Source organism: Suncus etruscus, chromosome 16 (assembly GCF_024139225.1).
Source record: "Suncus etruscus isolate mSunEtr1 chromosome 16, mSunEtr1.pri.cur, whole genome shotgun sequence".
Taxonomy (NCBI): domain Eukaryota; kingdom Metazoa; phylum Chordata; class Mammalia; order Eulipotyphla; family Soricidae; genus Suncus; species Suncus etruscus.
Genome location: NC_064863.1, coordinates 31,656,563 through 31,923,709, shown reverse-complemented (window position 1 = coordinate 31,923,709; position 267,147 = coordinate 31,656,563). Strand labels below are relative to the sequence as shown.

The window sequence follows — 267,147 nt, the reverse complement described above, 5'->3', positions numbered from 1 at the left end:
TGATTCCTCAGTTCAGAGTCAGGAGTCATTCCTAAATAATTCCCAGTGTGGCCCAAAACCTCCTCCCTATAAAAAGAAGAATATCCAGTTGGTAGTATTTATTACTTCCTACCTCTGTCACTATAGGTCAATCGATAATATCTTTATGCATTGGGTTATTTGTCCATAAACTGGGGACAAATAATCTAGTCTATGCCTTCCATATACATGCTAGGAGAATTATATGTGTAAACACTTGTGAATACTAGTAATTGGGCCCTGATATATATATATATATATATATATATATATATTACAAACAGATGCATGCAAAGCTGTAGAGATCTCAATAGAGACCTAGGTTTAATCCCTGGCACTGTATCATCCCCTGAGCAGCTCTCTATTTGTTTCTGTCTCTCTTTTTCTTTCTATCAGATATGCAACCTGGCCATCAGAATAACAGAAACTCCAAGAGGAGAGAATTTCCCATGACAAATACAGTCAAGTCAATCTTAAAAAGTCAAGGAACATATTGTTCATTGACCATGGCACCCTGTTTGGTAAAATCTCAGGTTACCTTCACTTGCACTAACATTTTGGATCTGACACCAAAGCAGTCCTTTGGTTGCCAGATACATTTGGCACTCTTGGAGAAGCTGGAGAAATTCTGTACTGATGCCAAGTTGAGAAGTTCAGTGACTGGGTTTAGGAAGACTCTTTCCTTCTTTTTTGTTATTCCAAGGCCTCAACAATATTTGGCACATAGAGAAGGTGTTCAATACATGTCTGTTGAATTAAAAATGAGAAAATATATTGAGGTGTTCCTGGCAGTTTTCAGGTAACCATGTGGTGATGGGAATGAACCTGGACCTCCCAAATGCAAATATAACTTAGCCCATTGAACTACATCCCTCAGACCACATAAAGAAACCATTTAGCTCCATACATTTAAGTTGTGTGTTTTTTTCTTTCTTTTTTTTTTATTATGTCAATTTAAGTTTTATTTATAATACAGCATTGCCAAGAACAATGTTGTGAAATCTCACCAGATGTTTTCTTTTTGGACTTTTCAGTTTCAGATTTATTTTTTATTAGTTAATTTTGGGTTAACATTTGTGTATGGTTTAAGGATATAGTTTCATTATTCAGCACATCTATGTTCAATTTTCCTACCACCACATTTGTTGAAGAAGGCTAATTCCATTGTGTCTTTGCACTTTTGTCCAGGATCAGTTAGATCTGATCTGTGTCATTCTAAAACTCATGTTGAAATCTAAGCTTAAATGCAATGGTTTTTGAATTTGGGGTCTTTGGAAGGTGACTGGTGTAATGAGTAAGATCTCTTCCCTTATAAAAGAGAACCTAGAACATTCCTCGACCCCTTTTATTAGATGAGGCTTTAGTAAGGCTCCATCTGCCTATGAAAGCCCAAGCATTGACTGAGTCTAACACTGATCCCAGACTTCAAGTTTTCCAGAGTTGTAATAAATTTCTATTTGTATAATCATAACAAAATATGGTATTTAGTTAGGATAACTAGGACGAACAATGGCACAATCTATGCCAAAGTTATTTCTGGGCTCCTATTCTGTTCTACATCCTATATATCTGCTTTTATATCAACACCATAGTGTTTTAATTTCTATAGATTTTTAATAGTTCTTTAAGAGATACTTCCAGTTTTTTTCTTCCTTTCTTAAGCTGGCACTAGCCTTTATAGATGGTTTGATTTTTGTTAAAAATAACAGTAAAAGGGGCTGGAGCGATAGCACAGCAATAAGGTATTTGCTTTGCATGCGACCAACAGAGTACAAATAGTGATTTGAATCCTGGCATCCCATATAGTCTGCTGTGCCTGCCAGGGGCGATTTCTGAGCACAAAGCCAGGAGTAACCCCTGAGCACTGCCAGCTGTGACCCAAAAACAAAACAAAATGCCAATGAAGATTTAAAAGATAGTATCTGTAGATTAAGTTGGAAAATGAACTTGTTTTACAATATTACATTTTTGATCAATAACTATAAAATATCCATCTATTTACTTTTGTACTAGTTTTTCATTCATTTTGTTTATACTTTCAGTGCTACATGTTGAATCTCTCCTCCATTCATTGTCTTCTTTTTTTTTTGTTTTTTGTTTCTGGGTCACACTCAGTGACACTTAGGGGTTACTCCTCGCTCTCCACTCAAAAATAGCTCCTGGCAAGCTCTAGGGACTATATAGAATGCCAGGAATCAAACCGGGGTCCATCCAAGGTTGACCGCGTGCAAGGCAAAAGTCCTATCACTGTGCTATCACTCCACTCCCCCACCCCATTCATTGTCTTCTTTTACTGCTTTGTAATGCCTCCTGGTATTCTAAATCTCAGACTTGTGATTTTAGTTTATTTCCTCTAGTACCTTACAAGGTATATAATGTATTTTAAAAACCTTTCTTATGAGAAAACAATGCTTTATGTATCCCTCATTAACCCCCTGTTGTCAGAGCATTGTGGAAACTGAAGTTCATACCTTGCATGCATTTGACCCTTGTTCCACATCCAGTAGGCACCACATGGATCTGTGCAAACTATATGGGCTCTGAGGACCACTGTGTGGCCTTGGTGTAATACAAGCCTGAGTAGCATCACATCTTCAGGTACCTGCATTAAGCCTTCAGTGGCCAAGAATTGCCAGAAGGGGGTCTCAGGGTCTCATGAGCACTGCTTGAGAGATCTCCCATAGAAATTTGTTGTCTGACTTCATGTCATCCTTTGATCTGTGCAAAAGTAAAGATCACTAACTACAGAAGACTGACTGTGACTACCATGACTGGTAGAACCTATTGTAGGACCAATAAAAAAGAACCTAGTCTAGGCTTTGGCCTACAATCTGTACAACAACCAAGATCTCTAATTCCAGAGGTCTGACTGAGACAACTGCAACTGAGCAGAAATACAATGACTTTATCCTAGGCTTCATCCTAGGATTGGTGCAAAAACCAAGACCACCAACTATAGAAGACTGATTAAAACAACAGAGATGGAACAAAACTTCTAGACCATAAAGAAAGAATCCATCCTAGGCTCCATCCTATGACCTGTGCAAATACCAAGATCTTTAGTTACAGAGACCTGATTTTATCATCCATGACTGAGTGGAAAGTTTCCAGACATCACAAAAGGACCTAGGGGAGAGTAAAAGAGCATGTATGAAGCCTGGAGTTGTACCCATGACAGTATACTTCAAGGGCGGAGAAACCCGATATCTCTTAGGCCAAGGGAATTCCCTTTCTTTTTTTTTTTTTTTTTTTTTTCCCTTTTTGGTTTTGGGTCACACCCAGCAGCGCTCAGGGGTTAATCCTGGCTCTGTACTCAGAAATTGCTCCTGGCAGGCTCAGGGGACCATATGGGATGCTGGCATTCGAACCACCGTCCTTCTGCATGCAAGGCAAATGCCTTATCTCCATGCTATCTCTGTGGTCCCAAGGGGAATTCCCTTTCTTTTTTTTTTTTTTTCAAGAGACCCAAATTTTAATGAACTTACAGTGCCTGTTAAGATGGCAGGCTGGGAGTGGTGAGGGGAGATATGGGTGAATTCTGGGAATATTGGTGGAGGGAGGTTGATACTGGTGGTGGGATTGCTGCTGAGACATATTGTACGTCTAAAACTTAACAATGAAAACTTTGTAAAACACATGCTTTAAATAAAAAATTTGAAGTTCAGGGGTCAGAGAGTTAGCACAGTGATAGGGCACTTGCCTTGCATGAGACCTATCCAGGATGGACCTGGGTTCTATTCTTTTTTTTTTTTTAATTTTTAATTATAAGAACAAAGATGCGAAGAAAGAGGACAAGATAAAGTTACAGCGGAAGGACAATCACCCATAAACAGAATTCTCAGAAGTCTCCTTGCTGATACCTTATCTTTGAACTTTCAGCCAAAGAACATTAAGAAAAATAAAACAGAAACCATGTACAATTACTTTGTCCCTCAAGTCCCCAGATTGTAGTACATTATAACATTTCTTAGCAGTACACAAAGCAATTTAAGGCCATAAAACTTATGTAACTCCTTAGACATTGAAGGCATAGTACTTTTTCTTTTGTTTGTTTTTTGTTTTTTGGGCCACACCCATTTGACGCTCAGGGGTTACTCCTGGCTATGCACTCAGAAATCGCTAATGGACTTACAGTGCCTGTTAAGATGGCAGGCTGGGGGTGGTGAGGGGAGATATGGGTGAATTCTGGGAATATTGGTGGAGGGAGGTTGATACTGGTGGTGGGATTGCTGCTGAGACATATTGTACGTCTAAAACTTAACAATGAAAACTTTGTAAAACACATGCTTTAAATAAAAAATTTGAAGTTCAGGGGTCAGAGAGTTAGCACAGTGATAGGGCACTTGCCTTGCATGAGACCTATCCAGGATGGACCTGGGTTCTATTCTTTTTTTTTTTTAATTTTTAATTATAAGAACAAAGATGCGAAGAAAGAGGACAAGATAAAGTTACAGCGGAAGGACAATCACCCATAAACAGAATTCTCAGAAGTCTCCTTGCTGATACCTTATCTTTGAACTTTCAGCCAAAGAACATTAAGAAAAATAAAACAGAAACCATGTACAATTACTTTGTCCCTCAAGTCCCCAGATTGTAGTACATTATAACATTTCTTAGCAGTACACAAAGCAATTTAAGGCCATAAAACTTATGTAACTCCTTAGACATTGAAGGCATAGTACTTTTTTGTTTGTTTGTTTTTTGTTTTTTGGGCCACACCCATTTGACGCTCAGGAGTTACTCCTGGCTATGCACTCAGAAATCGCCCCTGGCTTGGGGGACCATATGGGACACCAGGGGATCGAACCTCGGTCCGTCCTATGCTAGTGCTTGCAAGGCAGACACCTTACCTCTAGTGCCACCTTCCCGGCCCCGGCATAGTACTTTTTTACATTTCCATGCACATGCATATTAGTTTAAGTTAACCTCAAAAGTTTAAGTGGGTTGTTTTTCATAAGGATTAGAGTCAAAGGAGCACAGTAAAAACGGTGTTAGAATGGCAATTATTGTTTGCATAGGCCCACCAAAATATGAGGGACATGGAAAGGAAAAGCCTTGGTCTAAATACAAGGAGACCCTACCCCTGAAGTTTCCTGGCATAAGACCAACTGGGAATTCCCTTTCTAATCTCCCCAATATTTAATGTGCCTATGCAAAAAAAAGTAGCACAAATTAATTAATTTTGTTATTGTTGTTGTTGCTTTTTTGTGCTTTGTTTTTATTTCGGGACTGTGGTTATTGTTTGGTTGTTGTCTTTATTGCTGTGGTACTTTTCAGGGTTTTTTGTTTGATTATTTTTGTATTGTTATTATGTTTTTCTTCCTTTTCCCCTTTCTTTTCTTAAATTGATATTTATAGCCTCTAGAAGAACTCCTCCCATTTTTTGCTTGTTTGATTTTTGCCCCCTCCTTTTTTTCTTTCCTTCAAATAGAACCGCATAACTTTTACCATCTTGTTCTGCCTCACAAATTGAGGGGGAAAATAATGGAGGGTACCAAGACCAAACAGTCATATGAACATTGAGTAGAAATACAAAATGATCATACTTAAACATCAAATCCAAAGCCAATGACAACAGAATCGATACCCAATCTACAAGCTAGACACAGAGGTGACCACTTATACTGGCAGCCCAAAGGGCAAAGGAGGAGGATATGGGATGCATGCTGGGAACAGGGGTGAAGGGAGGACAACAATGGTGGTGGGAATGACCCTGATTCAATGTCACTATGTACCTAAAATATTACTGTGGAAGATTTATAATTCACTTTGGTCAAAATAAAAATTATTAAAAAAAAAAAAAAAGCAAACTGTTGTCTGACTAGACTGAAGAGATGGCTCCTTGAGAATCCCAAGCATCGCTGGGACTGACCTCTAAGTTGAGAATAGTCCCTGAAGCAAGAGATGGAAGTCACCCCTGAGCATCTCCAGGTATGACCTCCAAATGGAAAAAGAATGTTTTTATAATAATGGTATTTATTAGCTTTGATGATAGCTCTTAATCCTTATTAAGCATAAGAAAGCATATCTTTTAATTATTTTTTTGTTTTTGGGTCACACCCGGCAGTGCTCAGGGGTTACTCTTGGCTCTACACTAGGAAATCGCTCCTGGCAGGCTCAAGGACCATATGGGATGCCGGGTTTCAAACAATTGACCTGCATGCAAGGCAAATGCCTTATCTCCATGCTATCTCTTCGGCCCCCATTTTATTTATTTTTTGAGGGGGCTGCACCCAGATATGCTCATGGGTTATTTCTGGCTCTGAGCTCAGAAATCACTCCTGGCAGGCCCGGGAGAAGATATAGGATGCTGAGGATCGAACCTGGTTTGGTCCTGGGTCAGCCACATTCAAGGCAAATGTCCTACTGCTGTGCTATCACTCTGGCCCCAGGAAGCATATATTTTTATATTATAATTTAAAATGATACCTATATTTGTTATATTTTGTCCTATGCATTTTGAAGTGTTTGTCTGAGGGTTGAAAAGACAGCTTAAAGTCCTGAGTGTGGGTTTTGCTTGCAGGAGGCCTGGGTTTAGTCCTTGGTACTTCATGGTTCCACAATCATCATTGGAAGTGACCCTGAGCACCACCAAATGTGACCCAATCCCACCCCCTCCAGGTATTTTCTGAGGAAGGATCTGTCCATAGGCTTCATTAAGCTAACAAAGCATAAAACACCATAATATCCATAGCACAAAACACATTAAGGAGCTTGTTTTAGGATGAGAAGGACAACTCAAAAAACTGGAACACATGTTTTGAATTTAGGAGGTTCATACCTGGAAATGCATGCTTCTCTGAGCAATGCTGGTGTGGGAAAGATTGAAGACAAGTGAGAAAAACAAAAATTAGTCTAGTGTCCCCTGTTTTTCCCTGTAAAGCAGGCTTCTAAAGTCAGCATGACTGGCAATTTTTCACTCTGGTATGTTTAATAGTCATCCCTTCCACTGTAAACTTATATCATTCTTCCTAAGCATTGACAATCATAGATTTGTCACCTGTAGGGCAAAATTTGGCTGTGGGCAAGAAATACTACTGTGAAGAAATGGTCAGAAAGAGTAAGACCACTTGCCTTGCTTGTGGTCAATCCTGGTTCAGTCCCTAGCACTGCATATCGTCCCTTGAGTCACACCAGGAATGATCCATAAGCACAAAGCCAAAAGTAATACTGACCACTGCTAAATGTGGCTCCCACACTCTTCATGCCCCCACCAAACAACAACAACAACAGCAACTACAACAAGTGATATAAGTGAAAGTGACTAGGTCTAGATTTGAAGAATTTAAAATAGGAGCACCAGCAAATGGTGAGAAAAGCCTAGTTAAACCTGTAGGAAATAGCTGAAACAGATAAGAATATAATGGCCCATGGTCATTTTTTTTGTTTTTTTTTTTTGTCTTTGTTTTTGTTTTGTTTTGTTTTGTGGGCCACACCAGTGATGCTCAGGGGTTACTCCTGGCTATGCACTCAGAAATTGCTCCTGGCTTGGGGGACCATATGGGATGCCAAGGGATCGCATCGAGGTCTGTCCTAGGCTAGTGCTTACAAGTCAGATGCACCACAGCTCTGGCCCCATGAATGTAATGGCCCATGGTAAAGAGCAATTTGTTTCCTTCTGCTCAGAAGAATATTCCATAACATTCAGTCCACCATGCACAACCTCTGTGAAACAGCAGCAGAAACCTCTTTACCAATGAATGAGCCACAAAAAAACTCGCCCATGGGGTCTAGGATTTTCCCAGAAGCCCACAAGCCAACAAGTCTCCACACACCTCTCACCCACTGAGAAATACCTTGTTTTTAAATGGAAGGGTAAGAAGAAACTTTAGAACCTAAAACTAATGCTCCTTATCCCATAACCTACTATTACATAAAAAAAAAATAAAGCCTTGAAAGAATTTGGGGGTTGCTATTCCCAGAAAATATGAGCTAGTGTAGGCATGAGTGTTTGTGAAGGATATGGCACAGCCCTAAGCAGATACCTGACCTAGAAGAAATGAAAAAATTCTTCACATAAAGACTTTTTTGGGTTTTGGATGGTTTTTCCCCTCAAAATTAACATTTTAATTAAAAGTGAATATTTATCAGATATCATGTTTATATTACAATTATTCAAATAGAGGTGCTTGCTTACAAAGTTGTTCAGAACAGTTTCAGGCATGCCATATTCCAACACCAGTGTCACAATCAGTGTTAACTTCCTTTCACTCCTACCTCACAGCCTACTTCCTGGATAGGCACACACACACACACACACACACACACACACACACACACACACACACACACTAGTTTTTTTGGCCACATTCAGTGGCACTCAGGGGTTACTCCTGGTTCTGCATTCAGAAATCACTCCTGGCTTCGGGGACCATATGGGATGCCAGAGATTGAACCCGCATGTGTCCTGGGACAGCCATGTTCAAGGCAAAGGCCGTACTGCTGTGTTACTACTTTGGCCCATGGACAGACATATTTTTATTTTTGTTTGTTGCAGTTTGGATTTCATGCTACAGTGTCTCTGACTCTGTGGGTTAGATACCCCATATGTCATACCTAACCACCACACCTCTAACCTGCCCCTGGCCCCATCACATGAAGACTTTTCTAAGAATGCCAATTACTACTTTAGTCACAATAACCTCAAACTGGAAATAATCCAAATGCTTATCAACAGGATAAGACATAGAAGCATAGTCATACAATAAAATATGACTGAGCAATAAAAGGAAAATTAACTTTAATACATATAGCAATATAATGGGACTCAAAAGCATGTTGAAAAGATAGTCTTATACAAAAAAGATAGCATGTTTGCAGGCTGTATGAGTCATTTTTCAGGTTTTGAAGAAATTAATCTCTGCTGATAGAACTTCCAATAGAATAAAGATTAACTCTATTGGGTGGGGATGAGAATTCACCAGAGGTGTTGATAATGTTCTTGATACATTCAGATGGGGGGACTTGGGCTACTAGGTGGTATGTGGTTGCCCAAATTTTACCAAAACTTTGATTTCACTATATGGAATTATACCAGAGGAAGAGAAGTGTAGAGGAAAAGAAAAAGTTAACAGATAGTAAATGAAATCATGATTAAATGAAATGAACTGATGTTTACTAAAAGAATTTTTAGGAAAGATAGCTTAATGGATTGTTAGATGGTTAGATTTGCAATGAAGATAGTTCACTATGGATCCTGAATGCACAATTCTTGTGTGTGCTACACGATTCTTTCAACTTTCTCATTGCTTAGACATCACATACTAAACAATGTGAGTGTTCACTCAAATCTGGGCAAAGTAAGCTCCTCCCAAACAAACAAATGCATTGTTCTGACCCAATTATAATAAGTGGATCTAAACATGTCACCCAAGTCTATTAAACCATCTATTTCTACCATTATTTCTAGATTATTGAGACATTCCCAGGTCAAAAGCATTGCATGCAGTCCTCACAAAAGGAAAATGAACAATTCTCTTTATTTTATTTTTATTTATGGTGGTGGGGGTAGGTTTAGGAGTGACTGGGCCACCATATCTAGTGCTCATGTTCTACTCCTAACTCTGTGCTCCAATGATTCTTAGTGGTTCTTCGGAACTATATGAAACACCAGGGGTCAAACCAGGTCCAGCAACAACACAAACACCTTACCTCCTATACTATTTCACTAACTTCCCTTTTTCATTTGTTTGGGGATCACATATAGCAGTGCTTGGGGGAAACCTTGCTAGGGATTGAGCCAAAAGTTCCTTCATGCAAAGGATGTACTCCAGTCTGGTGAGCATCTCTTCCACCCTTTCTTTATTGCTTAAAGAACTACATTCTCTCAACCAGTTCACATTTTTAGAACTTTAGGACAGGATTCAGAACACACAGAATTCCAAGCAGAAGATAATGCCTATGACAATGAATGTTATTTTAATTTATAAAGTTCTTTTTTCTTCCTTCCTTCCTTCCTTCCTTCCTTCCTTCCTTCCTTCCTTCCTTCCTTCCTTCCTTCCTTCCTTCCTTCCTTCCTTCCTTCCTTCCTTCCTCCCTCCCTCCCTCCCTCCCTCCCTCTCTTCTTCTTTCTTTCTTTCTTTCTTTCTTTCTTTCTTTCTTTCTTTCTTTCTTTCTTTCTTTCTTTCTTTCTTTCTTTCTTTCTTTCTTTCTTTCTTTCTTTCTTTCTTTCTTTCTCTCCTTTCCTTTCCTTTTCTTTCTTTCTTTCTTTCTTTTTTTTTTTTTGGCAGAATGCACTAAGCAATCTTGTGAAGACATGGATTCCTGGGTGTGTATAGTGAGCACAAGTGGAAGAAAAACATGCTTCAGAAAATAGGTACTTGCTGTAGGTCAGAAAGAAGGAACAGGACATTCAGTACCATTTCTGCAGGGAGGGAAACCCGGTTTCTTTGCTCCTTTTCCTTAAGCCCACAATGAAGGCCACACGATAGTCACAAATGGAGGGTGTGCCCGTGCCCGCCCAGATTTGGCACTTCTAGCCCCTTTCTGACTTTCCATTTCTTTGACAAAGAGTGAGAGGTTGGGTTTTTCCTTGTTTGATCTAAGTGTTTCTGGCTTAACAGAATGATTCAATGTCCCTGAATGTCAATAAGTGGTTTCGATGAAGCTTTTCAGGCTCCATTTCCTTAACACCTGCCTGATGGTGTGCATGCAATTGACTTGGTTTTGTACAAAACTCGTAGACAAACAGTATAATTACTAGATGGCCTCATGTCCTTGACTCCTGAGACTACAGGGCTCTGAGATGAGGAATGAGCAAGGCTAAGAGTGTGTGCAGTCATATGGCTTGGAACTCTCACTAACACAGTGCCAATGCCCAGGTGTAAATGTCATAGTAGGAGTCAAATTTGAACCAGGATGGCATGTCAGCACTAGAAGAATCTATGAGATATATTAATAACTGCTTGAGAAAAAGGTATAAAGCCAATAGAAAGCCTGTCTCAAGTATAGGTGGGGGGGATGGGGTAGGGAGGAGGGAGATTTGGGACATTGGTGATGGGAATTTTGCACTGGTGAAAGGGGGTGTTCTTTTTTTTATTTAATATTTTTTTTTGGTTTTTGGGTCATACCCAGTGGCGCTTAGGGGTTACTCCTGGCTCTACACTCAGAAATCATTCCTGGCAGGCTCAGGGGACAATATTGGGATCCTGGGATTCGAACCACCATCCTTCTGCATGCAAGACAAATGCCTTGCCTCCATGTTATCTCTCTGGCCCCAAGGGGGGTGTTCTTTATATGACTGAAACCCAACTACAATCATATTGTAATCAAGGTGTTTAAATAAAGATAATATATATACCATTTATAACATTTATATACCATAAAGTTATTATATAATTTCAATAAATACATTTATGGTTTAAAAAAAGAAAAAAGATACATCAGTCTCTTGATTGACTTTTTCCTGAGGTGTGTATGAATAGAGGCCATGATTCAAACCTGAATCATGAAACAGTGCTATGGATAGACAGAACAAACCAGAAGTGGGTCAACCATAGCAACTTCATGTTGATCTAGCTCAGAGACATAGGTCAACTTTCTTTCCAAGTACCCAATACTGTCATTCCTGACAGTAGTAAGTGTTGTGTTATGTTTTGTCAAATGCTCTTTTTTTGGGAATTACATGTTGGTACATGCATAACAAGTACCTTCTGATTGTCATGCTGAAATCAAATCATGGCTGAATTTCATAAAATGGTTCAATTCATAGCATACTGGTTTCAAGAAGCAGCAGACTTTGAGACTGAGCAAGATTGAGAAGGAGAAGCAAATCTGGTTTCTTATTTCATATAAACTGCATATAATCATCAGTTGAGCAGGTAGTTTTTATTGGCTTGTGATTCACTGAGAACTTAATTAAAAAGATAATAGGATGACATTTAAAAGCTTGGGTGAATGGGCTGGGGAGATAGTACGGGGTTTAAGTTGCTTGCTTTGCTAATAAGATTCCCATTAGATCTCCAGCACTGCAAATAGTCCTCTGAGCACACTGTCTGGAGTTACTTGTGAATGAGTACAGTATCAGTAATAACCCCTGAGCATGGGTCCAAAGAGAAAAAAAAAAAAAGACACACATGTAGGCTAGTAAAGAATCAAGTGAGGAGGTAGATGAATGGTTCCATGATCCAGGAGGAAATAAATTTCTTTGGCTCAAGGCACCCAGACAGAGGCATTTTGTCAGACCCTCCAGTTCTTACACAGGGGAAACCAAATTGTGAAACATACTGGGAGCTCAGCAGTCTGTGACCCATATCATCTGTGTCTTGTGACTTAAGTGTCAACCTCAGTTCCCTTCTTGCCACTTTTCATTTCCACCCTCTTCTGATTACTATCTTCTAAGATTCTTCTTATAGTCATTCATGGTATCTGCTCCCTCACTGTGGGCTATCTTCAACCAGGTTACCTGACCATCTTTACTTCTCAGTATTTCTTTATAAAATTACTTTATTTAAATATCAGGGTTACAAGATTATTCATACAGTTTGTTTTTTTTTCAGTTACAGAGTTTTATATGATTAAATTTCAGTCATATATTGTATAACACTTTTCAGTACACATTTTCTGTCACCAATGTCCCCAGTTCCCATAACCCCTGGAGCAGGCATTTTTCTTCTCTCTCTCTCTCTCTCTCTCTCTCTCTCTCTCTCTCTCTCTCTCTCTCTCTCTCTCTCTCTCTCCTTTTATACAATATGATTTGAAAAATTGTTACTGGAAGGGTTTCGTACATATAATATAATTTTATCTTTTTCAGCACCCAGTTCTTGTTCAGAGTGATCATTTCCAGCTATCATTGTCATAATCATCCTTTTTCTTCCCTAGCTATATTTCCCTCTATTTGTGGCAAGATTCCTTCCATGAACAGGTCAGTGTTTTTTGAATGAGTTCGCTGCTCTGATTGAGTTGCCATTGAAACTGGAAGTGAATTGCGGATTTCTCTCAATCTATTCATAGCAGACCCTTCCACTGCTCTTGTTCACACCCATTGGGACTTTCAAGCCTGTTCTTCCACACATAGCTGAAGATACTTTACCACAGACTGTTACACCAGCCCCCCAATTTTTTGTTGTTTTTTTGGGGGGGTCACACCTGGCTGCACTAAGGGGTTACTCCTGGCTCTCTGCTCAGAAATCGCTCCTGGCAGGCACAGGGGACCATATGGGATGCCGGGATTTGAACCATCATTGGTCCTGGGTCGGTGGCTTGCAAGGCAAATGCCCTACTACTGTGCTATCTCTCCAGCCCTGAGCCCCAGATTTTGAAAGATGATTTTACTAGCTTCTTTTTACTAACACAAAAATTTTATGCATTGCTCTTCAAGGTTCGTAATTCATCTTCCAGGTATTCCTTTGCATTCATGTTTTTTGTTTAAGTTGATTGTGTGCCTTGGCTCAGACAAAATTAACACCCCAATCTTTCTCAACTTTCCCAGCTTGGTCTCCTACATCCACGATTGATTCAGGGAACATCTTTCACTACTGGAAATGCACATTTTTGTCCTGAGTTGCCTGCTACCTGGATTTTCTAAGGATAGACTGAGCCCTGTTTGTAGAATGTCTTTTGGAAACCCATAATTAATTTATGGAAGGTTTGGGGCAGACATGTTTGAATAATTATGAGAAGATTCTTTAAATAAAAACATGAGCAGATGGGCTGGAGTGGTGGCACAAGTAATAAGGCATCTGCCTTGCCTGCGCTAACTTAGGATGGAACGTGGTTCGATCCGATCGACCCCCTGGTGTCCCATATGGTCCCCCAAGACAGGAGCGATTTCTGAGTGCATAGCCAAGAGCAACCCCTGAGTGGCACAGGGTGTGTCACACACACACACACAAAAAAAAAAAGAACATGGATAACCTTGGGGTCTGAGTTTTGGAAATACAGGCAAGTGTAAACATGGTTTAACTTTTGATTTTGCACATTTAAAAACCTATGGGAAATACAAAAGACTGCTTAAACTTGTCCAACCACCTGTAAGCAACCTGCTGAGTATTTTGCTGCTGTTTGGCTTCCTCAGGAGTGATTAAATTCTGCACCTTCTGGAGACTGAGTTGCAAATGCACATCCTCTGATGGAGGAGCCAATGTGACAGGCCCATAATTAATCAAGACTTATTTTTTGGCAACAATGGGGTAGTACAATAAGTGAGGCCAACCCAGGTTTAATACTTGACAATGCATACAGTCCTCCAAATACTACTAGGGCTGATCCCTAAGAATAGAACCAGAAATAATCCTTGAGCATTGGAATCAAAAAAATAAAAGGAAACAGTTTGGACTCAACCTTAGGATGTACTTTTAAAAAAAATTGACAACCATGTGATAAAAAACATGTCACACTAATGACTAACAGTCCTAAAACCAGAGCTTAACATAAACTGAGAAGCACAAGATGCCTGGAGTTCAGAATATGAGTCACTTAGTGGTGAGGGGAAGTTATTATATACACCAAAAAAAAACTGTTCATTTTGTTCAAATGGTAAACACCATTTGAACAACATTACTGTAACTCTAATTTTTAAGTTTTTGAAAATAAAAAGAACTGTTTAAAGCTATTTCTTCATAGAATTGTTCCTACAGAATATAGCATACTCTATTAGCAACTAATTGCCTTATTGAAAGAGCAGTTTGGGAAAACAGGCAATTTTTTATATGACTGTACTATTTACAGAAGTGAAAAAGGACCGATGCTGTAGCTATGCAGCATCTACAATTGTTTTAGCTCTTGTTTCTTGTTAATGAATATCCAGCAATGCTCAAGGACTACTCCTGGTTTCAGAGATCATTCCTGGCAGGGCTGAGGAATCATGTGGGTACCAGTGATCACATACATGCAAGGCAAATACCTTACTTGCTGTGCTATATCTCAGGCCCAAAGAAGGATAATCCAAAGCTCATGGAAGTATTTTTTATTTCTTCAAGGGACAACCTTCCTTGAGTAGACTGAAGCCAAATAATTCATGCATTTCCACTTCTAACATAGGCTGCTACATCCACTTACCTAGAGCAGAGTTAGTTCTATAATAAGCCCAGCCCTGAGACCTGTGTGCTGCACACTGACTAAGTTTGCATTCTTGGGGGTTTCCCAAACCCCACCATTCCCCACCATCTCTAACTCTAGATGAATAACCATCAAGAGTTAGAGAAATCAGGGGGCCAGAGAGATAGCATGGAGGTAGGGCTGCCGGGTGTGACCCAGAAACGAAAAAAAAGAAAAAAAAGAGTTAGAGAAATCAGAACCTGGCAAATATGGAATAAGGTGGCAATCTGATCCAAATGTGAATATTAAATAGGGAGAACTACAGACATAGTGGGTGGAGTTGTATATATACAGAAAAGAAAAGTAAGTGGGTATATTTTATTTTTTAAAATTTATATTGATGGTACTAGGGGTCAAACTCAGAATTGCCTAGAGTTAAACAATGAGCTCTGACACTGAGCCACATTCCTCATAAGAGGTACATTTTAATTTGAAGGTGGGGTGTTTGGACCATGCCCTGTGTGATGTTTGGTGGGCACTATTCCTGGCTTTGTGATCACTAGTGACTCTGGATATTGCCAGAGGAAATCATCTACAGGGTTGGCTCTATGTAAAGCAAGCACCTAACCCATGCCCAGTCCAAGTGGGCAAGTCATTACTGCATATGGGCACTGTTTAGAGTATCATAGATTAGAAACCCATCTTTAGAATATGATAGCTTCAGGGCTGAGTGATGGTCGGAGAGATAGTTGTGTCAAACATAGTTCCAGATTGTCTTTTGCATGGCAGCATGACTCACTAGAAGTCAAGGTCTAGATCAGCCTTTCTAGCACAGTGGCAGGAGGTCTACTGTTCTCAGAGGCCAAGGAACTATGCTCTTTATTTATTTTTGGTTTTAGAGCCTCTTCTATCAGAGCTCAGGGGATCGTCTGTGGTCTGGGATGAAACCTGGGCCTCTTGCCTGCAAAGCCTGAACTCAAAGCCATTGAATTTCCTCCCTGGCTTCACTACTCTTTAATTTATGTCCTTTATTATTTAAATTTTAATATTCATATTTTTTATGAATCTCACCATCTATCACAATTTGTGCATGTTAATTTTACATTCCAGAACACATACACACATGATACACACAATATTAAACAAAGATCTAAGATACTTCTCATTTTCAAGTATGGGAGAATAGTTTTCTTTTCTTTATTTTTTTTAATAGTTTTTATTGAGGCCAATGTGAATTACAAGTCTTTCTCATAGTGTCAGTGAATTGGGTAATTCCCACCACCCGTGCTGACTACCTGCCACCCCTGTTCCTAACATGCATCCCCTATCTTCACCCTTAACCTCCTGAACTGCTGGTATAACAAGTCCTTTTTGCATATAGCTTGTGGTTTGGGTCTCTTGATCCTATTGTCCTTGACTTTGGGTTGGGTATTTAGATCTGGTCTTTTTATTTCCACTCAATGATCATGAGACCGCTTGCCTTTGGTACCATCCACTTTTTTGTTTGTTTTGTTTTGTTTGTTTGTTTTTTGGGGGGGTCATACCTGGCAGCACTCAGGGGTTATTCCTGGCTCTATGCTCAGAAATTACTCCTGGCAGGCTCAGGGGACCATATGGGATGCTGGGATTCGAACCACCATCCTTCTGCATGCAAGGCAAATTACCCTACCTCCATGCTATCTCTCCAGCCCTCATTTTTTTCTTAATTTATGCAGCAGAATAAGACCTCTCCAATTTTTTAATTTCAATTTTTAATTTTATTTATTTTTTAAATTGTTTTATTTTCTTTCCTTTTTTTCTTTTTGTCATTCCTTTTCTTTTTCTTACCAAGAGAATGGTTGTTTTAAAATAGAAAAGCTAGAGGATGGCCAGAGCTGATGGACTAGGGGGCACATCAGTGATGAGAGATTGAGAGATGTCTGGGGAAGTCTTATCTAAACACCTTCAAGAGTCAAGGGTTAGTATCATTAATTATATAATGCTACTAAGTCTGTATTTTATTAGTTTGACAGATTTATTGAGATAATACTCATGCCCCTCCCTGTCAGACCTCCATTTCCAGAGCACCAGGAATAGGTCTTAGCTGCCCATTCATGAACATGAGACCTCTGGAAGATGCCCACAGAAAATGCTGCACTTCACCAGTTGCTTCTGCTGTGCTGGGCCCTAGGTAGTCTCTAATCTGGTCTAAACTATTCTGGATGCTTCCTGTTGATGTCATTACATGTGCCTTTTTCTTCAGCACATTCCCAAGGTTCCCCACACTATGGCATGCCTCAGAGTTGCATTTCTTTCTAGCACAGTCTGTTACAAGAGTCTAACTTTTTAGTCCCATTATTCATGTTTGGGGTGTTGCTGCTTGGGGCCATTAGAAATAATTTTGTGGTAAATATTTGTGTGGAAATATTTTGGCGCTTGTTCTGTTTTGTTTCAGTGGGGGAGGGCATCCCCAATTGCACTTAGGGTTTATTTCTGGTGGTGTTCAAGGGATCATGTGTGGTGTTGGGCTATAATGCAAGGTAAGAGGCTTATCTGCTGTACTCTCTCTCTGGCTTTAAGTGTCATGTTGGGAGGTACATACCTTGGCATAGGATTGCTGGGTAGTACAGACATTCTATGTTTGAGTTTTTAGGAATAAAAGGCTAGCCTGTTTTCCACAGTGGAGATACCATCCTTCTTCACCACCAGCAGTGTAAGAGTTTTCAAGTTCTCTCCTTCCTCAACATTTGTTATTACCTGAGGTTCTGATTATAGCCATTCTTATGCCTAGTTCTTATGAATGTAACAAATGTTGCATAGTACCACAGGTAAGGTACTCACCTTACATGTGATCTAGCGAGGTTCAATCTCTATCAACCATTTCGTCTCTGAAGAATGACCATACTGCAGAACTGATCCCTAAATGTAGTGTCAGAAAGAAGCATGAACACAGTTGGGTATGTGCCAGCATTAAAGAGAAAAGGAAGGAAGTCAGGAAGAAACAAAGGAATGAATAAATGAAGGAAGGAAGGCAAAAGTAGTACTTGTCATTATTTTTGTGTTTTTCAAAATCATTTGTCTCATAATTTATAAAATTCCTTTACACTTCTTTTTTTGAGGGGTTGGGGCCACACCTGGCAGTATTCAGCGGTTACTCCTGGCTCTGCTCAGAAATCACTCCTGGCAAGCTCAGGGGACCATATGAGATGTTGGGGATTGAACCCAGGTGGGCCACTTTAAAGGCAAACATATTACTCTCTGTTCCATTGCTCTGGCCCCTTCTTCACCTTTTGCAGCAATCTGAGTTCATATTTCAGTGGCATCTCTGTGCTACACAATGACAATTATCATACTCCTTTTCCTAGGAAGAAATGGAGGCTGAGAGAGGTTCAGAAGCCCCAGGACTGGGATCTGAACTCAGCTCTGTATAAAGGCTCATTTCTCCATGGAATCACCCTGTCACAATGGTCTCCTTATCCAGATAAACAGAATAACATGTGGCCCTGCAGAAACAACAAAGTTCCTTTCTATTATTCTCTGCACTTGAGAAAATTATTTGACAATTACACTGATCTGAATTTTGGACATAATCACAAACAATTTTGCAATTAATTTCCACAGGCTCCAACTACACATTGCTGGTTAGCTAAGCTACTGTTCCCTGTGACCTTTTCAGGAAATCTAGTCTATTTGATAAGAGATTATCAATATGATAATCTAGGCTACTTTCAAGTATTAATTGCATTCATTTTAATCACTCTTATTAACACTTTGGTATCTACAATACTATTAGTCATACTTTTCATTCATAATTATTTCAATACCACACCCATCACCAGAAACTCCATTTCTCTCCACAGTGTCCCAAAGACCCCCAGTCAGCCTCTCCTCTCATATAAGCTCAGGTATAGAGAAAAAAATCTTCAGTTCCAATGACTTTAATGGTTGTTACTCCCTTAGTCTGTGGCTTTTTGGTTTTATCTCAGCTATAGAAGAGAACTTTTTTCTTTTGCAGAGTTGGTGATATCTACATATAGATGAATAGGACTAATCGAGAATTCCACAAAATTTTAAGTCAACAGTAAGTTGGTAAGGGTAAAGTAAATTTTTGTCAAAAATGATATTTGGTTTCTTAGAAGTATATAGATTAAAACTATTATTAATCATCTGGTGCTAATACACTTTAAAAATAACACAAAATAGGTAAAGCCAAAAAAGTTAGTAAGTATGAAAGAAGAAAATTTACTTATACTAAGTAAGAAAATTTTATGATACTGACGTGCTACCTCCTGCACTAATGAGGCATCTTGAGCAAGAAAATTTTAAGGGGAAAAACCTGAACAAGTCTACGAAAGTGTGTTTTATCTAAGAAGGGGAATGCTGGCTTTATATTAGAAAGTATTATATTATCTAGATTCTTAAGTGTCTGCTCCTTCCAATATTTAAATAGAGTCTATATTTAAATAATCTAGTGAAATAGAAGAGCTCAGATGAGCTTCTCCTCTGAATAATGAAAGAATGAAAAAAAAATCTTGAGTTTGATCCCTGGCACCACCTTATGCTAGAGTGCAAGAGCCACAACCAAGCAGGTATGAACACTTCAAAAGGGCATATGACCCCCAGCAGCCCTGCAATCACAAGGTGTTAATATATATAATGTTGTGAAGAAAAAAAGAAGGTTCCTCAGAAACTTTCAGAATTTAAGAAAAGCATACTGATTTGGCAGGGGACAGAGTTAGTTTGGAAATGAGAAGGATAGATTAGAATGCTCATTCTTTTAAAAAGTATTTATATTAAGTAAAAGATCCCCCTTATCTTTAGCTTGTGCTAGGCAACTGAAAGTATTTAAAAGGATTAGTCATTCCTGGGGGTGCTGGGGTGAGGCAATGGGTGGAGTGAATGTGGATAAGATAGCAGTTCAGCTGTACAGCTCAGGTCAATTCTGCATGAGGGCTGAAGCATTCAGCAGTGGAGAAGAAGCATTGTTTTCAAGCAGTTTAGAAAGAAGGGAGGAGGAAACATCAGAAGGCTAGTTTCATATGAAGTGCTTTCATGGCTGCCTTTCCTTTAAATATAACATGTCTGTCCAGGTTGACTGAAATACATCCTTCTATGTCTAACAGATCAGGGTGATGATCCAGAACTTTCTTAAACCCGCAGATAATTAAACAGGAAGGTTGGGAGAATGGGTTCTGCAGATGCATTTCAACAGCAATGGTATCAAAATAATAATGTGTTGGAATTATGATTTGTGTATAAAGATGAAATGAGCTCTTTTATGAAGAAATAAAAATATTTCAATTTGAAAAATTCAGTCTCTGTGTTTCCATGCAAAGTTGGATTTTCAGAATCATGTCAGAAAAGTCTCAGGATCTGGGACTTAAAATGGAAAGTAATTGTTCTGCAGTGAACAATTCTATACCTGTTGACCAGATACTAGCTGTTGAGTATTAAATGCTGGGGACAGAGTGATGGCTGCTGGCTGCTGGGTTCTAGACTTTGAGTCTCAGCTGAAACAGGTAAGTATGTGCTCTTAAATTTCTTCCTTGCTCATCTATCTCTTTACCCAGATACTGTGTATAAACCATTGAGAGTATGAAACACACAGTAGGGGCTCAATAAATCTGTTCCTGCTCTCCTGAAAAAGGACTTTATCAACTTGTTACTAACTCTTCTCCTCCCAGCTGCCCTAAAGTGTGTTCTCTAGACATCTCAGATTTGATCTGAACTTCCTATTTCTAACAGAAGAACTCCCATTGCAGGTAGTGAGGGGAAAGTGCAGACACCCAAGTCTTGTAGGAAAGAGGAACTAAAGGAGGACAGCAACTGGGAGAAGAACACGGGACTGAGCATGTGCAGGTTAGGGCAGTGCAGGATGGGTTCAGTCTCAGCTGCTTGAGGTTTAAAGGGGGCAGGAATATGCAACTGGTCTCACATAGGTGAGTTTCAACAGTTTTTAGTGGAGTATGAGGAACAGGAGGGAAACTGAGTCTTTGGGTCGTAGGAACTAGAGCAGGGCATTCATTTCTACACTGCAGCGGGGGTGAGTCCTGGCTGGTGAGTCCGAGGCTGTGCCAATGCTTGGGAATGGGAGAAAGAAAAGGGATTTGGGGTATCCTTTTGGACCCTCCAAGACATTTTATGCAGCTACTTACCTATTTTAATTAGCAGTTAAAAAAATAAAATCCAAGACTATTTTTTTCTTGAGTTGAGATCAACTATAAATCTTATATTCTCTTTCTTTAAACTTGGTTGATCATTGATGAGCCATGATAATCCCCCTCTCCTCACATACACACACATTTGGTTAATCAAAAGAAAATTAAGGGGCCGGGTGGTGGCGCTAAAGGTAAGGTGCGCCTGCCTTGCCTGCGCTAGCCTTGGACGGACCACGGTTCAATTCTCCGGTGTCCCATATGGTCCCCCAAGCCAGGAGCAACTTCTGAGCACATAGCCAGGAGTAACCACTGAGCTTTACTGGATGTGGCCCAAAAACCAAAAAAAAAAAAAAAAAAAAATTAAAAAGGGTGTTTATGGAGGTGGTGAGATAGCACAGAAGTAAATCGTTTGCCTGGTACTTTGCCAATCCTGAATCAATATGTGGTCTCCTAAGCATCACCAGAAGTGATTTCTGTACACAGAACTGGTTGTAGTCTCAAGTACCACCCATGGGGTTTGGTCCAATCTCCTTTGTCCATTTCTCCCACCAAAAAAAAAAAAAAAAAAAAAAAAGCCAAAAATCAACCCAAATAAATATGCTAAGTCTTCATTCCTCTTAAAATATTGATGCTTACATATACAATCTGTGACTCATACTTGGATTTGGTTTAAACATAAATTGCAGTTTTGAAGTCAGTCTGTCAAACATTTTCATCTATTATGAAACAGCAAAGTATCTCAAGTTTTCATGTAAAGACTTACATTTATACATCATCTGGAAGCAATCTTCTACCAGGGAAGACCCTACTGCTGCTCTGACATTGACCTGCTTAAAAGAGACTTCCCTCAACACTAAGAAGACTTGACAACAATGACCTGCTTACAGGACAGGGCTCTCTGCATTGCTCTTTTATTGTGAGGTGAAACTAGAGGATGCTCCATCCTGACTTCAATTTAGAATATGCAGATTCCAGGATCTTTAATACAGAAACATAATACCAACAACAGAGACTGTAAAAAAAAAAGTGTATTGGCACTACAGACAATGACTTGGATTGGACAAACTAGTTTGCCTGGAGCCTAGAGTTGGTCTTCTGCCAGGAAACTTCAGGGGTAAGGTCTCCTTTTATTTAGGCCAAGGCTTTTCCTTTCGATGTCTCTCATATATTGGTGGGCCTATGCAAACAATAGCTGCGACTCTAACACTATTTTTACTGTGCTCCTTTGACTCTAATCCTTAAAAAAAAACCCACTTAAACTTTTGTGACTAACTTAAACTAATATGCATGGGCAAGGACATGTAAGAAAATACTATACCTTCAATGTTTAAGGAGTTACATAAGTTTTATGGTCTTAGATTGCTTTGTGTACTGCTAAGAAATGTTATAATGTACTACAATCTGGGGACTTGAGGAGCAAAGTAATTGTACATGGGTTCTGTTTTATTTTTCTTAATGTTCTTTGGCTGAAAGTTCAAAATTAAGGTATCAGCAAGGGGTTTTCTTCTAAGAACTCTGTCTATGGGTGATTGTCCTTCCAATGTAACTTTACCTTGTCCTCTTTCTTTGCATCTTTGTTCTCATAATTAAAAATAAATTTATAAAAAAATAAAAAATAAAAATAAAAATGCAAACTGGCAATTGGAAAACATTTGTTCAGAATGTAAAGATTTGATATTCAAATTATGTAAAAAAAATCCCATGAAATTCAATAAACATGCTACTTAATTTTAAAAAATAAAAGACTTAAAGTCTTCAATTGTCTAATGACATAGTTAAAATTGACATAAGACTGATTTAGTCATTTTAACAAAAATTATAAATTTTATGAACATTATAAAATTTTTTGGATTCCAAATAGGAAATGTTTCAAACTTATTTTATAAACTTATCAAAATATAAATATTCAAGTTTCATTTTGCCCATCTAACTATTACTTAGGTAATGTTACTTGTCCAACTATTACTTAGTTCTAAACCTTCCAGAGTTAAGAATACTCTCTTTAAAAAAAGAGCTTGCTTTAATAGTTAAGCCGTAGCTTACAAAGTGTTTGGTTTTCTTATCTATTCCCCAAGATTCAAATGACCAGTTATCTTATGATCAAATTCTCTTTAATTCATCAACCTTCCACATAGCTGGTAGACCAGAAATCAGTGAATTTAGTCTGTTCTAAATTCGTTGCCTACCTTTCCTTGACCAAAGAATTGTAACTGAAAGGTAAATCTGAGATCTGTGGTTGGAGTCCCCATCAGCCAAACTAAGGGTGAAACGGGTCACCAGATAGCTAATGACTAAAGATGGAAAGAACAAGGAGGCAAATGAACCAGTAGCAAGAAGTGTCAGAAACAGAGCCGAAAGAAGGTAGGGTCTCATCAGTGTAAGTGGCTTAAAAAGCAGGTAGATGAGGTCTGGTCATATTTCATAATCATGCTGAACTAGAGAAGTGGCCAGCCACATCAGAAAGCAGAGAGAAGGCAAATGGCTGTATATTAAGGGCAAATTGGAAGTAAGAAATCTGGGAATACATTTAGAGACAGCAATCACTCAAGGACACATGAAGGCTTTACTGACTTTATTAGGAGGGAGGGAGGAAGGGAGAGAGGTGAGAGTAAAAAAGGGAGAGAGAGAGGGAGGGAGACAGACAGACAGATAGACATATTATATATATATATATATATATATATATATATATATATATATATATATATAAAGTCTCAGCTGCTCCAAATCTAGGACTCCTGCACAGCCACAGTGAGTGTGTTCTGAAGCTCTAGGAGTGAGATAATACTTTAATAGAAACAAATGACCCTCAGTGAACACTAAGGTCAGAATGTGTGAGAGCACCACAACTAAAGTGTCACCACTGGTAATTACACGTGCAAGCACATGAAAAAAAATGAGTTTGAGCTTTAGAGAGCACCAGGGCTATGTGTGAGCACTGCAATCAACTCTAGCAAGCAAGAAAACAAGCATGAAGGGTCGGAGCAGTGGTGAAGCAGTAGGGTGCTTGCCTTGCATGCATCTGACCTAGGATGAACCGCAGTTTGATCCCCCAGCATCCCATATAGTCTCCCAAGCCAGGAGTGATTTCTGAGTGCACAGCCAGGATTAACACCTGAGCATCACAGGGTGTGGCCCAAAAAGAAACAAACAAAAAAGAAACCAAGCAAGATAACCCCAGTCAGGTTATTCAAATAACAGCCTTTACCACCCAAAAACAGAAGGAAGGGAGAATAAAGTTTAAGGAAAAGACACTTATTCTGTGTTTTACTTAAGAATAAACACAAACACACAAATGCTCAGGAGCTATTACTGCCTCTGTATTCAGGAATGAGCCTTGGTGGTTCTCAGGGACCCATGAATAGTGCCAGGGATAAAATCAGAGTCAACAGCAGGCAAGACCAGAGAGAGAGGGAGAGTGTGTCCTAAGAAGACAACTGTGTTTTGGAAGCAGAGTTTGAGGATTCAGCCCAGGGACTGATTTTGCTGCTCAAGTTGTGCCTTAAAGGGGGAAGAGCAGGAGGGTCCATAAAAAGCTTGACCTTCATAAACAGAATACCCACCTTCACCCGTGCAACATTCCCACCACCAATGCCTCCCACCTCCTCATAGTGCTTAAATATATATTTAAAAAATAGAAAGAAAATAGAAAATAAAAAAAGAAAAAGTTCATTAGCAAGTATATTTGTGAAAATTATTGTATTACCAATAAAGTCATTAATACAATAAAAAATTTGACCTTGACTGGGCAAAGGAATATCTTATGCTTTGAGAATGGGGAGAATGAGGAAAAGCTTGATACAGAGGCAGATAACATCAGGCAGCAGGTAAGGCAGGAAGTGGGGTGGCTCTAGCCAGCTGCCTGGAACTGGTCAGTCCCAGCCAACCTGGTAGGGAACTGCCTGGCCTTCTGGGAAGTGCCTGAGTCCAGACTGAGTGGCCAGCTCCAAACAAAATAGAGGAAAGCAGTTCCTGAGAAGTCCGCAGTTCCTTCGACTGACCATGTGCCAGGAGAAATCCAGGGCATTCTTCTATGTCTCTCATCTGTCAGCTGAAGAAAATCAACCCAGAAGTGACTGGGAACTACAAGCAGCTTGGCCAGCCTGAGAATTATCCCCACTCTTGAACAAAAAATATGTCCTCATCTCTCCCTGGCTACCTTTCCCTCATTCTTTTACCTCCCTGCAAAACCGTCCTGTCTTCGTTTCTCTCCATGCAAATCAGTTTCACAAAGGTTGTGTGGACAAGGCCTGCCTTTCCTTTGGGATGCTGCCACCTGAAATTCTATTTTTGTTTCACCTGGTCAGTGAATGTGTCTCTTTCCCAGTAGACAGGAAAGTCAAACGAGGTTGTAGACTCCAGGCTCATCTCACAATCCTGCCCAAGGGTTTTGTTCCATGAAGACATGGAGAAACTAATATTCCAAGTGGACGGTGTGGGAGCCCTGGGATCTGGAAATTTGTTTGTAATTAAAGTTTGTTTTTTGTTTTGTTTTGTTTTGATCATATCTTGTGGTGCTCAAATTTATGTCTGTTTTTGTGCTCAGGGCTCATTCCTGGCAGGTCTCAAGGTACCATGTAGGGTACAAGGGTTAGAACCCAGATTAGCTATGTGCAAGGCAAGCACCTTAAGCTGCTGTAATACCTCTCTAGCTTGTAAATTTAAGTTCTACCTTGATGACAAATGCACGTTGTGTGGTCTCCAGGGAGGCTGGCTTACAGTCTCTCTGTAGATTTCTAAATGCTTAATATGTGTTTGCTGAGTGTAGAAAAGTATCTCAAATATTAGATGTGTAACTTCCTTAAGGATAAAACAAAAACAACCTTACTTCCAAGCCAGGAAAAATAATTTGAAGATATTACCAAAGCATAAACACAGAAATCAATGTAAACAAATCAAAGGTTTCCAAGCAATGCTATTTTGGATAAATAGGTACAAATAATCAGCATTTTGTTAATAATCAACAGAAAATAAAAATATGAATCACATAACTGAGGAAGCATAAGAAATTCAATCTTCATCCGCAAAGACCTAATCTTCATCCCTAAAGTGGCATATTGGAAGTGTCTGGAATATTTTCTCTTCTGAGAAGATTAACCCAGCCCTTCTTAGTATAGAACTTTATTCATTTGCAAATATCAAAAGGCCTGACACCATTGTATTCTACCTACCACCTTCCTTTCTCAGGGAAGGAAACTCACTCAGGAAAATGTGCATGAAGATTAGTCTTAAATAGTAGGCAAATAGTTCTCTATATGTCCCACCTACAGCAAACAAATGAAAACAGAAACTTCAAGGCCTATTATACAATTTCTCCAGATTTAAAGACACAGTCGTCCCTTTGCTTTCTAATGTCCCCTACTCTTCTTAATTCTTGATCAAACCCAAATAAGAAGTTCTAGCAAAAAATGTTCATTCATTTTGTAAGGCCACTCATTTATTTTATGTGTCTTTATGGTCAAAGTTTTAGGAAGAGAAAATGGGTAGAAGGCATGTAACTATAAGCTGGTTATAGGTATCACACAAAATATTAGGGTCAGAGAGATAATATAGTAGGTAGGGCACTTATTTCACATGTAGTAGTCAACCAGGATTCTATCCCTGGCATCCAATTTGGCCCCCTAAGCAACCAGAAGTGATCCTTCAGTTTAGTCAGAGCTGAGGACTATTGAGTGTGCCCCCCAAATAATCAAACAAAAACAAAATAACATGGAGGTGCAGAGACAGAGCTTAAGAGGCTGAGTACATACTATTTTTGTGGAAGTCCTGAGTTTGACCCCCAATACCACACACTTCTTGTTTACAAACAGGATAGAGTGATCCCCAACACTAAGCAGCTTCTGAGTACCTCTGGGCATAGCCAAAGGAAGTAAGGAAGGAAGAATGAAAGGAAGGGAGGAAAGAGGGAAAGAGGAAAGAAGGAAGGTAAGAAAGAAAGAAAGAAAAAAGGAAGGGGTAGCAGGAGGCAGGAAGGAAAGAAACAAAAAAGGAAGGAAGAAAGAAGAGGGAAGGAATAGGAAAGAAAGGATGAAAGAGGTAGGGGGAAGAAGAGAGAAATGAAAGAAAGAAAAAGAATGATCACAGAATCTATATGATGTAGACCATAATTATAATCATAGACTCTTTTATCATAATTATCACATGGAAAAATTTAAGGAGCTCAAATTATATCCTAATTTAAATAAGATCCATTATATACACATTTGCCATTAAAAACTAAAATGGCACGTTAAACATTTTATTATAAATCGGGGCCTGAGAGATAGCATGGAGCTAAGGCATTTGCCTTTCATGCAGGAGGTCATTGGTTCGAATCCTGGCGCCCCATATGGTCCCCCGTGCCTGCCAGGAGCAATTTCTGAGCCTGGAGCCAGGAATAACCCCTGAGCACTGCCGGGTGTGACCCCCCCCCAAAAAAAAAAACCAAAAACAAAAAAAACAACATTTTATTATAAATCAACATTTTGACTGTCTCACCTGTCCCCTGGACAGGGCTATTACAGCTTGTGGAGAAGCACATGTGGAAGCTTACTTAACAGACCAAGGGGGGAAATATTTATGAGGACTTTTATTCTTGTTTTGTTTTGTTTTGTTTTGTTTTGTTTTTTCACTACATCTGGCTGTGCTTGAAGTTTATTCCTGGCTCTGCTCTCAGTGATCACTCCTGGTAGATTCCAGGGATCAGATGAGAAGCCAAAGATCAAACCTAGGTGAGTCACATACTTGCTGTTCTGTTGCTCTAACCACATAAATAATGAGGATTTTTAAGTCTGACCTTAGTTTCACTCTGTCCTAACACTACAGAATGGCTTAGTGACAGACCTATCAGATCTGCAATACCTAACAGTTTTTATTTTTCCAGTTAACATTTGGACGGGCATTGTACAAACACCTTAAATTCTTAAAGCATTGGGGAATGTGAGATCAGCCATAGGAGAAAAACTAGTCTGAAAAGAGTTGGAGAGTAAACTTGATATAAAAATATCCATGGCTGTAGACAGTTGACACAGATGGTTGTTTGAAAAGCAAACATTTAAGAGGTGGACAGTCTGCTGAAATTAATAAAACACAGCAAACAAGTTCATTCCATTTGTAAAATGGGTGCAGAATTGTTTCTGAAGGGTAGCTGTGCATTTTGGTGATGGCATTAGATATAAAGTATAACTCTTCCAGTTAGCTACAGGGAAGAAGAGAACAGAGCAGCAAAAAGGTGGAAAAAACAAACACTGCTTTGCAGACGAAGTTCTGGCATCTTGGCCTCTGGGAGATTGCTGGCCTTAGGACTGGACAGCTCTTGCTCAATCTGTCAATTTGTAGAGGCAGATGCTTCCATTTGCTGTGGATGGACAACACCATCTAAGTGTAGGAGTGAGTCTGACATTAGGACAGGTGTAGATGTGTGTGTGTGTGTGTGTGTGTGTGTGTGTGTGTGTGTGTGTAACACATTTACAGTGAGTTCTGGATAGACTTATTCTGAAGAGAGCTGTGAGAAATCGTGGACATTAGCAAGAATCAGTCCTTGCACAGCATGTCACTTCCTTAGACCCATAGTCTGTTGGGAAGGAATAAGTCAATTCTAAGAATAACAGAGGAGAGAGACAGGAGAAATGAGAGGAGAGGAGAGGAGAAGCAAGGGGAGGAGAGTGAGGAGGAGAGGGGAGTGTAGAGTATAGAAACCAAGCACTAAGCCAGAGTCCTCCCAGAAGTATTTTGGGATTTTGAGCTATACTCAGCAGTGCTCAGGATTCTCTCTAAATTATATTTATTTATTTGTTTGTTTTTTGGGTCACACCTAGCGGTGCTCAGGGGTTACTCCTGGCTGTCTGTTCAGAAATAGCTCCTGGCAGGCACGGGGGACCATATGGGACACCGGGATTCAAACCAACCACCTTTGGTCCTGGATCGGCTGCTTGCAAGGCAAACGCTGCTGTGTTATCTCTCTGGGCCCATCTCTAAATTATTTTTTAAATTATCTTTATTTAAACACCATGATTAGAAATATGATTGTAGTTGTATGATTTCAGTCATGTAAAGAGAACCTCCCTTCACCAGTGCAACATTCCCACCACCAATGTCCTAAATATCCCTCCTCCCCAACCCACCCACACCTGTACTCGACAGGCTTTGTACTTCCCTCATTCTCTAAATTATTTTAGTTCCATTTTATGGACCTGAAGCCTGTTTCAAATCTATTGATGTTTTAGTGAATATTTTACAGTGTTCCAAGCTGGACAATGATTTTCTGAGCTTGAGCAATTTATTGGAGGTGAGAGACTTATTTATTTGATAAAATCCAGTTATCTGACTCAATGGTTGCTATGGGACTAAACTTGCCGAGGGAGAAAAATTCTAGATAGAGAACTGGTGTATGCTGGGTGCTCTTGTCTGAGTCATATTCTTTAAAGGTTATCTAATTTTGATCAAGCATTAACACTTCTGGACCACAGCTTTCTCAGCTCTGAGGTAAAAAAAAACAAACTGAGTGATTTCTAATGACCTTTTGGATTTCACATTCTGGAGTGAACAGGGTCTGTGTGTTCCGGAGAAAGAAATAATGTGATCAGTGACTGAATGATATGGAGTATTTGTGAGGGCTGCAGGGCAGTATTCTCGACCAAGTTTAATTTCTCAGTAAGCCATAGTAAAGAGATATGAAATACAGAATTCAAAAATCCTTGGCTAATCTCCAAAGATAACCAACCAACTACTGTTAATGGTTTGAAATTTTTCTTCCAAATATTTTAATTGGAATTCCAGTTGGCTACTGATTCCAATAATTAATTATATCAAATGGAATAACATATGTTCATGCTTATCTATATTAAGATAAATATTAATATTTTTTAAATTTATAGTTTGCATTGCAATTCATATTAAAATGGAACACAAAGTATAATTATTTAACACAATCTAAAACATTTAATATTGTATTGGACATATTTCCAGTTATTACATACACAACTCATTTTTTGGGGGGCCACACCCATGATGCTCATAGGTTACTCCTAGTTCTGCACACAGGAATTCCTCCTGGTGAGCTTGGGGAACCACATGGGATACCAATGATTGAACTCAGGTCAGTCACATATAAAGCAAGTACCCTACCTCCTGTGGTATCTCTTTAGCACCAAATATGAAACTTGTTTTTCATTAGTGCAATGCTACACCATTTATATACATATAAATAAGTTGTGCTTTATTTAACCAAAACATGTCAAAATATAGAAATTGTTCTTTCCCTTTTAATCACAAACATTTCAAAAAGCACCTGTAAGCTTAGGTCCTAAAATTCCCTGTTCTTCAATTTTTTTAGTTTGGGGACTGTACCATTTGGTCCTGACTCTGTGCTCAGGATCACTCCTGGAAAAGCTCAAGGACCATGTTGTGTCAGGGCTTGAACTGGAGTCTCCCATATGCCAACTAGATACTCAGCTCTTTGAGCCATCTCACTGGCTCTGTAAATCAGTTATTTATTTGTTTTGTTTTGTTTTGTTTTTGTTTTTGGGTCACACCTGGCAGCGCTCAGGGGTTACTCCTAGCTCTATGCTCAGAAATCACTCCTGGCAGGCTCAGGGGACCATACGGGATGCCAGGATTCGAATTGTTCTTTTGCATGCAAGGCAAATGCCCTACCTCCATGCTATCTCTCTGGCTTCCTGTAAATCAGTTTTATGTAAGATTCAGGAACTGGCTAGAAATGGCAGTCACTCAAGCAGTAACACAGCTGAGGACAGCACCATTTTTTTTTTTTTTTTAAATCTGGCTCCTTCTCAAGAGTTCCCAATGCCTGTTTATAAAACATGCCTCACCCTGGACTTTTTAACAGGTATCCTGCAACTTAAATAAGTCTCTTAAGTAAGGAAGCTCAGCCCTACCTTGAGAGGAGCATGGCCTTTGCCTTACCAAGTTTTTATGAAAGTTAGTACTTGACCAAGCCTATGTAACAGGTCATGCGATTGTCTCTATTCTTGCTTACTAATCAATGCTGCAAGGTGGGGCCGAACTTAGCTTGAAGAAAATGCTTTCAGATCAAAGGCAGAACTGTGAGGAGGGAGAACCTTTCTTTATTCTGACTTATCACTAAATACTGGGTATTTCAACACCTACCCCTAATCTCTATAAACCCCTAAATAAAAAGGACTCAATTGACTGGCCACGTGCTAGCAAATTTTACAGGGGGTGGGGGTGTAACTTCTGCCAACCTGCCCTGGTATCTATTATACTTGAAGATCTTTCCTGAGCACTGTCATCTTGAAACTTGAGGCTTGCTCTAAGCTCTTCCATTGTCCCTGCCTTCTCTGTCTAGTTGGATTCCACCATACTTTGTATCTGCTGGGCTCTTCCTCAGGGAAGAGTTTGTCTCTTTGGTCCAGGCCACTTGGCATTAGAGTATCTGGACTTTCCTCCCCATGTTCCCAACCACCTGTAGGGCAATGTTTGCAGGATCTGGATCGCACCCAAGCCCTCTGAGTTTGTGTTCACGTTTGTTTGGTTTCCCTTGGTTTCTTCCCATCATTTGGCTATCTTTCTACAGATATCTACTCAGTAATAGAGCATCTTGATTTAATTTTACCCAACAAATACCTTTTTGTCAGTTATCTGAATTAAAAACTCTATACATTAAAAAAGAATCCAGGACTGCAGAAATAGTACCTCAGGTCAGATGCTTGCATGAAAACAACCCCTGTTCAATTCATAGCACCTTATATGGTCCCCATCACCCTTAAGTAAAGAGTCAAAAATAAGACCTAAGCACTACTGGGTGTGGCCTAATACCAACTTTTCAATTCTACTAAATTAATAAGGTAAAGGATGCAGAAGATATAAAATATGATGTGAGGCTATGACCTTCTTTTTAATTTTTATAAAATTCTTCATAATTCTAGGACTTCAACCCAGGACCTCAGACACACAAGACAAGTAAGTGCTCTACTACTGAGCTATCTGAGCTCCAACAGTGCTCTTTCAAACACTATGAATGTCAACTTAAGTATTTTAAAAATTCTTCATGAAAACGGGGAGCAGAAAATGTCACCTCCTTCATTCATTTCTTTATTGTTTGCAGCTGCTTTTAGTTTCAATATTCACAGAAGTGTCATTTTGAGATAAATATAACTTCTGCATGTTCAAAGAAATCCATTTTCACTTTGCTTCCTCAAACTAATCTCTTGGCTCCCTCCTTACTGCCCATGAAAACAAATATGGAATTGTGACTCAATGCACCCCCAACGACCTTAAGATGGTTAAATACAGGAACCATGTTAAAATGCCTCTGGACAGATATTTAAGAAGACAATTTTTGGGCCAAAGCAATAGTACAGAGGATAGGTTGTTTGCCTGGCATGTAGCAAATCCTGGTTTGATCCCTGGCATTCCATATGTGGTACTCTGAGCCTGCTAGGAGTGAGTCTTGAATGCAGAAACAGAAGTAATCCCTGAACACCATTTGGTGTGGACCAAAAACAAAACAAAACAAAACAGGCAATTTTGTGGGCCAGAGAACTAGAAGGTAAGGTAAGCTGCCTTGCATGCAGTTGCTTTGGCTGACTCTGGTTCAATCTTGGCAGTACATATGGTCCCTGGTGTACTACCATTAATCATTCTAGAGTACTGAGCCAGCAGTAGCCCCTTAGTATCATCAGGTGTGGCCCAAACACCTCTCCCCACCAAAAAGAAGAAATTTTATAGTAGGGAAAGTTACACATCCATGTAGGAACTCCAGGGAAATTCTATGCAATAAATTCGAAGGTCCTTCTTATTTCATTTTTTCCTTTGTTTTTTTTTGGGGGGGGCCATGCTCCATGATGTTTAGGAATAATGCAGTGCCGGGGATTAAATCTGGACCTCTGGCATGCTTTGTATGCACCTAGTTCTTTGAGTTATTGCTCTGTCATATGGCTTCTATTTAAGGTAAAGATGAGGTAGGCTATGAGAAGTATGCTACCTAAACATCTCTCCCACCCCAGCCCCCTGTATTCTATTGTTTACCCTGTACTACATGGCTTTCTTATGATCCAAACCTTGCATTTGACATTCGAGATAACTGGCTGCCACAGGAATCAGATTTATTCATCATGCACAGAAGAGTAGACATATGTTTGAGAAGCATTTAGTGCTCCTGCTTCATAGAGAAAAAAATGGAAACCAAGGACAATGAAATTGAGGTCCCATCACAAGGGACAGAGATTCAACTCCAAGAAGTGTGTGAGCCACAACTAGTCTATTCTAGGGTACCCAGGCCTGCTTCTCAGTAGGGTATCTTCTCCTTTTCAAAACTCCCTAAAAAGTTCAGTGGAAGGGCCAGGAAGATGGCTCCAAGAATTGGAGAGCATGTCTGTCATTCAGGAGCCCTGGGCTTGATTCCAAAAACCACACAATCTCTGGAGTATAACTGACAGTGACCCCCAAGCACTGCAGGTTGTATTGCAAATAAAGCTATTAATAAACCAACAACTGTACTGGACCAAAGGGAAGACCCCAGCCTTTATTTTTTTTTCAAAGGATGCACCTAAACTTAAAAGATGGCAAAAACAAAAGTGACTAAAGAAATTTAATGAGACCAAGCATGCACACAATGCTGTCATCAGCATTTGTGGCTGATCCTGAGCTTTCTGATAGAGAGCATGTACATACATGTGTCAGGGCCCATTTCTTCTGCCAGTACAAGACTTGCAAAGTGCTGGTGCAGCAAATTCTTGCATTTCTGCTTTTTGTTTGCCTGATGAACTCTACAGGGGCAATTGCCCTGCAAAGAATGCAATTTTTATCAATTTTGTTTTCTCTGAAATGACATCGTTACTTATTTTTTATTGCATAAAAGTCACAGTCCTTTTGCTTCATTATATCTTTGAATCTAGGTGGGGGAATTGAGACAACCAGTATGTAGGTTTGGAAGCTTGCTCTACACCTGGGAATGATTCCAGGCTCAGCTCCTAGGAGACATTACCTTGTTCAGGGCAGCAGACCCAGGATAGACTGACCTTTTAGGTTTTCCCAGAAAAACCTTTGCATAAGCAATACAAACAGGCTCATTTCTGGCATAGAAATCAACCCTCCCCATACCTTAAGGGGTCTTGTAAGATTGTTCCCTGCCCAGGCTGCCGGACAGCTTTCAAGCCTTTTAAGCCTTTTATTATGTCCACTCCAAGAACCCTTGGCTTTCTTCTTCCAAACCTAATCCCAGTGAGGATCATAAAACCTGTCCTGTCAGGTTTCAAAGACAAAGCAGATAAATTGTATTTGTTAAATGCAACTTTGGCGGTCTCTCCAATTAACCGTCTTAGCATTCTCTTAAGGAATGACTCTAGTTATAAAGACATTTGTGACATTCTATTCAGCTGGGTCAACCAGGATTCAAACTCAGATTTTCTAAATCAGTCTTTATAAATCATTTTACAATGGGTTGGGAGAAAAAGAATGATTTCTATGGCTTTGGAGGTTGAGAGGAAAAACCATTATTTATAACAGTGCTTTGTAACCCCCATCTGCCTAAAATCTACATCTAGACATGTTAGGTCATTAATGTTTTTTTAACTGGCAGGAAGTGTATCATTGTCATAGTGGTCCCTTCTCTGTTCTAACTGCACCCCACCCTAACCCTAAGTCCACCCCCATTTTGTGGTAAACGTCTACCATAGACCAAACCTCATCTCTATTATCTCTGGATCCTATTACCAATATTATATTTTTTAAAATAAAAAAATATCTCAAATTAGTGAAATCATTCTATTCTATCTATTCTTCTTCCTCTGACTCATTTTACTCAGAAAAATACTTTCCATATCCATCCACATATACAAATTTTATGACTTTAATTTTTTCTAACAGCTGAGTATAATATTCAGCATCATTTCTTTATCCATCTGTTCTTGAGCACTTGAATTGTTTCCAGATTCTGGCTATTGTTAATAGTGCTGCATCTGGGAGTGCAGATGCCTTTCTGCACTGTTTTGTGAGTTCTTAAGGTCTATTCTCAAAAGTGGATCAGATGGGAATTCAATTTCTAGTTTTTTTGAGAAATGCCCATCTTGTTTTCCAAAAAGGCTGGACCAGTCTACATTTCCACCAACATGCACTAAACTTTTGAGCTTTCTCCTCAGTACCAATTTGTAAATTCTCACTAGTTGCTTAAGTAGTGGCAAGACAATTTAAAAAAATAAAAACTCTTCTTTGTTTATATTTTGGAGATGAAGAGGGAACCTTCAGTAGCACTTTGTGGCAGCTCCCAGCTCAGGGTCTTTGAGTTACTACCTGTGGTGCTTCAGAGACCCCAAGATGCATAAAATAATATCCATGAAATCCTCATGCAAAGCATGCTCTCTAGGTCTTTAAGCCATCTCCCCATCTCAAAGCATCAAGGAGAAAAGGCTGAAAATAACTTGCATTGTTTCAATTATAAATTGAGGCTTATCCACAATGCAAAAATGTATATTTGAAAAAAGTACACCTCTTCTAGGCAGACTGGTGGGTTAGAGGCAAAATTGGGGTTGGGGACGAAGTAGACAAGAAAGTAGACACTGGTGAAGGGATGGGTGTTGAAACAATGTATGTATGCTTGAAACCAGATCATGAATAAATTGGTCATTTCATGGTGACTAAGTAGAAAAAATAAAAATAAATAAGGCACTGGAGTGATAGCACAGCTGGTAGGGCATTTGCCTTGCATGCAACTGACCTGGATTTAATAACTGTGGCATTTTATATGTCCCCTGAGCCTGCCAGAAGTAATTTTTGAGTGCAGAGCCAGGAATAACTTCTGAGTGCTGCCAGGTGTGGCTCAAAATTATAAATAAATAAATTGTGGTCAGTGTCCATGGGGATCAGATTCAATAAGAAAATCAAGGGTGTGTGTGTGTGTAAATGAGGCTGGTCATGTCGGATCCTGGGTGAGTACAGTTTACAGATTCAAAAACCATCCAGGAGCCACTTCAGAGGGAATAACTTTAACAACCCTTTATTTTAGGTGGGAATGGGATATTTATAATGTGTCTCAGCCAATCAGGTTAGGAGGAAAATGGGATGTGTGCTCTGTTTCAGGGAAATACAGGCTGTGTACTGAGTACTTAGCTACAGGGGTATGTGATGCAATTTTTATGAGCATTTTCAATTTTCTATAATACAATCCCATCAAAATCTTCCCACAGACTTTTAAAAGTGTCTGAGTTTGGCACAATGTACATGTAATCAAACAACAAAACCCATATTTCAAACTGTTCATTTTGATAATTTTCTCCCCCAAATCTGAGTTCAAAACCTGCAGAATGCCCTAAGGGACAATAAGCAATTCAATGATGAATCTGACCTTACAACAAAACCACAAAGCCACTATCACATAGGCATATTCTTTGGTAGAAAGGAACACAAGTCTCCTATTCTAGTCTCCAGCCTGGAGCAAATCAGAATTTGGCTATTCACAAACCTCTGCACTTCTACTTTCTCTTCCCTCAGATGCCATGACAGCATGCATTCCCTTGCCAGTATGCTCTGAAATGTCTTGGAGATTGCAGCCCTCTTCTCCAAGCACATCCTCTCTGCATTAGTCCCAGTTCTCCTTCCAGCATGCCTTGATGACAAAGAGCCTGACTTGGAACCAAAGTCCTTAGAGTGTTCCCACTGCAAACCATTCTCAGTGCAAGTGGGAAAATGCCTGCCTTCCTAACACAGTTTCCACAGGGTCTCCTAAAGAACATAATGTTGCAGAATCTTTCCAGGTAGATGGGTCCAGGCTGACAGCTCTGGGGCTTTCTCTGATTGGGGTAGGCAGAGTCCCCTTTCTGCTTGAAGTCACAGTAGCCCATAGTCACACCTGACATCATTCGACAGAAAAGGCCCAGCTCCACAAATGAACCTTATTGAACTGCCAGGTCACCAAACTATAATAGATCTATAGATCTTGGATCATGTGGTTCTATATAAATATCAGTCCAGAAGGGTCACAGCAAATCTGATGAGAAAGTTACACAGTAATCTATCAAGCTAAGTGAGCCTAATCAGTAACACAGAAGATCCAACTGGCAATAACCAGGAGATAGATCTTCAGACAATGGCTTTAGTAATAACATTGTGAGACAGAACAATGATCACAAATGATCTCTTATTGATCTAAGTTTTGATAATTCCATTGGCCTTTGTCTTGTATCAAACAATATGAAGTAAATTGTGCCTGCAAGAGGGAAGGTTGGGGTAGTGGGTGGGAAACTGAGGAAAGGTTATGCTCGAGATGGGATTGGAACACAGACTGCTTGAAACAACTCTATTATGAAAAACTTGATAAATCACGGTGTTTTGATAATAAAATAAATAGGATGAGGTACCTTGGGTCTGTTTGAGCCCAGGCCTCTGTGGTCTTGCTCCATGTACTTTTTCTTGCAGCACCAGAGAATCCACAGGTGAATTAATGATGGGGATGGAAGGAAGCAGTACTGGTGCCTCTAGGCTGACTCAGCTCATGAGCAGTCTATGCTCAGAGGCAGAGCCACTGATGGTGACCACAGATGAAAAAGCAGTTTGGACTAGAACAAACCCACCTAGATCAGTTGCTGACACACAGCAGTGTCAGTTCAAAACATGGGCACTATTCCAAAGCTTACCAATGGGGTAGGGGAAAGCAATCAGTAGGGGAAAAGTACCTTCCCTAGAGGCAGGCTGGGGCAGGAGGGAAATTGGGCATTGGAAAAAGATAGTGGATACTGGTGAAGGGACAGGTATTGAACATCGTATGCCTGAAACTCCAAGTTTGTAATTCATGGTAATTAAATAAAAAGAAATACATTAAAAAGCCTTTGGGGCAGAGGGATAGCACAGCAGATGGGACATTAGTTTTACACACAGCTGACCTGGGTTTGATCACTGCCATGTCATACAGTTCCTGAGCTTGCCAGGAGTGATTTCTTTTTTTAAATTAATATCTTTATTTAAACACCTTGATTACAAATATGATTGTAGTTGGGTTGCAGTCATGTAAAGAACACCCCCCTTCACCAGTGCAACATTCCCATCACCACTGAGGAGTGATTTCTTAGCACAGATTCAGGAGTGCCTTCTGAGTACTGCCCAGTTAAGCCCTCCTTCCCAAAGCCATGGCAGTTGTCTTATGCCACTATATTTCACAGTCGTTTGAAATCCATATATACTGGCACTATAACTAGTACTGTATATCAAGGAATAGCACCATCAGTTGTGAATATAATAATATTTTGCAAAAGTTACATAAAATTATTTTTTTTCATGTCACTGAAATATGTGCACTCTGGCTAGTTAACTGTTCTAGATCTAAGATTATTTTGATTCTGCTCCCAGTAACTTTCCAATCAGCAGCCGTTGGACCAGAAGCCCATAATTTAATCTCTGAACAGTTTCCTTATCTGTAAATTAAACTGGATAGACTAAAGGCCTTTTCAGGTTCTTTTCCTGCACTAAAAGTACTGGGGGGCAGGGGAGAATACATTTCCCCAAAAGAGGAGTTCCTCCCCATCACCATTAGCCATTTCAGCTACTTAAATTCAAACTGAGCTAAAATTAGTGGGGAAGGGGGATTATATAAATATCACTTAAATATGTTTTGGCGTGGCATGTTTGAATTTTCTTTTAAATAAAATGTTTCTAGTGTCATGCTTAAGCTACTATATTCAAAAATCAAGCATGGGAGCAAAAGATTCATTAAAACCTTTTGGGCTGGAGAGATAGCATGGAGGCAAGGCATTTGCCTTGCATGCAGAAGGACTGTGGTTTGAATCCTGGCATCCCATATGGTCCCCCGTGCCTGCTAGGAGTAATTTCTGAGCATAGAGCCAGGAGTAACCTCTGAGTGCTGTGGGTGTGACCCCAAAAAACAAAACAAACAAAAAAAAAACCTTTTGTAGAATGCTTTTACCGTATTCACAGAACAGAAACTAAAATAACCTATCAAAAAATTTATCACAATTACAAACTGAAAATTTTTTTTGTTTTGCTTTTTTTGGGCCACACCCGTTTGATGCTCAGGGGTTACTCCTGGCTAAGTGCTCAGAAATTGCCCCTGGCTTGGGGGGACCATATGGGACGCTGGGGGATCGAACTGCGGTCCGTTCCTTGGCTAGCGCTTACAAGGCAGACACCTTATCTCTAGCGCCACCTTCCCGGCCCCCAGACTGAAATTTTTATTTTTTGCTCATACATAAGCATTGTATAAAATATACTTATTTGTACAGCTAGGCTCTACCACCATTTCATATAATTTTACAGTATATTATTATGTTTGTTACATTTTATTTTTATTGTTAATCCTTTGCTGTACCCAGTTTGCCAATTAAACATTATCACAGGTGGTACAGAGTTATCACAGTTTATTTGGAGTTTGGTATTATCTATCTGCAGTTTCAGGTGAATTTTGGGATTTTGGTCATCAGGCAAAGTATATGCAAAATATATTGTTCAGCTTATCAAATTCTTTCTCTAGCCATTTCTGGAAGGCATTCCTCATGAATAGGGGAATACTCATTTCCAAGCTAGCAGATAGAAATAAAACCAATTTGTCTCTGTTACAGACTCAGGGATTAATCACAATTGTCTCCATTGTACCAACATCTCTGAATGCCACCTGGCTCTGCCTATATTCATACTGATCACAACAGACATTCACTGAGCCAACAAGTTGGACATCCTTTTTCTTGACCAGCAATTCAGAGAGGAAAATTCATCCCAAACCAAGAGAAAACATACTATTTAAATTCTAACTCTAGGCAGCCTTTGTGTTTGTGTATCTTTAGTGCTTGTACCACGCCTGGAACTCAGGTGCTTACTGAGGGTCTGCTTGTGGTGGTATTCAGGGGAACATACTGTGCTGGGAATTAGGCTTGAGTATGCAAAGTATATGCTCAGTTTGTCAATTTCTTTCTCCACCCACTTCAGAAAAATGGAAACAAAAAGTTGAATTTTAAGTTTTTGGGTGGGCCACATCTGGTAGTGCTCTGTAGACCATGTAGTGCTGAGATACATCTCTAGACTCACACATGAAAAGCTTTTTGCACCATCTTTTTGGCCCTTCTAAGCAGGAACTACTTATCAGCGCAGGTGGATTTGCTGATTAATTTCTAGGTTGCAATATATATTCTAGAGAATTAAGGGGTTTGATATCTGGTTACTAATCAAGTGGAATGCTGCTGGTCAATTTGGGAGGACACACCTTGTGATGCTCAGGTGTTACTCCTGGCTCTACGCTCAGGTGTCATTCCTGGCAGTGCTCAGGGGACTATATGTCCTGGCAGTGCTCAGGGGACCATATGGGATGCAGGGGATCAAAGCCAGGTCAGCTGCATGCAAGGCAAAAGACCTACCTATTCACTGTGCTATTGCTCTGGTCCTGCTTGCCACTTTTATGGCCGGGGGTGGGGGTGGGCTCCCTGGCAGAGTACCCAGGAGTAAATCCAGCAATATTCAGAAGACACTGTGGTCCTGAAGACTCTGGCTCAAGGATGAGATGTTGCTCAGGCTGGCAATGCTGGGAACAAGAAGGTCACCACCAGTGAACACCAGTCAAACTTGTGCTCCTTGGCATGCAGAGGATTTACTCTAACCCTTTGAGCTATCCCCTGAATTACAGGGATACTGTTTTATAACCATAGCATATGAATCACATATTTGCATTTATCACACTTAGGTAACTATAGGTCAGCGATCAAATAAATGAATGTGAATTTAACATACAAATAAAAAAAGATTCAAAACACCTGTGATGAAAGACTGACTCTGAGACTGAGAAATGGTGGCTTACAAATGCAGCTCCAAATGGTGTTATATAAAACACAGACACATGTGATAGTGAGCATGACAAGGGTGCTTGTTCTGCATGTGGCTTCTCTACCTGTACCAGTACGCACACTAACTCCCACCTGCAAATCCGAGTCAGTCCTCATGCTCACCTATTAACAAGCCGCATGGTGATCAACTTAAAAACAATTTTGATTTTGGGCCATACCTGAAGGTGCTCAGGGGTTACTCCTGGCTCTGTGCTCAAGAATAACTTCTGATGGTGCTTGGAGAACCATATGGGATGTTGGGGATCGAACCTGTGTCAGCTGTATGCCAGGCAAATGCCCTACACACTGCTATCCCTCTACCCTCATTAAAAAATATTTTTTTAAGACTGCTGTTCTACTGTTCACTTCCATGACTGTTACACAATAGGATGTCCAGGTATTTGTATTCCTAGAAAGAGTAAAGCTCTATCAGAGGATGATAGGAGGGTGACATTCTGTCTTCGGAGTATACATTCAAGCCCATGTCAAGAAGCACACAGTTGTTAAATATATTTGTATTATGCTGAATCAAAAATTTTTCTGTGATCAAAGAAAACTATTGGGGCAGTAGTATCCCTGATTGATTAGTTCTGACATTAAGACATCTTCTGGGGTCCCTTGAAAAGGTGGGTACACAAAATTTGGCTAAAGAAGACAGAGGCCAAGGAGTCAAGTTGAAATCAAGCTCTGTTCCATTTATTCAAAGCAAAAGTGGAATACTTATATCCAATTTCTTGGAAAGACATAATTTTCAGACAGAACTAATTTACCAAAAAGGCAAATTGTTCAAGGCATATTCTGATGGAGGGCAGTTTCGCTTTTGAGCTTCTTTTGTTATCTGAGGTCCCTCAGCCAGCAAGGTCAGTTAGTACTGTTTTGGTCTTATTCCAGTTCATGCATTCTGAACAGGGGCCTGAAATGTTAACCCTTGATATGACTGCATATAGGCTAACAGCAAAACTAGATTTGAATGTGAGTAACTATTCTGTAAGACAAAAGAGAAAATACTTGAATCTATGCAACTGTTCCTAATAAGGCGTGTTTATAAATCTGAATAATCTTTAAGAGGCTCTAAGAAAAGTAATGATTATTAAAGAATATTTGAATCCATGTAAATGTTAAATCTGAGTAATTCTTAAAATGTAATCTTTAAATCTTTAAAATGTCAGCTGAAGTTATGTCTCAATTCATATTTATGCAACATCCTTTTTTCCTGAATGCCTCATGGACAGGCAACCAAGGTTTTTTCTCCAAGCCTTCTTTCTTACAGATGCTACTTTTCATATGCCCTCTCTCTGAGTACAGGCAGCTTTGAAAAAGTTCCCACAACAGTAGACAGCTTTTTGAAAAGACCCTCCTTGAGGTAGTTAGGGTCAAACTTGATGCCTTCCTGGGTCTCAGGGTCTGGTTACACAGGAGATGATGTAGCACAGTCAGATAACTCTCATCAGTCAGGAAAGCATTGCAAGGAAGTGGAACTTGTGTATTTCTTTGTGGATAGTGTGCGTAATATTGGGGTGTTAAACCCAGGGTCTCATGCAAGGCCAGGGCTGTACCTGTTGTATTTTTTTCTCCAGCCTCCCAAAGAACTTCTTAAAATGCCATCTTCCTGACTGAACATCTTCCTTGGACTTCCATAAAGACTAAGACCTGGTACATAAGGATGCTGCAGCTGTCTCACTGGTGTCTCTGGCTATATCCAAGGCCAATTCTGAGTTTGCATTCAATTTCCAAGAGCCAATTGTTCACTGAGTGGAGAAAACTCCCTGCTTCTAGTCAGAGATGTGCTATTCCTTTCGTCTCCCATCCTTCACTGTCCCTGGGAAACATTTTCAGATGCCTGATGCCACTGAGGTCATATTCTGAATTCTTTTAATGATTTGCTTAAGGATACAGACTAATATGGTGAGTCTGTGTTAAGTATGTTTGAGGGAAATGACATGGGATCATCTGGAGTGTGGTTTTTATTATTTGATTGTTTGTTTTGGGCTCACACCCAGGATCACACCCAGGCTCTGCTCTCAACAATCACTTTTGGAGGTGTCCTGGGCTGAGAATCAAATCTGGGTCAGCCACATGCAAAGCAAATGCCTTCCCTGCTATACTACCACTGTGGCCACATCTGGAGTCTAATTTCTGTGAAGTGGTCAGATTCTCAAGCAAAAAAGGCTACAAGAAAAGTCAAGAAGTCTTTTTCTTATCTTTTTTTTTGGGGGGGGGGGCACACCCGGTGGTGCTCAGGGGTTACTCCTAGCTCTGCACTGAGAAATCTCTCCTGGCAGGCTTAGGGGATAATATGGGATGTTGGGGGTTGAACCGGGTCCATCTTAGGTCCACTGTATGCAAGACAAACACCTTAACTCTATGCTATCACTCTGGCCCGAGGAGTTACCATTTTCATTTAATTCACTTACATAGCATGCAGGTGGTGGCCAGGCTATGACCAGCTACCACTGTGTGCACAGTGTAACCTGCAGGTATGGGATAGATAGGTTGGAAACTAGATACTCTTCTACTAAGAGTGGAGAATGGCTGCGGAGCACTAAGTCAAGATTCAAGGACAGGGAAAGTGGCACCTGCATGGCCCAGGCTGAGACTGGCTTCTGGCCAGAAAGCCAGTTGGTTTCCAGGTTCAGGGGCATCCTTCCAGTTTGTGGGATAAAGGAGTGTGCATATTCAATTGCTATGCAAGTTAAAAAAATTGTTTTTTAAACTCCAGATAAGTGAAAACTCCTAAAACATAGCTAAGATAGGACATTTTATCTCAAGAAGGCATTAGTTATCTAAATCTTAAGAAGCCTAGAAGACCCTGTGCCAAGAGGTAGGTAAGCGCTTATCACAGAAGGGGTCAGATCTGGCAGACAGAGGGAGCCAAAAAGAGAGAAAGGGAAGCCAGCTCTGGCTTCTTCATCAGGAAACTGACTCTTCCTTTTTCTTCCTGGTTCCTCTGAGATCCAGGTAGCTTCCTAGAGCAGGGTTTACACTTAGAGAAATACAAGCTTTGCGTTTTTGTCTTGTATACAGCAGGCCCGCATTCAATCTCTTGCACCTGCTTAGGAGTGATTCCCTAAGTGCAGAACCGACGGGTGTGGCTCAAAAGTCCAATAAAACAAAAAAAGCAAAGTGCCCTATAAGCCCTGGTGCTTGGTCTCAAAACAAACAAGCAAACTACGGTTACCATCTCGCCTTCCTCCAAAGCTGCTTTAACTGCTGGGTGAAGCTACTGCAAACCCTTAGTAGCCTCCACTTTCCATTATTTGTTTCATTCAACTCCCAGATGTTCCTTCAGCTCTATTCACTCAGGACATCTACCAGCGCAGGAAGAAGAAGCACCCCTAAACTTCTCTGAAGCCAGGTCAGAAATCACCCCATTCCTCAGTCAGTCATCCTGATTCCGGACCCCTTCAAATTCACTGGGCAAACATCCTAGCGGGGGTGGGGGTGTGAAAACTTCTGCAAACCACTCAGGGGAATCTTTGTTTCTCAGGTTGCAAGTTGGAGGTGGGGGTGAGGGGAAACCCTACTGGATTTTGTCTTTTCTATCACCGCCAGAAAAAAAAAAAAAACAAAAAAAAAACAGAAAACCTCCAGTGGGCAGTTTGTCAACAACAAATCACCTCATTGGGACTGCCAAGGTCGGAGGCCTGGGAGATGCTGCCTAATGATTAAACAGGCAGCCAAGTTTGTGCCCATTTAAGTGTCTGCACCTGGCACCCTTTCACCACCACCCGCAGCGCCCACTTCCTTTCCCCCCCTCACCCCCCAGCCTCTGCAAATCATGGGTCCCAGAAATATTTCAAAGAAACAGGGGCGGTCGCGTTCCAATTATTTTTATTAAAAAACAAAAACAACCAAACCAAACCACTTAAATACTTAAAACAGGCAAAGGGGAAGAGGATGGGGAGATGAGGGTGTCTGAAAAATCCAGCAAACTCTGGCAACTTTTCCAATTCAAGATCTCGGGCAAATGTTAAAAAGTTCTCTAGTGACAAAGTGCTTTCATTGGGAAGGGGGGATTTGGCTAAAGTCCTTCACCCCACCCCATCCATCCATCTAGCTCCCTGTCCCCCTTTCTTGAATACGCCTTGAGAGTCCCCGACTTTGCATATGCCACTGACTTTTTCCCACCCTCCAAGGCAGAAGGGACATAAAGTGATAAAATACAGAGAGACCAGAGAAGTTGGGTAAGTAATGCCCCATAGCGGGGGGTCCCGGGAGACGCTCCCTACCTGGGGCCGGGCGGCAGCGGCGGGGTCCGGGCGCCCATGGCTTCGCCCGTGGCTTCGGACTGCCTTGCGGGTCTCGCCGGCCGCCCAGCGCCTCCCGGAGTCCGGGGAGCCCGCAGCGGCCGCCCCATCGCCCTCATTGGGCTGGAGAGTCACGTGGGAGGCCGCCTGCCACGCGTAACCCTTTACCTGCGTGCATGGGACCCGCATCTTGGCCCCCCAACCCTGGAGCGCACTCTGCGACCTTCCCCTATCCTCAGCGCCCTGACTGCGCACATCCCGGCGAGGCCTGTTGGAGCGACCTAGGTGCAAGTTGCATGCACACTTGCTGGTAAAACTTTGGGGTACCTGCTCTTTTTACTTTTTTTTTTTTTTAATTTTTATAGTTTCATACTTTATTTTTTAAAATCTAAATTATTTAAAGAAAACGTTTCCCACTGTTGACTGATCATCCTATATTTGTTTCAGGATGACAGAAGCAAAGTTTATGAAGACATAGAAAGACAACAGAGAATTAAAAATCATTGGAAGAAGGGGAGAGAGTTCATGAGCCGTTATATTTGTGAACTTTCTTGTATCAGCTGGAAAGTCTTGTTCTATTGCAAGGGAAAGGGCTTTCTCACGACTCAGGACTTCACTGAGAAGTTTTGCTCAGTGCATCTCGTCTCCCCCATCCCCATCCACCCGCGTACACCCCCCCCCCCCGCACAGAGATCTGTACCTCTGCCCCCCCCCCCCGCATGCATATTTGCTATTTAGTTTCTGGTGTAAGCGCGCTTTCTCTCTTATCTCTGGGAGATCTCTTGCGTCTGAGAAACAGTGCAGAAGCTACCAGGATGGGAAATCCCTGGGAAAAGGGAACTCACTTGCCCCCAGGACCCGCATTGAGTCTGGACACCGCGTGCTTCCGTGCCTCTCCCCGACATAACTTTGTGCAACCTTCTGAGCCTCCTGCGGGCCTCCTTGCAACCTTGCTTGCCCCTAAGCGGGGTGTTGGGCGTGTGGAGGTCGTTGATGTATTACAAAAGCCTTGGAGATTCTGTTCACCTGGCTCCCAAGATGAGGCTTGAGCTTGAAGAGACGTGTCGCAGCTGCGCCATCTACAGACCTGCTCCTTTCGGTCGTCTTCAACTACTTCTGGGAGAGAAGGGATGGATGAAGGCATCCTTGGCTGACAAAGCCTCTGACTAAACCAGGAATATTAGGGAGGACAGAAAAGGAAAGAAATCGAGAGGGAGAAGGAGAAAGAAATAATTGGGGAGCAGAAGTTAAGGGCATTGTGTCCATTGTAATATGGGGGAATGTATGGCTGAATATCAAGAATGCAAAGTCACTATACTGAAAACATGAGATCAAACCTCAAGCAACAAACTTAAAAAGGTGCCAGTCAAGAAGACAGGAAGAGGGGGTCCCCATCTCCTGCGGGGACCTAGGAACACAGGTGGGGGGAAGAAGAACTGGTGGTGGAATCAAATTTGGAATATTATCTGTCTACAACTCAATTCTCAATATAACTTTGCAAATCACGGTTCTTTAATAAAATAAATAATTATAAAAATAGCAAAGGGGACAAGATTCTTGCCTGACCAAGGTTTGATCCCCAACACCAAAAATCATTCTCTTTAGACCTGCTGGGAGTGAGCCTGAGCTCCCTAAGCATTAATGAGTGCTGCCCCAAATTGTGCTCTTGGTTCCTAGTGGGTTAAACTTCCTGATTCTGTCATCATTTCAGGACAAGTTCTTCCTTCTAGACTCCTAAAAACTAAGAAGACACAACTAAGTCAGATGTAAAACAGGTGGGAATGAAGAGCTTTTAATAGATATAAACAGGGGTATATTATATATGTCAGGTATTTTAATTCTTAATGGTTTTTAATAGATATATCAGGATTTTCAGGGTATTAACCCAGGCTGTAATTTAGGATTACCACCACCATCACCTCTAAGTTTACAGAAGCCCAATTTTTGGTAGATGAAGGTCATTTAACCAGCTGCATGCATGGAGAGTTGTAATACTCAGGCTGAGCTATGCATCATTTGCTAAAACACATTTTTGGAGGCTGGAGAGAAAGACCTCAAGGTATAGGAGTGTATGCGTTGCATGCAGAAATTCCAGTTCAGGCTGTTTTCTTTTCTTCACACTGAATTTCCAGTCCACATTTTGGGGGAAGGACCCACAAACTTTTATTTTTACTAGATTCCCCTAGATGATTCCAGTGTTATTGTATGAGAATTACACTTTAAAACCAGAGATAAAACCAGAGAGATAATAGATTAAGGCATTTGCCTTGAACATGGTCAATCCTTACTCAATCCCTGGCACTACATATATGACTGCTATGGCACTATTACTTTCCTGAGACACAATGAAGGTAAGTGCTGCAATCAGATACATGCAAACATAGCCAGGCCACTCGGTGTAAACTGTTCCTGGTCATAGAACATGACCACTGAAAACAAAGGGACATTGTTACTGCATTGAGACCCGGTTCAGCTCTTTTACCTTCTGTCTCAGTTGCATCATGTGCAAGCCTGCTAATAACAAAATTCATAAAGCTGTTGTGAGCTTGGCTAATGAATTATATATCTCCCCAAATATTGCCTACTGTACTAGTCTAGTGTATAGTACTCAGTAAGTACTAACAATCATTGTTACTGAAAAATTTACTGCTACAGCTGGGGGATAAAAGCAAACACCACACAAAACTAAGTAGTTTAACTTTTATTCATACAAACAATACATACACAAGACTATACATCGTTTAAGACTGCAATCATTTTCTAGTGTAACAACTCTGTAACAAAATTTAACTAAATGTAACATTTATGAAAATATAAATCTCTGATTGGGCAATTCTCCCCAACAATACAAAGTTTACATAAAAACATTCAATATGAGCTATCAGTTGCAAACAAGTTAGGAAAAAAAAATCATTCAAGTCACTTGTTAAACTCTATTGACTTTTACAGAGAACATTCACACACTACATTTAAGCCATCTAGGCATTTAATTCTTAGGAATGTGTGGCATGAAGGTCTCACTGATAAGGACTGGAATAAGAATGCATTTACCTCTGAAAAAGCTTAAAAAGGAAAAGAAAAGCAATGATATGAATGATCAACTCTAGGTAGACTAGACTGGGTTGGGAGGAAGTTAGTGGGGAGAAAAAAATAATATTTCACCACGGAGAAGGGTATTTATGTCAGAATCATATCTTGGAATGCTTGCTTACAACCTGCTGCCAAATTGCTTTCTAAAATGAAATCTAATTGGCTTGGATTCCTTGTGGGTTAGATCATTACTATATCATGTTGTTTTTTCTTGTCAACAATCAAGGTGTTCTATATTTTTCTCCTATTACTCCTCAATCTCCCTTTGAGACCAGTGAAGACATGATCACTGTCCCCTCCGCTTTGCAGGTTACAAAGGATAAACTGGAGAGGTGAGAGATCAGTCTATGAATTGGTGATGAGTTTGTGGCAGAGCTGGACCAGAAGCTAGTCACCTACTTGCTAACAATTTCTACTTACTCCTAAGGAAGTAGGGCCACTTTCAAAACAAGCCAACTACCCCCAACCCTTTGAAAAGTTGTCCAATGGTGTGCCACATAGAGGATCTAGAAGGAAAGAAATTTCTTTCCTCTTCTGGGATGACATTATTTTAAGCAGAGTAGTTTTTGGAAAAAATATAATAGTGATTACCATTTTATAGTATCTGCTTTGAAATGGCTAAAACTGTAAAAAAGCTCTGCAGGATCTTTCAGCAGGAGTGTGAAAGAGAAGAAGCATACACAGTGTGTAGAAGTAAGAAAGTGGATACAAACAGGGACAGTATAGAACCTTTGGACACCCTTTAAGATTTGTAGAATATTTTAGCACAAAGACAGGCATGTTCAGTTTGTCCCCGAGTATTTGGTCATCTCTGCGTTTTGCACAGGAAAGAAGAGAAATGAGAGTAAGGCAAATGTCATCAGTATTTCACAGATGGCATGTCGAGAGTGCTCTCTTTCTATTAAGATTGCAGGGGGTTAAGAAAAAATCCATTTGTCCATACAGCAGACCCAATAGCACAGACTTGCTTGTACAATGAGAGATATGAACAGATGTTTTGACCACATCTGTAATGCCCTTTCTGTAATTCTTTATACCGAAGACAAATAGGCATTTTTGAAAAGACATGATAAGATGGTGGTTTCTGGTTAAGTGTTTTTTTTTTTTAGCCCATGAAAACCCTATATCCCATTATACAGAAGCCCTCACATGCAACAGCCATGACTATGTCTGAATGAAGATGGACTGTGTGTTCAGTAGCCCTATAATGGTGGGTTGAGTTCTTAGTCCAGTCCCATTCACTCACGTCTTTTTCTCTTGAGACAAAGGGGAGGACATATGGACATGCTTTGATACATTATTTTGCACCTTTAGACCTCCCATGGGTAGAATGGGTTTACATTGCTATCAGGATTGTAAAATGTAGGAAGAGATTAAGGCTGTTTACTTATAGCCACTCAATCATCTGGAGTCAAACAGCAAGTTGGATTTGTGATTTCTGAGTTGCTCAATCCAGTCCAAATAGTGTGCACCTAACATTCATGCCTCTCTCATCTGGACCAGTGGTCTGAGTCATGCTGCTCCTTCCCACCTTACTTAAAAATACCCTCTGTCACGTGATGTAGTCACTGAAGAACTATTTCTAGACATTGTCTTTCAAGATTTCATGCTTTGCCAAAAGACCAAATACAAAACCAATTTCACCTTTTCCCTAAGATCCAAAAATGTATTAATAATTAACATAGGAATTCTAGCCTCTCATTCTGCCATTTAGGAAATGAGTAGTCTATTATTTGGGTTATAGAAGAGAATATATACACACATAATGTATATATATATTTGTTCCATATATCATATCTTTTCACTGAGCAGGATCAACCTTTTGTCAATTGTCAGTGGCATAGCTATGTCCCCTGGACTCCAGGACAGAGCACATTCGGTCATAGCAGGAATTGTGTTTCTTGGAGGGCGTGGCCTCACCAGAATCTGTGCAGTCACTCACTGTGATGGGACTGTCTCTTGCAAAGACCTCCGTGGACTCTCTCCATAAGCAATCCACAGACACTTTGAAACAGTACTTGTTTGACTTTGGCCTGGATGTCTGTGTTGCATTGTTGAAGATTTGTCTGCTATTGGATGTGGCAATTTTAATTTTCAAGGCAGCATCCACACGGTCCACCACGGTGTAGATTCCAATACTCCCATCATCAAAACCCACAATGATATTCAGGTGTCTCTGAGAGAGAGCAAGGAAAGTGGGTGTTTTGTAAAGGGAACAAGCACCGATATTTTTGCCATCGGCTAGTCTCATTACAATTAAGCTGGATATGGCCCCATGTTCATCCTCTTCCTCTCCATTTTGGAAACAAATGTAAACCAGGTAACGACCATCGCGAGACAGTTTCTGCCGCCAAATGACCCCGGAGGCATGTACTACCCGGAGTTTACCGCTATATAGATCCAGCACGTTGATGTTCTCATCCCCTCTGGCAATGATACCCAGCTTCCCATTGGGAGAGATCTCAAAGTCCTCTAAATTTTTCAGAAAGTTGGTTGGAAGTTGCACTCGGCGACAGATGACCTCCTCGGTCAAACTCCAGATATTCACTGTCTCAGTTGAGGTGATGAAGACAATGATGTCTGGACAATCGGGGATCAGTTTAAAATTCACAATGGTGGTGCCATCTTCACAGCAGAATTTCTTGGTGATGCTTCCTGTCCAGAGACTGACGGCTAGGACTTTGCTTTTGGTCATCCCCACCACAAAGGTGTTGGCAGAGGTGATGAAGGCATTCTGCAAGGTAGTGAGGATGTTGCATACCCGGTGGCCAGTGGCCAGCCGCCAAACCCTGGAGGCATGCTCTTCGCAGAGGGAGACCACAAACTGGTCATTGTGAGTGATCAGCAACTGAGAAATTCTCTGCCCATTGATGCGAAAAAGGTTCTCACCACTATTGGTGCGCCAGACATACTGGCTGCTTTTGTCATCTGATGTCACCATTAAGTCTCCCGAGGATGTCAGCACACAGTGTTCCACAATGCCCTCATGCTTGAACACAGCTTCAATGAATCCGCTACTGAAGTTCCACTTGTGAACACAGTCAGAGCCATCGAGAGAGTAAATGATTTCACCTCTGGTGGGCAACACCAGACTCTGGATGGGTTTTCCGGTTTTATCGATGTTGGACATGGCTGTGATGATGTCTATGTCCCAAATGGAAAGAACCCCACTGGTGGATAAAGAGAGCAGCATATTGTGGTGGTTCGATTTTACCAACTTAACTATGGCCCCTGAGATTTCCTGTAAACTGGCCATACATTGTCCTGTGTCCCGTCTCCAGAAAAACACAGCTGAGGTGTTTTCCATGGTTGCTATGATGCAGTCTCCATTTTTAGACAGCACGGCAGAGATGAAGCGCTCGTTATGCTTGGCCCGGAACTTTTCAGCCACCTTCCATATCCCCGTATCTAGGAGCTCCAGGCCAAGGGCTTTGCAGATCAGAATGGCACTTTGGTCCTCGGAGAGCTCAATGCTGACCACCTCGCTGTCTTCTCTCCGGCAGTCAAAATCATCTGTTAGCTGGGGGCTGGCCATGTCCTCAGTGTTCCAAACAGAGAGACTCCCCTCACTGTCTACCATCACCATCTCTTGAGCTGTATCCAAGATCAGAAGGAACTTCACGAACCCCCCTGAGAATTCAGAGTTCACAGTACATAGTTTTTCTCCACTGCCCAAGTGGAATATGGTGGTGGTGTTCAGGTATTGTCCACAGAAAGCATACACGCCATCCAGTGAGCACTGGACACAGGTCACCTCATACCAGCAGTGGAACTGGTAAAGGGGCCATCCATAGAGCAGGTCAATGACAGTTACATCTTTGCTGGCTTCGAGCCAGGCCAGGGCATGGGTGACAGACAGTGTGAATCCATTGATGTAGGTGGAGCCACCACCATGCTTAATCCCCTTAATTTCCACTTCAGACAGGAGACAGGAGTTCACGTTGTCGTAAACCAATAAGGTGTTGTTGGTAGTGGCCACAACCAAATACTTTTCATCCCCAGTCAGTTTCATGCCCAGGATGACTGACTGGGCCGTGGTGATCTGCCTGAGGAGCTGACGTGTCTCCACATCCCAGGTGCTGATAGAACCATTTTCTAAAGCAGTGAGGACGGTGCTGGGGTTACAGGTGGGCAGGATCTCAGTGACATGCAAGTGGCTGGAGGATAAGGGGAGACGCTCGGGGTTGTAGGTCACATCCATGGAAGAATGCAACGGCACAATGGAGCAATACTTGGGCCCGTCTTTATCACATTCCAGGAGGAGATGTCTCAGTTTGGGCAGGGAGCTCACAACGGGCAACAGCCTTTGCTGCAGCTCTGCTGAGAGTGAGCCAGGGAAGGCGATGATCTTGCTCTTGATGCTCCGCAAGGTGCTCCCGAGGAACTTGAGCTCCTTCTCTTGCGAGTAGTTGTAAGCCAGATCAATGTCAGAGAGAACTTTGTCAAACTGGCCGATTTTGATCATAGTATAGAGCCAGCTAAAGTTCATGATGATGCCATACAGAAGGTCGTCCATCTTCCCACACCTTGTCAGGTGGTACAGGAGCTCTGACATTTTCCGGTGGTTGACAAAGAAAATGTCCGGCTCCAGTGGGTTGCATTGGAAAACCCAGGGCTGATCTGGAGCCTGCCTGTCAAAGGACGCCTGTTCCATGAAGTGCTTTTCCTCCTCCAGCAGGCTACGATTCTCCAAGTCAAGGCAGCCATTCAAGTAGGGGTCTTCAAGACAGAAAGCTTTCCTCCGGCCCCCCGCCCAGACACCCAGGAAATAATCAGCCAGGATGGTGTGCATTTCCTTAAGGGCTTTTTCCTCCTGCAGATACATCTTCTGGGCTATGAGTTGCAAGTGTCTATTGGCCCAGACCAGGAGCGTCACATTCTTTACGTGTCTCTCTATTAAGTAGCCACTCAGCCCTTCCTTGAGTCTGGCAATGTACAAATAAGGGACTCTCAGGGGGTTGTTGGGCCTGGTGTTCTCATTGAGCTCATTCATCACACTGTTGTCCAGGGCCAGCACATCCTCAAGTTCCATTTCACTCAAACCCATTTTGGCCATGGTGATGTAGCCAAGAGCTCTGGAGACCAACTTCTGACCACACTTCTTCTCTAGGGAACAGAAGAGCTGCTCGATGCTTTCATGCACAGTGACACAGAGGGAGGATTCATTGACATCTTTGTGTGACCTCCAGTGTCTCACCTCCCTGAAGGTCAGGTTCATGAACATGGGGAGCGTACACTTGGAGAAGGCATTGTTCACATAGATCTGTTGGCCTGAGGTCACCTTCCTCTTCACCCGCAGCAGCTGATGTTTGAGGACCTGACTGCACATTTTCCGTTCTCGGGGAATCAGCTCAATGTAATTGTCCTCTTCATGGATAAGGCACCTGAGTTTCTGCAGGATTCCAAACTTGTTGGGCAGTGTGGAGAGGACAATCCGGACAAAGCGGGGCAGGTGGGCTGGGAGCCACCAAAGCTTCCTGGCCTCGTCACTGTCTGAAAGCTGCTCCAGGGAGTCGAATATTATCACCAGTGGCCTCTGCAGGGAAGACTCATTCAGAAGGTTTATAAACAAGTCCCGTAGGTCATGAATCTTCTTGGGGTAGCTCTGAACCAGACACCGGTAGTTAATTGCCAGCTGTTCGCAAACGCTTAGTAGGAGAGGCTTGAGGTCTGTACTCATGTCTGTGGTTCCAAGAAATCTCACAATAATTACAGGGTCCGATTCTGGTCCCGTGTCTTCCTGTAGCCAGCCATAAGCCTACGAACACAGAGGGGGAATTTAGAATGGTTCTGTGTGTCTCTAAGGAGACAGACAGATATTCACATGGTTGCATCCAACAATAATTTCCTCTCTCCAGAGGTAAGACTTTAGATAACCTCAGCAGTGCAGAAATTAGCTGAAATCTAGAAAATAGAAAAATTTCTGGGAAGTTTTAAGACCTCAGGCATACTGCAAGAAGATTGTTAGGGTCGCCCCATTGAACAGTGAAATTGGCAGTATTATACCATGCATCATTCTGTCATAAGGTAACAATTAGATTACTTTTTTTTTTTTACTTTGGATCACATCCAGTGGTACTCAGGAATCACTTGTGGCAGTTGCTCAGGGGTCCATGTATAGTGCTAGGGGTGGAATGAGACTTGGCCGTGTGCAAGAAAAAGCTGTAAATCTTGTACTGGCTTTCTGTCTCTAATGTTTAGCTCTTAGTCTAGAAACCACAAAGTATTAGAAATAAATTATAAATCAAAGTATCTAGGAAGTCCATAGCGTAATCCCTATTTCCTGAGACATGGTTAAAATACTTAAAATTAAGTAATGAGCTATACATTATCCTGAGCCAATTGCTTTCTTTTACTGAGATCATATAAGGGAATATATGGTTGACCAAACATGAAGCTAATCAGGCTGCAGCTATAAATGCTCAAGACTGAAGTGATACTGGGGGATGAAGAGACTCTGTAGAGTGTTGCTACAGGGTCGTCGTCATCATCATCATCATCATCACATAAGTCCACATATACTGGTTAAAAGAGATTTTGTTATTTTGCATTTGAGAACAGATAATTGACTATATATCCAGGCTCTCATAATTTTGTAATATCTCTCACAGAGCAGGTGGGATTCTAGTATCATCTAATAAGAAGAAACAGAGCCATAGGCTAAATAAATGAATTGCTAGGAGTCAGATGGCTACTGGGAGATGAAACTGGTTATTTCTGATTTTCTCTGTCTCATTCTCTGTAATTGTGGAGGTAAGGTGATAAAATATATGACAAGCTGCCAAATGTTGTATTTTTCTTGTCTGAAAGAAAGGATAGGTAAGGAGATGACCAAAGTGTACAAAGTATTTTAGGGAGGTGAGTTTCTTATGCTATCTATGGAATTTACTAAGGAAATGCCTAAAAGGACATAAAGGAATGTATAATTGATACACGAGGAGGTAAGTTTACAAAAACTGGAAGGGAAGTTTAGGAAAATTCACTTAATAGCTGTCAGTCGCAGAATGAACTAGGCAGAAATAGTTAATTGAATGTTATTGAGCCTCAAAGGCTGAGGGATAAATGGCTGGTCGGTCCTCCAAGGCTGGTTTATGGTGAATGTGTGCATAGTTCTTTTACTGTCATTGTTGAAGCACACACATGGTTGTGAGAAAAGATCTTTCCAGGAACAAGAAAGAGGATTCTCAGGGTGCCACAATACCACATGTGTATAGGCACATTCTGGTGCCATGGCCAAAGAGAAGAGTAACCACTAAAAAGCCATTGTTGTTCCTCAGGATTGGCTAGGCTTAAAATCTCTAGGCTTAAAATGATATGAGAGGACGGGGGGGGGGGGGGAGGATTAGAACTATGGCTTGTGTCTCTCAGTGCCCTATACCCAAGGATGAAGCTAACATACTCATCCTCATCCTGCTTCTAACCCAGAGAAAGGGTTCACAATGAACTATCCCTTGTAGCTGTGGGGCATGCCTCTAAGGAGGTTGGTCATATCTGAGAAATAAGAAGGGATGAAAGGGGTTGGAGAAGTGGTGGCAAGCAATCATTAGGATTTGGCTGGACAGCCAGAGTTCTTAGGGCAAAAACCATCCAAACAACAATACCTGGATATTTCTCAATACAAATATGGGCCACAGATGTGAGTGAGCATCCCAAATTTTAAGTGGTATCATTGGCACCAGATCTTGTTTAAGGAGTTAAATAGACAGAGGATTTTGGCAGTAAGGCTCTAAAATGTGTAGTTAGAAATCTAGGAGCCAAGTGGATAACCAGGGAGAAAAAAAGGGTCTATACCTGGGGAGCTATGGGGTTGAGGCTTAGCAAAAACAGGGACAGGAAATGTGGAGGGAATGACTACCATGAAACCATGACAGAGCTCAGAGGAGATGATGGGGTAGGGAGGACAATTTAAATACCTGACAAAATGTTAAGAGTGCAGAGTCCAATTTAGAATATGGAAGAAGTCAAGGACACCTGACTTTCCTAACCTCCCTAAAATGCATCCCTATAGGCTCTGTGGTACTGTGTGAAGACAGGGAGGCAGTGATCATGCCTCTAACTACCACTCCAGATGCTTTGCTTATGGTGGTATCAGGAGTGGCAAAGCACCTCCGATGGACTTTTCAGTCATCACTAGAGACATTTCATCATCATGATGACTGATCTGAGACAATGCTAACATCAGGAAGTGCTTGTCTCTGCCCTCCAACAGGCTGAGTTTGAGTGAGAAGAGCTGTGGACAGACCTCTATTTTCAGCCAAATGGAAATTAACACTGCATCACTGCCCTCATCTCAATATGAATTTGAAGGACTGAGAGAAAAGTTGGTCTCTACTTGCCCCTTTGAATGTTATTCTATTACAACAGAAAAAGAAAAACTCTGAAGCAGCCATTCTAAGAAGAATCATTTGCAGAGAAAACACAAGTGATCTGATCAATTCCTTTTTTTCCCATTTGCGTTCAAGGGTTTACCAGTCTACATGGAAGAGAACAGGCTTATACCTTCTTGGCAACTTCAGCCAGTAGAAGAGTCTTCCCAGTGCAAGGCCCACCATATATAATAAGAGGACTGATGTGCCCAGTTTTGCTTGGAAGAAGATACTTTTGCACGATGTTTAGAGACTCGCATTTATACTCGTAGAAGGATGCGTAAGTTTTACACAAAGAGGAGTGCTGGAGAATTTCATCGTAGAGAGCATCAGTCTCTGTGTCAAAGTTCTGTTGTATCGTTGCCTGAATGATATCGATCATATCCTCATAAAATTGCTTACCAAGCCCTTCTATGTAATGGTTTTCTATTTCTTGGGAATAGCCTAGTTTCATGTCACAATGAGTAACAGAGGTGTATACTCGCAAATTAGATGATGCAACAATAGTAGGAATAAATTCATCCCTGAGTTTTATCAGCTTCTCTTGGGCTTCTGGGTCCCGGATAATCCTTGGTTCTGTTCCTGTGACATCCATGTATTTTCCCATCTCTGGTATTTTCACAAAGCGCTCAATGTTTGCAATTTTCCTAATGTAGCATACACATTTCTTTAGGAATGCGGGAGTTTGCTTTCCAAGAGCAAAGTCAAATTCATCCTCTATAGCTGAAAGACAAGGAGAAAAGTTTATTGACTAAAACAAAGAAGCCAATGCCCACATTCCCCATACTTAGTCTTCAGTCAGTAGGGGTTGACTATTTCACTTAGAGTGTACAAGGAAATAGGCAAAGAAGAATTTCTGTATTTCCTATTTGTCTTTCCATAAGTACATATGCACTTGTGTGTGTGTGTGTATGTGTGTGTGTGTGTGTGTGTGTGTGTGTTGAGGATTGGGACACATCTGGGGCAGGAGCTACTCCTGCCTCTGTGCTCAAAGGCCATTCCTGGAAGTGCCTAAGGCAGGAGTGGTGAACAAGTTCGACACAAAGAGCCAAAATTTTAAACTGTGAGAGTCAGAGAGCCACACCACGCAGTGACCTGCCAAAACAAACAAACACTCACACAAAAGCATTAATTTTAACAATAATCTATTAAGCACATATTGCATTTTGCCATTTTGAGTAAGGGTAAAAATCCTTTTCACCACCACTGGCCTAAGGGATCATATGCAGGAGTGAAGCACATATGTGGTAGTTAAAAGTCTTGCCTTGCATGTATTAATCACAGGTTCAAATTCCTTGCATCACAGTCAGGAGTAGCCCTTGGGTACTGCAGATATGTTCCCCAAAACTTACCCTCCCCAAAAGAATAAAGCTCCATGAAAGAGAACAAAAAATATCTATGAGGGAAAACAATTTGGTGGTGGGTTTGGAATGACTGAAATGTCATTATTATTAATTGCATTGAAAATCGCGCCACAAAATAAAACTTTTAAAAAAGGGATAGAAAATAAATTGGAGATGGGGATCTCATCCACTTGCAGAGGTCAGAGAAGTCTTCCTAATGAGGTGATTCCAGGTTGAGATCTAATAAAAACATGGAATGGGGTAGAGTTGGGGCCTGGCATGAAGGACTGTGCTGGTCCTAAAGTTAAAACTCTTCTATTTGCTGGCATCAGCACCAACATCAAACACCACCTAAATCACACATAGATACATGGCCTCTAAAATGAACTGCTAAAGCATTTGGAATTTTACTTTAAGATGGAGCTTCTCAATGACATGCCCATGGTAATATTTTGTTTCAAATAAAATTCTGTGACCCAAGTAGAAGTAGGATTATTATTATTGACATGTCTATCTCATTAATAAATTTTGGAAAGGTTTCAAGCAAGCTGGTGAAGGGGGCAATTGACCCAGTTGGGATACTTGTTACCTGAGCTAAATAGCGTAGTGGCTTGAGTGCCTGAATTGCAAATGTATATGGTCATGAGTCCCATTTCTGGTGTAAAACCTGACAGCTCTGCTCTAAGTTGTAGCTTCTGATGCCTTAAGAAGCTTCAGATCTGGGGCATTTGCCGTGCACACAGCCGACCCAGGACAGACCTGGGTTCAATCCCTGGTATCTCATATGGTTCCCCGAACCTGTCAGGATTGATTTCTGAGTGCAGAGCCAGGAGTAAACCCTGAGCACTGCTGGGTGTGGACCAAAATTCAAAAAAAAAAATTCTGGTCACACCACAGTCAGGTATTGTGGACACCAAAAGTAAAAGCACAATCCCCAATAAGCACACTAAATAAATATCAGCACCATGGCCAAGAAGTGTGACTCCTGGTCTGCATGTGTCTCTGCAATCCCAAGTGAGCACTACACTTGCATTGTATTTATAAGGGCACAACTAACAAGAAGGTGTCATTTCTTCTCCCATAAGCACGTGTCAAGCACCACTACTAAAAGGTGAAATTTTCAGTATTATATGCTTATAATACTTATAATTAAAGCAAGAGGATATTTGCTTTTCTAGGAGATGGAAACACAACAATTACCATTCATCAGAAAGTAAACAAAGAATGCACAACCATAAAAAGAAAGTTATGGGAGTAGCTAATGTCTATCACTTCCTTAGCTTACTAAAGACAAATAGAATTACCTGAGAACAGGTACCTCTTAGCTTGGCTATGCTTCATTTTCCCCTTTTCATGCAGCAGCTTCACAGCAACCTTAAATATCTTCTTGATCTCCTCAGATATCTCTTGCCAGGTCTTCTCATTTTCAGCATTGGCAGAAGGTGGAATCTAGGAAAATGATGGCAGAAAAAGTGTATTGGTAAAAGGATGGCTGTTGGACATTATATGACTGAAATTCAATAATAAACAACAGTAATTGTGTATCTCATGGTGATTCAATTAGAAAATGTATAAAAAGGGGCCAGAGAGATAGTACAGCGGTGTTTGCCTTACAAACAGCCGACCCAGGACCTAAGGTGGTTGGTTCTATCCCAGTGTCCTATATGGTCTCCTGTGCCTGCCAGAAGCTATTTCTGAGCAGATAGCCAGGAGTAACCCTGAGCATCACAGGGTGTGGCCTGAAAACCAAAAAAAAAATGTATAAAAAATATAATATAGTCACATACTTCATGGCATAAAGTATGCAATAGTAAAGATTCACACTTTAGAAGAATCTTAGTATTGTGTGTATGGGGATGGGCTGTACCACACTTAACAGTGCTTTGGAATCACTCTTTGTGGGGTTCATGTGGTGCTAGTGATTAAATTTGGATCTCCTGCTTGCTAAGAATGCACTAAGTCCACTGAACTCTATCTCCAGTTTCAACTTACTGCTTTTTTATTGCTTTTCAGCAGTTCTGACTTGGGTCTGAGGTAATATGCTGCTGGCACTGAATTCTCATCACGGCAATACCACTCCTCCAGTAGCTTGGTCTCCAGCTTCTCTTCCACAGCAGCATCCAAAATCATTTCAAACTCTGAGGCTTCCACTTCCCCAGGGATTCGGATGTTCCCATATTTTTCACCTAGGAGTCCCTGTGTATCCATGAGAAAATTCGGTTTAGTGGGTCGCCAGGAAAATTTAGTTTCATGTTCTTATTATGTTGCTCAAAGAATAGGACCAGATAACAAGAGTCATGATTCCATTATTTTTCTTTAACCACAGTAGATACTTTTGTCTAGCCAAATTAGACCAATTACGTTGTAATGGTGATTAATTCACTCTGACATAATTGAGGTTGCATATCTTATCAGATAAACATAAAGCACAAAATTTTGTGGCAAAGTCACTTTCCCAAAGTGTGCACAATACATCAAGAGTTGGTCTACTTGGAATATTTTTCTTATTTATGAGAAAGAAGAATGATAGGCCAGACTGAATAAAGAACATACATAAACTGTCCAAAATAAGAATTTTGTAAAGTATGCATAGAATGCCTAAGTCCTGAGTGAACATAGCTACACTTTAAGGATGTGATGGAACTATCATCCCCTATACGAGAAAACCATTCGTAAGTTTAACAAGCTATTATTCTCTCCCATAAAACTGGCAATGAAAGGTATATGGCACTAGGTGGTGTTATAAAGTTTCTACATATATAGATCCGATGGCTGTGTAAATAAAGTTGGCTGTAATCTAAAGTTTCTTTGAAGGGTTTTCTGACAATTATATATCAAAAGATATATGTATGTAAATACGTATATATATGTAGTTTTTCACTTGCGAATTTTTCTTCTGAGAACTTTTTCTTAGAAAATAATTATGGATGTACTTACAGACTTATAAGAATATTTATTCTGAACCTACTTTAGTAGGAAAAGACTTGGTATATCAACTTGTGTTCAGCAGCAGATGGTGACATTGAAGTATATTCTAGAACTATCTATGCAAAGCAGGCACCAAATAATGAATTAGATTCTATTTACACATAAAGCGGTCTATAATAAATTGTTTTCTGAGAATGTAGTTCACAAAGAAGCATGTGAAAGATATCCTGGTGTTTTATATATGTGTGCATTATATGCATAAGAAGATATTGCATCTCTGTATATACTATCATCCATATTATAGAAATGAGATTTATAAAATACACAGCAAGATTATCCACGGCTATTTCTGAGTGGCTGGTTCTTATCTTCTTTCAGATGTTTTATATGTTTGTTGCTTTTTAAGTTAACCATTTCACAACACATAGCCATTACTTTAATTTGCAAAAATCATTAATGACTTGATCCACAGTGGACCCTCACCATGAAGGGGGCTTTAAATGTTGGCTTATTTATGAGGTTTTCAAGGTGCAATTCCTGGACCCGCAGTACCAGAAACTGTGAGCTTACCAGGCACATAACATTTTGGAACCTCCCCTGGGCTTATGGCATCAGAAACTTTGCGGAGATCGCTTTCAGCAATAATAGTATTAGCTAATATGGCACCCAGTGTTTAAATGAATCTCCAACATCTTATATGGTAGAAACAAGGAAGGAACATATAAAGAACTCTCAGAAATCATTCAGGCCCAAAGTCAGTGAGTGTTTTGATAGAGTCTGTGAGAATACTGGTAACCCCGGGGCATGTACCACCTGTTCCCTTGTCAGCTGTATCTCACTCAGGACTCCTGGCGTTGGCCACTCAGTGGAATGTAAAGTGTGGCTAGACTTCCTTTCACACTCTATTTCTCCTGCCTTTTGCTGCAATCTCTAACATTCCTTGCAATTCAGTCAGGTGAGAGAATCAACATCCTGAGTAGATCTGTGTCTGAAATAAATTTATGAATAAATAAATTCAAAAGATTCATCCTCTGAGATAGTGCCCAGAAGGTCGAGGACAGAGCTATGTATTTGTAGCACACAGAAAACAGCAAAAACTTAATTGTTGGTAGAGGCCATAGTGAAGTGGTAGAGGGCTTGCATGCATGCCAAGCATGTGCTATAGCTCTTTGGAGTTATCTTCTTAGACTCATTTTGAGCATCCTTGATACCATGATTTTGCAACAAATTATTATTTTAAGTTGTTTCACACATTTATTTATTTTTGCTGTGAGGCCACTCATGGCAGTGTTTAGAGTTTAATACTTGTTCTGCACTCAGGGATTACTCTTGGCAGGGTTTAGGGGCCATATTTAGGGCTGAAGGGATTGAACCAGGGTTGTCTAAAGCCAAGTGCTTTATCCTGTACTATCTCTCCTGCTCTCAGATATGAATTATATGTTTAGGTAGTTTCCTAGCTGTGATTCTTCCCTTTTTCTTGGCTAATTCTGGGTAAGGAGAGACAAGCAGGGCTTCCAGTCAGAGATATTATGACAGAGTGAAGTTTCAGCTTTGAGCTGAACCATCCAGCAAACTCTCAGGGGAAACGGAAGAAATAAGAGAATGTTAACAGAGGAACATCTACTAAAGGCATCTTAAATTTTTTGCAACAGCAGTTGGCACCTGTGGGGGATCTTGTGGTCAGACGGAACTATACATTTGAGAGTTAGTAATTAAGATTCTCCTATCACTAGCCAGTGACACACAGGAATAGCATGGGCCAGCTGCCAAGACCGTGGGTTTATAAAAGGGGAACAAGGATCATACAGTGACAAGTGAAACAATGACCTGACCCATGACAGAACCAACCTCATTTCACTAACAATGAAATTTCACTAGTAGCCTATGTTGGTTTTTATCTTCTTTCTGCAGTGAATAGGTTAGTTTCAGTGTACCCTACAAGTCAAATCTATGCATAAATTCCCTGCAGATTACCTGCACCTGGATAATCCAGAGTATTTGCTCACACATAAATTCCAATATCTCTTTTCAGGAATAGGAGTAGGGCATGGTATGATGACTGGCTAATCATAGCTGAACCATGTTTGATCCTCAGCAACCCATATGGCACTCAAGGCTGCCAGAAGTGATTCCTGAGCACAGAGCCAGGGATAATCTCTGGCCATAACTGGGTATGTCCCAAAAACAACCCCCCCAAAAAAAAACCAAAATCTCTTTTCAACAGAGACAGAGTTATAGTATGGGGGTTAAGGTGCTCACATTGTTTGTAGTTTACCATGTTTCAAACCCTGGCACTGCATATGAACCCTATAGCAGAATCGGAAGTGATCCGTGAACACTGCAGGTATATCTTCATAAATCACTAAAACAAAAACCTGAGTCCTTTTTCAGACCTAAAGAATACTGTGGTTGGGAATTCAAGAAATTGAACTTTGAAATAAACTTGTAAGTGAATCCAGAATTTGAGAACCACAGCAATGGGCAAAGAATATACAGTCTCATGAGTGATGGCTACCAAATACTAAAGAAACAGGATAGAAAACACTGAAGATCATTACAAAAAATCGAAGGCTGTTTAAAAATAATTATTTGAGTTGAACAGCTGGCACCAAATACCATAATTATTTGATCAATACAGTAAGGCAAAATGTTCCTCTGAGTAGAGATTATTAAAGAAGGGAAAATATCCTGATCCAATTCAAATAAATATATATTGAGCGCCTACTATATATAAAGTAGTAATAGAGAAAAGTAATAATGTGCTCTAGGCTTAAAGTTACTTATTGGATTGTTCTCCCTAAGTCTTTTCCTTCCCTTTATTGATTCCTCTTTTAGGTGGAAAGCTCATAAATCATGAAGCAGTTACTTTTCAGGAGTCCAAGACAGGATCTTGCTTCAGTCTTATCTTACTCTTTGAGAAATAGCAAAATAGGGAAGTACCACAAGAAGAGTTTGTTTCTGCATTTCCCAGAAGGATTAACAGGGTTTCTATGTTCTATGTATTTTTAGTTCTAAGGTAACACAAAAAGTATGCCAATATGCTATCTATCACCTACCTACCTACCTACCTACCTACCTACCTACCTACCTACCTACCTATGTATCTATGTATCTATGTATCTATCTATCTATCTATCTATCTATCTATCTATCTATCTATCTATCTATCTATCTATCTATCTTAAGACAGATACAAAACAAGAATAATTGAAAGATTCGATCCAGTAGAGTTGCAAAGTCCAATACCAATGGCCAATTGCCAGATCAAGGTCAGCACAAGGCATGATGAAGCCAAAAATTCTCATCAGACTAACCATGTAGCATATCCAGAAATGGACCTGGGCCAATGACAGAAACTAGGAGCAAGAAAGTTTGGTAATAGAACATTCATTCCTACCTGCAAGAGGAAAACAAATTTCCCACATCTTCATGACCCTAATGCTCAAGAAATTGATATTTTTAAAAATCACCTTCTTTAGTCTGCTGGAGAAATTGGTGCATAGTTGCACTAATTGAGTGACTACAATTTCTCTTGCATGGGAGTTTGTGTTAATTAGTTAGACAATTGGTTCATCTCTCTATGTCATTGATTCATCTCACAACAGTATGCAAAAGAAATATGACTGAAGTTATTTTTACTGGAATATTTAAGCTTTCTGCCACTACATATGTATACATACATACATATGTATACATACATAGATGATTTCAATCATCTATAGCAATTCATTATAGTCTCTCCCATCACCTAACAGTTAAATTGGCCCACACTTAACAATGGAAAAAGGTGGGGCCCGGAGAGATAGCACAGCGGTGTTTGCCTTGCAAGCAGCTGATCCAGGATCAAAGGTGGTTGGTTCGAATCCTGGTGTCCCATATGGTCCCCCGTGCCTGCCAGGAGCTATTTCTGAGCAGACAGCCAGGAGTAACCCCTGAGCACTGCCGGGTGTGGCCCAAAAACCAAAAACCAAAAAAAAAAAAAAAGAATGGAAAAAGGTAATATTAATTAGATAGAAAGCAGGAACCCAGCTTAGAGCTCAAATAATACCTGGGAATTAGTCTAAATGGTTGAAAAGTCTCTCTATCACTGTCTCTCTCTCCCTCTCTTTCTTTGTAAATATGTATATGCATATATATATATATATATATATATATATATATATATATAGTATATATAGATGAGTATGTGGTGCTGGGAATCTTGGCCCCATTCCAATATTATAACTGAGTTTCTGCATGCACAATTTTGGCATAAAACATACTTGAAGATCTATTAAAAGAAGAGAGTATTTCACACTATAAGCACATTAAATCCCACTAAAATGTTCATATTGCAATGGTTAATTTTATTTTTTAATTTTTTATTTTTAATTATGAGAACAAAGATGAAAAGAAAGAGTACAAGGTAAAGTTACTGTGGAAGGACAATCACCTATAAACAGAATTTTCAGAAATTCCCTTGCTGATATCTGAACTTTGAAGTTTCAGCCAAAGAATATTAAGAAAAATAAAATAGAACCCACGTACAATTACTTTGTCCCACAAGTCCCCAGATTGTAATACATAATATTTCTTAGCATCACACAAAGCAATCTAAAGCCATAAAACTTATGTGACTCCTTAAACATTGAAGGCAAAGTACTTTTTACATTTCCATGCACATGCATATTAGTTTAAGTTAACCTCAGAAGTTTAAGTGGGTTGTTTTTTTTAAGGATTAGAGTCAAAGGAGCACAGCTAAAACGGTGTTAGAGTGGCAATTATTGTTTGCATAGGCCCACCAACATATGAGAGACATGGAAAGGAAAAGCCTTGGCCTAAATACAAGGAGACCCTATCCCTGAAGTTTCCTATCATAAGACCAATTCTAGGCTTCAGGCAAACTAGTTTGTCCAATCCAAGTCATTGTCTGTAGTGCCATTAAAACTTTTATTTTTTACACAGTCTCTGTTGTTGGTATCATGTTTCTGTATTAAAGATCCTGGAATCTGCAGATCCTACATTGCAGTCAGGATGGTGTGGAGCATCCTCTCGTTTCACTCACAATTAAAGGGTTTCACTCACAATTAAAGGGCAATGCAGAGAGCCCTGTCCTGTAAGCAGATCGTTGTTTTTTCAAGTCTTCTTAGTGTTGAAGGAAGTCTCTTTTGAGCAGATCGATGTCAGAGCAGTGGTAGGGGCTTCCGTGGTAGAGGATTGCTTCCAGGTGTTGTTATAAAAAACTTTGGATGTTTAGTAGATAGCTTCCCTGATTCAGGGGTGAATGGAGGATGCCCATTCTTCTGAGACCTGTGCCTGGTCATTTTATCAATGTTCAGGGTGTAAGGTTCCGCAATGGTTAATTTTAAGTTATATAAATTTCACTTTGATTAAAAATCTCGAACTATGGTATTCCTTATAACGAAATTTAAGCGGGAGACTATCTTACTTTCTTGCATCTTGCTTTCTTTCTTTTTTATGCTGATGTAGCTACATATAAGCCAGACCTTCAAAGGCTCAGACAACACTGTCTTTTCCCTTAGTCGTCTTTTCATCAGGTAAATAATGATTCCTCCCACTATCCTTTGCTTTGTGTGCGGTTCTTTCTGCCCAGACTTGTGTTTGAGAATCGGGGGTGAAGATGGGATGATGAGCTTGATAATTTGCAGTAAACAGAAAAGAGAGAATGAAATATTCTCAAGATATTGGTGAGTTTTTTGGTTACATTGTAGGATCAGGAAAGGGGTGAGGACAGTGTCTTTGGGGAAGGAAGACTATGGGAGTGTTGCTCTAGAGCAGGGGTCTCAAACTCAATTTACCTTGGGGCCGCAGGAGGCAAAGTCGGGGTGAGGCAGGGCCGCATAAGGAATTTCACTTACCGAATATTCGCAATAATTGCATTAGTAAGAAAAAAATCGCAAAAAATTGCATTAAAATTTGCATACCCCGAACGGAACTGCGATATTTGAAGGTCAGCTGCGGGCCACAAAATGTTGTACGGAGGGCTGCAAACGGCCCGCGGGCCGCGAATTTGAGACCCTGCTCTAGAGAGAGGTAGAGGAGAGCTACTGGGGTCCCTGTTGATAAGGCATTATTCATGAGCGTGAGCTGAAAGGGAAGGCAGCTTGTTTCCATACCCTGTGCTTCCACCCAATGACAAGTGCTAATACAACAAATTGAAGTACTTGCCCTGATATATTGTTTTTTTTTTTTTGTTTTGTTTTGTTTTGTTTTGTGGCCACACTTGATGGTGCTCAGGGCTCACTCTCAGCTGAATACTGAGATTACTCTGACAGGGACTAGGGGATTACTCTGACAGGGACTAGGGGACCATAATCAGTGCCAGAGACCAAAAGAAGCAATTTATACACGTCTTGTGCCCCCAATTTCATCACTAAAGCCTTTCTTTGATTTAGTAAGATAAATAACATTTGACTAAATAAAATCTATACAAATGCATCTTTATCATGATCTTATTTAATATCAGGATTTAATGAAAAGGGTGAGTTAAATACCTAGGGATCATGACTAGATTATGTGTCTAAGAAAACATGGTGGCACTTTGTTGTTTGGGATACATCATTCAGTAACTTAATCTTCCACTTTATCAAGGTGATTGTGCACTTCTTCCTGTTGTAGAACACCTCTAGATGGTATTGGCATGGCACAGTTCCTGTAGTTAGAATCCTTACAGGATTCCTGACTATGTCAGTGAGTGGCATGGTACAATTCAGAAAACAGTTCTGCAACACTATAGCATGCTGGGTGGTATGGTTCTGGGTATTGACATTTTCTTTTGATTTAATTTGTTGGGTGGTGAGACTAAATAAACTATTCCCAAGTCACTTGTGCCTCCTTCTCACATTAAGTATCACTTTCTTGAAGATTTGTGAAGTCAAAATGTACATGCACACTGACTTAGAAAAAAAATATTACAGCCAGAAAGATAGAAAAGGGGTGATTTGTTTTGCATTCTGCAGGCTTTGATTCAAAAGTACTTGGCACTAAACAAGGGCACCAACAAGGGCCCCTCCTGAGCACAGGACCAGACATAGCCCCTGGACACTGCAAGATACAGTCCCCCTCACCTGCCAAAAATACCCTAAAAATAACATACTACAAAATATTTTGATTTAGAAATGATTTTCGACCAAATACTCAATTTCCTAAATCATAAAGGGTCAAAGTAAAAGGAAAAATGGGATGCAATGGGTATATTTTTGTACCACTCAACTTAATTATTGGGAGTGCAGGTGTCCAGTTGGCCTTTAATTCTGAATGTGTCTTTGAGGGTGTTTTATGAAAGAGATTAACATTGGAGTCAGCAGATATCATAAAGCGACTATCTTCTCTGATCTCAACCAACCCATTTCACCAAAGGGTTTGGGAGGGAGAACCTGCTGTCAGGCTTGGATGACTACAGAGCTGCTAGGACCCTGGTCTCCAGAACGAGATGATGACTTGCATCATGGCACTGTGGATTTTAGGCCTTTGGTTACAGGTTATGTCTCCCCCATAGGCACAGGGTAGATTGGGGGAATTTCTTGGCTTTCCTACTCATATGAGCAATTACTTATAATAAATATTTTGCATGTGAAGCATGGTAGTTTTTATTGAAACATATTTAGAAAAGTGTGAGAGGAGAAAGAGGGAGAAATACATGTCAAGAGTGAACTTAGGCTTCTCTATATTGGAAATAAGCAAAGAAACATAAAGACAAGCCAGTGAGGTACATGTTCTTGAGGAACACGAACATGTTCATGAGGAACCTGTCCTCATGCCTCATCAACAGTTTCATATATAGCTTTCAGTTGGTTCTGTTTATCTGGTGAACCGTGATTGATATAAGAAGTAGTGATGAAATAAAATAGAAAAAAACAAAAAGTGACTAAAGCAGTTTATATTAAACTAAATAATGTTCACATTGAAGACAGCCTAGAAACTATCTTTAAGAAGGATCTTTTGCACCAAAAAGATGTAAGGACACTACTTTAGAAAATTACTTCTCTCTCACTCATTAGAGAAACACAGGCATATGGTGTCACCAAGCATGGTGATAATAGACATATTTAGTAAATGAAGCCTAGTATTTTTCATTCACAGCAATTAATTTTCCAGATGCCTATGAAGATTTTAGTAGTATATAATTAGTATTTATTGGGATATGTCATTAGGCAGATATTAATTTTTTATAATTTGCATGTAGTGAGCCTGTGCTTCACCGACCACAAAAATAAGTTTATAAAATGGGCTACAATGACAAAGAGATAAATTAATGTGATCAATAATCCGCAGATAAAAACAACTTGAAGAGTAAGAAAGACAATATGTAAGCTTAGCAAGTCAGACAGTTTGAGTCTTGGCTTTCATATATGTAACCAGCTATACTGATAATTTAGTTTTATTTATTTCACCTGGCCAGACATCTACTTTGATTTACTGTAAGAATAAAGCAGAAGTATAAGTAAAAACATTCTGTGGAATGACAAGCACTTGGCAATATGTAGTCACCACTACTTTCTTTAAGCAAAGTTTACAGAGAAACTCTGCATATTCAAATATACACATATGTTGTAGGAATAAATACTGAGAAGTACAGCTGAGTAGATAAGAAAAAAATATTATTCTCTTATCATAGCCCCTGAGTGAAAAAAAGATTTAAAAAGAACTTAGTTCTATGCTGTTCTTCCCAATAGGGAGTTTCTTCTTTCTCTTCTACTTTCCAGTAACCTTTTCTACCTTCTCAAAAAAGCTAAAAAGAAGGTCAAGAGTGGGCGAATATTTTCTTACAGGTGCTGGGAAGGCAAGAGCATGTGCGGTTAGACAAGGCAAAATTCTCCACTCTCCAGTGTACAGACAAGAGGCTAAAATTAATTAAACAGATTAGCTGCTCTGTCTAGTTAGAACCACAGCAGCAGATGCACAGAGCCAACCTTTACCAAGAACACAGGCAATACTCTAGTGGCAGCTGACAAATCATATGTAAAAAAAGTTTGAAAAAGAAAACAAATGACTGTGTTGGCTGCAGCAACCGGGTCAGCATTGCTATGGAACTAACTAACGTCCCCAAGTTTATATACTGTCTTTTTTTTTGGGGGGTGGGGAACAAACCCTGCTTTTTTTTTTTATAATTTGTATGTAGTGAGCCTGTGTTTCACAGACCACAAAAATAAGTTTATAAAATGGGGTACAATGAAAAATGGGATACATTTTGGTACATCTGGCCAGGGTTTAATCCTGACTCTGCATTCAAGAATCACTCCTGGAAGGTTCAGGGGACCCTAAGGGATACTGGAGATTGAACCCAAGCTGGCCTCGTGCAAGGCAAGCACCCTACCTACTGTACTATTGTTCTGGTCCCCACGTTTATATTTTGATGTCATAACTCCCCAATCCCATGACTGAATAGTGATAGGGCCTTTAACTTATTCATGCCTGTATATACTGCCAGTGCCTCCTACTTGAATGTGGCTTATTGAATACAAATTGCGTGTCAGGAGCAAAGTGCTAAGGAGGTGATTAAACAATCAAGCTGGAGCCTTAATCTGACATTTTACAAAGGGAATGGTCAGGTATTGGGTTACTTGTCCTCTGTCCTTTGGTTTCCACCTTCTCACCAGAGCCAGCACAGTAGTACCCTGATCTAGAGATTCCAGACTGCAGAACTGGAAGAATGTTGCTGCTGCTTAAGCTGACACGTCTGAAACATCCTCATCTACATAGTGTAGACTCAATGCCCTTTCTGCCTAAAAATTTTTTATGCAGCATTGAGTTTATACTATGTATACACATGAAGCATTTATTGATAATTAAAAATATCAAAATTCAAAATTAAGATCTCCCAAAATGTCTCACTACCTGCAGTTCTGTCTTGGTGCTAATGAGGATCTGAGGGATGATGAGCTTCCCATACCTTGCCCAGGCATCTATCTGGCCATTTTTGAGTTTAATCCTTTTAGAACAAGTCTGTGACTTATAAAGTAAGATATCCTTAATTTCTACCTTCAAGCCCCTCAATATTTAGCCAGGAGCTCAGATTTGTGACCTGGCATCAAGGGCAGTGTTGGGTAACCCTTAATGCACTCACTTGATACACTCAATTAGTCTTAAAATTGAATCTAACTGGTTCTAGCTGGACTCCCAACTAATGGTCAAGCATGGTTTGATGGCACTAGAGGACATGCTCCCTGCTTACACAATGGAACTTGCATCCAGAACTCCCCCAAATCCTGGAACATACTGAACACACAACCATTAAACTTGGAAGGTCAGACAGAACAAAGGAAACAACAATGAGGGTAAAAGGGTGAAAGAATTGTAAAATATGGAAGATTTTGGAGTTTGTAGCTAATTTAGTTCTCCAGTACTAATTATTACCCTAATCCTTAGAATTCTAAAGTGCTAGGAGAAAGAGTTAAGAACCTGAATACATGAGTTTGTTTTGAAGGGGAGAAGTCGTGAGAAAAATATTATTGGGGGTTACTCCTCGCTCTGTGCTCAGAAATTACTCTGAGCAGGCTCTATGGCAGGAGTGTTGTGACTATGCGGGATGCTGGGGATCAAACCTGGGCTAGTCATGTAAAAGGCAAATGCCCTACCAGTTGTGTTATCACTCCAGCCCTATGAGACAATTTTTGATGTATTAGAAGTCAAATGTTTATTCACAGAAACAATCCATGAAGCCTTTAGTTTTTTGTTTTTTTTTTTTTGTTTGTTTGTTTCTGGGCCACACCCCATGATACTCGAGCGTTACTCCTGGCTATAAGCTCAGAAATTGCTCCTGGCTTGGGGGACCATATGGGATGCCAGGGGATTGAACTGTAGTCCGTCTTAGGTTAGCACATGCAAAGCAAATGCCCTACTGCTTTCACCACTACTCTTCCCCCCATGAAGCCTAAAGTAATAGGGCTCTGGAAGAATCCAGCCATAGAAGCCCTCATTCATTCATTCATTCAACACATTTACCTTAAAGGTTAGACAACAATTCCCTCTGCTCAGGACTGGCCCAGGTGAACACTAGAAATTGCTGAACCACTTCCAGTTCCGAGCAAGCTGGGAAAGATGGTGATGCTAACAAGACACTCATTCTCTGCTTGTGAGTATTGAAGGAGAATGGTCAGATAACTGAGATTCAAGAGCTCAGGGGGTAGAATCTGAGTGGAAGGATAGTAGGCCACCAAATCTTGGAGCAGAAAGAAGCAGGATGAGCAACAGTGAAATGGTGCCACAAGCATCCAGAAAGAATGAAATGATAATATTTAAAAGATTTATAAAGCACTCTTAGAGAAGAAGGGGAAAACAGACAAGGTCTGGACCAGATAATTCGCAGAATAAAGACAAATGCTAGTAAGCATGAGAGAGATAAGGTGTAATTCCAGCATTACTTATAATCATACAACTGCAAATGTAAACAGGGATAAGATCATTGCTTATCAGACAGAGGAAAATAAAAGCCAGTGGAGTATTGGCAGCAGGAAATGGTGTTTCTCAAACACAGACACCAATAAGACAGGTAAACTTGTGAGAATGCCAAACAGTCAGAAGAATATAATTCTACTCTGAGAAATTCAACTTACTCCTTACATACAAATTGGACAAGAAAAACAACAATATTTAGCTTTTATTCTGCCTTTATTTCCAAGAAAGCTTTAATTTTCTTGTGTTAAAATGAAGAAAGAGAGTGAAATTGCCCATCATAATTACTAGTGCATGGGGCAAGGACATTACCAATCTTTTTTGGAGGAACAGAATTTTCTAATTTCTGTTTTTATTGCTGATATAGTAAAAAGAGAGGACTACACAAAACAAAATGAACAATTAAGTCCAAGTGGTCTTATTTTCAAGTGACCTTTTTTTAAAAATTAATTTAATAGACTATTCTTCAGACTTTTTCAGACTTACAGAAAATAAAACAAGCAAATAATACTGAGAATTCCAATATACTTTCCACATTTATCCCTAATTTAACATTTTATATTCCTATAGTACCTTATTTACATACTTTTTAACCAATTATGGCACAGTTTTGTCAATACAGAATTTACAGTTTAAAGTTCAGAGTTTGACTGTCCTTAATTACTTTTTCCCTTGCTTTTGTTTTGGGTGTCACACGTGGCTGTACTCAAGTTTTATGTGATAATATATGGTGCTGGAGACTAAACCCCCTTGTCTTTATTTTATTATTGAATGCATCACTTCAGTTCTAGAACCTCACCTAGGATCACTCAATCAGTGTAGCCACTGCTGTTATAGGCTCTCCTTACTGATATGCTTTCTCAGATTTTCTGTATCATTGGGATACCTAATCATTTTGAGAATTTTGTAGGGTACCTCTCTACTGGAAATTTTTTCATATTCTTTTTGTTTTTCTTTTTTTGAGCCACACCTAGCAGTGCTCAGGGGTTACTCCTGGCTGTCTGCTCAGAAATAGCTCCTGGCAGGCACGGGGGACCATATGGGACACCGGGATTAGAACCAACTACCTTTGGTCCTGGATCGGCTGCTTGTAAGGCAAACACTGCTGTGCTATCTCTCCGGGCCCATTTTTTCATATTCTTATTATGCAGCGTTGGAGCAATAGTATAGCAAAAAGAGTGTTTGCTTTGTACATGGTTGACCCAGGTTTCATTAGAGCATCCTAGATGGTTCCAGGAGCCTGTTAGGAGTAATTTCTGAGTGCAGAGCCAGGAGTAAACCCTCAGTGCTGCCAGATGTGTTCCCAAAACAAAAAAAAAATAGATTATTATGAGCTTGAAGTTAAGAGTATTTATCTATTTATCTTAAGCATTTTAAGCTATGGGACCTGAGTGGTGGTACAAGTGGTAGGGTGTTTGCCTTGCACGCTCTGACCTATGATGAACCACAGTTTAATCCCCAGCATCCCATATGGTCCCCCAGCTAGGAGCGATTTCTGAGCACATAGCCAAGAGTAGCCCCTGAATGCACCAAGTGTGGCCCAAAAATCAAAAGAATAAAAATAAAAATAAAAATAAAAGAATTTTGAGCTACACCACTCAGTACTCTAAAGTTATTCCTGGTTCTGTGGTACTCTGAGTTTTTTTCTGTTTCTGCAGTAAGGAGAGATTCCTGGAAGTGTTCGGGAAACCATATGCAGTGCTGAAGATTCAAATTTGGGTCATCTACATGCAAGATAAACATCTTACCCCTTGTACTATCTTTCTGGCCCCAGCTTTATATATTTAACTTAAGCAGAGGTTCTTTATAAACCACATAAACTATATTAGTTTTATTATGTAAATATTCTACAACATAATTATTGCCACATAGCCTTCTCCTGATTTATGAGTTGCTTCTAAAAGACTTCTTCCATCATAGTGTTCAGGGACCAATTTTGCTGGTACTTGGGGGACCAAGCAATGCCAGGAAAAAAATCCTCTGCATGCAAAGAATGAACACAGCCCACTGAGCCCTCTCTTCAGTTTTTATCACAATTGCATTTGAGTCCAATTGTGAGAAAGTTGAATGTTACCATCTGCCATTGCTCTAACTGTTTAGTTTCAGTTGTATTGAAGGGTAGCATTAGCATTTTTAGCTCCCTACCCGAGAAATAAGATTTTATCAACAAGAATGCATTGCTATGTGCACTTCTTACTGTCTTTAGTCTTACAGTCTATTCACGTCCAACAGATAATTCAATGCCATTAATGTTTCTTGTATTGGATGTGGATTACACATAGAAGCATGTGCTCTAGACAGAGCTACATTATGGGTCCTCCAATAGATAGTTTTCTTCTTGTTGAGGGCTCTTTACTTTAAGGTACTAAAGTGGGAGCAGGGTAACATTATACAAAGCTTGAAGTTCATCCAGCCTTAGGGATCAAATCCAGGGCTTCAGACATACAAGACAGATAATCTACTCTTGTAGAATACCCTCCCCCTTCCAACAGATCTATCTATCTATCTATCTATCTATCTATCTATCTATCTATCTATCTATCTATCTATCTATCTATCTATCTATCATCTATCTATCTATCATCTATCTATCTATCTATCTATCATCTATCTATCTATCTATCTATCTATCTATCTATCTATCTATCTATCTATCTATCTATCTATATTTTTGGGTCACACCCGGTGACACTCAGGAGTTACTCCTGGCTAAGCACTCAGAAATTGCTCCTGGCTGAGGACTATAGGGGATGCTGGGGGATTGAACTGCCATCCGTTCTGTGTCAGCCATGTGCAAGGCAAATGCTCTACTGCTGCATCACCGCTCTGGCCCCTAACACATATTTTTTTAAAATAAAAAGCCAAATAGAAGAGATAGTTGAATTTCTCACTGACTATTAAATCCAGACTGATCCCCTCCTTCTCCTGAGGTACATAGAATTCTTATATATACTTTGCCTATTTTTGTACTTTAGATATATGAATGTATTTCACCCACAAAAAAGTTTTGATGGAAATAAGTGAGCCTGGACATCAAATATCTAACCCTAATTTCAGTTTGTATAAAGTATGGCAGTTCTCTCAAGGTACAGAGGCATCAGGAAATGCCAGGGGACTACATAGGGGTGCCAGGGATAGAACCATGATTAGCTATACCTGATATACTATTTCTTCAGCCCTCTTTTTTGCTTTTCTAAAATATTATATTAAATAGCCCATCATTACTTGGGCAAATAATGGTAGTATTATGGCAGAAGAAATGGCATCAATTTATTATTTATTTTAACCCTTAAGCCAGAGGTGCTTAGGGGTTACTCCTTCTTTTGTGCTCAGAGGACTATGTGGTGCCAGGGACCAAACCTTAGCCCTCTGCATGCCAATTCCATGCTTCAGCCTACTAAACTATCACTCCAGCCCTCAGTTTATAATTAACATGTAAAAAATTCACGTTTGGACCTGACTTCTAGCTTCATATCTCAACATGTAATTGTGATCAAGTCTTTGTGCTCAAAGAGTCTGCTTCATGCTGACACTGTTCAGCTAGCTGGAACCTTGAATGCTCAGCACAGTGCCCAACCCCCTGCAGACTCTTCCTGCCCATTCTGTTGCCTCACAGGGGTCAGTTCTGGCTAGACTAGTCTCAGGCTTCTTTCAAAACTGCCCATTTGTGTGCAGATCATGCTGAGGCTTTTCAGTGCTGTTTTGCAAGTCTTACAAATAAAACTGGTGCCTGTCTACTGCTGGTCCACAGTCTTAAGGACCATTTCTTTGCCTAAAACCAGGGACAGCATACAGGCCAAGGAGGAAGTCTGGCAGAAGCAGCAAGGGCCTGAGAACTGGGAAAAGAAATGAGCCCCTAACTGGTGCACTAAGGCCTAAGTCTTGATAGCAGTCTACAAGTGACTGTTCATGAATGAGATCTGGGCTGATAAAAGTCTGTTGCAATTTTCTCAGTTCCTTCCATCTCAGCAGCATCTGTCAGTGGGATCTCACAGGTCTACAATTCTGCTAGTGTCTTACCAATAGTCTGTCTCAGATGGCCTGAAGTTTCCCAGACTTGAAAAATGCATTTTGGATCTAAATGATCTCATCATCTAAAACAGTGTGTCTCTGGGACCCATAGCACAGAGGGTAGGACTATGACTTGCATATGACTGACTCAGGTTTGATCCCTGGCATCCTATGAAGTAAATTGAGGCCTTTGAATTTTTCTTTTTTTTCTTTTTTTTTTTGCGGGTGGGTGGGTCACACCCAGCAGCTCTCAGAGATTACTCCTGGCTCCATGCTCAGAAATCGCCTCTGGCAGGCACATGGGACCATATGGGATGCCAGGATTCGAACCACATTTCTTCTGCATGAAAGGCAAACGCCTTACCTCCTTACCTCCATACTATCTCTCCAGCCCCAAGGCCTTTGAAATAGTTCCCATTTGTATTAAGTATTTCTCATTTGTATTCCAATTATTTTCTATTGGTCTCGTTTTCCCATTGCTTTTCATCTGTTCTTTTCCCCTCCCCTTGGGGAGTGGTTGAATTGGATTTCAATAAAGGAAAGGCAGGAGAGCTTAGTTGGGGCTGTCATCTAGGCTTGTGGTCCCATGTGTTGGAGTGATTGGTTTGTTGGTTAACAGGTTGCAGTGTGAGTTTTCTTGCCTGCTATATCTCTGTGGATTACTTACTGTAGAGAATTGTTAACGAACCATCTTCTCCTATTCTCCCTGGATAGGGAGTATGGGATATTCCTTTCCCTTTTGGGAACTGTGGGATAACTAGACTTCAACCCAATGCCCAAAGAATGTCTCATTAGAGCATCCCATATGATCTTCCTTGCCAGCCAGTAGTGATTTTTGAGCACAGAGCCAGGAGTAATCCCTGAACACTGCTGGGTGTGAACTAAAAACAAATAAACAAACAAAAAACAAACCCAAAACTAAAAACAAAAAACTATGTGGATGCATACTGAAATAAAAGCAATTCATTGTGTTCTGAATAACACACACATACACACATAAAACAAAACAAAACAACAAAAACCCAGCCTGTCTCATTTTTGTTCCCACTGTGGTTCCCATTTGAATGTTATTTCCTTCCTTAGTCTCTGAAGGCCTTACCATTGATGCTATTTCAATCCCAGTTGAGAAATGCTGATACATGGAACAAAGAAACCAAGCAAAGGAACAAAGGGGCCCTTTAAGGCTCAGGGAGCAAAAGACTATAACGAAGGGTACTTTCCTGTTAACTATAGGATAATGACATAGACATATGTGATATCATATACACATATATTTTATTTATTGAGGTACTGTGATTCACAAATATGTTGATAATGATTTCCTATGTACATAATATCAACATTTTAACTTGCAGGAACACTTCTAAAATAGTGTTGTGAAAATCAATGTGATTGCAACAAAAGTCGTACTTGTGTGGTTTTTGTGAAGAGGAACAGATATCTAAATATGTTCATTTTCTGTCCTCACTGAAAACAGAGTTTCATGTGGAAAAGTTCATGCCATTTGGACACCAAATTCCTGTATGTTGGTTTATCTTCTCTGGCAATGAGTCATTTCCTGCAGTGTTTCATGTCACTATCATTTGAGGCACCTTCCACTGAATTCATATCCAAATGTCCCCAATTGCTTAAAAAACATCTTTTTTTTATTTAAACACCTTGATTACATACATGATTGTGTTTGGGTTTCAGTCATGTAAAGAACACCACCCATCACCAGTGCAACATTGCCATCCCAAATGTCCCAAATCTCCCTCCTCCCCACCCAAACCCTGCCTGTCCTCTAGACAGGCTTTCTATTTCCCTCCTACATTCTCATTATTAGGATAGTTCAAAACGTAGTTATTTCTCTAACTAAACTCATCCCTGTTTGTGGTGAGCTTCATGAGGTGAGCTGGAACTTCCAGCTCTTTTCTCTTTTGTGTCTGAAAGTTATTATTGCAAGAATGTCTTTCATTTTTCTTAAAACCCATAGCTGAGTGAGACCATTCTGAGTCTTTCTCTCTCTCTGACTTATTTCACTCTGCATAATAGATTCCATGTACATCCATGTATAGAAAAATTTCATGATTTCATCTCTTCTGACAGCTGCATAATATTCCATTTGTATATGTACCATGGTTTCTTTAGCCATTCATCTGTTGAAGGGTATCTTGGCTGTTTCCAGAGTCTTGCTATGGTAAATAATTCTGCAATGAATTAGGTGTAAGGAAGGGATTTTTGTATTGTATTTTTGTGTTCCTAGGGTATATTCCTAGGAGTGGTATAGCTGGGTTGTATGGGAGCTCGATTTCCAGTTTTTGGAGGAATCTCCATATTGCTTTCCATAAAGGTTGAACTAGATGGCATTCCCACCAGCAGTGGATAAGAGTTCCTTTCTTGCCATGTCCCAGTCAACACTGCGTGTTCTCATTCTTTGTGATGTGTGCCAATCTCTGAGGTGTGAGGTGGTACTTTATAGTTGTTTTGATTTGCATCTCCCTGATGATTAGTGATGTGGAGCATTTTTTCATGTGTCTTTTGGCCATTTGTATTTCTTCTTTGTCAAAGTGTCTGTCCATTTATTCTCCCCATTTTTTGATGGGATTAGATGTTTTATTCTTGTAAATTTCTGTCAGTGCCTTTTATATTTTGTCGATTAGCCCCTTGTCTGATGGGTATTGGGTGAACAGTTTCTCCCACTCAGTGGGGGGCTCATGTATCCTGGGCGCTATTTCTTTTGAGGTGCAGAAGCTTCTAAGTTTAATATATTCTTATCTGTTAATCTCTGCTTTCACTTGCTTGGAGAGTGCAGTTTCCTCTTTGAAGATGCCTTTAGTCTCAATGTCCTGGAGTGTTTTACCTACGTGTTGTTCTATATATCTTATGGTTTCAGGTCTGATATCAAGGTCTTTCATCCATTTGGATTTAATCTTTGTACATGATGTTAGCTGGGGGTCTAAGTTCAAATTTTTGCAAGTGGCTAGCCAGTTGTGCCAACACCACTTGTTGAAGAGGCTGTCTTTGCTCCATTTGGATTTCTTGCTCCTTTATCAAAAATTAGGTGATTGTATGTCTGGGGAACATTTTTTGAGTATTCAAGCCTATTCCACTGATCTGAGGGCCTGGCTTTATTCCAGTACCATGCTGTTTTGATAACTATTGCTTTATAGTACAGTTTAAAGTTTGGGAAAGTAATTCCTCCCATATTCTTTTCCCCAATAATTGCTTTAGCTATTCTAGGGTGTTTATTGTTCCAAATGAATTTCAAAAGTGCCTGATCCACTTCTTTGAAGAATGTCATGGGTATTTTTAGTGAGATCGCATTAAATCTGTACAATGCTTTGGGGAGTATTGTCATATTGATTATGTTAATCCTGCCAATCCATGAGCAGGGTATGTGCTTCCATTTCCACGTGTCCTCTTTTATTTCTTGCAGCAGAGTTTTATAGTTTTCTTTGTATAGGTCCTTCACATTTTTAGCCAAGTTGATTCCAAGATATTTGAGTTTGTGTGGCACTATTGTGAATGGGGTTGTTTTATTAATGACCATTCTTCCTTATTAGTATTGGTGTATAGAAAGGCCGTTGATTTTTGTGTGTGAATTTTGTAGCCTGCCACCTTGCTATATGAGTCTATTGTTTCTAGAAGCTTTTTGATAGAGTCTTTGGGGTTTTCTAGGTAGAGTATCATGTCATCTGCAAACAGTGAGAGCTTGACTTCTTTTCCTATCTGGATTCCCTTGATATCTTTTTCTTGCCTAATCGCTATAGCGAGTACTTCCAGTGCTATGTTGAATAGGAGTGGTGAGAGAGGACAGCCTTGTCTTGTGCCAGAATTTAGAGGAAAGGCTTTCAGTTTTTCTCCATTGAGGACAATATTTGCCTCTGGCTTGTGGTAGATGGCCTTAACTATATTGAGAAAGGTTCCTTCCATTTCCATCTTGCTGAGAGTTTTGATTAAGAATGGGTGTTGGACCTTATCAAATGTTCACTCTCTTTGTTCAATCAATAGCCAATGTGGTTTATCTGTAGTGAAATTGCCAGTAATTAAAAAAAGATTTATTTTTTTCAGTTTCAATTCCTTAAAATTAATGTTGATTAAGTCCATATCTTGCATTGGGTTTTTGTGCCTTTTCAATTCTTTTATTCCTGGGACTGAAGAGATAATACAGGGGCTAATGCACTATCCTTGTATGTTCTGGACCTAGATTTCATTCCTGACATCATATATAGCAGCACAAGCACCTCTAGTAGTGATCTGAATGCAGACACAGGGTAAGCCCTGAGTCTGCTAAGTATGGCTCTCTCTGCCACCCACAAAAAAATGTTCTTTTATTCTTGAGAGCCAGAGAGATATTATTAGAGGTAATAGATGATTTCTAGTCTCCTCTATTCTCAACTTCTTAATAATTTCAGCCTATTGTTACTCATTTGGTGCCATGGTAGCCTCCCTGGCACAGATAATATAAAATAAGCATAAATTTATATTTTTTATTAAAAAATTAAAGAAGAGACAGGAGAGACAGTAGAGAGAGTAAGGCATTTATCTGCCTTGTACCCTATTGACCCAGGTTCAAACTCTCAGCAACACAACAGGTTCTCTGAACATGACCAGGGTTTACTCCTGAGTCCAGAGTCAGGAATAGCACTTGAGCACTGCCAGGGGTGGCTCCAAGCTCCGTCTCCTCATCCTGCCAAAAATAAATGTTTAGAGTATCTTTGTCCTTTCAATAACCCTTAGCAATATTCACAGGCACAACAGTCAATATTGCATGACTGCATTTTCTCAGGGAAAACAAACCTCACTGACTTGGTGAAGGAATGACAGCCTGGCTGTAATATAGCCAAGCCTTGTTCTGAATTAATTAGTATCTATCTACAGGGACCCTAAGTTAAATAGGCTGCTCCACCCAGAATTGCTCATCAGAACTGTCTCTCAAGGTCTGGGCCCCTTGACTCCATTAAGACAGAAATAACACATACTTTTACCTGCCTGAAAAGGTTGTGGAAATATTCTGAAGTAATATATGTCAGAGCACTTTGGATTAAATTATAAAACTGTGGGGCTGGAATGATAACACAGTGGTAGGGCGTTTGCCTAGCATGCAGATGACTTGGGATGGACCTGGGTTGATCCTTGGCATCCTATATGGTCCCATAAGCCCTCCAGGAGCGATTTCTGATTGCAGACCAGGAGTAACCCCTGAGTGCCACTGGGTGTGGCCCCCCCCCCAAAAACAAAAAAATTATAAAGCTGTGTCTTTTTAATCTGACTCTCCTATGAAATGCAACCATACTTTCTACAATTTTTTGGGGGGGGGGTAACAATTATATAGTAAACAGTAAATTTATTGTGTTTTTTGATTTTGGGCCACACTTGGTGGTGCTTAGTGATTACTCCTGGTTTTGTGCTCCAAAATTTCTCCTGGCAGGCTCAGAGGACTACATGGTATGCCAGGGATCAAACCTGGGTCAGCTGTATGCAAGGAAAACACCCTTCCTGCTGTGCTCACTTTCGGCTTACTCCTGGCTCTGTGCTCAGGGATCGTTCCTGGTGAATTCAGGGCACCATACAGAGTACTGGGTTGGGGGGGGGGGGTGTCAAACCCAGATCTACTACATGCAAGCAATCACCTTCTTCACTCTATCTATCCTGCCCTGCACCTCCATTTCTATTCCAGATGTAGAAAATTAGAAAGTTTGGGAATGGGATGAATAAGTCACAATACTTAGCTGTATTTTATATAACTCAATCCTGAAGCTTTCTTTCTATTAATCTTTCTGTTGTATTTTATTTCATTCCATTTAATTAAAAACTGTGTGGCTTGGAACTGGAGCGATGGTGCAGTGGTAAGGTCTTTGCCTTTCATGTGTCTGATCTATGACGGACCTCGGTTCGATCCCCATCATCCCCTATGGTCCCCCAAGTTAGAAGCGATTTCTGAGCTCATAGCCAGGAGTAACCCCTGAGCGTCACCGGGTATGGCCCAAAATTAAACAAATAAACAAACAAAACAAAACAAAAACCTGTGTGACTTGGTCATATAAAAGAGCAATTTCTAGTTTTTGAAGAATGTCCATGTGCTTTTCTAAAACTGGTGGACCAGTCTACATTTCCACCCGTTGTACAAGAGAGTTCCTTTGCCCACATTTTTACTGCAGTCAAGATAGAGGTATTCAATAAGCAAAGAGCATGGTTCTCAGTGTTCACAGGTTATGGGCTGGAGAAGTAAAAAAAAAAAAAAGAGGTTTAGAAAAGGTCACCAGCAAGAGCATTGCTCAGTCTCAGAGGACGCAACTCAAGAAGTTGACTGCGGATGGGGAGGGAAAAAAATCTGAACTTGTCCTTGCTAGATTTATTGAAGAAATAACCTGGGATGTTGGTGGCTTTTCAAGATCCCCTGACTAGCCAAGCAAGATCATGTTTTTATACATGGATTGCAGCACTTGCAAAAGGCAATGAGAGAGTTGGAAATAATAACTGTAGGGCTTTTGTTTTTAATAAACTGTGGAACTTACCTGAAGCTAAGAATTACTCTTTTTTTTTTTCTTATCTTTTTTTTTTTTTTTTGCTTTTTGTTTTTTTTGTTTTTTTTTTGTTTTTTTTTTTAACACCACCCATCACCAGTGCAACATTCCCATCACCAATGTCCCAAGTCTCCCTCCTCCCCACCCGACCCCCGCCTGTACTCTAAACAGGTTCTCAATTTCCCTCATACATTCTCATTATTAGGACAGTTCAAAATGTAGTTATTTATCCAACTAAACTCATCACTCTTTGTGATGAGCTTCCTGAGGTGAGCTGGAACTTCCAGCTCTTTTCTCTTTTGTGTCTGAAAGTTATTATTGCAAGAATGTCTTTCATTTTTCTTAAAACCCATAAATGTGTGAGACCATTCTGCGTTTTTCTCTCTCTCTCTCTGACTTATTTCACTCAGCATAATAGATTCCGTGTACATCCATGTATAGGAAAATTTCATGACTTCATCTCTCCTGACAGCTGCATAATATTCCATTGTGTATATGTACCACAGTTTCTTTAGCCATTCGTCTGTTGAAGGGCATCTTGGTTGTTTCCAGAGTCTTGCTATGGTAAATAGTGCTGCAATGAATATAGGTGTAAGGAAGGGGTTTTTGTATTGTATTTTTGTGTTCCTAGGGTATATTCCTAGGAGTGGTATAGCTGGATCGTATGGGAGCTCGATTTCCAGTTTTTGGAGAAATCTCCATATCGCTTTCCATAAAGGTTGAACTAGACGGCATTCCCACCAGCAGTGGATAAGAGTTCCTTTCTCCCCACATCCCCGCCAACACTGTTTATTCTCATTCTTTGTGATGTGTGCCATTCTCTGTGGTGTGAGGTGGTATCTCATCGTTGTTTTGATTTGCATCTCCCTGATGATTAGTGATGTGGAGCACTTTTTCATGTGTCTTTTGGCCATCTGTATTTCTTCTTTGTCAAAGTGTCTGTTCATTTCTTCTCCCCATTTTTTGATGGGATTAGATGTTTTTTTCTTGTAAATTTCTGTCAGTGCCTTGTATATTTTGGAGATTAGCCCCTTATCTGATGGATATTGGGTGAATAGTTTCTCCCACTGAGTGGGTGGCTCTTGTATCTTGGGCACTATTTCCTTTGAGGTGCAGAAGCTTCTCAGCTTAATATATTCCCATCTGTTAATTTCTGCTTTCACTTGCTTGGAGAGTGCAGTTTCTTCCTTGAAGATGCCTTTAGCCTCAATGTCCTGGAGTGTTTTACCTACGTATTGTTCTATATATCTTATGGTTTTGGGGCTGATATCGAGGTCTTTAATCCATTTGGATTTTACCTTCGTACATGATGTTAGCTGGGGGTCTAAGTTCAATTTTTTGCAAGTGGCTACCCAGTTTTGCCAACACCACTTGTTGAAGAGGCTTTCTTTGTTCCATTTAGGATTTTTTGCTCCTTTATCAAAAATTAGATGATTGTATGTCTGGGGAACATTCTCTGAGTATTCAAGCTTATTCCACTGATCTGAGGGCCTGTCTTTATTCCAATACCATGCTGTTTTGATAACTATTGCTTTGTAGTAAAGTTTAAAGTTGGGGAAAGTAATTCCTCCCATATTCTTTTTCCCAATGATTGCTTTAGCTATTCGAGGGTGTTTATTGTTCCAAATAAATTTCAAAAGTGCCTGGTCCACTTCTTTGAAGAAAGTCATGGGTATCTTTAGGGGGATCGCATTAAATCTGTACAGTGCTTTGGGGAGTATTGCCATTTTAATGATGTTAATCCTGCCAATCCATGAGCAGGGTATATGCTTCCATTTCCGCGTGTCCTCTCTTATTTCTTGGAGCAGAGTTTTATAGTTTTCCTTGTATAGGTCCTTCACATTTTTAGTCAAGTTGATTCCAAGATATTTGAGTTTGTGTGACACTATAGTGAATGGAGTTGTTTTCTTAATGTCCATTTCTTCCTTATTAGTATTGGTGTATAGAAAGGCCATTGATTTTTGTGTGTTAATTTTGTAGCCTGCCACCTTGCTATATGAGTCTATTGTTTCTAGAAGCTTTTTGATAGAGTCTTTGGGGTTTTCTAAGTAGAGTATCATGTCATCTGCAAACAGTGAGAGCTTGACTTCTTCCTTTCCTATCTGGATTCCCTTGATATCCTTTTCTTGCCTAATCGCTATAGCGAGTACTTCCAGTGCTATGTTGAATAGGAGTGGTGAGAGAGGACAGCCTTGTCTTGTGCCAGAATTTAGAGGAAAGGCTTTCAGTTTTTCTCCATTGAGGACAATATTTGCCTCTGTAGGGCTTTTGTTTTTAATAAACTGTGGAACTTACCTGAAGCTAAGAATTACTCTTTTTTTTTTTTTTAAGGTCAAAATGGTCTACTTAATTTGTGGCTCAAACCCTTCTGCCTCAACCCCTCCCAGATTCTAATTTGCCTTTTTTTGGGGGTTTTGGGCCACACACGGTGGTGCTCAGGGGTTACTCCTGGCTGTCTGCTCAGAAATTGCTCCTGGCAGGCACGGGAGACCATATAGGACACCGAGATTCGAACCAACCACCTTTGGTCCTGGATCGGCTGCTTGCAAGGCAAACACCGCTGTGCTATCTCTCCGGGTCTAATTTTTTAAGGTTTTGTTTTGGACAATACCTGGTGATACTCAGGATTTACCTCTGGCTTTTCACTCAGTGATCACTCCTGGCAGGCTCAGAGGACCTTATGATGTGCCAGAAATCAAACCCTTGTTGGCTACATGCAAGGTAAGCACCTTAGTCACTGTACTATCACTTTGGTCCTTCTGTCTTCATTTTCTACTTAACTTAGAGTTTCTATAAAACTTTATTCAAATAAAAAATTAACTGACCCAGGAGATGGAGAAGTATATCACTCTGAAGTAGTATTACAGAAGAAGGAAATGCTTGATAAAAATGATCTAGTTTGGGGGCCGGAGAGATAGCATGGAGGTAAGGCATTTACCTTGCATGCAAAAGGTTGGTGGTTCGAATCCCAGCATCCCATATGGTCCCCTGAGCCTGCCAGGAGCGATTTCTGAGTGCAGAACCAGGAATAACCCCTGAGCGCTGCCAGGTGTGACCCCCAAAATAAAACAAAACAAATGATCTAGTTTTTTCTTCTTATGGCATGTGTTGGATTGTCTACTTGGTTAACTTGATGCCAGCTAATTTTATGTTTATACACCTAATTTTGGTAAATCACCATGTATGTCACAGGGAGAAATAATAATTTAAAAAAGAAAGGACATTGTTCCTGATTCAGGCACAGACACTTCATCACAATGGAAAGGGAAGTAAATATCACTGGTCTGAACTGGAAGTTCTCTGAAGGCAAGAATTTGCACAAGTAGAGGAAAAGCAACACAGGTTGGGAAAGGACAGGAGACTGAAGGCAGGGACAGATGTTTCAAGAAGAGCAGAGAGCTTAGGAATTTAGGGTTTGAACTGTGCTGACAAGAGAAAAGTAGAGGCCTTGAGGGGGATTGTATAGGACTTTTGAGACTCTTAAAATCTCCCACCATAATTCTTTTGGTGTCTGAGTAAGTTTCTGAACTTACTTCGACACACTAATTCTGGTATGAAATGCTGATGAGAAAGAAGCTACAGTTGGTGGGAATGGTTAAGAGTCCAAGTGAGAGAAGATGAGGATCCGAATCAAGATGGAGCTCAATGTAATGAAGTTGAGATAGAGGGACTGGAGAGCCACCAGCTTCAAAAAGAAATATGGATTTCCAGGGAGAAACTAAACAATAGGCTGAGAAGGTCCTGAGGCTGAAATCCTGTCTCTGGAGAATTCCTTTCCTTGAGAGACAAATAGCAAAGTGGAGAAGGAGAGGAGATGAAGGAATATTCAGAGGTGGAGATGAGAAAGTGAAGACAGGAAGTCTGGGATAGAAGCCAAGAATTCTCAATAAAAAGTAAAATGAAACAGGAAGGATACATTTGTGAAAAAAAATTCAAAATATACAGTATGGCTTCTTCAAGGAGACATGGTCCCTAGTTTAATGAGTAGTTTATCTATACTTGTTTATAGATCTGAAAAAGTATTTATGTACATATACATTGTTTATATATATAGATTACAAAATGATAGTTATTCTTAAATGTTATGCTGAATAGATATCAATGCTGTTTACACCATGACACATGGCTGAAGAGATAGTACAGTGGGTTAGGCATTTGCTTTGTTTTGTGGCTACTTAAGCAACAATCCTGGTTTTATCTCCAGTACCACATATGGTCCTTTGTATACTGCTAACAGTGACCCCTGAACAGACCTAGGACTAAAGCTCTGTGCATAGCTGGGTGTGGTCCCAAATAAAACAAAATTAAACAAAAATGACTCTAAATGTCAATGAGAGCACACATTCCTGAATCCTTAACGTTCATTGTTATCAGATCCTATTTAGGTTCACTTTTCAGCACAACAAAAGTATATTTATATGTGTGTATATATATTTATACATATATACTATCTTTCCAAACCTCGTTTCAAGAAAATGCCCATTGATTGAGATGAAATGTGTACAGTTCTCATTTTGTTTATAATGCATTAATAGTCACCATCAAAGCAAAGCACTGCCTTCCAGCTTCCATAAAATGTCCATTTGTCAGCTGCTTGTCAGTAGCTGGCACACAGGCAATCTACAACAAGCTGAAATGAAGATTTGCAATGGCTTTCTAAACCTTGGCAAGAATCAGACTATCTCCATTTTAAAAATGGCTCTTCTAGGTGAATTGATGATGTCTCCAGTGATGGGAAACACAGGTCATCACTCCACTTTCCTGACTAGGGCTGGATCATTCCTCTTCACTGCAGTTTGGTGAACAGCCATAGCAAATGGAAAACTCCACAAGCAAGCTGGGTGCCCAAAAACAAGAGTTTGGGAAATATTTCTTTTCTTTTTTTTTTTTTTTCCAGAAGAATTTCAAAAAGACACTGACCTGTTTACACTACTTTTCTTCACTAGTTAAGATCTAGAGGACAGTCAAAAATGCCTTCTGATTCAAATACCAAGAACATCAATGTGGATGGGATGGTCATTCATGATAAGGGCTGGAAAATTAGCAATTCATCCTGGTAGATGTGTATGAGTGAGATACATGGGAATGCAATTTTGACTCTGGCTTAGCTCTGTTTATTTACTTGGTATTCACTGATGAGGGAGACAGAAAAGAGGGACCAGAAAGTTCAAGAAGGCTGCCTGGCTGATGCCTTGGTGTAACAACTTGTGCGTGCATTAGAATTACATAGTGGGTTTCATCAGACTGCAGGCCCCATTCAAGAGAACCTGATTTGGCAAACATTAGGTGAGGCTTGGGGGTACATCCTAGATCATTGTTTGGGGGTCACTCCTGGTGGTGCTCAGGGCACCATGTGGTGCTGGGGTTCAAATCTGGGCTTTCTGTATGTATTCAGCCCTTGGAATTATGTTTTCAGCCCCAGAACCTGCATTTCTAAGCAGACCCCAAGAATATAGATCCCTCTAGTGGGGGAATCTATATCCTAAATGGGACTTTATTCAAGAAATAGAGGGAAACTTTCCATCTCAGTTCAAAATATGAAGATTGGACCTTACTGAGAGGTGAAAGGAATCTTTTTTCTGGAGAAAGAGAATGAAGAGGGGCAAAATTGTTAGCTGTCTGAAGGATCGAAGCAGAAACTTATTCTCAGCTTGAATATTTAGAGAAAGTAGTTTCAGAGGAAATGGAGCTTTACTGTAAGGTTAGGGAGACAGTTTGGCGCCAATGTTATATTTGGGTTCTTCAAGTGAGTCTTTTAAAAGGAACTCTCCTTTTTCCTTTTAATACAAATGCAGTAGCTAAGAAGATTCATAGCTCTGAAATACAAACATGTGAAAGAAGCAGAAAATAATATTAAAAGCACTTAGGTGAACCAATATGAAAAAACAATTAAAAAAAAACAAACATCTAACAAAATGGCTGAAACCTTATCCCTTCCTCTGTGTTCCTGGAGCCAGATGTCAGACAGAGAATGTCATATCTGGAGCCTCCCAGTTAATAAAAATACAATTAACCTGGCTTATGAGGAGAGAAACTAGCTTGAAGAGGATAAGATGAGAAAACTACAGCCATAAACTTTTCTCTGGCCTTCAAATATGAATGAACATTGGCTCTGTCTTAAAACTGCAACTGAGATCAGGGGAGTAGTTAGCAGGTGTGCCCTACAGATGGAAGGCTCCAAATTCAATTCAGGTAGTGCATTCCTATCCCTATTACTTCCAGCTTCACCAGGAATTGTCCTGGTGGTTACCAGACTCATTAGATTTGATCAGTACTTCATGGCAGGGTCCACCCATTGAACTGCATTGGATGGATTGGATGAGTCTTAAATATTACCTGGAGGGGCCCCTACCCCCCCTGAAAAATCACTTACCTTGCTCCAAATGCAACTGAACATACAAGTGTTCTTTTTAAAGGCATGGCTAGGATAAATACTTTGCACAATTCTGTGCTATAAAACCTGTACCTTTTTTCATGAATTGCTGAGCTTCCTCTTACACATGAGAAAGATGGACCTGACCACATTCCTCTTTCAGTTATGGGAACCCTGGAGTTCAGCTTCCTGTTCAAGCTTGTTGCTTCTCCTGAAGTGCTTTCCTGAGAGAGTTGTCTCTTCTCAGACCAACTATAACTTGGCTAGTTTATTTTTTGGCCTCTTTTAAATGAAAAAATTTAAAAAGCATACCCAAACTCTTATTTTTTTTGTGGGGGGGGCATTGCCACTGGCAGTGCTTAAGGCTTACTCCTGATTCTCCTCAAGGATAACTCCTGGGAAAGTTCAAGGGATGATATGGTGTGCGGGGAATGGACCCAGGTTAGCTGCATGCAATATAAGCTCATAATCTTGCACTAAATTTCCTCCTTCTACTGAAGATAGAAGATTACTTCAAAACTCTTTTTGTTTCGAGCAATAGTACAGAGGGTAAAGAGCTTGCCTTGCACACAGATGACCCATGTTTGATCCCCAGCATCCCATATCACCCCATTGGTACTAACAGGAGTGCAGAGCCAGGAGTAACCCAAGAATAAAACAAAAATCCAGACTTGTTTTTGGTAAAAAAATATAGTTACATGTAATGAGTTAAAATAGTTGTAAATAAATTCTGTTAACAAGGCTGACTTTAAGGCAGGAAATCTCCTTTAGAGGCCAGAATATTGTGGTAATGAGCATAAAAATTTGAGGTAAGGTTGCTTACCTTATAAGTAACCATTGTGGGTTTGATTCCTGGTACCACACATGATCTTCTGAGCCTGACAGGAATGGTCCCTGAGTACAGAGTCAGGATTATGGCTTGTACATAGCTGGGTGTGACTCTAATTCCCTCCACCCCTCAAATTTCTGGAGGATGGAAGCATTCCAGTGGTTCTCAGGAGGCCCAGAGAACTCTCCTGATGATTCTTGGCCCACCAACTTCAGCAGTGCTTAGGAGCTTCCAGAGCTACGCCTGGTGATTCAAAGGGGCCATGTAATGCTAGTGATAAAACCAGAGCTAGCTGCATGCAAGGCAAGCATCTTGACCCCTGGCCTATGTCTGAGGCCCTAAGAATGTGCAATTCAAGCCAGACTGCTTGATTGTGCCTACTACACTGATTATGCCCCTAAACTGTGTTGTATGACTTCTATAAAGTTTCAGGTCTCATCTGTAAAATGATCTTGACTATAGAATTTCTCCTAAAATGTCCAAGGACAGTTCTACTGCGGCCGAGCTCCTAGGTAGTGTTGAGAGAATCCAGAGCCTCTTTCTGTTCTTAGCCTCGTTGTGCAGGCTTGAAGGCTCAGTGGTCTGGGAAGCTGAATTGATCATGACAGATTTAGTTCTTTGTGTGTATGTGGGATGGGGTGGCGTGGGGAATGAGATAGGGATGGGAGGTAGTATATAAACTAACAATTACATGGCTATCTCTGTGACCTAATAAAATTTTTGGCCACACACAGTGGCACTCAGGGGTTACTCCTGATTCTGTGCTCAGAAATTGCTCCTGGGTCTGCACTCAGAAATAGCTCCTGGCAGGGTTGAGGGATCATAAGTGATGCTGGAGATTGAATCTAGGTCCATCTCGGGCTGTCCATATGCAAGGTAAATACCTTACTGCTTTGCTATCACTCCGGCCTTGGCCTATAACATTTTATGCCAGAGGTATTGGGGACATCCAGCTGGCAGTGATTTGGAGACCATGTGTTGGTGGAGATAAAACGCAGGGTGTCTGCATGCAAGAGAAGTGCTCTAGTCTCTGAGCTATTATCTTCATCTGAGGGAGAAACTAACGCATATGAGGTGTGTGTGTGTGTGTGTGTGTGTGTGTGTGTGTGTGTGTGTGTGTGTGTTGAGGGCACATGAGAAATGAGCAAGGGCCTTACATATGCCTGACACCACAGATTCCCATCTTTGTGCCCTCGAAGACTATTGGGAGAATTAGTGATTTGAAACAAATGGTCTGAAGGAGCCTAACCCAGCACAGTCATGAGTGCCAAGGGCTGGAGATGCAATACAGGGGGTAAAGCACTTGCCTTGCATGCTACAAAGTTTTAAGTTCCAGCACCAAATCTAGTTCTCAGAGCACTAGTAGGAGTGAATTATGAGCATAGGCCCAGGAGTTCAGTAAACCCTGAGTATACAAAGTCTCTCATCCTCACCTCATCAAACAAGCCAAAACCCAAAACAGTGGCGATAAGATTGTGTAGCTTGTAGTGCTGTTGTTTCACACAGACCTCTATTTCTTGATCATAAAAGTTCCAAAACAGTGGCGATAAGATTGTGTAGCTTGTAGTGCTGTTGTTCCACACAGACCTCTATTTCTTGATCATACAAGTTCTACTTTTAATGTGGACTTAGTAGGCATCTCTGTTTTTACCAAATGAGTATTCAAAGGAGATCTTTCTTGAGCCTGGCTGTGGCCAGTACAAAACTCAGAAGCAGTAGAGAGAGAGAGAGAAACAGAGAGAGAGAGAGAGAGAGAGAGAGAGAGAGAGAGAGAGAGAGAGAGAGAGAGAGAGAGAGAGAGAGAGAGAGAGAAACTGACAGAATGCTCTGAACACAGAGAGAGGGAGAAAGCGTTCCCAGGGAAACAGGTTGCCAGGGGCAAGTATTTGGCAAAGGGCTCAGGAGAAATGCAAATTCCTTGAACAACATCTAATGAAAATAGTCTGAACTGAAAGGGAACTTGAAGTCAGTATGAAGCAGAACCAAGAATGATGTAGGATTAGAAAAAAAAAGGCTCTGACTTTAGCCTCATTCTAGCATGGACAAGATCCAAGAGAAGATCCAGAAAGCTGAAGTTGTTCATTACTGATTGAAGCCTCTGGAGGATAACAGTATAGAAAATCAAAATTAGATGACTAGTTTATGTGACCCTATAAAATTCTATGATGGAGGTCATAAACTGTGTTTATCTTATGCTACATTTGTTGAAATTCTCAGGTAAGCCTTCAGACTTCTGCTCTGAGCTGGAGAATCATTCCAGGTTTGCAAAAACAGGTGTTTAGAGTACAGAGAATCTCTTGATCCTAGAGATATAGCTTTCAGAGTCAGCAAAAGGTAGGTATGACTCTTTGTACAATGAATATAAGATGATATATAGAGGTGGAGTATGTTTCTTCAGTGAAAGAGAAGTTATATTTTTAACAACTGGTAAATAGAACTTTCAGGGTAAAGTCTTCAATATTCAGGACAGGAGGTTGGACTGGAGACCCAGACAGCTGTCCCCTTTAGTCCATGGGCTCTTGCAGGGTCCAAGAATGTGCTCAAAAGTAGAGTATCTTCCTTGCATGAATAAAGCTACATGTTTGATCCTTGGCACTGCCCCACACCCTCACCCAGTATAATTCCTAGCTCTCTGTGTATAGAGGCATACAAGACCCTGCACAATAAAGTGTGCATAAGAGCAATACACAGAAACGACATCAAAAGAAAGGGTAGGCACTGAAATGTAACTTTATTAAACACAATATTCAGGGACTGGAGAGATAGCACAGTGGTAGGGCATTTGCCTTGTATGCAGCTGACCCAGGAGGGACCTAGTTCGATTCCCAGCCTGCCAGGAGTAATTTCTTAATATAGAAGCTAGGAGTAAATCCTGAGTGCTTCTGGTGTGGCCCCAAAATCAACCAATCAATTAATCAATAAATAAAAAATAAAAATAGCCAGGTTCTAAATTCCTGATGGAACTTTATTTGAGGGGAGTTCTTTTTCAGTAAGAGAAAATCAGGTGGAGGTATCATTTGAGGAAGTCCCCAAATGAAATAGTTAGATGCTATATAATCTTTGTCAGGTAATATTTCCAATTAAGACCTTCTCACTTGGACATCAGCCACGAGGAAATGCAAGATGGTGTATGTGGGTTGGAACTGCCTCTTTTTAATTTTTTTGTTTGCTTGTTTGTTTCCTTCCATTCCCACTTGATTGAATGGAAGAATCCAGAAACTGCAATAGAATGAAGGAACTATGAAAGCGGAATAATGTAGGACTAACTGAACCATTTTTATTATGAAGACCTCAGTGCCTGAGCCAAGAAAATGTGGTGATGGGGATTAAACATAATTATGCTGCTGCAAGGCAAGATTGAGTTAATTACTTGTACTATCTTTCCAGTTGCAAGATGCTGGTCTTTAACTAAACAAGAATTAGCATCATGTGAGTCTGTGTTACCATGTGTCACCCTGGCTGGTCCTGTCACACACTTCAGAATGCTTTCCCCTCATGTGTCAGGACTCTATTGGTAAATTGAGAGCCAGAAAAAAGATAATCCTGTGTCCAAAAAAAAAAAAAAAAAGGCAGAAAAATAACACAGAAGGTAGGGCATTTGCCTTACACAGATTTGACCTGGGTTGAATTCCTGACATTTCATATGGTCCAGGAGTAATTCTTGAGCACCACCAGGTATGGTCCAGAAAACAAAAAACAAAAGCAAAGTTTCTGAAGACAGAAACATGAATCAAGTTGCATAACTTGATAGGGTCAGAAAGCAAATTCTCTCATGCTCTTCTAACCTTCTACACTTCTAGGGTTAGACTGAATTTCAGTATATCAACTGAGGGGTCATGGGGACTATAAATACAAGAACTTCGGCTATGTGTAAACGCTTTTTTAACTCAACAGGAACAACCTGCCTCTTCCTTTATCCTCCTAATGGAGGAGTCATCTCAGAAAGCATATAAATGCTTATTTTGGGGGACTTCTTTACAGCATATATAGCCCAGCAAGGGTCAGAGTAGTCACCAGAAATAGGTATTTAAGTACTTACTGAGCAGATTCATTTCTAGCTTATAGAAGCTCATAACTGTACTTTATCTCCATTTTGTGTTTCTAATCTTTCTGGGGTGAACCAATCCCATTCTCTTCAATGCAAAGCCCTGCTCTCTCCTGCCATGCACACTGGGCTTTTTATTTATTAAGGCAAAAATAAGACCTGTGAGTACAGTAGGAAAATACTGGTGCCAGAAAGGAAGTTCTGACAAAGAAAAATCTCATGATGAAGGCATGCTAAATAGGAAAGCAGGGCTTGTGATTAGATACATAAGCACCTATCCTAGAGTGACTGTAATGACTCTTAGGTGACAGATAAAGCCTTCCATTTTCACATCAAAAGTCTCTCTCTTTTCTTCCACTTTATTTTTACACTTTCTGAGAGAATGATTGAGAAGAGTCAACCTCCTGTTTGGAGGGTCATCCTTCACATTGTTTTTTGGTTCTCTACTCAAGTTCAGAATTACTTTAGAAAGTTTAATCTTAGAGTCCTAACCTAAGGGAATCAGACTCATTGACAGAGGCCCAAGATATGGCATTTTTGCCTTTAGAAGAAAATTCCAATTTCCATGGCATGCAAAAAACATTTCCATTTTAGGGGAACTCAGGAGGCACACTAGATGTATCCCAGATTTTCCTGGTGTGAAGAACTGAAATAAATTCCACAGGGTTCCTCAAAAGGCCTGCTGTGGATGATTCTTCCCCTGTGTGCATAGTTGAAGAATTCCCAAAAAGATAAATCCATGCTTGGTATTACATTTTCTGTCATTATTTGGCTATCTTTCCTTTGTAAAATCTCAGGCAAAAATATGGCCTCCATCAAAATTTTTTCAGAAATCCCAAGATCAAAGATTACTAAGAAAACCCCTTTTGTGTATAATATTTAGCACTAAAATTAAAAGACAATATTTTTTCTTTTATGTCCTTGCAGCCTCAGTGTCTGGTAATCAAGGGTATAGCCAGAATGCAGACCCTGGACTATTGACCCTTCTCAGAAAATGGAAATTGCACCTTAGGGGATTTGGCACCTTCCTTGACCTCTAAAACAATAGAGTTCACCTCAGTGGGGACCATGTTCTTAGACTTTTTTCTACTTCTTTATATCTCTTATTTTGCATTTGAAGTGAGCTTGCAAAGAGCTGCCTTTGGATTGTGATTGTGACCTTCTCATTTGTAACTTGGAATTCTTACAAGCTCACACCCATAGCTTAAGTATTGTTACTGTTAAACTTTGCTTTGTGATTGTAAACATTCTTTACCCCTTATAAACCCCTCTGCTAAAAGATTAAATTTGTCACATCCCTGCCAGATGATGTGTTAACCCCACATACTTGTGTGTGGTTTCATTATTTCATATTTTATATTTCACTGTCCATGCAACCCACTCTCCCTGAACTGAATTCAATGAAATCCCACTGGTGCTGTAGGACAGAAGCTGCCTGAAGCATCCAATGGCAGAGAGGGGGGGAGGCTGATTGAGAGAAAAGCCATGAGAGAAGAAACAACAAAGCTCATATTACCCTAAAAGTAGGGGAAAAAAGTCACAATTTTAAAAGAATATATGCACATTGATATTTATTGCAGCACTCAGTACAATAGCTGAGTTCAAATAAACCTAGATGTCCAACAACAGATGAGTGGATCATGAAGAGGTGATTTATATATATAATGGAATACTACATAGGTGTAAGGAATGATGCAATTATGAAATTTGTTGTAACGGGTAGAATTGGAAGATACTATGTTAACTTAAGTAAATCAGAAGAATAAAGATAAATACAGGATAATATCATTTATATGTGATATTTAGAATAACAGGATGAAGAAATACAATGGTTTAAATGAGGCTTGTCTAAAACACTCTTGGTTCTAGAGTATAGTGAGGAGAAGGAAAGAAATGAACGGAGAAGACATGAAATAATGAGAGACAAGGGCCAATGGGATTTTGGTGGAGTGAAGGAAGGTGTTGAAAACAAAATATCAAAGCCACAAAGAAAACAAGAATAAAGTCATGAGACCCAAACTTTAACAACCAAGTTTAATAACAGGCCTATGATGATGGCAGGCTGGGGCAGGTGGTAGTAGCATGGAATGGACTCTGGGTGCATCAATGGAGGGAGGCTGACATTGGTGGTGAGATTGGTGCTGAAACACTCTGTCTAAAACTCAACCATGATTAACTGCAAATCATAATGATTTAAATTTTACAAAGCACAAAAACTATAAACCAAGAAATTCATGTGAATTAATTGGCTAAAATAAAGCTTTATACGTAGCAAAAAACCAAAAACAACAAAATAAACAAACAGAAAAAGCAGTGAAAAGTATAGGCAGAATCAGCATCTATAAATTCACAGCAGCAGACTTGCTAAGAGGAATTCAGATTTCTTTCTTATTAATGACAAAACTGAAATACAGGTCCCTACAAATACAAAGGGACCTGTATTATTGTGTGTGGTCCTGGGGTCGGAGAGATAGCATGGAGGTAGGGCATTTGCCATGCATGCAGAATGACGGTGGTTTGAATTCCGGCATCCCATATGGTCCTTTGAGCAACTTCTGAGCGTAGAGCCAGGAGGAACCCCTAAGTGCTGCCGGGTGTGACCCTAAAACCAAAACCAAAACCAAAACCAAAACCAAAAAGAGTGTGGTCCTATTTGCATCTGTTTTGCTTTAAAAATGCCTGGACTAGGTTAAGAATATTTTCTTATTATTCTTGTTATTATTTAGTTTCTTTACCATGGTCAGATTTAGATTTTTCTTTCTTTGGACAACACAGGGCTGAAAAAGTATCTTGATCAAATAAATAAATAAAAAAAAACACAAACTAAAGTTCCTGGGGAAAACCTCTTCTAAAATGCTGCTGAGGGTTAATTGCTTTACTCCTAAATTAGGTAATGTAGATGACAGTGACAGGGAAATGGGATGAGAAATAGTTCAACAAAGTGATGATTATTCATAGCATGAAAGACGGTTTTCTCTGAATCCCATCTTTGAATTAGATTATAATCAAGGTCAGAGTTTTTTTCCTCTGGATGTTTCCTGCTAGGCTCAAGTGGCTTCTTTGTTTCCTCTAAAAAGAAAAAAAAAAAGCCCAACATTCATTGCTTGGCCTTCCTGCCCACTGTGTGCCACTTCCTGTGACTCAGTGGGTTGATGCCAAAACTTTAGGAGAAGGGGACCAAATGGCAGTCTGGCCCCTCCCAGCTGGAAATGACTGCATCAGACTGAGCCTGGGGTCATGAGGTTTCAGCATCACCAAGAGACAATCTTTGGGCCCTTGACCAATCTCCAAGAAGGAGTCAGATTTGGGGAGATCACGGGTCCCTCTGGAAAGGTAGGCAACTTGAATTGGTGCAGACAACGTGAAGAATAATGAACTGTCAAGTCAGTGAACCTACAGAGGAGTTTGTCGGATGCTCTACTGAGCACAAAGCTCTAGCAATTAGCCCAGATTTGGTGTGAGCTGTAGTTATCCTTATTTGGGTGAGGGGGAAAGAAAGGGACAATTGCTGTCTCTGCCCTACCACCCTCTCTTGCTTCAAGAATCAAAGACCCAGGTTTATTCGTGATGCTTCCAAGGCTCTTAAATGACCCGTATCAATGATATCAATGGTTCTTTCTGGGAGAGGCACTGGGATGCACCCTCCTGCCCCTGCCAGGACGTGTTTTAAGTGTCATAAACTGAGGATAGTGATACAGGGTTGCTGCTGGAATTGGATCCAAAGTCACCTGGAATGTTGCTAATAGCTTGCAATGCGAGCAACAGTAGATAGATCCTCACTCCCTAAACCTGTCAGCACAGCCAAGGTCTGGAGACCCTGTGGAAATGGTGCTAGAACTGATGCTGTTTAGTGACTGTTTCCCTATCACTTCTCTATTCTTTAATTTTTGGTGCGGTCCTATTAGGCCCAAATCTATGTAACAAATTCTTATTTGATGGTTTGTTTTTGCTTTGGGGCCACATTCAGCTGGATCTGTGCTCAGGAATCACTTCTAGCAGAGTTCAAGGAACCATATGGAATAGAAACTGGGTCTGCTGCACACATGGCAAGCACCTACTTGCTCTACTCTTACTTCAGCACCTGTAATAAGTATGTAAGGTATAGAATTAAGAAGGGACTAGAAGCAATGATGATGGAAAAGCCAGGATGCTTGCCTGAGTATTATAGTATTAATACTATTAACAGTATTAATTAATACTAATAATTTTATTGCTTTTTAAGTTCTGTTACCTCAACTAAAAAATACTTGTGACTTCTAAAAAATGAGAGAATAAATTAACTAAATTAAAAAAAAAATACCAGGGGCTAGAGAGATGTGGACAAGGGCTTGCTTGGTACATGGCTGAGCAGAGTTCACTTTCTGGCACAATATGGTTTCTGAGAAAACTTACATTTATCCATGAACATGGAGCCAGGGGCCAGTCTGAACACCATTAAGTGTGGTTCCTAAACTTAAGAAGTTGTTTTGCCTTTATATTTTGGTCCATCCCATGATTTGTACATAATTATTTGCATATATACTGCTTCATTACTGTTTCTCAGTTTGGTGAGATAAGCCTTTTACTACAGCTCTGGGAAGAGGTGAAGGCACAGACAGGGAAAATGTGAAGCCCCCCAGTCTTTGGGTGCTCGTCATATCTCAGGTATCCCCTCTAGAAGGAGGAAAAGATGAGAATAATAGCTACATTTTGTTAGGGTGACATTCACCATTCAAAATTCTAGGTAATGAAATCCCGTTATCCATTTCACTGACCTCTTTACTGAATAATTCTTTTTTCTCTATCACATCTACTAGAGCATCTTTCCCTTATCTCCCCTTAATTTTTGTTTTTTTTTTTTGGGGCCACACTCGGTGATGCTCAGGGGTTACTCCTGGCTATGTGCTCAGAAATCTCTCCTGACTTGGGGGACCATATGGAATGCTGGGGATGGAACCAAGGTCTATCCTAGGTCAACTGCGTGCAAGGCCAATGCCCTTACAGCTGCGCTATTACTCCAGCCCCTAATTTATTGTTTTTGGTTTTTGATCTATCCCTGCAGTGCTCAGGGATTACTCCTGACTCAGGGATTGAAATGTGATGCCAAATTGGAGTCATCCACATGCAAGGCAAATGCTTTAACTCTTATACTATCTTTCCAGCCTCTCACCTTTATAATTTATTTTTTATTTATTTACTTTGATTTTTAGATTTTGGGGCCAACCTGGCAAAGCTCAGGGCTTGCTCCTGGCTCTGCACTCAGGAATTACTCCTGATGGTTCTCAGGAACCATATAGGATGCTGGGGATTGAACCTAGGTCAAACATATGCAAGGCAAGAGCCCTACTTACTATATTATCTTCCCAGTTTCATGGACTCTCTTATGTTTTTAATACAGGTTTTTTTTTTTGGTGAAACAGCAAATTTATTTATTTATTTATTTATTTATTTATTTTACACAGCTGTAGAAACAGCAAATTTAAATAAGATTAATTTTATTCAAACCTTTCCTTAATCAAAATCCATCTTTTTATTTTATTTATTTATTTATTTTTTTGTATTTTTGGGCCACACCCAATGATGCTCTGTGTTACTCCTGGCTATGCACTCAGAAATCGCTCCTGTTTTGGGGGACCATATGGGATGCTGGAGGATTGAACTGCAGTCTGTCCTAGGTTAGCTGCATGCAAGGCAAATGCCCTACTGCTGCTGCGCCATGGCTCTGGTCCCAAAAGCCCTTTTGTTCTCCCCATTCAATATGCCACCTTCTAGAACTTCCCTGATCCCCAGCACACAAAAGTTTTAGTTTGTACCTTTTATGTAATCCGCTGACTGTGGCTTCTTAACAAGTCATAAACATGCTTGTTGTATGCAGCTGTTTTATGTCCTTTTTGCTAAAAAAGGCATCGATTGAGGCACCTTTTTCTCCAGAGATCAGTGAATTCTAGAATGCCAGTTCCACAACATGTAACTCAAGCTCTACCTGATGAGTAGCTTTTGATGATCTCAAGGCTTCTCTGGTTCTTTGTAAGGGACCAGACAGTCTCCTAACCAAACACGCTTTCCAAGAGGAAAGCAAACAATGAGATAAAAAGAGTCAGTTATATTTGGAGATGGAGAAGAAAATTGTTCCCTTCCTCCTACCTGATGCCTGTGAAAACAAAACAAAAAATCAATCACACAGATTGTGCTGATGTCATAGGAACTAATATGAACTACTTCAGTTAATGCAAGTTTAATAGACAATGTCCACATTATATGGAAATATAAAAATCTTGGAAAACAAATCAGAAAGATATGATCTAGTCTTTATGTTAGCTATATTTTCTTTTGAATAATCCTCTCTCTAGAGCTGGAAAAACAGCTCAATGAACTGAGCATGAGTTTTACATGCCTGAGTCTCAGGTTTCATCCTCTCTGGATGATGCTCTTTGAGTACAGCTGCATGAGGCCTCCAAACCACCACTTTCCATAAAAAAGGTTTTAAACCGAGGGGTGGGGACAGTAGTTACTCAACAGTAGAGCATTTGTCTTCTGTATGTTAGGCCCTGGCTTTCATCCTGGCAGCATAAGAAAATAAAAGATTTTGTGGCTGGAGTGGTGGCACAAGCAGTAGGGCATTTGCCTTGCACACGCTGCCCTAGGACCAACTGCAGTTCAATCCTCAGCATCCCATATGGTCCCCCAAGCCAAGAGAGATTTCTGAGTGCATAGCCAGGAGTAACCCCATGTGTGTCACCAGGTGTGGCCCAAAAAACAAACAAACAAAAGTTTTTAAAAATTATTTTAAAGATTCATTGCTATAGGCTAATAAAACAGAAGCTAAGATAAACAAATGGGACCCCATCAAATAAAGAAGCATTTGCATTATGAAAGAAATGATGATCAAAATGAAAAGATATACCACAGACTGAGAAACAATATTTACCCACTACTTATCTATCAAGATACACAAAGCTTGTAAATTTTAACAAGAATAAAAATCAATCCCATTCAAACATAGGGAGAAGAGCTGAATAGTCACTTACTCAAAAAGACATACAATTCTCTATGTGTAATTCTCTTACTGTGACTTGCTAGCGTATTTTTAGTTCCCTTAATTCTATTTTTATGGACTCTCTCATCTTCTGATAGAGTTCTTTGAGTTGGATGAGTTGTTCATCTATGAATTTCTTAATTTCTTTGGTTATTCTTTGAATTCTATTGCCAAGACATTAAATATTGATTTTTAGGTCCTCATCTATGAAGTTTGAGCATTTTGGAGAACTTGGAAATCTGTTAGAATTTCTTTCCATATCCCCAACTGCTTGTGTCTTCCTTGGTTTGCCCATTTTTCTTTGCATAGGTTGGTTTGGGGTGCTGGAGTTTCAGGGTGTGTTTTTTAAAGTGGTCTGTTTCATTGTCCGTATTTAAATCTTGCTCTTGCTTCCCAGCCCCAGTCCAAATGGGGCCCGCAAAGCTGGGGTGTCTAGATTTGTGTGGGGTTGCTCCGGCTGACCTTACCTGCGGCAAGATAGGGGACGTGGGTCACTGACGGTGGCTGAGGTGCGGTGGGTGCCGGTTACATGCGGTCCACATTTGAACCCTGCCAAATGGGGTCCACAAAGTTGGGGTGACTAGACTTGTGGGGGGTCGCTTACTGGCAATAGGATGGGGGCCATGGGCCATGGGCCATGGAGACTGGGGAGGTGGGTCTCAAAAAGACATGCAGATGGCCAACCGTAATAGGAAAAATATTTTCTGCATCGCTGATGATTAGGGAATTGCAAATTCAAACATCAATAAGATATCATGGCACACTTGCAAAAAAGCGAACTCAGACCCCAGCTAACACCATGTACGAAGGTAAAATCCAAATGAATTAATCGAAATGGATTTCAGGATTTCAGACCTGAAACCATAGGTATATAGAACAACACGTAGACAAAACACTCCATGACACTGAGACTAAAGGCATCTTTAAGAAGGAAACAGCACTCTCCAAACAAGTGGAAGCAGAGATAAACAGATGGGAATATATTAAGCTGAGAAGTTTCTGCACCTCAAAGGAAATAGAGCCCAGGATACAAGAGCCACCCACTGAGTGGAAGAAACTATTCACCCAATGCCCATCAGATAAGGGGCTAGTATTCAAAACATACATACAGCTAATCTCATCAAAAAATGGGGAGAAGAAATGAACAGACATTTTGATAAAGAGGAAATACAAGTGACCAAAAGGCACATGAAAAAATGCTCCGCATCACTAATCATCAGGGAGATGCAAATCAAAACAACTATGAGGTACCATGTCATGCCACAGAGATTGGCGCACATCACAAAGAACTAGAACAAGCAGTGCTGGTGGGAATGTGGAAAGAAAAGAACTCTTATTCACTGCTGGTGGGAGTGCTGTCTAGTCCAACCTTTATTGAAAGCGATATGAAGATTCCTCTAAAAACTGGAAATGAGCTCCCATATGATCCAGCTATACCACTCCTAGGGATATACCCTAGGAACACAAAAATACAATACAAAAATTCCTTCCTCACACCTATATTCATTGCATCACTATTTACAATAGCCAGACTCTGCAACCAAGATGCCCTTCAACAGATGAGTGGCTAAAGAAACTGGGGTACATATAAACAACGGAATATTATGCAGCCTTTAGAAGAGATGATGTCATGAAATTTTCTTACCATACATGGATGTACATGGAATCTATTATGCTGAGTGAAATAAGGAGAGAGATAGACCCAGAATAGTCTCATTCATCTATAGCTTTTAAGAAAAATGAAAGAGATTTTTGCAATAATTCACAGAGACAAAAGTGAGGAGGACTGGAAAGTCCAGCTCACAACATGAAGCTCACCACAAAGAGTGATGAGTGCAGTTAGAAAAATAACTACATTGAGAACTATCCTAACAATGTTAATAAATGAGGGAAGTAGAAAACCTGTCTAGAGTATTAGCATGGGTGGTGTGGGGAGAAGGGAGATTTGGGATATTGGTGATGGGAATGTTGCACTGGTGAAGGGGAGTGTTCTTTTCATGACTGAAACCCATATTTGTAATCGAGGTGTTTAAATAAAGATATTAATAAAAAAGATATTATGGCAGACGACTGAGACTGGCACTTTTCACCAGCAACAAAAATCATCATGGATATAAGGGAAAAGAAACTAATTCATTGCTACAGGGAATGTCAACTGGTTCTACAGTTTTTGAAAACAATATGGATAATTCTCAACAAGCTAAATATTGAGTTCCAATATGACCTGCATTTCCACTTATTGGCATCTACCCAAAGGCCCTGAAACACTATTCAGAAAAGCCTTCTGTGCTTCTATGTTCATTGCAGCACTATCCACAATAGCCCAAATCTGGAAACAACCGAAGTGCCCATGAACATTGGATTGGATAAAGAAACTATGGTATATATACACAATACTACTTGGCTGTAAGGAAAAATAAAATCATGCAATATACAGGAATGTGAAACAACTGCAGAGTTTCATGCTGAGTGAAGTCAGAAGAAAGGAGAAAGACATACAGACTAGTCTCATCGTGGGTATAAAGAAATAGTAATGGAGTAACAAGTGGCCAAAGGTAACAGAATGTGAGACTTGGCTTACAGAGCTGAACTTACTGTGGCTGGAGAGATGGAGAAGGAGTGAGAGGGATATTTTTGGGGACCCTGAGATAAGGGTGAAGGGAAGCAAACACTCTTGTGAGGTATGTGGGGTTGGAACATTGTACACAAAATCCTTCACTGACTGTATTGTAAATCAATATGACTAAAACAAACAAAAATTACATACAAAAACTAAATGAAACATATCCTGAGTTTTTGATAGTTTCTGTAATATTATCAATGTTCTTCCTGAAGCTTCTGTATTCAGTTGCAAATACCACTAAGACACTGGAGCAAATTATTTAAATTCTAGATCCTTGTGCCCCGAGGTACATACTTCTGACCTGTGACCTGGCCCCAGGCACTTCTTGACTGACTCTGTAGGGATCTTGGATGTGCATCTTTGATTGCTGGGGATCTCCTTAGTAATTGAAATGCCCTGATGCCTGGTAACACTCAACCAAGTAGGAATCTTGGGAAGTGGGGCAAAGCAACAGTCTTTCTTCCTCCTTCCTGAAATACTATTTTCTTTAAGATCCCAGATAATTCCAATATTCTCTTCAATCAAACCTGGTTTCCTAGACTTTCTGTTTAGAAAAACACTGGTGGAAAAAATTGACACTGATGGTGGGATTTGTGCTGGAACATAGCATGCCTAAAATTCAACTATGAATAACTATAAATCTTTGTCTTCATAAAAAATCTATTAAAAAGCCACTATTAAAAACCATTTTACATAGTTCATGTTAATCTTTTAAGATCTGATTTTGAGGTGGGGAGTATCTGTTAAATTCATAGAAATTATTCTTTCTTTCGTCTATTTTTGTTGAGATTGGAAGAGTTAGCCAACAAAGGCTATGTCGTACAATGTAGCCACTAGATGGAGCCCTAGAATTTGAAGGATGAACAGTTCCATTCTGGATTCTGAACTCCACAAGGCAAACTTAAAATAAATACGCATGATTGAATATTAATTTTACACTCAGCTACAAGGTTATTTATTTGATAAGAAAAGGACTGTGATGCTGGTCAAATGAAAGCTGGGAAGCCAGCAAGGTTTAAAACACAGTCACAAACTTATACAAGAGATAAGCAGAACTTAAATCCAAAAGTGTTAGGCTCTTCTCTGAGAAAATATGAGAGATTTAAGGTTCTTACTATTAACACAGATTAATTTTGCAAAAGACAGAAACACACTTTTTTTTTAATTCCTCAGTGTATTTAGACTTTAAAGTCATATGCACTTAAGGCAGTTCATATAGCTTAGTTGTAGAGCTGATCTCTTGTGTGGGGAAGGTCCCTGGGGTTTGTTATTTAGTTCCACATGGCCTCCAAGCATGGTTGGATGACGCTTTAGTCCATAGAGCACTGCTACTGAGTGTGGCTCCCAGAATTAATGAAACTAAAGTAAAATTGGGAAAGCAAATTAGATACTTTTTGTTTTAGTTGTCAAGTTGCTTAAACACAAAATTAATAGTGGTATATTTACTGACCTGGAAGAGATGGGAGGGGAAGGTTTTAAGATGATAATAAACAACTTAGCTCAGGATATACTAAGTATGCAGTATGAATGAAATGCTGTTTACTTAAGGAGATCTGGAACTCAGGCATGGGAAATACCTTGGAGCTGGCACTGCAACTTGCTGACAGCAGCCTGCAGAAGACAGTGAGAAGTGTGTGAAGTGTGTGAAGGCAAAACACACCTTTGACAGAGCCTGTGTGTGGGAAGAGCCCACTGGATCAAGCCCAGAGAGGGATTGTAGCCCTCTGGATCAACCTTGACAGTAAGGGATTGGTAGAAATAGTTGTTTAGATAGTACAGAAATGACATCACATTATAAGTCCCATTAACTAGCTAAGAAAATACCTATATATTAATTGTGCTTTCATCTCAATGCATTTTTTTGTTTGGAATACATAAATTTTATTACATATTTCACATCAAAAGTAGATATTAACATTTCTAATGATAATATAGTGTTTTCAAAAATATGGAGTAGTCTCAATAATTGATTATTCTAGTCCAGCCAACTGGAAGGAAATAAACAATAATTCATTTTATGTAAAGCAGAATCTTTTAGTAACTGATACTGTGCCGCTACAGATTATCTTCCCACAAGATTCACATATATCCATGAATCCTCCAGTCCTCAATTATAATTGCATTTATATGTTTGGGATTAGACACACTTTTTATGACTGGGAGGTACAATAATTATTGTTCCTTTGTAGGGAAAGGGAATAAGCTGTGATTTATTTCCATGCACACTCAAGGATTGCTTTTTAAATTTTTCTCCACAACATCAATACTGTCTAGCTATAGAAATTCCTGGAAAGCTTTCTATGTACTAAAAATTAACAGAACTCAATATGAGAAACAAGTGCTAGATAAATCTCACAAAATCCTTAAATATCCAACACCGAGGAAGGATTAATGCAGCCTGAGCTCTCAAATGACATCTTGCAAGCAGCTGCACTCTCTTGCTGACAGGGCTTGTGGAGAGGGCATATGCTTTTCAAAGATTTGAAAACTTCATTTAATCCTGCAGTTAAGTATTTCTTTGGATCATTCCATTTTAGACAATGAACAATCAAATAATGAAAAGCTTCTTTGTCAGAGCTAACTTCTCCACAAGATATGAATCAATGGATAATCTCTATAGAGTTTCTGATCTGCAGTGAGCACTTGGTAAATATTATTCTAGTTCTTATTAATAGCAGAAACTGCCTCATTCATTCATTTCAATAGGGGTGCATGAATGCATAGTCTCATATGTAATTCTATAGAATATGTTGTATTTTTTTGGAGCCTCAGGCATATTAGATATTTCCTCAATCACTGAGTTACATACCTGGCTCCAAGTGGTTAGTTCTTTTTTACCATTTTTACCTCCTTTACCATGGCAGGTTTTTAACTGGGGTGCCTGAGTAGAATATTCCAGGATTTTGAGAATGTGGGCATTGAGGGATTCCTTCTCTTGCTTTATGATAATGTAAATGGTTGTTTTCTTTTTTGGTTTTAGTTTAGGAACCACATCTGGCAGTGTGCAGGGCATTCTCTTGGCTCTCTGCTCAGGATTCATTCCTGGTGGGGCTAGAGTGATGATAGGTGATAGTGAGTACTGAAATGAAGCCAAGTTACTTGCAAGGCAAATACTTTACTGTTATCTTTACATAGGCAGAACTGTGGCATTTTGGAAAGCACCACAATGAGGCTAAGTTGGGGTAAGTGTAGATTTGAGTATATGTATTTTAGATGTGAAGGAAATGAATAACTGCTGTCATTTTTTAATTTGTGCCTAGATGGCTAGTACTTGCAAAAGTAAATCAGAACTAAGCTTACAGAATGCTGAGAGTTTTAAATTATTAGTATCAGGCCCACTTATTATTCTGTCTGCCCAAGACTCCAAGATTAATATTCCAGGTCAAAAGAGGAAGAAAAATGATGACTGTTTTGTTAATCTATGGTTTTCCAAACCTGTTGAGAGAGTTGTGTTGGTAAACATATTCAGAGTAAAGTCTGCCATGTTGGATTGAGGTAGAGACTAACTCAGTAAAAACAATTATACATTAAAAGACATATCAACAGGAACCAGGAAATAAAGAAAGAACTCAAGTGCTCTGAAAAATGCAGTTCAGTTAAAACATTGAGATCAGGACTAATAGAGGACTACAAACAAAATAAAGATGGCAAACCAATTAAAAGCTAAACAAGAGAATGATTTTCTTAAGTGAATTTTTTTAGAAGATAGGCTAGAAAGATATAAAATCTTTGGGGGTCAGAAAAGATAGTTATAAAACATAACAAGATATGTCAAAGTTTGTCTGCTCCTAGAAAGAGGTGAAAGATTTTTCTCAAGTGAAATCTTTTATTGTTTGAGAAATTTAAATAATTGGATTAATAACTATTCTTTCTAGTGATTTTAAATGACAGGTTATTGTCACTGAGTTAGACCACTATTTTTTTTCTCTTTAGAAGAAATTTAATTTTTAAAATTGAGATTCAGTGAGTTATAATGCTTTTAATAATGGTTATTCATGAACATAATTCCGACACCCCACCTATCACCAGTTTTCCTTTTCCTTGTCCTAAGGACTACTAAATCCTTCTAAGGATTTTTAAGTTGATATTAGATCAGCAAATCAGGTGATATTTGAATAGAAAAGATGACACAGGGCCGGGCAGTGGCACTAGAGGTAAGGTGCCTGCCTTGCCTGCGCTAGCCTTGGATGGACCACGGTTCGATCCCCCAGCATCCCATATGGTCCCCAAGCCAGGAGCAACTTCTGAGCGCATAGCCAGGAGTAACCCCTGAGCGTTAAAAGGTGTGGCCCAAAAACCAAAAAAAAAAAAAAAGACGACACAATTAAAAAAAAAATCCCAGAATTAATCCTCTAGAGGGCACTGGAACCTAGAAATCTTTGATAATTGTAATCTGCAAAGTTCATAGTAAGAGCTGTTGAAGAGCCTCATTCTAAAAATTGGGTTAGTGTATATATGGCAGTTAAATATGTGGGCAGTGGCAAGGAAAGTCTGGGTACAGTAGCAAAAATACCCCAAGTGAGTTTCCAGGTGATAGAGCCATTATAGAAAATAAATAAATATTTTCCCTGCAGGGCAAGAGTTCCAGTTGTGATCATACACACTTAACAGACATAGAAAGAGACACACTACATACAAATAAGTAGGCTCGTGGAGGAAGCAAGTTTGTGTTTATGTTAAAGGAAAGCTAGGGGGCCGGAGAGATAGCATGGAGGTAAAGTATTTGCCTTGCATGCAGAAGGATAGTGCTTTGAATCCCGGCATCCCATATGGTCCCTCAAGCCTGCCAGAGTGATTTCTGAGCCTAGAGCCAGGAGTAACCCCTGAGCGCTGCCGATGTGACCCCCCAAAACAAAACAAAATGAAACAACAAGACAAAACAAAACAAAGGAAACCTAGATGGGAAAATCATCATGAAGGACTTCTTCGACTTAGGGAGGACAGGTAAATTTGGCTTGTTTGCAAAATAGAAGTCTAAACTATCGAGAGCTCATAATTTCATATATTTTGAGTTCATAGCTTTACATTTCTCACCACTAGTGAATTCTAGGTCATGTATATCTTTATATGATAAAATATACAGATTAAAAAATCAGGTTTTGTGTCTCTAAGTCGAATGGAGAGATGTCAGCACATAGAGATAGTTCTATGCTGTTGCATAAAGTGAGGATTTCAAACTAAGAATGAGTTTACATTGTTAGAAATTCCTCTGACCTTTCCTGAAAGACAAGATGATGTGCTGCAAAGGAAGATGATACAGAGAAGGGCTCCTTCTGCTTCAAATGGCCTTATAAAGAGGGAAGACAGTATATTAGGGAGAACATGGCAGAGAAAATGCTTCTCAGCTGGCTGCTGGGACATCAAGAGCAGTTTCAGTTGAGGAATCTTAGGGCAAGGTTCCAGTTAGAACAGCTTTGTGGATTCAGTGAAAATCTTCCCTAGGAACTGCACTTCATAGACTAAGCAATGACATTGAGTGATAGGAACAGTCTTACTCAAGGACCTCCACAAATTCTGGGGGTCCAGAATCATGGGGTGCACTGGTGTTCAAAGAGAAATCAAGGAGTTAGGTAAGTGATGGGAGAGCACTATTTCACACATTGATATTCCTATTGGAAAAAACAAGTCACTTTCCAATAAAGCATGATGTTGGAGCTGTCACCATTCCAAGTAGCTTCATTTGCACAGCAGGGTTGTCTCAACAGAAAGAGAGTATGTGGCAGAGGAGACAGAACATCTAGGGAACAACGGCTTTCTGATACACAAAGCACTGCTAAGCTAAATCTCTAATTGAGAATTTTCTTCCAAATGAATCTAGGCTTACAGGGGATAATCAAAGTAATGTTAACAGAGACCAACTGGGATCATGACAAGGTGAAAACTGCCATTTCTGAGGGGCCAGAGTGTATGACTTGCAAGCATTAATTTAAAATGGACTTTGGTTCAATCCCCGGCATCCCTTATGGTCCCCCAAGCTAGGAGTGATTTCTGAGCGCATAGCCAGGAGTAATCCCTGAGTGTTTACTGGGTATGGCCCCAAAACATAAATATAAACAAACAAATGACCCTTTACCCCTCAAAAATACCACTGACATTTCTGTAGACTCACATTTGCTTGCTTCCATTGAATGTTTGCCATGGTTTTTGAGCACAGAAAGAGAGATCTGAGGAACACACAGGTATTCAGACTCACTTCCTTGGGCTGGGGGTTGCTTTATTTGCAACAGCTATGGATAAAGGCCCAGTTCCATGATGATGAGATTTAATCTCTTTTAAAACATACTGGGGGGTGCGGGACTTGGGTGACCCTAGCACCCCTTTACTGCCTTGCTCCAGATCTCCAGGGCTTCCCCGGTCATATGCTTGGGCAAGCCAGCGAGGTGGGTCCCTCAGCAGAGCTGAAGGTTACCCTAGGCTTACTTGTGTGATGCACTAAAGCAGTCACTGGTAATCTCTTACCAGTCTATATTTTCAAAACCGTGCTGGGGCTAGCGCCCCCACACGCACACGATACATTAATAGTTCTCACTATCATTTAATTATGTTTTTGTGTATGCAGAATGTCCATTTTGTACTCTGCCCTTTCGCACACCCCTACAAAAGATCATTTTTCTTTTAACTCTCTCACCCCCTATCATCATTACTCCACATTTACCCTTTTTAACTTAAGTACTGTAGAATCCTAAGTCATAGACCATAGTCGTGCCCTGGAGTTAACAGTCCCCCCCCAACTATTCCAAAAGGCATAGAACGTACACGTATGTCTTTTCAACATTTTATGTGTGTTTTATTTGATGGCTATAACTCTTGCTGAATATTTTTTTTAATACACTGACGAATCCCCCCCCCTTTTTTTTTAGCTTTTCTTCTCTTTGTGAACTATTCAATAGGGAATTTGGTGAAAGAGTCCCTCAGTTTAATGCTTATGTTTGAACCAAGTCATGGGTATTGTTGGACGTGTTCTTATGCCCCCATATACTCCGATAACGCCACGTGGTTTTACTTCTTGTTTGCTTAGGCACATTAAAATGGGAAAATACTATACATACAAATAAGTTCTTATCTAATAGAGATGGGAACACACAAATCTTGTAGTGCAATGGGACCTTACACCCTGAACATTGACATAATGACCTGGCACAGGCCTCAGAAGAATGGGCATTCTCCATTCACCCCGATCTAGGGATGACATCTATGAAACATCCAAGGTTGTCTATAATATCACCTAGAGGCAATCCTCTACTAGGGAAGATCCTACCGCTGCTCTGACATAGACCTACTCAAAAAAGACTTGCCCTAACACTGAGAAGACTTAACAACAACAATGACCTGCTTACTGGACAGGGCTTTCTGTATTGCTGCTTAATTGTGAGGTGAAACAAGAGGATACTATACAACTAGCCTGACTTCAATGTAGGATGTGCAGATTCCAGGATCTTTAATACAGAAACCTGATGCCAACAATAGAGACTGCGTGAAAAATGAAACTGTATTGGTACTACAGACAATGACTTGGATTGAACAAACTAGTTTACCTGGAGCCTAGAGTTGGTCTTATTCCAGGAAACTTCAGGGGTAGGGTATCCTTGTATTTAGACCAAGGCTTTTCCTTTCCATGTCCCCCATATTTTGGTGGGCCTATGCAAACAATATTTGCCACTCTAACACCGTTTTCACTGTGCTCTTTTGACTCTAACCCACTTCCATGAAGGTTCAAAGAAAGCAAATCCAGAGACTGTAGATGCTTCTCTGTGGAGGTTCCCTGATTTTTCTCTGCCTTTTCCTGGAAGAGAAGTTGCTTATTCTGTGGTTATGTAAAGGAAAGGATAAAGTTCAAGGTACTACCCCTTCCATGTGGTTGCACAAAATCCTGACACAACTCCAGACCTTCATGGGATCAGGGGAAGCTCATTCTGCCTCACTGAAGATTTCATGGTGTTGCCTGGCATCTCACTACAACCAGCTTGATCAATAAAAAGTATATATTTAAATCTTTAAATCAATAAAAAGTAGATATTTAAATCTTTAAATGGAAAATAAACTTGCTCTCTACTCTGCTGTCCTGCATTTTCGGCCTGATTTCACCCTTGGTGCGGCCCATCAGCCAGCCTGCTTTCCTGTGAGCTTTCCGGGGAGTCTGCCTTCCCATGAGCCTTCCGTGGAGGTGAGTCGACACGCCCAGAAAGGGAGGAGCCACTGAACTTCGCTGGATCTCAGATGCCAGCACCCTTCTGCCTCTCTACTCTGCTGTCCTGCATTTTCGGCCTGATTTCACCCTTGGTGCGGCTCATCAGCCAGCCTGCCTTCCTGTGAACTTTCCGGGGAGTCTGCCTTCCCGTGAGCCTTCCTTGGAGGTGAGCTGACACGCCCAGAAAGGGAGGAGCCACCGAACTCTGCTGGATCTCAGATGCCAGCACCCTTCTGCCTCTCTACTCTGCTGTCCTGCATTTTCGGCCTGATTTCACCCTTGGTGCGGCCCATCAGCCAGCCTGCTTTCCTGTGAGCTTTCCGGGGAGTCTGCCTTCCCATGAGCCTTCCGTGGAGGTGAGTCGACACGCCCAGAAAGGGAGGAGCCACTGAACTTCGCTGGATCTCATATGCCAGCACCCTTCTGCCTCTCTACTCTGCTGTCCTGCATTTTTGGCCTGATTTCATCCTGGGTGCGGCCCATCTGCCAGCCTGCCTTCCTGTGAGCCTTCCGTGGAGGTGAGTCGACACGCCCAGAAAGGGAGAAGCCAGAGGAGCACGGTTGCTCCGCTCCCCTTCGCGACGGTGCACAGCATTTAGCCAATGAATACAACCACAACACGTAGAAAAACACGCAGTTCTAGTGTGACAATGGGGAAACAACATGGGCCAGTGCCAGACATAGAGAATGAAGATGGCAACTCTGATGACTTGAACATGATCAACCACCTAGTCAGTCTCTCAGATAAGGAGTTTAGAGTTGCAATATGGAACATGTTCAAAGAACTCAAACACAGTATAGAAGAGAAAACTAAAAAGAATCAGGAGAATATGAAGATAGAAATGAGAAAACTCCAAATGGAAATTTCAGATCAAATAACAGGTCTGAGAAACTCAGTAGATGAATTGAAGAAAAACATGTTTGAGATTTCCCACAGGTTAACAGCAGCTGAGGATAGAATCAGTACACTGGAAGATGAGATAAATAACAATTACATACAGCAGAAGAAATTGGAAAAAAGCCTCAAAGCAAATGATCAAACAATGGAAAAATTACTCAAAGAATGGGAACAGATGAAAATAGAAGTCTATGATAAGCTCAACAGAAACAACTTAAGAATCATTGGAGTCCCAGAGACTCAGGAAGAAAATCTCCGGGAAGAATCAACAGTCAAGAACATCATTAAAGAGAAACTACCAGAGATAATGAATACATGTGATCAAATCCTGCATGCCCGAAGAGTGCCAACTAAAAGAGACCCCAGAAAAAACACCCCAAGACACATCCTAGTCACAATGACGAATCCCATAGATAGAGACAGAATTCTGAAAGCAGCAAGATCGAAAAGAGAAATTACATTTAAGGGAACATCTTTGAGATTTACTGCAGACCTGTCACCAGAAACACTCAAGGCCAGAAGGCAGTGGTGGGACATAGTGACAAAACTCAATGAAATAAATGCTTCGCCTAGAATACTGCACCCAGCAAAACTCACTTTTAGGTTTGAAGGAACAATACATAGTTTCACAGACAAACAACAGCTCAAAAACTTCACAGACTCAAAACCATTCTTAAAAGAAAAACTGAACGGCATACTTTAAGACAAGGCTTACCAACAGACACACCAAACTTTAATATAAAGATGGCACTAACTCCCAGGACAATTCTTTCTCTCAATGTCAATGGACTAAATGCACCAGTTAAGAGACACAGAGTGGCTAAATGGATCAAAAAACTCAATCCAACCTTCTGCTGCCTACAAGAAACGCACCTGAATAGTCAGAACAAACATAGACTCAAAATAAAAGGCTGGAGGAAAATCATCCAAGCAAACAACATCCAAAAAAAAAGCAGGAGTGGCCATATTAATATCAGATGATGCAAACTTTATACTTAGGAAAGTAGTAAGGGACAAAGATGGACATTTTGTATTAATCAAGGGATATGTACAGCAGGAAGAAATCACCCTCCTAAACATATATGCACCGAATGACGGGCCAGCAAAATATTTAATACAACTGTTGACAAATCTGAAAAATAATATCAATAACAACACAATAATTGTGGGAGACCTCAACACGGCATTGTCAACACTAGACAGGTCAACCAGACTGAAACCCAACAAGAATATACTAGACCTGAGGAGAGAAATGGAAGTAAGAGGCCTAGTAGATATATACAGGACACTCCACCCCCAGAGGCCTGGATACACATTTTTCTCTAATGTACATGGGACATTCTCTAGGATAGACTACATGTTAGCACACAAAACATATCTCCATAATATCAAGAGGATAGAAATTTTACAGGCTGCCTTTGCTGACCACAAAGCCCTGAAATTATATATAAACTACAAAGGGACACAGAAGAAAAATTTTAACACCTGGAAGTTAAATAGCCTCATACTGAATAATCAGTGGGTCCGAGATGAAATCAAAGAGGAAATCAAAACCTTCCTGAAAACAAATGACAATGGAGAAACAATTTATCAGAACCTATGGGACACAGCAAAAGCAGTACTGAGAGGAAAATTTATAGCTTTGCAAGCACACATCAGGAAAGAAGAAGGGGCATACCTGAATAGCTTAATGACGCAGCTCATAGAATTAGAAAGTGCTCAACAAAAGGATCCAAAAATAGGGAGGCAGAAGGAAATAACAAAGCTGAGAGCAGAAATCAATGAAGTGGAAACCAGAAAAACCATCCAAAAGATCAACGAAAGCAGAAGTTGGTTCTTTGAAAAAATAAACAAGATTGATAGACCACTGGCAAAACTAACAAAGAAAGAAAGAGAGAGAAACTTGATAACTCGTATTAGGAATGAAAAAGGAGAGATCACTACCGATATGGTAGAGATTCAAAGGGTAATCAGAAACTACTTTGAGAAACTCTATGCCACTAAAAATGAAAACCTGGCAGAAATGGATAAATTTTTGGAATCTTATAATCTTCCACGATTGAATGAAGAGGATGTAGCATATCTAAACACACCATTACTATTGAGGAAATTAAGAAAGTAATCAAATGTCTGCCCAAAAACAAAAGCCCAGGCCCAGATGGATTTACTAATGAATTCTTTCAAACCTTTCAAGAGGAACTACTACCAATCCTGGCAAGACTCTTTCATGAAATTGAAAAAACAGGAAAACTTCCAAATAGCTTTTATGAAGCCAACATTACCTTGATACCTAAACCAGACAGAGATGCTACGAAAAAAGAAAATTACAGACCAATATCGCTGATGAATGCAGATGCAAAGATCTTCAACAAAATCCTGGCAAATAGGATTCAATGCCTCATTAAGAAGATCATCCACCACGATCAAGTATGTTTCATTCCAGGAATGCAAGGCTGGTTTAACATCCGTAAATCTATCAACATAATACACAACATCAACAGCAAGAAAAATAAAAATCACATGATCATATCAATCGACGCAGAGAAAGCATTTGACAAGGTCCAACACCCATTCTTGATCAAAACTCTCAGCAAGATGGGAATGGAGGGAACCTTTCTCAATATAGTTAAGGCCATCTACCACAAGCCAGAGGCAAATATTGTCCTCAATGGAGAAAAACTGAAAGCCTTTCCTCTAAATTCTGGCACAAGACAAGGCTGTCCTCTCTCACCACTCCTATTCAACATAGCACTGGAAGTACTCGCTATAGCGATTAGGCAAGAAAAGGATATCAAGGGAATCCAGATAGGAAAGGAAGAAGTCAAGCTCTCACTGTTTGCAGATGACATGATACTCTACTTAGAAAACCCCAAAGACTCTATCAAAAAGCTTCTAGAAACAATAGACTCATATAGCAAGGTGGCAGGCTACAAAATTAACACACAAAAATCAATGGCCTTCCTATACACCAATACTAATAAGGAAGAAATGGACATTAAGAAAACAACTCCATTCACTATAGTGTCACACAAACTCAAATATCTTGGAATCAACTTGACTAAAAATGTGAAGGACCTATACAAGGAAAACTATAAAACTCTGCTCCAAGAAATAAGAGAGGACACGCGGAAATGGAAGCATATACCCTGCTCATGGATTGGCAGGATTAACATCATTAAAATGGCAATACTCCCCAAAGCACTGTACAGATTTAATGCGATCCCCCTAAAGATACCCATGACATTCTTCAAAGAAGTGGACCAGGCACTTTTGAAATTTATTTGGAACAATAAACACCCTCGAATAGCTAAAGCAATCATTGGGAAAAAGAATATGGGAGGAATTACTTTCCCCAACTTTAAACTTTACTACAAAGCAATAGTTATCAAAACAGCATGGTATTGGAATAAAGACAGGCCCTCAGATCAGTGGAATAAGCTTGAATACTCAGAGAATGTTCCCCAGACATACAATCATCTAATTTTTGATAAAGGAGCAAAAAATCCTAAATGGAACAAAGAAAGCCTCTTCAACAAGTGGTGTTGGCAAAACTGGGTAGCCACTTGCAAAAAATTGAACTTAGACCCCCAGCTAACATCATGTACGAAGGTAAAATCCAAATGGATTAAAGACCTCGATATCAGCCCCAAAACCATAAGATATATAGAACAATACGTAGGTAAAACACTCCAGGACATTGAGGCTAAAGGCATCTTCAAGGAAGAAACTGCACTCTCCAAGCAAGTGAAAGCAGAAATTAACAGATGGGAATATATTAAGCTGAGAAGCTTCTGCACCTCAAAGGAAATAGTGCCCAAGATACAAGAGCCACCCACTGAGTGGGAGAAACTATTCACCCAATACCCATCAGATAAGGGGCTAATCTCCAAAATATACAAGGCACTGACAGAACTTTACAAGAAAAAAACATCTAATCCCATCAAAAAATGGGGAGAAGAAATGAACAGACACTTTGACAAAGAAGAAATACAGATGGCCAAAAGACACATGAAAAAGTGCTCCACATCACTAATCATCAGGGAGATGCAAATCAAAACAACGATGAGATACCACCTCACACCACAGAGAATGGCACACATCACAAAGAATGAGAATAAACAGTGTTGGCGGGGATGTGGGGAGAAAGGAACTCTTATCCACTGCTGGTGGGAATGCCGTCTAGTTCAACCTTTATGGAAAGCGATATGGAGATTCCTCCAAAAACTGGAAATCGAGCTCCCATACGATCCAGCTATACCACTCCTAGGAATATACCCTAGGAACACAAAAATACAATACAAAAACCCCTTCCTTACACCTATATTCATTGCAGCACTATTTACCATAGCAAGACTCTGGAAACAACCAAGATGCCCTTCAACAGACGAATGGCTAAAGAAACTGTGGTACATATACACAATGGAATATTATGCAGCTGTCAGGAGAGATGAAGTCATGAAATTTTCCTATACATGGATGTACACGGAATCTATTATGCTGAGTGAAATAAGTCAGAGAGAGAGAGAGAAAAACGCAGAATGGTCTCACACATTTATGGGTTTTAAGAAAAATGAAAGACATTCTTGCAATAATAACTTTCAGACACAAAAGAGAAAAGAGCTGGAAGTTCCAGCTCACCTCAGGAAGCTCATCACAAAGAGTGATGAGTTTAGTTGGATAAATAACTACATTTTGAACTGTCCTAATAATGAGAATGTATGAGGGAAATTGAGAACCTGTTTAGAGTACAGGCGGGGGTCGGGTGGGGAGGAGGGAGACTTGAGACATTGGTGATGGGAATATTGCACTGGTGATGGGTGGTGTTAAGAAAAAAAAAAGAGAAAAAAAAAAAAAAAGAAAGGAAAATAAACTTGAGTTAAATCCAGAGAACTGTGACCAAAGGTGCCAGGAGTTGGGGGAGGTACCTGGGAACTAGGGTAAGGGTATCATGGCACTCTGCTAGTGGGTGGGTTTAGTAGTATTGCCAATATAAAGAAATTATATTGATATGTATATCTTTTTAGTTTGGGTCACATCTGTTAATGCTCAGAAATTATTCCTGGCTGTGCTCTATGGGGATGTCAAGGATGGAACCACAGTTGGCTGTGTGCGATGCAAGTGCTCTACCTGCTATACTATCACTCTGACCCCAATTATATTAATAGTATTGTAGTAAATAGATTAAAAGTCACTCATCAAACACACTTCAACCAAATCAACAGCCCATTGCTCCCAATTTCTATTTGATTCCTGTAACCACCTCTCCACCAGTTCTGAATTGAAGCAGAAGAATGGCATCAAGATATTTCTTTGTCTGTTGGCCCCTCATACCCTTACTTACTTCCTCCCTGGGTGGAATGTCAGTCATGAGAAGATTGTGAGAAGGTCTGAAACACAACACAGGAGTAAAGCATTTGCCTTGCATAAGGCTGATCCTAGTTTGATCAATCTCTTGCATTTTATATGGCTCTTGAGCAATACTAGAAGTGGTTCTTGAGCATAAAGCTAGGAATACCCTGGAAACAGCCTGATGTGGCCTGAAACTAATCAGCATGAATCAGCACACAATGAAATGAGGGTTTTAAATTCTAGCTTTCCTGAATTCCTATTAGAGTTCCATTATGAACATTTGCAAACATGGGGGGAAAAAACACCTTTATATACTTTGTAAAGTGGGAAAAACATAGCACCTACTTCATGAACATTTTGGAGAAGCAAAATGAGGTAATGTAGGCTACTTTTATAATCTAGGTTTCTTTCTCTTCTCTTCCTTAGCATACAGTTCCTAAAAATAATCATAACTAGCATTTAATGCACACTATTGTAAAGCCCTCTGCTAACAGTCTGATTTTATCATAGCTACGTGGAAGGTGTTAATATTATTCCACTTAATAAATGAGGTAACTGAAACCTAGAAAGATTATAAAATTGGCTCAGGGTTACAAGTGATGTGAATAAATTTGAACCTTAATAGTCAGAATTCATACTTTAAAATAATATGCTATACCCAAATAACAATTGGCATTAATGTTTTTTTCTTCTTTTTAAAAAATGTTTGGTTTAAAAGACTTTATGTCTTACTCTATAATTTCATGCCCATGTCAATTATAATTACCTCTAACCAAATATTAATGTCCCTCCTCCCCTACTGTCTACTGGTACCTCTCCATTTTTTTTTATTTCTCAGGGGTTTGAGGCCATTTCTATTGTTTTTGCTTTATTCTTAGGGGAACATATGATGATAGGGATAGAATCTGGGTCAGCACAAAGCCAGCCAAGTGCCTTAACCTCTACATTCTCTCTCTGTCCCTCCACTCCTTTCAATGTACTACATCAATCCCCTTTTGGAAACTGAAAAGATTTTGTTTTCCTCTGCTCCTGTTTTGTTTTTGGGCCAAAAAAAAAAAAAGAACACCCCCCCTTCACCAGTGCACCTCCCCACCTTACACCCTCCTGTACTTTAGACAAACTTTAAGTAGATTTATTTGTAATATTTGGATAAATTTCCACAAAGCCAGATCTATTTATATTTCCACCAACAGAAAACAGGTTCTTTTTATTTGCACCTTCACCAGTATATGTTTCTAGCCTTTCTGCAATAGGCCATTCTCACTGATAGGTGATAATGTACTGCATTTTGATTTGCATTTCTCTGACAATATGCATTTTTATCCCCTACCCCAATATGCATTTTTTTTAAATAAAATAAACCTATTGGTCACATGTAAGACATTTTGGTGAAGAATCTGTTTAGCTTTCCCCCACTTTTGTTGTTGATTTTTATGCATTGCTTTTGTCAAATATATGGTATGTGAATATTTTTTACCATTCAGTAAGATGACTTGTTTTGTTGCTTTGTTTTTGGGTCACACCTGGCAATACTCTGGTTCTGTACTTATAATCATCCTTAATGGTACTAAGGGGACCATATGGGTTACCTGGAATCAAACCTGGGTCAGATGCTATATTATGGCTCCTAATACTAGCTTTTTGTAGTACAAAAGCTTTTTAGTTTGATGTTATCCCTTTTGTTTACTTACTAAAGTCAATCAATATAGAGAGTTTTGCCCATTTTCCTCTTCAGTTGTTTGATCATTTTTGGACATGCAAATATTTAATCAATTTTTGGTGAACAATAGCTCAATGGGCTGAACACAATCTTTACATAAGGAAGTTTCAAGTTTGATGCTGGTACTCTACATGGTTCCCTGAGTATGGCCAGGAACGACCACTGAGAACAAAACATAGTAGTCCAAAACAGTGCTAGGAGTGGGCCAAAACCAAATATATAGGTGGGGATTTATGTCTGGGCCCTAAACTTAGGGCACTATTAGTATAGACATGATAACTTAATTCATTTATCTCAGACCTGCTTTGGCTGTCTACTTGAGATCCTTGTGGTTTGTATAAAAATTTTAGTAAATCTGTTCTATTTCCTTAAAGAACTCAATACAGAAATTGCACTGAATTTGTCTAATGTTTTTGGTAGAATTGTTATTCTATTTATTTTATTTTGAGTTTATGGGCTGCACCCAGCTGTGCTGAGGGCCTACTTTTCAGTGATCAGGGAATCTATGAAATACTATGGATCAAATTAAGTTCATTTGCATTCAAAGCAAGTGTCTTAATCTCCATCCTATTTGTCTAGCCCACTAGGATGACCATTTAAATACAGTCTACTCTTCTCATCTACAAGTACAGAATAGCTTTCCATTTCCTTGTCTTTCATTTCTATTAATAGCACCATAGTTTTCAATGTGCAAGTCTTTTTTTCTTTTTAGGAGTTTTGGGGATAGGAGTAGGCATGCCTAGAAGTGCTCAGAGACTACTTATTAACTTGTACTCAAGAATTACCCCAGAGGATATGGGGACCATATCCGGTGGTGGGTATCAAAACTGGGCCAGCTGTATGCAAAAACAAGTGCATTATCTCCTTTACTAGCTCTTCAGATCCTTAAAGTACATATCTTTAAACATATTTATTAAGTTTGTTCTTAGGTATTTAATTATCTTTTATGAAATGCAAATGGAATTGTTTTCCCTATTTCTTTCTCTCCTAGTTTATTATTTTTATTTAGAAATGCAACAATTTTTGTACTTGTTTTTGTAGAATGCAAATTTACTGTTCATATATTGTTTCTAATAGTATTCAGTGGAATATTTAGAATTTTCTAGATGTGATTTATTATCATGTCATCTGCAAAGAATGATATATTTACTTCTTTTTCCCAATGCACATTCCTTTTATTTCTTTTTCCTGTCCAGTTGATCTGGCCAGACTTCCAAGACACGCTGAGTAAGAGTAGTGAGAGCAGACAGCTTTGTGTTGTGTCTTATCTAGAACTGTATAACAGTTCTAGAAATGCTCCCTGGAACAAGAAGTTCTATTGAAGAGACATTCAAGAACAGAGAAAGTATGAGAAAAAAGCAAAACAGACATCCAAACAGAAATCACACAGCTATACTAAAGTAGTGAAATTAAAAAATATGAAAGGCTCAATAGCAGAACGGAAGCTGAAAATTATTAGTAAATCAGGAGTAAGGCAGTGGAAAAATGGGCATCCAAAAAAACATCCAAAAATGAGCAAAAAAGAAAATATAATTGTTAAAATAAAGAGGACATAAGAGAGATATGGGATAATATCAAGAGGAACAACATTTGCCTTGCTGAGGATTCAGGAACTTTGTTGTCTCCAATTCTGTCGGATGCGGGCACTTCCTAGAGAGTTCTTGGCTCACCACTATATCTACTCCTTTAGAAGGCCTGAAAGCTGGCCTAGACTAGCATTTATCAACTTTTTTTCTGACTTTAGCTTCTGTCCTTGTTTCCTTCCTTTGCTCTCCTATCTGACTACAAGTTCTGTGTCATTTTCCCCTACTTACATGGTTTTCACTTGTTGTTTCCTGGTAATATTCTGGAGATCTACAGGGGATGACTCTCAGTTGAGAAACCCCAAACTAAGGTTTGCAGTGGTGAATACTGGCACTGGACAAAGTGCTTAGTGGGTACAGACATCAGTGTTTGTGAGTACTTACATGTGCTCTTCATTAATCATGTAGCTAACATAGATTATGACTATCTCATTAAATTTTTTAAATTTGATATAGGAGGGAAATTGATAGTCAAATGTACAGTTCAGAATACTAGTGCTACAATCTTGTAACTTTGGGAAAGTTATCTAGTTTCTTATATTTTGATATTTCATCTGTAATTTGGGGATGATACTCCTAGCTCAGAAGTTTGCTGTGAAGGACTCCATGAGAGGCAGCCTAGCAACTGATCTACCAGAAGCAACTGATGAAATACATAAATTCTTATTTTTATTTGAAAAACAGGCTGAAGCTGAAAAATGAGCAAAAAAAAAAGCTCAAATATTGACTTAGAAAACAAAAAATAACTTGCCTGTTTTTCCCTATGCTATTTCTCTTTCCAGTCATTTCTAGTGCCTCCTGGGATAATTTACCTCATCTGCTAACTTGTTCTTCTTCTTTTTTTTTAATATTTTTTATTTAAACACCTTGGTTACAAAAAATATGGAACGCTTCACGAATTTGCATGTCAACCTTGTGCAGGGGCCATGCTAATCTTCTCTGTATTGTTCCAATTTTAGTATATGTGCTGCTGAAGCGAGCACACATCTGCTAACTTCTTTTTTTTAATGATTGACAATGATTTAATTACTTAATTGTAAGATACAATAATTTTCATAATTTTTGGTGTTGTAATTTTTCTTTTTAAAAATGATTTCATTACAGCTTATCTGTAAAAAAGCAATCTAAAATATGTTATTTCATGCCTGTCATAGGGTTAGGGTTGGGAATGTTAATTATTTCAAGTAAGCAACCTGGTCTCTGAGACTGTTGGCACCTGATGCCCACACACAGTGGCATCCCCCTTGATGAGGCATGGAAGGTAACAAGAATGAAGTGAGAAAAGAAAAGTACTTTCTCTGAATTTGGACTCTGCCTCCTTCTGCTGGCTTGAGTTTGCCAGCATATCTCCTAGGATCTCATCATTCATATTAGTCATCTTGGAGCATCGAAGTTCCCTAGGAAACACCTTTGGCTTTTGAGTCATTCATAAGGTAAGTGACTACATGCTGATACTTGTTTAAAGGGTCACTGACATTTGAGGTGGAGAAAGGATCTTAAGGACCTTGAATCAAGGACTCAAATGAGATCTTCTGCAAAACAAATATTAATATTTAATATCTTCACTGGCTGTTTTATCTTCAAGCTCTCTCAGACTGTTGTTTCCAGGACTTGATTTTTCGGGGAGCAACACCCGTGATGCTCAGGGGTTACTTCTGATTTTGTGCTAACTTCTTAAACTTTATTTGGGGTCAGGTTCCATAAGAGGGAGGGTCTTGTATGATGTACTTTTTGGTCACGAGTGGCCAATGTTTAAGAAACTTGCACTAGTCCACTCAGTTCTGCCAGAGGAGAGGCTACCATTGTAGGACATCACTGTGGCATTGCTTATATCTGTGAAATGTGATTTCTAGAGAAACTGGAGCCACAAATATATTCTATAAATCTTTCCAATTGGAACAATATCTAAAATTTCTGAGCTCAAAGTTATTCTGATCATTTTTCACCTTTAGAGGGTACCACTGGATGAAGCCATGGCTTCCACTGTGTTTCATAGAGCTGTTAGGAGCCTCTTGGGTTAGATGGAAATGGATGGGAGTCAGATAGAAGTGTAAACATACTGTTCATGCTGTTTACCTGGGATAGCTCTGCTTCATTTCTTTTTTAGTTTAAATTTCCATTTAAGGAAATCTTTGACAAAAACCAAAACACCTCACTCCTTTGGTGTAGGAGAATAGTAAGAAACTTGTAGTCTGGAGTGCTAGGAATGAGAACTTCATTTTCACCATGTGGCCTTGGTCACTACCTCATTGTGTGGGCTAGGAAATCCAACCTGGGACCTCAGACAGCCTAGACACATGTCATACCACTGAGCTCCAAAGTTTTTGCTTCATCATGCTATGTGTCAGTTCAGAATAATAAAATCTTCATTTTTTTTTTTTTTTTGTGAGAGAGGAATCACAACTGGTGATGTCCAGGACACTCTTGACTGTGCTCAGATCATAACTGGCAGTGCTTGAGGATGCTGTTGAAAATTCAACCTGGGTTGGTAGAATAAAACTCAAATGCCTTAAGTAGCCTCGGTATATGTAAAAGGACCAAGTGGCCTTAAAGGATCAAAAATGGGTAACATAAGAGATAATGTACATTCCAGAAGCAGTGGTTAGGAGGTCTGGGGAATTACTGGTGATTCTTGATCAACTGAGTCACTGCTTCAGTGTATAGGCCAAAGATTCCATTGCTGTTCTGGTCCTAAAATGTGGGAGGTACCTGGTTTCTACCCCTTAAGTATTGGGGGTCTTCAGGTTACCACCTGGCAATGTTCCAGGGACCACATGGTGCTGGGAATTGAACCTGAATCAGTAGCATGCCAGCCATGTGCCACAAACATTGTACTATCTCCTAATTCTGTGTCCTTTGCTTACTGGGCAGCTCAGGGAAATCTATTCTACTTTTTTGTGCCTTTTTTTTCCCTGTGAAGTGGTGATAACCAGAGTCAATTCTTTTCTATGCTGATGTAAGGCCTCAGTGGTCTAAAAGATGGAAAAATTGTTCTATAATAGTTATATTTATTCTCATTTTTATACTTCTGTTCCCTAGGCTCATTACAATTATCCCCATGAAACCCTAATACAGATCAGAAAGTGCTGCCCTTTTCTGATCCTTAAATACAACAAAATGTTGGGCCGATTCATGAACCCTGTCATGTGGTTTTTTTCCACCCCATTACCCAGACAATTGGAGTGAAGATTTTTGGCAAGGAGGAGGGGCCCAGTGGAGTCCAAATTATGCAGAATTTCCCAAGCTTTAGTTTTTCTTGATACAATTAGTTTGAAAGTTGAGTTGTAAAATGTGAATTAAAACTGTCTGGCCAGCTTTATAACCTCAACGCCAAGGAAATCCATTGCAGCCATTAATTTTATGGTTTCTAATTGTAAAACTATAAAAACAAATGTCCCTTCTTGCAGCAGTTTAAAAAAATAAAAATCCTTGTGAATTTCAGTGACATATTTAATTCCTTAAAAAGTTCCGCATTAGAGAAAGACGCTTAAACATTTTATAAAATCACATTTAGAGAGGACACAGGGAGGGTTATTGAAAGCACTTTTACAACAGTCACCAAATTATCAGTCCTTCTGATTCAAAGGTCACATAAATGAAAAAGAATCCAGGGAAATAAAGCAGCTACACTGGATCTGACAGAAAAGTAACTGCATAGCAGTCTACAGAATTACCCATATCTGCAGGCAAACATGTTTTGAGTCTGGCCTGAGTAAACATTTCTGAAGTGTGCATTCTGGAAGGGAGTTCTCTCCTCACTTTCTTCTAACTGTGGATCATCATTTGTTGGTTTACAACTTACAACTTGGTTCCACCCAAAAACAAAGATCATCCCTGGTATATTTTTACCCTTAATTTAATTTAATTCTTTTACCTGCCTCTGAATAGCATGTCAGTTTCTTCATATGGATCAGAAACTCCCTGGAAAATTTTTGTATAGCTACTATTAAATTTGGCAAGAGCATCAAATTTTTCCCAAACACACATGCTATCTCAAGGACCTGTGCCAAAATGTCACTAGGTAGATCAGTTGCTTTTATACATCAGTGCACTACCCTTCCACATCTCATAAGTCATCTGAACCCCTGAAATTTTCTACCAAAATGACCTAGGATGTAGAGTTTAGTCTTAGCCTCATCACTAAGCCACATCTTCTACTGCCAAAATTGTGAAGGACTGAGGCAAGTTCTTCCATTGAATGAAAATCCTGATGAGTCCAAATCACACCCTCACATCAGCCAGTAAGGAACTCAACACAATATGGAGATGTTGGCCCATATGAGGTGCAGGCCTTTTTGAACTGGCTGAGTGGGTCCATGTTAGACCCTCATAACACAGAGGCTGAATTTTTTTCCTGATGGATGCGGGGAGGAAAAGCCTAAATGTTTCTTATAAGCTACCTTCCACCTCTAAGTCTGAAGCGGCAACAGCCATTTTGTTATGGGTCTCTCCCTTGCCGAAGGCTCTAAATGTAGCAGATGGTGAGTTCTCTGGTTTAACACCAGTGGTCAGTGTCGAATCATCAGCCCTGGAAAGACTTCTATCTTGAGAATGTGCTACCACTGGGAAGGAGCTTTTATTTTCTAATATAAAATATATTTCAGAGAGCATGGTATTTATAAACCAGAGATGCATGTAAATGCATGAAAATAACATTAAAATTAACATTAAGCCACCCAGCATATATATCATCACTCCAATAAGAGATATACCAAAAGATGTACTAACATCAGTCAAAAACTGAGAAATTAACAAAGCTATGACCTCTCAGGAAATTCTGGTCTTGATCCATGAAGGGAACTTGGCCTTGACTATTTAGCAGATTATTTTACTCACTATCCTTAGGGTTTTCTCAGGTCCTTGTTCAGATGAACACATCTTAAGTCAGATGAAACAAAATCTGAATGAAGAGATATTGAGAAGTGACACTATAAAGTCATTTCTCATATAGAAACCATCTGGATTCATGCTCTACATTATTCCTTAATTCCCCCTTATCTTGCTGAGATTTAGACCACTCTTTTCTCTCTCAATTACTTAATCTATACAACAATAGCAATTTCGCATAAAATACTGGTGAGAGTAAATGAATTAATTTACATAAACTACCTCAATACAGTAAGATTGAGTATCTTATTAATGTTATACATGTGAATACAGGATTCTTAATTCTCCAAATACAACAAGTTGGATATATGTATATATATATATTAAAATATCTGAAAGCAATAACTGGAAGTGCTCAGGGTTTTCTTCTGGCTCTGCACTCAGGGATCACTTCTGGCAGTCCTGACAATATGGGGTTCCAGGTATTGAACCTACTTGGCCACATGCAAGGCAAATTCCCTACCTAATGTACCATCTCTCTGGCTCTGACATATTTTTCAAGTAAGAAAATGAGTCAAATAAATGGGCTTAGTTTTAAAAATAGTGCTTAATTAGAGATTGTGGAAGCAGTAAGAAAAATGGGGTTTCAATAAAAAGTTCTTTAAATGTTACACAGTGGCATATTTTAACATTCCATATAAAATATGATACTATCACTTTCCTTATTAAATTATATTATATCTAAGGAAATAAAAAATTTTGTGATCCCTTAAAATGTACTGCATTCTTTTCTTACACATTAGGAATTGGTATCAAACAGTTCTACCTTATTCCAGGAATTGAAAAATGCATTTTTTTGCCATTGTAAAAATTCATTTCTTTGCACTAGAAAAACTTGCAAGAAAATAGTCCATACAGTAAAAATGATATAGAATCTGAATAAATACTTTAATACTTCTTCAGAGGAATAAAAACCAGAGCACAAATCCAGCTGATTGGTTTGCAATGTCAAAATAAGCACTTGTGAGTATCTGGCAGCCCTCAAGTAAACACGAGCCAGTTGCTGTCAGTCATGATTATAAATTATACCTAGTAAAGTGAGAAAAGGAAAGCCTCTTGCTTTCTTAATTTCCTGAAAAACTCGAACAGATTCAATTAGAATTAAAGCAGAAATTATTTTCACATCACTGATAAAAATGGAATGGAACAGCTTTCCATCTTCAACTTTATTAAAGAAACTGTTTAATCATCTATTTTGGCCACCTCTTGGGAGGAAATTAAAAAAGAAAGCAAAACGATTGTGTAGGAAAGAACACAGGAAAGACCCTCAGGGAGGTTTCATAGACAGACAGCACCTTGACTTAACCTACATGTTTGTGCATGCCAAAGAACATAGTTATAAGGTAAGTTAAAACTAATGTTATATGGGACTCTATCATTTAAAATCAACAGATTAATTTATCTGCGGCATTGGTGATGGGAGCACTGGTGAAGAGGGGTGTTCATTTTTTATAACTGAAACCCAACTACAAACATGTTTGTAATCATGGTGCTTAGAGGTATTATTAAAAATAATTAAAAAATTGTGGGCTGGAGCAGTGGCACAAGTGGTAAGGCATCTGACTTGCCTGTGCTAGCCTAGGACAACAGTGGTTGGATCCCCCAGTGTTCCATATGGTCCCCCAAGCCAGGAGCGATCTGAGTGCCTGGCCAGGAGTAACTCCTGAGTGTCACCAAGTGTGAGCCAAAAATCAAAACCAAAAACATTTTTTTAAATTAAAAAATTAAAAACACTGTATAATTATAAAAACTTTATCATTCTTTCTTACTTGAAGAAGTATAGAGATGAATCTAGAAAGATTCTCCTTATACTCACTTGTTTTGCTACATTGTGGAAAGGAATTGAATTTAGTCGTACTTCATGAGACAACTAAGGTCGATTAAGATATAACTGCTTTCTTAGTTGTTGGTTAATCAAGGTCATCTTCTCTTTATAACTAATTCACGTTGAAGACTAATTAATATCTCTTTTCACAAGGACATAATTTAAAGCCTCTTCTAACTGGTGACTCAGCTACTTCATCTAGGTCTCCCCTCTGGGGGCAAGGAAATCATTTTATAAAAGTGAAAGCTTTATGGCCAATTCATTTATGTGATGTGTCCAAAATTTGCCTAATAATGGTATATGACTATTCAGTTCTGGTTATACAAACACTAATTTTAATGATACATTTGGAAAACTTGCAGCAGGCTTTGGTAAAAAAAATAAGTGGTTTTGCATAATAGACAATGTGCAAAGGCTGAAACTCAGTTAAAAATTAGTAGACTTTCTTCCTACGCATTAAAATTAAATAATCAAAACTGTTAATACTTCCACAACCAGGGATACCAGGTGTGACTAAATGAAAATGCTGAAATATTAAAAAATTCCCTCAAGCTCTTCAGGTTCTGTTCTGCAGAACAGTTGAGAAGAAACTTTCACAACTTGTCATTGCCAAGTAGGAATAATAATCTATAGTTAGGAAGCAAAGATAACCTTACAAATAAATTTGCATATTCTCTGTATCTCAGGTGCCAAAGGAGGATAAGAAAGAACAAGAAACTGGAAGTCCCACTTGGTACTTTGCAGATACTTTGGACTGTTGAGAACACAGAGGAATCATGAGACAAAGACCACAGAAGACCGTCTCACACACCTGCATATCTTTCCAAGTCCAAAGAGTGCCTGTTTGATCTCCACCCTCTATATTTGATTCGTGAGACACACAATTGTTGCTTCCTTGATACTATGATAAAAATTAAAACCAGTGAGAGGTAATCAAAGAATTTTCATAGCTCATACTGATATAACTCCTGGTTACTAGGTTCATACTACCATCCTGGTCAAGACAGAAAAGTATCAGGAAGAAAACAATGAACAATGAAGACAATCATCCATTCTTTTTGGTTCATTCTTTATACATTGAATTAAATACATTTTGAATGGTAAGCTACTCTGTAATTTTGCATGGTTATTTAACTACTTATCATGGTGACTGAATAGATGCATTAATTTTTTTTGTATTAACATCCTCACTTGCAATTCTCCTTCAATCTTCACATTAATTAGTCAACTATTAATGTATTGATTAAATATTTTCTAATCTATGCCAAATTTTTTGTTTTACCTCTCCCCCCACCAGTTTATTTATCTCTTATATCATAATGTTAGCATGGCTTCTAGATAGGTCTCTTGTCTCCACTTTTATGCAAACTTATTCTCAAAATTACTAATTGGATTTTGATGTCTTCCTCATTGCTCCATGCAAAAACTTAACCATAACATCTGTCTTCACACCGAAGTTCTTGCCCCCCAGTTTTGAGGCACTAAGCTTACAGTCTACCTCCATGCAGAAACTGCTCATCTCTGAAGAATTACATATCTATCTATTTGCCTGAGATGGAAAGATGAAAAATTCTGTCTTCTAGCTTTTGAGCAGACATTAGTTTTGCTGGAGATCTTTTCTGACTGTAGATCCAGAACAACTCTTATCCTGTGCTTGACTTGTTCTAACATACATTCTTTTTCTCATGATCAAGTTGTAGCATATTTAATGGCAGCTCCATCTCTTCACACAGGAGGGTTTGTAGGAAGTAAAATCCTAAGTTACTTTCTGTATTTCAGAGCATAGAGGACTTAGAAAAAGCTCAGGGGCCTTAGCAATAACAGACTTACACATGATCAGAATTACACAGGTATGCTGTTTATTTTCTTGAACAACAGTGGAAAGCACACAGAAAAAATTCAGGGTGGTTTGTTGTAGCAGACGAAACATTTATACTGTGCAAATGTAAGGGGGAAGAATTTTTTCCCCAATTTGTATAAAGGGCATTTTCAAGCAAAGGCTTGGGTTGTTTCTCTGTCCAGGGAAACTCAATTATAAAGTTCAAGCTTATTATAGAATTTACCATCTGGTTTAAGTAATCTTAATAAAGCTCCAAACAACACAGTTTCATTTCCCAGCAGAGAAGAAATACATGCACTGATTATTTTACCTGATTCATTTAACTGTTTGAGAAAGAATTCCATAAAATGGAACTGGATGTTTTAGTATAATCCCTGTACTTTCATAGTTGAAAACAAGTAGACTTGAAGAAAGGCACTTGGGTTTTGGGCTTCAATTTATTCTCTAGTTAATTTTTTAAGTGAAGCAAAGTTTCACCTTTGAATGTAGTTTTTTTGAATGTAACTCACTTAGAAAGAGGTGACAGCAGTGAAAGAGAGGAATATGCATTCAAGGAAGAACACAGGCTTCTCCAAAAAAAAAAAAAAAAAAAAAAAAAAAAAGGCAAAGGACCATTGAGACAAGCAAGTGTGATGTGTGTTTAAGGGAAAACACGGCTTGAAGAACAAGCAACTGATTAAACTATTTTGGGTCTTATAGGAAAAATAGTGGTTTCGGAGTTGACAAGGTTGAAATCCTGGCTTTATCTCTCACTAGATGAGTAAATTGCAGAAATTATGTAAGCTTTGGTGTCCTCATTAACAGAGATGGTAGAATAATGGTCTAGCAGCTGAGATGAGAGCAAAAAAGATAATACCAGAAATAACATGCCATGCATGTAGTTGACTCCAGTTTGATTCCAAGTACCCCGTACATAAATCAGGAGGAACAACTGTCAGGAGGAATCCCTGAGCACAGAGCCAGGAGTAAGCTGGGTGTCAGCCCCAAACAAAATGAATAATATGTAAAAAATGTGCTTAATACAACATATTTGAGATATCAGGAGAGAGAAGTTGAAGTAAAATGCTTGCTCCAGAAGCAGGCATGGGACGGTAGATGGTAGGGAAGAGGTAGATGGTAGGATGAAAGGGAAACTGTTGACAATGATGGCCAGAAATGCACACTGGTGAAGGTTGTTGTACATTGTATGACTGTAGGTCTATCATAAGCAACTTTATCTGTGGGGAAAAAATAAAAGCCTGTATTATGAACAACCTTGTAGCCATGGTGTTTAAATAAAAAAATTAAAAAATAAAGAAAAGAAATTAACTCAGAAAACATTGATTTCTTTACTTCTTTGTATTTCAAATTTTACCCATGTAAAATACAGGATTTCTAACTTTATTTACTTGATGAATTTAAAGCTTTTTCCCAGTTCTAAGATCTTTATCATCCTTTTTCATTAGAAATACAAACAATACTGAGAGTCTCTGAAAGTGTTTTAATTTCATTCTAATGATGTGCCTTTTTCTCCTAATTTCTCTCTTGGCTTAATTGTCTTTTTTTTTCTCGTGAGATGAACAATTAAATCTTTAATTTTTGGGTTTTCTTATTTTTCCTTCTAGTTTTCCATTAAAAGCATTTCCTATTTTTCTTTAAGCAATTGAATACCAAATATTTTGATGTGTTTTATTTTCCTGATAATTCATTTCAAATGTTCTTTTTTATGTTTCAATTTTTTGTACTAGTTTTCTTCGATTCATGATTTATTTAAAATGATATTGATAGAAATGGATTTGGACATTATGTAGTTACCTATTATTGATTTTTTATTTTTTAATTTTTGAGGTCAGAGTGATATATAGTTAGAAAGATTTATCTACATCACTAATCATCAGGGTGATGCAAATTAAAACAACTATGAGGTACCACCTTACACCACAGAGATTGGCACACATCACAAAGAATGAGAACAAGCAGTGCTGGCAGGGATGTGGAGAGAAAGGAACTCTTATCCACTGCTGGTGGGAATGCCGTCTAGTCCAACCTTTATGGAAAGCAATATGTAGATTCCTCCAAAATCTGGAAATTGAGCTCCCATATAATCCAGCTATACCACTCCTAGGGATATACCCTAGGAGCACAAAAATACAATACAAAAATCCCTTCCTTACACCTATATTCATTGCAGCACTATTTACCATAGCCAGACTCTGGAAACAACCAAGATCCCTTCAACAGATGAATGGCTAAAGAAACTGTGGTACATATATACAATGGAATATTATGCAGTCATCAGGAGAGATGAAGTCATGAAATTTTTCCATACATGGATGTACATGGAATCTATTTTGCTGAGTGAAATAAGTCAGAGGGAGAGAGAAAAACACAGAGTAATCTCATATATGAGTTTTAAGAAAAATGAAAGACATTCTTGCAATAATTTTCAGGGACAAAAGTGAGGAGGGCTGGAAATTACAGCTCACTTCATGAAGCTCACAACAAAGAGTGATTAGTGTAGTTAGAGAAATAACTACATTGAGAACTGTCCTAACAATGAGAATGAACGAGGGAAGTAGAAAACCTGTCTAGAGTACAGGTGGGGTGGGGTGGGGAGGAGGGAGATTTGGGACATTGGTGATGGGAATGTTGCACTGGTGAAGGGGGGTGTTCTTTACATGACTGAAACCCAACCATACTCATGTTTGTAATCACAGTGTTTAAATAAAGATATTAAAAAGTAACTTTTGAAATTTGCTGAAATTTGTATTATTACCTTCTGTATAGATAGATAGATTATACTTTAGAAAATGTCCATGTATAATTGACAAGATATAGTCTGTATTTACTATTGGTAGCAATTTATTAATGTCAATAAGGTCCATTAATCAGATTATTCAACTCCTGTACAAACTTTTTGATTTTCATTCTACTTGTACACTCATATTAAAAGAAGCTGGCACTCTGATGTAGGTTGTGGTGTTCAAATATTATATGCGTGAAATTCGGTCATGAAGAGTATTGTAAATTATGCAACTCAATAAAAATTGAATGGAGATAGAGAAAGTATGTAAAAAAGTCCAAAAACGGTTGTAAATTTTTCTCTATTCTTTTTAGTTCTATCAATGCTGATTTATATTTTAAAAGCATAGATTCTCACAGATGTTAATACCTTGCTATTAACTATCATGAAATGCCCAATTCATCTTAACATAAAGATTGCAATGAGACAGACCTGCCTTTTGGCTCAAATGCAGGTCATAGTTGACCCTATATTTTGTCAGTATTTAGCTTATTTACATTTTAAAATAGTTGATATTTTTTATTTGTCCATGAGTAAATTGTCCTTATCTTAGTCCTCTTGAGGCATTTTTATTATTCTATTTTATCTCATGAAATGCTCCTTTATTTTGTAATTCTTTGTAGTGCACTTCCTTCCCATATATCTGGAGATACAATATTCTACTAATTTTACTGCCTTACATTTAAACTTAGATTTGTACTTTTGTCCTTTGAGCTATTTTGGTGTCATATCATCCTTGTTCATTTTCCAACCACATGAAATGTTAGTTTTGTTAATACAGTTTATATTCTTGCAAGTTATCTTTTTTTAAAGCTCCAAAAACTCCTAACGGTTTTGAACTTTCCTATTTGTGGTCATTTTCCATAAGGTTGGGGGTGGGAATAGGGGTGGGATAAGACAGAGGAGAAACTTTAAGTTTGTCTTTTAATACAAGTTATCTGGTGGAACTGTCTTTCTTTATTTCATGTTATCTTTTGAGATACTTTTACTAGGTGCAAAATTCATCTTGAACTTTTTATTCTTTTAGAAAATTTGAAATCTTGACTCTGTGTGGGTTGATGTCGTTCATTGGGTTTGGAATTATAATTTGTTATTCTGTCCCAGACTCTTTTCCTGCCCCTTTCACTGGGACTCCAAGTACACTTTCTGAGACTGATGATGCCACACATGTCTCTTTGACTTTTTATTTTTCTTAACATCTAAATAAATCTGTTCTTGAATATGGTTATTTTCCAATTGTGTTCACCAATCAAATGTTATTCTGTGTTCAGTCTACTATTAAACTTATAGAAATAGGTTTAAATTCTAGATGAAAAACAGATACTGTGTCTTTTAGTTCAGAATTATGCATTTCATATTTTTATATCACCCATTTTGCCTACCTTGAAAAAATTTTATGAATATACTCATCTTGTTATTAAGTTGTACATACAAGTTATTATTGTAAATAGTAGTGCATATTAATTATTAGTTATCTAGATATAATGTTCATAAGAGAAAGTCTTTGGTCTTAAATTTATTCATCTAATATAAAGGTGAATATGTGTGATACTTTGAAGATATAACAACATTTAAAAGTTTTTATTCAGGGGCCGGGCGGTGGCGCTAGAGGTAAGGTGCCTGCCTTGCCTGCGCTAGCCTTGGACGGACTGCGTTCGATCCCCCGGCGTCCCATATGGTCCCCCAAGCCAGGAGCGTCTTCTGAGCGCATAGCCAGGAGTAACCCCTGAGCATTACCGGGTGTGGCCCAAAAACCAAAAAAAAAAAGAAAAAAAAAAGAAAAAAAAAGTTTTTATTTAGCAACGGTAAATTTTCTTGCCCACTACTTTAGCATTAGGGGAAGTAATATGTTGTACTTTGCATCCTGCAAAGTAGGTATATCATGATTTCTAGGTTTATAACAAGGAGTACTGGACAAGAATATTGGAGCACAAAGGCAACACAAATACTCCTGTAGTTACCATAGCTACTACAGGAAAGGCTATATGCTGTGAAGTAAGTAAGTGATTTAGGCTCTCTGGGGTGAGTGAATCTATCTGTACTCACAGGACTTATAGTGGGTATCCTGGGCTTCAATCTGAACAGGGAGGAGGAGAGCTGCATGATTTATATCAACATAATCTAACTGATACTATAATTCTATCAGTTAGCCCCTACTCTCAGCACCTGTACCAATTTATAAAGTCTTCAATTATTTACTTTCTTATTAGCTAATGCTGAGATTAATAATCATGTTGAGTTTTTGTTAGTTTGGAGAGATGATCCTCACTGACAGTGGGAGTTGTCTTTCTATGGCTGCTGCAGGATTTGAAGATCACAGTAAATGGGTGGTGGGGACCCACAATGTTTTTTGTCACCAGATTTCTTTCCTTGCATGATGTAATCCCATCTAACCTGCTTTCCAGTGTCTGAATTTCATCTCTAGCATACTGTCGCTAGAGTGATTTGTAGTTGGCATTTTGATAAGGCGGTTATACTCTAATGGCGATGCATTCTTTACCATTGGAGCCAGGTGATAATTGCGTTAGTCAGCTCATCATGAACAAGAAGACTGATTGTAAGTTAGTCTATAGAAGAAGCTCTGAAAGGTACCTATAATTTCATTCCAACCTCAAGATGACCCCGATAACTATAATCATTTTCAGTATACAGATGAAGAAATTGAAGTTTAGAAAAGTCATGATCACCTCTCCCAAGTGGCAAGCTAAGAAAAATAAATTTAGTGTGATTTCTGGGTTATGTAAACCCAAATCGGAGAGAAAGCTATAGCCTTCAATTTGACCTGGAGTCCAGATCTGTCCAGGAATATTTTTCTTCCAGGGTCTAATTCTCTCTAATTGGGATCCATCATGATAAAAGTCTTAATTCAGAACTATTTAGAGAATTGATTAACAAGGCAATCAGGACTTTCTGTGTTGGGTTATGACCACTGGGTACTATTTTTGCATACCCATGTTTCAAATTTCTAAAACTATGTCTTTTCATGTTAGGCTTATGGGACTAGTTTTCTAATGCGTATATCTCTGTCTTCTGTTGTAGATAAAATTGCCAGATCTCTTGAGTTCTCTGCTCAAAATATTCTGGGGCTTCTTGTCAAGAATCTTTGCCTGTTTTTTTTTTTTCTGACACTTTTTCTCATCTCCTATCCAAACTCAGCTTATCAGTACAGTTCCCTTCAACTTTTCTACTAAAACCAACAAATCTTTACTTTCCTAACCGCATTTACTTCTTAAGTATGCATCATTGACATTACTTCAATGATTTCTTTGAAACTTTTGCCTGCCCTTTCCCCTAATCATTTTAGTTCTAGTCTTAGGAAATTGCAGTGTCATAGGTCAATTTTTTATTATTAAAGCTAACAGCCAACTGAATGTACTTCTAAATTTAGAGCAGCCCCTGGCTCAGAATAACATTTAATAAGTAGAGAGTGATTTAAATAAACACTGTACCCCCTATATGATGCTAAAATAGAGTGCTTTTATGCACTTTATTATCGTTTATAAAAATTCTACTATCAGCTCCTCAGATTTCCAATGTCATCTATTGTTTTCTTAATAAATATACTCCCTCACCTGCTTACCTCTGATGCCCCCCAGCAGTCACACCACATCCATGTGTGTGTGTGCTACCATGTTAACTCATTGACCTAGTTCTACAGATCTGGGAGTTCCTGGAGCATGCGGCCATATTTGACACTTCTAAATTCCACAATACTGACAGCCCAGTAGGAGTACAGCCAATTAGATAGGAAAGTAGCATAGAAGCCATCTAAACTCAATAAACAAAAACAATAGCACAGAAGGCACAACTAGCAACAAAGAGCTTAGTAAACCCTCAGACAATGACTTGATGATCCCATTGTGAAATACAACAATTTGCACTAATTTATTTTACTGAATATTTTTTGATAATTCCATAAGGCATTTAGTTGTAACAAGCGATTTAAAATAAATTGTTTTGTTTTTGCTAAGGGGTTAGGCTTTAGGAGTAGGTGGGAAAGTGGGGACAATGGTGGAGAAAAGGTTACACTGGTGGTAGGATTGGTGTTGTAACATTGAATGCCCAAAACTGTATTAAGAATAATTGTTGGGGGGCTGGAGTGAAAGCATAGTGGTCGAGAGTTTGTCTTGTACACGATTGATCTACGATGGCCCTGGGTTCAATCCCCGGCATTCTATATGATCCTCCGAGCTAGCCAGGAGTGATTTCTGAGTGCAGAGTCAGAAGTGACCCCTGAACACTAACAGGTGTGGCCCCAAAACCAAAAAGAACACTAACAGGTGTGGCCCCAAAACCAAAAAGAACACTAACAGGTGTGGCCCCAAAACCAAATAAAAGAATAACTGTTGGTGCCAGAGTGAAAGTAAAGTGGTTAGGGCGTTTGCTTGCATGCAGCCAACCCAGGTTCTATCTTTGGCATATCATATGGTCCCCTGAGCCTGCTAGGAGTGATTTCTGAGCACAGAGTCAGGTGAGCAACGCTAGGCATGGTTCTTAAACTAAAAACAAATGAAAAACCAAAAAAAAAAAAAAACAACAAAATGACTGTAAACTACAGTGTTTAACTAAAGTATATATTTAAAAAATAAAAATGTGCTATGTAAAAACGAATTTTCCACATTAGTAAATATTAAAAAAACTCTTATACCGGGCCGGGTAGGTGGCGCTGGAGGTAAGGTGTCTGCCTTGCAAGCGCTAGCCAAGGAAGGACCGCGGTTCGATCCCCCGGCGTCCCATATGGTCCCCCCCCAAGCCAGGGGCGATTTCTGAGCACATAGCCAGGAGTAACCCCTGAGCGTCAAATGGGTGTGGCCCAAAAAAAAAAAAACAAAAAAAAAAAAAAAAAAAAACTCTTTTTTTTTTTTTTTACTTTTTTTTTTTTTTTTTATTTAAACACCTTGATTACATACATGATTGTGTTTGGGTTTCAGTCATAAAAGGAACACCACCCATCACCAGTGCAACATTCCCATCACCCAAGTCCCAAATCACCCTCCTCCCCACCCAACCCCCGCCTGTACCCTAAACAGGCTCTACATTTCCCTCATACATTCTCAATATTAGGACAGTTCAAAATGTAGTTATTTCTCTAACTAAACTCATCACTCTTTGTGTTGAGCTTCCTGAGGTGAGCTGGAACTTCCAGCTCTTTTCTCTTTTGTGTCTGAAAATTATTATTACAAGGGTGTCTTTCATTTTTCTTAAAACCCATAGATGAGTGAGACCATTCTGCGTTTTTCTCTCTCTCTCTGACTTATTTCACTCAGCATAATAGATTCCATGTACATCCATGTATAGGAAAATTTCATGACTTCATCTCTCCTGACAGCTGCATAATATTCCATTGTGTATATGTACCACAGTTTCTTTAGCCATTCATCTGTTGAAGGGCATCTTGGTTGTTTCCAGAGTCTTGCTATGGTAAATAGAGCTGCAATGAATATAGGTGTAAGGAAGGGGTTTTTGTATTGTATTTTTGTGTTCCTAGGGTATATTCCTAGGAGTGGTATAGCTGGATCGTATGGGAGCTCGATTTCCAGTTTTTGGAGGAATCTCCATATCGCTTTCCATAAAGGTTGAACTAGACAGCATTCCCACCAGCAGTGGATAAGAGTTCCTTTCTCTCCACATCCCCGCCAACACTGTTTATTCTCATTCTTTGTGATGTGTGCCATTCTCTGGGGTGTGAGGTGGTATCTCATCGTTGTTTTGATTTGCATCTCCCTGATGATTAGTGATGTGGAACATTTTTTCATGTGTCTTTTGGCCATGCGTATTTCTTCTTTGTCAAAGTGTCTGTTCATTTCTTCTCCCCATTTTTTGATGGGGTTAGATGTTTTTTTCTTGTAAAGTTCTGTCAGTGCCTTGTATATTTTGGAGATTAGCCCCTTATCTGATGGGTATTGGGTGAATAGTTTCTCCCACTCAGTGGGTGGCTCTTGTATCCTGGGCACTATTTCCTTTGAGGTGCAGAAGCTTCTCAGCTTAATATATTCCCATCTGTTAATCTCTGCTTTCACTTGCTTGGAGAGTGCAGTTTCCTCCTTGAAGATGCCTGTAATGTCCTGTAGTGTTTTGCCTATGTGCTGTTCTATATATCTTATGGTTTTGGGGCTGATATCGAGGTCTTTAATCCATTTGGATTTTACCTTTGTACATGATGTTAGCTGGGGGTCTAAGTTTAATTTTTTGCAAGTGGCTATCCAATTGTGCCAACACCACTTGTTGAAGAGGCTTTCCCTGCTCCATTTAGGATTTCCTGCTCCTTTATCAAAAATTAGATGGTTGTATCTCTGGGGAACATTTTCTGAGTATTCAAGCCTATTCCACTGATCTGAGGACCTATCCTTATTCCAATACCATGCTGTTTTGATAACTGTTGCTTTGTAGTACAGTTTAAAGTTGGGAAAAGTAATTCCTCCCATATTCTTTTTCCCAATGATTGCTTTAGCTATTCGAGGGTGTTTATTGTTCCAAATGAATTTCAAAAGTGTCTGATCCACTTCTTTGAAGAATGTCATGGGTATCTTTAGAGGGATGGCATTAAATCTGTATAATGCAAAAACAAATGAAAAACCAAAAAAAAAAAAAACAACAAAATGACTGTAAACTACAGTGTTTAACTAAAGTATATATTTAAAAAATAAAAATGTGCTATGTAAAAACGAATTTTCCACATTAGTAAATATTAAAAAAACTCTTATACCGGGCCGGGTAGGTGGCGCTGGAGGTAAGGTGTCTGCCTTGCAAGCGCTAGCCAAGGAAGGACCGCGGTTCGATCCCCCGGCGTCCCATATGGTCCCCCCCCAAGCCAGGGGCGATTTCTGAGCACATAGCCAGGAGTAACCCCTGAGCGTCAAATGGGTGTGGCCCAAAAAAAACAAAACAAAACAAAAAAAAAAAAAAAAAACTCTTATACCAAGCAAGCAAATAATAGATAAAAACGAAAGCAACCCTCGAATTACAACCAATGAACTGAGATTACTGATGAACTAAGGATGAGAAGTTGGAGAAAAAGATGGAGGTGGGTCAAGGACCTGTGAAGGAGAGTTATTGGTATCTTATTGCTCCAGGAGGCATAAGAGTTAGCAAACAATTGAAGTGGCTTGCACTTGAATTTGTATAATGGACACAGTGTTATATACCCAAGCTCTTACCTCTAGATTAAACCTATCTTTTAGATATATTTTCTTCATTGAATTCGCTGTAACATTAACAGTCATTTGTCAGCATTATAATTTCCCATGGTGAAAGGGTCACTTCCCCATCAATGGGTAGGATTTGTTTATAGTCCAAATATACCTCCTTTTTTTTAGGGCAGAAATTCTGTATAATCCTCTGCCACTGAATGCACATAGATGAGTTGCTACACTTTGTAAAAAAAATGACAAGCTAATAATAACCTTCTACTTAAAAAATGTGTTAATTTGTAGCTTAGGAAGTGTAGCTTTTATAAAACATCTAGCCAAAAATCACTGTAAAAACAACCTTTTCCCACTAGATCAGTTCTTTATGGATGATAAACTCTGATAGTTTATTTGGTTTACTTTAACCACATGATTTAAAAAAATCATTGTGTTTTAAAAAGTCCACAAATTGGGACAGTATACTAGAGCACATAAGAGAACTGAAGAAAAATAAATAACCAATTTAAGACTGGAATTGTCAATACTTACTACTCAGCACAAGGTGCAATAGAAATAGTCATAGCCAAATATTCCTTCGATTACCATTTCAAATACTCACTATTAATTTTCAGTGAAAGCTGAGGTTTGTCTCTGGTCTGAAGAACCAGGTGGCATTTTAATTTTTATAAGCAATGTAGAAAAGCAAGTACTATTCTCAGTTTAAAAGCCCCTTAAAGAAACACAAGTCAGCAAGAATTCTCACATTCATTTAGAACTTAAAAGAAAACATTAGTTTTTTATACCCACAACAAAACATGGACCTGCAGAAGTTTTCAAACAATCCTCCAGCATCTTCATGCGGGTCTTCTGCAACTCTGGGCTGTCCCATTCATCTTCATTAACTCCCCAGTACAGATCTATGACCTGTAGATTGAACAGAGGACACAGTCTTAATTCACCCATGGGGAATTTAATTTGCTTGGGAACTCTGTTCTCATTCCCTGTGTCAAGCTAATGTGCTCCAACCTCTCTCTCTCTCTCTCTCTCTCTCTCTCTCTCTCTCTCTCTCTCTCCCTCTCTCCCTCTCTTCCTCTCTCCCTCTCTTCCTCTCTCTCTCTCTCCCCTCTCTCTCCTCTCTCTCTCTCTCCTCTCTCTCTCTCTCCTCTCTCTCTCTCTCCCTCTCTCCCTCTCTCCCTCTCTCCCTCTCTTCCTCTCTCCCTCTCTCCCTCTCTCCCTCTCTCTCTCTCCCTCTCTCCCTCTCTCTCTCTCTCCCTCTCTCCCTCTCTCCCTCTCTCCCTCTCTTCCTCTCTCCCTCTCTTCCTCTCTCCCTCTCTCTCTCTCTCCCTTTCTCCCTCTCTCCCTCTCTCCCTCTTCCTCTCTCCCTCTCTCTCTCTCTCTCTCCCTCTGTTCCTCTCTCCCTCTCTCCCTCTCTCTTTTGGTTTTTGGGCTACGCCTGGCAGTGCACAGGAGTTACTCCTGTCTTTGTGTTCAGAAGTTGCTCCTGATAGGTTTGGAGGATCATATGTGATGCCAGGAATCAAACCTGAGTCCTTCCTGGGTCAGCTGTGTGCAAAGCAAATGCCTTACCACTGTGCTACCACTTCAGCCCACCAACTTTATACAATGATTTTAGAGAAGGAAAGTGAACTTCAAGGGTCATTTTAAAAGACATATATTAATTTTTCCTGTGGTAGAATGGGGACAAACATTTTATTCGATTTCTTTTGTTCCTGACTCTACTGTTGACACAGGTGAAAAATATAAAGAAAAGCTAAGTGTTAGAGGTTTTGCAGTGACGGCTTTCACTATATTGCAATGGTAACAGGCTTTATAAATAAATGAAAGCAGCTAGGATGAGGTTACCACTATATTCCTTGAGGCAATTAATAACCATTTCCACATCTCATATGAAGGCATATAGGATCGTTATCCACTATGGCATTAACATATACTGACCTGAAGTTAAACATCCACATTTACTAATGTGATTAGTAAATTGTGATTATTGTGATTATTATGCTTTATCCCGCAGTGATAGAAATTTTATTTGTATCTGTTTTTATTCATTAAGCAGTCTGCTTTCATCAGAATATATCTAAGAAAAATAAGTATTGGAAACCAATGAAAGATAAGAGAAGTCAGGATAATAGGATCCTCTGTCTCCATACTTCAAAGACTATGCGGAAAGTTCTGTGCCTGTAAGAACTTCCACAAGGACAGCTTTGAAAGATTTGCTGGGGAGAGCAGCATGTTAGGAAGTTTTATTCCTTTTACTCCTTTGCTGTCTGCATAAGGTAAATGCTTCCAATTGTAGCTTTGAAGATTTCTTCTTTTACCTTGAACTGAAAAAAGAACCTCTTCCTCCTCACTGGCTGTGTGGTGGTTCAGAAGATGAGCATCCTGAGGGGCTCTGCACCATGAAGGTTCCAGGAACTTGTGCATTTTATTTCCTTTCTTGATCATCACCCCACATAGATGCTTCCACCAAGTTTTTGTCAATCTCAATTTGGGTTTGTAGAGGGCCGAACAACTTCTTTCCAAGATATTCATTCAAATAGGGCAAAGCTATAATACAGGAGGAAAGGTGCTTGCTTCTCATGTAGCCAAATCTGCTTGAGCTAAAAGACACTGGATTTTTGTTTATTTTATGGGCCATACCCAGTGATGTTCAGGGGTTACTTACTGTTGACTCTGTGCTCAAAAATTACTCCTAGCAGGCTTGGAGTAATATATGGGATGCAGGGAATTGAACCTGGGTCAGCCATGTGCAAAGTGAACTTTCTAACTGCTGTGATCCTGCCCCTGGTCTTTTTTTTTTTTTTTGTAACATGGCAATATTTTACAGACAATATTGGTAATAGTTAAGTAACTGTAGATAGGCTAATAAAAGTAACTCAAAGAATTGTCTGTATTTGGTAGGGGGAAGTGTCAGCCATATCCAGTGGTTGCCAAATCTTACTGGCTTTGTGTTCATTCCTGGCATGGTATGCTTAAGGAACCCTATGTAATGCCAGTGTTGGCCACATGCAAAGCAAATACCTTATTTCTGGGCTTTCTGTTCCAACTATACAATTTAAATGAGTGAGATCTAGCATGTGGTGAATTTTGATGTGTGTGATAAGTGACCTGAATTATGTGTTGATACAGTTTTTAGAAATGACACTTTGACACTGGGGAATGGCTCAGAGGCTAAATAAAGCACTTGCCTGATGAAAGTGATGTCATGAGTTTGATCTTTAGCACACCGATATATAGCAAGGGTGGCCCTGTCAGCTTCATTCTCTGGGACTCTCAAGCCCTGCAAGAGCTCGTGTTTATTGTGCACATCCAGGTTTGTGTGAGTATGGCAAAAAATAATGTTGGAGCACTGTGGTTTGGCAATCTATGCTCAGTGAGCATGTATGAACACCACAACTATACCTGTGAATATAACTGTCTATAAACACAACTAAATAAGAGCAACCTATATCTATTATGATTTGGTTAGGTCTTTCTTATACTCACTGAATATAGCAGAATTAGAGCGAGAACACTGTGTATCTAAATTGGAGAAGTTGGATCAAAGAGAGTATACAAAATACTAGTCTCACTTGCTTTGTACACTACTAACTCTTATTCAATACACAACACTACATATGGTCTCCTGAGCATAACCAGGAGTGATTCCTAAGTACAAACCCAGAAATAAATCCTGAGAACCACCATGTGGTCCAAAGAACAAAACACACATACAAAAATCATAAATATAAATACATATTTAAATATGATTTCTGATATATATATATATGGTATGTATGTATATAGATAATATAAAGCAAAATGACCAAAGTAAAAGTCAAAACAAATCATATATATATAATTTCTTTTGTTTGGGGGCCATATCTGCCAGTGTGTAGAGCTTACACCTGGCTCTGCACTCAACATCAAAGTAAGCATTTGCTTGAACTTAATTTGCTTTAGGATTTACATTCTTTTATTAGAATGTCCATCTCATAGAAGAAGTAAACAAAAGTTCTGAATCTCAGACAGTTTGTTAGATGCTGTAGACAATGTACAGATAAGGGAATTCTTGTTTTGGGTAGAAGAACTTCAGATGCATAGAGCTCAGGGTACCATATGGGATATTAGGGACTGAACCTGGGTTGGCCATGTGCAAGGCGAACACCCTACTTACAGTACTATTCATTTATATTGTTAAGTGGAAATCCAAGTGTCCCATAATTTATCTGCCACCACTAGTTTTTTGGGATCATTTTTATATGCTAATTTTCTAAAGCCTGGCCAGTACTGCCTTCTTTAGGCTTTATTAAGTTTTAACATTAAGTCTCCTTTCCTCAGCAGCTTACTTAAAGATGTTTTGTCTTCCTGATTTTCTTTTTGAACTGTTCTTTCTCAACTGTCTTAGTGGGCAAAAGTGATTTAAAAAAAAAGATAAAAATCAAGCAACCATAAAGACAGGGAAAAATAAATAAAATGGAACATCTAATTCAAGCAACATGAAACATTATTTGGGGGCCAACAGACATGCTATATATCTACATGATCAATGACAGGAAAAAAGGCAGTTGGATGCCAAAGAGCTCAACAAGACAAGATTTATTATACACTTAAAAAATTAAGTTTAGCTTTTAACCTAATGTCCAGGCATTGCAGACACTGGGATCTAATTTCCCATTTATTGGAATACTAACTTGTTGACAGCACATTTTATGTGCCTTTCTTTATTTCACCATTAGGTACAAAAGCTCAGCAAAGTAATTTGATTTTATCTCTTTTTATTTAAAACCATCTAACTTGTTTTAAAAATATTCTCAGGGAAGCTAATTTATCATGCTTATGATAATGTACTGAATTGGTCTGCAAACAAAATGGTAAAGAATAAAACTCCTAACAAATTCACCACTTGAAACCAAACGTAATCACTTTTAACACCAAGATTACTTAATAAACCTTAAAACAATCTGTAATAAACAAATAATAATGGCATTTTTTTTATCCAAAAAGGGGACACATTTGAATTCAAGATGGTTTTATAATACCATTTCTTCAGTATAAGCCTCTGGATTTCTGTGTGCTATGAAATATTTACTTTTTCAATTTTCCCATGCAAATTGTCCCAGAGACAATATGACTGACTTGGTTTTTACACAAACAATACTGAAATGAAGGTGCTCTTCAAATACTTCACTCAGGGCCTTATTATTATTATTATTTTTAAGAAATATAGCTTCCCTTTGAAAAAAGATTGCCATTTTATAGTTGGAGTTTATTTTTTTTTTATTAAAATGACATTTGTCTAGCCTTCCTGGCCTTTACATTTGTATGAGAGGGCTTTGAGGTGACCATGAATTGGTTAAAAAAAAACCCAGATACAGTCTATTCTCAAAATGACTGACATCTGCCATCATAAAAAATACTCCACACAGAATCAGCACTGCTGTACCCTAGAACTAACTTTCCAAGAGGAAGACAGCATTTGCTTGAACTGAATTTGCTTTAGGATTTACAGTCTCTTATTAGAATGTCCATCTCAAAGAAGAAGTAAACAAAAGTTCTGAATCTCAGACGAACAGTTTGTCAGATGCAGTAGACAATAAAGGAATTCTTGTTTTGGGTAGAAGGACTTTCTTCAGATGCATAGAATATGAGAAAAATCATCTTTTGGGTCCACATCATTTCTGGCCACACTTTGACAAAGTCTGTTACAAATGCTAACTTCGGGTATTTTATAATTCTTCTCTTGAGCATGAGGATTTTGACTAAACTATACGGGACATTATTGGGACAGATATTTCAGGGAAAACCAAGTCCTTCAACAAAATCCAGGAAGAATGTATTAGTTATGGCATTCACAAATTGTAAGAGAGGGTCCAAAATTCTGAAGTAATATGATGCTTCAACCAAAGCCTCATCAAGACATTATCTGCTCAGATCTGAGACCTTTGTACATTGAGAGTTTTGTGATGCAAAACAATGATGAGATGAGCAAGAGCATGAACTGAAGCAGGTGCTCTGAACATAAAGGTTTACTGAACACAAAGACCAAGAAAAAGCACCAAGTGCTGCTAGAGGCAGAAATCATTGCGTGCAGGCTGTGTATAAGCTGAAGGCTCAGTTTTCAGGGAATCACAGCCCAGCTGTACATAGGTGCCACTAGTTTCAGTAGCCTCTGGCTATAAAGAAAAGAATGTGTTGAGTGAGACCAAAATGTGGCTTTGAAAATTGGGTTCAATCCCCAGCACTACATGAACTTCTGAGCACCACTGAATGGAACTCCAAAATAATAATGTAAAAAATGTTTAAAAATAAAAGTGTTTCTACTGCTGGATCTTGGCTATCAGTATATTAGAGTGACCCTCTATGCAACCTTTGCCTGTATTACAACTGATGATCCTTGAATTGTCATCTTGCTTCCATCCTGTTCTTCTAATTCAGTCACTCTATTGTAGTTGAAGAAACTTTTTAGGAAGTTAATTAATAGGACACTAATTAGTAGGAGATAGTTCAAAAGATAGAGCAGTGCATGAGGACCTGAGTTTGAGCACCACATTGCCCAGGTGTACCCTGAGCACTCACCACCAGGCCGAGCACTGCTGGAAGTGGCTACTCTCAGAACATTCAAATAAAAATGGAAATCTGATCACTATCACTAAGCCTTCCTTTTCACCTAACAGATATTATTCATCATAGCTTACTCTAACTTAAGGAAACAGACAAAATATCCTCAATTTAGGGATGAATAACTGAAGGGCAGAGTAATGAAATAATGGGAGCAGTATCAATGAGTAGCAAGAAGAGGTTGGTTTCAGATCTGAATCCGTAATATTGCTTTATAGAACTTTCTATACTGAAGTTTATCTGAAAAGAATCCTCCATGGTCCAATTGATGAGACTCTGCTTGCTCTAATGGTCTTTTTCTAACTCTCTAAATCATATTCTCTTTCATTGCTCAGGTCAGGTCATCTATTTACCTGAGTTTGGATAATATATTCTTCATGTGCTTATACATACAAGAAATCATGCAGTACAAGCACATATAATTTTGTTTACATAGCTATAACATTTTTTCTTCTGTATTGCCATGCACCAAATCCAGATTGCCCACAATTAAGGCTGTGTTTTGCTACCGAGACATTTCCACAGACCTGCATTTACATATAAAGATAAACTTTCATGAATATCTAAATATTAGGACTTATTTGATGCGATAATTAAAAGTATGTTATAGCTACATTGCCTGGGGTCAGTTCCTGACAGTGGATGGTCAACAGTAACATCTGTGTTACTTAAGTGTCCTTATCGAATAAAATGGTTAAGACAAAATTTGCCTCTTAGATTCCTAGCAAAGATCAAATCAGAAAACACACATAGCACTGAGACTCAAAATGTAGTGGGCAATAGAGAATATCAAAGTTCTTGCCTAGATTTACTTGGGAAAGTTAATCCCATGTTTTTTAGCTGGGCACTTCCATCTCTCCATTCTTCTATATTGAGCTTATCATTAATTTCTCAGCAGGCCTTCCAGTTGCTTTTAAACTACAACAAGGGCCTCCACTATGCATGCCAAGACCGTTCTTTTATTCCTTTGCAGAAAGCACCGAATTAGTCTCTGGGGTTCATGTCTCTATTCTTTGAAGCTGTGCACTCAACGAGGCCCAGGACTGTTTCTGACACTGTAGTGTCTATTGTTCCTACAATTCTAAACAACTCTGAACAAGTCAATGAATAAATGAAGTCCCAGGAGGAACCAAGAACTTAATGTGCCCCCAGATATTTTGGAGATCAATGAGGAAGGTAGGTGAAATTCTGAGGTGGAAGAACACATGTACAGGAGAGTGTTCTTCAAAGAGATGAGAAAATTAATAACACTATGAGAATAGCAATGTGATGTTACTTGGCCCTGGAGAGACAGAGTGGAGGCATCATACATGTTGGGAGTTAAAAGGAAACTTGTGGATCAGATGGAAAACTGCATAGATCTAAGGGAACATATTTGAAATGACCTTTTCAATGGTTCATAACTAAATGTTAGCAAAGGAGACTTCTTAGAAAGGAGCTATTTTAACAGTGCAGATCTGTGAAAGCTCTCCTCTGTAGGAAACAGAAGGCTGGATAGAAAGAACTCACTTGTGTTCAGAATGTCATCTCTGAGGAGTTGACTCTACCCAAATTGGAGCTTAAATGTCACCTGACAAGTGGAGAACACTTATTCTATTTTGGAAGGACTCATCCTCTCTGGTGATTTCCGGTGTTGTGGGTAAAGAGACAACCACAATTTAACAGACTTAAATGTCCAACAAAATAGAGATGCTACAGTAAGTTCCTTAGTTTCCATAATGCCAAAGCTCCCTATTTAGACTGAGTCAAAGGTTGTTCACACAGATAAAGAAAGAACTTTGACACAGTGTTGGGAAACCAGGCCTGAGAATTCTCTAAGTACCATCAGTTAAATACTGTAAAGAAGTGAGTTGACCTTTACAATAAAATGAGCAAATACATGGTCATTATGACATAGTGCTTTTCTTCACATTTATCCTTTCTACTCATCATCTGCCCTGGCTTATGGTGAAAGGAGGATTGTGGAAGTTACCTATGAGAACTGTCTATAGAGAATTGCTGGGCTCTAGCCTTAAACTGTTAAGTGAGTTAGGCAAAAGGGTGATTTTATTTTTTGGTCACATCCAGCAGAGCTCAGGTGTTATTCCTAGCTCTGCAGTCAGAAATTCCTCCTGACAGGCTCAGGGGACCATATGGGATGCCGGGATTCAAACTACCATCTTTCCTGGATCGGCTGCATGCAAGACACATGCCCTATGCTGTGCTATCTCTCTGGCCCCTCAAATGGATATTTTGACTCCAGTGAAATGATGTGAAGTTCAATGATAGTTGTTACTTTTTTGTTTGTTTGTTTTGGGTCACACCTGGCAGCACTCAGAGGTTACTCCTGACTCTACACTCAGAAATTGCTCCTTGCAGGTTCAGGGGACCATATGGGATGCCAGGATTTGAACCACCGTTCTTCTGCATGCAAGGCAAATGCCTTACCTCCATGCTCTCTCTGTGGCCCCAGATAGCTGTACTTTTATAAAAAAAAAAAGGCAGGATCTGTTTACTTAATGATGTAGAAGGAATGAGCAGCTATGGAGGAAACCCCCAAAGCCTCACAATGCACCCTACCAATTAAAGGCCAGTGGTGAAACCTGGCAATAGTGGACCCTTGGGAGGCAAATCCATAAACAGAGAAATCAGGTCTGTGGGACAGAAGGAGATGATGGTGGAAGCATAGAAGGTACAGTGGAGGAATTGCAGGTGGGTAACAGATGGCCATTGAGGCACTCAGAGGCTACTAAAAGAGGTAACTTTTAGTCAGATCGGGCTATAATCAGACTCACGATTAACTTAACCTTCAGACTGGTAGAACACAGAGGATGCTTCTTCTTTATTTAGTCTAAAATTAGTTGGGCCACTTCCTCTTCTTCATTTTCTGGTTGGCAGGATAAATTGAGTGTTCATCTCTACTCTTGGTCTGAATTAGTCTTTACAAGGACTCTTAACTGGTATTTATTCTCAGGGATCAAAAGTGCCAGCCTCTTAAAAGGTTTGGTTATCTCAGATCCCGCTTCATTTACCTAAGATGCCACCTGGGAAGTCTCCTATATGAAGGGGAAAGGGGAACTTTTAGACCCAACATGAGGCAATGCTCTCTGTAAGCAGGCTTGTTAATTTCTGTCATTGCAGTCTACATTACAGGACAAATGTGGTCTGCTTGTGGTATTCTCCGCATAGAAACCCCCTATGCCATGCAACTATTAATTTTTTCTGTGCTCATCTCATCCTGCCATGGGAAATAGCAGTCAGTGATTGTTAATTATATATATGGGTCACAAAGTGACAGAGGGCATCTGGGAAAGTTAGACCTTAATGTCTCTTGACACTGTGACCCTAATTTTGTGAAGTAATGTCTTTCTTTAATGACTCCTCCCCAAGGCCTCACACACAGGAGACATGTGCTCTGATGCTGAGTAATGCCCTCAGTCCTAGAGTCTTCAAGAATTTTTAGGAGAAAGCAAAGGCAAGTTTTAGCAAGTCATGCAATTTTTTTGATCTCTCCCTCTTCTTTCTCCCTCTTCCTATTTCACTTCCTCTTCACCACACTTCAAATATCTCCTCTTATAATTTTCCCACAGACAATATGGGATAGGTTCTGGCACTGTATTCTGAGAAAATATCATTCTCTCCCATACACATTAAAATTTCTTGGTTAGGGTTCTACAGTAGAGGTTGCTACATTAAAGAATTGAATGAAAACATTCAGAGAAATCTTCCTTCAAGAGTTATCCCCTGCTATATAAGGACTTCAAATTGCGACAGAATCTTGTTTTATGTATGAGACAACAAAATGCTCCCTCAATATTCTTTTGATTTCCTCATGGTTGGACACAGCCACAATACCCCACAAACACAGAATCCTTGGTCATAAGTCTTTTGTTATTCTTGAATAAATGTAAAAAAAAAAGCACTTATATAACTTCTTATTGCTAGGTTTTTGATCAGGAAGAAGAAAGGTGAAAGACAGTAATAACGTAATTTGGGTTAAGTGCTTTTCATATTATTTCTCTGAATTCTAACAGTCCAAAAAGGTGAACACTAACTCCACTCAGTTTACATAGGTACCTTTCTCTGTCCAAGAAATCAAGCTTGTGACCAGAAAACTAGTATTATGCATACTGGAATTTGAGACCTAGTCTTTCTAACAAGAGACATTATGCTAATTCACTCTAGCCCATACATGACAAAATATGCACATATAACTTCTCCTAAAATATCATTTACAGGTTGCTCAACTTTGTAGGTTCCAATGAAAAGCAAAGTAATGCCACTTATATAATGATACACCTGTTTTTTTGTTAGAGATATCCTGATTTCTGGGATATAAAAATGTAAAAACTCCCTTTAGAATAAATGAAATCTGGAAATACTGATTCAGGAAGATTATCTGAGCAGCTGTGTAAAGTCCTAACAAGCACATGAAAACACCTGGGTAGAAAAAGTGGCCAGAGTCATTCAGTTACTAAGATAGAGAAGCCTGAACAAAGACAGAATTTCTCCATTTTAGTTTCTTATTACACAAATCTCCAAAAACATTGTGGCAGTTAAAGCAACAGGAACAGGGGCAATGAAGATGAACATAATAGAAGGTGAGGAATAAACAAGTCTTAAATTCTAGAATACCAGGAAATAATTGCATCTAGGAGATGTGAAAAGAGGACAAAGATGAACTCTTGTTTTAGACAATAATAACATTCAAAAATTATATTCATCCAAGTGGCTTGGAGTTGTGGGAGGTAAAGGAGACACAAAAACTCATATATAGCTATCAGTTTCAGGATATAACAAAGTACTTGTACGTCAAGAAAAAACCATTTTTTTAAATTATAAAAAAATATTCCATCACCAAGAAGAGATGGAATCTCAATAAACAAAGGAAGAATATATTTCAGAGAGAAGGGCCCTCTGATGTCATCTGCACCAAAGAGTATGATCTGTCTTTGGACTCTGTAGCAATATGGGAGCAGGTAGATGGTATAATACAATATTTCTGATGGCAACTCTGCTGGTTTTACTGAGTCTCCAACAATTTTTGAGTCTTGTTACCTACCTTGCAGAGGGAAGGCAGCTCTTGAATTGCTCTAAACTCCACTTGTTACTCTTAATTTCAAGGGTGGATCCTTTAAGATTGGGGACAATAAGGGGTCTATATTCATTATGTGCTGCTAACTGAAAATCAAGTTTGTCTTAAGATAGCAGGCAAGGTGCTAGAGACGTAACACAATGGTTAGGCAACAAAACTGATGGTTATGAATGCCTTGAATCCCAGAAACTCTAGTTCAATCCTAGTCACCACATATGGTCCCTGAAGAATTGTCAAGGGATACTTCTGGGCACAGAGGCAAGAATAGCTCCTGAGCACTGAGTTTGGGCATGGCCTTAACTCCACAAAGTTTTGACACTATGTGTTGGCACCATATGTTGTTTCTTGAGAAATGAGGACCATCTCTTTATTTTTGTATTATTTATTTTGTCTAAGAGTTTTTAAACAATTTTAAACTGTTTTCCTTTTTTATGGACTGAGATTCTTTGATTTGCAACACTTACTGGAGAACCATTGCTTTAAAAAGTGAATCCTCAGAGAGATCTATCATTAACTGACTAGAAAAGTTTATATTACAGTAGAAGATTCAGATAGTATATACATAAATTCCTGTTAAGTGTGTAAGTCACAGAGAAAATGTAGCCTTGTCTAATTTAATTCATTATAAATACAACCTCAGTTGTGTCAGCTATTACTATAACCATTTCTGACACTCAATTGCAGGCACAGAATGTCAAATCATTCACCGTAGAGAGCTGGGACTTTGTTCCACTACTTTGCTCACTGCCCTTTCCAGTGCTGTCCAGCATAAATGAGAAATGCAAATGCTTAGCAAGACCCTTGCCACCCAATTTCTCTATGGACCTTGCCCTGCACAGACTGCACTGGTTTTATTTATCTTCTTCTGTATAAATATTTTATACTTAGTGCGAGAGAGATGGTACAGTGGGTTGAATGCTTGCTATGCATGCAGCTGACCTGGATTAGATCCCCAGCTTTCCATATGGTCCCCTACACCCATCTGTAGTGACTCCTGAGTGTAGAGCCAGGAACATTGTTGTGTGTGCTCCCCAAACAGATAAAAAACAAAAAGTTTATTATATTTAGAAAATATAATTTCCTTCTTCATCCGTGAATTAATCCAATACCATAATTTTATGGAAGCTGTCCTGTAGTTCAATGACTTTCTCTACTGACAAAAAATGGGTTCAGCATCCAACTTTGCAAATGAAAGGATTGGAAGGCCTGAATACATTTTTTTCTCTTTTGTAACTGAGTTTCCAAAAAGACCGTCTCATTTGTTAAGAATCTTAACAGGCAGTAAGTTTTATAATATTGGCATCTAATATTGAGCAGTATAACCAGGCATCTCAGAAAAGGTAGTACTAAATTTATTAACAAAATTTTAATTTAGGTTAAAAATTATTACGTAAATGGTGAGTTAGGAGTAGATTTGATATGCATGTAGTAATCCCCAACTGTTGATAGACCCCATGAACTGAGAGTCACATCATCAAAATCTATTTCCTGCATGTACAGACATTCTAATATATACATTAGAAGGCATCATGAGACACACTAAACTAAAATATATATCTTGAAGTAATAAAATGAGAGGTGTTTTTTTTCCACCAAGAGTGCATTTTGGACTCTCAGAGCATAAAACTTTAACACACCTTCATTGCTTAATGTGGACAGAAAATTAACATAGCACATGTGATTTCAGATTTCCATTGTAGATACAGTAGTGCAGACAGGAGGTAAGATGCTTGCCACACACATCAAATTCTCTGTTCAATCCCAGACATAAATACTGACAGAATCTATTCCTGTGTAGAGAACTAAAAAAGAGCCCCAGAATATCACTGGGATGTGACACAACCCTCTCACTCCCAATAAGAAATTTCCATTGTAAATAAAGTTGCAAAATACTAAGCCATTTATTGTTTCATTTATTGATGTCCAAGTTATGCCTGAGGTTTTAAGGCTTTTCTAAGGAATGGCAAACTCAATGGAGTCAACTCATGATAGTTCATAGATGAACTTCAGCAATGACAATTACCCTCTTATGAAAAGCTGATGCAAGTTATTAATTTTAGTAAAAGGTAAGTCCCTAAAATACTAAGGTGGCAGCAGATATTACATGGCATATAAAAACTAAAAAGCAAGGAATAAAAGGCCAAGATTGGTTAGTCTGCCCACATGAAATAGCTGTGAAAAAGTTGGTTCTAATTTTGAGCTGCAAATTATTTCTTGAAATTGCAACTTAAAGATAGATGATCAGCAAGTTTCAGTTTTTTGGTAATAGAGAAAACCATAAAATGAAGCAAATAAACATTATTCAAAGAAAATTTGTACCAAGACAAGGTAGGGTCTAAAAATCAAAACATAAGAGTTCTAACTTTAAAAAAATACTAAATATTTTGTTCCATTTTCCAGTGTTCCTTTATTCTTCAAGAAATGAAACTTTATAGTGTTTAAAATCTGTCTCCTAACACTGAAAACATGCCAAAAACCAAATACAAGCATTAAAAAACATTTGACTAACATAATTGAAAATGGGATTATTATATCAGAGTTACCTGAAATTCCAATCCATAATTTTCCCTGCAGAATTCTCTCAATTTAGGATACACATTTTCTTTTAATGCTTGTCTTTCAGCTCCTGTATCTGCAGTAGAAAAGCAAAGACATAAAAGTGAGTTATATTCATATACACAACATATATATATATATATATATTTCTTGGAAAACTAAAAGCCTACTAGTAGTGACATTAATATAATAAAGAAGGAGTGTTTTTGCCTGCTGTCTTCATCACCCAGAATCACTGTTTACCCAATAGCACTGCCTCATCATCCCTCTGCAATTCCCTTTGGGGACATTAATCTGACCAAACTTCAGGTATGCCTGTTTTGGGGTTGATATCATCAGGACTTTTTGGAACAAGTGCAGGCACTGTCCCCCCAGATCTTTATTCTTTGGAAGACAGGAAGCTGTAATCACACTCATAAACAGTTGCCTTGTTCAAACCAGTCCACTTCACTCTATTCTAACACTAGCCATGCAGCAGAAAGCTGGCCATCTCAGGAGAAGAGGGCAGGCCAATCCAAGCCCTCCTCCTGCCAAAGCCACACCTGCTTCCTTCATTACCTTTGGGATTCATTAGCCTTACAGAATTACTATTTTCCCAATAGTGCTATCTCATGAATAAATAATAATAATAATGATAATTCCCTTCAGAAACACCAATATGACAAAAGTTCAGGTACAGTAGTCTTTGAGGCTGATATCGCCAGGGCTTTTGAGAGAGGGCATTTATTAAAGTCAGGTCTCAAGTTCCAAATTCAGGACACTGGAAAGATGTGGATCTGGAAGCAAATGCCATTGTAGAAAACAATCCACACACATTAAAGAGGGTGAAACAGGTTCAGGAGTTCCGGCATGTAAGCCTTCAGCTCTTAAGAAGCAGGAAACTGGGGCCGGAGAGATAGCATGGAAGTAAGGCGTTTGCCTTTCATGCAGGAGGTCATCGGTTTGAATCCCGGTGCCCCATATAGTCCCCCGTGCCTGCCAGGAGCAATTTCTGAGCCTGGAGACAGGAATAACCCCTGAGCACTGCCGGGTGTGACCCAAAAACCACAAAAAACAAAAAACAAACAAACAAACAAAAGAAGCAGGAAACTTAGTGGGACTCTAGAAACACAAGAGGGCGTTTTCCTGAAACCCCAAGTATTTATTAGGAAGGAGTAGACCACATCCGGAGGTGGGACCAGGTGGTCTAAACACCAATCCAGGGTACTACAGTCAAAGATGTTTCCAACCAATGAGTAACAAGGAGTATAATGAATGGGAATGGGATTCGATTAATCCCACCAGCACTCTCCACCTATATATTCTATTTTCCAGGACACTTGGCAGTTGATTACATGCCCCTAAAAGTTGCATTTTCAGTAATAGTTTTTTGACTTTCTGGACAACTTCATTTGTTTAATGCTTTCATTCCTCTAGGAACACAACAATTTAACAGAATGAACAGCTAACAAGAATTTACTAAACCTTCTGTCACTGAATTAATGACCTCACTGGAGACACAATAATTTTCAAAACTGTTTTCTACTGTACTTTTTCTTTTAATTTTTAAACTTTCTTTTCTTTTTTCTTTTTCTTTCTACCTTTTTCAGTTATTTTGTTTTTACTTATCTTGAAGCAAATATATTATAGTCACTATGTTAATTATGCGATGCATTTTCTTTAAATAAAGTAAAAAAGGGTGGAGTGTTTTGCTGTGAAATGATGGACTATTTGGTTATAGGGGACAGAGTGGTTCATCACAATGCAAGGGAGCAGAGGTGCCCCTTGCTTGGTGTGTACAAGAGGTCAATATGGTGGTATTGTGCCCACCTTTCCCTCATCAGTTTTGTGTGTGTGTGTGTGTGTGTGTGTGTGTGTGTGTGTGAAAGTTGAGTATGTAGCTCACATTAGCTGCTGACTAGCCATGCTCTTATAGAACTAAAAAGAGGAAAGGCAATAAAGTGTTCTAAGCCCATGATTTAACATTTAAAATCATACAAACTAGTAATATATTTTGTTTTTTAAAAAAAGTCCTGGCTCTATCCTTGTTTCTCAGAGTACTTAAAAACAATCTAAAAATTACTTTTTAGGATAGCACTTGAAAAATACAATCCAACATCCAGGCAGTCCGATAGTGATTAATGAAGAGACAAACTGTGGAAGCAAACATCCAGATGAGCACATGCCAGAACTGAGAACTTCCTGGCTGGCTTGTCTACCACAGCCACATTCTTTACTCTGGGCATAGAGGCTTCCTGTTATATCACAGAGAGGAGTTGGTTTACACATGTCACCCCATGTAAAAGCATCCAAGTAAAATACATTTCAGGATCCAAACAGTAGGAAAGTACAAGAAAGGATGAACCTGCAAACAGAAGGAGCACGAGACAGAGATGCATTTATTTATGCGAAATGTCTGGCACACAGAGAGATCCGAAGCCAGCAGGGCTAGATGCATTTTCACATCCACAATGACAACCTTATTGGCCCAGAAAGGGAGGCCACTTTTTGCCCAACTAACTCCCATAAAAGCTGAGAACCTTGTTTTACAATTGGGCTAATGTGTTATTTCATGAAAAGAAACATTTAGTCAATGTACTAGAATTCCGGCCCAACTTGGGAATATTTGCACAGCACATTGCTAATTTAGAAACCCATGCAACAGTCATTCCTCCTTATTCACCAGCACATCTGTGCACACAAATCCAACATATGCCATGTTGATCTACTCTACTTTTCTGTGTTCTCCAGCCCACTTGCAGATGCAAATCACCAACTTGAAAGTCTGAAATGCAGCTGTGTGCTGATACAGTGACAGGCACTGGTATTTACATAGCAATGAAAGATGCAATATAGAGTCAAGTTACCCTAGGATCACAATTAATAATATCTTTTACCTCAGATTCAACATGAACCTAAGTTCAAATAGATAAAGGAGCACCAAAAAAAGATAGTCTCACACCTGAGCATGTGTTGTTAGGATACTGGTAGAGGGAGATTTATGAAGCTTTTATGTGATTTATACAATTAGGATCAAACCATCATCCTTTCTTGCCCCACTAAAAGGCCCCAAATACTAATGTCACAATAGAATTGTGGTGGAATATAAACACAATAGGTTATTATGCAACTTTAAGGAAATATGAAATCTTGCAGTTTATTGCAAAATAGATGGGACTGGAAGTCAGGTTAAGTGAAATAAATTAGAGGGAGGAGAATAAATATTCGATGATCTCATTAATCTATCAGACACAGAAACAAAACAAGACAGTATTGAACCATAAGTCCTTGGCTTGGATTGCAAAACTGAGATAATCAAGCAGTGGAGAAGAAGAGGTGGAAGAAACATAAATAAGGATAGTGATGGAGAGTCTTGGGTACTTCGCTGGAGGTTGAAGGTGCAGTAACTTGGTGTGTCAAAACTATGAAAATTAATACTAGTGTACTATTTACAAAAATTAGAGAGAGAAAAAACAATAATCTCTCATAACTTCATGAGTACTGTAGTTATATCCTAAAATAAGCCCCTGTACCTCTAGAAGAGTCCCCAACTACACAAAACTCATCAATAGTTGCATGCCAAATTTATAACTAAAAAATTAATGTGAAAAAGCTTCTTCATTATTCAGGATATGAAGAAAAATATAAACTAAACTAACAAAAAATTCAAATAATAGCATTTTAAATAGCATTACAATAGCACGTAAAATTAATAAATGATGTAGAGGACAGAAATTTTTTCTGAAAGATATTTTTTTGATTTTTTGGGCCACACCCATTTGATGCTCAGGGGTTACTCCTGGCTAAGCGCTCAGAAATTCCCCTGGCTTGGGGGGACCATATGGGACGCCGGGGGATCGAATCGCGGTCCTTCCTTGGCTAGCACTGGCAAGGCAGACACCTTACCTCTAGCGCCACCTCGTCGGCCCCTGAAAGATGTTTTTATAATTATTTCAAAATTGCTTAATTATTATGTACTGAACCATGAATATGTAGAAGATAAAGGAGAGAGAGGAATAAAGCTGTTAATGAGTGATTACTGTAGTCTACTAATATGCTAAGTATATAAGCTATATGTATTTTCTTAGTCACTCATGATAAGATACTTTCATTGCAGCTGAAAGTGCATTATAAGTTGAAAGTAAAATTTAGAGGAACTACAAAATATTCCCAAAGTCATATGGACACTAAGCTAAAGAACTTTGACTTAAGTCCAAAGAACTACATAAATATATCTAACTATGCCAAAAAATACCAAAAAGGACCAGCATGATAGCACAATCAATAGGGCATTTGTCTTGCATGAGGTTGACCCAGGCCTGTCCTGATTAATTTTCAGCATCTGATATGGTACCCTGAGCCTGCTAGGAGCGATTTCTGAGTGCAGAGACAGAATAACTCCTGACTGCTGCCAGGTGTGGCCCACACTACCCCCAAAACACTGTAAAAACTATTGAAATGTAAAGTATAATGACAATATCTGAGTCTTACTTGATGGGTTTTTCAGTGCACAAATTCTCTTGCTCCAGCACTAAATAAATAAGGAATGAATAAAACTTTCAAAAATATTTAATTTATGTACCATGATTTATGAAGTTATTGACAATAACAACTCCAATCTCTCCATCAGGGTCGATATTCCTCTACCTATGAACCCAGATTCTTTCCCACCCTACCCTGTTTCTTTTACAGACATATTTTTAAGTTTAATTATTATAAGTTGAGTCCCAGACTTATTGTAGTGTTGGCTCTAGCAATTTAGACACATACTCATACTGTGCCTCTACAATACATGTCCAAGACCTGCCTTTAGTCCTCTATTACCTCCAGAAGATCAAATCTTCTTGCTTCTCTCTCTCTCTCTCTCTCTCTCTCTCTCTCTCTCTCTCTCTCTCTCTCTCTCTCCTCTCTCTTTTCTCTCTTTCTCTCTCTTTTCTCTCTTTCTCTCTTTTGGTTTTTGGGTCACACCGAGAAGCACTCAGTACTCCTGGCTCTATGCTCAGAAATTGCTCCTGGCAGGCTCAGGGGATCATATTGGATGCCAGGGTTCGAACCATTGACCTTCTGCATGCAAGGAAAATGCCTTACCTCCATGCCATCTCTCTGACTCCTTGCTTCTCTCTTTTATTTCCTTCCTTTTTTGACACTTCTGCTTTTGTAATCTAGGGTCATGGGTTTGCCTACCTTTGTTACTTTTCCTTGTCCAGTTATTTTATATTCCACAGATAAATGAAAATACTAGATATTTATCTTTGTCCTGATAATATTCACTTGTGACCATTGATTCATCCATGTTAAATTGTGTGGTTTCAACATTCCTGTGTCTACATAGTATTCTATTGTTGTGTTTTTACTACAACTTCTTTTACCTAATCATCTGTTGTTGGACACCTGGAGTGTTCTAAAATCCTAGCTAAGCACTGTATTGAGAATATTTGTGTACAAATCTTAAATAAATATATATTGCCTCTTGGGGGGTAGATAACAATAAGTGAAATTTTGGGGGCATATAGAAACTCTAACTAGTCTACTTTTTTATAGTATATACTGTTTTCCATAAGACAAACAAGATAACATTCTCATCAGCAGTATAAGAGGTTCCTTTTCCACCACATCCTTGCCAACACAGATTATTTCTAGTCCTTTGAATATATGCCACTGAATGAATCTCTCATTCACTCTCTTTTTTATCTTGAAAAACCTTGTTTCACTATTTAGTTAATTTTTTGTCATATAATTTTTCTAATTTCTTTTTTACTATTAAAAGTTGTTCATGATTGAATTTCAATAACAATGTATAACGCTTCACCAGCACACATTTCCTGCCACTATGTCTCCAGTTTCTCTATTCCTGCTCCCTCTCTCCTGACTCCCTCTGTGACAGACATTTTTCTTCCCTGTCTCTTCCTTTTTTTTCCTTTTAGACACTGTGGTGTGCAATATTGTTACTGAAGGGGTACCATTCATATCATTTTATCTTTTGTAATTTTATTTAATTGAGAGCAAGACAAATTTTCTCTCATCTGGACCCTCTGTTTTCATCCCTGCCCCACTCAATCTGTTTCCAATAGAGCAACCAGATTAGTCTTTGAAGACTGTCAATCATATCATATTCTGGTTTAAATCCCTCACACAGTTCTTGGTTGGAATTGGGTTGAAGTCCACAGCCCGAACCTTCTCTTTTCTCCCTAAGCTTGACCTATACTACTTTTTTCTGCCTTTGTCAGCAGCACTGGTCTTCATTTGGTTTTGAATCACATTCACAGCCATGGGCTTTTGCTTACCCTGACTTCTTCCTAGAGTACTTGGTACTTTATCCTTTAGGGCACTGAGACATTTCTGCCATTCAGGGGTCAAGCCTACTTTGAGTCTTGCATCCTGAAGCCACCAAACTTTCTTAAGCTACATGATTTTTGTATATTTTCATGTCTATTGTTAGTCTTTATTGACTCTCCGTCTCCCCTATGACAGAGTGAATTCAAATGGAATCAGAATGCTCTTGAATCTCATTCACTGCAGCGTACTTGGAGATTAGAGTCAGGCTCAGTGGAGAAAGGAGTGGATGGAAAAACACTTACATACACCATTGACAAGAGTGAACTGACAGGCAATTCTTCTCTGTAATTACCTGCAGACACAGAAAGCCATTGGAAGAATATAGAATTAAGAAGATGTGGAGTTCTGGAAAATAAATTACATGATTTTGAGACTGAGTGTCATGAAGTTGGTGAATGAACTCAAATGTGAAGTTCTGATTCCTGCACTTAAGGCAAGCCATTGAAATGCGTTCTGCCAAATTGTGATGAATCTTTTTAAAAATTAAAAGGAAGCTTATGTATAGATATTGCAGGTATTTGGTGCTATTACACTACAAAAATTACTCAGATTTTCCTGTGTCTGTATTAAAATATGATTGGCTCTGGAAATTAAAAAGAAATTAAGATAGAATGGCTTAATCAGGATGAGTGGCAGTTAAGTCTGCTTAATTAAATTAAAAAATCTGATTCATATTGATAATAAATCTGGGTGGCTGGCAATTAGAATGTCATAGACAGGAAAAATGAAGTCACAGAATGCTACACATAAAATGGACCTTTAAAAAAGTGTAAAACAGAGACAAAATATATAATTATTCTCTACTTCTACTTATTGTGCCCATCTGTATCTGTCCAGCAATTTAAAGCTTGAAAAAAATTGCAATAAAATATTTTGGCAGCTCTACTAGGTTTTAAAGCTTTTGCTTTCTAAATAATTCCTTGATAACTTCAGAGTCAGTGAAGATATTTATACAGTTCTCTGCATTACCACCAAGAAAATATTGTCAGGAAAGAATTATCAATCAACATCATTATCTTTAATGAGTCTCAATTTTACTTTAAGAAGATTTATTAGATTAATTCCTATTTCCTTACAAACTAAACAGTGCCAGGAAGGCCATGGTAGATTAGAAAATCTCACTGTTCTGGATTTCTCCAAACTTAATGCCTTGGATATTAAAGTCATTTTCCCCTTGAAAATGCAGAAAATTTATTTAGGATTCCCCTAATATCCTACACTAAAATTGTCACTCCAATCTGGTCTCCCAGGTTTCTGGAGGGTTTCTCTTGCCTGAATTCATCCTCATTATTCCTTATCCAGTCATCCATAGATACATCCTGTCTAGATTTTGTTGTTTGGATTGACTTCTTATTAAGTAGATCTTAAGAACTTTAGTGCTATGTGCCCAACCATTGCATTCATTCTCCATAATTTTACAGTCATTAAATTCTATCAATTTTATAATAAAATGTTTGTTTGGGTATTTTCTGTTTCTTTTTTCTTTTGTTTATTTTAGGGTCACACTCCATAGTGCTCAGGGTTTACTTTTGGCTCTGTGTTCAGAAATCACTCCTGGCAGCTTTGGGAGACCATATGGATGCAAGGGATTGAACTCGGGTCCATTTCAGGTTGGCCATGTACAAGGCAAATGCCCTACTGCTGTGCTATCACTCAGGCCTTTTCTTTCTTTTTTTGGGGAACGGGGGCACACCCAGAGGCGCTCAAAGGTTGCTCCTGACTTTATGCTTAGAAATCACTCCTGGCAGGCTCAGGGACCATATGGGATGCCTGGATTGAACCCCAGTTTGTCCTGGGTTGTCCATGTGCAAAGTAAATACCTTTCCACTATGCTATTGCTTTGGCCCCCTATTTGAGTATTTTCTATTTTGAATTGATGAACTCTCAATCTTCTGTATCCAAATATTAACTACTTGATTACTCTTCATCATCATTCTAAATATTTTTAAGTTACTTGCCACAAATTAAAGTATTGCTCATATTTATGTTTCAGATGTATAGTGATGCTATGCCACACTCACTACCAGAGTATTTGCCTCTACCACTGTATTTAAGTATCCTGTCATCCCTACAGCTCCATTTTACAAATCCAGTTCAGACTCTGATATTATTGGCCATTCTTTTATTCCATTATTTATTTACCATTTATTTATTTATTTTTTGTTTTTGGGCCACACCCGTTTGACGCTCAGGGGTTACTCCTGGCTATGCTCTCAGAAATCGCTCCTGGCTTGGGGGGACCATATGGGACAACGGGGGATTGAACCAAGGTCTGTCCTACGCTAGCGCTTGCAAGGCAGACACCTTACCTCTAGCGCCACCTCTCTGGCCCCTATTTATTTATTTATTTATTTTTTAATTTTAGTGCCACACCTGTTGTTGCTCAGGGCTTACTCCTTGGTCTTTGCTCAAATATTATTTCAGGTGGTTCTTGATCTGTAATGCCAAGAATGGAATCTGGGTGAGACACATGCCATCAAATGCCTTAATTCTGGCACTAACTCTCCAGCCCTTTTATTCCCTTACTAAGGTTTTTTTTTATATTTCACAGATAAGGAAGGTCATCAGTACTTCATCAAAGTCTTATGTTTCACAAAGCTGAAGATAAAAATCCTAAGACAAAACAAAATAAAGATCCAATTTTATTATTAAAGATCATGGCCTGTGAATGGCGATCAACATGAAAAAGACCAGAATGTACAGCTGATGTAAATCCCTCTTTCAACTTTGTTCTATATTCTGCTCTTCCTTATGTACTTTCCAGAATATGTATTTGTTTTGTGTTTGGGCCATGCCCAACAGTGCCCAGAGCTTACTCTTGTCTCTGCATTCAGAAATCACTCCTAGTGGTGATCAGGGGATCATATGAGATGTGTGAATCAAACGCTTGCAAGGCAAATGCCTTACCTACTATATTATTGTTCCAGCCCAGAATATGCATTTTTAGCTTTCACTTGAACCTATGTCTCATCTTAACACATCTTAGAGACTTTTCTTATTTTGGAAATTGATTTCCAGCCTCAGAAGTCCCTATTGACTGCAGACTCTCAGTCTGGCAAACATTACCCTTCTTAGTCCCTATCAAAGACAACCCACTGTTTCATCAAACTTTTGTTCTTCAGAGGCAATTTTGTCCACTCCAGAGTACTTTTTTCATTTGACATAATACTATGTCCTATATTTTACTTTTTGATGGTCTATCCCACTAAGTTGTAAATTAGAGACTTTCTAACACATCTTTATTAACATGAAAATTATAGCAATTAATACTCAATAGTTTTCAACAAATAAATAAATAAATGGATGCTATTATAATGCCAAATTAATTAAACCCAACAAAGAAATTATTTTGTTACATATAGACAGCAACATAAATCAAAACCTAATACAATTTTCAAATTATCATTTCTGAACTACTCCTGACAGCATTATTTGTCATGAGATACTGAGCTGATGTTGCAAAAATCTATGAAAGAGTATGGAATGAGGAACCAGGCACATTTTCTTTGTGATCATGAGTAATAAAACCCTACAAATTGCCAAAATAAACATACAAAGCTTCGTAAATCAACGAAAGGCCAGAGGAGTAAAACAAATTGAAACTTGATTATGCATGAAAAACAAGTGAACTTTGAGTAAGCTGCCTGGGAGGTTTCTCCCATAATCCTCTACTTTCATTAATCATAAATCTTTCTAACCCCCCACCAGGTAAGAAAAGGTCAAATTAAAAATATAAAAATAAATAATTTTTAAAGAAAAAAAGAAAAGGTCAAATTATGAATGTCATAGGCTCAATGAACAAGAATCCAATGAGTCTGAAAATGGAAAAACTCTGTCAATGTTCTTTTTTTTTTAACTTGTTCATACTACATTACTTTTCCTCCACAGATAAAGTCGTTCATGATTATGTTACAGTCATACAATATACAACTAGCTCTACAGTGTGCATTTCCAATCACCAATGTCACTTGTTTATTTCTCACCCTCTCTGATGATCTCTTTCCTCCCACCCATTCTCCACTGACTGCTTCTGGGGTCAAGCATTTTACATCATTATCTCTCTCTCTCTCTCTCCTCTCTCTCTCTCTCTCTCTCTCTCTCTCTCTCTCTGTCTCTGTCTCTCTCTGTCTCTCTCTGTCTCTCTCTCTCTGTCTGTCTCTCTCTCTTCTTTTTTGACACCGTGGTTTGCACTACTGCGCTCAGATCTTGTCCAGAGTGATCAGTTCCGACTATCACTTTCCAATTTTCATTTTACTACTCGTCTCTTCTCTAATTGCACTCTCTGCTCTTTGTGGCAAGCTTCCTACTATGGACTGGTCTTCCTAATCCTCATCTTAAAGGAGACAAATAGAACCTTCCAGTGACTTAATAAGGCAGTGGCTTCATTTGAATTTAACAAAGAAAGTAAGGACTTCAACAACTACAGAGAGCCATGGTAAACTTAAAATCCTGACTGACTGGAAGGCAACACTCAAACACAAGAGGAATTGAAAATCTACCATTACTAACCTACTGACTCTGAACTTCTGCAGTGAAAATTTAGATGAGGCCTGGTAGAGGAAAGATGAAATATGAAATATGAAAAATACAGGGTGATAAGAACCAAGCAACATAACCTGAGACACACAGTTGAGCTGAAGGGTGTTAGAAGGGAGAGGTGTGGGGGTTCTTGGATGAGTGAGGTGGTTTACTGGTGATGGGTGTGGTGTTGGGATTGTGTGCATGAGAAACAATCATGACTAGTATTGTGAACCATAGAATTTCAATCAATAAGCATCTTTTTAAAAATGAAAACTTTTGGCATAAGTGTGATAGCATAGCAGCAGGGTGTTCGCCTTGCACACACTTGACCAAGGACAGACCTCGGTTCAATCCTCGTTATCCCATATGGTGATTCCAAAGCCAGGAGTGATTTCTGAGCAAATAGCCAGGAGTAGTCCCTGAGTATCACCCCACACCCCAGGTGTGGCCCCAGAATAAAAAAAAAAAGAAAAAAATAAAAATAAATGTAAAATAATGAAAACTTTGGGGTCAGAGAGGTAGCACAGTGGTGATTCGTTTGCCTTGCATGTAGCTGACCCAGATGAGATCCAGTTTGATTCCTGGCATCCCATATGTTCCCCCAGCCAGCCAGGGGTGATTTCTGAGAGCAGGGCCAGGAGTAACCCCTGAGCACTCATGGGTGTGGCTCCAAACCCAATCAATCTATCAATAAAGTTTTAAAATAAATAAAAATAGAAAGTGAAAACTTTCTAAGTTCCTTGTGCCTTTCTGGAGAACAATATAGTTTGAGTAAATTCTTTGTCAGTGGATAAAAAAATACAATAGCAGCTATTGTTGCTTCTTTTCTGGAAGTCTAAAATTACCATTAAAACAGTACATAGGCTTCTGCAAACTTCTAGTTCTAATATTGTCATCAACTAATCCATCATAACCTTCATATTTTAGTTATATAATCTTTAAGCTTCTGTTTAAAGGCTTCTCAGTTATTGTTAGTTCTGGCCAATAGCATCATACCTTTTGCCTAAATAAAGCTTAGAGATCAAACTGTCTCATTAATGTTAAAATGAAAATGAATGAAATCATATTCTTTGAGCACTTGATACATGGATTTGGGAATGACAAACATACTTTAGTGAGTGAAATAATTCACAAACATATAATCTGTGAGTAATCATGTCTGTGTATCAACTTAAAAACTATGAAAACATACTTACAAACTGGAAGACTCAAACATATAGTATCTAGTATAGCAAAAGGGATGACAGACATTGGGTAAGGAAGGAGTGAAATTATTTAATATGAGATATTAGAAGTTTAAAACATAGTATTAGACATGTATTAGACAACTTTGGAAAAATTAAAAGCCAAGTAACATAGGAGATGAAGTTAGTGGAATCATAGGATCACATTAGAGATAATGTCATAAGAAGAACAAAAAGAGAGTCAGATTTTGTGTGGAATATATACCAAAAAGGAGGATTAAAAATTTACAAGATAGGGGCTGAGAGATAGCATGGAGGCAAGGCATTTGCCTTGCATGCATAAGGACATTAGTTTGAATTCCAGCATCCCATATGGTTCCCTGAACATGCCAGGAGTGATTTCTGAGCGTAGAGCCAGGAGTAACCTCTGACCACTGCTGTGTGTGACCCAAAAACCAAAAAATAAAATAAAATAAAATAAAATTACAAGATAAAAATATCTTCAGCACAATAATTTGGTCCTGTATATAAGACCAAAATTAAATTTCTTTTGATTTAAAAATGTGAAATTTCTACATTATTCTTATGAGTTAATTAAATCATCGCAACATTTATAAATTATGTATAATTTATGGGAACTCTCAAACACATGAATATCATTTTACTAGAAAGAAAAGGCAATGATGGAATATTGAGAAGTATATAATTTTGCAAGGTTTAAAAATTTTATGTTAGAGGGAGTCAGTATGTTTAGCAGAAGTTGTTCTTTCCATTGGTGAGTGCAGTTAGAGAAATAACCACACCAGCAACTATCATGACAATGGTGGTGAGTGAGAGAAATAGAATGCCTATCTGGAAAACAGGCAGGGGGTGGGGGTGGGGTGGAGATAAGAAGGCAACTGTGGTGGGAAGGTTGCACTGGTGAAGGAAGCATTGGAGAAGGATGGTGAAGGATGCACTTTTTTTGTTGTTGTTGTTGTTTTTACTTTTTTTAAAATTAAATATATTTTTTATTTCAGTAACATGATCATATTTGGGTTACAGTCATAACCAGAACACCCCCCTTCACCAGTGCAACATTACCCCCTCCCCCCTTCCCATCCCCTGCCTATATTCGAGACAGGCATTCTACTACAGTCATTTGTTTTTAAGTTCAGTAAGTTGTATTTTTTTTTCCTTAAAGGATAAGAGTAAAAAAAATATAGTAAAGGTGTGATAGTGGCAATCGCCAATGTTTGCATAGGTCCAGAAAAATGGAGAAAATGGAAAAAAAATCCTTGACCTGATTACAAAAAGGCCTCACCCCAGAAGTTTATTGGCATAAGACAGACTCTGGGTTCCAGGCATACCAGTCTATCCAACTCCAGTCATTCTCAAGGTCCCGGTGAAACTTTTTCACACTTTAGCTATAGTTGATATCAGGCTTTTATATTTAAAGGCTCTGGAGTCTGTGCATTTCTTTCGTTGATGTCAGGCTGATGTGGAGCAGAAGGATGCACTTTTTAATGACTGAAACCCTGTTGGAGAGATAGCATGGAGGTAAGGCGTTTGCCTTTCATGCAGAAGGTCATTGGTTCGAATCCTGGCATCCCATATGGTCCCCCGAGCCTGCCAGGAGTGATTTCTGAGTGTGGAGTCAGGAGTAACACCTGAGTGCTGCCAGGTGTGACCCAAAAAATCAATGACTGAAACTCAAATACAAACATGTTTGTAACCACGTGCTTAAGTAAAGATATTAAAATTAAAAAAATGATCAGGGTGTTGTTGCATATCACTGTAGGGAGCATGGGGTACAATTGGACATTATCTCTAATAATGGGACAATGATGGATGGAAGCTTATACTCTGGTGGAGGGAGTGGTTTTGGAATATTTTATGCATGAAAACCTGCTATTATTATTGCTATAATCATGGTGCCTAAAGTAACATTTTAAAAGATTCTTAAGGGGCTAGAGAAATAATTCAGTAGGTAGGGTGCTTCACTTGCATGTGTCAAACCTGGGTTCAATCTCCATTACCATATATATCCCCTTGGTCCCACCAGGAGTGACCCCTGAGCATAAAGCCAGGAGTAAACCCTAACCAAAACTAAGTGTGGCCCAGGGACAAAAACCAACCAAACAAAACGCTGGATGTGGCTCAAAAGACAAAATTTTTTTAGCAACTAAATTTTAAAAGAAAAGAAAAATATTATAGCAAAGAAAGCCAGCTAATGTATCAGGAACAGGGTTCAGAGTAAAACTTGCCTCTATGCTGGCATCTATTATTAAAACATGTTCTGAGTCAGAGCAATTGACAAGTTTCATCAAGAGAGTTTCCAAATGAGAAAATGAGAAAAAATATAACTGGGGCTAGAGTGCTTCAGCTTACTAGGCTATCTTAAAAGCTGGATTAGCTATTACTGTAAACATTCAAACACAGGGAATATGACCATTTTCTGGAATGAAAGACTACAGCATACAGGGATGATCTTTTAAGACCTGTGCAGTTCCAATATTTTATGACTATTTTAGTTTAATTTTGTTTTATCAGGATTCAAACCCAGGGCTTCACACATACAAAGCAAGTATTCTTCACTAAATTTTATCCTTGACTCTATGAAATTATTTAGTTTTTATCATCAAGGTACTGTGGTTTATAATAATATTAATTTTTAATTTTATAATATGAAGCTATGATATATCTTGGGCATAGAGAAATAGTACAGTGGTTAAAGCATTTGTCTTGCATGAGGCTAACCTAGATTTGATCCCTAGAACAATATATGAATGCTACGAGTGATCCCTGAGCACTGAACCAGGAATAGGGGACCCTTCACAAAAATTAAACATTTACAGCTCCTTCACTGTCACCATGTGTCAAAGATCCTTCATTACTATTATTACTTCATTATATATTACTTCATTAGTACTTATAACTAATTTCTTAAAATTTATTGTTTTGAATGATTTCTATATACTTCATAAACCATAAAGCAGGATGGGCATATTTACAGATAGTCATATCTATTAATTGCAGCATTTTCCCTTCAAACTTGCTTTGTCACAAACAAAAAACCAAAGTCTAGAAATTTGGGAAGTCCTTGTAAATTCACCCCAGGCTATAAAGGACTTAGTATCCAGCATTACTCTAAAATAACTTCAGCTTCCAGTCAAGGATAGGCAGACTAAAGTTAAAACATACCAATTCTCAAAGTGTTGTATCCGGACACCATTGCAGAAGTGAGAGAGCTATTATTAAAGCACAAATGTAAATAGCCTTCCATTTAAAAGAAAATAAAAGTCAGAAACAGGTGTAAATAAGGATGTTGTAAAAGGAACCCTCATTCACAGTTGGTGTGAATGTCAAGGATCTGGTCTTTACAGAAAACAATATAGAAGTTCCTTAAAATTTTAAAAATGCATTATTATATTATACAGTAATTCTACTTAGGGATTGACTCAAACAGCACCAAAATACTAATTTAAAAACATAGATGCATGCCTATGTACATTGTTCATTGTAGTTTTACCTAAGATACTGAAACAATGCAGGTGCCCTGTTGGGGATGTTGAACCCCTTGTTGGTGATTTGAGAGTCCAGAAATATCTCCCAAAATGGGAGATTAAATCCCATTCTTCCGTTCCCTCCCCTGGGGGAAGCCTAAGTGACAATTCTCCACAGCAAATGATCTAGACGGATACAAAGGTTGGGGGACAAAAGTTGGTGAGGCGAGTCTTTTAACAGTTCTGATGCCAACTCCATAACAACAACCGAGCCAACCTTCAGTTCTGCCAAAAAGTTTTTCTCCCCTCGCCCACAAGCTCTTTATTCTTTCCTCAATCGCCCCCACCTGGAAGATCTAGGTGGGACGACAGGCTAAAACAATCTTACGAAAATACACTACAGTGCCCAACAACAGAGGAGTAGATAAAGTAGCTGTAGTGTGTGTTTAAATAATATATAAATAAATTCTACTCAGCTACGAGGATTGTAAAAACTTGCCTTTTGATACAACATGGATGAAACTGGAAGGGTTCAAGTTAAGTGAGAGTAGTTTGGTTTTCTGAATAATAAAATCTCTTTAAATTTTAAATACACTATATCTTTGGCTTAATATGTGTTCAGTTTCAGCCAATAATACATTGTTTGCAACACTTATAGGAATAACAGGAGATGAAAGCTTATTCCACATCAATAAGAAAGCACTTAAAACCCTCATCATTGTTAGCAAAAGCAAATATTCATCTTTATATAAATTTCTTTCATTACACATTGTCAATACAATTCTCTAAGTAAACATACAATTGAATATGTGATCACAAAATAAACTGTACAAATCACAAGAGATAGATTTTGTAGAGGGAGTTAATATAATGAACACAGCTTGGGAGAAATGCAATTTATCTATTTTGATACATGAAATACACAAATAATAAAATATTCATATGACAGAGCTGATGTTAGTTAACAATTGTCAAATTGGAAGATTATATTTAAGTTGACATGATTGTTTTTAAGGTTATAAGTAGACATCAATCAGGCATTAAAAATAGTTCCTGTGATTTTCAGAACAAACTTGAATTTCTTAAATATCACAAATAAGTTTAATTCTTAGTGAATATGTATTGCATACTATAAGTACAATATATTTTCCTATAGAAATATGGAAAATATGAGAAATTTGTCCCCATGCCTGAAGAAAGTTAGCATTTTGTGGGTAGATACTGACACAAATATCTAAAAGTCAAAAAAGCATGTGGTATTAAATATGACAAATAGTCCCTCCTTTGATCATTTCAAGACAGGAAAAGATATTTTTAAAAATTTTACTTCAAAATTAAGGAAAATAATAAAAAAAACTACTGAAAAATTCAAACAAATTATATTACAAAACAAAAATAATTATGAAAGAGGTTGATACTAGAAGCTGGGGAGGTAGCTTAAAGGATCGAGTGCATGCCTTTTATGGTGGGGGCTCAGGTTTGCTTCTTAACACTGCAGGGTCTCCTGAGCACCAATGGTGTGGCTTAAAAAAGAAGGAAAACAAACTAGAATCAAACAGAAGCCGCTATTGATATTAATTCCAGTGCTAACCCACTCTCTGGACACTAACCTATTGATTCTATCTTCCAAAGCAGATTTAATATATATATATATATATATATATATATATATATATATATATATATATATATATATAGGCATCTTAGATAATGAGATAAGGATCTCTCCATACATGTCAGGATCCCCTGGGATCTTGATACCTGTTTGATTTGGAAGGTGATGGGTCAGATGAGACTCAGAAGTTCCATTTCTCTGCAAGTAGTTTGGGAGCACCTGGAAATTTCTGTTGGCATCTTCAAGGGGAGAGAGAAGTCATTGGACATCCTAATGAATGTCCAGTACTTTAAAATACTTTAGGAAGATTATTAACTCTAGTCTGCAACAACTTCGTCTTTTATTTTAAGTTAATGCTGTGTGATGTTTAGATATTAACACACAGAGATCTTATAGTAGAGGTCTAGTTCTAGGGCGACAGTTCACATTCATCCAATATTTTCAGTGAGGCCAAATCAAAAAATTTAACTCAGAAAAAAAAAAAGAGGTGATAGCAGAAGTACATAATACATGGCACATTGCTTTTAATGTTCTGAGGTAAGTTTGAATACCTTGATCATTACCGTATTTGCCAGCGTATAAGACGACCCCCTAATTAGTTAATTAGTTAAAACATAGGTTTAGGCCTATATTCGCTGTATCAGACAGAACGTTCCTATGCTACAACTGTATGTACCACAGTGAGCCAATCACAACAAGCAAAGGTTCAAAGGTTATATATATTGTCACAGACTTCCTCTCTGACTCTGGCCAATCTGAGCAGGCTTTTGACAGTGTAGATTCGGGTCCAGAACATTGTCTAATTTGCATGCATAAAAAGCCTGCTTGGATTGACTGAGTTAGAGAGGCGGTCCAAGCAGCCTGGCAGTGATTGGTGCAGAACATTGTCTAATTTGCATGCATAAAAGCCTGCTTGGATTGGCTGAGATAGAGAGGTGGTCCGAGCAGCCTTGCAGTGATTGGTGCAGGATCGAGTTGGAAAATTTGTTTTGTGGCAATATTCAGACAATTTTTGAATTGCGGCATATTGAAACATTTTTTGGGATATACTCGGCGTATAAGACGACCGCTGATTTTCGGTTGACTTTTTTTTTTTGTTTCAAAAGTCGTCTTATACGCTGGAAAATATGGTATATATTTATGCATGCATCAATCTGGTCTTATCACCAAAGAGGAAAGCTTTCTTTGTCCTATCACATCATATGGAAAATATTAATATGGTTTTACACAAAAGAAAATGGTGAAACATAATAAGTTTTAGTAGAAGCCACTCTCTCATGCTAATGCATTTATGATTATTATTAGAGTGAACTGAAGACTACTCACAGCTAAAGGTTATAACCATTTCCTTTTCATCCATTAAAGGGTGTTTTCACTTTACTTTTCCCCCAAGTATCAATATTGAATGTTATGAAAATACTTTTAGCATTTGCTTTCAAATAAAATATTCAGTGCTCAATATTCTCATGGAACATTTTCCTTTAAAATTCATAAAACAAAAAGTAAATACCTGCAGAGTCCACTAGACTGATATAATTAAAATTACCTTTACAAAAATATAATGTAGGTTTTATCATCAATAATATGCAATTCAATGCAGTATCTGAATAACTCAGAATTTATTTCTATATAACATTATCTGAAGAAAGACATTTATTTAAAAAAAAGAATGACATTTATTTTATTTTAAATTTAATTTATTATTTTATTTTATCTTTTTGGATTATAGGCCACATCCAGTGGTGCTCACTCTACTGTTGTGCTATCATTCAGCCAAATAAATGCTTTGTTCTTTTGGGGGGTTGGGTCACACCTTCTGGCGCTCAGGGGTCACTTCTGGCTCTGTGTTCAGAAATCACTTCTGGTAGCTTGGGGGACTATATGAGAAGCCAGGGATTGAAACCAGGACAGTCCTGGGTTTGCCGTGTGCAAGGCAAATGGCCTACTGCTGTGCTGTTGTTGCTCTGGCCCTGGAATAAAGACATTTTTGCAAAAAACCTCACAATACTTACATTGTTGATAGTTTGCTATAAAAAACTATTGGTTTTATTACAAGAGATTAAATAATGCAAGGAAATCAAAGAGCTCCAAAGATAAGAGCTCTGATAACTTTAATTCTTTTTAAGTTGCTAAAATGACTATCAAGGGAAGGCCAATCTTAGTCTGGTTATCACTGTGACAAACCCAGACTGATCTGGGAGCTCTAAAGAAAGCTAAATTTGGGTCTTCAGTTAACAATTTCTTCTCCACTTTGTTTTTGCTCTCAGGATTCTCAATTATGCAGAGCTCCACTTTCTATGACATGCAATTAACCCAAAACATTGTCTTATCATTCTTAACTCTAGTTGGCATTCTATGTCTTGGAATGAAATTATTTTGCAAGAAAAATGACAGAGGAAAATGGTGGAGGGTCCTGAGCACTTTGCTGGTAGTGAAGGTGCAGTAGTTTTGTGCATCAAAAACAAATATAAACACTATTGTAATGTCACCTATAAATTCCAATATAGGAAACAAAACCAAAAAAATGGTTTAAAAATAAAATTAGTTCATAATGATATATAGAGTCTCAAGTGAACAGCCTTATAATTTGACACAAGTAAGCCTTATCTAGTAATCTTCACTGAAAGTCCAGTTTCCTTTTCAATGTCATGTAACTAAGTACCTTCATATGATTTGGTTATTTTTTTCATATAAAACTATTAATTCATAAATATCAATTTGGTTATTCCTTCTCCCCCTTTCCACTGGTGACTACTATTTTGTTCTCATAATTTCATGACAAGAGTCTTTAAAAAATTACAAAATGATTTAGGGAAATTTACAGACAAACATCCAATAAAGGATATAGATAGGACACTCAGAAATTGCTCCTGAAAGGCTCTGTGGACCATATGGAATGCCAGGGATCAAAACTGGGTTGGCTACATGCAAAGCAAAACATCCTACCTGCTCTGGCCCCATATATATATATATATAAATATACACACACACATTGGTTTTTTGGGCCACACCCATTTGATGCTCAGGGATTACTCCTGGCTAAGTGCTCAGAAGTTGCCCCTGGCTTGGGGGGACCATATGGGACGCCGGGGATCGGATCGAACCGCGGTCCTTCCTTGGCTAGAGCTTGCAAGGTAGACACCTTACCTCTAGCGTCACCTCGCAGGCCCCAGCCCATATTTTTAAATTAATGTTTCTATATATTCTTTGTATAAGTGAGAGAAATGAAATAGTTGGATTGTGTTACTGTTCTATTTTTAGGGTTTATTTATTTATTTATTTATTTATTTATTTATTTTGAGCCTTGTCTGTTGATGCTCAGGGCTTACTCCTGGGATCAGCATCATTTGGAGATGCTCAGAGAACCATATGAATATTGAAGATTTAGCCTGGGATGACTGCATGCAAGGCAAGGGCTCTGTTTGCTATAATATCACTCCAGCCCATTTCAGGTATTTTTTTAAAAGAGAATTTTCCATACTGTTTTCCATAGTGGCTGCCCCAACTAATCTTCCTACTTAGATTTTACTAGAATTTCCTTTTCTCCTATTTTGCCAACACTTATTTCTTTTCTAATAATAGCCAGTCTAAATTGGCATGAGCTGATATCACTGTTATTGTTATTTTCCATTTCTTTATATTTGTTTTTGTTGATCCTTAGTGGTTACTCCTGGCTTTGTGCTCATAAATCACTCCTGATGGGCACAGAGATCAAAACCAGTTTGGCTATGTTCAAGGCAAACACCCTACCTGCTGTACTATTATTTTAACCTTTTATTATTGTTTTGATTTTCATTTTCCCAAGAGTTAATGATGAAAATCAGAACCACTTCTTTTTGAAACACAACACAATTAATTCTGGAAACTCAAGAGTTAATCCAACAAATCAGGTGTTACTTTAAGTATGAAAAGTGAAAATGACACAGACTTAACATGCCCATTACTTTTTTTCCTCATGATAAATATGACTTTATAGAGTTAATCCCACTCCCTTGGCCTTCATTTTTCCTTCTTGATGTCTACTAATTTATTTTCCCAACATGTCATACATGATATTCAGTGGTTTCTACACATTCCTACCTTATTCCTACCTAGTCTTTGATGTCATCATTAGTTCCCACTAGAAAAATCTTCTGGCTATCTTTATCCTCCCAAAGAGCCCATGTGTACCTGTGGTGCACTACTAAGATGGTCTGCATAGTTGACTCACTAACTTGACAAAAATTACGAACAAATTCCCATGCACACTGCTTATATCTTATTTTGAAGTGAAGGAACAAAACAGGAACAATTATACTATGTAGCCCGTGGGCCGCAGTTGAGTAGTATAGGCTCGGTAGATATTTTCTGAACACAGTAGCTATATGGCCAATTTATTGGCCTATGTATCTCAGGCCATAAGTTCTATAAGTCTTGTTTATCTTGGTATCCATTCGATCTAGTTCAGAATTAGATGTGAATAAGTCTTAAGTAATAAATCTTGGCTTTATTTTTTGGTGTTTATCTAAAGAATAACAAAACAGTAATTAGAAACAACGTGGACACCATCATTTTCCTACCACATTATTTACAATAATCAAGATATGGAAACCACCTAAGTGCCTGCTGAAAGGTAATCAATAAAGATGTGTGATATATGCACAACGGAATACTGCTCAACTATAAAAAGGATGAAATCCTTCCATTTGCAACAACATAGATTTATCTAAAGCATATTGTGCTTAGTAAAATAAATAAAACAGAGACAAACACATAATGATTTCACTCATATGTGGGATATAGAGAAATAAAACAAATTAATGAACTAAATAAAATAACCTTTCAGACTATAAAAGTAAATTAGTGGTTACCAGAAAAAAATGGTGAAGATTAAATCGGATAAAAAGTGTTAACTGTATGCTAAAGGACAAAATTGATTTTAGGGGAGAACCTAACTTAGCAAATACAAATGCTGATATATAATGAAGCATAAACTTATAACTCGCAGAATTTTAAAGTAAAATAGAATGATTCAATTAAAATTATTTTATGTCGTAGCTATCACCAAATTTTGCATGCCAAGGTGGCAGCCAGGGGCTGTGGAGGTTTGTTGGGGGTATGTGGGATGATGAAATATGGGAGCACTGGGGATGGAAGTTGACATTGGTGGTAGGATTGATTTTAAAATACGATATGCCCAAAACTCAACTTTTAATAACTTTTAAAACTATGGTTCTTGGAGTCTACACACCCAGAAAGGGGAAGCTGCTGAACTCTGCTGGAACTCAGATGCAAGCACCCCTATCTCCCTGTCTTCTGTGCTGTGCTGCATTTGCGGCCTGATTTCATCCTGTGTGTGGCTCATCTGAGGACGGCTCAATTTCCCTGGAGCCTACCCTGGAGGGGAGTCTACATGCCCAGAAAGGGGAAGCCTCTGAACTCTGCTGGAACTCAGATGCCAGCACCCCGAATTTACACGCCCATAAAGGGAGGAGCCAGAGGAGCGCAGCCACTCTGCTTCGCTTTGTGGCCCTGCACATCATATAGCCAATGAATACAACCCCAACACGTAGAAAAACCCACAATACAAGTGTGACAATGGGGAAACAACGCAGGCCAGTGCCAGATAGAGAATGATGATGGCAACTCTGATGACTTGAACATGACCAACCAACTAGTCAGTCTCTCAGATAAGGAGTTTAGAGTCACAATATGGAAGATGTTCAAAGAACTCAAAGAAAGTATAGAAGAGAACACTAATAAGAATCAAGAGAATATGAAGATAGAAATAAAAAAACTGCAAACTGAAATTTTAGATTAAACAACAGGTCTGAAAAACTCTGTAGATAAATTGAAGAAAAACTGAGGATAGAATTAGTACACTGGAAGATGAGATGAATAACAATTCCATACAGCAGAAGAAATTGGAAAAAAGCCTTAAAGCAAATGATCAAACAATGAAAAAATTACTCAAAAATGGGAACAGATGAAAATAGAAGTCTATGATAAGCTCAATAGAAACAACTTAAGAATCATTGGAGTCCCAGAGACCCAGGAAGAAAATCTCCAGGAAGAATTAATGGTCAAGAACATCATTAAAAAGAAACTACCAGAGCTAAAGAATACATGCGATCAAATCCTACATGCCCAAAGAGTATCAACTAAAAGAGACCCCAGAAAAAACACCCTAAGACACATCCTAGTCACAATGATGAATCCCACAGATAGAGACAGCATTCTGAAAGCAGCAAGATCAAAAAGAGAAATTACATTCATGGGAACATCCTTGAGATTTACTGCAGACCTGTCACCGGAAACACACACGGCCAGAAGGCAGTGGTGGGACGTAGTGACAAAACTCAATGAAATAAATGCTTTACCTAGAATACTGCACCCAGCAAAACTCACTTTCAGGTTTGAAGGAACAATACATGGTTTCACAGACAAACAACAGCTCAGAAACTTTACAGACTCAAAACCATTCTTAAAAAAAAAAACAAAACTGAATGGCCTACTTTAAGACAAGACTGACAAACAGACACACCAAACTTCGATATAAAGATGACAATAACTCCCAGGACAATTCTTTCTCTCAATGCCAATGGACTAAATGCACCAGTTAAGAGACACAGAGTGGCTAAATGGATCAAAAAACTCAATCCAACCTTCTGCTGCCTACAAGAAACACACCTGAATAGTCAGAACAAACATAGACTCAAAATAAAAGGCTGAAGGAAAATCTTCCAAGCAAACAACACCCATAAAAAAGCTGGAGTGGCCATACTAATATCAGATGATGAAAACTTTATACATAGGAAAGTTGTAAGGGACAAAGATGGACATTTTGTATTAATCAAGGGCTACGTACAGCAGAAAGAAATCACTCTCCTAAACATATATGCACTGAATGAGGGGCCAGCAAAGTATTTAATAAAATTGTTGACAAATCTGAAAAATAATATCAATAACAACACAATAATTGTGGGAAACCTCAACACGGCTTTGTCAACACTTGACAGGTCAACCAGACTGAAACCCAACAAGAATATACTAGACCTGAAAAGAGAAATGGACAAAAGAGGCCTAGTAGATATATACAGGACACTCTATCCACAGAAGCCTGGATACACATTCTTCTCCAATGTACATGGGACATTCTCCAGGATAGACTACATGCTAGCACATAAAACATACCTCCATAATATCAAGAGGATAGAAAATTTTGCAGGCTACCTTCACTGACCACAAGGCCCTGAAATTATATGTGAACCACAAAGGAACACAGATGAAAAACTTTGATACCTGGAAGTTAAACAGCCTGCTACTAAATAACCAGTGGGTCCGAGATGAAATCAAAGAGGAAATCAAAACCTTCCTGAAAAAAAATGACAATGGAGACACAAACTATCAGAACCTATGGGACACAGCAAAAGCATTACTGAGAGGAAAATTTATAGCTTTGCAAGCACACATCAGGAAAGAAGAAGGGGCATACCTGAATAGCTTAATGATGCAGCTCATAGAATTAGAAAGTGATCAACAAAAGGACCCAAAATAGGGAGGTAGAAGGAAATAACAAAGCTGAGAGCAGAAATCAATGAAGTGGAAACTAAAAAAAACATCCAAAAGATCAACGAAAGCAGAAGTTGGTTCTTTGAAAAAACAAAACAAAACAAAACAAGATTGATAGACCACTGGAAAACTAACAAAAAAAGAGAGAGAGAAACTTGATAACTCATATTAGGAATGAAAAAGGATAGATTCAAAGGGTAATCAGAAACTACTTTGAGAAACTCTATGCCACTAAAAATAAAAACCTGGAAGTAATGGATAATTTTTTGGACTCTTATAATGTACCATGGTTGAATGAAGAGGATTTAGCATATTTAAAAACACCCATCACTATTGAGGAAATTAAGACAGTAATCAAATGTCTGCCCAAAAACAAAAGCCCAGGCCCAGATGGATTTACTAATGAATTCTTTCAAACCTTTCAAGAGGAACTACTACCAATCCTGGCAAGACTCTTTCATGAAATTGAAAAAACTGGAACACTTCCAATTAGCTTTTATGAAGCCAACATAACCTTGATACCTAAACCAGACAGAGATGCTACCAAAAAAAAATTACAGACCAATCTCGCTGATGAATACAGATGCAAAGATCCTCAACAAAATCCTGACAAATAGGATTCAATGCCTCATTAAGAAGATCATCCACTACGATCAAGTAGGTTTCATCCCAGGAATGCAAAGCTGGTTTAACATCCATAAATCTATCAACATAATACACAACATCAACAGCAAGAAAAATAAAAATCACATGATCATATCAATAGACGCAGAGAAAACATTTGATGAGGTCCAACACCAATTCTTGATCAAAACTCTCAGCAAGATGGAAATGGAAGGAACCTTTCTCATTATAGTTAAGGCCATCTACCACAAGCCAGAGGCAAATATTGTGCACAATGGAGAAAAACTGAAAGCCTTTCCTCTAAATTCTGGCAGAAGACAATGCTGTCCTCTCTCATCACTCCTATTCAACATAGCACTGGAAGTACTTGCTATAGTGATTAAGCAAGAAAAAGATATCAAGGGAATCCAGATAGGAAAGGAAGAAGTCAAGCTCTCGCTGTTAGCAGATGACATGATACTCAACTTAGAAAACCCTAAAGTCTCTATGAAAAAGCTTCTAGAAACAATAGACTCATATAGCAAGGTGGCAGGCTACAAAATTCACACACAAAAGTCAATGGCCTTTCTATACACCAATAGTAATAAGGAAGAATGGTCATTAATAAAACAACCCCATTCACAATAGTGCCACACAAACTCAAATATCTTGAAGTCAACTTGACTAAAAATGTGAAGGACCTATACAAAGAAAACTGTAAAACTCTGCTGCAAGAAATAAAAGAGGACACGCGGAAATGGAAGCACATACCCTGCTCATGGATTGGCAGGATTAACATTATCAAAATGGCAATATTCCCCAAAGCATAAAACAGATTTAATGTGATCCCTCTAAAAATACCAATAACATTCTTTAAAGAAGTGGATCAAGCACTTTTGAAATTCATTTGGAACAATAAACACCCTAGAATAGCTAGAGCAATCATTGGAAAAAAGAATATGGGAAGAATTACTTTCCCCAACTTTAAACTACTACAAAGCAATAGTTATCAAAACAGCATGGTATTGGAATGAAGATGGGCCCTAAGAGCAGTAGAATAGCCTTGAATACTCAGAGAATGTTCCCCAGACATACAATCACCTAATTTTTGATAAAGGAGCAACACATCCTAAATGGAGCAAAGAAAGCCTCTTTAACAAGTGGTGTTGGCACAACTGGCTAGCCACTTGCAAAACATTGAACTTAGACTCCCAGCTAACATCATGTACAAAGGTAAAATCCAAATGGATGAAAGACCTCAATATCAGACTCGAAACCATAAGATATATAGAACAACACGTAGGTAAAACACTCCAGGACATTGAGACTACAGGCATCTTCAAGGAGGAAACTGCACTCTCCAAGCAAGTGAAAGCAGAAATCAACAGATGGGAATATATTAACCTGAGAAGCTTCTGCACCTCAAAAGAAATAGCGCCCAGGATACAAGAGCCCCCCACTGAGTGAGAGAAACTATTCACCCAATACCCATCAGACAAGGGGCTATTCTCCAAAATATACAAGGCCCTGACAGAACTTTACGAGAAAAAAACATCTAATCCCATCAAAAAATGGGGAGAAGAAATGGACAGACACTTTGACAAAGAAGAAATACATATGGCCAAAAGACACATGAAAAAGTGCTCCACATCACTAATCATCAGGGAGATGCAAATCAAAACAACTATAAGGTTCCACCTCACACCCCAGAGATTGGCACACGTCACAAAGAATGAGAACAAGCAATGTTGGTGGGGAGGTGGAGAGAAAGGAACTCTTATCCACTGCTGGTGGGAATGCTGTCTAGTTCAACCTTTATGGAAAGCAATATGGAGATTCCTCCAAAAACTGAAAATTGAGCTCCCATACTACCCAGCTATACCACTCCTAGGAATATACTCTAGGAACTCAAAAATACAATACAAAAATCCCTTCCTTACACCTATATTCATTGCAGAACTATTTACCATAGGAAGACTCCGGAAACAGCCAAGATACCCTTCAACAGATGAATGGCTAAAGATACTGTGGCACATATACACAATGAAATATTATGCAGCTGTCAGGAGAGAAGAAGTCAGGAATTTTTCCTATACATGAATGTACATGGAATCTCTTAGGCTGAGTGATATAAGTCAGAGAGAGAGAGAGAAAGACCCAGAATGGTCTCACTCATCTATGGGCTTTAAGAAAAATGAAAGACATTCTTGCAATAATAATTTTCAGACACAAAAGAGAAAAGAGCTGGAAGTTACAGCTCACCTCATAAAGCTCACCGCAAACAGGGATGAGTTTATTAGAGAAATAACTACGTTTTGAAATATCCTAATAATGAGAATGTACGAGGGAAATAGAAAGCCTGTCTAGAGTACAGGCGTAGGTTGGGTGGGGACGAGGGAGATTTAGGACATTTGTGATGGGAATGTTAGACTGGTGATGGGTGGTGTTCTTTACATGACTGAAACCCAAACACAATCATGTATGTAATAAAGTTGGTTAAATAAAAAAATTCAAAAAAACTATGGTTCTTTAATTAAATAAAGTTATTTTAAAAAATACAGATTTAAAAAAATAATTTCAAAATGCTGGCTGAATTTAGTTCTGAAATGGTGCATATAAGTAATAGCTTCCTTTTCTCATTCCTTACCTGTACCTGTAAGAAAGAAATAAGAATATTACTTGAGGGAATTTGGGAGAAGGGCAAGTAAATATCAAAAGAGAAGAAGTAACCTCAGTGGGGCACAGAGATTGTAAGGCAGGTAGGATCTTGCATTTGACTAACCTGAGTTCTATCTTTGGCACCCAATTTGCTCCCAGGAGCATTGTCAATATTGATACTTAAGCACAGAACTAGAAATAAACACTGAGTATACCTTAGTGTGCCTCAGAAATAAAAAATATAAGAAAAGTTAACCTCAAAAAATGGCAACAATATGAAAATAGAAAGTGGTTTGCGCATTCAACCATCAGGCATGGTATAGATATGTGCGATCAACTTCAACCAGTACTAATAACTGGTTGCTGAAACTATAAATAGTAAAGAAAAAAATACCCGTGGCCAATGTTGAGGGGAGGTGTGCTGACTGTGAAGGCATTTGAGGAACTTTTGGAGTTATGAAAAATATGTATTTAGCCTATGGTTTAGTGTGGTCATTTAAGAAAAGGGATTAACTGGTACACTTATGATGTGTATATCCCACAAAAAGCAAAGTTTATCTCAAAAATATTTATGAATGACCTGTCAACAACTACTGAAGTCTAAGAGATGTATAACTTATGGGTTCAGAACTTACTGAGGTCTGCAATGTACTCTGAAATGCCCTTGATAGAAAAAGAGACTGCTGGTGTAATAAACAACATGGGGCAAATATGTTGGTAAGAAGATGGTTTAGTAAAATTCTCTCAAAACTCTTAGGTTTGAAATTTGTCACTAAAAATGTTGGAAAAAATGGTTGCTGCAACCCTACACAATATAATGGCATAACAGCTCTTTCTGTCAATAGTTTCCTTAAATGTCAAAGGACTAAACTCTCTCATCAAAAGGCACATAGTAGTGGGTTGGATCAAGAAGCAAAACACAGTCATCTACTACCTGAAGAAAACACACTTAAAAGTTCAAGATAGGCACAGGCTCAGAGTAAAAGGATGGAAAAAGAATTATACAAGCCATTAGAAAAAAAACCTGGGCCAGCCATACTTATATCAGATCAAATTATATTTGGCTTCAAGAAAGTACTTAGAAACAAAGATGGACACTACTTATTGATTAGGGGAACAACCGACCAAGAATTACTAACTCTGATTAAAATTTATGCACCAAATGAGAAACCTTCAAAATATAGAACGCTCTTAGCTCACAAACCTAGAGGAACTTATGGAAAGAAACATGATAGCAAAGGGAGATTTCAACATAGCCACTAGACATTTTCATTAAGTAGAAAACTATCAAAGACAGAAGGGCCCTAAATGAGACACTAGAAAACTAGGACTAATGGATCTATCCAGAGATTTTCATCCTCAAAAAGCTGAATACACATGGCTCAAGTGCACATGGAACTTTCTCTAGGATAGACCACATTTTAGGACACGAGTCTAACTTACATACAGTCACAAATATAAAAATTAAACCAAGCACCTTATCAGACCACAATGCCACAGAGATCAAGACTGATTGTAGAAAGAAGATGAAGAGAAAAATCTAAAAAACATACTGTTCAACCACAGCTGGATCAAAGAGGAATCAAGCAAGAAATAAAGAATTCCTTGCGATGAATAATAACAAAGAAACACATTGCCAAAATCTATAGGACACAGCAGAACTGGTAATTAGGGGTAAACTCATAACAAGAAGGACAAGCAGCAGAAGAGAAATGATAAAACCAGAGCAGAAATAAACAATATAGACACAAATGATGAGAACAGAAACTGGTTTATTGAAAGAATAAACAATATAGACAAACAACAGGCATTGTTTAAGAATGCGCTATGCACAATATAAACCAGGAAACCTTTTTTCAGCAAAGCTTACCCTCACCAATGATGATTTGCTTAGGAATTGAAAAACCTTTCCATCTGACCTGCTACCTTTATATTCTTTTAAGTGCTCTGATCCGTTCCACCAGGGTCAGTTTTTCAGCTGCAACCTATGAATCAATCTCCATTGTCTGTCTCTATGTGCATGTGAGTGTGTAGATAAGGGTTACCTCTATTATGTCTAATATCCCTGTGTATTGTATATAATATCTCTGTTGTATATAATCCTTCACTCTGTTATTTTTAAGCCTTCCCTTTCTTTTTCTCTGCTTACTACTTTACAAATCCTTTTCTATCCTTTTGTTCACTCACCCCTAATTTGTTTTTTCCTAACAACTTAACCCTTTTTTACACTCAGTTCTGAACTCCTAAGGAACTGGATTATTCCCCCCCCCACCCCCCCCACCCCCGACCTCAAGCTACTGCCGCTTGTTCCCAAAGCAAAAGCACTGCTCCCACACCCCCAACTTGTTTTGGCCCTGGAAGAAGCTGCCACCACTGCTGTTGCTGATTTGGTCCCTTTTCTCCCACTTCCCTTTGCTGTGGTCTGTTCCTCGCTACCAGATCTGGTTTTTGAGAGACCCAAACTATAACAATCTAAACTTAAAATGGATTTGCTATACTGGTAGGCTAGGGGGCAAGGGATGGTGATATGGGACGCACTCTGGGAACATTGGTGGAGGGAGGTTGACACTGGTGGTGGGAATTGCTCTGATTCACCGTATGTCTGAAATCCAACTACGAAGGACTTTGTAAATCACAATGGTTTCAAGAAAATAAAATAACATAAAATGGTTTCTTAGGCTCATTTAGATGCAGGTCCACAAACATCCAAATGTTAAATATTGATTTGCCCTAGTGGAGTCCTCTGGCTATGCAAAGTCAGAAACTAAGATCATAAATGAATAATAAGGATAGAATAATAAATTCTAAATATCAGAAAAAATGAGAACGCTTTCAGATCTTATATTAACTCATTTATTTATTTAGTATAAATTCAGCTCCTACAGTAACTAGAAATTTGATTATTTTTCTGTTTTCTTTTTTTCTGTAGAGGGCTCTACATCTGATGGTGATTATGAACTATGCTGGCTCTGTGCTCAGGGTCCTTCTGTGGTAGTTGATTCACCATAGTTAAGGATCAAACTCAATCGTTCTTCAGGGAAAGTATGTTTTCAGTCTATTGATAAATCTCTTTGGTCCCTGGAATCTGTTTTAAACAAAAATACAAAAGTTTGAGTCTTCTTTTATTTTTATTTTTCATCGTGACTTTAAGGATATTTAAGCAAAGATACAAAGAAAGGAGATTGTATAGAGTTGGGGAAGGGGGCTAGCAGCAGACATATGGCAGTTCTGTTCATATTTCAGCATTATCTTTTGAAGCGAATGATACCATGCATGGAGATCGAAATATTTCTGGATCAAAAATTTTCTTTGTTTGCTTGTTATAGCCAGACCTGGCAATGCTCAAGTCATACTCCTAGTTCTGGGCTCATAGTTCATTTCTGGTGGGGCTCAGGAAACCAGTGCTGTGCTGGAAAATTGAGACATTGGGAATTTGTATCCTGAAAATACATTTCAGATTATAATACCCCATTCAGTTCAGTTCACAGTGGTGAATAGGCTATCCAAAGAGAAAGAGGCAGTGTCTTTCATTTTCTTAAATCATAGACTGCTCTGTCAGAATGCATGGGTAGTGAAACTTGTCATTGAATGAATGATTTATTTATTTAAAGAAAAATATGAAACTTAGACGCAAAATATTTAAAAAAAATCTGGGTGTACCTTTTGTAAATGTTGTGACCAGAGAGCCCTATCACAGTGATAGGGCATTTGCATTGCACGCGGCTGACCCAGGACTGACATCGGTTTGACCCTGGTATTCCATGTGGTCCCTCAAGCCAGGAGCGATTTTCTTTTCTTTCTTTCTTTCTTTCTTTCTTTCTTTCTTTCTTTCTTTCTTTCTTTCTTTCTTTCTTTTCTTTCTTTCTTTCTTTCTTTCTTTCTTTCTTCTTTCTTTTCTTTCTTTTCTTCTTTCTTTCTTTCTTTCTTTCTTTCTTTCTTTCTTTCTTCTTTCTTTCTTTCTCTTTCTTTCTTTCTTTCTTTCTTTCTTTCTTTCTTTCTTTCTTTCTTTCTTTCTTTCTTTCTTTCTTTCTTTCTTTCTTTCTTTCTTTCTTTCTTTCTTTCTTTCTTTCTTTCTTTCTTTCTTTCTTTCTTTCTTTCTTTCTTTCTTTCTTTCTTTCTTTCTTTCTTTCTTTCTTTCTTTCTTTCTTTCTTTCTTTCTTTCTTTCCTTTCTTTCTTTCTTTCTTTCTTTCTTTCTTTCTTTCTTTCTTCTTTCTTTCTTTCTTTCTTTCTTTCTTTCTTTCTTTCTTTCTTTCTTTCTTTCTTTCTTTCTTTCTTTCTCTTTCTTTCTTTCTTTCTTTCTCTTTTCTTTCTTTCTTTCTTTCTTTCTTTCTTTCTTTCTTTCTTTCTTTCTTTCTTTCTTTCTTTCTTTCTTTCTTCTTTCTTTCTTTCTTTCTTTCTTTCTTTCTTTCTTTCTTCTTTCTTTCTTTCTTTCTTTCTTTCTTTCTTTCTTTCTTTCTTTCTTTCTTTCTTTCTTTCTTTCTTTCTTTCTTTCTTTCTTCTCCTCTTTCTTTCTCTTCTCTCTCCCTCCCTCCCCTCCCTCCTTCCTTCTTTCTTTCTTTCTTTCTTTCTTTCTTTCTTTCTTTTCTTTCTTTCTTTCTTTCTTTCTTTCTTTCTTTCTTTCTTTCTTTCTTTCTTTCTTTCTTTCTTTCTTTCTTTCTTTCTTCTTTCTTTCTTTCTTTCTCTTTCTCTCTCTCTCCCTCCCTCCCTCCCTCCCATCTTTTTCTTTCTTCTTTCTTTCTTTCTTTCTTTCTTTCTTTCTTTCTTTTCTTTTCTTTCTTTCTTTCTTTCTTTCTTTCTCTTCTTTCTTTCTTTCTTTCTTTCTTTCTTTCTTTCTTTCTTTTCTTTCTTTCTTTCTTTCTTTCTTTCTTTCTTTCTTTCTTTCTTTCTTTCTTTCTTTCTTTCTTTCTTTCTTTCTTTCTTCTTTCTTTCTTCTTTCTTTCTTTCTTTCTTTCTTTCTTTCTTTCTTTCTTTTCTTTCTTTCTTTCTTTCTTTCTTTCTTTCTTTCTTTCTTTCTTTCTTTCTTTCTTTCTTTCTTTCTTTCTTTCTTTCTTTCTTTCTTTCTTTCTTTCTTTCTTTCTTTCTTTCTTTCTTTCTTTCTTTCTTTCTTTCTTTCTTTCTTTCTTCTCCTTCCTTGCTTCCTTGCTTCCTTGCTTCCTTGCTTCCTTGCTTCCTTGCTTCCTTCCTTCCTTCCTTCCTTCCTTCCTTCCTTCCTTCCTTCCTTCCTTCCTTCCTTCCTTCCTTCCTTCCTTCCTTCCTTCCTTCCTTCCTTCCTTCCTTCCTTCCTTCCTTCCTTCCTTCCCTCCCTCCCTCCCACATCCGGTGTTGTTCAGGGGTTACTCCTGGCTATCTGCTCAGAAATAGCTCCTGGCAGGCATGGGGGACCATATGGGACGCCGGGATCGAACCAACCACCTTAGGTCCTGGATTGGATGCTTGCAAGGCAAACGCCACTGTCTCTTTGGCCCCCAGGAGTGATTTCTGAGCACATAGCAAAAAATAACAACTCCTGAGCCTCACCGGGTATGACCCCCCAAAAAAGAATTTTCAGAGTAAAAAATTTCATAAGTAATAAGGATAAAATTGATCAGCTACTATAAAGGAAGTGACAATGGTACCTACTGCAGACTATATAAGCTTTCAGGAATGCACTCAGGAAAGAGGGGAGGTAAAAAGAAAAGTAAAGGTATTAAAATAATTACATATCTCCTAGGTAAAAACTTTTAATAAATTCATATTAGCAATTGCTTTTCATGTGAAAAATATACTGGAAAAATTGAGTAAAATGGCCCAATTTGTTAAAACTAAAATATTAGTGCTGCAACTTCTGATATAAATTATTACTTTGCTTTAATCCATTTATTAGTGTAGCTTGCGTGTGAATAATGATGCTTCTGTGCAAATATGCAGCCTAAGCACATTACAAATGAAAACTGCTCATATTGACTCATGGAACAGAAGAAGTTATGTGGAAGTTTCCAATTTGTAACTCCCAAAGCAAGATTATTTGAGATAGCACAGCTGGAATACAGCAACCACATTTGAGGTATTTGTTTAAAAATCTATCAATATTTAGGTATCACCTTGAATTCTAGGTTAGGAGATTTATTATAAAGTCATTGGAAACATCATAGATTAAAAAAGATAGCAAAGCTAAAATATGGAATAAACTGTAATAAAACTTAATAAAACCACTTAAAAATAAAACCACAAACTAAAAATAAATATTTAATAATGGAGTACAATAAAGACCCGTTTTTTTCTAGAGCTCAGATTTAGATAACTATTAATATATCATCTTTCATAATCATACCATTCTTTGTATCTGAAACAACTGGGTTCAATTAATCTTTATAAAACTGGCCCAACTACCACTAATGTTGGTCTCTTGCTTATATTGTGTAGTATAACCAACAATCAGCCAGCAGTAATTTGTACTGCACTATAAATTCTATGTCTATGGCTCATGTCAGAGAAGGTGAAGATTCTATCCAGATTATAACCAGTATAGTCCCCCCCCCCATGGAAATAATGGAGGGGTGCTGATTAAATTTCTGCCCATGTCATCCTGAAATATTAAAACATAAATTAGTTTGCAATTAGAAATGCTATAAATAACATGTTTAATTTGATAGCTTGGCTATTGTAATAAATTTAACAAGGGCTTATTTCTCTCTCCTTGCTAAATTCATTTTCACCTTGGGGTTAAGTGAGACTGGCTGAAGAGGTCTTGGAACAGAAGGCATTTGCTGTAGGCTAATGTGTGAAATTAATTTTCCTTTTGCTGGATTTATTCCTATTGACATAAAGGATACTGATATAAGGTTACACACTAGAAATACCCATAGTATTTATACAGATTTTTAAAAAATTAAAGTCTTTAACCTAAATTAAGGATTGAGAATTGAAGCAGTGGTAATTAGTATTCTGCTAATTAATATCAAGAACACAGTAGTTACTTCAGAAACTCTGACAGGCATCACACCAACTCACACCATTACTTGATCTCTGCACCATACATAAGGAAATTCAAGGTGGTTAAGTAACTTGCCTGAGTGTACGCAAATTGTACTAGAAAATTCATGATCTAAGCCTGAGTCACACACTAAAGAATTCATGTTTTTTCTACTGATCCACAGCTGTGACTAATTTTTTTTTTACCCTTAACCCCATGTAAGTGTGTTTATATCCACAGACTTCAATGCAAACTGTCTTCTCTCTAATTACTATCAAAGGTAGTGTCAAATGAAGGAGCAAGTTCATTCCAGGAAGCAAATAGCGTGGCAAGAAGTAAATGCACCCAAGTACCCAAGATAAGTACATCAGGAGTGTGTGTGGGGAGAGGGGGAGGTGGAACTTAACCCAATAAACACAAGTGTAATTTGGATGCAATTTTAACACTAGGTGAGCTTAGGAATTTCATCATCACTGCTATTATTAACAAAGGTGCAGTGGATGGGGCTGGTGCAGTGGTGCAGGGCGTAAGGTGTCTGCCTTGCATGTGCTAGCCTAGGACGGACCAAGGTATGATCCCCCGGCATCCCATATGGTCCCCCAAGCCAGGAGCGATTTCTGAGCGCATAGCCAGGAGTAACCCCTGAGTGGGTAAAAAAAGGTGCAGTGGAAAGTGGAGTCTCTAAAGTCAATGCTATATTAAACATAATATCTCACAAATATTACCTCAATCATATCAGAAGTCAAATTTTCTTTCACAGATGGCAATTTGAGTTCATTCAGAAATGACTATTGTGTATTAAGCAATAGTCTATGGAAGATACTGATACATTCTATGTATCGTCAACTAAATACAGGAAACTGGTTTCCAGAGATTTCTTCTAGCTGTCCGATTAAATGACCTTGGGCTAGTTCAGTGTTTGCAAGCATGCAGGCCAATGTGAGACAGGGGCAAAGAAGCTGAATGCTGCTGGGCGAATTGGTCAACATTCTAACTTCAGGCCTTTCCTACATTTAACCATTTTGAGTTTTTAAAAATATCAGAGTGAAATGGTACAGATTTGACTATGAAGGAATTTTTTGAGTGGCTATCATTTGAAAGGTATAATGATCCAATAAATGTACTGTCATCTATTTTGAGCAGAAGGGAGAAAATTTTGTGCATCCAAAGTATTTCATAAAAAATCAAATTGCAGTATATTTTTGCATAAACCTTTCAGCAATATATGTGAAGTTAAAAATATGCTAACATATTAAGATTCAAAATATTGTAAAAGTTTATTAACTGAAGATAATGTAGAAAACACTATTCAGCCCAAATGTAAGCAAAACATTCATGTTCCCTCGAAGAAAATGAATTAGGAAAAATTGCATGTTTGTGAGGACAGCCACACATCAATAAAAATGAACGTGTGACTGAACTTCACTGGATCTCAGATGCCAGCACCCTTCTGCCTCTCTACTCTGCTGTCCTGCATTTTCGGCCTGATTTCACCCTTGGTGTGGCTCATCAGCCAGCCTGCCTTCCTGTGAGCTTTCCGGGGAGTCTGCCTTCCCGTGAGCCTTCCATGGAGGTGAGTCGACACGCCCAGAAAGGGAGGAGCCACTGAACTTCGCTGGATCTCAGATGCCAGCACCCTTCTGACTCGCTACTCTGCTGTCCTGCATTTTTGGCCTGATTTCATCCTGGGTGCGGCCCATCTGCCAGCCTGCCTTCCTGTGAGCCTTCCGTGGAGGTGAGTCGACACGCCCAGAAAGGGAGAAGCCAGAGGAGCACGGTTGCTCCGCTCCCCTTCCCGACGGTGCACAGCATTTAGCCAATGAATACAATCACAACACGTAGAAAAACACGCAGTACTAGTGTGCCAATGGGGAAAAAACATGGGCCAGTGCCAGACATAGAGAATGAAGATGGCAACTCTGATGACTTGAACATGATCAACCACCTAGTCAGTCTCTCAGATAAGGAGTTTAGAGTTGCAATATGGAACATGTTCAAAGAACTCAAACACAGTATAGAAGAGAAAACTAAAAAGAATCAGGAGAATATGAAGATAGAAATGAGAAAACTCCAAACAGAAATTTCAGATCAAATAACAGGTCTGAGAAACTCAGTAGATGAATTGAAGAAAAACATGTTTGAGATTTCCCACAGGTTAACAGCAGCTGAGGATAGAATCAGTACACTGGAAGATGAGATACATAACAATTACATACAGCAGAAGAAATTGGAAAAAAGCCTCAAAGCAAATGATCAAACAATGGAAAAATTACTCAAAGAATGGGAACAGATGAAAATAGAAGTCTATGATAAGCTCAACAGAAACAACTTAAGAATCATTGGAGTCCCAGAGACTCAGGAAGAAAATCTCCAGGAAGAATCAACAGTCAAGAACATCATTAAAGAGAAACTACCAGAGATAATGAATACATGTGATCAAATCCTGCATGCCCGAAGAGTGCCAACTAAAAGAGACCCCAGAAAAAACACCCCAAGACACATCCTAGTCACAATGATGAATCCCACAGATAGAGACAGCATTCTGAAAGCAGCAAGATCAAAAAGAGAAATTACATTCATGGGAACATCCTTGAGATTTACTGCAGACCTGTCACCGGAAACACACACGGCCAGAAGGCAGTGGTGGGACGTAGTGACAAAACTCAATGAAATAAATGCTTTACCTAGAATACTGCACCCAGCAAAACTCACTTTCAGGTTTGAAGGAACAATACATGGTTTCACAGACAAACAACAGCTCAGAAACTTTACAGACTCAAAACCATTCTTAAAAAAAAAACAAAACTGAATGGCCTACTTTAAGACAAGACTGACAAACAGACACACCAAACTTCGATATAAAGATGACAATAACTCCCAGGACAATTCTTTCTCTCAATGCCAATGGACTAAATGCACCAGTTAAGAGACACAGAGTGGCTAAATGGATCAAAAAACTCAATCCAACCTTCTGCTGCCTACAAGAAACGCACCTGAATAGTCAGAACAAACATAGACTCAAAATAAAAGGCTGGAGGAAAATCATCCAAGCAAACAACACCCAAAAAAAAAGCAGGAGTGGCCATATTAATATCAGATGATGCAAACTTTATACTTAGGAAAGTTGTAAGGGACAAAGATGGACATTTTGTATTAATCAAGGGATATGTACAGCAGGAAGAAATCACCCTCCTAAACATATATGCACCGAATGAGGGGCCAGCAAAATATTTAATACAACTGTTGACAAATCTGAAAAATAATATCAATAACAACACAATAATTGTGGGAGACCTCAACACGGCATTGTCAACACTAGACAGGTCAACCAGACTGAAACCCAACAAGAATATACTAGACCTGAGGAGAGAAATGGAAGAAAGAGGCCTAGTAGATATATACAGGACACTCCACCCCCAGAAGCCTGGATACACATTTTTCACTAATGTACATGGGACATTCTCTAGGATAGACTACATGTTAGCACACAAAACATACCTCCATAATATCAAGAGGATAGAAATTTTGCAGGCTGCCTTTGCTGACCACAAAGCCCTGAAATTATATATAAACTACAAAGGGACACAGAAGAAAAATTTTAACACCTGGAAGTTAAATAGCCTCATACTGAATAATCAGTGGGTCCGAGATGAAATCAAAGAGGAAATCAAAACCTTCCTGAAAACAAATGACAATGGAGACACAAATTATCAGAACCTATGGGACACAGCAAAAGCAGTACTGAGAGGAAAATTTATAGCTTTGCAAGCACACATCAGGAAAGAAGAAGGGGCATACCTGAATAGCTTAATGACGCAGCTCATAGAATTAGAAAGTGCTCAACAAAAGGATCCAAAAATAGGGAGGCAGAAGGAAATAACAAAGCTGAGAGCAGAAATCAATGAAGTGGAAACCAGAAAAACCATCCAAAAGATCAACGAAAGCAGAAGTTGGTTCTTTGAAAAAATAAACAAGATTGATAGACCACTGGCAAAACTAACAAAGAAAGAAAGAGAGAGAAACTTGATAACTCGTATTAGGAATGAAAAAGGAGAGATCACTACTGATATGGTAGAGATTCAAAGGGTAATTAGAAACTACTTTGAGAAACTCTATGCCACTAAAAATGAAAACCTGGAAGAAATGGATAAATTTTTGGAATCTTATAATCTTCCACGATTGAATGAAGAGGATGTAGCATATCTAAACACACCCATTACTATTGAGGAAATTAAGAAAGTAATCAAAAGTCTGCCCAAAAACAAAAGACCAGGCCCAGATGGATTTACTAATGAATTCTTTCAAACCTTTCAAGAGGAACTACTACCAATCCTGGCAAGACTCTTTCATGAAATTGAAAAAACAGGAAAACTTCCAAATAGCTTTTATGAAGCCAACATTACCTTGATACCTAAACCAGACAGAGATGCTACGAAAAAAGAAAATTACAGACCAATATCGCTGATGAATGCAGATGCAAAGATCTTCAACAAAATCCTGGCAAATAGGATTCAATGCCTCATTAAGAAGATCATCCACTACGATCAAGTAGGTTTCATTCCAGGAATGCAAGGCTGGTTTAACATCCGTAAATCTATCAACATAATACACAACATCAACAGCAAGAAAAATAAAAATCACATGATCATATCAATCGACGCAGAGAAAGCATTTGACAAGGTCCAACACCCATTCTTGATCAAAACTCTCAGCAAGATGGTAATGGAAGGAACCTTTCTCAATATAGTTAAGGCCATCTACCACAAGCCAGAGGCAAATATTGTCCTCAATGGAGAAAAACTGAAAGCCTTTCCTCTAAATTCTGGCACAAGACAAGGCTGTCCTCTCTCACCACTCCTATTCAACATAGCACTGGAAGTACTCGCTATAGCAATTAGGCAAGAAAAGGATATCAAGGGAATCCAGATAGGAAAGGAAGAAGTCAAGCTCTCACTGTTTGCAGATGACATGATACTCTACTTAGAAAACCCCAAAAACTCTACCAAAAAGCTTCTAGAAACAATAGACTCATATAGCAAGGTGGCAGGCTACAAAATTAACACACAAAAATCAATGGCCTTCCTATACACCAATACTAATAAGGAAGAAATGGACATTAAGAAAACAACTCCATTCACTATAGTGTCACACAAACTCAAATATCTTGGAATCAACTTGACTAAAAATGTGAAGGACCTATACAAGGAAAACTATAAAACTCTGCTCCAAGAAATAAGAGAGGACACGCGGAAATGGAAGCACATACCCTGCTCATGGATTGGCAGGATTAACATCATTAAAATGGCAATACTCCCCAAAGCACTGTACAGATTTAATGCGATCCCCCTAAAGATACCCATGACATTCTTCAAAGAAGTAGACCAGGCACTTTTGAAATTTATTTGGAACAATAAACACCCTCGAATAGCTAAAGCAATCATTGGGAAAAAGAATATGGGAGGAATTACTTTCCCCAACTTTAAACTTTACTACAAAGCAATAGTTATCAAAACAGCATGGTATTGGAATAAGGACAGGCCCTCAGATCAGTGGAATAAGCTTGAATACTCAGAGAATGTTCCCCAGGCATACAATCACCTAATTTTTGATAAAGGAGCAAAAAATCCTAAATGGAACAAAGAAAGCCTCTTCAACAAGTGGTGTTGGCACAACTGGCTAGCCACTTGCAAAAAATTGAACTTAGACCCCCAGCTAACATCATGTACGAAGGTAAAATCCAAATGGATTAAAGACCTCGATATCAGCCCCAAAACCATAAGATATATAGAACAATACGTAGGTAAAACACTCCAGGACATTGAGGCTAAAGGCATCTTCAAGGAAGAAACTGCACTCTCCAAGCAAGTGAAAGCAGAAATTAACAGATGGGAATATATTAAGCTGAGAAGCTTCTGCACCTCAAAGGAAATAGTGCCCAAGATACAAGAGCCACCCACTGAGTGGGAGAAACTATTCACCCAATACCCATCAGATAAGGGGCTAATCTCCAAAATATACAAGGCACTGACAGAACTTTACAAGAAAAAAACATCTAATCCCATCAAAAAATGGGGAGAAGAAATGAACAGACACTTTGACAAAGAAGAAATACAGATGGCCAAAAGACACATGAAAAAGTGCTCCACATCACTAATCATCAGGGAGATGCAAATCAAAACAACGATGAGATACCACCTCACACCACAGAGAATGGCACACATCACAAAGAATGAGAATAAACAGTGTTGGCGGGGATGTGGGGAGAAAGGAACTCTTATCCACTGCTGGTGGGAATGCCGTCTAGTTCAACCTTTATGGAAAGCGATATGGAGATTCCTCCAAAAATTGGAAATCGAGCTCCCATACGATCCAGCTATACCACTCCTAGGAATATACCCTAGGAACACAAAAATACAATACAAAAACCCCTTCCTTACACCTATATTCATTGCAGCACTATTTACCATAGCAAGACTCTGGAAACAACCAAGATGCCCTTCAACAGACGAATGGCTAAAGAAACTGTGGTACATATACACAATGGAATATTATGCAGCTGTCAGGAGAGATGAAGTCATGAAATTTTCCTATACATGGGTGTACACGGAATCTATTATGCTGAGTGAAATAAGTCAGAGAGAGAGAGAGAAAAACGCAGAATGGTCTCACACATTTATGGGTTTTAAGAAAAATGAAAGACATTCTTGCAATAATAACTTTCAGACACAAAAGAGAAAAGAGCTGGAAGTTCCAGCTCACCTCAGGAAGCTCATCACAAAGAGTGTTGAGTTTAGTTGGATAAATAACTACATTTTGAACTGTCCTAATAATGAGAATGTATGAGGGAAATTGAGAACCTGTTTAGAGTACAGGCGGGGGTCGGGTGGGGAGGAGGGAGACTTGGGACATTGGTGATGGGAATGTTGCACTGGTGATGGGTGGTGTAAAAAAAAAAAAAGATCCAACTCAAAAAAAAAAAAAAGAAAGCAATAAAGCTCTTAATTTAGGACTACAAAAAAAAATGAACCTGTAAAAACTATGTCTAACCTTTTTCATTTGACTCTTGAGTTTTTGTAAAAGTTAAAACTTATAGCTTTATTGTTCTGTTCTATATTACAACATGTTACTATAAATATCTCTAAGTACCATAAAAACTTAGAGATGAACCAATAAAATAAAATTTCAAAATATGAAAATGACTTAGGTACTCTTATGATACTTATTTTGAAATATATTTTGGCAACTGTGATTATTTCTTCTAAGAAGTCTAGAACTATAGACAATTTTCTAAATATTGTTAAATAATAAGGAACACATATTAGGCATCATTAAAAAGACACAGGCATGCAAGTGCTGGAGTGGTAGCAGAGAAGTTAAGGCATTAGTGCCTTGCATGCAGCTGACCCTGGATTGATACCTGATACTGATTATAGTCCCCTGAGCATTGTTAAAAGTATAGAGCCAGGACTAAGACATAAGTGCTGCCAGAAATGGTTCTTCAAAGAAAAAATTGAATTTACAAAATATGCTGTAAAAGGAGACACATAAACTAATTTCAGCATCTGCCAATGATTAGTATGGCTTGACATAGGCCTAATGTTTCTCACTGATAAAATAAGTATATGAAGGTAAGCTGTGGATGAAGAATCTACTCAATCATATGGCACGTAAGATCTTGAATTATACTTGAATTATAGTTGATATTTGAATCATAGTTCAAGCATATAATATATTTTTAACAACAGTCCTTCCCATATGTAAGACATAAAAGTACGTATCTAAGGAATTAGCAGAGAGCAGTTAGTCACTATTTAAACTACCACTGAATGAATCTTCCCTGAAGATCCTCCCAAATCACATGGATTGGCCACTGAAAGAACATAGGAGACAATATAGCTATAAAAGCACAAATGCTGGTGTCTTGCTTCTGGAGGACAGTCAACCACAAGCACTGAACACCAGGTAGTCATTGGTGCAGGGCAGAGAAAGGTAAAAGATCTTCAATATTTTATTCTATACTGCCAACTAAACCATGCCATAATTTGCGCTCTAATTTAATTAATTAAATTAAATTAATCTAATTTAGATTAATGCTGAAGAAGTTTCTGGAAGTGGGCTGTAGTGACAGTGTGTTCAGTTAGTTGGGACAACTCTGGCTAATGAGGAAACAAGAAGTCTGGTTTCTTTGTGGGTGTCCTGAGGGGCAGCAAGTGAGAGCAGAAATGCAGAGTCCCTTAAGTTGTGCCAATCAAATATTTTGAGCTTTGGGTTAGAGACACTCTATTTATTTAATGCAACACTAATGACCTTGTAGAAGGCACTGGCAAAATAATTTTGAAAGGAACTTAATTAAAATATTGGCAGTATTTTTTAATTTCATAGACTGTATATAGTAATTAGGCCAAGATCCATCCTCCTAATTTAAAAGATGTGAAAACAGAGGCCCCAAGAGTTATAAAGTTATTCCCTAGAGCTCACTCTAGAACACACACCACTTAGCATCTAGAAAGATCCAGAAATTCTCTGATTTGTACTGCATCTTTGCTGAAGATTTTATGTCCACACTTTTATTGGCAAAAAAGGTGATTGCAACTAGTATCTGAAGCTTTTTTAAAGAAACTCTGCTGGGTCAGAATATATGACTTGCATTAAACCAGGTGGGTTTGATCCATGTTCCCAGAACATCACCGGATGTAGCCTTGGAGCTGCCCTCCTCATCATTTCAAGGTTCCCATGAAGGTTCCCATGGAAACATCTGGGAGTGTCCAGGAGTCCCCAGCATGGCAGGGACTGAGCAGTGCCACATCCAAAGACTGGCCCTGAACTTTGGGCTGGGTGGCTGAGTATTGCAGGAAGTGGCTGCTGAGCTTTCTGAGGATTGCTGTGGAGGCTCTTTCCCCAACCCAAACTGTGCTGATATTACAAAAAGATCAATTAATTCAGTAGACAGATACCTAGGAATGGGATTGTTGGGTCATATATTAGCTTTATTTTTAATATTAAAAATGATAGCCACAATGTTTTATATAGTAGCTGGATCTGCTATAGTAACTGAACCGGCTTGCATTTCTATCAATAGTGTTTGGGGGTTTCTTTTTAATCACATCCCCATAAGCAGATGTTTATGGGTCTCGTTGTTTGTTTTTCTCTTTTTTTGTCTTTGGTTTTTGACCCACAACCAGCCATGCTGAGGACTTAAACTGCCTTTATTAAGAAATAAACTTTAGGGGCTGGAGTGATAGCACAGCGGTAGGGCGTTCGCCTTGCATGTGGCTGACCAGGACGAACCCAGGTTTGATCCCTACATCCCATATGGTCCTCCAAGCCTGCCAAGAGAGATTTCTGAGCACAGACCCAGGAGTATCCCCTGAGTGTCACTGGGTATCACCCCCCCAAAACAAAACAAAACAAGCAAAAAAAAACTTTATTGAGAAATTAACTTAATAAAGATTAAGCTGAAAAATTACTAAACTGTCTACAATTATTTGACAATGGTTTATAAACCAATTTTTTTATATAAGAAAACAGGTTCCAGTGATCATCCTTGAGACACTGATATTCTAGATAACTATTTCCTTATGCTCCTTAAACCTTACTAAAATATCAAAATATATTTTGTTCAAATTATTTGACTCTCAACATATACATTTCTACTTAGTTCACAATAATTGCTGCAATTCTTTTTTTTTTTTTGTTTGTTTGTTTTTGGGTCACACCTGGCAATACTCGGGATTAACTCCTGGCTCTGTGCTCAGAAACCGCTCCTGGTAAACTGGTAGACCTGGGGCACCATATAGAATGTCAGAGAACAAACTCAGGTTGGACCTGGGTCTGCTGCATACAAGGCAAATGTCTTACCTGCTGTGTTATCACTCCAGCCCCATTAGTTGCAATTCTTTAGAAAGACTACATATATCATGGAATATACTAAGCACTGCTTAGTTCAAGCATCTTATCTTGTTAAGTATCAAACTTACATATCACACTTAAGATAAGTACTATACTTATCTTGTTAAGTATCAAACTGCTAAAATACAGAGTGTTTGGAGAGATGTAATATCCCTAAACTCAAGTCCATGGTAGGGTTTCAACAAATTACTGTTAATACAATTTCAGACTTGCAAGTGAGTAAAACACTGACACTACAATTACCATAAGAGAGATAAAACCTTCCAATGCCATTAAGAAATCTTAGATGATATATACATCTACTTATTGAAGTAAAAAATTAAACCAACATAGGATATAACATAAGTGCCATCCTTTTCTATATTATTTTGTCAAAAAACGCTGATTAGTTCTCATAGAAAAATTTCCCTAAAGTCCTATATTTTGAGCCAAAATGTCCCTTCATAATTGAATAAAATATTACTGTATATTAAAATATTGCCAATTTGAACTCTGATAGTGTACACACTTTGGGTGGAAGACTTTTTGTGGATGGTAGAAGGCTGAATTTGAGTTTATTGGGCTACCATATAATGCATGCAAATCAATAGAATTAGTAACCTGGAGTTTCAGAATCAGGCAGTAACTATCCCTAGTGTCCTTCTTCTAGCTGAGTTATCAAACCTCTCTGAGTTTCATTTTTTTTCATCAGTAAAACAGGATTGCTTCACTATAGCAGCACTTCCGGAATACTCTATATATAATTGAGTTAACATGCAATGCTCTGCGTGTTAATTAAATGGTGCCATTCATGATAACATTACTAGCATTTATTATTAACTTCTCACAACAACTCCAAAGGAAGTAACTAAGAGACAAAGGTTATAGCTATGGAAACTGGAGCATAGTGAGTTTAAATAATTTCCCCAAGCATACTCATGATGTGATTTTTCTCACAGTATTCAGCTATGTAAGCAGCATCCAGGGAAGGAGAGGCTAGTGTCACAAAAACAAAATCAAAAGCAGAGATATATCACACAAGTCATATTCACATCCAATAAATTGTTACTATGAAGTATGGGGATGCACTCAATATTTCTGCAAGTCAAATTGTGCAATGATTCTGAAAGACTAATAAGTCTGAGTTACTGAATAAATGATGCTCAATAGGGAGGAGGCTTACTATTTTTATAGCCCAAATTGCATACACTATGCAAGAAATAATATCTGGGAAGACTAAAAGTCTTAACATGCTCTCTGAGGCACTAAGTTATTTCAAGGCCAGGAAAAAAAAGCCAGCATAGGTGAGAAAAATAATAGTCACTCTATAATGCTTTTCATACCTTGAGAGATAAAATATGACATTATGGGGTCTGGTGAGATATACCATGGATAAGGCACTATCTTATATGATGTCAACTCAAGTTCTATCCTTGACATTCCAGATGACCCCTGAGCTGGATAAGAGACACCCTGAGCAGAGTTAGGAGTAAGCCCTGAGTACCACCAGGTATGGCTCCCAAATATTGCAATAATACAACTGGCTTTAAGTATATTTATTTTTCAGGAAGCCATAGTCATTAAGCAAAAATTGTTTAAAATCAGGCGGGGCTGTAGATCACATCCTCTATGATTCAGCTTCCAAAGAAAAGAACTAAGATTTCTACAAAATCTATAATTCTATTTTGTTAAAAATATTCTCAGCAATAATCAAATGTGTGGGTAAAACAGTATTATCACTTATAGTCTGCACTATTTACATGATTTCACCATGCTTATTTTATTTCTGTTTGGTATCAAACCTAGGGCGTTTCACATGCTGTAGCCAATGTGCAACATTCTTAGTCTATGGTAGCAATTTAAAATGCAGAAACAACATATATTGTCTACTAGAGGAATATAGATAGCTGTTCTGAAATATTGTCTGAGAAAAAACATTATATTCACCACTGTGAAAAGAAATCTTGCTGAGAATGCATATATGAAGAAAAAAAGATAATTTCTTCCTAAGTAGAAACATTACGAAGGTAAGTTTACCACAGTTTTGGTTTAATTACTGGAGTATTACTGTGTATACAAATGAGAAAACAAGTTATGATTTTGTGTGTGTGTATATATATATATATATATATACATATGTGCTAGTTCAGGGTTGGAGTGGTGGCACAGGGTGTAAGCCTTGCACATGCTAGCCTAGGACGGACCGAGGTTCGATCCCCCAGTGTTCCATATAGTCCCCCAAGCCAGGGGCAATTTCTGAGTGCATAGACAGGAGTAACCCCTGAGCATCCCTGAGTGTGGCCCAAAAACAAAAAAAAGAGAGAGAGAGTTCAAAATAAAACCTTATATAGAGGCTGGAGTGGTGGCACAAGCAGTAGGGCGTCTGCCTTGCTCATGCTAACCTAGGACAGACTGTGGTTTGATCTCCTGGAGTCCCATATGTTCCCCCAAGCCAGGAGTGATTTTTGAGCACATAGCCAGAAGTAACCCTGTGTGTCATTGGGTGTGGGCCCTCCCAAATAAAAAAAGCAAAAAAAAAAAAACCCACTCCATTTTATATACATTATGATGCTCAAAATATTAGTAAATAAAATGGAATAATAAAACAAATTTGGAAATACAAGTTTTTATATTGTTTCCATTATCTTATAAATGATGATAATTTTCATTGTATCATCATTCTTGAGTTGTGAGTTGTGCGTGAGAGTTGAGAGAATCATTACTCCAGAACTTTAATTACTTTGTAGTTAGCAGTGGCATGAATAATAGCAGTTTAAATAAACGTTGATGATATAGCACTGGAAGGTCCCATTGGGTTGAATAAACACAGAGCAGTTTTTTTACAATGACAGAAATTGGAGTTTTTTTTCCCTCTATTAAAAATACTCTCTCCTAGTAAGTCAAACAGATGTTCTCACCCACCTAAGGTATATAGAGAACCAGAACAACATAATAGAGGATGAACCCCTCTCTTTGCCTGCAGAGCTCAGAGTGTCAAGGAGTGGGGAGGAGAGGAAGAATGCAGCTTGTACTAAGGGACAGAGGAGGAAGAGGGTGGGGGTATTTGGTGGCAGGGAAGGTGCAGTTAAGTTAGTTCATTAAAACTGTGACAATTTAAAAAAAAACTGTGACAGTTAACACTGTTGGGATCATGTTGCCTGAACAACAATAACAACAACAAAACCAGAACAAAACAGAATAAAAGGAAGCAGCAGTGAAGGGGTCTTGACACTTTGTGATGATGAAGGTGCAGCAAATTCATGTATCTAAACCACCAATAGTATCAACACTTATTGTAACCAAATCACTCTCACTTAAAAAAATTTAATGAAAATAAGCACTCTCTCCTGCTGTTTTTCATTCATTTATTTACTTTAGGGGTCACTTTTAGAGTTAAAAAAAAAAAGTAGGACACTGGAATGATCAAAATTTGGAGGTGGAGGTGGTTTCTCAAAATAGTGTTTTTTAAAATAGGCAAATCCATTCTCTCAAGGGAGGCAAACACCCAAACAAAAGGGAGCATAGTAGCTTTGTGTCCTATTGTATGGGACATTCTATGTTTTAATCATTTGCTGAAAGAAGTTAAATTGCCACAGAGGGGAAAGGGAAGCTGTAAATAATTATTTAGAGCTTAAAATAAGAGTCAAGTAAGCTAAAATCTCTGGGCTAGAGTAATGTGAACTAGTTCCAATCTTACCTTCATCCTCAATTTCTGTATGGCCATGGGTGTGTGGTCTAAACAATGTGTGCCTTGATGCTCTCCTACATAAATGAAGATGGTAAGAGAGAATCCAAACAGGTATATAATAATGTTTTACTTGATAGTACATATAGGATGGGCCCCAGGCACCCTCATCTGCCCTATCTGCTCTCCTCTCTTTCTCATGTGTCCAGATATTTTCAACATGCTGATCTCTCCTATCCTTCAAACTCCAAGTGATCCTGCAGTTTGCTAACTTTACAAGACCTACTTTTAAATATAACGGTCTTAGTTCAAAAGAGCATGTCAAAAACTAGAGAATTCCCTGCTCAACAATTTGGTTTCCCTTCATTTCTACTCAACTCTTTCTCTAAATTTCTGCAAAGTTTGAAATGATAAAGACGTCTCTTCTCATTCTTAGTATTTAGGGAATTAATTTTAAAGAAAGCATCTCTTCTACAATTTAGAAATCCTTTTCTATTTAAAAAATATGGGGGGGGGTGGATAGTTTGGAGTCAGATGTGTCAGTGCTCATGGCTTATTCCTGACTCTGTACTAAAGGATAATTCCTGGTAGGTCTTGGGGAACCATCTGCTGTTTTGGAAACTGATCCCAGATTGCACAAGTCAAGTGGCACACCTGCAGAACTATTTTTCCAGCCCCTTTTCTACTTTTCATTATTTCAATTTTTCTTCTGTTTTTGGTTTTATTTTTTGGGTCACACCTGGCATCGATCAGGGGTTACTCCTGGCTCTACGCTCAGAAATTGCTCCTGGCAGGCTCGGGGGACCATATGAGATGCCGGGATTCGAACCATCATCCTTCTGCATGCAAGGCAGACACTCTACCTCTGTGCTATCTCTCTGGCCCCTTTTTTTTTAACTGCATAATTTTACTTGATTATATTCTATGCATGCCTAAGATTAGTTACAGGTGATAACATAATCAGAATATAAAGCAAGAAAAACTTAATTCTTCTCTCTCAGCAAGTGAATTTTTTAATGAAAAAGTTTGAAATGAACTTACATGCACACAACTGATAAGCAATACAATTAAACATAAATTATTTTAGAGACTATAGAAATAATAAGGTTACTTCCATCTTTCACTGTTTATTTCTTGCTACCTAGTCCAGATGTTCTAGCAATTTGAAAATACACTTGAGAATAAGTAACTGACAGTCACTTGCAATGAACTCTGCTTTGACATATTTCAGAAGATTAACACTACAGGGCTATAAAAATCAACAGCAAATTGCTATGCTAATTTGATTCTTCTGCAGTTATAGTCTTATCCTTAGACAACAATTTTGTTGTTTGTAAATCAATCCTTGTATTTGATGAGAGGGATCTTTCACCTAAAGCTTCATTCTTGCTCTGTTTATTTTGTCTTCCAAGGGAACTGGTATTCAAAAGAAAGGTAAACATTTGAGATAGGGAACTGGAAACCTAGAAAACAAAGTTAGATAATAAAGTTCCTTCTCATAAAGAGAACCTAACAACCCTCCAAAAGTCGAATGCTGTCAGCATCAAAACTCTATATATGCAGACAAAATTGTAAACAAATATAAAGCTACCAAATTTGGGTGGAAGGGGATAATTGCACATAACATGCCACATACAATGTGAATACCCAAAATACATAGAAAATTAGTGAAACTAAATCAGGCAAAATAAATTTTGAAAAATGAGCAGGGAATCCAAGATCCAAGAGTGGGAGAGTGTAGAGAAAGAAAGCGTTGTGTACACTGTTGGTGGGATATAAACAATGCAGTCATTACAAAAAGCAATATGGAAAGTTCTCAAAAAAAATTCTGGAAAGTTCATTATTATCCAATTCTTCTCATTACTATGCCAAAACACAAAATCACTAACCTGAAGAAGCATATGCACTCTCGTGCTTACTGTAGCACTATTTAGAAACAATCATGCGACTACTAGTAGATGGCTGGATAAAAGTGTGAAATACATACATTTCACTCATTCATGACATAGAGAAAGCCTAAAGAGTGAAGTGACCAAGAGACATAATAAACTTCTCAACACAGAATTGGGAGGAGCAACCACCAAGCACTACCAGAAAGAAAGAGAGAAGAGAGGTGGATAGACAGGTAAAGGTGGGTAAAGAATTAGAATATTAATGGTGAACTTAAAGTTGTGTGTGTGTGTGTGTGTGTGTGTGTGTGTGTGTGTGTGTGTAGGATGTTTGAGTTACACCTGGTAGTGCTTGGTGGTTTCTCCTCCCAATTCTGTGTTGAGAAGATAGGAAATTCCAGACCTGAAATTGGGATGGCTGCATTTAAAGTAAATGCTTTAACTTCTAGTTACAATGCAAAGCTGCATATTGATTTTATGTGAAATTTTATGAATAAAATTAGTAAATACTCTCTTAAAATACTGTCAATGATTAACATGATATACTGTCATTTATTAATAAAATATATTAATCTATTTAAAATCTACTGTATTTTCTGGTGTCTAAGACAACCCCCTACTTTTCCTGTTAAAATATAAGATTTGGGCTATATTTCAGAATAAGACTACCTCTCTTTTAACGCATACCAAATGGAAATTGAAAAACATAAGAGAAAAAGAGTAAAACCCTCAAAGGTTAACAGTATATGTTTAATAAAGCTAGACTTTGGAGTGCCAACAATTATTTTTCATTTTTCTTTTTTTGGGGGGCGGCACACCCTTTTGATGCTCAGGTATTACTCCTGGCTAAGCACTCAGAAATTGCCCCTGGCTTGGGGGGACCATATGGGACGCCGGGGGATCGAATCACGGTCCTTTCTTGGCTAGCGCTTGCAAGGCAGACACTTTACCTCTAGCGCCACCTTGCTGGCCCCTATTTTTCATTTTTCATTTGTAGTGAGTGACTGTAATTTTTTAATTGTGATCTTCATTGAGAGCAGGGAGAGGGGCTCCTCCGAGAGCAGCTGGCTGGGGTGCAGTGATTAATAGGATAGCTAGAGGGAGACAGAGCGCCTCCTCTGTGTTCCATAAAAGCTGACAGAGGATTGAGCACTGGAAAGCAACTGGCAGCTGGATGAGATGTGGTGCTTGGTAACTCAGCTCCTTTGTGTGCCCTGAAAGATGAATCAGGACAAGCAGGGACTAAGTGATGACACCTAGCAGCTGGATGGAATGCAGCAGTAAGAGGGGGTGGATCACTCGTGCCTGAAGCTGGAATAAATTTCAGCATGCTATGTATCAGCACATAAAACGATCCCAGACTTTTAGGAAGTTTTTCATGGGTTAAAAAGTTGCTTATATGCTGGAAAATGTGGTTAATTTATCAAACTATTTTAAAAACAGTTATAACTGGAAACACATCTCAATGCATTTTAAGAAGCCAACACTACTGAAGTACAAAGCAAGAAATGGAAAAATCCTTCAATATCCTTCATGAACACATGTTAAGACCCTTAAAGTATCAGCAACTTAAATTTAGCATCTATCCATAAAAAGCTATAACATCATAACTAAATATGATTTATTCCACAGAAAGATTGGCTTAAAACATTGGAAAATAAATGATATAATTCACCACAGGAACAATTAATAAGAGAAAATATTCATATAAATCATTTCAAATTAGTCAGACAAAAAATACCTTGGGTAAAATTCAATCCTACTCCTAAGAGAACCACTCAGAAATCATGAATAACCAAAAGAGTCTCAGTATAAGTATAACAAAATTTAGGATAAGATATTGTAAAATCTTTTCCCTTGTATGTAGAACAAGGAAAAAAACTACCATTTTTCTCACTTTAGTGTCACAGCTTAATCTGAAATGCAGTATTACATTTCAGTATTATTTCAGTATTACAGTGTAGTAAGAAAAGAAACTGGAAAAAATGTGTAAAAACAATAGCAGGAGTCTTCCAGATGATATGGTGATCTAGAAAATAAAAATGTGAATTATTCAAATTCTTAAGTGAACTCAACGCAACAACAAGATATGTAAGATCAACAAATAAAATAATTGGTTTTTATATATTAGTAGTAAACAGAAAATTATATAACAATTTTATTTACAAATTGTAAAATACTTAGAAAACAATTTTACAAAAAATGTACAAGATCTCTTCACTGAAATTTATAACAAACTTTTGAAGTGTATATAATGCTTTTGAAGTATTCATGTTCGTGAACTAAAGGATCCAGGAGTATCAGAAAAAAAATCATTTTCAATTTATTTTGCAATTTCACTTTACACCTGTGAGAAGGGCCTCCGTCTTTATAAAAACAAGTAAGTGTTGGAGAGGTGTTGAGAAAAAGCAACTAATATTCACTGTTGGTACAACCACTCTGGAAACTACTAAGGCACCTTCTTAAGAAGTTAAAGAAAAGAGCTCCCACAAAATATAGGAATATCACTTTTGGGTCTACCTGAAGAATATATAAACCATAAAAAGTTTGATCTTCCTCAATGCTCCACCACAGCATGATATACAATAGTTAAAATACTGAAGAAAATAGAGTTTCCAAGAAAAGAAGTTTAAGTAAAATCATAGTAAACTTATAGCAATTAAATATGAAATTTTGCCATTCATAGAAAGGGTTTGAAGAATTATGTGTAATGAAATCAGAAGGAGAAATACAAATATTAGATCGGGGTCTTCAAACTATGGCCCGCGGGCCACATATTGTATTTATTCCCATTTTGTTTCTTCACTTCTAAATAAGATATATGCAGTGTGCATAGAAATTTGTTCATAATTTTTGTTTTTACTATAATCTGGCCCTCCAACAGTCTGAAGGACAGTGAACTGGCCCCCTGTTTAAAAAGTTTGAGGACCCGTGTATTAGATAATTGCTGTGTTTTGCAATATAGTAACAGAAAATTGATGAGCAGAGAAGCCAAACTAAGGGAGAGGAGATAAAGGGACAGATCACGTGCTTGATGGGCCTAAATTTGCATCCTTCCCTCCAGCTGCCAATAAGTGTGGGTATGACCGAGTGGCCCAGGTAACCTGGTCACCTGAGAAGCACACATCAGCAGCTCTGAGCACTACACCAGGGTGAGATTTCCAATGTCCCTTGAGCACTTCTTAGAAGTACAAGAAAGTAAAAAGAAACAAATCAGCTAATATTGATAATAGAGCTAAGGCACCTGAGGGAAAGGGTTGGGGTAAGAAACAATATGGTGACAGCGAATAGAAAAGGGGATATTAAAGTTTTTTGCTAATAGCAATTAATTAACTTGCATATTTTATAAACTATCAAGCCCCAAACATTTTGTTGTTGTGTTTTGGGTCATACCTAAAAAATGCTTGAGACCCACTTCCATCTTACTTCTTGGAGGTAACTCCCTGTGGTGCTCTAAAAACTTTGTGGAGATTAGGATGAACTGGAGTATTGTGCATGCTAGGCAACTATTTACAACATCCCAGGCCCTCATCAAATGTTTTTATTTTGAAAGAGAACTGCTTCAACATTTGTGTGGTTATTAGAAAAATATAAAATTGGCAAAAAGAATCCCCAAACAGAAAAAACTAGTAGGAGAACTAACTCCGCCTGATTTCGAGACTGAAGAACAATAGGATTCAAGTAAGTATGGATAAAAGTGGCCAACAGAATAGAAAATTGCTCAGAAACATATCCACACACATAGCATTAACAGGTTTTTAACACAGCCGTCAGAGCAGTTAAATGAGGAAAATAAAGTTTTTCAAGAAATTAGCACAGGTCAACTGGGTAATGAGTTAAAAATGAAACCCAACACCTTACTTAATTCATGTTTTCTATAAAAATCAGCTCAAACTCTTATCACAGATCTAAAACAAAAAAAAAAGATAGAGTATCTTCTAGGAGAAAGGTTACAGCAACTGCATTTTTAAATAAAAAAATAATGTTTTGGACATAGAAAGCTCTATATAGAAAACAAAGTGGAAGAAGAGGCTTCACCAAAATTTCAATCTCTGACCATTAGAAGAAACGAAAAATGAAAAGAAAAATGTAATGGGGTATGCTATAGTTGGAAAAAGAATTTAGTAAGTCAACAAAGTTGTAAAATTATAGACAGGTGTTGATGTATTTAATGTAGCTGTATTTAAGAAAATTGCTTAAAAAAGAAAATTGTTTAACGTATCTTTGGAAGGTGATGGTGGCCTCTTGTAATGGGAATTGGACTGGGACATGCCCCTTGTAAGAGATAATTTTCTAGGTATTTTAAGGACAAACCTGGCAATTGGAAGGGTGAGGTTTGCTTAGGTTTGAAACTGGAGCAGAGCCTACCAACCTGCTGGGGGCTGGAGGCACAGGTCCCCTGCCAGGCTGGGCCTGAGATAAAGTAGGCTTCCCTCCCCCTCTCCTCTCCCCTTTGCACTCCTCTCTCCCCTCATATCTCTCTTCTCTCACTTCATTCCCCCCTCCCCCATGTAGCAGCAGCAGCAGACCTGAGAAGATGAACTGAGTAAATAAAACACAATGTTGTTTCTACCCCTCTCTTACATTCTGGCTTCCCTGTCTCTGGGTGGGTACCCCCTGGTCCCAGCAGCAGGTGCTCTGCCCTTGCAGACAGGACTTTTGATTTTTTTCCCCTAACAACTCAATGTGAAGAGCAAAACAACAGAAACAGCATACATGGACATGAAAAGAATAATAAGCAATTTGTGAGATGGAACAATGCACAGCTCTAAGGAAAAATATAACTGCTCACATCAAAGTGATAAAACTCCAAACTTTTACTGAATGGCAGTAGACATCTAAACTTCAAAAATAAAATAAATGGTGGTGGAAACCACAAGTATGGTTCTTAATGGGGGTAGAGATTAAAAAGTGGGAGTGTAGACAAATTATGGGAGAGACCTCACTGTTCTTCAGGTGTGGTTACCCAAGTGAATCCATTGCCATTGTTCAGATTGTGCACACAAATTCTGCATTTTATTGTATATAAACTTTAGCTCATACGAAGAGTGTTAGTGATAAGATTCTACTTCAATATTCTAGACATTTTAGGACTAACAACTTTTGGAGAAGAAGAACAAACCACCAATAAGAGCTACATAAGGAGACAGGTAAGGGATTTGTTTTAAATCAAACCAAACCATGGCTAGCATCAATAGTTTAAAATGTCCCATTTTCACCTAAGAGGTCATTGTAGTACAATGATATCTAGTTTACGCCAGCCCTCAAATGAAGACCTTTGTATTCAATTCTTATGAAACTGTCACCCATACACAATATTAACAAAAAGGGATCCCTCAAACATTAGACTTAAAAGTCACTATGTATAAAATATATAGAGTTCCCTTTAGTTAAACTTAATTGATTAATATGAATTTTTTGGTTAACTAGTAAAAATAATTCCTGATGATTTATTCTGTTTTAGCTGAGTTTAGTAACATATTATTATAGATATTTATGTATTATGCTAGGTGTTAAGAGAGGAGAATGGCCTAAAAACTCACTTGCTTCCTAGGCACGATTTTCTGTACATTCCTGAGACATTCTAGCTTTCTCCAGTCTCCCTCACTTCCTCAACCCACCATGAATAAGAAGCATTAAATTAATTTTCAAAAAATCTTTTTTCCACATACCATTGTCTATATTTCCACCAAAATTTTACTAAGGGATTTTTTGTTTGTTTGTTTTTGGGCCACACCTGGTGATGCTCAGGGGTTACACCTGGCTATACATTCAGAAATTGCTCCTGGCTTGGGGGACCATATGAAATGCCAGGGGATTGAACTGTAGTCTGTAGGTCAGCCGTATGCAAGGCAAATGCCCTACAGCTGCATCACTGCTCCAGCCCCTACTAAGGGCTTTTTTTCCCTAAATTTTTAAGCAATTACAAAATATATCAGTAATGTCAATAATTTGTATTACCACACAAAATGTCATATTTTAATCTGTATTGTTACATATAAACATTCAAATGTTGAGTGCAATACTGCATATGTATCAGGTGCTAGCCTGGCAAAGCACTGACCAAAAGTCAAGAGGTAATATAACAATGTTCTAGCTTTTTTCTAGCTAGTTAATTAAAAATTCTGGGAATAGGCATATGTAGAATAAAATAATAATAAGGCCCTTTGGATGGGCTTGGATGTTGGTGGATGGTGATGGAGGCCTTTCTCCTCCAGCCCAGGACCATGTGGCTCCAACTCCCTCCAGCCGGTGAGTCAGCAGGATCAGGTAGAGGCAAGAAAATCATCCACAAACAGGTTCCAAGAAATATCAGCTTTATTCATGCCCACACACCACATGTGTGGACTATCATAAACATTTACGCTGGATTTCTATTCAGTCCTGCATTGTACCTTGTTCCTCAGCCATCTCCTCCTCTTGCTTGCTTCTCCATCCTGCATCCATGCAAATCCCTTTTTTGTCCCTGAGGCTAAACCTTCCCAAGACCCCTCCCAGAAATGGGAGGGTCTTTCTTGTAAGGTTAAACAGGAGGAATGGAGGGTGGGGTTACAGGCATATACATTAGAAAAAAATAATATGAGGCATGAAAGGTCTGTGATGCAATATCAATATCTGAACAATAATTTCCCTAATTCATTAGAATTTCTTCCTATAGAAATTAGACCTTGAAGTGAAACATAAGGCTCATATCGGGAAACTGCAAGAATAGGGTACAGGCAGAAATTGAATAAAAAATGGATTTTTTTAAGTGCAAAATTATCTTTGCAAGGAGAATTCTTTTAAGAGAGGAGAGCAGTAGTGATAGAAGAAAATGAAAATAAAAGAAATAAAAATTCATTTAGTACTAAAAGACCTTAAGCAAAATGTGAGTCAGGAGAATATTAATGGGAAAATAAATAAAACATTATTTTCAAGTTTCCTGACTCTCTTATTATTTCCCTTTTTTAAGTTTTAAATTTTGAAAATTCAGATATTGTATTTTTTATTTTTTTAAATTTATACCTGGTTCTTTTATAATCAAATTGTTTATTTGTTTAAATATTTTAAGCTTCTTCAAGTCATCTAATTTCAGGTAAGTTTTGAGAGCTTGTAATTTTCAAGGCTAGAATTCTTTCATCTGGTATATGGTAGTTGTATTTCCTTATTATTCTTAATAATCTTTAGGGATAGTCTCAATTAATTTTTCAGACTAATAACTCATCTCAATTCATTTTTCCCTTTTCTGTCCTGATAGTTTTATTTACTATTTTGCCCTTTCAAACATCTTTCAATTTTACCAATTCCAATAATTTTTTGTTTTTAATTTTGTTTATAACTATTCTTAAATATCCTTTCATATTTTCTGTTTATCATGCTCTTTCTTTCATGATACTTGTAGCAAAAAATGATGTGAAAAGATTCCTTTTTATAAAAGTATAAGAACTTAATACAATAAATTTCTCTCTAAATTCTTCCTCCAAAAAGTTTCAAAATACTTCCTAACTTTCCTTGGAAAACTTTCCCCCATGGTATAGAAGTATCTTTAATGTTAAAGTAATGAAAAGATTGGTGACATTTTTCACTATCAATATGCAAGTTAATTTTATTATGACCAGAAAATATAGTTTGTATGAGCTAAATTCTTTGCTTATGAATTTAACATCCAAGTCAAATGATTTTTCCAGTTATCATTCTCTCAATTTTTTTTTTGGGGGGGTGGGGCAGAGATCTTTGCAGAGTTCACTCCTCTGGTGGGATCAGGGGAATATAGAAGTGATAGGGATCAAATCTGCCTAAACTGTATAAAAGTATATAAAGTAATTTTAGGCATACTCCCTACCTATATACAGTTCTATATTTCCTGCTCTATCATTCCTTCTATTTTTGTATTTTCTCTGTCTTTAACCATAAATAAAACCCTAGATTGGAATGAAAGCTCAAAGAGCTGGTGTACATGCTTGGCTTGTAAAGGTCTGAGGTTTAATACTGCACCTCTTGGGCCCACTGCTTGGGCCTTCACATGATTCACACCAATGCATTTTCCATCAGTGGTCCCTGAGTTTTCCAAACAATACTTGGCAGATATCCACCAACTACATCACAACCAATAAGAAATCCTTGATAACGTAATAATTTTATTATTGCTAAAAGTGAATCATTGTTTTTAAATTATGGTATAAAAGTAATTACCATCAATTCCTAGTAGGGAACAAAAGTTTTTATTTTACAGAACACATGAAGACTAAGAGATACTGCAAAGAATATCAAAAGTCTAATGCCACCAAATTTTAAATATCTGATTTATAGATAGTGGCTAGAAGCATCCCTGGGAGAAGTCATCATTTCCAAGGTCATGTTTTGTCATTCTAAGTTTTTACATTTCCTGGAGAAGAGGCCTGTTAGAAAACCATAAAGAGCCCTTTGATGTCTATGTAGAGCCCAAGCTCTGATTGATAAATTCTTATAGCATCTTAAATGTTCTAGGCTCTAATGGGAGTTGATAAGGCCAGAAATGGCACTGTTTCCCTTTAGTTTTTCTCAAGCATTCTCTTCCCACAACTCCATATCTCTGGTTAAGGAAGGATAGGTGGGTGCCTTAAGATGATTAATTAAGAGTCCTCACAGGGGCCGTAGAGATGGCATGGAGGTAGTGCATTTGCCTTGCATGCAGAGGGATAGTAGTTCGAATCCCGGCATCCCATATGGTCCTCCGAGCCTTCCAGGAGTGATTTCTGAGCCAGGAGTAATCCCCGAGTGCTGCCCAAAAACTAAAAAAACCAAAAAAAAAAAAAAAAAAAAAAAAGAAAGAGTCCTTACAATGTCAGGGATTGGGGTTCTATTACTGGGAGTAGGGAATTTAACTTGAATGCAGCCAACCCGATTTGATTCTCAGCATCTCATATGGTTCCCCAAGCCCACCAGGAGTAATCCTTAAGTAAAGAGCCAGGAGTAACTCCTGAGCACTACCAGTTGTGGCAAAAACAAAAACAAAACCCCAAAATCCACTGTCTTCGCAAAGTTGCTATCAGACTAAACTGTAATCTTTGGAAAACTGCTCTTTTGCAATAAGTTTCTAATGAATGTAAATATTAAATTTTTGTGATTCATAACAAGTGTTAAAGGAAGTGTCTCATAATTTGGACACTATTTCCATTCTGAATCTAGTTTCTCCTCTCTGGTAATATCTTCTGTCCTAACCCACACTCTTCTTTACTCTAATTATATTCATCTCTCAAGTTCTAGCTTATGGGATGACTTTTTTTCAAGTCACTGAACTCTGTAGTGTACTTGATTTCCCTGAATTTTTAGCACTTTAATTAACCTTGAACTGCCTCAAACCATCTTTTCTTCTAAAGTGTTATCTTCAACTCAATTTAACACATTTACTGTACAATTACTATCAGTATTGCATAGCACTGGGTGCAAGGTGGGTGGGTGGGGTGAAAATGAGGAAAGTATAGCACTTCCTTTAAGGGTGAATAATATTAGTGTAGTGTTCAAAAGTAATATTGGATCAATGTTATGAAATAGAAGATAAAGATATTAACATTAATAATGATGTAGAATACCCATGATTATTTACTAAGAGGAATACAAATAAAACATAAAGATGTGTCTGTTCATTTCTTCTCCCCAGTTTTTTACAAATGGCCAAAAAGCACATGAAAAAATGCTACACATCACTAAGCATCAGGGAGATGCAAATCAAAACAACTATGAGTTATCATCTCACACCACAGAGATTGGCGCACATCACAAAAAATGAGAACAAGCAGTGCTGATGGGGATGTGGAGAGAAAGAAATTGTTATTCACTGTTGGTGTTAATGCTGTTAATCCAACCTTTATGAAAAACTATATGGAGATTCCTCCAAAAACTGGAAATTGAGCTCCCATATGATCCAGCTATAACACTCCTAGGGATATACCCTAGGAACACTACAATACAAAAATCTCTTCCTTACACCGATATTCATTGTAGCACTATTTACAATAGCCAGACTCTAGAAACAATCAAGTTTAAAACGTTAAACAGAGTATTTTGTTTTCAAGTGACAAAAACAAAACAACCTTCAACAGATGATTGGCTAAAGAAACTGTGGTACATAAATACAATGGAATATTATGCAGCCATCAGGAAAGAGAGGAAGTCATGAAATTTTTTTATACATGGATGTACATGGAATCTATTATGCTGAATGAAATAAATCAAAGGGAGAGAGATAGATGCAGAATAATCTCACTCATCTATGAGTTTTAAAAAAATGCAATAATTTTCAAAGACAAAAGAGAGGAGGGCTGGAAGGTCCAGCTCACGGCATAAAGCTCACCACAAAGAGTGATGAGTGCAGTTAGAGAAATAACTACATTGAGAACTATCATAACAATGTGAATGAATGAGGGAAGTAAAAGCCTGTCTAGAGTACAGGTGGGTGTGGGGTGGAGAGGAGGGAGATTTGGGACATTGGTGATGGGAATGTTGCACTGGTGAAGGGGGGCATTCTTTACATGACTGAAACCCTACCACAATCATATTTGTAATCAAGATGTTTAAATAAATATATTAATTTAAAATATTAAATTTCTTTCTGCTTAAAAAGTAGTAAGTTTGTGGCTATGTTCACTTCTGCTAAATTTAGATTTGTAAAATTAGATATGATCTGAGAGGAGTTAGTTCTGAGAGAAGCAAAAATAAACTGCTGTTGTCATGTTCAAATTCAATGACTGCTCTGAACTAAATATTTTTTCCCTCTGAAGTCCAAAGATTGAAGTCCTAATCACCAATAAACAGACATTTGGAGGGGTGTGAGGAAGGTTTAAGTAAGAGCATGAGAGAGGAGTCCTATGTTGGGACTAAAATAGCCTCATTATTCCATGTGTGGACACCAGGATGACTTCCTTATATAAATCAGGAAGAGGGGACTGCAGATAGTACAGGTTTAAGGTTTTAAGATAGTACAGGCTGCTCAGGTCCAATGCCTGTGATTTTATCACTGCCAGTGGTCCTTGATACAGTCATGAGTAAGCCCTTTGCACTAATGGGAGATGTATTCCTCTCTTTTCTCCCAAATAAGTCAGAAAGAGGGTTTCGCCATGAATCGGCTTATTCTTACCTCAGATATGCCAGTCTCCAAATTGCTGAGAAATAAGTATTGGTGAAGCACCCCTAGCATGTAGCATTTTGTTTTAGTAGCTTGAACTACTACGCAAGAGTCCTAGAAGTGTCTAAGTTTAGATTCACCTTTATTTTGCCCTTAAACTTTTTGATACTTTGCCTTAATAAAGTCTCTTCAGGGAAGTCTCTGTCACTTGAAAACAAAATACTCTGTTTAATAAGAAAAAAAATAAGAGAGACAAGATAAAGTATGCAGCATGTAAGAGTGGTCTTAAAGGCTTGGTAGACTTCTGAATGTGAAAACAAAACATAATGACTCATAAAGTTGTAGGAGGGAAAGTCAGGACTGCTCCCAGGTTCAAGGGTATGATGGGGAATGAGGCTGAAAAGGAAAACTTACTTTTTAGAGTCTTGAAACTGAGGTTGCAGTGAAATCCTGAGCTTGTTTGAAGTTGAAGGTTAATTAACTGCCTTTTATTTATTACCACCCAATTTCCAGTTCCAGATTCCAAACCCTGGAATCTTTGAATGTTACCTTAACATGAAGAAAATTTTGCAAACTGTGATGAAACTAAGGAACTTGAGAGGGGAGATTATTTTGGATTATCTAGTAAGGTCAACATCATCCTAAGGGTCTAAGTGACTAAAGTCTATGTGACTAAAGAAGCTCAATCAGAGAAAAGGTGACAAGAAGAGGTTCCAGAGATGCTTCAGGAAGATGATGCACTGTTGGCTTTGAAAATGATGAGGCCACGAATCAAGGAATGCAGACAGGAGACTCCAGGAGCTGATAAAAGTAAAGCAAATGGCTCTGTCCTACTATACCTTTAAGGCAGAATGTAGACATGACAATCCAGTGCCTTTCCCTCAGTAAAACTGACTTCAGAATTCTCATCATAGGACTGATCAGAATTTTCAGAAACTAATAATATGTTATTTTAAAAGTCATTAAATTTCAGCAACTTATTTATTACAGAAACAATAAAAATAATAATGGTTTTGTTAGATTGCTTCCTTATGTATCAGGAGTCAATGGTAAGATTTTAATAACTATAGTGTAAACTCTTGGGTATAACACCTCGTATTATAGTGTGTCTCTATAGAGAGATTGTGCAAGAAGGCACATGAGACCCTTGTAATCTGTATAAGTAATTTCAGGCACCCTATTTGAGATGTATCATTCTTTTTCTTGAATCTTAAGGTCCCATCTTTCTAGTTAAGAAATATTTAACCTTGTAATCACTTTCAAAATATACTCCATTTTCTTTTGTCTCATATTCTTTAAGAGTAGTCAAATGTTTGCTTTTATTTGATGCCAATACTGTTGACAATTGCATTAATATAAGCATTTAAGAGCAAAGAGACTTACGTTTTGCTCCATCCTACAATAGATCCTCCAGCATATTATGATAATACAGCTTATGAGAGAAACCTTATGCATCAAATAATGATTTGCATTATGTATTTTACTTGCAGATATTTTTCTGATTAGAAAATGGCACTCAATGGCCAAAATATTTCTAAAATTTTTTAAAATAACATGATTTATGAAAATCATGGAAAGCAAAACAATTGCACAAAGAATAAAAATTGTTAATGAAAATGTTTTTTACTTTTGATTTTAGAAAGTCTTATTTTGTATAGCTTTTTAATCTTTAAATATGTTTAGTTGTATATTAAGGGCATTTTTTTGTGAAATAGAGAATTTCACAGTTCTATAACCTCAACAGCTTTCAAATACAGATTGAAATATCGGCTTGACATATGGACTCATCCAGATATAAATATACTCAATCTCCCTGGGCAAAAATATCCAAAATCCCAAATTTGATGGCTGCATAACAAAATTATTCAGGAAAAGGTCAGTTGGTTATTAAAAAATTAAAAATGGTAAACAAAACAGGTTCAGAATGACAGATAAAAAATATCATTTTTTTCCTAAGGGGGAGAAACAACTCAACTTACACATACACCAAAAACACTGCTCTTTTTGAAATGCTAGTGACACATGGGGTTTATATGACCTATCTGATCTTCAGAAAACCATTTAAATTTTCTATGTTTTCTTGTTCTATGGGAAGAGACTGATAAAAAAAATTCAACTATTACATCTGAACTCAGCAAGGTACTAAATTAAGCTCAGTTCTTTATTGGAATTGGAAGTAGACAGATATATTGAACTGGTCTGAGTTCAAGATATCTATTGACTTAAATGACTTGATTAGTATAATCAGAAACAAATAGGCTATTCATTGCCTTGCTCTTCCACTGTGGCATTTCTATCTTAGAAAGCATCACCAAACTGGAGTGATTTCCTTAACTGCCATCTTGTTTCAAGGTTAGCTAGAAAATATTCATCTCATTGCTTCAGGAACTCACTAATAAGTCAGAAATAAAGACCATCTTTGATTGTTTCCAATGACCATCCCAAACCTAAAACTAAATGATTTTTATTTTATTTATTTTTATTTTTTTTTTTTTGGTTTTTTGGGCCACACCCTGTGACGCTCAGGGGTTACTCCTGGCTATGCGCTCAGAAGTTGCTCCTGGCTTCTTGGGGGACCATATGGGACACCGGGGGATCGAACCGCGGTCCGTCCTAGGCTAGCGCAGGCAAGGCAGGCACCTTACCTCCAGCGCCACCGCCCGGCCCCATATTTTTTAAATTAGAAGTTTGTCATTTGCCACTGGAATGACCATCCCAAACCCTAATACTAAATGATTTTTATTTTATTTTTTAAATTAGAAGTTTGTCATTCGCCACTGGTTTATACTATACACACAACATACTGAATGTATACACACTGTTTGTGTGTAAGTTCACTTTATCACAAAACTTCTAATGCTAGAATAAATTTTTATCCTACTATCTTTAATTTGGGGCTCTGTTAAATTTTATAGAAAGCTCAAATGTTCTGTCTTTACACAATTTGGCATCCCTGGGTGATCTCTCCTCTCCCTCACATTTTTATTCTCTCCTCCACTTTTTTCTCCTTTGCTCCATCTTTTCTTTTCTGTGGCAGTGTGTTTTATTCTACTTCTAGATGAATTATCATAACAACCATTATGAATGGGCTTATAATACCAAGCATAATATTGGTACTTTCTGGATTTTACTTAATTAATCCTCATAAGAACAAGCTAAATAAAAGCCTAATTTCTATGATGGGGAAACCAAAGATCTCAGAAGAAAGGAAAAACATTGTTATGAAGCAATGGAACCTGGGCCAGGAATTTTCTGAATCCAGCAGAGCTCAAGACCACAGTTTTCTTTATTGTGAGTATCCAGCAAGTTTGCACATCACATGCTCCCTCAGCTTCCAGACAAATGGGGCAAGGAAAGTGACGGAGAGCTGCAGCTATACTAGTGTGTTAAGTGAATAGATGCTTAACTATGAATGAAAATAGCCAGCAGGGGACTCTGGTCACCTGAGGACAGATATGTTCCCCAAAATAGGATTTATGGTTTCTTTGTGTGGTCCATTTCCTGTTGCAATTGAAAGTTCTAAAATGTGCAGAGGTTCCTGGGACCTTAGTAGCTGTGAAGACTGTGCCTGGTAGTCCCATGTCACATCACAGCAGGTATCTGGTCACAAGCTACCCTTGGCAGCATCCTCTTGGGCTTCCCATCTGAACCTTGTTGAAGTCTCTGGCTCCTACTGCTCTCCCTAAAGCAGTCATGGCCATACCAAAAGCCCTTGCTCCATTGATAATGGGCTCCCAAGTGGTTGCCTTAGTTTCTCTCTGCTAAGAATTTTTTACCAGACAACCTAAGAACTTCACATGAGTAATGTGACATGGAGTCTACCAAAAAGTACCAGGAGTTTAAAGCTGTGCTCCAGATTTTATTTTCCCCAAGCTATTTTAAAAGACTTAAAGGGGATATGTATATTTCATTTGTATATTTCTTTGGATGTATTTCCTTGATAGATATAATTTTATTGTGTATTTCCTTATATAGATGTAGCTTTACCCATCCCCTTTTTGGATTTGTTTAGTAGGAAATTTTAGTAGATAAGTGTTTCTTGGGTTCCGAGTTCATGCTAGAACCAGATTGTAGCTTGTTATTTTTATTCCCATATGCACTAGTGCTTACACGTGGCATTGTTCCCTTTTGCATAGGATATTACAAAATTAAAATCATTTTTTGGGGTCCACCCAGTGACTCTTTTTTTTGTTTGTTTTTTGGGTCACACCCGGCAGTGCTCAGGGGTTACTCCTGCCTCTATGCTCAGAAATCCCTCCTGGCAGGCTTAGGGGATCATATGGGATCCCGGGATGTGAACCACCGACCTTCTGCATGCACAGCAAATGCCTTACCACCATGCTCTCTCTCTGGCCCCACCACCCAGTGACTCTTAGAGATTACTTCAGGATCTGCACCCAGAAATCACTCCTAGCAGGCTCGTGTACAAGACAAATAAATGCCTTACCACTATGCTATTGTTCCATCCCAGAAAATGGGGAAATCTTATGTATAGAAAGAAGTTCTTATCTAATATGGATAGGAACTCCTAAATTTTATATTGCAGGGGGGCCTTTCATGCTGAACATTTGTCACAGTGACTTGACTTAGGCTTTGGTAGATCAGACATTGGCCAATCTCCCCATAGCCTTTGATCACATCTTTGAAACTGGCATGGTATTCTGAACCAGCACCATAAATTGAACTTATACCAGGGAAAGCCCTAATGTTTCCAACTTGCTCCATAATGGGTTCATATGACACCCTGATGACTTGGAAACAGCAACAAAGTACTTTCAGGGCAGGTTTCCCCAGCATCTGCATCCAACAGTGAAATAAAACCAGAAGACTCTCTGTGATACCCTAATTTTGATATAGGATCTGTGCAAAAACCAATTATGTCTAGTTACAGAAACCTAACTGTGACAACTGTGATTGAGAATTTTTAGTGGGATCATGAAGAAAAGACTTTGGGGTTAGACAACTTAATATACCTGGAGCCAGTTGTTGGTGATAAGACCAACATAAGGCAAAATGATTCATGGATAGGGTCTCCCTGTTTTTAATAGGTCAAAGACTTTTTCTTTCTATTTTCCCCAACTTTTGCTGCATCTATGCAAAAAACTGCCACCCCCTTTATTTTTCTTTATTTTTATCTTTTAAATAGGGCCTCCTGCATTTTTCATAACATCTTGGGAGATGGAATACTTTATTTTACCTCATATTTCTGCAGTTTTCTATAAAATTAAGGAAGAAAAGAAAAAGAAAAGAAAAAAAAGAAAAGATGGGGACCAGAGGCCAGGTGATCTTAGGTGCATTGGTGGAGAAATTAAAAGACAAAACTAAATATCCAAGTAATCAACAACAATAGAATCAAGAGAACTAAACTTTAACAATCTGAATTTAAATGGGCCTGTCAGACTGGAAGGCCAAGGGGGAAAGGTGGTGGTATAGGTTGTACTCTGGGGTCATTGGTGGAGGGATGTCGACACTGGTGGTGGATATGGTCCTGATTCACTGTATATCTGAAATTTAACTATGAAGGACTTTGTAGTTCACAATGGTTTCAATAAAATAAAATAAAAATATTTTTAAAAAGTACCATGAGTCACTTTTTATCACCCAGGGCCCTAAATGAACCTTCCTTTATCAGAATCAGGAGGCTTTTTCAACATACCCATGGTTTAAGGTGGACCCAGATTACCCTCTCTGACATAAGAATCTTATTTACAGGGTTTGGGGAACTGTTCCTCATGATTACTTCTAGTGAGAAAATGAACATTGTTCTGTTCTTTTTTATTTTTAGTCATGAGGACCAGGGTAGCAGAAGCTGTGGAATGGGGCTCCCATTTTACTAAGACATCAAAGACTAGTGATGAATCTACCTCCCTATGAGAGAAAAAAGACTTAAACAGATGAGATATGGTCGGACAAATGAACCAGAACACACATATATCTAAATAAATAGAAAAATCTCCTCCTTCCAACCATGTTGTAAACATGGAAGATTGGTGCCTGCCAGATGGAAGTGTTGTTACATTTGTTGAGGACTGACCTGTATTCACCTACTCTCTACATACTGACTCAATGCTTCAGGGACACCAAAGTCTTGTTCTACCACTGGGCCTTTGCACTTTTTGCAGCTTCTCTGCACTCCCTACTGGTAGACATTTGGAGCTCTTTTTCTTTCTCCATTCACATCTCAGCTCAAGTGTTATCTACCCAAGTGGACTCTCTGAAAACACATGACTGGGAGAGAGAAACTGCAATTATCTTCTTTGTCTTGTTTCTTCTCCTTCATAGTATGGAGCATCGTTTACAAAAATTTTACATATTTTATTTTTCTTGCAGTGTTGCATTTCTATTCCTCCTAGTAGAAAGTGACAGCCCTGAGGGGGAAGAGTGGTATGTATGCTACATTTAGTCATTTAACTATGCTAAATGCTGTACCTCCAGCGTTTAGCATAGTGTCTTGCATATAGAAAACCTGCAATATATATCTGTTGTAAATTTCTTTTTAAAAACAATATTTTCACTTTACGTGGGTGTTGGCGAGGTGCCTAATAGCTTGGGGGGATCCTTGCCCCACAAAGGCTCAGAGAGACCAAGACTCAGTGTTGACTGAAACCATCAGTGTTTTGGGCCACTAGGGTCACCTTTCTAGGGCTTCCCACTACAGGGCTGCTTTACGCTATCCACCAGCTCTTGGATATGTCTTTAAAATTAATAAGGCATGTATGGTCTCTCATGGCTTTAAACTGACCTCTGAGAACATTTCTTCTAATGCTCTTTTTAAATGTTTCTGATGACAATGGTATCTCTATGATGTCAGCCTTGATAGAGACTTGAAGTAAACATTCTTGTCAATATAAAAAATACAGAAGATAAATGTTTCCTGACTATATCATCACACTACACATCTTTCCCTCCAAATGAGCAAGCGACAGAGATTCTGTTGGAATATTTTTTTAATGATGTGGCCAACTACTGGAACCAGGTTTGATATTTGTCCCTTACCCTCTGAGATGACAGCAGGTTCTGGGAGGAGATAATAACTCTAAGAACAATGGGAAGAATCTAGTTAGCATTTAAAAATACATATGTATAATTTAAGTAACATGATGACAATTGCTTTCAATTTTATGATATTATGTAAAGTTACAGAACCCCAATGTGCCCAATATTTTTCATTCTTGTTCAAATGTCACCTCCAGTTCGATCTTCATACTTTCCCTCAAGCCTCCCCATATTGCTTGGTAGTCAGTTTTATACTTCCAGAATCCTAGGCAACATTTAGTGAGAATTTATCTTTTATCAGTTACAGGATAAACATGTCACAAGCTTTAGCTAATGAAGGTATCACTAAAAAAATCTTTTGATAGTTTCAAGTTTAGAGTTAAGTGGAATGAGAGAAAAGAAGTAACTTACTTAAGGTCACTGAGTCCAAAAAAGGGCACATTAGAACTGTAATAAATCCAAGAGTTTCTGACCCAGGCTTTGAACCACTATCTCTGGTCGTCAGTCATCCCTGCTAGTTTCTGGTAGGTAGATCCCTATTTAACAGAATTTCCACTCAGCTCAGGACTGGGACTCTCTCAATAGGAGCTCTTATTTAATTACTAACTACCCAAAAGTATCTTTTAAAGGAGCAGGTCTGTAGGAGGAAGACTGTTACAATTCTATCTCCTTTGATTGTTCTAAAGGTGTGGTGGTAGGAATGTAGCAGTGATGAAGGGTTTTTTTCTTTTTCTTTCTTTCTTTTTTTTTTTTTAATAACTGAAACCCAACTACAAATATGTTTGTAATCAGGGTGCTTAAATAAAGATATTAATTTAAAAAATGAAGATGTCTTCCAATTCAACAAGTATTTTCTCAGCAACTATTTTGCTAAGTATTACTCTATTCTACTGCTACATATCTATTATTAATCCTGTCTTCAGAGTAAATCTCTTATGCACCTAAGTTTTAAGAACAATGTGTTGTTTTTGTGGGGAGCTTACTGTGCATAGACACTATATCAGAATGGATTTCCCAGGGCCCCCATAAGATATATAGCTGAAGTGCTTTCTGATGACTTTGGACAAAAGAAAAGACAGACTTAATGGTCCAGGTCACACAGTTGGTGAACATGAGAGCAACCTTGGATTCTGGAGTCTGGGCTCTCTTATCCCCCTTACAGGCAGACATTGGAGCTGCCTTCTGAGCATGGGTCCCCTTTGGTCATATTCATAATATCAAGAGTGAAACCCTTTTTCTCTGTACATTTTGGATTACAATTTTCTGAAAGGAAAAGGGTAAGAAAAAAAAAGATTATATGTTAGGTATAGAAATCAAAGAATGAGTTTCAAATATTTTTTGAAATCTCAGTCAAAGAATCAAAGCACTTGACTAAGCCCTAATTTTCCTTTTCTTTGAGGACTCATGAGAGGTATGTGTAGTGTGGTAGGCTACAGATTTCCTCTGTCCAGCTGATGTCTTGGGGATGCCAGGCTACCTAAATAACTAATTTCTTAAACCAAAATTGTTATTTTAAATTTATTTTGGTTTGTAAAAAATTTAACACTATGAGTTACAATAGTGTTATTATCAGTTTTCAAGAATGCAATGCTGCTATAACACATCCACCACCAGAATAATACTAGCATTCCTCAACCACTCTTTCTAGGTCTGTTTTACCACAGCCAGAGAGTAAAGTCAGTTTGACAGGCAGATTCGTAGGGTCTATTACTATTGGCCATTATTTATTCTCTGACACTGTGTCTTCACACTCTTGCATTTGAACAAGGTCATTTGGTACTTTTCATTCCCATTCTGACTCACTTTGTTCATGATAACACCTTCTAAATTGCTGCAGACTACAAGATTTCATCTTTTCTTATTGCTGAATAGCATTCTGTATAAATAAAAACAATAACTTATCATCCACTCATTGATTCTTGGGCACGTCGGTTATTGCCAGATTTTGGTTATTGTGAACAACACTGAAATAAATAAAAAAAATCTCCACATCTTATTTTTTTCAAATTAATGTTTTATTGTTTGGGGTAGGATGACCAAAATAAAGTTGTGTAGTCATGTGGAAGCTCTATTTTTAATTTTTTGGGAGCTTCTTCTGGACTGTTTTCTATGGAGGATGAACCAAGTGACAGCCCCATCTACAGTGAATGAAGATTCGTCTATCAACACATCTCTACTAACACAGGTTGGTTCTGATCTTTCTGACATTCGCTCATGTGATATCTCACTGTCATTTTGATGAAGAATATATTTTCATTGACCTATTAGCTATCTTCTTTGAATAAGTATCTGCTAAGAGTTTCTCTACATTTTGTTGTTGTTAAGTCCTTTGAGTGCTTTACAAAAGTCCTTTGTCAATTGAAGACAAAGTCCTCTGAGGGGAAATAAAATGGAAATTAATACTTAAAAACAACAACAACAACAACAAAAACAAAGTCCTTTGTCAGATGTTTGGTAAATGAATATTTTCTCCCATTCAGTAGTGTTTTATCTTACTCATCATTTTTTTTCTCAGTGCAGAAACTTCTGGCTTTGACATAGTCTTATTTGCTAATTTTTGCTTCTGTTTTCTAGCTAGAGGCACTGGTTCCTTGAAGATGCATATGAAGTCAATGTCATGGAAAGTCCTATGTTCTCATTGTATTTAGAAATCTGAGTATAATATTAAAGTTTTTAAGTGCATCCTGAATTAGCCTATGTAACTTTGTGATTATGGACCCAGTTATTTTTTTCTTACCATGTGGCTAATTTTACCAGCATTACTTGTTGAATAAATTTTTCTTACTCCAAATGCTGTCACTATCTATTTTGTCAAACATTTACTATCAATATATCTTAGTGTTTATTTCTGGGTTTTCAATTCTATTGTAAGTTTGTGAGTTTGTCTTTGTTCCAGTACCATACTACTATAACTTTATTGAAGATTTTAATAGTCAGGGTAAGAAATTCTTCCCATCTTCTTTATTCTCAAGATTGTAGCCTGTAGCAAACCCTTTTCAAATAGTATCACTTTATTTTATTTTATTTATTTTTTATATAATAATTTTTATTTTTACCAAAGTGGATTACAAATTATTCACAGTAAAATTTTAGGTGTATACTGACATTCAATCAGGGGCATTTCCACCACAAATGTTGTCCTCCCTCTCCCCTGTTCCCAGCATGCATCCCATATCCTCCTCCTTTGCTCCCCAGACTGCTAGTATAAGTGGTCTTCTCTGTGTCTAACTTGTTGTAGATTGGGTATCAATCCTGTTGTCATTGGCGTTGGATTTGGTGCCTAAGTCTGATCATTTTTTATTTCTTTTTTTTATTTAGCAATCACTTTATTTTGCTATAATAAATAATTTAGAAAAAGCATTTTTGTCTTTAAATCGACAATATATCAAATAATGGTAGAAGACATTTTCTTCTTTTTTACAGTTACAAAGTTGTCATGATTGAGTTTCAGTTATACAATGTCCAAGACCCATCCCTTCCCAGAACACATTTCCCCCACCAGTGTCGCCAGTTCTCTCTCTCTCTCTCTCTCTCTCTCTCTCTCTCTCTCTCTCTCTCTCTCTCTCTCTCTCTCTCTCTCTCTCTCTCTCACACACACACACACACACACACAAACACACACTTTCTCCCTCACTCCCCCTCCTTCACACTCCTTCCCTTTTGTTCTTAGACACTGTGTTTTGCAATATTGTCAAACCACAAGTAGGGGTATCATGCCCATAATTTTACCTCCTTACAATATCTACTTCTTTTTTGTTTGTTTGTTTGTTTGTTTTTGGGTCACACCTGGCAGCAGCGCTCAGGGGTTATTCCTGGCTCTATGCTCAGAAATCGCTCCTGGCAGGCTGGGGGGACCATATGGGATGCTGGGATTCAAACCACTGTCCTTTTGCATGCAAGGCAAAAGCCTTGCCTCCATGCTATCTCTCTGGCCCCACAATACCCACTTCTTTTTCTTTTTTAATTATCTTTATTTAAAAACCGTGACCACAAATATAATTGTAGTTGTATGGCTTCCGGTTTCCTCCTTGATTCTGGAGACAAGCTCTTGCCAGGTATAGGGTTTTTCTCCCCTGGACTTCAGTCTTTCCCTGGGCACCAGTTTAGGTGGACTCTATAAGGGTCAACAGGCTTTCCCCCTATCTCTCCCTACACTAATGGGAATGTGCTCTGGGAGGAGGGCAGGCTGTTCTAGCACTGGTTTATGTTGGGACAGTTTTTTCTCTTTGTTTTCATATTGATAGTATTGTGTGCATATATTCTATATATCCATAATATCCATCTTGTATTGGGACCTTGATACTACCCTACAAAGCTCATTTCTAATATTTTACTGCCTCAGTCCCAACCCTTACTTCCCCCCCATCCTCCCATGTAGGTGCAGCTAATGACATGAAACTCACCACATAGAGTGATAAGTGCAGTTAGAGAAATAACTACACTGAAAACTATCATAACAATGTGAATGAATGAGGGAAAAAGAAAGCCTATCTCAAGTACAGGTGTGGGTGGGGTGGGGAGTAGGTAGATCTGGGAAATTGGTGGTGGGAATCCTACACTGGTAAAGGGGGGTGTTCTTTACATGACTGTAATCATTTTTTTATTTCTACTCAATGTTCATACGACTATTTGGTCTTGGTACCCTATATTATTTCCTCCTCAGTTTGTGAGATGAAACAAGATGGTTCAAGTTATGTGGTTCTGTTTGAAGGAAAGAAAAAATGGGGGAGACAAAAATCAAACAAACAAAAAACAGGAGGAGTCCTTCTAGGCTATAAATAAACACAGGCTATAAATATCTGTTTAAGAGAAGAAAGGGAAAAAGTAAGAAAAACATAACAACAATACTAAAAAAAGCAAACAAACTAAAAACCCGAAAAACAATAAAGACAACAACCAAACAATAATCCTGGTCCTGAAATAAAAACAAAACAGAGCACAAAAACATAAATTAAAACAAAGTAAAACAAAACAAATAAACAAAAAACAACAATAACAAAAATTAACTTGTGCTTTTTTTTTTTGCATAGGCACAGTAAATATTGGGGAGATTAGAAAAGGAATTCCCTTGGTCTAAGAGATACAGGTTTTCTCTGCCCTTGAAATATACTGTCATGTGCATAACTCCAGGTTCCGTACCTGTTCATTTACTCTCCCCTAGGTCCTTTTGTGGTGTCCGGAAAATATCTGCTCAGTTATGGATGGTGAGATCAGGCCTCTGTAACTAGAGGTCTTGGTATTTATACAGATCACAGAATGGAGCCTAGGATCGAGTCTTTCCTTATGGTTCTAGAAGTCCTGTTCCATCACTGTTGTTTTAATCAGTCTTCTATAGTTGGTGGTCTTGGTTTTTGCACTGATCCTAGGTCGAAGCCTAGGATAAAACTATTTCATAATTACATTTCTGCCCCTTCTCCATAATTACATTCTCAGATTTGCAGAACAGAATAAATAAACCAGTGATGATTAACTTTTGCCAATTTCAGTAGCTCATCTATTCATCTCTGGTCCATGTGCTAATTGTTCACCAAAGAGACCCTTTTCCTTTCCTTCTTTTTGCCTCCCCTCTCTGCCCTCCTCTCCATTTGAAATAACACTCCTGGGAAAACCTATATAATGTTAGCTTACCAATAACAGAGGCATATAATTAAGAGTGATCAACTTCCTAAAGAGTAGGGTCATTCTACCATATTATCACTTAGGCTGCAGATTTTTAATCATATGTGAGATTCAACTTGAAATTCCTACTAGAGGAAGAAAGGAATTTTTTTTTATCAAGCATGGTTCTTTCCACAAAAAGTATGTAGCACATGAATTGCTACAGCAAGCAAACTTTATATTCAAGTCCAAAAATGAATGGAAGTTGAAAAATGACATCTGAACTTTTCTATAGATTTAAGGCAACATTGAAGAGATTTTTTATGTGAAGGAAATTATGAATTTTAGAAGAAAATTTTAGCTTGTCTTATATTAGAATCATAAAATTTCTATTTCCACTGAGTGTCATTTTATTAAAATATGCTTGCTACTTACAACTTCAAAAGAGGACTTTTATTTACCTTTTTTGTGGGTGGTTGGTGAAAAGAAGTTAGATAGTTTTGTGAAAATGAGTTATATCAGCTTTACTCTACAGAGGTGGAACTTATGAACATAATATCTTATAATTTGGGCTGAATTCATATTTATGTGTTAAATCAATATTTTTAAATGGTATTTTTATACAGTTCTGTCTAAGAGAATACATGATTATATAGGTAGCATAGTATGTTTCAAGAAAAATTCACAAAAAAGAAGGAGCTATGAAGTTAACTCTTCACCTAAAATTTCTAACAACTCTTATCTATAATTTGTGGAGAGGAGGTGGTTGTTCTACGCATAGTTTTTCTCAGGGGCTATTCCTGGGTCTGCGCTCAGGAGTGATTTCTGCAGCCCTAGAGTGCCATATGCAGTTCTGGGATCAAACAAAAGTCCCCAAGATGATGCAAGAAAAGCACCTTAATCCCTATATTCTTTTTCTCTTTCTCCCTCCCTCCCTCCCTCCCTCCCTCCCTCCCTCCCTCCCTCCCTCCCTCCCTCCCTCCCTCCCTCCCTCCCTCCCTCTATTTCTCATACTGTGATGTAAAATTTACGAATCCATGCTATTTTTCAGGCATTGCTTTAGAAGCACATGCACAAGTGTCTATTTCTCACCTTAGTCTCATGAGGTAATTATTATTATGTCTAGATATTTTTCTTGGCAATATGACACTTGAGGTGATTAAACACATCACCCCCAGATTATCACAAATTTTAGGAACCAAATATAGGTATAAGCCCCCAGATCTTATCTGTACACACAACATTGCATATTTTACTTTACAATTTTTAAAATCTATACTGCATAACAATAAAAGCCATTAGGGCAAAACAACATTAGACATTCATTACATTTGCAATTCTATGTAGAGTTGGGGGAGGATACCAGGTTTCTACTCCAGGCAGCCTCTGACAGCTGATCAGCTCAAGGAGTTGCATCTCTAAAACAAACATCCTGCTGGTTGTTGGCTTCTAGCACAAGGTTTCACTTGTGTCTGATTTCTAAAGATCTACAGAAAGCAGAATGGCAAATTTCTAAAGACCTTGGCCCAGAAACTGATACTTTGCATTTCAACTCCATTCTGTTTGCTAAAACAGTATATAGATGACACATGTCAATGAGAAGTGTGCTAAAATATTGTGTGTGTGATTATCTGACACCCTCCCCCACCTGACACAATTTTCAGTTCTGAAGTGAACTCATTACAGTGTGAAATTTCTATTTGATGAAGTCTTCATCTGATCTATAGCTTCTCAAAGGTGAGAGAACCTGGGTCTTTTGTCTTTCTTTCCTACAGACTGTTACTGTAACTGTTTTATCTATATAGATTTAAGCTTAAACCAAGAAAATTCTGTTCTAAAAAAGTAACTTTTGCCAGGAGAGATAGAATAAGGGTTAAGGCATTTGTTTGCATGTAGTTGACCCTGGTTTATGTATGACACTGCATATGGTTCCCTGAACACTATGAGGAGTGATGCACTGAGTATAGAGTTAGGAGTAAGCAAGCCTGAACACCACCAGGTGTGACTCCCAACTGCCTCCACTGTCTTCTGTTCAGCATTATCAGCCATTTTCTTTTTCTTGTTTTGGTTTTTGGTTTTTGGGCCACACCCAAAACCTCTTGTGCCACTGCTCCAGCCCTATCAGTCATTTTCTTGATTTTTTTTTCAGTATTAGATGTATTTGGTCAACTTTATTCTCTTTCACCACACAGTAACTTCAGTAGTTTCTCAAATTTCATTTTAATTAAAGAATTTTTCTAGAATATTGTCAGCCGAATGACATCTACTGAAGCAACACTTTACAAATTAATAGGAAATCAGGTTCTACATCATAGAAGGAGATTTTCAGTCTAGAGTTTCAATAGATTTAACAGTTTTAACACAACTTTCAGAAAGGGATAATTATACCTGTTCTGTCATTTGGGCAAATAATTTTTTGGCATATGTTAAGTTTTTCTGACTTGTCCTACTTTCACCAAATAAAACCAAATAAAAATTCCTCTTTGCAGGTAATATTATCCCTCCTGTGTGCCTCCATATCAGAAACAATAGTGGCATATACAATGCAAACATAAGAACAGTTGCCCATTTCTCATCTACTGTAGACAGGGTTAATCTCTCTGCTTTCTCATCCACTAATTATGCATACAATCACAAAGCCTTTGTGACCCCAAAATATTTCAGTTACTAACAATCAAATAATGAGACTTACTTGATTTATAGTCCATAAAATATTTCTTTTCTCTTTGGAACAACTCACTTTCCTCCACTGGAACAAACAGATTTTTCTACTATTTCAGACATAGGCTGACATTTCTTCTTTGTTTTCTGTTTTACAACCTATGTTTGACTTCTATTTCATTAAAGCCTAAGAATTACAATATACAAATTGCTTGAGACATTCCGTTTCTTTATTTTGTTTGTTTGTTTTTGTCTGTGTGTGTGTGTGTGTGTGTGTGTGTGTGTATTTTGGGGCCATATCCGATGGCGCTTAGGGGCCACTTTTGGCTTGTGCTCAGAAATTGCTCTGGCTCAGGGGACCATATGGGATGCCGGGGAAAGAACTCCGGGATCAGCTCCAAGTAAGGCAAAAACCCTACCGCTGTGCTACCACCCTGGCCCTAGACATTCTATTTCAATAATGATCCAAGAGCCATTCATCAGGGCAGTAGAAAACAATAACAGGAGCAAATAAAACTCTTCTATTTTTAATTAAAATTAAAATTACCGGGCTGGAGAGATAGCATGGAGGTAGTGAATTTGCCTTGAATGCAGAAGAATGGTGGTTCGAATCCCGGCATCCCAAACCTGCCAGGAGCAATTTCTGAGCATGGAGCCAGGAGTAACCCCTGAGCGCTGCCGGGTGTGACCCCCCCCAAAACAAATAAACAAACAAAAAATTAAAATTACCAAATTATTGAATACTGATACTGTTTTCAGAATGAAAACCGATTTAATAAGTGAAATTAAACAGAAATTGTGGTCATGGAGAAGGAAGGGAAGAGAGAGTTGATTATACTGAAAGGGATCAATTATTTGATTGACCAATTATTTGATCAATTTTGATCAATTATTGATCAATTATTTGATTGATTATTTGATTAAACTAGACTTTTAGTTAGCATAATTTAGCTTTTCCAGATACTCATTTATAGAGTTTAGGATTTGGGAGAAGTTGCAAGGATATATCTACATTTGACGTCATGACAGGCTCCTCCCTATTCCTAAATGGAGAGGTCACTACCTAAAATAAGAGTTAATGGTGTAAAGGTACTCTTGGGAGTATGTAACAAGGCTACAAAAGGTAGCATGATCACAGGTGTTTACTAAGAAATAAGATTTCCAAATAAAACTTCATATAAATTATAAAGTTTATATGGGTATGTAGAAACTCATTTCCCACAGAATACTACCTTCCTTTGCTTCTATCTAAAAGGTATTTGTCAAAAAATAAAATAATGTTTTAAAGAAATTTGGTTTACATACATTGCTTCTTTTATTTTTCTTCCTATTTAAAAAAATGTTTGTGCCACACCTGTGGTTTGCAGAATATTCTCAGGGATCACTCCTGGAAGTGATCCTGGAGGGATCATATGTGGTGCCAGAGAACAGAACCCAGATCAGCTATATGCAAGGGAAGTGCCAGACCTGGTGCCATCTCCAGCTTCAAAATTCTTCACTTTATTTTATTTTGTTTTGTTTTATCTTATTTTAGTTTTGGGGCTACACCCGGCAGTGTTCAGGGGTTACTCCTGGCCCTGAGCTCAGAAATCGCTCCTGGCAGGCTAAGGGGACCATATGTGATGCCAGGATTCGAAGCCAGGTCTTCCCCGGTTGGCTGTATGCATGGCAAATGCCCTACTGATGTGCTATCACTCTGGTCCCATTGACATTTATTTTCTGAGTTTTCCTGCTGCTCAGCTCCTGCATCTGTTTCGATATACCCAGAGTCATGCTTCATGACTTCTGTTGTGTCAGTTGTTCCTAGTTCCTAGTTCCTCACAGATCCAGGAACCACTTAATACATATGGATGCCAAACTTCTAGGACTCAGTCAAATCACTTGGAGAATAATTCTGTTCATCATCCTGTGTCCTAATCCCAAGAGCAGGCTTGCTTTCTGTTCCATGACTCTGGTTCTATCTTATTCCAAGGGATGCGTTCCTGCTTTGTTTTGGCATGTTATTTTCTACTACCCCAACTATTCCATCCTCTATCAGGATGGGGTTCACTTACCCAAACTCATTTGTCATTCATACTTTGTACTTGACAAACTCCTCCAACTGCTACATTAGTCTACTCCTAAATTGTCTTTTGGCACTCAAGGAAATGAAACACACTATAACAGATGTGCTGCTCACTCACTGTGTGACCTTTTATATCAGACTCTGATAACAAAGGCTTTCACTTCCAAAACTGAATCTCTTCTTAGTTCTGGACTTATTCTCATTACTCACATTTGGATGAGTTTTCTACTGTCCACTCCATTCGTGGAATAGTCTTTTTTTCTCACATTTTCTGCTTCCAAATCTTTCCATTTTCACTGAATTTAAGAAGCTCAGGCCTCGCTGAGCTATGGATTGGGGCAAGTTGGATCGAATTACTCCAACTGGCCTTTGCCTTCAACCCTTTTGCACTATCATAGTGCTCACACTGTTGGCAGTTGGTTTGTCCTGTGTCAAAGATTAGGTGACTCTAAAAAAATACAGACAGAAATATGAACCTTCCTTCCTTTGTGATACTACAAACCAACTAGTTAGGAGTCTGCTTGTATATGATGAGCATTTATTAAATATTACAGCTGATTCTTAGAATAAAATATGAAAGAAATACATTCAGTAGCAAGTGTCCCTGAAAAACATCATTTATAATGGATCAGATTAAACATTATAAAGGATCTCTTTCAATTTTGTGATTTCACTTGAATCAAATTCTGTAATTACTCTTAGAATAACCCACCTGACATCTGGGTTTTGCTCTGTATTTTGAGTATGCCTATGTCAAAGTCTTTGAAATATTTTGAATTGAATATGAGATTCCAGGGTAGTATTTTATTAGAAGTGGATATAATTTCTTCAGAATTACATCCAAAGCTGAAGGATTTTTTTAACCTCTTTATTAACTTTCAATCCCATAATTCCTTTTTCTAATTATGCCTTAACCAACATAATTTAATTTGGAGAACAAATTTTGTTTGATTTCAATAAAAAGAAATACAGTGGAGACTAAAACTTCAAAGAAACAATTCAAAGTTTCTAAGAATTACCAAATTTCTTCTAGTTAGACTATATGCAACTAGATATTTAAATATACTTTCAAGCCTCTGTTAAAAATTTTACATTAAGTTATGTGATCATTAAAGTGAAAGAACATTTTTTAAGTTGAGAACAACTTTTAATAGAGCTTACTTCGTCAAACCAAATTAGTTTGAATTCTAGACTACTGGAGAAATTGGAACAATTGAAATTTCAAAAGACATTTATTTGTGTTGCTCCTAGCTATCTGTTTCTGTGTGGGATTTTTATAACCCTCTCCAAAGGTCCTCCCACAGCTGGTTATGTGGGCAAGAGAAATATGTACTCAATGCTGTCACTTGGGATTTGTAAAAAAGATAATAGATGGCTTATCCATAACTCTGGTCTTTTTACTCAGTTCAAAATTTGGAAGAGTGCGACTTCAAATCACAGTTAGACCTCTAAAAGTCGTAATCATCGTTCTCACAACTATTTCTACTAATACTTGGTAACCATTTATTTTGTTCCAAGCTACCTGATTTACTCACTTTGGTGAATGATTCTTTAATCCAGTTAGGAAGTCAGGTTAAAAAAACAGCCTAGATTACCCATCTGAGTTTCAGCGCAAGGGCCAAGACCACTACCACAGAAGACAGATTAAAATGACATCGAGGAAACAGAACTTCTAAAATCACAAAGAAAGTCTTCATCATAAGGTCCACTCCTTGACCTGTGCACAGACTGAGACCTCTAGATTTAGAGGTCTGTTTTTATCATCCAGATCGGAGCAGAAGTCTTCCATACGGCACAAAAATACCAAGGGGAGAGTAAATGAACGTGAAAGGAGTCTATAGACAATCCCATGACAATATATTCCAAGGGTAGAGAAACCCTGCATCTCTTAGGCCAAGGGGATTCCCGTTTTGGATGACCCCTATATTTACTGTGCCAATGCAGGGTGGGGGGGGAAGGACAAAAAACACTAAATAAACCTTCTTTTTTATTTTTATTTTAATTTTTATTTATTATTATTATTTATCTAGTTTTTGTCGATTTTTTTGTTTTGGGGTAGATATTGAAGTAGTTGTCCATTTTTAAATTATATATTTACTTTTTCTTCCTTCTTTTCTCTTCTTCCTCTTTGCGCCTTGCCATATTTCCTATCTCAAGACCATAGCAACTATGTGGTGCATATTTTTATTGCTGCAGTGCTCCCTGAATATCTTATTTGATTCCTCTTTTTGAACTGTTGTGGTGTTTCACCTTCTTCTTTTCCCCTTTGTCCCTCAAACCAAGGATGAGAGCCTCTAGAATGACTCTGCTCATAGTCGGCGTAGTTGATTTTTACCCCATTATATTACCTTTCTCTTCCTCAAACAAAAACTACATAACTTGAACTTTCTAGTCCCGCCTCCCAATTGGAGGGGGCAGTAATGGAGTCACCAAGACCAAACAGTTATAAGACCACTAAGTAATAAACTAGACACAGAAGGAACCACGCATTCTAGCAGCCCCTGGGGGGAAGAGTGGAGGATATGGGAGGTAGGATGGGAGCGGTTGTGGGAGAACAATTCGGTGGTGGGAATTCCCCTGATTCAATGTAAATATGTACCTGGAATATTACTGTGAACGATATGTAAGCCACTATAATTAAAATAAAAATTATATTAAAAATCAGCCTGGATTACTGAAAGTCTGGGTTTCCTAATAAGCCATTTTTTCTCCCCTGTCTGAAGGAATATGTTTCAGCTCACATGGACAGATGAGTTTTGTTTCTCTTCCCTTTGCATCTAGACTAACTCTCTAATGTGGACAGGATACAGGGAACTGTATATTTGGGGACTTCCAAGCAGAGCCCTTGGGAGCCCTAAAAACTGCATTTCCTTTTTCTGCGGAAGCCAATTATTATTAAGGAATCCTGGGCCAGCCTCCTGAATAATGAAAGAAATGCCAGACAGTGTGAGCACCAAACCAGCCCTGAGTAAGGCCTTCTTTGTTAGAAGGTCCAGGCCAGCTCAGATCAGGCATTGCTGAATATAATAAAGTGAGTGACTAGAATCCAGCACTGCTCAACTGGAGGCCATATGGTCCCTTGTGGGCTCCAGAATATTCCTGGAGAGCACAAAGGAAAAGTGTGTTAATAAGAGACTGAGACACAGGGGCCAGAGAAATAGCATGAAGGTAAAGCATTTGCCTTGCATGCAGAAGGACAGTGGTTCAAATCCCGGCATCCCATATGGCCCCCTGAGCCTGCCAAGAGCGATTTCTGAGCATAGAGCCAGGAGTGGCCCCTGAGCGCTGCCAGGTGTGACCCAAAAACCAAAAACCAAAAAAAAAAAAAAAAAAAAAAAAAAGGAAAAAGAGACTGAGACACAGACTAGAGGATCAAGTTGAATATAGAGGGTCAAAGTGGGGAAAGGTTGAAAAACACTGGGCTAACCAAAACTATGCATTGAAAAGCATGACCATTTATTTGCAGGGCAAATCCTGCCTGATTTTTCAGTCCAGAACTATCATAAACTATATATCATTATATATGTTTTGGAGTGGGTTAATATATAGCTTGATACACCTGAAATAGAAATAAAAGTATAAATTTTCAGACACTATTTAAAATGTCATATGGTGGGCTGGACAGACAGTACAGGGTTAGGGCACTTGTCTTGCAGGTGGCTGACCCTGTTTTAATTTTTAATTTTTGTATAATTTCTAAATTTTTATATGGTCTCCTGAGCACAGAGTCAGGTGTAAATCAAGAGCATAGTGAGATGTGGTCCCAACTCGTCACAAATAATAATGATAAAGTAAGATAAAATGGTGTCATTACCATGGTTAATGGGGTTAACAGAAACTTCACTTATTTATCCCTTAATTACATAGGAGCCATACTTGGGATACTGAAAGAATATCAGGGCCACAAATAGCAGTGCTAAAGTATATGTGTGTGTTACTCACACATATGCTACTGAGCATATACTGAGCTACTTATCCAGTTACAGTTAACAATATCTGCCAGTGATCTGTTAAACCATAAAATCACAATCAATTTATAAACAAGTACACACATATATGGTCTAAATAACATTTTGTTGTTATTGTTGTTTCTTCCTCCACACTGGTGGTGCTCTGAGTTTATTCCTGGCTCTGTGCTTCTGGATCACTCTTAGTGGGCTCAGGGGACGATATGGGTTCCAGGAATCAAAATTATAAGGTAGATGCCTATTCTCTAAATTATCACTATAGAATTTTCATCATTATACATGCAGGCCAGGAAAACAGGTAAGATATTTTATGAACTGATAAAGCAGAAATAAAACCACTATTTATAGTTAGAATATTACATATATGTAATACTACATAATACAGTTGTGTTGAATATTATTATTAGTAATAATTTTTGTGCACTGGAAGCAAATTTCCTTGGATCGTAAATTAAAAAAGTCTGATCTAGGTCCTGCTTTTATTTAAAGGTCATTCTAGTTATTCCATTTGCCACTGAGAGAATAATGGGGTGAGAGAATGCCAGATATTAAAGGTAGGATAACTTGATCATTCTTGACCCAAGAATATAGGAAAGAGGAGGAAGAGAGAGAAGTAAACTGAGATGTGTAGCAGGAAGTAGACAAAAAGTAATGGAGGAAAGGTCAAGGGCCTTGGGCATATTAGTAGTATAGAGGAAAAGTATATCTAAATTATAACAGCCAAACTTAAAAATGTGCCTGTCACGGAGGCAGGCTTGGGGGTGGTGGAGGTAACTGGGGATACTGATGGAAGAAAGTGGATATTTGTGATGGGATTGATGCTGGAACATAATATGCCTAAAACTCAATCATGAGTAATTGTAAATCATAGTGTTTTAATAAAAATTTTAATTTTTATAAGGGCATTAAATGAGTCAGTTCTAAGGAACAGATGATAGTGTCATCCCATATTCCCATTCCCCAACTCAACAAAATAAAACCTTCTTGTGAAATAATCTCTATTCCCTTCAGAGGTCGCATCCTAGCTGAGCTTCACCCTGATGAATAGTCTCTACACCCCAGCTGTAATCATTCATTCATTCATTCATTCATTCATTTATTTTCTTAGAGCCTCCGAGTCCTTCCTCAAAGTCTCCAGGCTGGCTCATCCTCTTTGGCTTCTGTTCTCGTTTCTGCTCATCTTTTCACAGTGCTCATCAATAAATTATTTATGAGCCTTCCTCAAGGTTTTCTACACTCTGCTTCATGACTGCTCTACTCTAAGCCACTCTATATGCACTAGTGTTTCGGATGTTTTCTGGCTAATTCATAAGAGTGCCAGCTTCCTTGCAGCTCTGTCCTATTTTCTCAATAGTGAGTATCTATCAACACTTTCTGTTATGCTTTCAAGCATGAATTTGGAATAACTCTTTTGACTTGTTTTTGTTTGTTTGTTTTGTTTTGTTTTTGTTTTTTTCTTGGCCACACCCGGTAATGCTCAGGAATTTCTCCTGGCTATGTTCTCAGAAATTGCTCCTGGCTTAGGGAACCATATGGGAACCAGGGGGATCAAACCGCTGTCTGTCTTAGGCTAGCATGCTCAAGGCAGACTGCGTTCTGGCCCCTTTTGACTTGTTGCTTGTTGATAAGTTTGATCTTAGTACAGCCAGAGCTGGCCTGTGGTTCAGAAGCATAGCAGCCTGGCATGTGTGTTGTGCTGGATTTGAGTTCTGCATTTAGCTCTGCTAGAGTGGATTACCATTTGACATTGATCTAAGACCTGAAATTGTAGCTGCTGCACAAGTTTGTCCACCACCAATGTTGCCAGCTGTGGTGGCAGAGGTGGTTTCAGAAGCTCCCTGTGTTTGGATCTGCTGTGATACTGGAGTGGCTTCCACACCTACATGCCCACCGAGTGAGCGCTTTGGCCAAGTGAACCTAAACCTAAAATGGAGTTTATGATTTTCCCTTCTCCAACCCTTACAACTGTGAGGGATGGAACATATAGTTCTTTCTGAAGTGTCTGGAATAATGTTTGGTTCATGAGTGCATTGCATTCTAATGTTCTGCCTTTCAATCTCTTCATGCCTAGGTACTGATACTAGTGAGAATGATATCTGTGAGCTGTTAAAGGAAGCCTCTGTTGCTGGATGCATGGATAGCAGGAAATCCTTATTTCTCTGCACCATAAGCCTTCCGAGTATGGATCAGCCTTTCTCAGAGCCATAGAGCCTTCTGTGGGTCGGGTCACAGGATGGTGGTGCCACGACATGAGACAAGGAGGCCATATGATTAGACAGGGAAGCCCATGGTTGGAATAGGGTTGAGAAATATGAGTCCAGATGACTGTGAAAATAAAAATATAAATGGAATGCACTTATTTCACTTTCTCTGATACTCCAGCACTGCTCCAAGGGTCTCCGCCTTTCTCTATTAGCAAGGCACTGTCCTCTTTCATGGATGTGCAAACTGAGAGCACAGAAGTAAAGCACTTTGCCCATAAAGTCTCAGCATCAAATGATAGATGGAAAATGAGAACCTGGATAGTCTGACTCATTTACTTTGGTCTGGTTCTCTTTTCTGTCTGAACAATGTTCAGAGAAGAAGTTTATGCAACAAGCAGCAGCATTTTTTAGCTAATTTATTATTCATGTCTTTTGTGCCTCTTTAAAACACCAGTTCAAAATACTCTCCCATAAGAAACAAAACTGTGGGGCCAGAGAAAGAGAAAGAGAGAGAGAAAGAGAAAGAGAGAACTACAGTTAGCACTTGCCTGGTAGATGACAGACCAGGGTTCAAAACCTAGCAATGAAAATGATTTCTCAATATTTTGGGAATATCAAACATCTGTATGAAGGATGAAGAAGAAATAGAGCCTGGAACATCCCTGAACACTACCCAATGTGTCCACTACTTTCTCCCACCTTCCTGCTCAAATACTGCATGTGTATATATACCGAGGGCCCTGCAAATGCTATTCCATTATGGCACTGTACAGGAGAAAAGGAGAACCATGATGATGAATTGTCATAGATTTAATGTGAATTTATTGTTGCATGACCTCCTGCCTTTTTTTCCTTGGGGCACAATCTAAGCCCTGTGGAATCTACTGTAGCAGCCGGAGGGGGAACATTTCTCTTTACTGGGGTTTCTGCCAAAATGAAGGCAAACATGCTTCCTTAATAAGACTCTAAAGGGAGAAGAGAGTCAGGGAAGAGGCAGAGAGGTGCAAAGTGAAAAAGCTGAAGTCAAAATGGTCTAAGAACCTGCCCAAATGGTGAAGAGAGTACTGCTTCAAAGCCACCAAGAGCTGCTCAGCAACACATTCTCCTCAAATCTCAAATCCGACAGCCTCTGGACATGCACTGGACAGTCACTGGCACAGCAGCTCTGCTCTGCAGATGCAGATGCAGGGACATTGCTATCCACTATTTAGTTCTCCAAGGACAAGGAACAGATGGCATTTAGAAGGAGAATTGGAGCTCAGAGAGTCCAGTCCTTTGTTTCCTCTTGTAAGTATATTTGTTATTCTCTGCTCTGTCTTGTTTACATTTAAAAAATTCTGGGCCAGAGAGATAGCATAAGGTGCTCACCTTGCCCTTGAACAACCCTGATTTGAACCTTGACATCTCATGGTCCTGAAAGCATTGCCAATGATGAATTAAGAGCCAATGACCAATACTAAGAATAGCCAACCCCCAAATAAAACATTTTAAATGTTCACTTGTGAATTGGGGAGCACAGGCTGGTGACCTATTTGTGTCAGATGATAATGGGGGAAGGTAGGACTATGAGAGTCTACATTTCAAGAAGATAAGACCCTTGGGTCAGAGAGGTGGTGCTAGAGGTAAGGCATTTGCCCTGTAAGGGCTAGCCTAGGATGGACTGAGGTTCGATCCCCTGGCGTCCCATATGGTCCCCCAAGCCAGGAGCGATTACTGAGCGCATAGTCAGGAGTAACCCCTGAGCATCAAATGGGTGTGGCCCCAAAACAAAAACAAACAAACAAAAAGATGATGAGACCCAACTGTCCAAAAATTTAAAAGCCGAATTCCCCAATCAAGATCCTTGGCCCTTCCCTGCAACTCACAAATTCCCAAAGTTCTTTTTTCTTTTTGGGCCATATCTGGTGAAGCTCAGGGTTACTTCTATCTATGTGTTCAGAAAGCACTCCTGGCTTGGGGGACGATATGGGATGCCTGGGGATCGAACCGCGATCCATCCTAGGTTAGCAGGTGCAAGGCAAATGCTCTACTACTTGTGCCACTGCTCCTGCCCTCTATATTTCCTCAAACTTCTGAGAATAAGAATATTTCTATTTCATCTGGCTCAAACTTAAAGTCACCTGAGTCACTGGTGGTGACGCATGATCTTTGCTGACTTATATCTAGTGACTGTCCATAGTACTCTGCTTGTAACTTTGTGTTTGATAATGGCCACCAGAACCCTCTTGTAACAATTTAAATATAAACCAGTTACAGTCAACTGATCAAAAATGCATTCTGGGTCATTCTAGTCACATTTCAAAATTTAACAGTTGACTACTTAGAAAACCCCATAGACTTTACCAAAAAGCTTCTAGAAACAATAGATTCATATAGCAAGGTGACAGGCTACAAAATTAACACACGGAAATCAATGGCCTTTTTATACACCAATAATGATAGGGAAGAGATGGACATTAAGAAGGCAATCTCATTCACATTAGTGCCACATAAACTCAAATATCAAAATTCAACAGTTGTATGTAACTAGAATTATCACAGAACAACAGAGAAAAGATCTTCCTACTTTCACATATCCCAAACCTAGTATTATAAGAAGTTCCTGGGGCCGGAGAGAGAGCATGGAGGTAAGACGTTTGCCTTGCATGCAGAAGGATGGTGGTTCAAATCCCAGCATTCCATATGGTCCCCCGAGCCTACCAGGAGCAATTTCTGAGCATAGAGCCAGGAGTAACCCCTAAGCACTGCCGTGTGTGACCCCAAAACAAAACAAAACAAAACAAAACAAGAAGTTCCTCTACAAAACCTAGAGACAAGTTTCCCTATAGATATCTTTATTACTGAGCCAGACCCTATATGAGAAACAACATTTGCACCCTTTCCTCTATGCATTAAAGAGCTTTAGAATTCCAAAAACCCATTGTGAAGGAATGCACAGAAGAGAAGATATGGTGTATACTCTTCATCAGGCATCAAGGCAGTAACAGTGACTTCTTGCTGCATTTAGCTTTACCTAGTCCAGAACGAATGCTATGTTATGTGGAAGTGGTAATTCTATTATGTTGTAGCTTTAGGGGAAGAGGAATTTGAAAAATAGTTAAATTAATTTAGGAGAGGTCATGAAAGTAAGGCCCCATGATGGAATTGATTTATTGTCTTTAAAAAGAGAAGATGCGGGAGATAGCAGAGAGGTTTGGGCACAGGCTTAGTATATCATCAGTTGCAGGCTTGATTCCTATCACTACATGATCCTATCAGTTGTAACTCTAAAATGGGTAATCCCCAGTATCACAGAGCCTGAATAGCACCATATCCTTGGGTCCATGTGTTCAACTACCAGGTTGGCTAAGTATTATTAGTGGAAACATTGCTCTTGTGCTTTCCCTGCAAAAAATAAAAGAAAGGGGATGGAGATGTGTTGCTAGAGGTAAGGCATCTGCCTTGAAAGTGCTACCCTAGAACTGACCACTGTTCGGCGTCAGTTCTGACGGTCAGTTCAGCATCCCATAGAGTCTCCCCAAGCCAGGGGCAATTTCTGAGCATATAACCATGAGTAACCCCTGAGCATCAAATAGATAAAAGAAAGAAAGAAAGAACAAAAGAATGAAAGAAAAGGAAAGAAAAGAAAAATTTTGTCTTTACCATGAAGATTATGATTATTTCTCATGACCATAGGGTAGAGACTGGAATGGCATGATCTAAGCAAGGAACACCAGCGAGGTTAGGAAATGAGAAAAAGATGACGAACAAGATTCTTCCTTTAAGTATTCAGTGGAAATACAATCCCTGGTATTTCTGTCCTCCATAGGAACAAGGATTTCTCTTGTTTATAGCTCAGTCAACGGTGAGTAGCTACAGCAACCCTTAGTAAAAGAAAGGCAGATTTTGGAATCAAGAAGTAGGGTGCTTTGGTCACAAACTCCTAGTTTCTGGTGGAAGCAGCTTTGAAACTGCACAGTAGGGTCAAGGTTAGAATATTTTGAGGGACAGAGGGGAAAATAAAGTATATTTATGGGGAAACTGTTTAAGTAATGGCTGGTGCATGCTGACAAAGCAGAGAGATTCCAGAGAGAGCAATCACATCATGTCTGAGAATACATAAATAATCAAGAACAGAATTCAGTCAATAAAAGCAATTTTGGTGAAGTATCAGGCAGAAATGAGGTCCTGTCCTAGGACAATGGGGAAATGGAGACTGCTGTCATGATCAGTTAAGAGTCAGTTGAATTGTGCTCTGGTAGATGGTAGCAAGTAGAACTTGAAGCAATGAAACTGGAGATGAAGCAGAGAAGCTTTTTGTCTCCTCCCACCCCTCTCTTCCTTTTATTGCTGTTGCTGCAAGGACCAAAGATCCACATACTTGGATATGGCACTTGCACAGTGGCTCACCTGAGGGTGCACACTTCAATGGTGGTGCTCATACATGAGTTCTGGGTGCAGTACTCTCTGCTGTTTGCTGTGGTGCTCACACACATGGGTGCCTGGGGTTACATACAAGACCTCAGTGCTCACACATCTTCTGTTACAGTGCTCCTTGAGGCTCTCAACACCTCTCTCTCACTAACTAGTTTCACCCACTTGCTGCGGTTGCACAGGGTTGCCAGACAGCAGCATCACAACGATCCTGCTCAACACAAGTGACATGTGGGTAGCGCTGGAATCACACTTAGAGTCTTCCACATGCACAGCAGGCACTTTCAGCTCTGGGGTGTTTTTAAAAAAGTGCTACAGCACCAGATGGCTTCTCCTGACTACTTATCATATAATGGAGGAATCAGAGAGGAATCAAGGAAGGAAAATTTGTAAGGTAACAAGGAACCAACACCACAAGAGATCTTGAAAATTCCCTGTCTATCCAAGTAGAAATTAGATTTTTTTCCCCCAAAGAGATGGTGGGGATACAGCTGAACTGCCTTTACTGTATTTTTTTTCTTTGGAAAATCACCCCCAAAATACTCTGCATTAGTGCAAGGCAAGCACCGTACCCACTGTACTATCTCTCTGGTCCAGCTGAAGTACTGCTTGATAGCAAATCATTGTGAATGGAACTACAGAAAGACTGCCAATTTTATTTCTGCTTTTTTTTATTTGAGGGGCCCCACCTCACAGTCATTGGAGTTTAATTCTAGATCTGTGTTCAGAAATGATTACTGGTGGTGCTTGGGAGACTTATATGTGGTGCTAGAAACAGAACTGGGGCTCGCTGCATGCAAGACAAGTGCATTACCTGCTATACTATCTTATAAAACATGGTCAATTTGCATTTGTGGAGACAGACACTGGAAGAAATAAAGGAGGTAAACAGATCAGTAAAGGACCATGTAACCATTGGCTGAGAATGTGTACTACTCTTCCAGAGAGGACAAGAATGAGACCTGGAAATGATCATGTCAACCTTTTCTGTCTGACTTGGCAGGAAGTGGTGGAGATGCATGAACGGCCTCTGCTCCAAATCATATGGCTGCATTCCAAAAGCATTGTATCAAGCAAAAGACAATAATTCTAGAACTGACACTCTGATGCAAAGGCACATAAATGTATTTAATTTCTCTCTTCCTTTTGAGGAAAATCCAGAAAAAAACAGTACTCAGCGATCCCTGGAAATCTACTTTATTTAACTGGAAAGTACTACTGTCATCTCTCACCATCATTTCAACATGGTGCAGGGAGGTGCTATTTTACTCACTTTGGGCAAACACAGCTCTAAAGGTATTGCCTCGTTAGGCTGTATACTTATGTGAGACCCTTCATACAACTGCTCTGAAATTTTCCCTTTTGGAATGAGAAAAGCAACCTTATGGCTGTTCATTTTGGAAACACATAACTTACCTAATTTTCCATGATCAGAGCTAAAGAGGACCATTGATTTGGGGTGCAGCAGACCCAGAATCTCACCCACATCTGAGTTCCTGGAATACATTCTGATGCGATATCAGAATGCAGGCTGTAGTGCCAATTCTAGAACTAAACAAAGACATTTAGAACTACTAGAATAGATGCCTTCTGCATGTGAAAGAACATAAATTTGGTGTAATTGGGACAGAATTTAATGGTTTGTATCATCCAAATTCATATGTTGAAGGTCAAAGTCATCATATTAGAAGTTGGAAAATCTGGTAGGTGACTAAATTCACATGAGGTAAGGCCCCTATTATGGAATTAGTTGGGGTTTTTTCTTTGACCACACCCGGTGACACTTAGGGGTTACTCCTGGCTATGCACTCAGAAATCGCTCCTGGCTTGGGGAACCACATGGAATGCCAGAAGACCAAACCAGGGTCCATCCTAGGCTAGCATCAGCAAGGCAGATGCCTTACCACTCCATGCCACCACTCCAATCCAGGAATTAAGTTTCCTTTTAAGAGTCAAATAGTCTAGATCTTATGTGTTCATTCTTTCTGTCTGCCTGTCTGGCAATCCATCCATCCATCTGTCCATCCATCTGTCTGTTTGTTTAGCTGTCTATCCTCCTCTCCTTCCCCTGCTATAAGAGAATTGTCATAAAAAGGGTCAGAAAGAGCATCTGAATGGGAGATGTATCTGTGAGCACCCTGATCTTGGACTTTCCAGCCTGCAGAAGTAGGAGAAATGAATGTCTGTTATTTGCAGTCCCTGAGGTTCGGAGACTGGTAGAGTGCTACCAAAAACTAATCCATTATTATCCTCTAAAAAGCTTAAAAATAGAAGGGGCCAGCAAGATAGTATGGATTAAGATGCTTTCCTTACATGCAGTCTACCTTGATTTGATTCCTGGTTCCACATATAATCTGCTGAGCATTGTCAGGAATTACTTGAGCACATAGCTAGTAATAGATCCAAAACACCCAGTAGGTGTGACCCCAAACTTTCTTCTGTGTCCCTACCCCTACCACAAATAAAAAAATTGAGGTAAAGAAAAATATTACTTAACAGATCCTTAAAATTTTAGTTACAGAAAAAGAACTGTGTAGGATTCCCTTCTCTGCAAAATCAAGGGTAATTTCAGACTGTTTATGGTAAAGGATTGTATATGTGTCAGTATCACTATTCCAAAAAGGGATAAGTGCCACTCTGGCAGAGAGACAGTGGTTGAATCACTACAAAACTGCCAGCACTCATGAAGAAACCCCAGATGGAATCACCAGATAGGGTAGGAACTGGGATTAGATGGAGTTCAGGGCTCTTTCCTCTGAGTGAACTCCTTCCACCATGCTGCTTTTTCTCCAGTGTCTTTTACAATTGAACACTGTTGGATGGATGAACATGTGCTTCTGGACGAAGAGCAAAACACAGGAATTAGGGAAAAAACTAAGAGGCAGAGTACTTTCATGTATAAGAGAACTTGGAACTAATCTCTGGTACTGAAGAAAGGAAATACAAACATTCCCCTACACCAAGCATTCCTATAGTTCCTTGAAAGACCATAAACCCACCTCCTGCTGGCACTAAAGAGGGTCAGCTGTTGTCTTCTTACTGTTCAGCCCCTACAGGCTGTCAGATTTCAAAAGGGGCAGCAATAATCCACTTTGTTCCTCTGGTTTTCTTGTCCCTGTGATGTGAATGTTAGATATTCCAGAGAACTGTTATGAGCCTAATGAAAGCTCAGGAACATGACAAAAGAGGTTACAGGTTCCTGATTTAAAACATCCCATTTCATTTTGCTATATAACTTCAGGTAGGTGAGCAAGAGGCATAACCTCAGTTTTCTATTCTGTATAATAGGAAGAATGCCCTGGGGGGGGTGTCCATAATTCAGCCAAGTTTACAGATGAAAATTAGAATGAAAATATCGAGTATGAAAATTCCATGAGAAAATACCACTGCCATCCTCAAGACAAGCACTTATTACAGATGGTGAAAGTTCATGCTAGTCTTGCCAAGCAATTCTTCCCCGAAGCTGTAAACTAAGTCAGAACCCTTGCCAAATCCTAACAGATATTGCTATGAGTCCAATGCAAAGCAGATTTTATTTATATATTGGATTTTCCACTTGTAAGATGGAAGCATGAGATCATGTTCTTAGTCGTAATTTGACCACGGAGAAGCTCTTGAGTATTAGCCAAAAATGTAATATTGGATGATTCTAAAACACAATCATTTGTTTCCTGAACAGCTTCCATAAAGATCTTATGGTAAAGTGCAGTCTCAGGAGACCATTTACTAAGACCGCCAGGCTTTAGAGCCATTGTCTCTTCCAGTCAAGATACCCTTTGCTCTTTATTCTGGATGAAACTCGAATTTGAGCTCTATTTGCAACTTCTCACTTATGCTTTGGATTTCAATTTCAAGAGACCCAAAGAAGGCAGGGTCAGCAATTCCTTCTAGTTGGTGACCTAAGATTTATATATGCTAAAGCTCTCTTTCCTACCTTCTGCCCCCCCCCTCCAGGTGCTAGAAAATTCGCAAAATCACATTTACAGGATTAAGGATAACATAAAACTTTAATAATAACTCACTAGTAAGAGGATTTGATAAAGTTCCTTAAAGATCTTTACCATAGTAGTTACATAGTTAAAGAAAACTTTTGATTTTATATTAACACAGGTTTCACTAAACTTCAGAACCAACTTTTTTCAAAAGAAACAGTACTGTCGCTGGCTTTGTAACAGATTTAAACACTATATATTTTTTAATTTGTGAAACTTAAGAAGTGTCAGACTAAACATTTTCTAACAAGTTCCTCAAACATTTAAAATTACCTAATCAGTATTTTTAAAAACACTGAAAACTGAAATTACAGACTTCCCCAAGCCCTTAAACAGGCTACATATAGCGTTATGCTTAATTTTTAAATCCAGATTTAAGTAAAAATCCTGGAAGACATAGTTTAGATAAAAGGATTTTCAAAGCTGTTCTTAATTATTAAATTCCATGAGTTGTCAACTAATAACAGGCTACCCACCTGTCCTACCTAACACTAGAGTGGTTGCTATTTGAAACTCCTTATAAACTCCTTGTTACAGTAAATAAATACCTCGCTTTCACTGATACAATTTCTGTTTATGCTTTCAAAAATTTTTTTATGAGAAAGAATTTGTTGTTGTTGATTTTCTCTGTTTCCACAAGCAACCAGAGCTTTTGGTTTTTCAAAAAATGATTCTTTCCAACCACCGCGTGTAAACGTCCCCCTTTCCCTCCTTTGGTCGGATCAGACCATATCTTTGTCACAGCGCTCAAAAAGTCTGGGATCTCCTCGTACTTTTATTTTAGTCTGTGAACTCATCCTACCATCCTGAAGTGGCCATTGCAGTCGTTTTAACCAGCTCAAATGCGTTCCACCACTGTCCCCCAAAGGTGAGAGTCAAAAGTTAACAGGGCAGAGTTGAAAGGCTGTATAAAAGGGTGCAAAGAATTCCCCACCTGGTGCACAGCAAGAATTCAACAAGTTCTCAGCGGTTGCCTTTCAGGGGGCTGAGCCCGGAGCAGGCACACAGTACCAATCCGGTAGGCCAAACTCTCCTGGGGGGTTCAGGCCGGGAAACCCCGCAAGTGGAGAGAGACAGTTCTTCTGAACGGTTCCATTCTGCCTCCACCACCCAAGGGTGAGTCCTGCGAGCCTGAAAACTCCCACCGCCCGACTTCCATGGACCATAGATGGGTTCACTAGGCTCTCCCGGGCTCCTAGAAGCATAGCACCAACACCACCCACAAGAGGCAATTATTGGGGACCCCCCACGCCCCAGCCCCGCACAGCTCACTTCCAACCTGGACCTGAACAAGTGGCAAAACATTTACGATAAGGACCCTAAGAAGGAACCCCTCTAGGGGTTGCCGACAACCTGGGAGAAGCCGCTTCCATGAAGAAGGGGGGATAAAAAGGAGATGGAGATGGAAATGATGGTGGCGGCTGAACGGGGAGCTTCTAGAAGCGTCTCCGGCTTCAGACGTTTCTGGGCTCGGCCCATGGGAGCACCCTGGAGTGAGAATGGGGATGTTTGAAGAAGAGTTCGTGGGCTGATGGCTGAGCCCTACAAGGGTGGGGGAATTTTACGCGACATTCCCACGCGCTCTAGGGTAGCCAGGGCTGGAGCCGGAGAAATGGGGTACGGGGTGGGGGAGAACCTGCCAAGCCCACACTGGAGCCGCCCAAGTAACTCACCTTCAGGGTTGGCACTGATGAAAACCCGCACGCTGCGACCGGCGGGCACCAGGTGAGAAGGCAGGGCGGTGAGATTCCCGCAGAAAGCCGCTCTGCGCAGGGCAGAGTCCCGGGCACAGGGCAGCTTGGTGCCCGCACCGGCCGGCCACATCGCCCTCCAGGGAGGAATCGCCGCCTTCTCCGCCCGTCGCTTGCTCCCGAGGACTGAGCAGTAGTAGGATTTGCAGGCAGGGCTGCTCCGTGGCTCGGTTCTGCTCGGCTGGCTGGCTCAGAGGCGCTCGGAACCCAAGGCGCGGCGGCTGGCGAGTTGCGGGGCGCACGCCACGGACCGGCGGGGAGCTGCCATACGGACCTCCGGGGGCTCCAATCGCCACCTCCACTCCTCCTTCTTCTCCTTCTCCACCTCCTCTTCCCCCTCCTCCTTCGAGCTGCCCACGGATGATCGGGGGACTCAGCGCCACAGCGAGAGCGGAGCCAGAGGAGGTCAGCGTGGAGGCAGCTCTGTGCGCGCGGCGCCCCTTTGCGCCAAGATGCGCCCTGGCCTGCTCCCCGCCCGCCTTCCCCGCCCGCGCCCGTCCGCCGCGGAGGAGGGGAGCCGCTGTCTTGGGGAGTCGAGCGGGAGTCCAGAGAAGATGAAACTTTTCTTGGGGAATCGCGGGCGTTTTCCCCGACACCTGCCACTGGCGCGCAATAGCGCTGTCTAAAATCTTAAGGGGGACGCGAGGGCGATGGGAAAGGGAATTTGGGGGTGGGGTGCTGTGGGATGGAGGTTCAGCTGCCCGAAGGTGCGTCCAGAGTGGAGCTGGAGGCTTCTGCTCCTTTCTTAGTGGAGGATATTAAGAATCTAGCCCCAGGTTCCTATGATTTTCCCCCCCAATTTTCCTGGAGGTCAAACCAGCCCCGAGCATCTTTCCACACTACCCGGAACGCACGCACGCGTGCCAGCGTTTGCGCGTTCTGGCTCACTTGCGGGGAATCTAGTCTCCCCAAGTTCTACGTAAGCCACAGAAGCTGAACCCTGAACCCTTAAAACCCTGCACTCTCGTGGGCTTTTTGGAAGGAGAGTTCCCTTTGGCCCCGACGCAGCTGGCTGTGCTCTGCAGATTCCCCAGACGCGCACTAGGGCTGGAGGGTTTGCAGCATAAACTAGCCTCACATACTCCCAGTGACCCCGTGGTAGTGGGTAGTGAAACCTTTCGAAAGCGCTTCTCCCCGGTGACCTCTTCCAAGGTATCTAAGACGCTTCAAGGGATCTCTTTTGCCCCCACTTTTGCCAGGATCCCTTCTTTCCGTGACCGCGCTAGCAGCGCCTAGGAGAGTCTATCTAGCTATCTGAAGGACTGTTCGCCATCCGGTGCCTTGCAGAGCTCTGAGACCACTACTTGGGGCGAGGTGTGAGAGGTCGGGGTTAGTGTGGTATCACTTTCTAAGTTAGTGGCAAGTGTGGGCCCAGTCCACCCGCCTCTGACTGACTCAGCATGGTCCGAATTTACCTGCATAGGTACTATTTAGAATCGGAGTTCCAGGTGGATGGTGGTGGTGGGAGGGGTCTGCACCTCATGCACTATGAAGTAGGCACAGAAGGACCCAGGGGTCCAACGCAACCAAATTGCTACCCGTGAGACACACATTCTAACCAGAGCTCTATCACTAGTGCGATTCCCCGGGACAGGACTGGGAGATAGATCTCTAAATAAGCATGTTTGTGTTGTGGAGTGCAGAAGGGAAGGGTGTGTTGGGCATCATTTATTGGCGTTTCATCTCCAAACGACGTTTTGAACTATGGGGCAAGAAATCCTATGTTTTAGAAGAAAGATCGCTTTTCCAAAGTTTTGAGACTGGAGGGAGGCAGCGAGTGGGGACAGGGTGAGGTCCCTCTGCTGTCAGCTTTGTTGCCTCTAATGTTAGTTTTGCCCCTCTACTGTCAGTTTTGTCATCTCATCCCTGGCTTCTGCTTGAGGCAGCTTCTCTCTCCAGCTTGCACTTCTTCTGGCCCCTGCTGGTGGCACTGAAGCGCTGTATCCACTGTTGATTATTTTCCCTCAGCCCCTGCATACACACTGAGTGGAATAAGCTCAGGAGGACCTCGAGGAGTCAGTAGGTATTTAAGTCTCCTCTCCACTAGTGAAAACAGGAGGAAGATAGCACTTTTTATTTTGAGACCATCGGATGAGCCTGTAAAGAAATCTTGAATCTATCCAACTATTTGTTTATTGATTCTCTTTCCCCTTTCTAGCTTCATTATTCCCTGATGGGAAGTTTTCTAATAGAAAGCAGGTTTCTGAAAAGCTCCTGATGTCCAGGAGCTATGGATGGAGGGTTCTGGAACAAGTTACAAATATACAGTATTATAGCATTATCCTCTCAAAATATAGAGTGTTTACTAACAGAGCAAACCTACCCTGCTATTATCGGATTTCATTGTTTAGAAATCCCAGGAGTTGCTGGATTACCAAGAATTTTGCTTTCCCTTATTTTCGCTTCTTGGATGGTTTTGTCCTCCTTAAAATTCAGGTTCCTTTTGTGCTTTCTGACCTTTGATTTCACTTTCTTAGACTGACTTGAGGATTTTGGGAAACCTCTATAACCTAATTAACTGTTTTAGACAGGTGAAGTTTAATATCTTCCAGTGTTATTGCTGATCAAGAATGTAGAGAAGAAAGAATTTTATGTGATCAGTGTGTTCATGATTGTAAAAGCCCCCAAATTAGCCAATCTTGCTGCAGGTAGAGCAGATTGCTGTCTTATGAAGGTTTCCAATTTACCAAATTTAGCCACCTTTGTGTGTATGCATATACACACATTTTCTGATTTCATCCATCCTGTATTTTTTTAACAACTGATCATCTAAATTCAGAGATTCATTCATTAGCATGTAGGTGGCATAAAGCTTCAATGGTACTAACACTTTATTATGAATTAACTAGATTATTTCCTAGCCTAAGCAACTGTTGGCTGTACAAGGGGAAGAATACAATAGAGTGAGAAAAGGGGGAGAGAAGAAAGGAAGAGGAAAAGGGAAAATAGAGAGAGAAGAAAACACAAATGAACAGAGGGGAAGGGCACATTATGGAAACAGCTTTCTGTGATGCTTAGAGGACCTTATTTGCAGTGTCTGAAACACTTGACAAACACGTTCTCCTCTTTGGCAAATATCAAATGTGTTTTCATTACTCTCATTTTACATGAGTAAGCCAAGGTTCAAAAAAACAGAGAAATGGCAGTTTTAAGGTGAGAGTGCCAGATAATAGAATGGGCATGCAGGGCTCAAGGTTCCTATTTGTAGTCAATACATCTCCCCACCACAGTCATCTAGTTTTGTCCAACTTGGTTAACCTGAGAAAGATCTACTGAGGTCTGTGTTCACAGGTATGGAAGACTGATTATCACCTCTACTTTCTGATTATAAAAGATCTTAGGTGCACATAAGATGAAATGAGACTAGTATAATCCAACTTATAGAAAGCTATTTGATGATAGTGACCTCCAAATTATTTACTTTCTTTGAATCCTATCTTTTCGTCCTTGAGATTATGAGTGAATTCAAGGAATTCTTGAAGTTGGCTGAAAGACTTACTACATCTCAAAAGAGGAAAAAATAGTATGTGAAATATGACTTTGGAGCAAAGCTTGTGATCAAGAACCAGGACAGTCCCCTTCTTCTCCTCCTCACTCAGTTTGCAAGCTAGAAGTTTCATACAAAAAGGTTCTGTATAAAGAAAGCTATGGTCCCAGTTCTTAAGGTACTCAGCCCCAGGTCCAGGTACTGCCCAAAAATTGCACATAGAGATTCTTCTATGTGGAGGATGACCCCTGAGTAACTTAAGAGAGTATACTCTCTTAACATGTAAATGATGTTCTTCCTGAAAAGTATTTATAAAATAGTAAATAGTAATTTTATACAAACCAGAGGAAAGAAAACTGATGATTTCTAACATTAATGATAGAACAAATGTTCAAATACTAGGCATTGTATTAGATTTTGAAAAGTTATTTCATTGAATCCTGAAGTTTGAGCCTAGCTTCACATTTACCTTCTTCTTGTCCCCTTTGGACACTTTGTCTCTTTTGGACATGCAATCTTTGGATGCATAAATATTGCCTTTTCTATGATAATCCATGATGTATGTGTACAGTGTGTATCCCAAAGCTCATATAACACAAAGCTCTTCTACATCCATTACTGCTTAGAAGTTGGAAATGGTGATCATAGAGCATGTGAGCCCCTGGGATTGGCTCTCACCTGGAAGAATAAAAACCCACTATTCCATTTGTGAAAGCATGTATATACATTCACAGTTGTGTACATCAAGTATTGTGGTCCAGAAACTTTTGGAATCATATTCTGTATTTGTCCCAGTATGGAGAGAATATAACTTAGAATGCTTAGTCTTAGAAAGTAGATAATATCAATACTCCATACTACTCTATTTCAGGAAATCTTGTCATTGAAGCTAATGATATGTTTTTGTGTTTCCAAAACTTAAAGAAGATAATCAAAACTAGTATTACTTTTAAAAAGGTGAATGACCTATACACTCTGAAGAGAAACTAAAGGATAGTAGTATGACTTTAATATTCATAGTGACTCTCTGATTTGAGGGAGATTTGCATTTTATTTGCTATTGTGAGAGTATGCAGGATATCTCAGCTAAAAATTCAACTTTCCAAAGTTCCAGCTCAAGATATAAGCGAGACCATCAGGAACCCACTTAGTTGTTTACAAAATGGAAAATTTTCATTTATGTGAGAATTTGTCAGCATAACAATTTGCCGACAGAGGTCGTTTGTTTAGAGGTGTCTGCAGCATCATAGAATTCACAGCAGCTGGGTTTTAAATAAAGTTACACCTTTCTGAAATCGCTATCTGATGTTTTCATGACTCAGAAATTCTAACTTTATATCCACCCCCTACTAAATCTGTTTGATGTATTTTTTATCCATCTGCCTCTCACAATCTCCTAAACATTATTAGAACTTAATATATTCCCCACAAAGTAGAGGAAAGTTCTTAAATAAAAATCACATATTATTATTATTATTATTATTATTATTATTATTATTATTAGGTTTTTGGGTTACACCTGGCAGCACTCAGGGGTTACTCCTGGTTCTAAACTCAGAAATCTTTCGCAGGCTTAGGAGATCATATGGGATGCCGGGATTCGAACCACTGTCCTTCTGCATACAAAGCAAAGGCCCTACCTCCATGCTATCTCTCTGGCCCCCAAATTATATATTATTTTATATTTCTAGGTTGTGTTTTATTTTCATTTTATGATGGCAAGTTGTTTTTCCCATTGTGATATTAATTCTAAATACAGAACCATTGAACACCCTCTCCTCACTCATTTCATCATCCAGCACTTTCTTGGAGAATTACTTTTTATAGTGTGCTTTTATAGGGGCAGAGGCCCTCCCAAGCAGTGCTTAGGGTACCCCAGGGCCACTTCTAGGGAGGCATCCACATTCTAGTCAGGCAGAATGGTTTAATGCTTGGACTCACATGCACAGAGGTATTTAGTGGTTACTAGAGCCAAACATGACAGTGCTCAGAGAGCCATGTGGTTTAGCCTGAATTTTTGTGTGTTCTAGGCTAGCAATCAATCTCTGACCTGTAAACTAAACTTCCTGGCCCTGTACAATGCAGTTCAGTACATGATGACTCATTTTTATTTCAGACTTGTAGGGTATGCTCTGCATTAGTTATTCTTTATTCCAAATATTTTTAGTATAAAAAATCAGAATAAAAGGCTTTAGAAAAGCATGACCATGTTCAAGTGAACAGTCAATTATTCATTATTGTTGTTGTTTTGGGGCCATACTTGGTGATGCTCAGGGGTTATTTTCACTCTTTATTCAAGGATTACTCTCGACAGTGTTCAGGTGACCAGAGATGATGACAGGAATCAAACCTGGGTCAGCAGCATGCAAAGCAAACATCCTACCCACTGTACTATTGCTCTAGCCCCACCTGTCAGTATTTTTAAGAAAATATGCAAATGATGTTCATTTATTTGGCCAAATAGGTCTTGTTAAACATCAGTGGTCCAGGAGATGGATGAGCCAATTGGATCCACATCTAAAGTGACACAGGAACAGATGTCAAGAACAGCACTGAACATCACAGAACACCTCAGACACTGCCTTTACTGGATACCATGGCTGATAACACTGCCACAGGGAACTAGAAATTTTTATTACTATTTCCTTGAACAGTTCCCTACATTGGGATTCTGGAGCCCAGGGAGAGTATGATACATTCTTGAATACTGGCTGAAGCTCAGACTGTCCAAATTCTTACACACTTCCTCCAGCAATGTAAAATTTCTTTGCTAATGTATAGTTTGGAATATTTAGACAAAGTAAAAAAAATGAGTGAATTTTTTTTTTTTTAGTTTTATTTTTGTGCCACGCCTGACAGTACTCATAGGATACTCCCAGGTCAGTGGTCATGGATTGCTCTTGACAGTACTAGGAGCACCAGGCAGTATTTTCAATCAAGCCTGAACCTCCCACATTCAAAAAATGACTTCTAGCCCTTTGATCCTTGGGATTGAATGAGCTCTAAGATTCCTGAGTCCCAAGTTTAAGTGCCTTTGACATTCATAATAATAAAGTTAGAATAATGATGTTCTAACTTTCCATGATTTAAATGTCTGGCAAAATTTCTTTCTCTTGGACCACAATCATGAATAAGCATGCAAGGTCAAAAAGGTACTCAAAGTGAGGCGATACACTGATAATATATAAGGGGGTTGGAGTCATGTGCATGAAAACTATTATTAATAGATTGGTAAATCACAGAATCTCAAATTTAAATATTAAGTTATTTTACTTAAAGGACCTAAAGTTGTGATGGTGTCAGAGGAGTACTAGGAGGAAGTGAAAGAGCAGAAAAAGGAGGAAAAATCATATTATTCATAAGAACAGTTATAAAGTAAGCCAATTATTGAGCCAGATATAGAACTTTAAATCTTACAGATAGTAACATTAAATTATAAGTTGTCATAACTGAGAAGAATAATTATTATTTTCATTTTTTCCACAGGAGGAGTCTGAGACAAAGTGGCATTACAGTACTTGCCTAGATCAGAAAGGATATGGTGAGGCCTGAACTTTCATACAGGCACTGTGGATCTAGAATCCAAGTTTCAACTTAGATTTCAACCCTATCTGAAACCTAAGTAGCATTTCAATAAAGTCACTTAGACCAAGGAGAACAATCTCACAACAAAGAAACTTGAGGAAGGTCAAGTTACAACTCTTGTTCTAAGAGGGAAACAGTATTCAAAGAATGTCTACAGGGGTCTCAAACTGAATTTTCCTGGGGGCTGCAGGAGGCAAAGTCGGGGTGATCCTTGAGTGCAAAATTAGTAGTAAGCCTTGAACATTGGGGTGTGTGACCCAAACAACTAAAACAAAACAAAACAAAAAAAGATTCCTCTAGGGCAGGGCCATAAAATGCTGTACAGAGGGCCACAAATGGCCTGTGGGCCACGAGTTTGAGACCCCTGGCTCTATGTATAATTACATCCTTCATTCTTCCTAAGTCATATTATCTCATGTTATAAATGAACAATTTGATATTTAGATGTTTACACAAAGAACCCATCTTCATGATGCTTATAGGTGATGAAGTTGAAATTTAGCATCTACCCCTGATGTTTCTTCTATAAGTATTGTCCTCCAATAGTACAAATGCTCATTGAAAAAAAGAACTATTAGAAATGTGTCTATCTAAATAACTACATTGAGAAGTATCCTAACAATGAGAATGTATGAAGGAAATAGAACGCCTGTGTAGAGTACAGGCATGGGTGGGGTGGGGAGGATGGAGAATTGGAACATTGGTGATGGGAATGCTGCACTGGTGATGGGGGGCATTCTTGACATGACAGGAACTCAACCACAATCATGTTTGTAATCAAGGTGTTTAAATAAAATATTATTAAAAATAATAAAAAAAGAAATGTGTCTATTTTATTTATTGTTAAGATGTTCATCAAACATTCTAAGCACTTCTATATTCTAGAACAAAGATCATTTTTAGGAAACTCAATCTAGTATTGAACACTAAATATTGGATTGATTTGTTATCACAAGAGCAAGATTCTTCTAATAAAACAAATGTCAGGAAACAGTGGTTTTCCAAGAACAACCCTATAGGCCAGGTACATATCTGAAGAGACATTAGTTGGCTGTGTTGATTAATTTTATAAAGACTGAATGAAAGCAGTGGGTAAGAATAATGAATAATACAAGGCCAGGAATCTCATAAAAGAGGCTGATGAATGAGTTCCATTCAAAAAGGTAGGTGGCTAAGTTGTGAATTTTAAAGTTACTTTGATGGAATGGAGTTCAACCGGCTTGTGATAGTTATTAATTTGTAGATGCAGGCTAGGAAATTTTGTAGCCTTAGTGTTCCCCTCTGTAAAATGGTCATGAAACACCTACTTTGTACTGGTAAATGGTAAACATATTAACGAATCTAGCAAAGTCAATGATGATGGTTTTTGTTAGAAGAGAAGCATAGCTATATTGACTATTATTGATTGTAGATTGTAATAGTCAAGTGTTAAACACTTTGTGGTTTGGTTATTTCCTATTTGTATCCAAAGCCTATGATAACAAACCAATTCAAGTCAACTGCCCAATCAATAAAAACTTCATTAAAAACATCCATTATTTCTGTGTAATTTGAAACAGAATTTGAACTGGAGAGGACATTGTCTAGTTGAAATTAGAGAGTTTAGGTAAGAAATGAGATAGAGAAAAAAGATGAGGAATATATTAACCAATATATTAACACTGCAGTTTGAAGTAGAAAAAGTCTAGTGTTCAGTTTAAATTAGATATTGGGGTTACTTTAGATGCCTGGAGTGAACACTACCTCAAGTAAGCTTGAGAATCAGGCCACCCTGACATTCAGGTGGTACGAACACTGTTCCTACGCTTTGGGATCAAGTGGGTCTCAAGGACTGTCTGATAGCTGCCTTCAGGGGCTCGTAGGAATAGGGTGTCTGCCCTATGATGGAACTGTGCAGTCTTTCTGAGTACTGACCTTCCTGGGTATTCACTGGCAAGCAAGGTGGTGGAGGATCAAGCAGGGATTGTGCTCTATCTATTGTGTCCACTGTGTTCCTGTTCTATAGTTCTTCCACCTGTTGGTATGACTCAATAATTCTATTCTAGAGGAATTCTTTTTTTTTTTTTTTTTGGTTTTTGGGCCACACCCGTTTGACGCTCAGGGGTTACTCCTGGCTATGCGCTCAGAAGTTGCTCCTGGCTTGGGGGACCATATGGGACACCGGGGGATCGAACCACAGTCCGTCCTAGGCTAATGCAGGCAAGGCAGGCATCTTACCTCTAGCGCCACCGCCCGGCCCCAAGGAATTCTAAATAAAACAAATATATACATACACAAAATTTGTAGATAAATTTTGTAAAAGATCATTAATACTCACAAATACCAAAAAGTGGAAGCCCAAATGAACATCATATGAAGAAATAAATACATAAAATACATCTACATATGATATGTTTATCAACAAAAAGAAATGTATATATCAACAAAAATGAAGTGCTGCAACTTGGGAATTTATGCTTAGTGAAAGAAACCTGTCAGAAAGACCACATATTGCAGAAGTCACTTTATGTGAACTGCTTATAAAATGTAAATTAGCAGAGACAGAAGTAGATTAGAACTTGCCTAAGGCTGGGAGGATAAGGGAGAAAAATAAGAGTGATGGGAAAATAAAAATGCTCTAAATTGAGAAATAGAGATGCTTACACAAAAAATACTGCTTACCATTGAACAATATTTTTAGTTATTTTTATTTTGGGGCCATATCTAATTTGGTGTTTGATGTCACTTGGAATCAGGGAGTACCGGGGCTTGCATGCTTGCAAAGCATGTGATCAATCCATTAATCTCTCTCTCCAACACTGAGCAGTACTTTAAACAGGATAATTTTTTATCATAGATGATTTAGATGAAGTGTGAAGCAAGGGAGGAATCGTCTTCAAAAGAAAAAAAGGATGAATTGGCTTTCAGTTCAACCCACTTCAGTCATTAGGGAAGCATGGAGGGTGAAAAGGGTTCAGAAGAATAAAGTTGCTGTGAGAACCTGCCTGGTGTGGATACTTGTATTCATTGGGTATCCATAAAGCTGCACTTGAGAATCACCAGTAAGTCCATTAAATCACATCATAGTCTCACTTATCCATTTTTGTCCCAAATTTGTATTAGCATATGATTAAAAAAATTAATGTGGTAATTCATATAAAGTGCCTTTTCTTTCAGGTGACTTATGTAAAGTGGGGAGAGAACAGGTAATAGCCTCAAGAAGAAACTTTACTACTGCTGCTGCTACTACTACTACTATCACCACCACTACCACTACTCCTCCTACTGTTCTTTCTCTTCTTCCTCTGCCTCCTCCTTCTCTTCCTCTTCCTCTGCCTCCTTTTCTTTCTTTCTTTCTTTCTTTCTTTCTTTCTTTCTTTCTTTCTTTCTTTCTTTCTTTCTTTCTTTCTTTCTTTCTTTCTTTCTTTCTTTCTTTCTTTCTTTCCTTTCTTTCTTTCTTTCTTTCTTTCTTTCTTTCTTTCTTTCTTTCTTTCTTTCTTTCTTTCTTTCTTTCTTTCTTTCTTTCTTTCTTTCTTTCTTCTTCTTCTTCTTCTTCTTCTTCTTCTTCTTCTTCTACTACTACTACTACTACTACTCTTTCTCTTCTTCCTCTGCCTCCTTTTCTTCTTCCTCTTCTTTTTCCTTCTCTTCTTCCTCCTCCTTTTTTCTTCTTCCTCTTCTTCCTCCTCCTCCACCACCTCTTCCTCATTCTTTTCCTCCTCCTCCACTTCTTCTTCTTCTTCTTCTTCTTCTTCTTCTTCTTCTTCTTCTTCTTCTTCTTCTTCTTCTTCTTCTTCTTCTTCTTCTTCTTCTTCTTCTTCTTCTTCTTCTTCTTCTTCTTCTACTACTACTACTACTCCACTTCACTTGCCTTGGTCACATTGGAAAGTGCCAAGTGCTGAAAGGTCAAGACTGATAAGATCTACCATGAATACCTCCTCGGCATAGACAAGCATCTCACAAGCCCCACTAGACACTCATTAGACTGCATCCGAGTTTCATTTGATTTAATACCATAACATAATTAATCCTCACTACCCAATTTTAAAAGAACTATGGCTTCAGGATTAAGCAAGGAATTCATTCTTTATGGGAAAGAAATTCAGTTCTAACCTCTGAAGCAAGATAAATTTATTTGGAATATATGGGGGGAGAGAAAGAGATTCATGGGCTCAAAAATTGCAGGCTTCTTAAGAGTGGTGTAAGTCAAGTAAACAGCCCAAGCAGAGATACAGTGGCCTCTAGATAGGGACAATGTGCTGAGAAATGTAGGCAGTCCCCAAAATGGAAGAAATATGTAACTTTACTTCAGCCAAGTTAATTTTTATAAGGTTTTTGCCAAACTACTCCCCAAATACTGTTGCTACTGTGTTGCCATGGGGGAGAGCTTGGAATGTTTGGTGACTTTCTTTGATATTCTTAGCTTGGTCTTTGTTCCAGAGTTGGTGTTCTACTCTTAGTGCTTTTCCAGCAGATGTTCTGGCTCAGTAATTCTGCATCTTAAATTTTCTGCATTTTCTGAGCTTCTCAGATGGTTCCTGTATTTCAAAAGGTCTTTTTGCCTTTGTGCTGGCTTTATTAGAGAGGCAGTCTTTTTTTTTAATTAAACTTACCATAATTCTTAATATTTCTTGCCTACAATATCACTCATGCTACATAGTTAGTGAAGATTTGGAGAGGGGATCTCTTTTATTAAAAAAAACATTTAGACCCTATATATGGTACATATATATTCATACATATTTCTAAGATACATATTCAAAACATATATACTCCATTCATCACTGAATTAGAACAAAATTAATGTATAGCTTATCAGCCCTTAAAACGTATACCTGGAGTTCATACATATCACTTCAACTCATATTTTATTGGCTCACTTTTATGGACATGCTGAACTTCATAAGGGTTATTAATTTCAGCTCAACCATATGCCTAGAGAAGAGAACTGGGGTTATTTTGGGAGAGCCCTAATGAAATACCACATTAGTCCTGCCTTCTTTTTTCAGGTTTTAATGCCTCAGATCAGAGACTGCATGTTTAATCATCATAATAAATAGAAAACCAAGTCTCTCTCCTTTTTTTTTTTCTTTTGGATAAAAAGTAGAGATATCTACACGAGTGAGATTACAAAGAAAAAGATTCACACATACCAGTCTGGATTTATGCTTTCTTCTCAGTACATGTTTCAAAGTTCTATGCCAGTGAAATAAATAAACATAAAATGATTAGGCAACAGTGCAGAGAAGTGAATGATGAAGAGCTCAGTGTGTGAATTACGAATGGCTACAGCAGGAGTTCAGAGGAGAGGAGATGAAGGTGAGCCAAAAAGGCAGCAGCTCAGTAATCGGTGTTGCCACCCTGTATCTCTTGTATCAGTACAGATGGATCACTAGGAGCTGCTGCAGTGACCCAGATGGATGATGTTATCTGTGTCACGGTTTGTTTTCTTCTCCAATATGGCTTGGGCAGAGCTCTGCAAGCTTAATGAGAGCAGAAAAGAACAGGAACTGGGATCGTTTAACCTTTGCAAATCGAGATTGTAAAGTGTAGCCCTGAAACAACCTTCGTACTCCATGATAAAAGCTGCCGTTATTATTGTATGCAAACTCTATTAGAGATCAACACAATGCCTCACCGATCTGAAGTTGCACGTCAAACCTGGAGGTCAACATCGTCCTCGATTGAATTTTGAGTTTTCACAGAAATGCTTTTAGGAAGACCCCTTTGTTTTTGGAAATGCATTAGGCAGGGCCATTAACCATGAATCTGAGTCATTTTTATATTATGAAGAGGTTCTTACACTAAAAGGGATGCAGAGAGTGCTTTCAAGGCATTGCTAATTCTTTCATCCCTGTGAGTTTTTCAAGCCAAAGTTTGCTGCTATGTTTGCTAGCAGAAATAGAAACTTATTTCCTTCCTATTAAACATATATCTTCATTAATGTCAGTTCTTCAGAAGATGACGTTCCCTTCAAGAAAATTTGTTTTGGTGTCCATTTTCAGAATTAGCTATTATTGTAAACAAAACAAGTCATTTTCTCTACCTGGTTTGTAAACAAAACAAAACAACAACAACAAAATAAAAAACAAACAAAAAAACAGAGGAAATAGCCTATTTATAGAAAAAGCTGGAAAGACAATGCATCAAGCAGAGTATTTGCCTCACACATATCCAGCTAAGGTTCGATTCCCAGGACTCAATGTGAATCCCTGAGCTCTGCTAGGAGTGATTCCTGAGGGCAGAGTTAAGAGTAAGACCAGAACATCACCAGGTGTGGCACAAAAGCAAACAAGCAAAAATATTTTAACTGCTTCTTATCTTCGAAATATTTCATTTCAAAAGATTTAATTAAAATATTTATTACTTTCTCCCACCAGAAGGAATCAGTAAGAGTTTCAGTAAAAAAGTCAGGAAAGAAAAAAGAATCCACTTTTTATTAGCACATGTAATTTTTAGTTTAAGCTATTTTAAACAGAAAAACAAACAAACAAACAAACAAAAAACTAAGGACTTGGAAGCAGATTTTAATCCTTGAAAAAATGATTATGAAAGGGGGCTGACTCATTTGGAAGGAAGACCACTAAAATGTATGCACAGTACCTTTATAGATTTTCAGAAGGATCTAGAATACAGTGAAAAGAAAAACATTTCCCAAACAAAACCTTTTATCTTAGCTTGTTATTTGTTGGAATTACATAAATATAGCATAGAGATGATTACTGCATCTAGAATAAATTGTTTATACCCTACAAGTGATCTTGGAAGATGTTCAAAATAGCAGATTGACTGCTACATCTACCAGAGACACACATACCTGCAGTAACACAGAGAAAGCCATATGTGGAGTAGAATATTTTTAGTATTTTCCTAAGGGAACCACACCTTCTGTTAATTCTGAAAATTAAAAGGGAGGGGTAACAAAACACTCATGTCCTAGAACTGGAAAGACATTAACAAATAATATATTTAAAATATTCATATTCTTATACACATATACATATATATATATATAGCTGTATACTTACTCATTCATTTCATCCCTATTACTTGCTCCATCAGAGATGAAATGTAAAGTCAACCATGAGAAACTACACAGTTTATTTCAGTAGGATTTATTGAGCATATACTATTGACCCCTCTGTGTATTGAAGAAGACAGAAAGAAGAATAAGATAAAATTAATGTTTTATTGCTAAAGAGAGAGAAAGAGAGAGAGAAAGAGAGAGAGAGAGAGAGAGAGAGAGAGAGAGAGAGAGAGAGAGAGAGAGAGAGAAGGAGCAGCAATTGATATTTACTTTATTCATCATTGTCTTCCAATCTACTTACTCCCATCTGGCTCAATGACGTAAGAATCATAGTAAGTGAAGAAAGATCTCCATCTGTTAAAAATGTAGATAAAGTACCTAATTTTATGAGCAACTACATAGAGTACCAAGAAATTTCTCACAGTGGAAATGACTAAGATCAGGATCCTGGTTTAAAATGTAGTTGGTAGAGATTTCTGAAATATCTCTACTATGGTGAGACAATTACAACTATTTCTTTTTTTTTTTTTTTTTTTTGGGCCACACCTGTTTGATGCTCAGGAGTTACTCCTGGCTAAGCGCTCAGAAATTGCCCCTGGCTTGGAGGAACCATATAGGATGCTGGGGGATTGAACCGCGGTCCTTCCTTAGCTAGCGTTTGCAAGGCAGACACCTTACCTCTAGTGCCACCTCAACGGCCCCTATTTCTAAGGCTCTTGTTCTCTTTTTGTTCCTCAAGTGAGATATAACACACTAGGCAACTGATATGAGAACCATTAGATACATTAGGAAGATAATTAGACATATATGCTCAGTAGATTATATGGTAGATATTTGTTGGCGATGTCACTCATTTTCTTTTGCCTTTTCAATGTGACTTTCTTTCACAAGGTTATAGGATTAATTCTACCATGTTCATATAACATTAACTCAGCACCTTCCCTAATTTCTCTCTCTTTTATTGATTTATCATTGGCTTACAATACTATAGAATTTCAGTGGTGCAGCTTAACACCTCTTTGTGTGTAAGCACTTCTCCAATTGATTGGTTTAAGAGGAAACTTGCCAAAGTCCCTTCCCTGAGAATTTGGATAACTACACCTGAAATAAGAAAAATTCAGGTTGTATCAATATTGTTCCATGTGGATCAGAGAAGCCACAGAAGCTAATTTAGATCATCGTTTCTAATGGCAGAAGATGGGACCACTTATGGCCCTTTCTGAGTCCCCAGAATATTTCAAAGGAATTTGGGATGAAAATTATATAAATGGGGACCATGGTTTGAGACTAAAGGATAAGCCATTTGGCCAGGGTTGATATAGTAAGAGAATAGTTGGAAGAGGGTTATGTTTGGAGAAAGGTTGATAAAAACTAATCTAGATATAGTTGGGTCAGCCTAGAAGTAAGCATGAAAAGAGTAGAAATATTTTGAAAGTAAGAGAAAAAGCGAAAGTTGGTGGGATTAGCAGCAGAAGAAATACAGAAGATATATAGGGAAAATACAAAAGGCAGGTAAAAGTCAAGTAAAAACTTGAATTTCTAAGTCACACTTACACTTATGGTCCACATGCATCCAAGTCTTTTGGTCTTATGGAAAATTATTTTACTCTATAATGAAGTCCTTGTCTATATAAGAAACTCAAGTGAATTTTATTACTTGAAATCAAGTCAATGTTATATCTGCAAGCAATAATGTAACTTTCTCTGGTCATTCATCACCCTTTCTTTTCTCTTCCTTGATTCAGCAAGGAGTCTCTTAATCACTAAAACATCAAAGTAGAAATGATGATTCTCACAAGTCTTTTACCTAAATGACAGATTAGAAGCTCAGTCAAAAGCTTATTTTTCTGTTTCCCACTTGGAGTGAAGGGAAAGATATGAGAAGGCGTGGACTTATCTAACAATGGGAGAGAAGGATGGCTTATGAGAACAAGGAGTTTAAAACTTCAAGCAAAAAGAACTACTACAACACTGCCTTATATTTTCCACTCAAAAGTCCTGGGTCCTGGTAAGACCTCTGTTTAGATGTCAAAAGTTACAATTTAATGTTGGGGTTTAGTTTGTGTTAACACATCTACAAAGGGTTGTAATATATATCTACAAAGGGTTGTATTATATATCATGTTTTATAAAATCATTGCTGTTTCTTCCTTAGGAGAGTAAAATGTCAGTGATTTATAGCTATTTTATATAATTATAAAGCAATTGTATGACTGAAAACTATTATCTGGCTTATTATAGTATTCATATCAAAGCATATCATGTAGAGATTCTCAATGAATGCCTATCTCTAACTAAAGGCATGCTTTTTGAAGGTATAATTGGAGTATAGTCAGTTCAGATAAATATTATATGGAAGCATATTAAAATAGAATTTTACCTGAAGGTATAAAGACCTCCATGTTTCAATGTTATCACCAAAACATGCAACTCAGATACCACTGAAATAATTTAAGCCAAATGCATCCAATTTTCATTTGGCTCTTCTAAAAACTATTATTTGGTGATTTTTTTCTTTCTATTTTTGTAGTTGATACCAAGTTTTTTCTTCTCTTTTCCTTAACCTTTTTTTTTTATATCTCCAACAGAATAGTATAACTTGAATCATTCAGCCTCATAAAATGAGGGGTGAAAAGAATGATACCAGAACCAGTCATACAAACGTGTAGTGTAAATAAAAAACGACCAGATTGGAACACCAAACAGAATAGATACCCAACCTATAACAAGCTGTAAGGTGGAGACCAGTTACACTAGGATTCTGGAGCGTAAAGGAGGGATATGTGGGAGACAAGCTGGGAACAGGAGTGGAGGGAGGACAACATTGGTGGTGGGAAAGTACATAGGGAAAGTCCCTATGTACTGTAAATAATTCTGTGTAATGAACTTCAGTCACAATAAAAAGTAAAAAAAAAACACCACTATGGTTCTTTGTATTCTATACTAACAGGTTCTTTTAGTTACTCCTGCTGTCTTGTGTCTCTATGAAACAGATCTTCGGTGAGACATGTAGTTTGTATATCTGTTTTATTTTTTTGTTTGTTTTTTTTTCTGCTGTTCTCACTGAGGTAAAAATTATAGCTGAGGTTATGCTCTGGACTGACAGAAAGTCCTTGTCTATGTAAGAAACTCAAGTGGATTTTATTACTTGAAATCGTCACCAAAATTTGATTACCTATAATCTATCCATAGCCACTTTTGTCACATCTTTGTCTACTTGACTTCCAGTCTCCCTGCCATCTCCAATCCTTCTTCCCCCCTGCTCCCACTCAATTTTCACAGCCCTGTACACTCTGATCATGTGCTCAATTCTCAGGCTACTGATATCCTGCCTACACTAGCCATGGAGGATACCATCTGCTTCAGGGGGAGTAGGAGTTCCCATCTGCTCAAACACAGGATAGGAAACTTGGTATAAAAGCAAGAAGAGCAAAGAAAAGCCTAGAATTAGGCAAAGAATGGAAAGATTGAATCCAAGAACTTAGGAATTGAGAATATAGTATAAATATTTATATAGGAATAGTTCTAGACACTGGGTAAGATAAAATGCACTTAATTTTTTTTAGCAAACCAAATAGGTATAGCCTAATAAATGGTTAAATATATAAGCTAGATATTGATTTAAAGAAAAACAAATTAAAAAATATAATATGGCATGAAGAATTTGGCAAGTGTATCCAATAAATAACTCTCAGAAAGGTTTCTTAGAAAGTGGTATTTGAATTAAAAGTTGAATGATACCCTAGTGGTGGGTATTAATTGTCACTATGTGTCTTCAATATTACTGTGAAATATTTGTTACTCACTTTTTGGTCACAATAAAAATTATTATTTAATTAAAAAAAGCTGCGTGATGATAAAGAAT

General features: G+C 38.6%; 1 protein-coding gene and 1 non-coding gene across 2 annotated transcripts; both read right to left on the bottom strand.

The window, feature by feature from the left end:
* Positions 1–47,839: 47,839 nt before the first annotated feature.
* Positions 47,840–249,313, bottom strand: NWD2 (NACHT and WD repeat domain containing 2). Its single transcript, XM_049790206.1, has 7 exons — positions 249,127–249,313; positions 154,114–154,202; positions 140,686–140,802; positions 59,945–60,148; positions 59,257–59,401; positions 56,743–57,332; positions 47,840–54,001 (listed from the first exon to the last, which is right to left on the bottom strand). Exons 1-7 carry the CDS (start codon positions 249,275–249,277, stop codon positions 50,069–50,071), a joined length of 5,229 nt encoding a protein of 1,742 aa, XP_049646163.1. The 5' UTR covers positions 249,278–249,313; the 3' UTR covers positions 47,840–50,068.
* LOC126032928 (U6 spliceosomal RNA) lies at positions 122,294–122,400 on the bottom strand. The gene has a single exon (XR_007504087.1). It is a non-coding gene; the product is annotated as a U6 spliceosomal RNA (small nuclear RNA).
* Positions 249,314–267,147: the final 17,834 nt, after the last annotated feature.

What these genes read in the sequence shown, in the direction of transcription:
- NWD2 (XM_049790206.1), bottom strand. Translation starts at nt 249,277, where the DNA reads ATGTGGCCGGCCGGTGCGGGCACCAAGCTGCCCTGTGCCCGGGACTCT. An exon ending in CTGCAGGTCCATGTTTTGTT is followed by an intron (nt 60,149 to 140,685) that starts GTGGGTATAAAA and finishes ATGGATACACAG; the next exon opens with GGACTCCTAGGTGAAAAATA. An exon ending in TGGCTGAAGTTGCCAAGAAG is followed by an intron (nt 54,002 to 56,742) that starts GTATAAGCCTGT and finishes CTGTGTTCGTAG; the next exon opens with GCTTATGGCTGGCTACAGGA.